Source organism: Martes martes (assembly GCF_963455335.1).
Source record: "Martes martes genome assembly, chromosome: 6".
In the NCBI taxonomy this organism is placed as follows: domain Eukaryota; kingdom Metazoa; phylum Chordata; class Mammalia; order Carnivora; family Mustelidae; genus Martes; species Martes martes.
In genome coordinates, this window is record NC_137893.1 from 42,558,082 (window position 1) to 42,838,178 (window position 280,097).

Sequence of the window (280,097 nt, forward strand, 5' to 3'; positions counted from 1 at the left end):
CAGGGAATTTGGACAGGAAAGTCTCATGGCTCTTCTAGATCTGATATCTTGCCTCTGCTAATTCCTGTTCTCTGCTTGGAAAGCCCCTTTGTGGTTTATACACATATGAAATATGAGGCCCTTCTGTGCCAGACTTTACTGAAGGCTCCGGAAGGCTTGACAAGATGGAGAGAGTGATAAAGTTTTACTTCACTGATATATAAACAACTTACAATATTTAACATCCCTGTTCTTTAGCTTTTTGACAACTTGGACTGTAGCCTCCTGCTACTTTCCTGGGCTTTTTTTTTTTTTTTTTTAATTTAAATATAGCATCTTCACTAACCTACCTTAAATCCACTCTACAACTCTACTCAAACAAAAAAAAATTCTATTTTATAATGCCAAACTATTCAGGTTTATCTATATTTCTAGTTTAGGGGCAGAGCACTCAGGTAAAATCCTAGGGCAGTAAATTCTTAATCCTCAGCTTTAAGTGCTTAGCTAGTTGCCTGGCATATCTAATAAACATGAACTACCTTCATTCTTATTGATATTTGATCTGGACTCTAGGGACATCTACACATCTGCTGTCTGGATGTTGGCTGAGTACAATTTTCTAAGGACCAGGACACTTTTATAAAGAAAGAGTGAAGTTTGGAGATTAAGAATACAGTTTGATACTGGAATGCCCACCCCTGTGATGTACTCAGGGCCCTGTCACACACAGGGTTCTCAGGGAGCAGACACTGAGATGGAGTTTGAGGTAGAAATGATTATTAGGGATCAACACAGAAGAAAGGGGAAGGAAGCAGGATTGGGCTGGAGCAACCAACTATTCTGGTTTGCCTGGGATGAAGGTTTCTTGGGACACAGAACTTTTGGTACAAAAACCAGGACAGTCCTGGGAAAAAAATGGAATGGTTGGTCAAACTAGCTAAGGCAGAAGTTGGAATACGATACAGGCTCATCAAAGCTTCTACCAACCCCTCAGGGAGCTCTATCGTGACTATTAGCAGTCAGAATTGTTCCATGTTGGCCAAGATTGCTGGGCCTTTATACCTTGTCTTTCTGTCCCCCAGTGCAGGCTGCACTGAGAAGGCCATGACCTTGGGCCAAATAGCTGAAGCAGATTCTGAGGGCACTGATAGGTGGAGACAGCTGGGCAAAAAGTCCTTTGGAGGCAGTGCCTCTCATGTCTACCACAGGGAACATTTTGTGCTTCAGTTTCCTTTATCTGCAAAATGGGCATGATAATGGTGAACACTTGGTAGCTTTGTTATGAAAATTGAATGAGTTATTATGTGCAAATTGATTAGAACAGTGTCTAGTATACAGTAAGTTCCTAAGCATTAGCTATTTAACCAGATCAAGTGTCTTCCTACTGTTTATTATTAGATCCTAAAATTCTTTTTTTTTTTGTGGGGGGTGGGGAGAGAAAGAGAGTGCACACACAAACATGGCAAGAGAAGGGGCAGAGGTAAAGGGAGAGGAAGAATCTTAAGGACACTCCATGTCCAGTGCAGAGCCTGGTGCAGGGCTGGATCTCATGACTCTGAGATCATGACCTGAGCTGAAGTCAAGAGTCGGACACTTAACAAACTGAGCCACTCAAGTGCCTCCAGATCCCAAAATTCTTGATCTTTGGGTCTCTTTTGTCAAACCACCATAATAGCTAGTGTTCATCATTACCTTAGTGCTGTTGTAATGCTCATGACCAGTCTACAGCTTTCTCCATTTAATCTGTTTGGATTTGGCCATATATTGGTTTCTTGATTACAGCCAAGAAACTGGGTCTGAGGGTCTTCCATTTCTCTTCTTACTCCCTGGTTTTGGGTTGAGTTAAGAAACCTCAACTTCTTATGCTAGCCTATTTCTATTATTGGATAATGGAGAGGATTAAACGAGGAGAAAAGTGACAGAAAAGTAAAGACAGCAGGAAGAATTTTTAAGTTAAAAGTGGCTTTCACAAAAAGAATTTAAGCATGAGAATCTGGAAGCTAGGGAAAAAGTATAAATGGCAGAGTGACTAAAGACCATTTTTAGCCTGGGTAACTTTTGTGATCATGAGGCTGATGAAATAAATGATCCTCATCCTGACTTCCCTTTCCTCCAAATTAAGCCATGTTGTGTAATTCCATTGGGCAGCCACTGGCTTTCTGGTTCCTCCATTCCGAAGAAGCTAAAGCTACTAAAAGTCATGTGGGTCACTTTATGAGTAAGAGCAGGAAACAACACTAGGTTAAAATCTGGAGTGTGACATTCTCAGTATGAAAATGCTTCCGTCCCCCAAGAGCTAGACACAAATTACTTTTTATAGTAGCCCTTAGCTTTTCATTTACCCAGGAAGGCGGTATGAGGTAGTAAGGTTCCACACCCTCTTTTACCTGGATGACATCCTTCTGTGTCATCTAAACAGATGCTCTTCTCAACAAGAAGGTGGATTACTTACTCCCTCATCTCATCACCTGAGCTAAAGCAAGCAAGCAAACAAATCAAGGAAAAGAGCAATCTTAGGGGCTATTAAAAAAACAAACAAACAAACCTACAAGACCTCTTTTGACTTGTTCTTCAACTGAATTCCAGGCATTATTTGTGTAGGTTCCCTTGCCTGAACTGTTGGCATGAAAGGTGCAATTTTATCCTCAAAGCAGGGTGTTCCTCAGGCACTGAGCCAAAGCAGTTGGTTCTTCACTTCCCTCTCTGCTACATTTCTTCAGGGCTTTCTGCACATCAGAAGCCTATTTATTATACGATGATTCAGGAGGAGATACAGGAAGTATTGTTCCTACTTGACATTAGCTACTCACCTCTTTCTGGCCCAAACTGGCTTACTTCACCAAGGAAGCCACAGAGTCTCCTTCATTTGAGTTCCTTTCCAATTGTGTAATTATCACAAAGTGAAGTAGAAAGAAATTCACAGACAGGAGAAAGGACTTCTCTGCCTCCTACTAGGGAAAGTGACTGGGACTTGTTCCTCTGGTGAGGAGCCTAGGCTGTCATGCACTGGGTTAGCCTGATGTCTGATACTCCTGCTTTTGAATTTCTCCTGGGCAGGTGACCCAGCTCAGGACATATACTTTTGCATCTCCCAAGTGGAAGTGTTCACCATCCCTGCAACCTTCCTCCCTTGCCTGGTCCTTCCCAAGAACCACGGAACACATTTCTTCTTCCAAAATTTTATGATTTGAGGCATCTGGCCTGGACTAAGGATGCCCACTCTGCATCTCTTTCCAGGAATCACACAGATGACCTTGATCTTGGGGCCCAGCCTACTGCACAAACCATTCCCAGGGAACTTAAGGTCACATCTCCCTTGTGTCATAAAGTGAGATTGAGCCAGATGTGCCTGCTTTTACATCTCCACAGAGGCTTGGGGACTCTAATCCAAATGGTAATGGGACAAGGGGAAAATGCACTGGAAATTTGCACTTAGAATCACAGTCAAGGATGATCTGTGTGCAGAAAGGCTACCAGAACCCAAAGAGAGGAAAAAGGGAAGGCTGCAGGTTCAATCTTCCCCTCTGCATCATGTGCCTTGGAGATCCTCTTACCAACTGGAGGGGGGCCTGGCTCATATTTCTGGGCTGGTATTTGAGCAAATGACTCACTCACCTTTCTGTCATCAAGAAAATGCAAGGAAGTTTTAATCTTGCCATGCATTTTGTACTTTATTCTTATACTTTTCTGATAAAAATGAGAAAAATGACAAAGAGAGTGCAACATCTGGGAAAATTCCCTCATGTGCCCCAATCTCAAATTTTATTTCATGGACACAGACCAAAATCATACCTCAGAACTACTTGACCTTTAGAATTAATACATTTTAAGGTTCAGGTTGACCACACATGTATCATGACACTTTGTATATTCTACAAAAAATAATTAGACATATTCAGTATCTTTTCCCCTCATTCTGTCTCTCTCTTTTTAACTCTACATTTTCAATATAACCACTGCTAAAATGATCTGAGAATCCATTTTGTATACATAAAAATATGCTTAGATACTTTAAAATAATATTTGTATATACCCCTGTGGATGATTTGAAAAACTGATTGTCAGTTCTTCAAAAACTGTAAGAGAGGGTAGATTCTGCACTACAGTGGCGGAATCAGGCACTGATGAGAAAACCCTTTTTCCCTGAAAGTCAGACTATCCCCAAACATGTCTGAAGTCCATTTCTCCTGTACATCTCCTGCTGTCCCTTCTCTTGTAGTTTGTCTTCTTTCCTACCGCATTCCTCAAAATATGTCTCCTTTGCCTGCTAGGATCCAACTAGATGTAGGAGGAGTGAACTGAGATCCTGAGATACTTTTTCCAAAGTCCAATGTCCCCAGAGGTCATCTTTAGCTTGAAATCAACTAGAGGACTTACGCCTTCCTTGGAATGTCTCCTCCCTTTAAATCCTTTTGGGCCACTTTGACAGCTTATGAACTCTGTCCCTCAAATGTGGCTGGCTGTCCTTCCTCTCACTCACCAGTCAGTCTTTCCTTTCTTTGACCTCTGATAAAGTTGGAAAAGGTTGGTGGAGTTCACTGTATAGGAGCCAACTGTGTTTCCCAAAGGAGTCATAACATAGATCAAAAAAGCAATGGAAATCTGGTATCTATAGAATTCCAGGACATTTTTTTATATAACATTTTCCAGAGGAGAGATTTTTGAATGCTCTTTGCAGGACTTGATCTATGGGCATAATATTGCTTTATGATCTTTTATGAACCATAAGCTGGAATTGTTCAAATAGCTTTGGGTGGACAAATGCCAAATAACAAGGCTGGGGTGGAAAGTAGTGGTAAGAAGGGACTTTTACTGCTCCATTTGCTCACAGAAAAACCCCACCCAATAATTTCTGCAAAGCAAGTCTATAATACATTGAATCCTCTGCTGATCTCTAAAATCGTGAGCCTCTGAGTTAGGGTGAGTAAAATCTCCTGATTGAAGTCATTAAAATAAACACTGATACAAGTGCCCAGGGAAAACTGGCAGGGGTACTGCTGAGAAATCCCCTAATTGTTCCATTTCCCTGAGACTCATCGCTTGTGCTGACATTCTGAATCTACTTGCCAAAGAGCTTGCCTGCATTCTGTTAACAGACAAATACCCTAGGGTGTAGGGGGAAGAAGACATCTGTAAGAAAGTATCCTGGCAAAGGCAGGCTCTGTCAGCATAAATTTCACAGGATAAATGGACTGTTTCGGGTCATATTTCTCTACTTGTTGAAAAATAGCATTATAGTGACAACTGTGCAATGCTGAAAAATAAAAATAATGCCTCAAAAGTCTGCCAGTTTTGCCCTGAACTATTACCACCTCGAGGACGACAGATAGAATAAGGCTTGAATGATGAACTGTAACGTTCCAACCAGTGATGTTTATTTGCAGATGTCTGTTTGCATGAGGTGATTTGCATGGGCGAGTAGGGAGGAGAGCCTGTGTGTTGGGGGAAAAAATAAGGAAATGGAAAAGATAAACAACACCTGATTTGATCCCTCAGCTCGGTCCCAGGTGCTCACATCTGAGCCTCAGAGAGAAGGGCTGTATGTAGCCTCTAAAGGAAGTATTTTTATAAGTATTTTATATAAGTATCTTTATAAAATTTTTATATTTTTATAAAGGAAGTGTATTTTTACACCCGTAAAACTAGTGGACATGGGGGGCTGTGGTGCTTTCGGTCCACTGATGACACAGAATGAAAACATCAGGGGCAGCACACATCTGACATGGTGGTGTCAGTCTTGCCATGCATGCTTGGTGCTGATGTAGGTATTGAGCCAACACCAGCTAATGGTTTCTTAGCCCACAGCCCAAAACCCAGGAGGCAGTAGAGAAGAACACGAAAGAACTACTTGTGACACATAGGCCACAACCCTGGGGACTCTTGAAGAGACTTTGGGTGAGGCCAGGAAAACTACACGAAGCAAGAAGAATTGAGAGCCAGTAAAATTTAAGATTTGCCATTCATTTGACCTGATTCCTCTCTAGTGGCTGATGAAGCATGATGAATAAGAAAAAGAGATCACTTCGAAGTCCTTCAGTCTAATATAAAATCAAGAAAATTGGTATATCAGTTGAAATTTTTAGTTGCAGATGACAGAATTCATCTCACTAATTTAAAACTAAAAAGAATATATCAAAGGATATTAAAGAGCACATAGACTTCTGGAGGGGTCAGAGAGTAAGGCTCTGAAGCCTCTTTGTAAGAAGTTATATTTCATTACACCACTGGGCGGTGCACCAGGGGTGGCTTCAAAGGCCTGGGGCAGCTTTGGCTACCATCCCCCACCCCTGCCGTGGGCAGTGCCAGTCACAGAGCTGCTGTCATTTCTACCTCTGATGCTTCCACAGCCCTCCCCGAAAACCTATTCTGTGTGACCCCTTCTTTCTCGTGGTTTTCTTTCCTGCATTGCAGTCTTGCAATGGCTACAGCTGACTGCAGAAACCAGGTCACATGCTTATACCCTGGTTGCAGAGAAGGCTGGGGTAGTGTGTTCTGAGAGGTTCTAGAGAAGGCAGGATTCATAATAAGTTTCCTTGAACTGGGAAAGCCTTTTGAGGAACAGTACATGGCCACAAACATAACAAATGTCTACTGGAGTAGGAATGAGACAGGCGACCAAACCCTTGGAAAGCAGTGAGAAGCTGGTATTTCTCTCTTTGTGCTTGTCTAGGACTTTTGACTGAACATGATTCGTTCAGGAAACAGCCATAGAAGAAATTTTCTGTAACAAAAGGAAGCCTTTCAGACAGTATTGGGTCCATAAGTTTCTTTTTTCCTTCCTAATTCAAGAAGAGATCAAATGTCCTTCCCTCTCATCTTAGCTTCAGAGGGTATTCCCAGAAGGTTATTAGCACATGGGAAGGAAGTCATGTCTCCACTTCGTCCCGGATTTGAGAAAGGGTAGAGAGGAAAAAACTAATGAAAACACCTAAATAAAGGTGTTGAAATCTGTGTGGTGCAAAACAAGAAGTTTCCACACAAGACTAAGTAATTGTAGAGAGACTGAGCATTCTCCAAATCAGTGGGTCACATCAGTTGGGAGCGCCATGGACAGACACAAAAGGAGATCAGCACAGGGCACAGGATCAGGCTAATGTAAGAGAAAGTTCGGGACCTGAACCATGTCAGCAGCTTTTCTCTAGCCAAAATCACTGAAGACAGAAATGCCTAATGGGTTTTATCTTACACATCAAGATCTATGGATTGGTTGTGGCTACCTCAAATACCTTGTTGAGAACTATTAAGAAAAATGTCCTTATGGGAACCTGTTTTCACATGGTCGATACTTACAACTTTGCATTCTGCTTTTTTAATTCACTGAGTCATAAATATCTCTTCATGTTGTTTAATATTGGTAGTTAATCCTTTTAAAATATCTGTATTCTATCAGCTGATGAACCCTAATTTACTCAACCATTTTCCATCATTTTATACTTATGTTAGTCCTAAGAACTTTAGAAAGGTAAGTAGAATTTCTCAAAAGGCTCTTTCTATTATTCAAACGAGATTAGCACAGGAATAGTACCTGAACTATTTTTCAAGGATATGACCTCACAGCTGGGTCGATGTTGGGCCTATGGAGATTCCATCTAAAGAAATCTAAAGAAATAGAGGCTTTGTAAGAAAACAGGCCCAACCTTGGAAACTTTAAATGTAAAGACTTTAGAAGTCCTGACATACATACCCCAGTAAGATCTCTATTTCTGGATAGAATTTCTCTAGCATATTTTGGGAAAAGATCCAAAGTGGGACTAGCTCCCATATGAAGTTCTGGAAACTACTCACCTGGAAAGTTGGGTCTCCAGGGTCTGGATAGTTGCTGAGGAAAATGCAGAAAACCACTCAACTTGTTGTGGGTTTTGAGATAAGACTTCAATTCCCATCTTCATAAAAAACAGACAGTCTTTCCACCCAAAAATACATTCACTGTAAATTGTGGCATGTTTTAGGAAGAATTTAGATGCAAATAACAGAATTCCACTTCGCTCAAATAAAAAGAAGGCAGAGTTTATTATTGGCTTACAATAAGCCGGTACAGGAGATAAAGCTGGACATTATGGGACCAAGAAGGGGATTATGCAGGTTTTTTTCCTCTCTCCCTGTCTCTTGTCTGCCTTTTGAGGTCCCTGTCTCTCAATTTGTCTCTGGGTACCTGCTCCCATCCTTCTGCTCCTCTGTTTGCAGACTTGCTTTTTCTGCCGACTCATGGATTCTCAGGTTCCCCTCGCATGTTAGTATGAGGCTTTGGCCTGCTGTGGCAGGTGGGGGGGTTAGGGGGGGCATGACCTTGCAACTTGGCTCAGCACAGCTAAATGACTCAGCTTCTTTGTCTCTATTCCAAATTCTTGGGAGAGTATCGGATAAGCCCAGCTCAGGTCAGATGTTTATCCTTGGGTCAGTCACCAAGACCGGTGGAGCACCGTCACGTGGTATTGGTGTTGCCCCTCCCAGGGTGATGAGTAGGGCAGAGTCTCCAAGGTGGAACGTGGTTAGGGAGAAGGGACTGTTTGGCATCTCTGAGACAGACTTGGATCTGAGAGAGGTATGCTAAGTTGTAATAAAAAGAGCATCAAATCTGGAGTTTAAAAAAAAACCAACTCTGCAACTTCTTAGTCATGAAAGTAGACAGGGCTCCTAATCTCTCAAGATGACCTTCTAGCTCTTGCTATCTATGATTATTATTTTCATCTTCAGAATCTCATAATGTAAGGAATAACCAACTCTAATATCAACGATTTGACAGGTTTTATATGAACAATCATTCAAAGAGCTGTCTTTGCAGTAAGTCCAGTGGAGTATTATCCCCAACATTACCATTACTGTAAACATTTTTGGAAGGCCATTAGATGCGTTAGCAATGTTGAAGTCCCTAGGTAGGCAACTCAGCAAATGTTTCTTGCTTAGAGTAGAATTCTAAGAGAAGGGGAGTGACAGATTTTGTTCTAAAAGGGTTTCCCTGGGGTGCCTGGGTGGCTCAGTTGGTTAAGCGCCTGCCTTCTGCTCAGGTCATTGTCTTGGGTTCCTGGGATCAAGCCCTGTGTCAGTCTCCCTCCTCCTCAAGGAGCCTGCTTCTCCCTCTCCCCGCCCGCTGCTTGTGCTCTCTCTTGCTATTTTTCTCTCTCAAATAACTAAATAAAATCTTTAAAGAAAAAATAATTTTTAAAAAACATAAAGAAATAAAAGAGTTTGCCTGTCAAGATGTTAGAGGCTTGAAAAGTAATATGGCAAAATTCACTTAATTCTAATGTTGTCAATGATCACTGTTCTAAAATGCGCTATTGGTCAATGGCCTACTCCAAGTGGAGACTAGACTATGTTAATGGAAACTACTCTCTATCTATGCCAAATTAATACAGCTATCTCACAACCTGTGAAATTGAAGCTTTCTTATAAAGCCTTTTTATAATTGAGGCTTTCTTATAAAGTTATTGTATATATATTTATTATGATAAAATAATATAATATAATATAATATAATATAATAATAATATAATATTATAATCCCAATGAGAATTTCAATTTCTCAACCTATTAAAAAAGCCCCAAATACCCACACACACCCATGACTGGCAGTAGGTAAAAGTGTCTCTGGAATTGACCCAGGCCCCCTCCACTTTTCCCAGTCAGCCTCTAGTTTTTCCTGTATCCAGCCCCTCACTTGACCGCACACCTCAGCTCTCATCATTCAATTGCCTCCTATCTTTGTAAGTAAATGTATAAATATGTTCTCTCCCTGATGCGCTCTGCGGTACTGACAGAAGCAGACTTTTCTCCTTTCCATGCTAGAAAGCTCTCGCCAATAATCCCAAACCCTGGGAAGGGGCAGCCTTTGTTGCCTACCTACGATGCCTGTTTGCCACTGGGAAAATGTAATTTTGTTATCTTTCTTTAATTTTAAAATATCAAATGTTTCTCTTTTATATATAAGCTCTGGACTCTCTTTTCCTCCCCAAAACGGAATATCTTATTTTTTTTATCTGATTGTAAAAGTAATCCATGCCTGTTTTTTTAAAAAGTTCAACATTATAGAAATGGATAAAGCAGGAAGGGAGAACATTCCGTACTTCTATTTATTACCAGAGATGGCCACAATTATTAGTTTTACATCTATCCTTACAGATGTATACACATGTGCAGACAGATCCATATAGACATGTATGCATACATACTCCAAATATAGTATGTAAAGTATATATCATATACTATACGTGTTTAACAAAAATGGGATCATATTATTTACTCGTTTCTGTCATTTGCATTTTTTTTTTTACTCAAGCTCTAAATAGCTTGCTGTGTACTTTTTTTAAAAAAGATTTTTATTTATTTATTTGGCAGACAGAGGTCACAAGTAGACAGAGAGGCAGGCAGAGAAAGAGGGAGAGAGAGAGGAGGAAGCAGGTTCCCTGCTGAGCAGAGAGCCTGATGCGGGGCTCCATCCCAGGACCCTGGGATCATGACCTGAGCCGAAGGCAGAGGCTTTAACCCACTGAGCCACCCAGGCACCCCTTGCTGTGTACTTCTTACCTATGAATCCACCACATTGTTTATAATGGCCTCTCAGTATTCCTTTTTACCATAATCTCTACCCTCCACTGAAGGGCATTTACAATGTTCTAAGTTTTTCTTAAACATTAAAATTACTGTAATAAACTTCCATATATATATGTATATACACACACACACACATATATATGTATATATATATATTCCTATTTTATATATGTATATATGTAAAATATATGTGTATATATATAAATATAAAATATATGTATATATAAAATATATGTACATATATATTCCTATTTTATATATATGTGTGTGTGTGTGTGTATATATATATATATATATAAAATGGGAATTTATCCTAAGGATGTGGCCCGCATCAGGCTCTCTGCTCAGCAGAGAACCTGCTTCCTCCTCTCTCTCCTCTCTCTCTGCCTACTTGTGATCTCTGTCTGTCAAGTAAATAAATCTTTAAAAAAAAAAAGGGAATTTATCCTAAGGAAATAATTGGAAATAATTAGCATAAGCAGAGGCAAATATATGTATATATACATATATATGCATGAATATATATATATATATATATATATATATATATACAGCTGCTGTTTCCAATCAGACCTTCCAGTTTCAGGATCTAGAGCTTTCTTGACTCCCACTACTATCTATCTATCTACTTATCTATCTATCTATACTTGTGCTTATGCGAATTATTTCCTTAGGATAACTTCCTGCAACTGAAATGACAGGGTTAAAGTTTAAGTACATTTAAAATATTACAACATAATTCCCAGTAGCACACCAGAAAAATCCTATCACCTTATACTCCTAACAAGCTTCCTACAGTTACCTTTATTTTTCATTGTTGCCAATCTGGTGGTCCAAAAAGACAAAAATGAGCACCTCACATTCTTGTGCTAATCTGCATTTCTCTGAATATTAGTGGAGCTAAGTTTCTTTTCAGGTGGTGTTTCTTAGCCATTTGGTTTTCTTCTCCTATTAATTGCTAGAACCTGTGTGCCTATTCCACCCCTGTTTCCTTCCTCTCTCACCCCATCTGTATGTACTTTTGGTTGAGAGTTGCATGTCCAGGTATATGTCAGGAGTTGTCCAATAAATTTCCTCTCCTAGGAATTTGGATTTGATAACAGGGCACCTTTAATCTGTTTGTTTTTTTAAAGATTTTGTTTATTCATTTGACAGAGAGAGACAGAGCACAAGAAAGGGGAGGGGCAGGCAGAAGGAGAGGGAGAAGCAGGCTTCCTGCTGAGCAGGGAGCCTGATGTGAGGCTCAATCCCAGGACCGTGGGACCATCACCTGAGCTGAAGGCAGACGCTCAACAGACTGAGCCACCCAGGGGCCCCTGGCATTGGGAGATGCCAATCTGGGCTAGGCCAGCAATCTGGGGTTACATGCATCATAAAGAAGAGAAGAACGTGGATCTGCAGAGAAAGAAGAAAGAAACAGGCATTCCCTTGGAAGCAGAGATGAGAGTCTTTGGCCTTGAGCACTTCCTCTTCCAGGCCTGTAGGAAAACTGTCTCCTTAAACTGGTTTGAATGGATTTCTGTTAAGATAAGCAGCATCACAAATTCTCCACTGTGGGAATATTGCAGGGGAAGAAATGATTTCAAGAAAATATTCTGATCTTAATTTTCCCCTTTCATATTTCCTAAGAAGCCCAAAGGAGCCCTAAGAAAACTGATTTCCAAGTTTGAAGGGAAGCTGAAGAGAAAGTGTACAATGGGCCAGATGTAGCTTCACTGTAGTGATCTTTTGATTTGTTTTTCCAGGATTCCCTGTCCAATTAGACGCCCGGACCCCTGCTGCCCCTCAGCTCCCTATGAGCCCTGTCTTGGTACTGCACACCTTACCATAGCAATAGCTCTTCTTACTGAGCACGTACTAGCTGCATGTTATATCTGCCTGTGTTATATTATTTAACTGATAAGTAGGTATATTTTTACTCCATTTTACAAAAGAGGAAACTATGGCTTAGGGAGTTTTAGTAAGTTGCTCGAAAACAACTCAGCTAGGAAGTGGTGATGCTGGATTCTAGTTTCTGCTGTCTGACCCTGCTATCCCTTCTGCTCCCTGGTTCATGTCTAGAGACCAGAACTAAGGCAGATTTGGACTCTAGGGCATAATTGTAGTCTCCAAGTTCATGGCTCCAGGCCCTAGCAGACTGCCACCTTCATATGCTTGTCTTTCTCAAAACACGAGGCACATATATTCCAACTGCTGGTGACCTTTTTGGCCACATACGAGAAGCTTTGCTATTCATTTCCTATGTGATGGGACCCTTTGCTGAACTAGTGAGCTCTGAGGACTGTGCAGGCTAAATCCTGAAGGTGGGCTGGGGTCACTAAATGTGCCTGCGCTCGCCTCTCTACCCCAGGCTAGCCCCTCTGACACAGGCTTGCCATCCCTCCCAAACCCCCATGGTCTACCTCCTCTCTAACAACAGCAGCCAACACTTACAATGACTTCGCCATTCATTGACTCCTTATATCAGCCCTTAGAGTTAAATACTAACACCCACATTTCACAGATGAGGAAATGGAGACACAGACAGGTTAAGTTACATGTTCAGCATCACACAGCCTGTGAACATCTGCCAGGATTCCACCCCAGATGTTAGAAACTCCTTTGCATATTCTGCATGTGGTGAAAGCCAGGGCTCTCTCCTCAGAAAAAATGCACAGACTCATAATAAAGACTCATAACTAGACTCTGTCTAGTTTTGTGGCTTCAGTTTGAGGAGACCTGTCAAGTGCTTTTTATTACAGGGCTCAGAAATTTCAGATGTCCTCCAGGGCAAGGCAGGGAATGTTGATGAGCGAAGATACTGAAGGGGAGAAAGGACAGTGGGCCCTGGATAGTCCATGGACTCCTAAGGCATTCGAATGAAAACAACTGGACGAAGAACACTTAGTGTGGGCTGAACTCAATGACAGTGCGATCAGTTCACAAATTCTGCTAGAATGGAACACATTCCCTTGTTTTCTTATTACGCATCAGTTATGCTGGGCGCTCCCAATATTCGAGAAAAAACTGTATTGATCTGCTGTTCCAGCTCAGAGTGGATTTGCAGCTGATTCGAGTCAGACCTTCCAATTTCAGGGTTTAGAGCTATTAAGTCTTGACACTCACTGTCCCTCCAGGGGTCCAAGGTCCCAGCCCCCTCTCTTGGGTTTCCAATGGGCCAGGGATGTTTCAAGAGTACGGTTGTCCAGGTTGGATGAATCAGATGGTGTTACTGCTACAAATGGTCATGGGGCTGGAGAAGGGAAGCCAGCTCCCAGAAACACCAGATTTAGGCCTTGGCAGTTCCCAGCTCCCACAAGGGAAGATGCTTCCCTGTGGCTGAGTAGTGTTTAGACTTTCTGCCCCTTTGGCCCAGTCCTCCCTTTCCTCCTTTTTTTTTTTTTTTTAATATTTTTAAAGTAGTCTCTAGGCCCAACTTAGGGTTCAGACTTGCAGCACCCCCACCCCCCACCCCCCAAGATCAAGAGCCAAGAGCCTCCTGCCAGGTGCCCCACTTTTCTGTTCTTCTTATCTCTTTTCTGTCTTTGTTCTTTACCACACCCACCCTCAAGAGGTGAGAAATATTTTCCTAGTCCTGGGAAAGCTGCCTTTTCTCAATACTGCTAGTGTTTTTCTTTCTCAGTGGCACTTGCTATTCTTTGATATTACTGCTTTAAAGCACCCAGCATAACTTTCTTAATGGGATTAGGCTTTTTGTAAAAACAAAAGCTAGACACTATTTCTGCTTTCCACTTGATAATTCCCCTCCCCTAAAGCAATGAATCGCAGTGATTACTGCATAAATAGAGGGGGAAGCTGTGGGGTGGGGAGAAGGGGGTATAAGGAAAGGAAGGTCAGAATATTGAGAGAAAAGTTTCCATTAATATTATATTATCCCACCACATACTTTCTGTCTTAAGATCCCTTTATACTCCTGACAGACCCCCAAAATTGTGTGGGTTATATGTATTGATATTTAATGTATTAGAAATTAAGATGGATAAATATGTAAGATTTGTTTACTTAAAAATAACAATAAGCCCATTACATATTAACACAAATTACGTATTTTTATTTAAAATAACTAATTTCCAAAACAAGCAAAAACAAACAAAAAAGATTCAATGAGAAGAATGGCATTGTTTACATCTTAGTAAATCTTTTTAACGTCTGGCTTAATAGAAGGCAGCTGGGTCCTCCTCATATCTATGTCTGCATTCAGCTTTCACATCACATGGGCTCTGTACACTAGTGAGCAAACAAGAGTGAAAGAGAGAAACAGCTTAGTATTATCATGAAAACACCTAGGGGAGGACTGCCCTTGGAGAACTGCCCTCTGAGATCTGGAAGTACATAGAGTGCTGGAGTGCCAGTTCAGGGGGGGGCTATGCATGGTTTAGATTAAACCGGGTCCCTGGGGGAGACAGGGTGTGTAATGGCCAAGGTGTGAATTGGGAGGCAGGCCCTTCTAGCACTGGATCCCAGCTCCTGAGCTTCCTACAGAGTGGCCTTAGGAAGGTTACTGAACTTTTCTAAAAATTAAATCGCTAACCTATAAATAGAAAACAAAAGTGCTTACCTTCCCAGGTTGTTAAAAGATAATGAAGTATTTTCTAAACTTCATTGGTCCCAGTTTTTGTCAACTCATGGTAAGACCTATATTATTATCTTTAAATTTTTTTGCCATAGCCCACTTTTCAAACATACATTTGTTTTTAAATTGTATATCCTTATTATAAATATAAAACAAAGCACCGTAAATCAAAGGTGCGATTAAAAAATAAAAAAGACCTTGTTACCAGAAACTGCATTAAACCCAAGGCCTGTTCTCCTTTTGTAACAAAAGGAAGTAAGTCTGTGTCATTCACGACGTGCACCGAAGAGACTCTAGCAGTGTGATTAAGCACAGAGACTTAAAGAAGAAACGGCTTTCTCATTCTGTGACACAATTTGACTTAGTTAAGTCCCCTCCTCTGCTACCAGAAATCATTTCCTGTAACACCCCACACTTAGACACTGAGCTCAATGCCTGGCCCATGGGAAGGACTCTGCATTGTAGCTTTTGGTATCTTTTCTAATTCTTCTTTCTCTTCCCCCATGCAGGTTAAATGACCCACATAAGCCCATAGTTATTTGATGGAGAACTATGATGACAATGCCTGACTTACGTTCCCCAGATAAGAGCATGAACTCTGGAACTGAGTTCTGCCACTTTGGAGCTGTGTGACCTTGAGCAAAGGATTCAACCTCTCTGTGACTCAGTTTTCTCATCAGTAATAAGTGATAAGATAGCACCTAATTCATAATTCACAAAGGTAAGAATACATGAGTTAATACAGGAAAAGCACATAGAACGTGCCTGGTGGGTAGTCAACACCATACACATGTTGGCTAAATAGTGTTCTTTCTTTTTCACCAGCTGAGTCTGACAGTAGCGGTCATTCACAGGCTACTATAGAGAAGCTTTTCTCAAACTGAGGTGAAAGACCAGGTTTTTCTCTCACAATACCTGTGGACCAATATTTTGTAAAGAGAACAACTGTATTGCTAGAAAAAAGAATAAAAAAGTAAGTATCAAACATAAGCCCACATTTTTTATTAGGTTCAGTAGACATACTTCGATAAAAACAATCAGAGAGAAAAACAGGGAAAAAAATGTGTATTGTGTACATTGTTCACTGAAAGCCTGAGTACAGGCGATTAAGTTGTATTTTAGTACTTTTAGTTGTCTCTCCACGTTTGTGACAAAACAAAGTTATTAAAAAAAGCGATTCTACATATTAAATTCTGATTTGCATCCTTGAAACAAACACTTTATTAGTAAAGTATTCCATGTTATAAGTGAGCTTGCTTTTTGCTTGTTAATTTATGTAATTTTGGTTGGATAGATGATAGCGCTACAAAGAGGGGATTGTGTATACCTAAACATTTTCATGGTTATTTTAATAACCTTCATACAGGTGAGTGCCTGAGAGAGAGAAGGAATTTAAAGCAGCTTCTGTAAGCTCCACATATTCATTTTTCACTTTTATCAAAAATGGAGCAGGTGGTGTTGTATAGTCAACATTCATTCTCAATCCGTCATCAGTCATCAGCTCCAACTTTGATCCTTTGAAGTTCAATTGTCTTTGATAAACAAAGGAACAAGATGAACTCTGGATTTTATACGTTTTGGAGATAGAGTTGACAAATTAACCTTAAAATATTGCATGTGATTCTACTGGGGACAGTTAGCACGAATCTTGTGTCACATGTGACTTACCTGTTTAGTTCAACAACCGGGCTGTACCCTGTGTCTTGGTTTATTCAGGCTGCTGTCACAAAATACCATATATTGGGTAGCTTAAAAACAACGAATATTTATTTCTCATGGTTTCCAGAAGCTGGGAAGTCCAAGAGGGCTCACTTGTTTTTCACAGAGAGCACTTTCTCTCTGTGTCCCCTCACGGTGCAAGAGGCAAGGGTCTCTTTTATAAGAGCGCTAACAACCATCCACGAGGGCTCCCCCTCGTGAACTAATCACCTGCGAAAGGCCCCACCTCCCACATTGAGGCTATACAAAATTCATTAATATGAATGGAGGGCGGACACAAACATTCAATCTGTAGCACTTGGGCAATGAGAGTGGTCCTCTGGTGATGCCCTTGCCTGTTGTGATGATGTCAAATTGCCAGAAAAGTTTCTAAAGCCTCATTGTTGATTTCTACACTTAGCGGGTTGTGGCTTGGAGCAAACCCACAGACCACAGTTTGAGTAGCCCAGTGCTGGAATGACGAGTTGCATAATTTTAGGAGAAATACTGTGGGGTAATAGATAATGCTTCAGGTGGTTTTTTTTTTTGTTTTGTTTTGTTTTTGTTTTTAATCAAGACCATTTCCACTTTTGAAGAAGATAGCTGTCTCCTGTTCATACACCTCTCATCTCAGGTGCTGCAGAAATTCTTGAGAACACCACCCAGGCAGTGAGCGTAATGTTACAAAGTGCGCAGAGAGAAACCCGGAGCAGAATTAATCCTTTCCTCTCAAACTGCAAGCTGCAGCCTTCTGTTCATACTCACAGACTTGGGTAGTCATTGTTCACACACACCTGTGAGCTCCCTGAAGGCTGGGACCAGGTCGTTCTCACCTGTAACTGGAGCTCTTACCACCGAGAGAGGTATATAGCAAACACTCAATAAAACGTTCGTCAAGTGAGTGGATCCTAGAGGCTTAGCTGTCTTACATCTCTGTTGGAGTTCTGTAGGGGAATAGTTACTAGGGAAGGAAGGAAGAGTTCAGCACCAGGGGAGATGTGTACATTCCTTTTTCTTCTTTCTGCTTTCCACACACAACTCTTGGTTGTGTTGTCGCCATTGAAAACCATTCTGAACACCACTCCTTCACAGAGCAGACACAGGAATCCACATTAATCCAGGTGGGCGTTTTTAGATTGCCTAGCCCTCTTTCTTTTCCTCCACTTTCCATCTCAGAGGCCATATCTTAGTTATCTTAGTAGCGCTGTGACCTCACAGAGGGCCTGGCACACACCTGAGGACCATGACATGCTATTATTAGCACCTCTGCCAGGGGGAAGCTAACGGGAGCAGAGCTTCTCAAATTAAATGTACACAGGAATCACCTGGGGGATCCTGTTAAAATGCAGATTTTGATTCAGGAGCTCCAGGTGTGTGTCCACGTGCTCCCAGGTGAAGCCAGTGCTGCTGGACTGTGGGCCACATTTTGAGCAGCAAGAAACCAAGGCAAATAAAAGGAACCTGAACCTCTACTTAGCTGCTTGTTAGCAAATAAAGTAAAAGATGTCATTAATATGACTTAGGAATGATTTTTAGCAATCTGTAGCTAGCTGTTTTGGACACACAATGAAAGACCTTTTTAGGAAAGGAAAATAAGTCATGTGGGCCACATGTGATTCCATAATACTCCTTGGGAACTCACAATTGCCTTAGAACAGAAATGTGATACTGCAATAATCTTTTAAAGCTTGGTACTCAGGTATCAGGTTCCACCAGGAAACAAAACACAGTAAGGTTGTCATAGGATACATTCTTTGACGTCTTCTGGAACATATGCTGACACTGTCCTTTAAAAAATTTTTTTTGATTGACCACTTACTTATTTCCATTATGATGCTTTGCAAAATTTAGATTAACCCATCTCTTTCTCTCCATGTTTCTTTGCTACCCAAGTCAACAGCACGGAATACAAGAACACAGCTTTGGGATCTTACAAACTCAGGTAATAGTCCCAACCCTGCCCCATTTAAGACTGTGTGACCTCAGGCATGAGCCACAGGTTCAACAGTAAAATGACACTAACATTACTACCTTAGGTTTTTTTTTTTTTTTTTTTAAATTTTTTTTTTTTATTTTTAAGGATTTTTATTTATTTATTTGACAGAGAGAGATCACAGGTAGACAGAGAGGCAGGCAGAGAGAGGGAGGGAAGCAGGCTCCCTGCTGAGCAGAGAGCCCGATGCGGGACTCGATCCCAGGACCCTGAGATCATGACCTGAGCTGAAGGCAGCGGCTTAACCCACTGAGCCACCCAGGCGCCCACTACCTTAGGTTTTTGTTAGGATAAGCTGAGAAAGCACCTGGGCCATAGTGGGGTCACTGTAAATCATATTTCTATTCCTCCCAAATATTGCCTACTTAGGCTCTAACTCTCCCATATAAGTGGGATTAAAGTGAGGCATCCCAGCTACACTGATTTGGAACCTAGATCTTATCTGAGTTCCCTCTGCAGTGGTATATAGAAGGAAGAAGAAAGTTGGCTCAGAAACTGGACCCCAGCTGTTATGATTGGTCTCTGGGCAAGAAGGTTCTGGAAACTCTTCCACTACTTCAGGCTTGAAGAGACTTCAGAGTTTGCCTTAGCATGATAATGGTAGCCGTCACTTCCTAAGGGTTTACTGTGTGTTAGATACTATTTGGTGATGTATAGACTTTTAGTTTTCAGACCAGTGGTAATGAAGATAACTTATTTTTTTCCAGAAAATTGTATTTTATTTTTTAAACTACTGTGATAAATGGGATTTTTGTAAACGAATCTTTATTCAATCATATAAGGTAGAAAGTTAAGCTTCTTTGAGGGTGGGAACCTGTCCTGTTCATCTTGTTCCCACAGACAATTCCATGTCCCACTTCTTAGAGGTATATCCTGTCAAGAGTACAGACTCTGTCCTTTAAGATGGGGACAATTTCTTGGACTAATCAGATGACAAAGAATAACTGTGGGACACAAGGTCCAGATGTAATCTAGCAGTTTCTTGGACACCCAGTGAACGCCTAGCCTTAACACAGGCCCCAAGGGCTGCAAGTAACCAATAATTGCTCCCAGGTCGTTGCTTGTTATCAGTGGAGGGGGTTGGAAAAGCTGCTCCCCATGGGAGCAGTGGGGCCCGTTTCTTCATTTCCTTCACACCGCACACCTGACTCACCCTTATAACAATGGGGTTGCAGAGGAAGCCCCCAGTGTTGGGGAAATGTAGGTACTATCTCAGTCTCTTGAAAAACCTCATCAGGGAAGGTTCACGGCAGCATCATGGAAACCCACGACAACAGGCACAAGAGGGAACGGGAGTCGGACATGGACAGCGACACCAACTCTGAATCAGGCTTGGACTCAGGCAGGACGACAGAACAGACAACTGCTAGGGACAAAATTCAGGGGCGTGAGGTGCCCCACCATTGGGAAGACGGTGTGTTAAGCTTTTCACTGTTCATTTAATGATTTTTGTTTTGTTTTGTTTTTTAAGGATTTTATTTATTTATTTAAGAGAGTAAGCAGAGGGATGCGAAGGGAGAGGCAGAGTCCGCATTGATGTTGGAGGTTGATGCTGGGCTAGATCTCAGGACCCTGAAATCGTGACCTGAGCTGAAATCAAGAGTCGAAACTTTAACCAACTGAGCCACCCAGGTGCCCCTCATCCAATGTTTATTAAAGGTTTATTTTATGCCTGGCACTCTGTGATGAATAGAACATGCATGGCTTATAGTATTTAACATAAATTAACTTTCCAGACAACTGAAAGTTTTGATTTTCTTAATCTGAAATTCTATCAATGGAACATTTTCCAATATCCTATTAATTACACAGTTTCTGAAATGCATATTAAACATAGTTTGTGCTTTACTGATGACTTGGGGTCACCATCTTATTTAGGGTTGCCAGATAAAATACAGAATACCCAGTAAAATGTGGATTTCAAACAGAAACAGGTGGTATTTGGGATATACTCGTACAAGTCATTCCTTATTCATCTTAAATTCAAATTTAACTGGGCATCTTATATTTTTATGTTAAATCTGACATCCCTACCATAATTATATGATACTGTAGTAATACGGCGATGTCTCAGGTGCAGTTGGACTGATTGTCCTGATATTTCAGTGGGCTCAAAACAGTTGTGCGTTCCTAATCTTGTAGTTACTTCATACAGTCCCTTTCTTTGCTATACAATGATTGTATTGCTTGTTGTAGTCACTGTATAGCATCTTCAATTCCCTTTCCTCTCTTGTACTTGATTTGTCTAATTGGTCTGGGCTGGGAAATAAGATCCCAAAACATGATTGTGTTTCCTATAAAGTAAGAGTAAATGGTTTCTGAGTAAAGATACAGGTACTTGATGGTCCATACTTGAGAAAAGCATGCACATTTTAAAATAAGGACCTCATAAAAACTTATTTTGACTGCTCAGACTATGCTGTGGTTTCTTTGAAAGTCCCTCAGGATAAGTGAATCATGGCTTATTTCCTGGAGTGCATTGTTCTTTATAGAGCACTATACAATTAGAAATAAGCCTCCAATGGAGAAGAGGTTAAAGCTAGATATACGAGAATTTGCAGTTACATTTTAACCACAAGATTTTGGATGTTGATCCTGAAAATCTCTAGGAAGAGTGAAATAGATACTGATTTGGCTCGAGTATTTTACAGTTAATCATACCTTGGAGCTGGGGACTAGTCTAGGTGACCTCTTGAAATCGCTCACAGTTATATGGATTTGATTACTCTGGGACTATCTAATCAACTCAAAATAATGACCACATCCAAAATAGTGAAACCAAAGTAATATTAGCCATATCATATCTACAATGGAAAATATGTATTCTAATATGTATTCCTGATATGGTTCTTAGAAGAGGTTCCAGCCAGCCTGCGAAACCTTACGTGGAAGGAATTACAATGTCTATTCTCCCCTACTGCACTCATTTACACAATGATTAAACAATTTTTTTTTTTTTGCTGTAGGCAATGCTTGTTCTGAATATAGATTTGAAGTAACTCCTGAATTAGAACTGCTATTCCTAAAGCTGAGCCTCCGATTACTCAAACTCAGCATGCAAAGTCAGCAAACACCTCTCCACACCTTACATATTTGCATTTATCTTTATTTGACAACAGAAAAATTGTTTGAAAATGATTTATGGTATGAAAAAGATCTTCAAGCTCAGGATGATGATAGTTTATGTCATCCAGCTATGTCTACATTTACTGGCTTTAGTCAAAGAATGACTCATCAGAATCAGATCCTGGGGAATATTTTGGGAGATGCTAGAAAAGTCCAATACCAAGCAGAGACTAGCATCTTGGTAAAACAGTCTTTCTTCAGAGGCTTCTGAGATTGTGCAAGTCTACTTTCTAGACTGTCACAAAACCATTCTAATTATTTCAAGCCTTTGAAATTTGAAATTTGTTATATAGGCCTTTTAGTCACAACAAGAGCAATTTTGGTCTGTGTAGGTCACTGGAGCCATTAGCTGTACTGTATATTTAGATTCATGTGACCCGATTCAACTTATTAATGTGTTAAATATAGTTTTCTTTTCCTCTTGAGCAACAAAATACATATTTACTTCTCAACAAGTTAAGACTTAAGGGCTTTCAAGTATTGTTTTTATTTTTAATATTAGCCTAAGAAATGTTTTTAAAGTTTTTTCAACAGCTTTTTTTCTACCCTGAAGGGGTTGCTACATTTTAGTGGACATCTAAAGAGACAAGGATAATGTAGGCTACTGGGAGAATAGGGTGATTAAAAAAATGTTTAAGAAATATTCAATGGGTATCCATTGAAGTGTGCAAGTTACTTACTATACTCTTGGCAAGGGACTAATACAGTGGTTGGGAGAAGCAGATTCATGAACAGAGAATTATTGCGATGTGGTGAGAGTTAACGATGAAGATATGATGATAGGTATCTGTTGTTCTGTGAAGCTATAGAACTAATTCAGCCTTGAAGTGTTGGGGGAAGACTTACTAAAGGAGTTAATGTCTGGGTTGAGTCTTAAAGAATAAGGAGTCAGGCAAAAGTGTGGAGAAGAGAGCCTGAGCAAAGACACGGAAGTGAATAGGGAAGAGTTCCCCTTGTTTCTCTGAACAGGCTCCTTAGTCATTGGTAGTAGAGGAGGCTGCCCCAGCCCTGCCAGTGTTTAATGATAACAGAGAGTCCTTTGCAGATGTGCCGTGCAGTGGCGATTGCATGGGCAGCTATTAGGATTACAATGTCAAGTTTACCAGATATCCCCTAACACCTTTACATAAAACTCCTCATTTTTCTAGGCAGTGCAGGGTAACACAAATGATAACTGCCACCCCCCTGTATTATGGGTTTCTGAGGGTTGCCGTAACATAGTACCACAGACCAGACACTTTTTGAACCGCAGAAATGTATTGTCTCAATTCAGGAGGCCAGAACTCTGAGACCAAGGAATCTGCAGTATTGGTTCTTTCTGTGGACTGTGAAAAAGAATCTGTTTGATGCTTCTCTCCTAGCTTCTGGTGATTTGCTGGCAATCTTTGGCTTTCTTTGGTTCATAGACACATCTTCAGGTTCACATGGTGTTCTGCCTGTCTGTTTCTAAATTTACCCTTTTTATTAGGGTGCTAGTTATATATTAGGGGCCCACCCTATTCCAGTATGGCCTCATCTTAACTAGTTAGGTATGAAATGACCCTCTTTCCAAATATGGACACATTGGGAGATACCTGGGATTAGAACATATGAGTTTTGAAAAGACACAATTCAATTCCTAACAATCCCTTTTCAATGTAAGTTCTATAAATCAGGGAAAAATCCTAATTTCAGAAAATATCAGAAATACAAAGGCTTTGTTATTTGCTTTCCACAGATTAATCTTTCCCTACTCGTTTACATAAAATATGTATATTCTGAAATTTCGTATCATAGGTTTTATGTTTCATGGTGTTTAGAATTTAGCAAAAATTTAACTATTAGGTGTCAGAGATAAGCTGTTGTTTCATTAAATGCTTATCATTTTCAAAAAATATTTCCTGAACAATATATCTTAAAATAAAATTAGTGCAGGTTAGTTGTTGACACAATGTGATCAGGACTGCTAATCTTTAAGATGTTGAATAAGTCAATAAAACAGGAATATATCAAACTACTGTCAAAAATGATATGAGGAATAATAGACAAAATGGTACAAAATATCCTTTAGTTACTGAATAAGTGACAGGAATAAATAAGCACTGGAAGCCAGTATGTGATATCCATGATCATTTGAAATATGGCATTCATACAGATAACTAGTTTTGTATTGGCTTGATGATAGTTTCCATAGACAAAAGATTGGTGGTAGTTTTTTACATCATTAATACCGTATTTGATTCTTATTTTAGGTACAGCTTTTACAAAGAACTTTGCCTACAAAATAAGTCCATTACCTACGCTTGGACATTTCATTACGATTTTTTATTTAATTTTTACAGTTCACGAGGTATACTGTAATATTCAACAGATAATTCAATTTCTGCTATCAGTCGCTTTTTATCCAAAACGAAATAATTTGGTTCTGCACGTCTTTCAAATCTATTCATTTACAGGATAAAGCTGGTTTTGCAGAATTTAATAAATGAATGCAAGAAGCTATCTGGGAAGGGCAAAGCATCCAGTTCATTCAAGGATCCTGTAATCTTGATATTATTACTGTTTTCTCCCTTGCAGTCCTAAATAGGTTCCATAATCTTACATTCTAGCCCCTCATTATGACGTTTTGTTTTTGGCATTCTTATTATCAAAATTAATCTGTCCTGGATTGTTAGGCTGGCTAAGTTTTCTATTTCCCGTTTGTTAAATCACTGTGGGAATGGTATCAAGATAACTATGTCCTGAATTTTAAAGGTCTTTTAAGCCTGTTTTCTACATCAGTTGGCTTTCTTTTCGCCCACTCTCTCACAGCCTTTTCTTTTTTCTCTTTTGCTTAGTACCTTTTACACCTAAACTGTGTAGGGGATTTAAATTCCAACCCGGAACTCGGAATGACGCGCCTTGAATGACGGGAGTCGTAGTTTTCGCGACTCCTCCCTAATCGCTTTTCACGCCGATTCCCTTCCGCAGTGAAAAACTACAATTCCCAGAAGCACCCACGGGGGTGGCCACCTCTGTGCGCACGCGCCCTGAGGCCGCAGAATTTGAATCGGCAGCGTTGTTATTGACGCCATATTGGGGCCGGCGGCGGGTGGAATAGTCTTACAGTGGAGGGGGAAGCGGCTGGACGTGTCCGCTTGAGCTCCTACCGCCGCCGCCACCTCGCAATCTCTCCGCATCGACCGCCGCTCTCAAGCTTCTGAGCTTACTCGGGCGTATTAGTAGCCTTGTTCCAGCCTCATACTTCACGGGGCTGGTATCGACTTCCGAAGGGAACCGGTCTCAGCGCAGGAGCGCCTCAGGCGCGGCGCAAAGCTCGAACGGACGGCGGGGGCGGCCGGAGCCTCTCCCGGGGGAGCTGAGCTTGAGGAGGCGGAAGAGCCCCCCCACCCCTGACGCGGCTTTCGTGAGCGGCCGCCACCGCCCCTCCCGCTCTCGCCCGGGCCGGCCGGGCCACTGCCCCTGCCGCGGAGGCAGCGGCGGCGGCGGCTCTTATCTCCTCACCGGCGTCCCACCACCCGCCTTTCTGCTCTTGAGCCCGTCGGTTAGGCTCTCCTCGAGTCCCCGCTCTTCCCCACTTCCCTCACCCTCCCCTCCCGTCACCCCTCCCCGACCCCACCCGAGCCCGGCCCTCGGCTGCCCCGGCCATGGCGTGCGGAGCCACTCTGAAAAGGACTCTGGATTTCGACCCGCTGCTGAGCCCGGCGTCCCCGAAACGGAGGCGATGTGCGCCATTGTCGGCGCCCACCTCGGCTGCTGCCTCTCCGTCGTCGGCGGCCGCCGCCACCGCCGCCTCCTTCTCGGCTGCCGCCGCCTCGCCGCAGAAGTATCTCCGAATGGAGCCGTCCCCCTTTGGCGACGTCTCCTCCCGCCTCACCACAGGTGGGACTCGGCCCGCAGCCGCCGGCGTAGGGTAGAGAACGGGGGTCCCGGGACGCGGAACGCAGCCCCAGGGGTGGGGGTGCCAGACTGGCTCCCCTCCTTAGAAAGTAGAAGAGCGACCACATTTCTTTTAGTTAGGTCCTCCAGCCTCGGCGACACAATAGAAACGGCCTGATTGTCGGGGGGTGGGGGGGATTCGGGAGGTGGGGAGGGTAGGGGTTGTGTCTTGCCGGGTATTGTGGGGAAGAGGAAGATCCTTTTCTTTGGGCTGAATGACTGGAATTGAGTGTTTCCGTAGTCTGGAGAGCCCCAGCGGAAATGATCAGAGAGGGTGATATTATGCGTAAATTTAGGCGAGAGAAGGGTAACATTTCACCCGAATCTCGGTGTCTGTCTCCGTGAATCGATTGGTTGCAGCTATTAACTGTGGGACTGGGTGGTTTGAGGCGAGGCGGCAGCCCCTCCTCCAGTTCAGACATGGCTGATTTTAGTACAGAGGGGGTGGGGGGTGGGGATGGATGTCACTGGGGCGAGATCTAGGCCTGTCATTAATCACCCACAAGAACGCCACTTTGGCTGAGTCAAGACCTGTTTCCCTAGCAGGGTCAACAACAAAGAAAATGCTCTTCCCGAGTACTGTAATATGATCATCCTGTACATCTAGACCCTGAGAAACTTGAACTTTTATGAAAAGCGAATTGTATTGAAAATTGGGCCCGAGTAGTTGCTTTCAGTTGGAGGTGCTTTATTTCTCCTCAACAAAGTATGCTGCGGGAGAACAGCCTAGGCCTTGAGAATAATAAAGAAATCAACCCCTGATTTTAAGGGACTTACGACTGTGCTTTTCATCTTGAAACATTTCCTGAAAGTGACTGTGGGAAATGCCTTTTGGCTGCTTTGTACTGCATGTGTATGCCCAGGTTTTTTTTGTACTTTGAAAATCCTTGTGTGCCCCTGGCACAGTCCTAGGATAGGCTTTTGTGGACTGGTAGTGTAATATCTTTTCTTTGTGAGTATAGCATGCAAAGGTTTCATGTTTGAGCCTTTGGTAATAATATCATCTGCACACAAAGCCTTTTCATAGTTTGATTTAAGTGTTTTGTTATTGTTAACTTTTAAAAAAACTGTGGGCAATATATACCTGTACATTTGGTAACTTCCATTTGGAATTGTTTTGTTCAAGTCAGGTTTTTAAATATCCATCCTCAAATTTTTAGGGACACCTTCAAATGTCTAGACTACCATTTCTGCTAAAATGTTTGACCTAACTTAAGGATATACTATTTGAGAGTTGTAGCGAGTTTTCAGAGGAGTTCTCAGATCATTTTATTTAGTAACTATACCTAAACTGCCTTGTATGTAAAGGCAGTCATTGATTTGCTGTTAGGCTTTACATTAAAAAAAGAAACATTTAGTGTTAAGAATGTGCTGGTGATTAGCATTGTTTTTAGAGTTTGTCTTTTTAGTCAAATGGTATTGAAAATTGAAATGATACCTAGGAATCTGCACTTAACAACAAATAGGGCCACTTAAAAATAGCCTTGGCTAACTAGCCATAAATTTCAGCAGAGCTGGTGAATTACTAGAGTGTTAGGTTTGGGAGTTAAAGTATATCTCAATGCTGCAGTAGTCTTGAGCATATATGGTAAACCAGCCAGGAGCTGTAATACTTGTCTTCATTTTAAAGGGAACTTACTCAGAAAGAATTGTGATCTTTTACAATAATCTGTCATTTCATTGATGCATTTGTAGTATTGGTTAATGCAGTTGGCTCCACATTGTCTCAAATTTCAATTGAATGGACAAAAATTTAGTAAAATGACTGGAGTTACTGAAACTGTTTAAGCCTGATGTTTAAAATTCATGTTTTCCAAAATATTGTGGTCTTCTCTTCTTTAAGGTGTTTCTGACATCTACTCTGGAAGTTTGATCATATCCTGAACTCTTTTTTTCTTTTTTTTTTAAGATTTTACTTATTTATTTGAGAGAGAGCACATGTAGAGGGAGGGGAAGAAGCAGGCTCCCCTAAGAACAGGGAGCCTGATATGGGGCTTGATCCCAGGACCCAGCATCATGACCTGAGCCGAAGACAGACACTTAACTAACTGAGGCACCCAGGCGCCTCCATATCCTGAACTTTTAAAATCACACCCTAAATGATAATTTTGAGTCTGCTAAAAGATAATTTGTTTTTTTCAACTGACTTGACTATTAACAGAAAAAGTTGACTTGAAAAGCAGTTGAAATTGCTAAAGTTTTGAATTGCTAAAATTCAGGTTTTTTTTTTTTTTTTTTTTTACTGTAATTTTGAATCATGTTCTGCATGTAATTTAATTGGGCTTTGTTTTTAGATGGCCAGCTTGGGCAGGCTCTTGTGTGGTTTTTGTAGTAATGTTGTCATAATGGGAGCTGCAGTGTTGTGCAGGTATTGAAGACCTTTTCAGTTTTCATGTTCCCAGTCTTGGAAATAAGTTTTCCAAGCACTTAATTTTAAGATTTTTGTTTTAACAGTGGTGATTCTCAAATTTCACAAGAGTGAATGAATATCTGTGTATCTTCCGCAGAAATAAGTAGCGAGGGTTGGAAATGGAAAGTGACTAACAAAGTTGACATTGCTGGGGACTCTGCGGAAACTTTGTTTTCCTTTCATTTCTGTGAGTTCAAGTATCATTTAAACAGTTTAGAACTAGAATACTCCAGTGAATTTTTTTCAGAGCATGCATATAATTTATTGTTTTATCATCGTTCTTTTCTGGATACTTACATAGTGTGTTTTGACCTGTAACTGAAATCACGTTGCAGCTTTACTAGTTTCAGGAACTTGGACTGAAACCCTAGTTTATTTTAGTCATCCAGGAAAGTGATTCCAAAGTTTGACCTGATGACTGTTTAAATAATTTAAATCTATATTTTTCAAACTGTTGCAGCTTAATGCCAGGAAAAAGGAAAGGGCTGGCAAAAAAAAGTTTTACTGGAACACAGCCATGCTCATTCTTTTTTTTTTTAAAGAATGGTCCATTGCAGGCTACAACTGCAGAGCTCGTATTTGTGACAGACTGTATTTTCCCAAAGCTCAGGTATTTACTGTCTGATCCTTTACAGAAAAAGTGTGTCCACCGTTGCTCTAGGAGGTCAGCAGTAAGGTTTATAATGCCCAGGATATGAAAAAGGAAAAGTGAATGGGGGGAGGGCTGGTAGACTGGTTAGGAAAATGAATACTTCTACTAGTAGCTGCATCAGTACTCACCCTCATAATTTAGTTGAATACGGATTCAGAGTGTTCTGTATACTTCTCCATTGGTTTTTGAAACATCTCAGAATATTATCTTTTAGCCAAAAATTATCATAACATTCCCAAGAAAATTATTTTAATAAAACTGAAATATCCTTTAACAAGAGACTGTGTCAGTCAAATCAAACATGATTTTTCATAATTGTGTACTGAATGAGGGGTTTGGTGAAGAGGTCCTTCTGTTGGTGTCAACACTTTGGGAGTTTTTTAGGCATTTTTATACACATTGTTTAGGTTTGTTACCCATTGCTCTAGTCTGCCTTAGGAACTGAGTTGGATGAAGAGTTAAATTCCTTTGTAAGAACTCATTGTATTTGCTGGAATCTTGCCATTAAAAATGGAAATTGCAGCTTGTGAATGGGGAAGGGTTTACAGGAACTTAGATTGTTCAGTAGACATTGATGCATGCCCGCAAACGGAGACACCAGCTGGCTTAAATGAAGTATAAACGGTTCTAGGCAAACAAATGAGATGTCTGTTGGAGGAGGCAGCATTTCACTTCAGATGTCATTTATATTGAGCCAGAAGTGTTTTTAATATTTTGTGGTTATTTAGACAGCTGTTAAATTGCTTCTAGTTTCTCAGTGGATTTGGCAAATAGACTGTTTTTAATGGTCTTTGTACTTCAAATTTTAAACCTGATATTTTACTTAGGACTGTGTATGTAACTGCAGATATTTCATATTTCTGTGGATTATGCATTTAAGAATTGTGTGAGTTTTAAAAGCAGAGCACAGTTGTATTTATTACTGAGCTATTTTATTTTGAAAGTAGAAAAATAAAGCCTAACTTGAGCACAGAAACACATAAGGTAAACATGGCTAGGTCAGAGAGCTGTTAACCCTTCTTTAGTTATAGATGCTAATAGTTACCATGGTTGCCCCAGAAATAATTTGAGATGTAAAATATTTCTTTAGTTCTTGAATGGCTTTACAGGGAAAAAAAAATTGCACTGTGAAAGTACTCAGATCTTTTACTAAGTGTTTGATGGACCGAGGAGAACACAAATGATAGGAAATCACTTCTGTTTTAAAAGGTTGTGCACAAGAGATTCTGTGCAAGTGTCTAGTTTTGTGGTATTTTTTTCTGTTTGAAAACAAACTCTTGATTCTCCCTCCACTTAAATCAGAATGATAACATGGGTTAGGTTTGGACCGCTTGGATAGATGGCTCATGAAACTAGATAGAAGTGTCGGGGTTCCGGTCTTTTTAAATACCTATAACTAATTAACCAGCAAGTTATGGTCTCTGCAGTCTTTGCATTAACACTGTGCCAGTGTTGTTGACTCACAGATGTTGTCTATGCATATGTGAAACCACAGTGAATTTCTTGCCTTTGAAAAGACTACTTTGAAAAAGTGTGAAGGGTGGAATACTTGTTCAGACCTATATGATCCAGTCTGGCATCAGCAGATGGTAAAGAGATCTGTAACAAATGAATATAGTTCAAGGGGCGCCTGGGTGGCTCAGTGGGTTAAGCCTCTGCCTTCGGCTCAGATCATGATCCCAGGGTCCTGGGATCCAGCCCTGCATCAGGCTCTCTGCTCGGCAGGGAGCCTGCTTCCCTTCTCTCTCTGCCTGCCTCCTGCCTACTTGTGATCTCTCTCTCTGTCAAATAAATAAATAAAATCTTTTAAAAAAATGAATATAGTTCAAGAGATTCATATTTAATTTTATTGCTCAGCTTACCAATGTTTCTCAACTTCCTACACACACCTGGGAAATGTGATCTATCAATATCAGTCTTGTAGCAAAGACTCTTAAAAGGAATTGCCCCCCCCGCCCCGGATTCTGAGGGGTTACGGTGGGTCATATGGGACTTGTATAATTTGCATGTAACCCGAGAGGTATTCTTATCTGCCATACCTTCCCTCTTAGTTAATGTCTTACCACAAAGTTTTAAGATATTTGTCAAATTTATTTGTTGAATTAATCAAGCCTTGGCATTTCCCAAGTTTCTTAGAGATGCTGAAGTTTTATTTTTTATTTTTATTTTTTTTAAGATTTTATTTATTTATTTGACAGAGAGATCACAAGTAGGCAGAGAGGGGGAAACAGGCTCCCTGCTGAGCAAAGAGCCTGATGCGGGGCTCTATCCCAGGACCCTGAGATCATGACCTGAGCGGAAGGCTCAACCTATTGAGACACCTACGCGCCCCAAGATCCTGAAGTTTTAAAAAAAAAAAAATTCCTTTCTACCCCTTATTCTCTACCAGTTTTTCTTTTTTACATTGTTTTATGACAACATAGTCACAATATGTGACAACATGTAGATTGTGACCCAAACAATTGAGTAGTAATAAGAAATGAAACAGTTTTAAGACTAAACAATACTTTCTCTGGTATTTATTTTGGGCATTTTGATTAGAATTTTGCAGTATGCCAGATTGTGTAATCTTTTTTTGTGATGGTAGGCTTATTTTGGTTAGTAGTGGTTTTTTTGTTTTTTGTTTTTTTTTTAAGATTTAATTTATTTATCAGAGATCACAAGTAGGCAGAGAGGCAGGCTGGCAGGGGTGGGGGAGAAGCAGGCTCCCTGCTGAGCGGAGAGCCCTACGAGGCACTTGACCCCAGGATCCTGACGACATGACCCTAGTTGAGGGCAGAGGCTCAACCCACTGAGCCACCCAGGCACCCTGGTACTAGTTTTTAACCTTCCAGCACTAGAAAGACCGCTCATAATATGCTTGTAGTTTGTCTTGAGGGTTATAACTTACTTTCCTCCTCCCTTTAAAAAATCGTAAGTCGTTAGTTTTTGTTCAATGTCATAGGCAGATAATCCTGAAATGAACTAGTGCTTTGCAACATTTTGATTATAGTAAAATTGTAGTCTTTCCATTAATAAATCTTTTGGGTTTGACTTAATTTTTAGTTTCTAGGTCTATTCATGTACCTGGTTTTTCTCAACATTATTAAAAATCTAAATATTTACTTCAGAAGTCCCTTGTTCAAGCTTTTATTGAACCTCATTTGAGTTCCAGATAGTGGTTAACCAAAGAGTTTCTCAAGGGACTGATAGAGCCACCACTGTGGATACTTTATTAGCTAGCTAAACTTGAGTAAAAATACTGTAGTCTTTATGCTTTATCAGTATTATCTATCTTAATTCCTTGTGGACATTCATCTAAGCATTATATCCACCTTTGGCAGCACAAGTATTGAAATTGATTTACTAATCACTTAAAGTGATTGTTTTCTTTAAGCTGAGAGTTGAAGCTTATTCATTGGTTGTTTCTGAAATTGTCTTAGTATATGATGTATATTCTGACTTTGGTTTAGCATTCATTTTCATTTCCATTTATTTCCATTTATATTTTCATTTCATTTCATTTCATTTCCATTTATATTTTCATTTCCATTAATGTTAATTCTTAGAACACTGCCTCCAAAATTCAAACTAAACGTTGGAGGGGGGTATCTGGAAGAATTGATTTTGTTTCTTTAAAATATAAATAAATATATATGTATATATGTATTATATATATATAATACATATGTTGTTGAACTGATCTAGTAATTGAAACATAGGATGTAGAGTAGAGGGATGCCAGGGTGGTGCAGTTGGTTAAGTGTCCGACTCTTGGTTTTGGCTCAGGTTGTGATCTCAGGGTCCTGAGATTAAGCCCTGCCCACCCACCAGCAGGGAGTGGGCTTGAGATCTCTCTCCCTCTCCCTACCCTTACCACCCCCCTCCTTGCTAACATAAATAACTAAATCTTAAAAAGGAAAAGAAGAATGTAGGGTAGAATTTGAAAAATAGCAGAAAGCTAGTTTTTCTAACATAACTGTTCCTAAACTTTGCCTTTTGTTATAGAGAATTGCCTTGTTCCTTTTACTAAAATACAATTCTCTGAAAGAAGAACTTTCTAAGTGGTATAATTGGTTAAAAGTACAGGAAGTTTTAGGTTGACATGAGAGAACAGGGGAACCTGATGTTCACTGTAACAGCCATCCTTGGCCCAAGGTGAAATGGTACATTATCAGAGGCTGGCACTGTTGTAATCAGTCCTGTATGTGTGACAGTGCTGACCTACCAATTCAGAATAACTCCCCTTTTTAAAACATTAGTAAAACATTTCTGGTTAGATACAGATGCCTGTCCTAAGAGGAGGCAGTTTAGAGATGTTGAAGTATGCCTTACATAAATATTTGAAGGTAACATGAAGATTTTTAAATAATTATTCTCACCAATGATCACAGTTTTAGGGCTCTGGGTAGATGAGAATTATGCACTGCTTTGGTTACTATTGTCTTATTAGAGTTTGAAGTTTCAGGGTATGAAGTATCAATAATACTTAGTAGTAATCCCTCTGTTCTGACATTCTGATTTTTAAAAATCACTTTCCTCCTTGTGGATTTACTGTAATTTAGGTACTCGTGGAATATCAGCTAGGTACTGTAGTAATACAATACTGGGGAGGGCAGTAGATGTTGAGCTTAAGCCCTGACATCAGACTTGGCTCTGCCTTGTTCGAGTGACCTTTCAGAAGACACTGAAACAAAGTCACATTTTCTTTATCTATACAATAATGGCACATGATGATAGTAATACCTGCCTCCTAGGATGGTTGTGAGGATTAAGAGAGAGCATTTCCTGTCCCTGAGTGCTGAAGATAATCACAGTGGGGCACCCTCAAATGGGACATTTTATGCTGTCCAGCAATCCTGTCATTTCACTGAATAACCATGCCTTCAACTTCATGAATAAAATAGAAGCCATCTAATGGCAGCTTCTTCATTTTTCCCAGTACCAACACCACCAATATTTGTGCCGATCCTGTTTTCCTTTTAATATCACTAAGGACGTTTAAATGAGCACCTTACACAAAGAGAAAGCTTCCCCTTCTCCGAGGGAAACCTACCTTCTTGATTATTTTTCTCTTTCAACTGGACCTTTGCTTGTGGCTTTAAGTATTGTCAAGACTTCCATTATAAAATAATGAAACATCCTTGTTTTCCTCCAGCAGTCATCCAGATTCTTCTACTTGAAAAACAAATTCAGAAAGCTTTCAAATAGCTCTTGTCAAGTCACCAGTGATTTCCTTGCCTTATCATCAGTCCTCATCTTGTTTCACCTTTCTTACAGCATTTATACTGTTCTCCCACTCACTTCTTTTTAAATAAATTTTTTTCCTTCTGTGACACTACTTCACTTCTGATTGCTCTTTTCATCTGCCCATTAAACTTAGGAGTAGCTTAGGTTCTAGTTTCAGCTGCACTCCTCTCTAGCTTAATAGCTCCATAAGCAATCACATGCATGCTACTGACTTTATTTTTCACTTACAGATGAAGTTCTAGTTTATATATTTAGTTCAGATCACTACTCTCAGTTCCGGTCATGGTGCATTGGACCTTTTATTGTTTTATCTTTCCAGAAGCCATTGCTTCCCCCCAGAAGTCAGGGTTTTTGTGGAATGTGTTGACTTTTAAATATTCACAGCTAATTTACACACTATATGGGATAAACAAAGGATGTCTGTGGACTTCCAGTCACTGGCTTCTGGTATGAAAGGTAGTCTTAATTGCTTTTTTTAAAGCAGATGTAATAGAAAAGTAAATGGATTTGTTCACTGTCAATCACATAACATGAATTTCATATTTTAAGGAAGATGTTTTAGAAAAAATGAATCAATATATATTTCATGTAATGAGTAAGTTTATTTTGATCTACAATCAAGTTTAAATTGATTTATAGAGTATTTTCTTGTTAGAGAGGGGCGTGTCTAATTTTGAACTACAAAAGCCATGCGGGTTACAATGGCAAATATTTTTGTACTTGAAATAGTCTGCTGTTACTGCTTTCTTTCTTCCTTCCATTTCCCAGAATGTCCGGTAATGAATAAACCAACCACTTCACTTTTTGATTGCCATAGCGGGGGAGTTATTATTTGAAGGAGGGGCTAGAATCATGAATGCCCATAGTTCCCAGGCAAGTAATGAAAATGGGTGAAGTAAACTGCATGGGAGTTCATGAATTCCAACATTGCTACTGATCTGCAGCATCACCTGGAAATACAGTAGAAGTGCAGAATTTCAGGCTCCATCCCTCATCGTCTACAGTTCAACAGAGTCCCTGGGTGATGTAGTATGCTTTAAAGGTTTAGAAGCATTTGAGAATTTTTGCCTGAAAGATAGCAGCCATTGTTCAGCTGAATTTTGTACATAGTCCAGTTTTCCTCTCTTAACAGTAGCCAGAAATCTTTTTTTTTTTTTTAAAGATTTTATTTATTTATTTGACAGACAGAGATCACAAGTAGGCAGAGAGGCAGGCAGAGAGGGAGGAGGAAGCAGGCTCCCTCCTGAGCAGAGAGCCCGATTTGGGGGCTCGATCCCAGGACCCTGGGATCATGATCTGAGCCGAAGGCAGAGGCTTTAACCCATTGAGCCACCCAGGTGCCCCCAGAAATCTGACTTTTAACTAAAATCATGAACTTTTTAAATGTTGGCATAAATTCATACTTCTTTTTAAAAAGAAGCTTATTCAGGCCAGACTTATCTTTGGGCTCAATTTACCCTGTGTATCATCAGTTTGCAATCTCTGGTTTCCAGGTGAACTATAAATATAGCTTACGTGTGTGTGTGTGTGTGTGTGTCTTTTAATAAGTAGTTGTAGGAGATGGGTTTGTTCTTCAGCCTGATTGTGGTTCCCTAGAGTCCTCAAGGAATCAGCTATCTGTCTTTCTGGACCTTATCTTGTTTTCAGGGCCATGATTAACTGTAATAGAAGCTGGACTTTTGCCATAGCATTATATGTTTTCTGTAGTAGTATATTTTGGGTTTGGGATGGTTCAATTTCCCCTTTCTCTTCCCTGTTTACTGCTTTTTTGGTTTTCCTAGATTGTAAGCTATTTGAGAAGATACTTAAAGATAGTAAAGAGCTAAACAATAAAAGCAACAAAGTTAATATATCCCTTTAAAATCTGGTGTAATAGAAAATGGAGGTAGGAAACGATAATTATTGGATATCAGGGAGGAACCTCCTGCTGAATGAGCGTTGTTGGACTCCATGCATTAGTGACTTCCATTGTGCAGTTAATTTGTAAAATTTATACTTAGACCTGCAGGGTTTTAACAGATTGAGTCATCTATTTCAAGTAAGTAATCATTGGCTATTATAGTACCAGTGAAATAATAGAATTTGACCTGTAGTGATTATGATTTTTCTTCCTCTTGTGGGAGATAAATGCCTCTTTACAGTAAAATAGTATATATTGTAAACTTAGAATCTAAGTCAGTTGCTTCTGAAGCATTGTATATAATACCCTAATGTTTGTATAATTGTGTGCAGGTATATTATGCTTATTAGGATCCATGTTAATCCAAACAGAAATTAAAACTCTAGATATAATTTGACAGTCTTGTGTTAAAATTTGGTTCCAGGTCCCTTTGATGTAGTAGTAATTTTAAAGTGAATTAAAAATGCCATCAACTCATTCTTTTTAGTTAGGTAGCTCTTGGCTGAGTAAGAACATTGTCCTTAAGATTCCTTCAAGGAGAACATAACTGTTTTAGATTTCTGGTCAGATATCCTGGGAAAATAATTTATTTATAAAGATGGGCCTCCATAGCAGCTGTTAATTGTGTATGTTTTTAATTTCTAAAGTAGACATGGCAGTGTCTAGTATGTAGTTCAGAAATCTAGATTTGGTTTGTTACTTTATTTGGGGCAGTTCCTTATTTTTAGGTGTTAATGGCTCCTGCAGGTTTTCAGTACTTAATGTGTACAGGTTTTCCATTTCATTTGTGTCCCTGCCTAAAACTGATGATCTTTAAATGATTAATAAATTTTTAAAAAATATTTTATTTGTCAGAGAGAGAGGACACAAGCAGGGAGAGCAGCAGGCAGAGGGAGAAGCAAGCTCTCCCTGCTGTGAGCTCAGGAGCCCAGTGCAGATGCTGGACTCCATCCCAGGACTCTGGGATCATGACCTCAGCCAAAGGCAGATGCTTAACCAACTGAGCCACTCAGGTGTCCCTATTTTATTTTTATTTTTATTTTATTTTTTTAAGATTTTATTTACTTGAAAGAGAGAGAGAGAGAGAGAATGAGAAGGGGAGAAGCACACTCCCCGTGGAGCTGGGAGCCCTATGCGGGACTCAGTCCTGGGACTCCAGGATCATGACCTGAGCCGAAGGCAGTCGCCCAACCAACTGAGCCACCCAGGTGCCCCTCCTTATTTTATTTTTAATCCCACTGTTTGAGTTATCTTTCTAGATGAACTTTCACTTCATTTTTTTCAAAGATATTCCATAAGAAATGGCATGTAAGGTACAAAAATATCTTATATTCCTCAACTTAAAACTGTTAATGAGACCTATTATCTTTGATTTACTAATTATGTCAGTAGGAAAAAGGCAAGTCTATGCAGGTCTGGAGCAGAAGTTTAGTTTCACATGTCACAGATCTTATTTTTTTTAAAAGATCTTATTTATTTGACACAGAGAGAGATCACAAGTAGGCAGAGAGGGGGAAGCAGGCTCTCTGTTCAGCTGCTCAACAGAGAGCCCGATGTGGGGCTTGATCCCAGGACCCTGAGATCATGAACGAAGGCAGAGGCTTAACCCACTGAGCCACCCAGGTGCCCCCATGTCACAGATTTTTAGATATTTTATGGACTATATTCTAGAAAGGCATTTGCTTCTGATTCTGTAATTCCTCCCTTTGCTCTCAGTTTCATCTTGTTGCTGTTTCTCTTACCTGTGTCAATGGTTATTAATCCTATCAACTGCTTGCTTCTGTTTGTATTGACCTTATTGTGTCCAGGCTTGCCTAGTAATCAGTGGCAACCAAGAAGAATAAAACAGTTTGGGAGTAGGCTTAATGTTGCCACAAGGCCAGGCTTTTTCTTTTCACATTTACCTAGGGTACTTTGCTGTTTTTGTTACGTTTTTTAAACATTCCAAAGGAATAAGTGCTGGCTCATTGATAATCTCTCACCTGTTAAGGAGAATTTTATTGGCAATCTTAATGGCATTTGCTAGATATGGGAATGAAAATGCCTACAGAATTTGTCACAGAATTTGTGACATCATTACTTTCATGTAGACCTAGTACAGTGGAAGAAAGTCTTAGTATTTTATGGTAAAAGGAGGATACAGTTTTTAGGATTTTGGAAAGGGATATAACAGGCATTTGTGGTGTAGTTTGTTATGACGATAACTGTATTTTGCTCTGATTTGTTGCAAATTCAGTCTGTGCACATAAACCAAATAGGAAGGTTGCATTATTAAAACTGGAATGTGCAACTGATATATAAATGAAGCTTCATTTGACTTTCTCTTTAATGGAGCATAAATTGTGTTGGCACCACCGTGTCAGATACTACATGTACTTGGGATAAAAATGTCACTTTCCAGTTTGATTAGAGATGGCTAGATTTAAGTCGTTTAAGACTAAGTAGACATAAGAACTTTACTGATGAACAGCAGAAGACCTTTATCCAGCTGGCATAAGAAGCAACTTCAGTCAGCCAGGTATCTAGGTTGAGTTTAGAATGTAACTTGTGGAAAATTTCTTGAATTTTCTTGGAAAAAGAAAATTTTCCAAGGAAAAAGAAAAAAAGGAAAAAGAAAAAAATTTCTTGGAAATTTATCCAAGAGAAATGACATTTATCTACCTGTAGACTTGTACTTGAATATTCATGGTAGCCTTATTCATAATAGCCCCAAATTGGAAGCAATCCAGATGTCCATTAAAAGATTAGATAAAAAGATTGTGTTTGTCTGTGTGTGTATAAATACACAAATGGAGTACTAATTAATAAAGGAAGGACTTACTGATTCATGTAACATTATGATGAATCTCAAAAGCTGAGAACCAGATACCAAAATCTACACTTTTTATGATTCTGTTTATATGAAATTTTCAAAAAGGCAAAAAGTTTTTTTGAACAGTGAAAGATGTATTAATATTGCAGTGATAGTGAAGGTGAAGGTGTGAGTAGGGGCATGTGGGAATTTTTGGGCGGTGATAAAGTTCTTTATTATGATTATGATGGTTTCAAGACCTGTATGTATGCATTTGTGAGAAGCCGTCAAATTGTACATTTAAATTTGAATTCATTTTGTAAATTATACTTCAAAAATTCCTTAGCTTATTATTTAATCTCTTAAGTATTAGATGGTGTGGAGGTTTACAAAGCTAAATTTTAAAAAGTTTTACTACATCTTAATCCTAGGCTAGATCTTGTTTGAGACTATCAAATGAACAAATTGAGTTTGTCACAAGTGTTATTTTGTTACATCATAGTTGTGCTTTGATTTTTTGTGAAGCAAAAGGAAGACTAACATAATATAAAGCAGTTGTAAAGAATAAGTCACATAAGAAATGTTAAGGTCAAGTTACTCTGAGTCTAGTACATTTGAAGTCTTTGCTTGTGAATAAACTTTAGGATGCTTTATGTACATGGCCCTTTTTTTATCAGAATGGTGGTGGCTTTGATAAAAAGTAAGTGAAGCTTGCTATTAGAGACCAAAACATCATTACTTTTAAAACCTTTTAGAACATTGCTGCTAAAGAGTTCTGTTATTAAAAAAATAATGATACCTGTGTTTATCCTGATTGTTATAAGGAAGTTGCAGTAGTTTTGCTGGACCCCTTATGAATCTCAGGAAACCCATTTTTATCAAAGTGCTTAACTGTTCATTGCACAGCCATTTCATTTCACATTGGTAACTTCATTTTTAAATCATAGACTATTTCAAATAAATGGAAAAGGACTGAAAATGACCATTTTTAATATAAACAAGTGTTAAGAGTCTGAAAAATGTTACAGGTTAAGTATCCCTTACACAACTGTCCAGTGTGTTTCTTTGGTACTTAAGCCACAGATTCATGTATATGTAATAGGTTTGTTTATGCACAAAATTTACATAAATGGAATCATCTTCACTGGATGTATCTTTTTGCAACTTTTGTTTCCTTTTTTTTTTCTCGGTTAAAATAATGAAATTGGCAGAATCTAGAATTTTAAGGGACTGATTGATGTCCCCTCAGAGCCTTCTCTCTCAAAACCCATAGAAGTTCTTCTTACTAGGCAAACAATATAATGGGAGAAAAGAGATGAGAATTAAGTATATATCTAAGAAAACCACCAGTATTAAATTTTTTTTTAAAGGATTAGTTTCATCTTACATAAATTTTTAGCCTTCAGCCGAGTTTTCAGGTCATTTTTAAATTAACATATTATAGAATTGATTGCTAAAATTGGACTCCATTATATTTATAAATCATTTTATTGCCTGATCATTTTTGTTTAATTTTGCTTTGGGTTGGGATTAATAAATACAGGATGTGGTTTCACATGGATAATCTTGTCTCGGAGATATGGTGGTGGTGAGAAAGTCTGTTTCAAGGGAAGTACACTTGAATCTCAAGGAGGGATTTTCTAGAGAGCCTAAATGGTAACTATTTTGACTTAGAACTCTCTCTAAAATGAACCATATTTGCCTAAAGGATATGCTTGGTAGGATTTTACTGGTTTGGATGATCGTGGTCGAAGATAATGGCACTGTGGTTAATAGCGGTCCTTAGTGAGTACCTGTTATGTACCAATCCCTTTACATGGGTTTTTACCCCCAAGATTCAGAGCAAAACTTTTTGCTGTTAATACTGAATAGTCACTGGTTCTGCTGAGTTTAATATTAATGGCCATGACCAATTTGATGTGTGATAATTTTTTATTTCCCATCCACTCTCATTTTGCTGACCTACTTGCTGTCAGTTCTGACTGGTTTGTGCTTGTATATACATAATGCTCCCCACTTCTAATTATTTATGGTCTTTGAGAAGACTGTTTAACAGTTCTGTGTGATGAGTAAGGGGCCTTTGAATTTGGGATTTTTAAGAATCTGAGTGAACTAAAGTGAACTAGAAGTTCACAAGACTCCCTTATCTTTACATTTAATGAAAAGCTTAAATTTATCTTTCTCTAATCAGTGCTAAGAAAGAATGGTGTTATAGAATAGCTGAGTTCTGGGTGGTGTGTATGTGCTGTTTCTGAATGAGTCCCCCCATTAATGTTGAAACAAATTCTTCGAGAGTGTCAGTTTTCTGGATATTACTTGAAGAGAATATGTTCAGTGGATTAATTGTACTAAGTAATTGTTGGAAACCCATCCTTTTTAAAAAATTCATAGTTTTTTTCTTGCCCCAAATTTTTTTTCTAGAACAAATTCTGTACAACATAAAACAAGAGTATAAACGCATGCAGAAGAGAAGACATTTAGAAACTAGTTTCCAACAGACAGATCCATGTTGTACTTCTGAGGCACAACCACATGCATTTCTCCTCAGTGGACCAGCTTCACCAGGTAATAATAAACTTAATAAGTGAAAGGAAATGTTATTTCATATGGGAAAAGGTGATTAAAGTTGTTTTTAATCACTCAAGCTTCTGTTTCTCCCCATTGGTTTTTAAAAAATATTTATAAAATAATTCATGATCTCTTAGAACATGGCACAAATTAAATACTTGGTACCTGGATTCTTACTACTCAGAGATGTCCATCTGGATATAATATCCCCCTAGTGGACTTCCCCATAAGTGATATGACTTCTAGCCTTCATTAAGAAAAAAGTACTAACAATATACCATGTATTTCCCTGTTAAGTATTGATCTATCTTGCCATGGTTGAATACTATGCTATTTTATGGACTTCCCATAATTATTTAACCATTAATGAAGATAATCGGACTGAATTTCTGGTAGTAAAAGCATTTACAAAAATGTCCATGTACGTATACCCTCACACACTTGTATTAGGATAGATTCTCAAAGGTGAAAAGTGGCTCTTATCTTTAGTAAAATTCTCAGCAAAATAGGTTTCTTGTGACCAAAGTTGCCTACCCTCCTCCTCGTCCCTCCCAACAGGGATAAGAAAACCTGGCAGAATAGAAAAACATTCAGGGGGCTGCTGGCTGTCTCAGTAGGTAGAGCATTCACCTCTTGATCTCAGGATTGTGAGTTCAAGCTCCATGTTCGGGGTAGAGTTTATTTAAAAAAACACACATACACACACACACACACCATTCAGAAGCTATAAAATAGTCAAATAAAATTAGATTAGAAGACGTATAATTGTTCAAAACTAAATTCTGCAGTACTCACGGGTGAAACGTTAGGGGAGGTGAGAGTAGAGACTGGACAAATCAGCAGGAAACTGAGTTCATCATCATTCTTTTAGTCCGTTTACTTTGATCAATTAACTGGCAGCCTCAACTAACAAAGTTAGGGATTTGAAAGTAAAGATAGCCTTCATAGTTCTAGACTAAAGCTGGTGTACTTTATCTTGTGATAGACAGCTCTAACAAGCATAATTAGCCAGGCAGGTTTCAAAAAACAAGCGAAAAGAGGAAAATGGACAGATACACATAGTAGGACTATTGATAGCAAATCTGTGTATTTGAGTGTGTATAAAAATATTTGCAGCATTGTTAAATGGATATGTGATGTCATAATCCTGAGTTCTCAAAACATTAATTTCTCAGATGTTCTTTTCAATAAATGAAGAAAGATGTTTTTGGAAAATCAGAGTCCTTAAGTAGTACTTTAAGAGGAATGCATTCTGAAGAAATCTTTTATATCAAGTATCACTATCTGATTATGATGTGGCTGTTTGATTAACAGTCTTTAAGGACTCTGAACCATAAAATTTAATGTTGAATATTAGGAACATATTCTCAGTATTTATTTTTACCAGTATTTATTTACTCAGTATTTATTTTTTATCATTCATTAAAAAACAAAAACTTTCTTAAGTTTTATATCTTGTACTTTTCTCCAGTCACCTTCAGACTTTTTACCTTATAATTTGATCACATACATTTTGCTTTGTTTTTCTAGAGTTGTAAGCTGCTGATAGGACTAAACCTGTTTTAAGACTACTGATAGAAAATGCTTTTATGAACACTGGAAATATCCAAATGAAACGTCTTTGGTTAGAAGGTACTTTTTATGATGGCTCTAAATCATGTGCCTTTTCTGTTCATGTTTTACATAGGGACTTCATCTGCAGCATCCTCCCCATTAAAAAAAGAACAGCCCTTATTCACTCTACGGCAGGTTGGGATGATCTGTGAACGTTTGTTGAAAGAACGTGAAGAGAAAGTTCGAGAAGAGTATGAAGAAATATTGAACACAAAACTTGCAGGTATGAGATGAGCTTATTTTGGACTCTTCCAGAAGCTCACTGTAAGAAATGCATTATTTTCCATGGTCCTTAATGTCAATTCATTACCTTTTCTATCCACTGGTTACAGTATGTTTTCTAAGAACCAGTTGAATTTCAGTTCAAGAAAGGAAATGAACCTTCCTGTAGCTCCTGGCCCTTCTTAGTGACCTCAAGAAATACTATTAGTTAACCTTGCAGACTAGCAACAGTATTAATGTGAACTGGATTTTTCCTTTGATATTCTGTGCTAAAAACTTGACTTGGGCTATTTACCTCAGTTTTGTTTTGGATTTTTAGACATCTTTCATGGTAACTTTCCCATCAGCCTAGACACATTTATTGTATATGGTCAGTTAATTAGGATTTTTATTCCCAATTTTTTAAGCCAGACACTACTGGGTATTGATAAGTATAAGCTTTATTCTAAGTTGTTAAATGAAGGTGCTAATATAGGCAAGAGAATTTGTTTAGTTATGTAAAATCTTTTTCTGTGACATCTCATTAGGTTACCATGTGGATGTTTTTAGACATACTTTGTTAAGCTTTTGTTTTCCTGTTTCCTCTAATTGCAGGAAACTGCCATTCATAGATCACTTAAACTTTCAGAGTAGAAAGATACCTTTTTATTTCAAATCCTTTATTTTTAATAGGTTAAGAAACTATTTTTAATAGGTTAAGAGAGCCAATCTATACATGAGGTCATGTGATTTGGACTAAAATGCAGTTTTTCTGACCAAGTTCTGCTCTTTCTGGTAACACTACTATTATTATTTCTGAGGTTATGTGTCTGATTCAGAGGACCAACTTATTTGTTTCACTGTACATAACTAGATTTTTCAGTTTATCTGGCTTTAATATACTGGAGAATATATTCTGCAAATCATGTAATTGATATGTACCTTTATTTATAGAACAATATGATGCATTTGTGAAGTTTACGCATGATCAAATAATGCGACGATATGGAGAACAGCCTGCTAGTTGTAAGTATTCCATCTTTTTAAAAAAAATTTTTTTTTATTAACATATATTATTAGCCCCAGGGGTAGAGGTCTGTGAATTGCCAGGTTTACACACTTCACAGCACTCACCATAGCACGTATGTGTCCATAACCCAGTGTCCATAACCCAACCACCCTCTCCCTATCCCCCTCCCCCAGTATTTCGTCTTAGAACTGAATGCAAAACCATCTTTTAAAAGAGAAGACATTTATTATAATTGCCTACATACTCAGGAGAATTTAACGGAAAATCATGGAGAAAAAGGCTGGAGGAAATAGGCAGTAAAATTTTACTAAGGTTTATTTTTGGTTACTTAAATATCTAGGGTAGTGTTGGGATGAAGATCTGGTATGTCTTTGAATTTTGACCTGGACTTTGCACTAATTTTCCTTTTCCTCCCCCTTTAGATGTTTCATGAATCACGTTTTCTGCATTTGTGGGCTGCCTTGTTCCTTGTTGAGTTGTTGCAAGAGGTCCTAATTATGACATGCAGCAATGCCAATACCCCCCTGTGAATACAGGTTATTTCAAGCTTTCGTCAGTGGCAACCACTCTTAGGCAGCAACTGGTTTTGGAAATTTCCCTGATGTCAGTACCATCTGGATGTGGACCTTTGCTACCTGTATTAATGCCAGTGGCCTCATTTGCTGTATCATTACAATTTGGCTTCTTATATTAATATGTTTGAAAAGGATTAAAGCTGGTATTCAAGAACATGCCCTTCACTGGTTATGTAAATAAAACTGTAGAATGACACTTCAGATGAAGTTAGTGTGATTTTAATTGTGCACTACAACCAAGCTGTAACCAGTTATTAATAATTTAGAATGTAATCCCAGGACATTATTAAGCAAATAGCCTACAGTACTTCCTGTGAAATAGTGAAGGAGGGAGGGCATTTCTGTATTCCAGGACTTCTTGGGGTTTCAGAAAGGGTTTCTAGGATTTTTTTTTTCTTAAATTTTCTTATTTTGGGGTAGTTTTTATTTATTCTATCAGTCTTTTTAAACAAATGTTTATTGCTGCATTTTTTCCCCCCCAGTGTGTCATTGTTTTACTGCCCTTGTAGTACTGGAATATAGTTGGAAGAATAAAACATTTACTTCTAATCTGCTTTAATGTATAGATGGGTAGTATTTGAATAAAGCCAGTGTTTTAAATGTAAGCATTTTCCAGAAATCAATGAAGTTAATTTTCCAATAAGATTTAAAAATCTTTTCATACACCAAATAATCTAAGTTATGAGTGCTATTTTCAAAAACTGAGTTCTGATTCCAAATTGCTTATAACTGACTGCATGATAAAATGTTACATAATCAGTTTTAACAGCTATAGGATTTTTACCTCCAAGAGAGCAGTATAATCCAAGTCTGTTTTTTAAAGGATGATAGATGAAAGCATGATTCAGCACATTTAATTCCCTTTCCAAACTTAGCTTTGTTATAATGAAGTGAGCAAAAAATGCTTTAGTGATTTCTTTTGTTGAATTATTTTAGCATATTTCCACTAATTAAGCCAATCATAAATGTACTAGGACATATATATTTATAATTGACCTAATTAGTGGGGGGGAAAAAGGATTGTTTTGCCTTTTTAATTTTGGTAATTATACGTCACCAATTCTTTTGTTTAAACAAGGCCAGGGCTTGAGGGCTTTCACAAGTTGCTCAAATAATTCGTATGCCCATTAAATGCTCGAGAAACATTGGTACAGTGCAGGGTAGCCATAAATAAGGCGGATAATTGTGCCTAGTTTTAATGGACTAATTGAGATTCTCAGCCTCAGCACTACTGAGAATTTGGGCCGGATCACTGTGGTGGGAGTCCTGCTGTGCATTATAGGATTAGTTTAGCAGCATCTCTGGCCTCTACCACTAGATGCCAGTAGCACCCTCCAACCTGTGACAACCACAGATGTACTTCAGATACACTGCCAATGTTGAAGGCTGAGGAAGGAAACAGTCCCCGGTATTTATAGGGGAATGCACGCAATAAGTTGGAATATGGACGAGTGGGAGAAGAATGAATGTAAATACATTTTATCCCTTCTTAATCCCAGTAAGGGCAAAATAATCAACACTCAGTTTTCACATAGACTTAAATTTATGAAAGAGTTGGTTTTTAAACTTGGAGGGCAAGATATACTAAAAGGAAAATCAATACTGGCAATCTCAATGGAGCCACAACTAATAGTTTTAATTCTAAATTCAAGTTGGATCAAGAATAAAATTTTCTCCACAGCCAAATTTCTGCTTATTATCTTACCAAAAAGTCCTGGCTAATAGGCTACTTACTGATTATCAGTAACTGTGTGAGGGAATGCCAGAAAATAAAAGATAAAGGCAACCTTTTGGATTTAGTTGTAATTACATGGACCCAATAACTTGAATACTCTAGTCCAAGAACCAACCACAGTTGATCTCAATGAGAAAGATCCTACTAGCTACCTAGGGATTCTAAATTCCTAGAGATCCCTGAAATTGCTTCTTAACAGATAAATAGCTACAGAATTCCATGTGCTAACAGTCATTCTTTTAGTAGAAAGTAGTACTGGTATGGTGCTATACTTAGGTTGCTATGAAGTGTTCAGTAAATCCCTGATTAACAAGGGCATGTGACCAGGTATAATTCTTTGTATTTTTGAGCAAAAATAGGCATATGCAATCTGAGAAGACTAGATATTGGAGATTTAGAATATCAAAATTATCTTTGACCTAGGGCAAGAACTTCTATAAAGAAAACGGTAAACAAATGGGACAGTGTCAGCAATATAAACTGGAGAGCTATTAGGAGAGATTCCCAGGTTCCAATCTCTTAGACTGCTATAGAAGTGCGGAGAAGAGGACTGTTGGAATCTGTTTAGGTGATCCAAGTACCCAAGGCTGGAAACAATTCTTTGTCTCATTTGGGTTTTCTTTAATCCCTTACTTCAAATTTATATAGTAGCTGGTGTTAATAAGCAAATATTCTTCTAAAGCACCTAATAATAGCGTGTCCCTTGTCTATTCCTAGACATGACTTTGCAGTTCTCTGTTCCATTTGCCCTAGGTAAGAAGTGTTAGATTCAAGCCCCTGTATCTTTCAAAGACAGTGTTTTCTCTATACTCATCTATTTTCTACTAGATCATTACCCAAAGCATAGTAAACATGCTATTTTAAAAATCTCCTGAGGGGTGCCTGGGTGGCTCAGATACTTCAGTGTCTGCCTGCAGCTCAGGTCATGATCCCAGGCCCGGGTTGGGTGCCCTGCTCAGTGGGGAGCCTGCTTCTCCCTCTTCCTCTGCCATTCCTTCCACTTGTGCTTTCTGGCTCTGTCAAATAAGTAAAATCTTAAAAAATAAAAAAAAAAAATCTCTTGAGGGGTCTCTGGGTGGTACACGTTGGTTAATGTCTTGGTTTCAGTTCAGGTCATGATCTTGGGGTCTTGAGATTAAACCCTGAGTCAGGCTCTGAGCTCGGTGAGGAGTCTGCTAGAGTTTCTCTTCTCTGCTCCTCCCTGTGCTTGCTCACTCTAAAATAAGTCTTAAAAAAAAAAATCTTGATCCTGTGATCCCTCTACTAGTTACTACTCTATTTTTCTGCCCTATAACCTTTACAGCAAAAGTCAAGAATTTTCTTACCTTCCTCTGTTGCCTTTTTTCACCATCTTTTATTAGGGGAAAAAATTCATAGGACAATCCAGTGATCCACTTAAAGTGAAAAACTGTTTTGCCATATTTATTTCATATGTATATATTTTAAACTTTCAAAGTGCACATGATTCATCTAAGAATAAGGTGGTTTTCTTATATCGATACCATTATTCCACTTAAAATACCTAATTTAATAACCAGTCCATATTTAGATTTTTCCCATTTGTTCCCCAAATGTCATTTGCAGCTTTTTATTCTCCCTGAAGCAGGATTTGATCAAGACTGTGAGTTTCTTGAATGTTTGTGATGTCAGTAATTCAACTTACATCACTCTGAGCTCCCTATAATAACTAAAAGTTAGGTCTAATGTTTTTATTTAAACCTTTTTGTAAGAGTACATCCAGTGTTATGGTCTTCATTTACATCACACAACGTATACCTTTTCCAGGACTAGTGATAGTTTGGACATTTGTTAGGTCATCTGATACCTGTTCCCTATCAGACATTTCTCCACTATTCTATTAACCACAAATGTTTTACACATTGCTAAATCTACATTTGACCTTGAAACACTCTTCAGTTGGCTTGCAAGATACCACCACACTTGCCTGATTTTCCTCCAATATATTGGCTGCTCCTTCTTGGTCTATCTGGTTCTTCTATGTAACTGTTTTTCCTTTTCCCTGCTCTCATTTTTCCAAGCGTTAAAACGTATGTGTCCCAGAGTTTGGCCTTGGGCTCCTTGCCTCCTCTGTTCATACTCAGTTTGGTGATCATATCTAATCGTAGAGATATAAGATTATATTCACCTCTCTATGGAGACATTTCCACTTGGATATCTAACAGAGGTCTCAGAACTTGGGTCTAAAACCAAACTTATTTTTGCCTCTTAAACTGTCCATCCTGATCATCATCCCCAATCAGTTAATGGCATCTCTATTCTAGTTTCTCAGCCAAAAAACAGTCCATCTAATCTTGGTTCCATCTGAAGTCTCACCATCTTTATTATAAGATCATGTCCTATTCAGTGATTGCCTAATTGGTCCTTGTTTCATCTGTATCTCCTCATCACCTGGGATATCCCACCCAGTCTGTTCTCATAGCAGAGTGATTGTTTAAAGGTCTAAGTCTTTTACTGAGAGGGCTTCTTAAGTAAAAAAGACTTAGCGGGGGCACCTGGGTGGCTCAGTTGGTTAAGCCGCTGCCTTCGGCTCAGGTCATGATCCCAGGGTCCTGGGATCGAGTCCCACATGGGGGGGGGGGGTCCTTGCTCAGCAGGGAGTCTGCTTCTCTCTCTGCCTCTGCCTGCTTGTGTGCACGCTCTCTCTCTCTCTGACAAATAAATAAATAAAATCTAAGAAAAAAAGATTAAAAAAAAAAAGACTTAGTGGTCTACAGGGCCCTAAGTAACATGTACTCCACCCCACTTTATTTAATTCTAGTCTCACCTGCTCACCGTGCCTATCCCACACTGGCCACCTCTGCCAATCCTCCCATATAGCTTGATACTCCTGCCTAAAGACCTTTGTTACTGCTGTTCTATCACTTACAGTGCATTTCTCCTGTAATAAAACTTCATGGGTAAATCTTTTGTCAACTTTTGAGTTCTTCAAAAACTTACCTCGATGACACCTGCTGTGACCACTGTTTAAACTGTAGCATGATATCCTGTTTTTTTTCTTTTTTTTTTCTTCCCCCGTAGCATACTATATAATCATCCGTTCTGCTCTCTCTGCTAGAATGCAATGAGGGCAAAGATCTTTGTTCATGGAAGTGAACAGTGCCTGGAATAGTGCCTCAAGCATGGTATGTGCTCAGTAAATAGTTTCTGAATGAATTTCAAATTACTTCAGGGTTTTCAGACTAGTATTTCATTGAACAGAGATTTAGTGGATCAGAATATCCCATTTGTAAAGTATTTTGCAAGAGGTTTGGATGTTGAGTATTAAGAAACAGACACAGAATTGAGGTGAATCTTAAAACAGGGCTGGCTTTGAGGGGTTTGTGCTCCATAATGGTCACAACAAATGGGCTTCATGGCCTTTAATTTTGTAGCTTTTTTGGGTATTCGCTATAAAAACAGAACAGTTTCTATCCTGCTCTCTTACCTAATCTTTAGTAAGAAAAAGTGGTTCACTATATGATATGCATTTTGGGAGCATGAATTCAACTAAGTGCCAGCAGGGCTACTACTACTTGGCGTGCCTCAGAGATCAATCTGGTCTGTAGGAGGCCAGTTCCTCTGACTCTTAACTGTGTAAGCAATTTGCTATACAAGTCTTGCTGAAATTCATAGTTTTGGGTTTTTTTTTAAAGATTTTATTAGTTATTTGACAGACAGAGATCACAAGTAGGCAGAGAGGCAGGCGGAGAGAGAAGGGAAGCAGGCTCCGGCTGAGCAGAAAGCCTGATGCAGGGCTTGATCCCAGGACCCTGGGATCATGACCTGAGCCGGAGGCAGAGACTTTAACCCACTGAGCCACCCAGGCACCCCAAATTCATAGTTTCTAATCACAGTTTTCTCTGGTGCCTACAGGGTACCATTTGAAAGCTGGAAGAAATCACATTGTAGACATTGATGGTGTCTTCATATTAACAAGCACGAATATTGGAAAACCCATCGCCGAATGCCTCACTTAAATAGGCAACAGATGGAAGATGCTCTAAGTCACTTATACGTTCTTTTCCCCAGATTTTATCAACTGTTAATCAAAAATGAAACACGTGAGAGGACACTTGACTGGAGGGGAAGGACTATAGTATATTGAAAAAAAAAATACGGAGCGAGTTGCTGTGAAGATAAGTCATGGAGACTTCACAGAATAGAAATGGATTCTCTGTTATAATCACACCCATTTGGCAGAGGCCTTTAACACATGGATTCCAAAGTGTCAAAAGCCTCTATTTGTCCAGTTTCTTCCTATATGGTGGTGATGTTTGTGTTTGCATATCATAAACTCCTTTATTTCAAAGCTGACAGCTCTTTGTGTACATATGTACATGTATTTACTGCTCAGTAAGAAATCCTGGCATCTTTTAGATGAAGATGAGAAGATATTTAGCTCAGAGTAATGCTGTTTTGGTAACTGTCTTTCTCAGAGCTCTACAGGGCTAGATGCTTTCTGTTCTGGCATGCAGTTCTTTATTTCTGGTACCTTGGGATTTCCCTCTTTTTGAGCCTGGCCACATCTGACAATTTGTTTTTGGAGCAGGAAGAGGGGAAAGCAGCAATTAACCATTAATGTTGTCTCAGCCCATCATGTTGCCAGAGGACAAAGATGCTCTATACTATATATGTCCTTTACACTCTGGAATTGAGGTTTAAGCTATCAAATTTCTTCATAATAAATTTTAAAATAATTAATTATACATTAAATCTGTCCTCAAAGCACACACACAAAAAGGCCTACAATTACATAGTACTAATGTTTGCGACCCATAGTACTAATGTTTGTGACCCAAATTCTTAATGAATTTGGATGTTTTCCTTGTGGTCATATCTGCATGATAATTTTGGTAAGTTAGTGAATACTCAAAGATATATCCCAGCATTCTCATGGGAGTAGAATATTAAATAATGCACTTGGGGGTATCTTTGTTTCACTAACTTGATGAGTTCTTGTCATGAAGAGATCCATCCAGATGTCATTTCATTTGGGTTTTACTTTTTCCTCATTTGGATTTTTTAAGATTGAGATGTAATTTGTAAAGGTCTTAGAGGCTGTACAACTCCATGATGGGTTATCCTAAAGTAGAATATAATAATATATATATATATAATAAAGTAGAATATAATTTATGAATTATATTCATATATAAATTCATATATATTCATATATATATTCATATATATAATTATATAAAGTAGAATATAATTTATGCCTTTAAGCATAAAGCTGAAGAGCTTGGGATTTTTTAAGTTTTTAGGCTAAAAACAATAGAGCAGCAGAGGCAGTTTTAGAACCTATATAGTCACCTAGGAGAAATCAACCTGTAGGATATTTATCTTACTTACTACACAACTTACTAAAGTGAGGAATGCCAGTCCAAGAAGCTGGGGCAGCAAGAATGAGGGATAGTAAATCAAGTGTAACACCTGGATAAAGGAATTTATTACCATTATAAACTATGTATATGCTCAAGAACAATTTATAATTTAGTAATGACTACGAAAATTACAGTGATAATGTGGGAGAGGTTTTAGTTACAATGTAAGCATGTCATTTGCTGGGTTTTAAAGTACTCCAAAGGTGTCTTGATATATTCCTGTTTGGGGTTAACAGTCTACTTTCTGATCAGACATTACACAAGGATTACACGCTTCTTGCCAGCAGTCTTCTGGTGGTATGTAAATATGACTGGTCTCCTTTTCTCTCTTAATGTGGTATTTCTGGCTTCATTCACTGGCTTTCTAGCAGCCTCCCCATGTTAGCCTCGCCACATGGTCAGTCTTCTGTTTGGTAGGTTTTATAAATCCTAAAAGTTCTAGTTCAGAAACAGCTCTAATAAACCGAGCACTGGAGGCTATGGTTAAGGAAATTCACCACATTACGTTTTTTGACATAAAGAAGTTAAAATCTCAATGGTAAAACATGCTTTGTTAAACTGAAGTACAGTTCAAATACATATGCTAAATTAAACTAAAACCCTTACTAGAAAACATCAATGTAATTAGAATCCACTTTCATTAAGACATGAATGGTAAAGTACCTAATGCTTACCTAATTCTAATTTTTCATAACACTATGAAACCTGCTTCCCCTTTAACTTCTAAAAGTATATAATCACCTTAGAAAAATAAAGAGAATTTTAAAATGACAGGTTTTGGACATTTTTGCTGAATTCTGGAGTATGACCTTGATAGAAGTTTTAGACCAAATATTTTATATTTGGTCTTATTTTAGATTAAATTTGGAATGGGTATTTAGAAACAAGTTATTCTGGGATGATATGTATTAGTTTTAGTATTAACAAGTAATAAGACTGTTTGGAAAACGTCTTTATAAATCTATTGTTGGTCTAGAGAAACTATAAAACTTATACTCCATGTATACTCAGACATTACAGAACTGGTTTGTTAAAAGGATACTGGATAATTTCATTCCTTTCTTCTGAGGTTACAGAACTTGCATCCATTTTTTCAGCAGCTGTCACAACTGTTGCAAAAGCCTTTTCAGAGACGAGACAGAAGAAAACAAAAATCTCTACCATTGCCAGATATTTTTTATTGCACTTGATGACTCTGTAAGGAGCCAGGTCAAGCTGCTGGAGCTGATAGCTGGCATATTTTAAAAATATTCTACCAAATTTCAGATTCTCAAAACTTCTCATTCTTAGAAGGTGTCAATTACACATATTTTTTTAAAGGTGACATCTGTTAAGGCCTTCAACAGAGTTAACTTTGTAATACTCTTCTGAGGATGGAAAGAAATTATTTATCTTAATCTTCCCTTGCTTTGCCAAGTATTCATTGTACTTCCTGATTGCTAAATCTGTTGTACAGTTACTCTGATATTTTTTTTCTTTTTTGTGATAAAGGAAAAGCTAGTTAATAATACACCTTTATTTTGTGGAAAAACAGAACCAACCTAAACTGTTTAGCTTTTGCTTACTGTTAACTGTGGGGTTAGATCATGTACTTATTTTGACCTGGCATGCATGCAGAATTGGCTTGGTTGAGGAGTGTAGAATCAGAGTGCAGGGGACTTGGAGTGAGACTATTGAGCAGTTAGCTGCTTTTCTAGAAGAGATTTTACAGTGTGAGGTGATTTATGCTTCCCAAACAAAAGAAGAGGGCATTAAAAAAAGAAAAAAAAAATGAAAGATGAGTTCCAAAGTCCCAAAAGTATAAGAACCCTAGGAGAACTGTCACCGATGGTTAGACAAATAGCTTACTCTGTTCGCCATGACCTACCTCTGACCAGTCCACAAGGTTGATTAGCCTGCTACACTCGAGGTGCAGTTTATATGCTATGCAGATGTCTGGGGCAACATTTGGAATGCAGCCTTCTTCACTCTTCAGTGCTTCATTCTAAAAACAACAGTAAACTTAGATGACTACTTTTTAGAGATGATCAGGAACAGAAGCAGACATTAATGAATCCCCAAACTAATTTAGTAAGCCAGTAAATGAAGTCCTTTTGGTTTCCTTTATTTAGTGAGTTGTGTTTACTCCCCCAATAGTTACCTAGTTCTTATTTAGAATTAGGTCTTCGTTATAATCCCCTTAGCTCCTGATCACTAGAAGAATACCTGGGATCAGAAGAAAAGCCCATTTTTCATTTTAAGCAAATTATTAATTTTTTATTTTAATCATACACTATTAATTTCTGAGGCCCTAATGCATTTCTGGTTTCCGTAAAAAGTTTATGGATTTCCTGGGGATTTTCAGTAAAATGCCACTCCAACATTTGTGATTATAGCAATAATTACACCCTATTAATACCAACATCACTACCAAGGCTGTAAGTTAGCTCTCCGAGAAAAGACTAGGTTGTCAAATGCTGCAGATTCTAAATAATCCCTACGAAAACAATCAGTGTGTGTTTGCTTTTAAAGACTGATTTATTTGGTGGTGGGGCGGGGAGCAGTGGGCAGAGGGAGAGGGAGAAAACCCTCAAGGAGACCTTGCACTGGGTGTGAAGCCCAACTCACAACCCTCAGATCACGACCTGAGAGGAAATCAAGAGTTATCACTTCACCGACTGAGCCAGCCAGGGGTCCCAACAATCGGTGTTTTTTAAATTTATTCAGAATCCATGGTTATTAAGAAAGTGTCTCACACAGACATACACACAGAGATTGTAATATATCCTCCTAAAGACTCCTAAAATCGTACTAGATCTCTTCTGTGACCTACCATTAAAGAAAAGAATTTTAATTTGTGGTTTATATAATAAAAATATTTTGTTCTTTAAATATAAAATTATTCAAGCTCTCCACTACCACCATCATTGAAAACCACTGACTTATATTTTCCTATTCAGTATTAGCTTGTAATGCTTAGCATGCTAGCTTGAGTGCCTTTTTGGAATAGGAAACCAGTACACTGGAACATTCTTTGTAGATTTTATGAAGTCTAAATAATTTTTCCAAAAAACCTGAAACAGGGGCGCCTGGGTGGCTCAGTGGGTTAAAGCCTCTGCCTTCGGCTCAAGTCATGATCCCAGGGTCCTGGAATTGAGCCCCACATTGGGCTCTCTGCTCAGCAGGGGGCCTGCTTCCTCTTCACCCTCTTTGCCTACTTGTGACCTCTGTCTGTCAAATAAATAAAATCTTAAAAAACAAACCTGAAACAGGTTCGTTAGGACTGCAAATTTACAGTATTTTTGTGGTAAATAAGGCCTGCGGTGTGAACTAAACTTCCAGAGTGATGAATCTGCTTCTTACCTTGAGATAATAATAAGGGTTGTTGAGCGCAGTGTGGAGGGCAATTCTTGGCGCCGCGTTCAGATGCTCCCGCAGGGTGTGGGCGGCGCTGAAGTACACCACCTCATGCAGGGGCTGTGTCTCTGGTGGCAGAAGGTATTCTCTGAAACAGCCAAAGTGAGGTATCCGCTTTTAGATAAGCACACGTTTATGTTCAGTATAACATCTTTGTCAATCCTCTGTGGAAGACCGAGCAACGAACTTAAAAAGCAAAATCAACAACCAGAAACAAACAAATGAAACAAAAGTCAAAGAGCAAAGTTAGTACAGGTTCACTCAGAATTGTATCTCTTCCATGTAATTTTTAAAACTCACATTCACTTGAGTTTAAGAAACCGTATTTTAGTTCTCAGTTAAACCTTTAGGAACGAATGCACCTAAGTCACATTTCTGCTCAAAACCTTAAAGCCAGAATTTTTTTCTTTTTTTAAAGATTTTATTTATTTATTTGACAGAGATCACTAGTAGGCAGAGAGGCAGGGAGAGAGAGAGGAGGCAGGCTCCTCACTGAGCAAAGAACCTGATGCAGGACTCGATCCCAGGACCCTGGGATCATGACCTGAGCCGAAGGCAGAGGCTTTAACCCACTGAGCCACCCAGGCGCCCCAAAGCCAGAATTTCTTGAGTATTAATGAATACTTTCTTAAAGTAATTATTTAGAAAACTGAGATAGCCACATTCCTTACCACAGCAGACATTTAACTCTCGACAGTGTTTAAAAACATGCCTCAGACCTAGAATTAAGAATTTAGGAAATTCTTTTCGGATCACGGAAAATGTTTTAATCGATTTGTTTCACAGAAATGGTACCTGGAAGGTTTTTGTATGTTAGAATTAAATTTTACTTTAAGAAGGCAGAAAAGGCTATAAGTTTTAGCTTTAGAATACTGGAAAACAAGCAAATTGTTCATCATTAAAATTTCAGTTAGACAAACCACTGTAACTTGGGTTTTTTCTCCAATTTATGAGTCAGATGACAACCTAATTTTAATGAAATCTGAACTTAGGAAATAAAGCATTAAAAAGTTCACTTTCAGTGTCTAATGAGCCTATGAGCTTGCCTGTGCCATGACAGCGACATCACTCTTGGGTAGCCTGGAGGGAGCAAACTGGAAGGGAGAAACTTCAGCAAACACAACCCAAAGGTAAGAGTAATATGTCGCTAACTTGAGTAAAGTAGTTAACTCACATGCCTTCATAAAGATTTGGGGGTTAGTCCAGTACTGGGCTTTAAATATTTTGCCCACATGATGGATTTCTGTCAGCTCCTTTTCCCACCAGGTGCAGGCAGAACAAAGCAGCTGCCTCAGCCCAGCCACCAGGGAAATTACCGTCTTCCTATGGATCCTAGATTTTTCCCATCCTGGGAGAAAATCCCACTATACTTGTTCCACCTGTGTGGTCAGTGGCTTTGAGGAAGAGAGGAAGAGGAGAGGTATTAACCATGTACATCACTCCTCCCCATCTCAAGAGAACTCCTGGCCCCCTGCTCATTCCACTTGTAAATGCTGCTGCTCCATCCCTAGAGTTAAGCAGAATAAAGCCCATTGCAAAAAAGCATATGGGTTTGACTTAGCCCTAAGGATTCAGCATTCTCTACCTTAAGTACTGCTAACCTCTTACTCAAGATTACTTGTTAATTTAGCGGTAGCCTATGACATGGGTTTTGTAACATCAACTGCCTCCCTAGCCAGCTAGCTACCCATTTGTAATTTCTGACCGTAAACTCTTCTACACCAACCTCAGGCTGTTTCTTCCAATCATTATAATGACTGTCATTAAAAGACCCCATTGAAGTCCTGCTATGCAATAAGGACTGGAAATCAAACAAGGCAAGCAGAGTCAACTTCAGAAAAATTATCTCACATTTGTACTCTCTGCCCTCTTTAGCATCTTTAATGTTTAGAAATTTAGGTAATTCCTGAGGCAAAAGGACTTTCTGGATCTCATCGAAGAACCTCCATCAGAGGCAAAATAAAATATTTGCCTATGCTTTGTTCACACTGGCTGCTACATTAGTTGGCCACCACCAGTGACAAAACATCATACATGAGAATTTGTGTCCAACTGCAAATGTGGAAATGAGCAGAGATCTCCTGCAGCTTACCTGCTGTGAGAAGAAGTAAGCAACGAGCCCAGCACTAGAGCACTGCATGGTGCTCATTTTGGATTCAGATCAGAGTTCACAAACAAAAGAGAGATGGTTCTGAGGAAATGGGTAGAGGGACCACTTAGTATCAACAAGGGCTGCAAAGCTGAAGCTTGCATTTTGATGAAAACAGTAATGTAGAAAGTAGCACTTTTATTCTCTGTTCTCAGGAGTTTCATCAAGAGCTGTTCATGGTGAACTGGGAACCCCGGCTCTTGGAGTCTATTGCTTATATTTATCTTTAACGAACATCTTTTCCCCAGGACTCTAAGCTCTATTCAAACACATGTGATGTGGCCTCCTTGAAGAAAGTCAGGAGAGATGGAGAGGCACTTCTGTTGGACATCTCCAGACCAGGACTGCGTGACCTTCCCAAAGTCCTAGCTTCTCTCTGGGTTTTAGCTGCCACATGACTCCTTAGGTCTGTTTTAGCTCTAACATGCTACAATCCTAATCTCTTCCTGCCTGGGAGAGTCAATCTTGATAAAATAGTAAATCCTGGTATGGAAAACTCTATGATTTAACACCACAGCACAATCAGTCATGCTCACCTTTATTTCAGTAACTTCTCAGAAAGGTTAAAAAGTCACACACAGGAGAAAGATCATGGTCAAAGAGCAGAAGGAATGGTTGTCTGATTTCAGAGCCTTCAATTTGGGATTTGCGGGAATTCAGAAAGGAACCTGACATTATAGGCCAGATGTCAGGCCTATAAATTATGCTAAAATACACTATAATTTTTTTCAGCAATCGCAATGGTCACAAGTTGGTAAAAGAAAGGAGCCAGATACTTGGGCAAGAAACTACCAGAACAGGAAAGCCCAGCAGGGCAAGGTTAACTGTATGAGTTCTAAAAGGTCAATTCTGGCCAGGACACAGTTCAGTATATTGCACTGCATCGCTCGTACATGACACATTTCTCATTTTAACCTTCCTTTTGTCACATTTGGTTGATCATCTGGACCTCCTCCATGGCATTAGTAATTTCTCTCCAATGATTAGGAACAATGACCCTGTTCCCACATTGTCCTAGAAATGGAACTTTTCACTTTTAAGAAGACAGGTAATTTATCAGAAAACTACTCTGTCTTCAGTGACTGAGCTGTTCTTTTCAGTACTTGATTATATTCAGTGCCTAGCCTGCTGTTTGAACTGCTGTTAAAACACAGAAGCAGCAATGACAAGTAAGTTTTTTCCTATTTTTTAACTATTAAATCATTTTGTTTTTCACATTTCTCTTTTTCCTATAGCATGTCCCAACTGCTTGAAAGGCAGCTTTTAGGTGGGTAATTTCACACACCTACATAAAACTGCCTTTTGGGAAATCTGTGAATTAGAATGATCTGGGTTTCCCAAAAAGGAATCCTATTTTAAAATACAGGCAGAGCTAATGGACTTCTAAATTACTATGAGTACATTTCTCAACATGAAGGTAGTCCTCATAAGATGCACTGCTATTCCTTAGAATGCAAGTCCTTTACTCGGGATAAAAGAGGACATTATGGCTAGCCTGCTCTGTCTTCTGGACTTGGCCCAGATCCAGCATTCTCCCAGCAAAGACAGAACAAGGATAAAGCGCAATGCACTCTGTTACTAGAAAGGGGAAAAAACACTCACTTTCTGTTTTCACCCCCATCCTACCCCCCACTCCAGCCTAATGAACTAGATCAAATATGAATTGTGTTCTTGAACTGGCAGTAAGGGACTGAACTAGTCATTTGATCAGACATCTTAATAAGGATGACAGATGAATCAAAATTACAATTCTAAGCTGTGTAGAGGGACCTGAAAAGAATAAAGACTATTCTAATTTAGGAGAAAGTGCCCTGGTCTGGCTACGGACAGCTGTCACTCCAGTGTTGTTGGGAAAATAGCCCGACTTTTAGCTTTTAAGAGCAACAGACTCACCTCACCAGACTTTCAATGAAGTTGACAACTTTTTCTCTGAGTACTTCAAACCTGGTCTGCTTCTTACTTGTTCTTCTTAATTCCTTCATTTCCAATAAGGACTATGAATGAAAGAATATATTCTTTCTGGTGATTCTGCAACAGAAAATTCCTCACAGGGAGTGCTAGGTCCATAAACAGAATGTGTAGAGAATGAACCAGATCAAAATGGGTTTTGATTTTTAAGGTCTAGAAAGAATCCCTCCTAAGTGTCTTGCTTCAAATATGTATCAAGTAGATTTTCAGGGAAAGAGAAAAAGGATAGCTCACTTTATTGCTATCATGGTAGAGTGCCCCCAATCCACAACCCCATTACTTCAGTTAAGAGAAAGAGTTAACACTCAGAGGAAGACAATTATCATATGATCTCTCTGATATGAGGAATTTGAGAGGCAGGGCAGGGGGTTGTGGGGGGAAGAGGGAGAGAAAAATGAAACAAGATGGGACCAGGGAGGGAGACAAACCATAGGAGACTCTCAATCTCAGGAAACAAACTGAGGGTTGCTGGAGGGGAGGGGGATGGGAGGGATGGGGTGGCTGGGTGATGGACACTGGGGAGGGTATATGCTATGGTGAGTGCTGTAAAATGTATAAGACTGATGATTCACAGACCTGTACCCCTGGGGCAAATAATATATTATATGTTATTAAAAAATAAAAAGAAAGAAGAGACTTAAAAGAAAAAGAAACAAAAACAGCCTTAGCCTTTGTCCATCTAAATAGAATAAATTCAGTGTGTTCTGTCTTGCTTTCACTGAAAGCGTACTCTACATTTAACATAACTTGGTATTATGGTACAAAGAAGGATCTTTGCTTTGACAAAGAAGATCATAAACTTAGAAATATCTGAAAAAGATTATGTTGGACATACTGTGGCTCAGTTTCTACTCTCTACTGAATATGCATTTAAAAAAATCAAGAAAAGGATCTAAAATTAATGGATTAGGCTCTTTTGGGTTTCTCTGACCAAATAAAAAAAAATACCTCAGATAAATAATTAGATTCCTTTTGGCAAGAGTGTTTCCATTTTTTCCTTACTAGTAGTTGATTCTTTTTTTCTCTCTGAGGCTAAAGGAACAGTTCCCACCTATGTTGGCTAGTAAATTCCCCTTTAGTAAATTCCACTCTTCATAAATACAGAGTGAGGACGGCAATGGACCAGATAAACAGGATGTTCAATTTATAAGTGAGTTACAAAATCTGCTTTGTTGCTGGTTGTGGTTTAAAAATAAAAAACAAAAACATTTAGGCAGAGCTAATCTAGAGCACACACGGAAAAAAAGGAGTGCCAAGATGCAGTTGGAAGAAGTTACCTTCTGAAGATGATAGAGGTCTGTCTTCTGAAGTCCCTTTGGCTGTGACCCAGAAGTATCTTCTTCTTCTTTGGCTTCTAATTTTTGATAGAAAACCAATATATAGCAACTAGGGTAAATCTATTCAAGTCAAAGAGAACAAGTATTTCTACTACTCCAAGGGAAATAAAGTTTCATCTATTTTCTTCCAATGTGGCAAGGCATCAAGGTCACATCAAATTAATGATTTCCCCCAGAAGCTGAAGGTCAATACATATTATATAATTATGTCACAGAGATGGCTTCAGCAAACCAGCAACTGGATTTTAAAAACATGACCACAATGAAAGCAAAACAAAGGTACATACAAAACCCCACAAGCCAAGAGCAAAAAACTCCAATTCTTTGTGCTGTTATAAATGGCTTTTTAAGAAACAAATTTAAACTGTATTCCTTTGATTATGCCAAGACTGTAAACAACACAAACACACACCCTGACAAACCCAGCCTCAACCTTCCAATTCACTATTTTTGACACAAGGCTACTTGAGTATGAAAGAGGTAGTGTGTAAAAGACTTGAAATAATCTACTAAAACAAAGTGCACCATAGTTCTTTGGCAAAAGGAACAGAAAACCGTATCTGGTAAAAGGTGTCGTTGTGCTTCTAGAGGGCATGAGGCTCTAAAAAACCCTTTCCTTGTAAGGGCAGGTTTTAGGAACCTCACACTCACATGGCTTATTTGGACCAAATCTAAGACAACAGGATGTGACTGCAGAATCTGCATCATTCTCAGTCAATTTCGCCATGATGCGTAATTTCTGGTTCAAGAAAGATACAATATAAGATTAAAATATCTAATAAATTCTTTGTCCCATTTCATTAACACATAGCAGAGCCTTAAAAATAAATCTGATATGACATTCTGACCTACTTAACCCTCCAAATGTAATTTTAAATCCAGACTATAAAATGTAGCAAGTGTTAAGGAACCAGAAATAGCATATAGCCAAATATTTGTACTTGTCCAATGTGGGGAGTTTAATTTCACTTTATTATTAACAATGTGTCATTTTGAGAATAAAGAAATACAGATATTTCTTCAAGACACTGGTTTTGCTCCAACTTGTAAAATTCTTTACCTTTTGAATGGTAATGATCTTAATCTCCAACCTTCCCATTTCTAAAAGCTGCATTCCTTTATTATTTAGTATGCCACAGAATTTGTTTCACCAACTTGTTAATTTACTGTGCTATCTGAAGTTTTAATTTAGACAAATCTGAATCCAATTTTGTAAAAGACTGAAATTTACCTAATTTACTTATATTAAGTCTTTTACCTAATTTGTGTCCTTAAGGGTGTCCCCTCACTGTGCTAGTGGCCACGGTTAAGGGGCATTTAAATTATGAATGAGAGAAAAAAAGACAAAACAAAACAATGAGTTGGTTTAAGAGAGGTGGGCTCTAGCCTGGGCGCTAGCACTAGCTACCTGTGGGATCCAGAGCAAGTTACATCCTCTTCCTGGGCTTTAGTTTCTGTTTGTAACCAAACTCAATGATCTCTATGATACTAATTTCTAGTCCTTTAAAATTTTATGATTTGAAAAATGGCTTGGCTCATGCTGTAGTGCAAAAGAGCAGCGCCTACAAAGAACCTGAAGCAAACCTCTTACTACTGTACTTCCTCATTCTCGCTGCTCAGGTCACTCCAGGCAAGCGAACTGTCTCTTTGTCTTCCACTGACTAAGCACTCATCAGGTACCTAGCATTGCAGCTGTGGACAGATATGGAGGGAGTTCAGCAAAAGCAGTTTCCTTTAATCCAAAGGATTCTCAAGACAAAGGAACCCTTGCCAAACAGAGAAAGGATTGATACAGACATTCCAAGCGAAGTATTTTCACCATGCCATGTCTCATCTATGGGCTTACATACCAAGCTGCCTCTTTCCCTCACCTCCCAAATTACAATTTCCCTCTAGGGGGAAGTAAAGGGTGCACACTTGTTTTGTTTGTTTTACCAAAAGAATGCCATCCTTTAGTGCCAGAAAAGAGCAAGAGCCCATGAAAAGTGAATGGTCAGGATCAATCCATGGTGCCCTATGAGAACACAAAAGTCTGGCTGCATTAGAAAACAACCTGATTACCTATACACAATCAGGCTATGCCTGCACTCAGCAAACAGAAATGATGGCGTGGCAGTCAGGCAAAATCAAGGAAACTATAACACTCCAACACTGGGGGAATGCCAGGCTGCCTCAGTTCGTTTAGGACTGAAAGACTCCAGTTTTCATAAATCCGATTAAAGCCGACCTCATGCATATTTTGGTAATCAGCATACCAATGAGCCTCATTGCTGTGAAAGTGGTTCACAGCTATTAATTTTTCAGGCTTACAAATGATTTATGCAGTGTTTTTGAAATCTATAAAGAACTTGATGAAATGCTTAAGAAAAAAACATCTAAAAGGAGTCCTTAATTATGATGCCCTGCTACTCTCTCCAATCTTTTTGATTTTTTGTTTTTTTTTAAGGTAAGTCCTCTAAACTGTCCGTCTGGAGGAAGAATTTTTTTTTTCCCTGCCCATTTGATGCTTTTATTTTTTAAACCAAATCTGGAAGAGAACGATTTGTCTTATTTGTGCTGGTCAGGATATGACATTCTGAGGGTTGGTATGCTGACTGACTGTGAACTACTTTATCTCTTCATCTCTGAAACATCAGGAAGTGGGATTTTTCCACGTTATTTTATTTAAATGACTGTCATAACCAGTAGAATTGGCAAGATACTATATTCTCACCATCAAGACTCTGAAACTGGGCCAGAAACTCCTGTATTCTCTTTGCTGTGTTCTCAAGCTGCTTTTCAGAAGAGGACTTAAAAACCTGGAAACATTTCTGAAGTATGGTCATCAGTTCGTCCTTTGCCAACATCCTGGAACAGAATCAGTGACAGGAGATATACTGTAACTGGAAAATTAATATACTTAAAAAACACTGTCTGCATATTAAATGTTTCAATGGTGTAAATTCTTCACTAGTAGCTACCAAATTTGGGGGAAGAGATCTTCTTCAACATATGTGACATTTCAGAAGTATTTAGAAAAGTTCTCATGATGAAACCCAACTTAGAAAATGTACAGAGCTCCGTGCTCACAGCCTGAGGGCAGCACGTACATTACGTTTGTAATACGGAGCAAGCTACTAAACTCCTCTGACCCTTGGTTTCCTTGTCTATAAAATGGAAATAAGAATTCACGTATCTCACAGGTTAGACAGAGGCTTAAAAATTAAGTGAGAAGATGCATTTGAAGACTCTAGCACAGTGCTTACCACCTAGTAGGCATTTAAGGTTAGTGTCCCTTACCTTCAGCTCTAAGTATGAGACAGAATGTCTGCTGAGGATACAACACACAGGCTACATGAAAGTTTGTTTGAAAGGATTAAAAAAAAATCACAATAATTTCTCTAATTATTACCATTTTAGCTATATTTTACATCTTTTATGGGGTTTATGAACATCAGTCAGTAAATCCACTAAACTTTAAAAGAGGTAAGCAATTCTCTGTGTTTTATATAGCACAGGTGGAATGGTTGTATAACTCATTTAAGGCCACAGAGGAGATCTTTGTTAGAAATGGAGAGAACACAGTTCTTCTAAAATTAGGATCCCGTTCTCAGAATCATTACTTATAGGATATCTCCACTAAGATCATATTCAGTAACAGAATGAAATGGAATTAGGTCAATATTAGTAACCATTAAGTGCCATGACACAAGTATAAAAATTATTCTCAGCAAATGGACCTAAGTAATGAAGACTATGATGATTGTAAGTTCTTATATTAATCATGAAGGAACACTCAGACAAATCCAGAATGTGGGCCATTCTACAAGATAACCACCTTAGGTTTGACATTTTTCATAATAAAAAACCTGGGAAAAATACTAATATTACTAAGTTAGCTAAAAGATAGTAAGGGACGCCTGGGTGGCTTAGTGATTAAATGTCTGCCTTCAGCTCAGGTCACGATCCCAGGGTCCTAAGATCGAGCCCCGCGTTGGGCTCCCTGCTTGGCGGGAAGCCTGCTCTCCATCTTCCACTCCCCCTGCTTGTGTTCCCTCTCTTGCTGCCTTCCTCTGTCAAATAAATAAAATCTTTAAAAAAAAAAAAAAAAGAAGATGTAAAGCTAAGTAGACTAATAAGACTATTGAGAAATTAAGCTGGTTGCTTCAACTAAAATTTAAACCCAAACCTAAAAATAAAAAAAAATGTCAAACAGCCAATAAATATGGAAACTGGTAGGTAGGGGTGGACAAAAGTAAACTACTGCCCAGTTTTAAGAAAAAGTACAAAACCTTCTCTTCCTCCTTCCACAACAATAAAATATTTATCCAAAGTATTAGTCATCTTTACCTGGGAATGAAAGGCAACTAACAGGTCAAAGAAAATTAAGCCAACACATTTAATTCTTGATTACATTCGACATTATTTAAAATGTTTGGCTTTTTGTTGCCTAGATGGAATTAAATTGTTGAGAGTTAACTCAAAGTCAGATACACTTGAACAATCTGTTATACCTAACCTTTAGCCCTACTCAAATAGCCAAGATCAGCATTTTCCACGTCCAAGGAACCACTGGCACAGGCTTGCTGGGAGGGGCAGCAACCTGAGAACTAGCGGCCCAGGCTGCAGGCAGCCCCACCTGGCATCTGTTTGCAGCTTAGAAAACGGAGTATTGAGGTAGGCAAAGCCCAGCCTATTACTCCACTCTCAGAGCGCAAGAAAATAATGGCATTATGTCATATAATTTTGAAATCAAACTTTATAGTCATAACTTTTAATGTGGCATTTGCTTGGATGGGGTAGATCCTTCACTTCAGATGTAAACTTCTAGGAATTCAGAAAGTTATTACTCTTTTTATTATTAGCCAAAGACAATGGTCTCGTAGTTTCCAGAGTAGCAAAAGATCTTAAACTTATCCAAGTACTCTTTGGTTTAATATTAAACAAGACTTGAAGTAAGGCTAATTAGAGCTAATAATGTGATCAACACAATAAAATCATCAATTAAATTTTTTCAATCTAATTATACATATACAAAATCAGCATAAACCTGCCTATCATCACTATTATCTAACATCATTCTAGAGTCTAGTTGCTACAACAAATTAAGAAAAAAGAAGTGGTACAACCATTAGAAAGGAAGATGTCATTTATTATTTGCACACATGGGCGCCTGGGTGGCTCAGTGGGTTAAAGCCTCTGCCTTCGGCTCAGGTCATGATCTCAGGGTCCTGGGATCAAGGCCCGCATCGGGCTCTCTGCTCAGCGGGGAGCCTGCTTCCTCCTCTCTCTCTGCCTGCTTCTCTGCCTACTTGTGATCTCTGTCTGTCAAATAAATAAATAAAATCTATTATTTGCACACAATGTGACTGTAAGGTTAGGAAATCTAAAAGAACTAAGTATTAAAGACTGTGAAGGATGCATGGGTGTAGGACATGTATACACATACACCTGTGTCAGGGCCTCACATATAAATGTAATGCATTTGATACAGAACTATGTAATGGAAAAAGGGGCATGCTCAAAATGGCAACAAAAACTATATAAACACAGCAATGTACTTTACAACAACTACATAAGACATATAACAAAAAGAAAGCCCTGAATAAATGGACATTTTTAAGTTCTAACCCCCAATACTGTACAGAAACAAATTCATTCCAAATTAATCTATACCTTTAATACATTTTGAAACAAAATTCCACTGGGTATTTCTTTAAAACCCAACAAAATTATTCTAAAACATATCTGCAAAAATAATCATTCCTAAAAAGGGGGAACAATGTGTATATACTTCAGTGTGTGTAGTAGGGCTATGAATTTATCAAAAGGTGTAAGATACAGTGATTAAAATCAGACAGTACTTTGTAGGAATGGACAGGCAATAGTGAGAATAAGAGTCTATAAAGAGCTTGAGGAATATATGGGAATTTGATCCCATAGCATTTCTAATCATGGGATAGGATGTACTGGAAATAACTAGTTTGAGAAAAACAGATTACTACACCTTTTATTACATCTATTTCAGAGAGAATAAAAATGCACGTATGACATGGGGGTGGGGAAAGAAGCAGCCCATCAATTTTAAGATACTAGAAGAAAATGAAGATATTTAACCCTTGTAATATCTAGGATCAGCAAGAATGTGGGGAAACAAATACTGATATATTGCTGGCACAAGTGTACCTTGGAAAAATACTGTTATTTTAGACCCAGAAAGTCTGTCTGTATGTATGTATGTACTCTGTGGAAATAGTTATACAAACGTATCAAAGCATTCAGCCTTGGTGACTACTGTTAACAGTGAAGAATTAGAAAGAACCTAAATACAAACTGATCTGAACCAAGTCTGCCTTGGCATCCATGTACCGCACCTCAAGATACAGTCTACAAGATGGTAGACTATTAGATGCAAAACATGTAACTGCCACAACAAAAACCAACCAAATTCCACAAAAATCCAAAATTGTGTAACATCAAATACAGTATGACTTAATACCTGTTGGTGCCTGGAAAAAAATCTGAAAAGTACAAATTGCAAATGGTAAATGAGGGCCTTCAAAGTTATGAAACACAAATGGCAGTATCTGAAAAGCACTGTTATGTTTTCGTTTAGATTATTATTAGAATGACTCCAACCAGCACTTTGGAGAAACCAAACTTAACTGAACAAAACTAACTAAAAACTAAAAAATGAAAATTTTATCCCCGAAAGCTTGTTAATATATACTAGCACCCCAAATACAAAATTAAGGATTGAGTCTAGCCACTAGATCAGCATTTTTCAAACTGAGTTTTCAAAATGGGTTTTAACAATTAGTAAGTCATAAAACCCTTCCATCTTTCCTTCCCTCCTCCCTTCAGTGAACACTTACTAGATGCCTACTACACACCAGGCACTGTTCTGGGCATTTGGGATTCATCTCATGAAGACCCCTGTCTTCATGAAACTCATATTCTAGCAAAGGGTTGAGGGGGAGGTGTAGGGGTAGGGCACAGACAACAAACAGTATCTATCTACCTCATATTACTATATATATATATATGCTAAAAATTGGTATTACATAAAAGTATTGAGCAGAATTAAGGGGGGGAAGTTGGGAGAGGAGTAGATGGGTTTCAATTTTAAAATGATTACTAGGCCTCACTGAGAAGATGACATTTGACCAAACACGTGAAGGAGGTGAGAGAGTCAGCCATATAAATACCTGGCAGAGAAAACAATGCCTGCAAAGGTCCTACACTGAGTGTATGTCTGCATGTTCAAGAACACGGCAGCCAAGGTGCCTGAAGTGGAAAGAGAGACGACCAAGCAGTAGGAAATGAAATAAGAGAGGCAGTGAAGGGCTAGATCATGTAGGGTCATTACAGTACAGACTGTGGCTTTTACTCTGAGTAAAACGGGGAGTTAATGGAGACTTTTGAGCTAAGGAGTGACATGTATTTTAGGACTGAGCTAACAGCTGTTTTGAGAAAAACCTGTAGGGGAACATGTATGGAAGCCAGGGAAACCAATTCTGCAATTTTCCAGGTAAAAGAACAGTGACTTGGATAGTGGTGGTACCAGTGAGGGAAGGTGGCAAGAGGAGGTTTGATTCTTGATACATTTTGAAGGCAGAACCCAAGATTTTGGTTTTCAACAATGAGAAGGATAAAAAGACCACTGAAAGATTTTAAGTTTAAAGGGAAGATCAGGCGTTCAGTTTCGAACGTGTTACCCCTGAAATGTATTTTGGGTATGTAAGTGGAGACTTTAAATGGGTACATGGAGTAACAGACTTGCAGTCATAAGAAAAGTGGGCTTTCGAGTAAGCCCTAGCACACTGTAATGTTAAGGTATCAGGGAGAAGAGAAACTACTAGAGAAGACTGAGAAGGAGCATGCAGCCAGGTAGGAGAAAAACGGAGTCTGGGTCCTGAAAGTCATTAAGGGAAGGGGTGATGAACTGTGTTAATGCTGATAACAGGTTAACACAAATGAAGGCGTAGAACTGACCATTAGATTTAGGAACATCAAGGTCACCAGTGACCTTAATCAAAGTAGTCTATTAATAGAGTGCAAAACCCAAATCAGTTAAAAAGAGAATGAGGAGAGAGGAACTAGAGACAGTGTGACAATGCTTTTGAATTCTGGCAGATCCCATTTAGCATTTAGCTTTAAAAGAAATAGAATAAAATTGAAAAAAAGTGTCAGAATTAAAAAGTGTGAAAGCCACCCCACTAAAGACAAAGGAAAAAGCGCATTAGGATAGGTCACATTAATGCTGAAAAAGAGCTATTTAACTTTAAGCAACCTGATTAAGTGGTTTTTTTTTTTATCACCATCAGGTAAATGATTCAAAAAAGGCTTGTGATAATGTGTTAAAAGCTTTATGGGTTGTCATAAGAAAAAAAAAAAGAGTTTCCTTAACTAAGAAAGGGAATCATTTAGCAATCATTAAAAACAATCATCCTTGAGGGCAATGAGTGTTCTGCTTCATCATGCAGAAAGCCAATAATTCCTGGTTAAGTACTGATTATATAAATGTCTGATTGAGAACAGGCAATAAGGAGAAACTGGCCAATCCATGGCTAATGCAAAAATCCTCTAAATAATGAGTTCTCAGGCTTTAAACAGGCATTTTCATTAATCAGCTTCAAAAATTCAAACCTGCAAATGTATCGATGAAGACTAGAAGGAAACAAAAAAGCTAACCAAGAAACCATACTCACAGAGATTATCTTCTTCAAAGACGACACAACACAGCATCTGATACGGTAACAAGTGAAACAGAAACCAAAAATATGCATAATTCCTCCCAAGCCCTGACATTTCATGTTAGATGCTACTTTCTTTGAGAAACTGCTTGACCTCCTCATTGAAGGTTCACTGTCCAGCCTGTTAGCTCCTTAGCACCTGAGACCTCACTCACCATGGCACTTCTTACTCTGTATTCTAACTGCCTACTTGGCCACCTTAATCTCTCACTTGACCAAAATTCAGTGTAGGTAACAACCAGGGTCATCTTTGTAATTAGATTAGTGGTTCCACATGGCAAGCATTTAAAAAAACCTTTTTTGAATGGATGAACAAGATAATGGCCATACACGGATAGTTTCATGACCTTAGGCCTTAGGGAACAATAGTTTCTCTACTGACGAACTGGTTCAGGTAGGGCAGCACTTAGAAGTTATAGTGCCCTTTGTGGGAACTATGCTCTTTCATGTATGTCAAAATGAATAAATTAAATTATATCATATGGTTAGAAACAACTTTAGTAAACTAAAATACATACATACCTTATGATGCACTACTTTTTAAGTTTTATGTATCGTATCTTATTTGTTTCTTTTTAAAAGAAAAAAGTTGTCAAATTAAGTGTGATTAGCTATTTCTGAGTTTTTAAAGTAACATTTCTTAGCTACCTGTTCATTTTCTAGCAGAAAATAGTACAACACCCCAAATGTTTGATAAAGAAAAACTTAAAATAAATTTTCAGATCTTTTTTGTCTATTAAAAAAGCCACTGCTCGCTACTAACAGTGGAGGACCTTGTTTCATTTCAGAACCAATCTGAGATCACTTCCCTCAAGCCATCTAGCTTCTCCACCAATAAAGCCTTTTCTTTTCCTTTGATGGTTTCATTTTTTCCCTCAATTTTGCATACTCTATTCTTATTCCCCTTTATTTTCTCGAACAGTGTTTCTCAAAGTGTGGTCCTTTGGACTGATTACATGTCCAAATGTGATGGAGTGCTTGTTCAATGCAGATTCCTTCTGCTCCACAGCCAGGTTCTCAAGGGATTCAGAATCTCTGGGGAGAGGGCAAAGGAATACACGTTTTCTACACTTCCGCTGATTCTTATGCACACTAAGGCCTGAAAATCAGTACTGTAAAAACCACGACTATCAACATCTTTTGCTACAAAATGAGCTTCAACAATTCAGCTGTCTGATTTTACCCCAAGTGTACACATGACCGTGGAGGACCTCATGTGACGCAAATTCAGGACTGGCAATCCTTGCTCTAAAAAAGAAATTACATTTTAACTGTACAGTCTCATATAACTGCTGCGTGGACAAATCTTGTCCTCAAAAGTTAAACTATGCTATTGAGGAAGCATCCCAAAGACTGTGGAGCTGTGCTATGTTTCTTGACTAGAGCTTCAAATGTCATCTAAAGCTGATCTGCAAAATCAGGAAACAGTGCATTATTTAGATTCCAAATCTCTAGTCTCTTTGAACTAAAGTGATCAAATGTTAATATTATTACTTGGGTTTTTAACTCAATGAAAGCTGAGCTGACCTGCTAATATATTACTGTTTAACTCAAAAGCCTAACTCGGAAATCAGAGTAATTTTTTTCAGCCTAAAGTAAATTCCTTCAGCTATCAATCAACTCCAGTTTACAAATCTGTTTCTATAGCAAACTTGTAAGGTTACACTTGGGATAAGCAGATTAGACACTGTGGCTCCTTTCATTTAGAGGTCTAAACTCTGTGCCAAGATGCCTCGTTAGCTTAGGACAGGGGTTTTTGTCCACAGATGCTTGCTTGACTGGTTCACTTTAGTATCTGTGGTGTGTTCTGAACATGGACTACTGGCCACAAACCCACAGAAATTACCTTTTATATACCTTTCAAATAATTGGAATAGGGCTGAAAAATGGACTTGACTTTGAAGATTCAGATTTAAATTCCAGCTCTGTCAATTGCAGAAAAGGCACTCAATGTTTCTGTCTCTGGTTTCCTTATTCGGAAGAAAATGAGATAATCTTTGATGAGTAATTCTCAATTATGGGGCGAGGGGCAGAATAAATTCCCTAAGATGGGCACACTTGTCATCACCCTCAAGCCAAGAATCACTGCCACAGCAACGCATGGTAATTGATGTGCGATCGTAGTTCTTCAGGTCCAGGTATTCCATTGTGTTCCTGTAAGTCAGGGACGCTGTGACTTTTGTCAACCCTTAAAATCTTATTACTGAAGCAAGGATTTTCGAATTTTAAAAGTCTGAAAAATTCTTGATCAAGTGTTTGATTTCTAGATGGCTGTTAAGAAATTTTCTCCAACAGAAAGGCAAATTCTTCCTCTTAAGATCTTTCACAGCTAACCACAAAAAGCCCAGGGTACTCACGTAGCTCACTGCTGTGTTAGCATCATTTTTACCACTTCCTGTTCGCAAATGGTGTTTTAAGTGAAATATATCCTTACATAATGATACATGGTCAGGTGAAAAATTAACCAACTCATATCCTGTATGGGTATGTGGTCTTCATGCTCCAAGAGTTGACTGAAAGAAGAAAGTCTATGGGAGACTTGTGGAACCAATGCACTCATGTCAAATTATGACCTATTATAAAGACATACCTGCATGCTTCCCGCATGCACACCAATGTCTGTTGCACACATTTTAAAAGTAACTGTGACATAAAATTCTGTAAGTCTTTTCCTACTAATGAATATGTAACATTTCCCCCATTATAAATACCTTGTAAATACATTTTAAAACTGAGATAATTAGGGGAGCCTGGGTAGCTCAGTTGGTTAAGCATCTGCCTTCAGCTCAGGTCATGATCCCAGGGTCCTGGAATTGAGCCCTGTGTAGGGCTCCCTGCTCAGCCGGGAGTCTGCTTCTCCCTCTCCCTCTGCTCTTCCCCTCTGCTTCTGAGCTCTCTATCTCTCTCAAATAAATCTTAAAAAACTAAAAATAAAAAAAATTGAGGCTAACATATTAATGTGTACAATATAAATGATTTGATATTTGTATATACTGTGGAATGATCACCATAAGTCCAGTTAACATCCATCATCACACAGTTATACAAACTTTTAAGATCTATTCTCTTAGCAACTTTCAAGTATGCACTACAGTAGTATTAATTACAATCATACTATACATTACATCCCCAGGGCTTCTTTATTCTACAACTGGAAGTCTGTACCCTTTGACCACCTTCACACATTTTGCCCACCCTGCATCTCTGACAAGTACTAATCTGTTCTCAGTATGGAGTTCAATGTTATGGCAGGACTTCCTTCTTTTTAAGGCTGAATAACATTTGTGTGTATGTGTGTATGTTTCTTTATCCATTCATCAACTGATGGACACTGGTATCATCCATCAGTGCTGTTATCTTTTTGAATTAGCATTTTCATTTCTTTCAGATAAATAACCAGAAGTGAAACTGCTAGGTCAAATGTAGTTCTATTTTTAATTTTTTGAGGAATCTCCACACCGTTTTCTATAATGACTGCACCAATTTACATCTCCACCAATTGGGCACAGGTATTTCTCACAATTTGTGAGATGTGGGGTGTTACATCCTAACAGGTGTGAGGTGTTATTTCACTCACTGTGGTTTTGATTTGCATTTCTCTGGTGATTAGCGATGCTAAAGCATCTTTTCATGTACCTGCTGGCCATGTGTACATCTTCTTCAGAAAAATGTCTGTTCAGATTAGATCCTCTTCCCATTTTCTAACCCACTGTTTTTTTCTATTGAGCAGGAATTCTTTATGTATTTTGCATATTAATCCCTTCTCAGATGTATGATTTGCTAACATTTTCTCCCATTTGATAGGCTGTCTTTTCATTTTGTTGATGGTTTCTCCTTCACTCTGTAGAAGCTTTTCAGTTTGATGTAGTCCCATTTGTTTATTTTTACTTTTGGTGTCAAAGCCCAAATATCATTGCCAAAACCAATGTCAAGGACTCCACTTATGTTTTCTTCTAGCTTTGTGGTTTCAAGTCTATGTCCAAGGCTTTAACCCATTTTTGAATTGATTTTTATGAATAATGTAAGAAAGTAATCCAGTTTCCCTAATACCATTTGTTGAAGAGATTGTCCTTGCCCCATTATATATTCTTGTCTCCTCTGTCATAAATTGTCCATACATGTGTGGATTCATGTCTGGGCTCTCCATTCTATTCATCTATGTGTCTTCTTTTAAGTCAATGCTTTTGACTACTACAGCTTTGTAATATAGTTTGAAATCAAGAAGCATAATGCCTCCCCACCTGTGTTCTCAAGATTGCTTTGGCTATTCTTTTGTGGTTCCACACAAATATCAGGAATTAATACTTTTTAATGGTCACAAAATATTTCCTCAAGTTAATCTATGGTTAAACATGTCAGTTTCCAGATAAAAAGGATTTTTCAAGAGAAATACTGTCTTTAAGGGACTTAACAAAAAAATCAAGTTGGAAATATTATTAGACTATGTTTCTAGAAATAGCACCTTAGTTTTTCTTCCCAAGTGACATTCAGTGATCATTTTCATCTTATTTTCTCTCATGACTTGAACTGTTTGAAGATAGGTGATGAGAATGTCTGGTTTCCTATATTCAGATGATTCTGACTTAGAATGCCTAAACTGACAAGTGTCCCTGATTCCTTGTCCACAACCAATCTGCACAAAAGGGAAAAGAAATCCAGTCTGGGTAGATTCCCAGATTCTTGTAGCGCCCAGACTCTAACCTGTCCTTGCTGCACCTGCCATATTTTATCCTTAGTGAATTTTTTATTCCTATGTTTCTGACCTCAGCTTAGCCAGATGACTGAAACTTCACTTTCTTTTTTTTTTTTAATAATTTTTTTATTTTAATAAACATATAATGTATTTTTATCCCCAGGGGTACAGGTCTGTGAATCGCTAGGTTTACATATTTCACAGCACTCATCATAGCCCATACCCTCCCCAATGTCCATTTCTCCCCACCACCCTCTCCCGTCCCCCCTCCCCCCGAAACTTCACTTTCTATTTGTTGCTTCTGCAACAAATAGAAGATCTGTACTTTAGATCTTAGCAAAGAACAATGGAAGGTACAATAGCTGTGAAGTCAGATCTGGAATAGAATTCTGGTTCCATCAACAGCTAAAAGATCTCCGGCAAATCATCTAAGCCCTATGAGCGCTTCAGTATCCTGAGTTGTAAAGTTTGGATAATAGTATGTGTACAAAGGTGTGCTTACATTATTAGACAGGAAAATGTACTGGAAGTTCCCAACACAGTGCCTGAAACACTGCAAGCCTTCATAAACAGTCGTTATGACTGTCACCATTACTGCTCATGTTTTCTTACTCTAGTTTGGAACTGGCCTTGGCATTCTTGATCCTTGAATTGTATCCCAAGATTACCAATGCCAGAAAGTACAGAAAGAAAAGAACAAGCCCCTCTCTGACAAAGGAATCTATGAATTTCAGAATGCTCAACTGAGACAGGAAGACAATCAATAATCACAAAGATTAAAGAGGAAACTCATCAAGAATCAACTGGGTATTGAGACAGGCATGTTGACTTGAATAAAAAGCAAACGAAGTCTCAGTTGACATATAGAAACACATAGAAATCTCTTACTGGCATTTTAAAAAACGAAATAAAACACAGCTTCTCAGTGGCAATCTAGTTTCCATGGGGAGTTATTTTTCCAGATAGCATAAAATTAGCTTCCTATCTTACGCTGCACCTGCTAGATCACTAACATTTGTATTATTAAGTCTCTGGACTTAAAGTGCTTTCAATGTGACTTTTCCTCCTACTGTGCCCATCTGTTCTTTTCTTGTGGGCCCAGAGGAAGCCAAGACTTAATAAATATTCAGTTCTCAGACTTTTCTTTAAATATTTTCATATAAGCATTTATATTCACTGAGGAAATTATAAGTCTGTGTGCAAAAACTTAACTCACATTTGATTTCCCTTTTCTCATTATCCAAGTGGACATTAAGACTAAAAAGTCACCATATATTTAAGAAATAAAGCCAAGAAAAACAAATGACTATTAACTTTAAAAAGCAAATTTGTCAGGGTGGTAAGCGATCTCTGCTATCTGATAATACCACCAAAATAGCTTACTATTCATATAATATTAGGTAAATAACTTATGATATCCAGTGTTCATGCAGACAGGGCCATCTCAGATAGGGGTGGGGGGGTGAAGGCATTAAGGCCAATGCCTCATTATTGCTCCTCATATAGTTCGGCAATGACTGCCTTCACAGGATGCATTTTACCAGCAATGCTGCTCCTCCACCCATCCTGGTCAGGGCCATGGTAAGCTCTATTTTCCCTGACATGATATCAAGCCAGTAAGATTAAAATTATCCATACCTGGGGCTCCTGGGCAGTGCAGCTGGTTAATCATCCGGCCCTTGTTTTTGGCTCAAGTCATGATCTTAGGGTCAGAGATTGAGCCCCACATTGGGCTCCACGCTCAGCTTGGAGTCTGCTTAAGACTCTCGCTTCCTCTGTCCCTTCCTCACCACCCTCCACCCACTCTCTCCCCCTCTCTAAAATAAATAAATCAATCTTTTTTAAAAATAAAAAAAAATAAAAGTATCCATACCTAACCTAAGCTCTCCTTAGGTAGTGTCAGTAGTTAACTAAACACTCCTTTTACTTTAAAAATCGCAAGTTCAAAAACAAGGTACAACCAGCAAAGAAATGGATGGTTGTTACATTAAAAACATCATAAACCACAGACATAAATTCAACATATATACAGATATTAGACACAACATGGCTACTTATGAAACCCCTTGCAGGCAGAATTCTGGAGGAGGCTGTTACTTATTGGCAGGCTTACAGCAGACAAAAAGAAAACAGACCCAACTACCTCAGCAGCTGCAAGGCTGACACATACTCCTCTGAATCCCATATGTTCTTTTCTAAACAAGTGCAGTACAGCTCTCTGATCTGTAAGTAAAAAGTACACTTGTAAGGAACCAAAAGTGATGTACTAAATTGTACACTACTCATTTGGCAAAATCATCAATGATCAAGACAAAAAATAAATCTTATTAGAAACAACCATTTTCTTTAGATGACTACAGACTGGGCATACATCACATAGTCAGGCTTTTTAAGAATAGTATTTACATAAAAGCAAAATGAGACTATATTGGGATTGGCTGGTATCACTGATCACACTGTGATAAGTAAGTAATAAACTTGGTATGTGATTATTAAAGAGAATGCTTGATGGCAGAAATCATCTTTAAACAAATCATTTCTATGTATTTATATTTGTTATCTAAGTGTCTGAGTGAAGGATGCAAAGATTTAAGAATATAGAATTATTCTAATAACTCCACTCTACAGATGGTTCACAGGTTTCTGGTATGACACAAAGGCCAGTGGAGCATAATTTTGAAAGCACAGAAGTGCTGCCTCCCTTTCAGTTTTTGGTGTAATGAAGGCTAACCATTAAGCATTCTCAAACAGATTCTTTCCTCTATTTCAATAAGGTGAGGGATCAGCTCTCTTGGTATACGTGACAAGGAAGCATGAAAGAAAAAAAGTTAAAATGCTTTAGGACAAATACAGTGCAGAGAGGCAACACCACTGGGATTCATGTGACTGTTTCTAGTTGCAGCCATCAGAACAAAAAATATTGTTTCAATTACCAGTAATGTGTACAGCTGGAATGGATTTAGACTGTGCACTCAGTGCATGATTTGGATCCATTTCAAATTCTGATGCCTGAACTGAATACTGCTGAAATCAAAGCAAGAAACTACTAATACTCTGACTACAGAGATTCCAAAGAGGAAGTTTTGGTTACCTGTCGACCCAATGGATACTTGGGAAGAGAAGAGGTGAACTGATGAAGACATCTCAAAACCAGGAAGTAATTTGAATGGTAAACATGTAAGTTTTCGAGTAATGATTGTGTTTCCTCCTTAAAAAAAAAAAAAAAATCACAGAATACATTATGAATACATAAGTCAGTAATTAAAAGAATAAAATCTACCTCATGAATATGTATAATTTCTGGAAAACTGACAAGAGAAGACTCAGAAGTACAAATTAACCTCCTCAATTTTGAGAATCAGTAATGCACACAAAATCCAGGATAAAGGCTGGGCATCTCTGACTTAGTACCAAGTCTGGTGGTATCTTACATACACCAAAATTAATACCGTGGTTTCCTTCTGTCTACTGCACTGCCATTGTAACTAGGTTTCCAGAAATATAAGTGTCCAAAAATGCTCCTTGCTAATGCCTGCCTGTGCCAGTCAGCTGCTGTGTGCCACAGCAAGGCAGGCCCACCATCCTCTACCTTGTTGACATCAGAAAGGTGAGGAGGTCACCAGGGAGCGCAATACCAATGTAATTAACAGTTCTGAAGCTCCACTTATGGTCTATGCTTTTCTGAAAGTACTGGAAGAACTGTGTTTCAAACGGAAGAAAGGAAGACTACAGAAGAAACACCACAGGTGCTTCTGATAAATCCCTGCCTTTTGTTGAGAATTCCAATACTGGCTTTATTCAGTCCACCATTAAGAAAAACAGGAAAATGAGAAATCCTGAAGCCATTAAGCTTTATAATTTATACTTCAACAAGTATAATATGAGAGTGTCTTAAGAAACAGATAGAATAACTAATCTCACAAATCAGTTTCAAAAGGGTTTTTTGGGGGCTGTGTAGAATGGAGTATTATGTTTTCTAGAACCTTCTGAAATAGTTTAGAAATGACTTTAAAACATTACCTCCTAGCAACATCCACGTATTTTTCAGACCTCAAATAATTCCATAACTGCTTCATCCTGTAACATTTTCTTAAGAGGATTATGATCTGTGTGGCCTTCACATTTTTTTTCTTCTCTAAGAAGTCAGTGAAGGACTTTTACTGCTGGGCTAGGTTTTTCTACCCCAGTAATATCTTGCAGATACCCATTATTTTTAGCAGTCAAGCATGCACAAAGTAACACCTAGATATCAACAAATTCAAGCAAACCTAACCTATATAAAGCAACAAATCTGATATATTTTCCTAAACTTGAATGCACTTAGAAATCAATTCCTTCACCGGCAAGCTAGGTTATTACCTGGACGCACAGGGCAAATGAAAGAAAAGCTCTTAGTACCAAAATATTTTTCCTCCCAGTATTTGAGTTAGTTGGCAATTTCAAAAATCTAGGTTTCCTATTCTAACAAAGAGCACTTTAACCACCATTGCGAAAGTACATTTTAATTCTAATTTTACAACAAGCTATAACATAGAGGGCGCATAAAGCCACTAATTGTTTGCCTTAATGTATGCCTAAAAAGTGTTTAAACAAAAAAAGTATTCTGGAGAGAAATGAACCTATGAATAATAATCGCTCCTCATGCTTCTCGCACTACCTATTACTTTTGCTTTGTGGAGTGACTGCACGCACAGATGATGGGTGATGCAGTAAAACTGAATTCACTTGGATGAGGAGAGAAAAGAAACACCTGACACTGTGCGGGCAATGCTGCACCCAGGAACTATGCCTTGGGTAAGGGGAAGATGAGGACTATGCACAGGCTCTTCTCCCAGATGGTCTCAGTCCCTGCATGCTTCTGTGTGATATCCCCGTGCCCATGGAATTCTAGCGCTTCAAACATGTTCTGTTCTGTTCACAGAGCACAGCAAACTATTTCACCGGATGCTCAACTGAGGAAATGGAGTTCTCGTTCCAACACTGGAAATAAAACTGTCTATGCCAGACTTCATTAGAGACAATCTGTTATATCCTACTAAGGGATTTTCAGGAGTTATTCTGACCATCTCACACTTTCATCTTATGCTCTGACTTTGGGACCTACTCCCTATATAAGTAAAGATTTCACTGTTTGTATCTGTGTTCTTACCAGCTGTAGCAGGAAACATCACAAATGATTTACTTTCTTCATGTACCCTGTTCTCTGAATTCTTTGTCTTACTGAGATACGTATCTGCAAATGCCTCTCTAGCACCTATCCAAGGCAACAATTCTTGATGCACTTTATGAATACTTCATAGGTTGTGACGCTGAGAAAATTCTCCACTCAATACATTACTGCAGCATCACACTATGCATATGTAAAAACAAAGCCTGCTGAAATAGTAATCCTCCTTTCCATTCATTTTCTCCTCTAGCATTATTGTTATAAACTGGCCATAGTTGCCACTGTTTCATTTCATAATTATATTTAGGATGATTCTTCTCAGAGATACACTTTGCCTAGTAATATTATTTCCCAAAGAGATACGCTTTCTTGTATTTTTGAAACACAAGACCTTGTGGTCTTTCCTTATCTCTGACAAAGAGATGTGAACCAAAAGGTATTTCTTTTATATCAAATAATCCAATACTCCTTGCTCCTCCACAAACATCCAGGCACGCTCCAACCTCAGGTACTTTACAATTGCGGTCTGGAATTCCCTTCCTCCAGATTCCTGCATGGCAAGCCCTGCAACGTCCTTTAGCCTATAAATTCACCTTCTCAGTAAGGTGAATTTAAAATGTCAATGTTGTAGGGGCACCTGGGTGGCTCAGTCTGTTAAGCATCTGCCTTCAGCTCAGGTCATAATCCCAGGGTCCTGGGATCTAACTCCAAGTTGGGCTCCCTGCTCAGTAGGGAGCCTGCTTCTCCTTCTGCTATTCCCCCCACTTGTGTGCTCTCTCTCTGTCAAATAAATAAATAAATACATACATACTTTTAAAAAAAAGTCAACATTATCTTGCTGGATGTGGGCCACATTTACTAATTTTTCAACAAAAGACAAAAGTCTGAATTTGTAAGTAAAATGTCTCAATTTGTATAGTTCGCTTGGGTTTTTATTTTTTTTATTCTTGTTTTTATTTTTTTAAAGATTTTATTTATTTATTTGACAGAGATCACAAGTAGGCAGAGAGGCAGGCAGAGATAGAGAGAGAGGAGGAAGCAGGCTCCCCAATGAGCAGAGAGCCCGATGCGGGGCTTGATCCTAGGACTCTGGGATCATGACCTGAGCTGAAGGCAGAGGCTTTAACCCACTGAGCCACCCAGGTGCCCCTAGCTTGAGTTTTTAAAAAAACACTATGGTCTGGGGTGCACGGGTGGCTCAGTCGGCTAAGTGTCTACCTTCGGCTCTTGTCATCATCCCAAGGTCCTAGGATCAAGTTCCGCATTGGGCTCCTTGCTCAGTGGTGAGCCTGCTTCTCCCTCTGCCTGAGGCTCCCCCTGCTTGTGTGCGCTCCCTCTCCCTCTCTCTGGCAAATAAATAAATAAAATCTTTTTTTTTTTTTTTAAAGATTTTATTTATTTGACAGACACAGATCACAAGTAGGCAGAGAGGCAGGCAGAGAGAGAGAGAGGGAAGCAGGCTCCCCGCCGAGCAGGTAGCCTGATGCGGGGCTTGGTCCCGGGACTCCGGGATCATGACCTGAGCTGAAGGCAGAGGCCTTAACCCACTAAGCCACCCAGGCGCCCCAATAAATAAAATCTTTAAAAAAACACCACCACCACCACCACCACTATGGACCTACTAAAAAAAAACCACATTAATATTACACTGTGGTTGCCAGTCAATGTATTACTATACGTTTTATATGTATAATACATTACTCTACACCCTTTTAAATCAGCCATTTCCAATCACATCAATCCTGTCTGCTATTCAGTCAAAATCATTCACATATTATTGTTTACTAATACGACAAGGCCTCTGCTGTTACAAAGCTAGTTACTTCCTTTGGAGGGGAAACCAATGACTATGTAAACTTAAATATATACATGGTAAAGAAAATACCATCAGATAGAGTTACATTTGCCATGATGCTTAGTTTTTGCAATTCTCTTCTAATTTCCATAGTATTTATCACTTTTGTGTGCAGATTTTAGGTATAGGGTGAAGAGTAACCCCAAGAAGATTTAAAGTATGTAATAAAGGCTGTACATTTTTATAATGTTGCTCTTTCAATCAATTCACTCATAACTAAACACTGGCAAAACAGACACTGAATTTTAGGAAGAGGTATCAGCTGTCCAAAAACACAGTACTTTCTCAGTCATCCTCTTGCTAGAATTAAGCATTATTTTTCTCATTAGAGGAGTTTTGGCTGACAGTGTTTGGTCCTCAGTGTCTTCTCATATGACAGCTACCTAATGCAGTGCCAAACCACAGCTCTCTCCCAGCTCTAGCGTGGCGGGAGCGCTCATCCTCTCATCTGCCTGGCTCTCCCTGTTCAGTAGCACTTGATGAAGGGTTTGGATCTGAGCTGCCACTTCCCACCCCATTACTGGGCTAAGGTCTCGCTCATCTGATCACAAGGAGTAGTTCGTTTTGCAGTCATTTTCTTCCTTTCTTCTCTTTTCCTTTTATTATTTTTTCTAATAGATTTTCCCCTCCTCCTGCCCTTAGGTTTTTCTAAAGAAACCAGAACAAAGAGGTGGAAGCAAAGGTAAAAAGGCAGGTTTCCATCAAACTCATGACCTAATTCTGTGCCTTTTGATCATGAATCACCGTGAAAAGCATATTAAATGGTGAAAAGAAATTCTTGCTCTACCACTGACTTGTTCTGTGACCTCAGTTTACTTTCTCTCTCTTGGCTGCAGTTCTTCATTTGTAAAATGAGCATACTGAATCAGGTTATCTTTCTAATAGGAATATATTACAATTCTTAAGGGTCTGAGACTTACTTCCTACTCTCAACCAATTTAAAATCTAGCTCGGTACATAGGGAATAGAGATGTAAAACATTAACGAGTCAGAATAATAAAACTTCAACTGTCACCGGCAAGGGATTGAATCTAAATTTTCTACACAGCATGAAGTTGAACTCTTTAAGGGTTGAAACCAAGCCAAAAAGCTTTAGGGAAGATATGAATAAAAATATACAAACTGATTTTCTTATACAAAATACATGAAATTAGTCATTTATTAAATATACTGAGCATAATGTAACTTCTTGACAAGACAGGATCAACATGAATAGGAAATCATTATTGATAATATAGAGAGTGAGATTGGTGTAAACAGCCCATGATTAAAATGGACCTAATCCTAGCTATGGTGCTGGAACTTACTTTTTTTAAAAAAGTCTTTTGAAAATAGTGTGTGTGTATGTATGTATCTATGTAAATGACATTGGTATATATCCATATTCATATAAAATACACACCTGTGTCTATTTGGTGGGAAGAAAGGGGATATTTCCTGTTCTGGCTTGAACATGAGCAGCAGCGTGCAGTGCTGCATGACACCTGGCTGCCGGGCTCTAAAGGGCAAATCTGCCTCAGACCACATGGTTTTCTCTTGTAAATCAACTTTGCTGTTAACTTGCTACAGTATTTGAAAAGCCCATTGCTCATTTCTCAAACAATAATATAGAACCTCGGGCACCTTCTCATCAACTTGTACACTAATTCTTCTCAACAACTTACTCTTCAATGAAGTGTCACAGAAAATGTGTGGCTTTGATGTCAGGTCTGGGTATTAATGACAGATCTTCCATTTGCTAATTGTGACACTTGAGACAGGCAAGTTAATTTATCATTTTGTGACTCTCCTCAGTTACACAAAGGGATAAAAACATCTGTCATATGTGGTGGCTGTGACTCAAAATGAAACAATGCATAAAAACTATCTACTAATTGGGAAAAGCTGTTAATATTCTATTCCCCCAAAACATTTGTTCATGGAAAGAAAAAGAATTTCTCACTATTCAAAAAAATTTCCAGTATTTCAAGGCCCTATGTTTCTTACTACCAGATAATAATTATGCAAATGTGGTATGAGGCCACAATCTTCTTCAAAGCTCTCCTTAATTTTGGACTTGAAACAAAATTTCAGGCATAAGCGATAATAAAAGTCATATCTTTGTAATTATGAAGAATTTGAAAGTTCTGTTTAAGGTACTTTGACAGCTTAATTTCTCATGAACAATTGTTTCTTAAGTTAAAGGTTTAAGTTAAAAAAAAAACCCTTGATTACTAGAGCAACGCTATGAAGCAAAAACATGGTAAAATTACATCCAGGAACTGCTCCTGCTATTCCACCTAAAACCCATAATAACAATTTACCTATCTTCAATTAAACATATGCACTAAAATAACATTTTAATGAGGAATCTAAATAATTTAACTAGTCAGAAAAAAATTACTACTAATGTGTTTAATGAACAAGTAAATAAAATCACAGTGTTTTAGAGCCAAAAGAAACTTTTAAAGACTATCTGGTAAAACTTCTACCATAGGATTTGAAAGCTACTGAGTCATTAATGGGAGCTTGTGCAAGCCTATTTGGCTTAAATGCAGAAAAACTTGATAACTGTCAGAAGACACTTTTTGGCCACTGTACCCAGTTGCACTGTACAATCACTCACAAGACAGACTACTTAGAAATGAAAGAACACACCATCTTTAGTCTTTTGTCAGCTATACATGGCCTTCCAATGTTGTGCCTTTGTTGAACTTCCGAGTGAATCTTCTACAAAGGTTTTATGGTTTAGTCAGCTGAATTTTTAAATTTAAAAGTATACTCTCAAAAAACCCATGAAGTTTATGAAATACAAAGCTGGCATAAAGTTTAAAAGCTGTAACTATGGGGGCGCCTGGGTGGCTCAGTGCGTTAAGCGTCTGCCTTCGGCTCAGGTCATGATGCCCGGGTCCTGGGATCGAGCCCCGCCTCGGGCTCTCTGCTCAGCGGGGAGCCTGCTTCCCCCTCTCTCTCTGCCTGCTTCTCTGCCTACTTGTGATCTCTCTCTCTGTCAAATAAATAAATAAAGTCTTAAAAAAAAAAAGCTGTAACTATGAAACTGAGTGTCTATAATTCTAAAGGAGTTTAAGGTGTTTTTTTTTTTTAACATCTTGAGTCCAGTCAGAGGATAACTGAGATGAGTCATTTAAGTTAAGTGAGAATTTAGATTAGTTCTAGTTTAAGAAAACAAGGTAAGGGAAACAATAAACATTTCCTTCTAGGCAATCAGTCCAATTCAAGTGGTTATCAAAGAAGGTCTTCAGACCAGCAGCATCAGCATTACCTGGAACCTTGCTAGAAACACTAATTCTTGGGGCCCACCTTTGACCTACAAAAGCAGAAACTCTGGGAATGGAAATCAGTGTTTCAACAAGCCCTCACGTGATTCTGATACATGCTAAAGTTTGAGAGCCACTGGTTTAGTTCATCAGGGTGGAGAGCAAAGTAGAATCTCAGGGCAGAAAGAATCTAGATACAAATACACTCTGAGGTCTAGGTCTTCAGCATCTGAGCACAGAAAATTGGTACAAAGTGACAAATTTCACAGTAGGCATGTCGATATAACTACATAATCTATACAACTATGTAACACAAGAGGTAAAATATTACATATAATATGTATAACAATATGTAATATATAAAACTATGTATTCATCTTAATTTTTATCATAGTGAAAAGTGATAACAATATTTATGATTACCTTTATAAACATTTTATTGTTTATTTATTTTTAACTCACTCTCATTTGCTGAAGAGACTTTGATTATCACTAACCCTATGAGGAAATCACACTAGGAACTACTATCCCATTATTGAGGCTTAAATAGGAGGAGTGATTTTTTTAAGATACACCTGGCTAAGGAGTAGCTGGAATTGAAATCCAATATTCCTGAGGCCAAAATCAGGATCTTCCCCAATATCATGTCATATCATATTATCATGCAGAGTTTTTTCTGATTTCTTTTACTATGGAAAAATACATGTAAAACTTGATTATGTGGGCACCTGAGTGGCTCAGTTGGTTAAGCTTCTGCCTTCGGCTCATGTCATGATCCCAGGGCCCTAGGATCTAACCCCAAGTTGGGCTCCCTACTCAGTGGGGAGTCTGCTTCTCCCTCTTCCTTAGTCCCTCCCCGCAACACATGCTCTCTCCTTCTCTCTCTCTTAAATAAAATCTTTAAAAAAATCGATTCTGTGTTTTAAAATAAGCTATAAAGAGAGAGAAAGCATTATAAGAATAAAATATACAAAGATTACTTTCACTCTAAACTATAAAAATCAATAGATAGCTGATTAAATATTTTCATAGATCTCTTCTGTCCTTTGAATTTAGCAGGTAAGCTGCCCGTAACTTTCTTAGGATAAAGATACAAATCGTGTGCACCTTCATACTTCTCACTATGTAAATCTCAAGAAAATATATCTTTAACAAAGTATGCAATCTTAAAATGAATACAGCAAAGGTAATAATGAACAGTGCTGCTAAGTGCACTTGGAACAAGTACAGTATAAATAAGTGCTCAGAAAATACAAGAAAAGTTACTGAGAAGCAGAGATAAATGTCAAGATTTTTCTACAAAAGACCAACCTAGAGATTATCTCCCTTTATCATCTCAATGGTTAAAGGTACTCTTTAAAAATCTATTCCTGGCTTCTGAAAACATACTCTTACAGGAAATGCACTTAGTAAGTAGTGGACTCAGCAGAGAGCTAATCCATCTAATCTTAAAACTCAGTAAACATGCACGCATCCCTTTTCACTGGTTCTACCAAAACAGCCTGCACTAGGATTTGAAAACTTCTTATTCTGCTCTAAAAAGGCTATAGAGATTATTAAAGTGATTATTAAGCCCAGTCTAGAAGTGATTTTTTAATATGGGCCAGCGTGGATTCCGCATTAGAAATAATATTTCAAAAGCCAATGTCCAGTGTCATATTGTATGTCAATTGTACCTCAATTATAAAAAAGTCATTCTTAATTTAAAAAAAAAAGATTTTTATTTATTTATTTATTTGACAGAGGGAGACACAGCAAGAGAGGGAACACAAGCAGGGGGGGCGGCAGAGGGAGAGGGAGAAGGAGAAGCAGGCCTCCCACTGAGCAGGGAGCCCAACGTGGGGCTCAACCCCAGGACCCTGGGATCATGCATGAACCGAGCCGAATGCAGACGCCTAACGACTGAGCCACCCAGGCGCCCCAAGCCATTCTTGGTATTTTTTGAGAATTTACAAAAAAGGAGGTAAATTAGTATTCAGAGTTATACAGCACACATACTCTCTCGGAAGTAATATTCTTTCGTCCAAAATTTGAAGCTACACGTAGCACTAGGGCTACTTCAATCTCATCTCAATTTTATTATAATTTTCTACAACTTTTTTCCTCAAAAAAGGCATGAAGAGTATGAAAACAAATGTGACACTACTCATTTCTAGTTGTCCATCATTAAGGGACTTACTAAGTAAAATGAAGGTCCATTCATTCCATAGAGTACTATACCACTCTCAACACTGATATGGAATGATTTCCAAGATTAAGTGGAAAACAAAACAAGATGCAAAGCAGTGTATACAATATACTTATCTTCTGTTAAGATAGGGAACTCCCACAGTACGTAATGTTACTTGTGTATGTGAAGGATATTTCTGGAATGATGCATAAGAAACTAGTAACACTGACTATATCTAGCAAGGGGAAGTGGGTGGTTGAAGGATAAAGGTGTGAGGGACTGTTTTATCTTTGCCTTTTGAATTATGTACCATGCCCAAGTATCATTTATTCAAGAAAGGCAAAAAAACAAAACAAAACAAAACAAAACCTCCTTCTTTTGCTATTCCCTATGTTGAATTGCTAATTCTTAATTTTCTAAGTTCATCACTTCTTTCCTGGCAGTGTATAATCAATATATAATGGTACCTTTTCAAGTCAAATCAATAGCCACTTAGCAGTGGGTCCCTAAGGTACATCGCTTCTATATGCCTTTATTTATGAGAGCTTTTAAAAGAACACTAAAATGAGATTGCCTGCAGATTCCAAGACTGCTATGTGGAAACAAAGTTGAGATCTAAAAATATTTTCGAATTACACCTGTAGCTAATACCTTTTCCTCAATAAAAAAGGTCATCTTAGAACTAAAGTTTTCTGTCACCTTCAAGTCACATTCCTATGAAGACCCACTAACTCACTGTGAAAAGCATATTAGGATGGACAGATATGTTTTATAAATTCACTGAATAAACATTATGTATATTTTGTTTCTCATGAAAGAAGAAAGAAAGAAAAAAGAATAAAACTGAAATACATCCACAAAGTCCTACCTTCAAAGATCTCTCATCAGTCAATAGTGCAACTTGCTTTTCTGAAGCTTGCTTTTCCACGTACCTAAAATTTTCACCATCCCATATACAAAGAGAGAAAATTAAGCATTCTAAAGATCTGAATATCATATAGGAAAAAGGACTACTTAGGTGGTCACATTCTTCCATTTATTCTCAAAAATAAACTCAAGATAACAGTCATGGTTTAATGGTAATTTCTAACTCCTTAAATCATCTAGACTTCATAATCTAAGGATCGAATCATAAACAAAAGTCATAAACTCCAGAATCAGGAAATGTTATTTATAAAAGTAACTCTGGAGAACCTGCAAATCATGTCCCTTTGTAAAAATATTTTTCTTTATGCTAAAATTTCAAATCTAACAAAGAAATCTCACAAGTGGAAACAGGATTTTATTGTGCTCTAAATAAAAAGGTTATTTTTCTTTTCCCCGCTTCAAAAATAGCTAGATCTGAGATCCTTTATTTTACCCCAACCTCTATTATATATGTGTTAAATATGCACTTCTCTTTTTACCTCCTAAATGATGGAAGACGTCGGATGTTCTCACATTGATTATCTGATAAAAAATTTATTCTTCTCTTGGCTTCTGGGAGATTACAGCATAGAACACTGAGGGGCTGGGAGTAGAAATGTTCTAATAGAGAAAGCTGAAAGAAATGTGAAGATAAAAAAAATGTGAAGATTAACTATATTTGTTATATTTTGGCAGTAAATCTTTTGCCCTTTGTCTACTTGCTTTTAAGGTTTTGTTTTTCTTTTAGACAGTAAAAGTATGGCACTAATATATCTAATAATGTCATAATAACACTGCAAACACTGCATAAATCATTCTGTATCTTTAATATTTTAAGATTCTGATATTGTGGACAAGATCAGAAAACTGTAATCTCTGAAGTATAAACCAGAAGAAACTAATATAAATGGATAGATTAGCTCTCTACAAAAGCAACTTACTTACAATAACAGTAAATATTATGGGGATGGGACTGGGGTGTGGCCTCAGAGCCTAACAGATGCCCAAATACTCACAAGAAAACACTCATCTAAAAACAGTGAACAAATCTGGTCTGCTGAATAAATAAAAACATTACAATGGTAGAAGCTTTGCCTACTGATAAAAAAGAAAAATTAAAAATGAGGTATGGCTAAAGAAAATATATCTTTTTTAACTGAATTTTATTTCATGAGAAAAAAATGCTACAGTATCTGGTAATAAGTGTTATAGTAACTAGAATGCTGTGGTCTCTATAGTACAAGGGGGAATGATTTTCCAGATTCTACTGCAATTCCTAAGATATATCTCACAAGACTATCCAACCGTTAAAAATTCTAAGCACCCTTCTCATGAACAATTTGGTTTAGTTTTTATACCTTGATACCAGAGAAACAGTTCCCTAGATACGGCACACACACATTCTTGGACTGGAAAATAGAATTTCCCATTACAAATGAACAAATGAACAAATGAACAAATGAACATGCTGGCTTATATACCTGTATTAAGGTATTCGAGCTTGATCCTTCCTGGGTAAACTGATAATAAATTTCTGAGCCTACAGAGCTGAGGACCAGATACCCAAGGCTAGAGGAAATCCTCTAAAATAGTTCATTCTGGAGGAAGTATAAGGTTGTAAGGCAAAGAGCCAGCCTAACTAAGAAACAAACACCAAACAGAAAGTAATCATTCGTGCCAAGTGCTAAATTATTTATGCACATATTAGCAGAATCACATTTCTTATATTTTCCAATGATATTGTGATAATATTTATTCCAGTGTTAACATCACTTTTTAAACATGAGAAAAGTAAAAACCAAACTATGTTTTTACCAAAACCAAACATGGAGAAGGAATGGGAGGAAGTCACATGAGTTATAGTAGAGCTGTAAGTAAGAACCCAGTATCACTTCACTACTTTGTCCAAGTGTGTTCTCAACATCTAGGTCAACTAACAAGTTGGTTAACATATTCATCCAATGAAGGAAAACTTAAACATATAAAGAATGGTTATATGCCCTACTGTACCTCCTACAGAAATCAGGACTTAAACATATTTCCAACCGATGATTAAGAAAACTGCCCAAATGGGGTCTTAATGGCTCTACCACTTATTAGCTGTGACCACGGCCATGCTTCTTAATCGGTTTCTTCACATGCAAAACTGAGGGTATTAGTACCCATTAATGAAACAATGTAAATACTTAGTAATGTGCCCAGTATACAAAAGAGGTGCTCAGTAAATTATGAGGAACCTATAAAATCATCTAATCTGATCCCCTATTTTATAGATGAGAAAACTGAGACCCAGACAGATTACATAATTTGGTTATAATGTCCTCTTCTTCACTTGCTTTCTCAATGTGGAGACTACTTCCTAAAACTCTTCTCCTGATTTCAGTGTTACTCTGCTTTCTATTGGTTTTCCTTATTTAGTCTCCTTTTCTATTGCTCTCTCATTAGCTTGCTGTCAGGTTCTAATCTTGGTCCTTTCCTCACTCCTCTGGGTGATGCCTCATCCTCATTACCTGACTTCACCCACCACCTTTTAATGATAAATCCTAAATATATCTATTTTTTTTCCAGATCTTTCTTCTGAGTGCCAAATCTTTCTATCCAACATACCCGAAATTAACCATATACAAAAAGAAACACATCCTTTTCTAATTGGCTCTTCACTTTATATTAACATGTATACTAAATAAATGGTACCAACCTCCAATCCATTTGCCAAGCTAGAACCTGTGTGTCACCAATGCTCCTCTGCCACAACCTATCATCCACTTAATCACCAGGTTCTGTCAATTCTAGTTCAACCTCAAATCTGTTTCCTCCTCTCTCATTCCACTATCACTACCTTAGGTTAGCCCTTGTTTTATCTTGTCTAGAAAACTGTAATAGTCCTTAAACTAATCTCTCTCCCTGTACTGCTCAGCCTTTACCTAGAATGCATTTCCCATTTTAACCTGGTGAGCCCCTATTCTTTAGGCTATACTTCTGTTCTCCTATGGACTCTCTAAGCATGTTTCTTTCACAGCAATGACTACTGAGAACTGTAATTATGAGTTTCCTCTTCTGCCTCCTTCACTAAACAAACAAGCAATTTGAAGGCCGAGATTTCCTTGTCCTCTGTAAAAAAAGAAAAGAAAAGAAAAGCCTCTTTCTCCTTACCCACAAATATTAAGAATCACTGGAGTGCACAGGGAAGGAGGGGAAGGAGCATAGATCTTGGCTTACAGTAGGCTCGTAAATAAACACTTCTGAGTAAAGAAATGAATGAAATAAAATGTATGAGAGAGGCCAGTTAGAAATGTAGTATTTCTCAGTATCATTTAATTTCACACATTGGTAAGGTAAATGTTTCGTTGCTTTAAAATACTCTTTTTAAAAAGTCAAGTTGAGGGGCGCCAGGGTGGCTCAGTCAGTTGAGCATCTGACTCTTGATTTCAGCTCAGGTCATTATCTCAGGGTCCTGGGATCAAGCCCCAGGTTGTTGTGATTCCCACTCAGTGGGGAGTCTACTTGTCTCCCTCTCCCTCTACCCTTCCCCGTGCTCTCACAAGCACACACTCTCTCTCTTAGATAAACAGATCTTTAAAAAAAAAACTCAAGTTGAAAAAAAGATACATATTAGCCGTAAGAGAGCACTGCAGTTTTATACGGAGGAAAAATACGTATGAGAAATAATTTATAAATGCTAAGGCACTACACAAATGTGAGGTATTACTATATTGTACTTCTATACTGAATATTACTAACATACTGGTTTTAGGAATCTTGACAAAACTGGCATGTATTTATAATGACTATACTTTGCTAAAGTATTTTAGGTAGTTGCCAAGAGAACGAATTAACTTTTAAATAACTGGATAATGGGGTCCTTTTTTAGATTAGAACAGATGTTATGAAGAAGCTGAGTTCACGAATTTTCTTCTGGCAATTCAAGAAACCTCAGTCAAAATGTATTCCCAATACATAAGAATATAAATGAATAAACACAGATATATGTGCAAGGGACAGCAAACGATGGCCCCCATCTATTTTGTATGGCCCAAGAGCTACAAATGTTTTTCATACCTTTAACTGGTTATTTAAAAAGAAGAAAAAGAATATGCAACAGAGTTGTAGCATACAGCAAAAACATGTAATATCTGAATTTTTACAGAAAGTTTGCTGATCCCTTATATATAGCATTTCTTAGGTAGAAAGTATGTAAGCTTTCATCAGAATCTAAAAAAAAAAGTCCCTTTCTCCTTACCCCCAAATATTAAGAAACACCGGAGTGCAGGAGGGGAAGGAAGGTGTCTTTCCATTTTTGACATCCTAATTAGTGCAATTCTCTACATTTTGCTGCAAGGTAACAAAGGAATGATAGAACTTAGAATAATATAACTGGAATTTACTTATTTTAGAATTTGCCATTTAAAATGCCTTATCCTATTAAATAGTTCAAATATGCAAATTAATGCAAATTAGTTAGAATCAGCTTACGAACTTTCATACCCATTAGTGTCTTCTTACCTGGAGTCCTTTTATAAAGTTTTGAATTGAGAAATCATGATACAAAAAGATGTTGGTCAGAATCTGTAACACTTTTTCACTTAGTTTAAAGGGAAACTGAGTTGTAAGAAGTAGCTGAAAGAGACAAAAGGGGAGTAAGATACACTCCTTATTAGTCTTTACTCTTCATCAGTATCTAGTATACATAATGAGGCAAGGAATGATACTATGACATATAACTATGAAAGCTATAATAGTAGCTAAGCTTCTTTTTTTAGATCAAATTATCAACCAAAACTTTAAATTAATTTACACAACAGTCACAACCAAAAAAAGAAGCTATTCATACTATATCTCCAGAATCAAAGATATCCATCCATCATCTTCCACCCAATTGCTAATTTTAAAAAATACAATCTACTAACTATACAATCCCTTTTCTCCTACCAAAAGCCACTGAAGAAGCTATAGGTTTTGGCAATTCTTTTTTTTTTTTTTTAAAGATTTTATTTATTTATTTGACAGACAGAGATCACAAGTAGGCAGAGAGGCAGGCAGAGAGAGAGGAGGAAGCAGGCTCCCCGCTGAGCAAAGAGCCTGATGCGGGGCTCGATCCCAGGACCCTGGGATCATGACCTGAGCCGAAGGCAGAGGCTTAACCCACCGAGACACCCAGGTGCCCCAGTTTTGGCAATCTTATTATAAGACTTCTTTTTCATCTCTACTGATACACATTACCAAAGAGTAACACACTATGTACCGTTGAATGAAAAACCCCAAAATAACAGATGTCTATTAAAAAAATGTAAAATAGCTGAATTTGTATTATTCAGCTAATTTTCAATGGTTTATAGCAAAGAATTTACCTCTGAAAATGAAAAGTCATACTAGGCTTTTAAAACAGAAACAGTTATAGAAGGCCAAATGCATTTGGCCACAACTAATTTCATTTTTAAAAAAATTTATTTATTTGAGAGAGAGAAAGACAGAGAAAGCAAGTTACAGCATGGGGAGGAGGGGCAGAGAGAGAGAGAGAATCCTAAGTAGACGCCACGCGGAGCGCAGAGCCTGACGCGGGGCTAGATCCCATGACCCTGAAATCACCACCTGAACGGAAACCAAGAGTTGGATGCTTAACCAACTGCACCACCCAGTCACCCCAACCAAGCAATTTTAAATACTGTAGCTGGAAAAATTTTCCCCAAAGTATCAGTACATCAATGGATACCGCCTTCATGGGAAAAAGATGAAGAAGCAGTTAGTAAATAAATGGAAGCTTGTTAGGTGCCTGGGTGGTTCAGTTGGTTAAAGGTCTGCTTTGGCTCAGGTCATGATCTCTGGGCTCTCAGACAGAGTCCCGCATCAGGCTCCCTGCTTAGCAGGGAGTCTGCTTCTCCCCCTGCCTCTGCCCCTTGGCCCCTGCTTGTGAGCTTTCTTGCTCTCTTTCTCTCTCTCAAATAAATTAAAAAAAAAAAAAAAAACTTAAAAAAAAATGGAGGGTTGTCATTACCTTCACAAGCAGCACAAGGCATACCTTAAAAGAGCTGAGCCTAGCAAACAACTTGTGGAAGGTCATTACTAATTCAGGGGGAAACTCAGAATTAATACTAACTTAGGTAGAAAAATAGAGCTAAGGTCTAAGAAGTGAGTATTTATTTTCTGTCAAGAGTAGCAATGACAGGAAAGAGTCCATTAAAAATTACAAATTATTTTACACAAAATAGAAGAGTCAAAACATTGTTACTGTTATTGGGAAGTCATTAAATTCTATTAAAAATTATTAAAAACGTAGAATTTTCCATTGAGTAATGACTGGCTCACAGGTAGGTAGATATAGTAAGATATAATCATTCTTTTTATAAAGCTTGTATTTTGGGGTGTCAGCTCAGTCACAATCTCAGAGTCCTGGGTTCGAGCCCCACATCAGGCTCTCTGCTCAGTGGAGAGTTTGCTTCTCCCACTCCCACTCCCTCTGTGCTCGCTCTCTCTAGCTTTCTCTCAAATAAGTAAATAAACTAAAAAAGAAAACAACTGTATATTTTATCTGAAGAGGCAATACTGTACCCTATTAAAATCATTACATACAAAAAAAGTGAAGAAATATGTTCAATATCATATTCTGAGAGATGAAGAAATTTATCACTAACATTTATATTTACAATCTATTCTTGGCAGTCTTTTCATCCTATTTCACTGATACAGTTTTTCCTTTTTACCTTATCAAGTACCGTAGTCAGGTGCTCCTTGCAGGACAAAGACTGGAATAGTTCTATGCACAAAAGAGATGAAACTGCATGAGGAAGTAACCGATGGATGATAATAGGAGATGTGGCAATTCCAAAAATGAGTATTAGTGGAAATTCATGTAGATGTTGACTAGTTTTCAAAGGAAAATACAGAAGTGGGATTTCATTAGGAAGTATATTTCAATACATCAAATTTCAAATTAAGACCTTTATTTGAATGCATACAGTGTAAGACACTGCTGAGGAGTTATCACTCCAAATAATCAAATTTTCTAGGTCACACAGTTCCCTCTATTAAAGTAATATAGTTCTTTCCCACACATTCTAACTCTGAACCTGATCTATTAACAGATCCTCTCATTTTCTACATAAGTATACAGAGGTCCAGATGGATCACATGCCTCCCTCTAAGGTTATACAATCTCAAATGTTAGAAGATTTAGGTATCATTCAAATTAACCTCTCAAAGTTTGAGCCCTACCTACAGTCCTCCTAACAGACATCCAGCCTATGCTTTGAGAGTTCAGTGACATGTAAGACACAAACTTCCAAGGTAACTTATTCTATTTATCTACATTTCTATCAGACACCAAGTCACCCAACCATAAATAACAGCTAAGAGTTAGGAAACTTTCCTTACACATATGTAGGACGTATTTTTAAAGGATACCATTTAAAAATGTTACATCCTTTCCTTGAATTCTTAACTCAAACTTATTGGACATGATTTATTTTGAGCATTACCAGTATGAACACAAATGACTTCCACAGAGTAAAACAGAACCATCTTTGAGAGCTATTGTGGGTCTGAGCCCTTTGTATCATGGCCGATGACTTTGCCTGTTCTTTCCTATTGGCTACTGTTTTTCAGTATTGTAGCAATACGCAGTTCTACCTTCACAAAAGTACAGTGCCTGGATTCTGTTACTGTTGTACATTCTTCCTCACCTCCTCACATTCTTGACACAATTCTGTGGCAAAAGTAGCCACAAATTTAAGCTCCAAAAAAGAACAGCTCTTCTGTCACTTTCTTATTCTGTATTTTTTAAAAAGACTTTATTTATTTGACAGAGAGAGATCACAAGTAGGCAGAGAGGCAGGAAGAGAGAGAGGAGGAAGCAGGCTCCCCGCCTAGCAGAGAGCCCAATGCGGGGCTCGATCCCAGGACCTTGGGATCATGACCCGAGCCGAAGGCAGAGGCCCAACCCACTGAGCCACCCAGGTGCCCCTCTTATTCTGCATTTTTAAAGCATGTAAAGCAGTTTAGTTTTAGCATTAAGAGAAGTCTTAGGATTTAGAAATCTTAGTTTCAATAGGGAAAAAAAGACACCATTAAAATAGGAATTACAAGTATATTAGTAAATTGTAACACAATACAGCTTTAGGCAAATGTAGCTATAGCTATCAAGCAAGTTTATACATAGAAAAAGTCAGAATAAATTACATCCTTAAAAATGTACCATGGGAGGGGCACCTGGGTGGCTCAGTTGGTTAAAGCCTCTGCCTTCGGCTCAGGTCATGATCCCAGGGTGCTGGGATCGAGCCCCTGTCCAGCTCTCTGCTCAGCAGGGAACCTGCTTCCCCTCCTCTCTCCCTGCCTGCCTCTCTGCCTCCTTGTGATCTCTGTCTGTCAAATAAATAAATAAAATATTTTTTACAAAATGTACCATGGGAAATACAAGTCACTGGATTTTAAACAGGGTTAGTTACTTTAATTCTGAATCTCACAGGACTGCCTTGAAAGTCCAATGAGACCATGAAAGTAGTTTCTCACTATAAGTATTATATAAGATAATGTTATTTAGAAAACATACTTGCTCAGAAGAGCTATATGTAATTCAGAGCTTCTAAGGGTGCATAGGTATCAGAAAGTAAGACCTGACAAACATATCTCAATCTGGAGTAGTTTATCCACTTAATGCTAAAGTAAGAGACAGATGACCTTGGTGAGAAAAACTACATTTTATACTGCCTTACATGCCAATTAAAAATTGGTTAACTTTAGTCTTTGATCTCATTCTGGGGTAAAAATGCAAATGAAAATCTGATAGGAGGTCTTTGAACATTGAATTACAAGGAATTTGTAATCAGTCTGCTTTCTATCCAACTGGTATTAAGATTAAAATGCCATTCATTTTCTCTGGAAAAGGGTGCTCTTCAAGTTAAAAGTTATATGTGTCCTTAATAAAAAGAATTTTATGTAAAATCCAGGTGTTATATGATCTACCTGCTAATAATTATGAAGTCTTGGAGTACTTTTGTGGTGAAGCTTTCCATATCCTTTAAGATAAGCACAACAGGAGGAGACTGCCATTGGCTAGAAGAAGTCCTCTTTTTCCTCGGCATTTTTGGATCTGTCTTCTTTTAAGCCATTGTGAAAAGAATGAGTTAACAGTAAGCCTTACCACCCAAACGATGCTACAATGCCACACATTGATCTATCTTCCTTTATGTTTTACAGTAAAGCTGTTCCTTTTATTTCTCCCACATAATAAAGAGAAACTCATTTCAACAGTTACTAGCAGAATCTTTCTGTGTCTGACATGGGAATAATAACCAAGAAGAAAAAGTTTCAGTAAAATCTATAACTCATATGAAATATTTATTTCTGCTATCTGAGAAAACGACAGAAAAAAGCATTGGGAGAAGACTTTCCATAGATTATTTTTTCTGTTAATAGAATGTTTTATTTTGCTTTGCTTTAAGGTGAGAACAAGTATTTTTAAATAAAAAGCACAATAAACTACTCGCTGCTCTGCTACTGTTAAACTTCAAGTTGAAAAGCATCTTAATATCATCTGGTCCAATCCCGATCTTTTAAAGACATCTGACATAAACTGAATGTACATTTGATATCTACAAAATTTAAAATTGTGGATCAAATTAAGATATTATGATAAGCATTAGACCCAATTTCATCTGTATAGAAAGCAAAATGAAAACTTCACTTATGACTGACTTCAGCAAACACCTTTATCAGAAGTCGCCACAGTATTTTTTCCCATACTCTGGCTATAAAGCATCGTGAACTGAAGCTGTGGTTTTATGGTGCAGTTCTCTGTGAATCACGTAGGTGATCCATTTTCACCAGGGACTGTCATGGTAGAACGAACTTCTTTTTAGCTATCTGTTTGTTGAATATACTTTACTTATAGACCATTTATTCCTAAGAATTTTAAATGTGGAACAAATTAGGTTTTTTAAAAAATGACTTTCTCATTGGACTAAGTTGACAGTAGGCACTGGCAGTACGGTTCTACTGCACAAAAACAAATACTGAGGGACCTAAGAGATAATACATTAGAGTTATAGCCATTGTCACAGAGACAGAATCTAGAGCAGAAACAATTCCTGACATTGTTTTTGTCACTAGATGACATTCACCCGCAAATAAAATGGCTTTGTAAGATCTGAAACACTTACCAGGAATTAGACTGCACACTGATAATAGAATACTTTTAATTTCTAACAGCCTTATGAAAAATATTGTTTTTTCAATTTTTTACTATTAATATTTACTATTAATATTAATTTTACTATTAATTTCCAGCTACTATTAATAGCTAGAAAGCATAAGCATATTCTTATTAGAACAAAACAGTGCTATGTTTAATATAATTCTAAGCCTTTTCAATCATATGCCAATTTCCAGAGAGAAAATTGTCAGTTTTACACTTACCTGTGTGACATTCATATACCAGCTAGAAAGAGAATCCATTGAACAATGTGTCTTTTTCTGGGCAACCTGAATACTTCCCTCTTTGGAGTCCTCATCAACACAGCAGCCCATCAACTGTGAAGCCAGCTTTTGCAAAAAATGTTTTATATCTGCAGAATAGGTAAAAAAAATGTAAGAAAGCTTATCTCTCTTTAAAACAAATATGAAATAGCTGAAAGTTCTTGATCAGTATATACATTTGGGTATGATGTATTTTTCTATACTTAACATTAACATAACACTTAACATATTAACAGTTAATGTTCATTAGGATCTTCTCTTTAATATTTAAATTTCACTAATTCAGACTAACACTAAGCTGAAGTTTATGTTTATTGTCCACAATAAAAGTGTTACCTAAGCAAATGTGTAAACATGAAAATTATGAGAAACAATCTATATTTAAATCACACTAGACAGTGAAATGTTTTTTGTTTTAATTTAAAAAATTTTTTTATTTTTATTTATTTATTTTTAAAGATTTTATTTATTTATTTGACAGAGATCACAAGTAGGCAGAGAGAGAGGGGAAGCAGGCTCTCTGTTGAGCAGAGAGCCTGATGTGGGGTTTGATCCCAGGACTCTGGGATCATGACCTGAGCCGAAGGCAGAAGCTTAACCCACTGAGCCACCCAGGCACCCCAACAGTGAAAGGTTTTTAAGGCCCCTAAAAAAAAAAATCAGAAGTGTTATTTACATTAAGTTATTTTACTGATTATAAACCTTCCTTAGAGTCATTTTAAAAGATGTCCTAAGGGCTTTTATTGAATCAGTTGTAGTCAGTTTATAAATATGAAAGTAATACAAGCACATAAAACCTTTATGTCAGTTGAAATCTAAGCCCATTTTACTCTTTAGTGTCCACATCCTTTATGACTCAATGGCTTCATATACCTAAGACTGGCTCTGGTGATGGACTATTTTTTACCATGCTGGCCTTTCAGAGTAGAACAGCAGGATGATTTGAGGCTGTGAATATGAACGCCCACAGTCTATTCTCTGTTAGACTAAATAAGAGCTGCCAAATCCCCAATCCTTAATTCTCAGCTCCCTGTCCCAAACTTTCCAACTTATTCAACTTTTACTGGGTTAAGGAACACATCTCATAAAATGCCTAGACTATTGCTGACTGTGAAGCTAATCTGGCAGGATGGAGCTAGGATAAATGAAGTAAGAGGTAGCAAAGAGTCCTGCAACAGTCATGATTACTGCCATAGGCAATAAACCTCACCCTGCCAAAAATGTAGGGCCATGCTCTTCCCACAAATAAAAAGGGATAAAGAAAGCTAGAGAGAGAGAGAGAGAGAGAGAGCTACAGAAGAGAGTTTTAACAGTTTTAACAGCTCACCAAGATTATTTATTCTGTACCTGGACAATCTTTAGCTTGCAATGAGACTACATAAGGAGTGACATTATTCTGAAGGGCTTCTGTTAGACTTCTGAATGTTAAATCATGATCTGTTACATTCACACCTATGGGATAATAGATCATTATTACACCATCATTTGTATTATTAACAATTTAACAACCAACAAGGCTAACACATCCAGTGAATTACTAAAAGTACTTTTAAATACAATTAGTAAAAGAAACTAAAAAAATATATACTGCATAAATGAAGAGACCTCCACTGACAATAGATACCTGGAGGCATACATAATACTTATTTGTCAGAAAGGGTATATTGCACAACTTCTCTTTAAAAAAAAGTTACTGAGGATATGTAGTTAACCCCTGAAAACATCTCAGGATGTTACTCTGTCAAATTCATAAAGAACTCTTAAAATAATGATTCAAAACAGAAGTGATATGTATTCCAGGCTTACTGTGACCCTAACTTAACAAGCGAGGAAAATCTAATCAGTAACACTATTAATGATTGTTGTAGTAAATACCATACGTTAAGTATACAGTAAGCTAATTTCTAAGGGAAGAGCCTAAAAACGAATAAAACTTTAGGTACTTTAGTACCTACTTAGTATTTACTAAGCCGCTCATGTTCTCATTTCCACAAATCAGAGTTTAATGTTGCGCATGTAGTTATCTGAGTTAAGTGTAATTTCCCCACTACACTGGAAAAAAATTCTGACTGATACTTTCTTTGGCATCACAGTCTGTGATTTCTAGAAAATGCTTTGGCACTTAGGTGCCAACAGCAAACATCTTGAAACTGGTTGATAATTGGTACTATAAAACTTAAACTGGCTGGAAGAAAAACAAAAACAAAAGGTTCAGAATCCAGGCCACCAAGAAACAAAAAAATTTTTTCTAGGAGAGCCAATAAATGAAAATGCTGGCAGGTTATTTTTAAATGGACATATACCGGGGCGCCGGGGTGGCTCAGTGGGTTAAAGCCTCTGCCTTCAGCTCAGGTCATGATCCTAGCATCCTGGGATTGAGCCCCGCATAGATCTCTCTGCTCAGCAGGGAGCCTGCTTCCCTTCCTCTCTCTCTGCCTGCCTCTCTGCCTACTTGTGATCTCCGTCTGTCAAATAAATAAATAAATAAATCTTTAAAAATAAATAAATGGACATATACCTTTTTGGAAATAGAAAATGTACAACTGTGCTTAAGCATTCTTTGACTGTAGATTTTTTTTTACAGTATCAAAATGATATTCCTAGCAAGTATTATGGTCTATGATTACGATACTGCAACTCTGAAGGAATTTGGGAGGTTAGCAAAACCAGGTTTAGCTCGTCTTCCACTGACTGACTTTACAAGCTATTTAACATTCTGTTGCTTAAGACAATGGACTGGAAACAAAAAATCAACAATGTCGTTAACTGGGAAAATGTTCTCAGACAACTGACTTTGAAATACAACATTTCCACTAGCTTCTCTTCCCCTTTTGGCAGTAGGCAGAGAAGGGACTTAAACAGTGCTCTCAACAACCTATCAAGCCATTGCTCTTGACGATGTTTCCCCCACTCCACCTCCAATTATTATAACCCGGCATGGAGAAACAAAGCACCAAACAGTACAATCTGGTCATCACTGCACATCAGCTTCTCATCCATAAATGGAAAGGGTTTTGAAATTAAGTGAGGCTGCACTGAAAAGCTGTTCAAATTATAAAAATTATATAAAATTATTATAAAAATCATTCCCTGTGTGTTGTTACTCATACTCGTCCTGGGATCAGCAGTACAGGCATCACCATGACGGCGATTATAAATGTAGAGTTTCAGGCCCCACCTCAGACCTACTGACCAAAACCTGCATTTACTAAAATCCCTTGGAGGCTTTTGTAGGTACACTGAATTTTGACTAAGTAGTGCACTGCAAATCAGGAATGAGATCTAGGTAATGAACAGTATTTTACTTTTTTAAAGATTTTATTTACTTATTTGACAGACAGAGATCACAAGTAGGCAGAAAGGCAGGCAGAGAAAAAGAGAGGAAGCAGGCTCCCTGCTGAGCAGAGAGCCTAATGCGGAGCTTGATCTCAGGACTCTGAGATCATGACCTGAGCTGAAGGCAGAGGCTTAACCCACTGAGTCACCTAGGCACCCCGGTAATGAACAGTATTAAAGGCAGTATTAAACAATAAAATAAGTCCTTATCTCAGTGCCCAATAGTTCAACACACCTTGCATAAATAACAAATTGTAAGTGCAATGAAGAGTACATTTGAAATCCAAATAAATCCAACTTTCTTTCTAAAAGAAATAAGGAAATTTGCTAGTATTCCAAAGAAATTTTTTTCCATTATCCCTCAACCAGATGTTTGGTTAAAATGGGACATTAATGATGGATATTTAAGTGCCTAAGAAATTTACAAACTGCAGTTTGAAAGCAGTTTATACATAATTCATCTAAACCCTGTTCTAAACAATGTTAATAGAGTACTATAAAACAATCTAATATTAATAAACTAAGCACAGGGAAATAAAATTAAGGTCATAGATAATTCCACTGAAGAGACAACTAAAAAAAAATCTATTTACCCACCAGTGTTTATTACGGAATTCAAATTTCATATATTCTCATAAAATAACTAAAAAGAGTAACACAAATATACTTCCTCTTCATTTTTCTGACAAAAAAGTTGAGGAGGGTACTAGCTAAACCTGGATCAATTTCTCTTCATTTACTGATGTATGATCAACATAAATAACTTTTATTGTTTTGAAATTATATAAAGCTAACTATAATTAGTTTAATTCTATAAGAGACAAAACAGGTTTATCAAACCAGGTTATTCTCCATTATTCTCAACATCAAAACCACTAATTATAAAAACAAACACACAGCCATACATACCTAGAATAAGAGCAGCAGTTGGAATTTCTCTGAGTTTTATCTGACAGCCCCAGTCTCTTGAATTCTTCTGAAATCCAGAACAAGACTTTTGCAGAAATTCAATTAGACTATTGAACAGGTTTTTATTTAATTCCTCTTGCAGTTGCTATGAAGAAAACACAAAACTTCATGCATCTTTCTAACTTTGGGAAAGAAAACTGTCATGAATTCCAAGGATTACATGTAAAATGATTATTAGATGGAAGAAATTAAAAAAAAAAGTTTTTTCCTTAAATCTCCAGTCATTAGTACTTTGGACTTCCTCACTAAAAAAAAAAAAATCTCATTTAGTCATTCAACAAACATCTACTCACCACCTTACAAATGAAAGGTAGTCTTTATCCTAAAAGTGGGGAAAAAAACTGAGCAAGAACATTTACAATTAAAATACACTGGGTAGAGTGCTATGATAAAGAACAGCACCACTCAACTTAAGCTGAGGAGGTTACATATTTGAGTCAAAACATTAGAGAAGGGGATGGAGGAGATGATCATATGGAGAGGAAAGTTAGAAGGAATGGGGTATAGAAGAAGCAAGGAAGGAAGCACCAAGTACCTGGGGAACCACAGTCAGAGCTAAGCATCAAGAATGTGAGAAGTGGTAGGGAATGAGCCTGGACAAATAAGCAAGGGGCTAGGCCTATAAAGTTATACTTGATGTTAAAAAGTTAGGATTTTATCCTGTGGGGAGAACCACTGAAGGAATGTGAAGTAAAGACATGATTCCATCAGGGTTAAGATGGGTGAATCAGGCAGCACTGTGAAGGGGATGGGGCAGTGAGGTGGGAAAAGTCCTGCAGCCTGCCACAGGAAGGACTTTTCATCCCAAGTCAGTGGCCATGAGTTGGCCAATGGTGCCATAGGGACTTAGTGACAGACCTGTGGGGTTTGACATCAATGGCAGAGACATCAGTTAGGAGGATCATCATGATCCAGGTTAAGAAATGAAGGCCTAAACTGGAAAGCACAAACTCAAACACTTTCAAGGGTCACCTGGAATACATAAATGAGCAAAGTCCTAGGTGGAAAGCAATAAAGAGTAGGGGGAAGCCGTAATAAACAAAGTGCATAACCCTCCCACAGGCATTAAAAAAACAAAAAAAAATACAACACTGTATTGGTCAAACAAAACAAGTTCACTCAAGATGTTGGCCCTAGAGCTACGAATCTGCCATAGCAGAGAAATTATTTCAGAGCTCGAATATAAAGAACATAGAAACTGGACATGAGGATAAGGGAATGAAGTAGTTTAAAAATAGCTTGACTTCTTACTTATATAACTGAATGGATAACTTATTTTTTCCTTAAGATTTTATTTGTTTATTTATCAGAGAAAGAGAGAAAGCACAAGCAGAGGAACTAGCAGGCAGAGGGAGAAGCAGGCTCCCTGCTGAGCAAGGAGCCCAATGTGGGACTCCATCCCAGGACCCTGGATCACCTGAGTCAAAGGCAGACAATTAACTGACTAAGCCACTCAGGCATCCCTGAATGGATATTTTAAAGAGTGCCACCACTTAAAAGCTGTGAGGACTGGCAGCTATTATAAATATATGTTCCAGTACCTGAAGCTATGCTTAATATTTGGAACATGAGTGATTTTTTAGAACATACATATTATACTAAACTAGTATTACCAATGTTTCATCAGTAGTCTTAAAAATTGATGGAAAGGAAGATGGAAAGGAACAAATCTGAGATTTACATTATTTGAGAAATATGAAGTCATTAAGAAAAGTATTCACCTCAGTTTCAGATTTCATCTGTTGCCATATCAACTGATAAGTTTCAAATCGAAGCTTACCGTCCTCAGACTCATTTTTCCCTTTATTAAAATAGTCCCCTAAAAACACAGAAAGAAATAGGTCAGTTTCTTTTTTATATAATAAAAGTTAGAAAATCTCTGCACAAAGTCACACAGTAAGGGATGGGACTAAAATATGTAACAAAAATATATATATTTGGAGACAGGTAACATTCAGTATCCTTTATATTTAATTTTATTTATGTCTTGTATTTTTATTATAGTAATTGTATCTATAAGATTAAAATATCTTTAATTTTTAGGTTATATTTCTATCATGTACTTCTCTATCATGTACTTAAATTGCTAACAGTATTTAATGGATTTGGTTTGAGACAGAAACATTTAATATTAACATATTTTCATTATTTGCTTATTTGAAAGCCTTGTATACTTTGCTTCATATATTAGCTCTGAACTCTCCTTTATGAAATGATTCTTGTTCTTTTATTCAGTTGACACAGATCAGCCCAGATTTTTATTTAGTCTGTCTATATTATTTTATATGCTTTTTAATGTTTTCCTCCAAATGGTTAGCCATTCATCAAAACACAATTTATCAAAATACCAGTGGTTTTCAAATTTCTTAAACCATGATCCACATTAAGGAATACATTTTATATCATAATTCAATACACAGATGTTTAACAGAAACAAAAACAAAAGTCCCACAAAATAATACTTATCATGTGACAGCAAATGTTTTCTTTTCTATTCTTTTTGTTAAAACTATTATGACTAGGTTGATTTCATGACGCACACTTGGGCTTTAACCTTCAGTATGAAAACATTCACTTATTAAAGAATCCATCATGTCTCCCACTGATTTGAGGTGCCCTTTTATCTCAGTACTTAAAAATGCACTTGCAACTATTTTCTAACTTCTTTTTTTCTACTGAATCCAAGTCTAGTCCCACAGCTGTCCTGAACTATCTGAAATCATTAAATGATTGGCGCTTGCAGTACATTCACATACAGAATAATTCTAGGTCTCCCTCTTACCACCACACATAATCATTCTTCTTCAAAGTATTTTAAGCCATTCTTTCAAATAAATTTTGCCATTGCTAAAAAATAATTAAAATAGTATTTTGACTGGATAAAATAAAATGTGTAGGTTGATTTGGGAAGAAATGATATTTGTAATCTGTTAGAAAATCTACATCCAAAGCACTACAGGTTTCTTCTTTTAATCAAATATTTTACATTCCTTGTAGTTTTCTACATTCTCTCATATTTCTTATTGTTTACTGCTAGGTGTTTCATTGTAACAACTACAACTTTTAAAGAATTCAGTGAAAATACATATTTTGTTCCTGATTTCACTGAGAAGCCACTACCATTCTACCATCAAGTTTTAACGTTGGCTGGTAATTTGGAATACAGATTCCCTTTTATGTTAAGGAACTTTGCTTCTGTTCATCGTTGACTCAGAATTTTAGGCAAATAGTTTTTAAATTTATCAAAAGCCTCAGAATATACCAAAGTCATTGTATGGTAAAAAGATAAGAGAGGTGCCTGGGTGGCTCAGTGGGTTAAAGCCTCTGCCTTCAGCTCAGGTCGTGATCTCAGGGTCCTGGGATCGAGCCCTGCATCGGACTCTCTGCTAGGTGGGGAGCCTGCTTCCCTCTGCCTACTTGTGATCTCTGTCTGTCAAATAAATAAATAAACTTTAAAAAAAAAAAAAAAGATAGACAAGCTTGTAGTATAAAAATGCAAACAAAAAAGAGAAATATACCATTATTAAGAGACAAAGCAGAATAATAAGGCAGCCTTATATAGGACAAAAAAAGTCATTTTACTTTGATAATGAGTAAAATCATATAAAATGTTAAAATAGCAAATCAAGACATTCATTTTTTACTTGCTATAATGTGGCACCAAAATACTAACCAAAAAACTGTCAGAAACTGGGAAGTAACAGCAGCAGGACAATTCAACTTGTTACCATGACTTCTCTCAGCCATTTATAGATCAGGAAGGTAAAAAACCAATCAGCATTGAGAAGATCTACAGAATATAAGCTCTCAGTTGACAGGTTCCTTCCTGCTCCTACGCACAGTGCTTGACTTCAATGCAAAAATCTCCTACAGGGCCAGGGCCACCATCCGTCTCAGTCTCTCCAGACCTCTCTCTCTCTCCACGTCCTGCCCAGTCGTTTTCATGGATGTACAGTCATCCATAGAACACAGACAAGAGGTAGAGTTACCAGTCTTCTCTTAGTTATATATCCAAGTGTCTTCAAGTCAGGGGACAGATGGTGGGCAAAATGCAGGGCATCTTCCTACTTCTTCAGGCAATCTATTTTAAGAATTAAAGCCAGTGAAGGCAATTGCTAAAATCTGGATATGTTTTCCTTATTCCTACACCATCTGTTTTATAATCAGGGTCAATTCCTCTAAGATTCTCATATTGAAACAGTATCTATTGGTCTTAGGTCAGCCCAATTAAAACAAAACAAAACAAAACAAAACTAATGTACTTAAAAGCAAAGTTCAAATTATACAATTAAATACATTAGGTTACTAATACTAAAACTCTGAACAAATCTCAATAAATTATAGCTGAAATTCAACAGAAAAAGTTCTAAGGAAACACTCACCTCATATTATGAGACATAGTACCAAGTAATGGTTAGACCAGAGGTTCTGGAATCAGACAACTGGGTTCAAACCCCAGCTCTGCCACTTACTAGCACTATCACTGAGAAAGTTCTAAGTATCCTCATATTTTAATGGAGATACTTATAATACATTCCTCACAGTGTGCTGAGAGGATTAAACAAAGTAACACATACACAGGGCTTAGAACAACCTAGCACATAATAAAAACTCAATAAATGCTAGCAATTTCATTAGTTGTAATGATATTGCTGGTAATACTAGATGTCATTTCATGCTCTGTATCCTTCATAGATAATGGGAAAAGAAACTTAAATTTTCTCTGAAAACGAACTACTTCGAGTTTAGCAGTCTTTAAGATTAAAGAAATATATTCACAAGTCTATCACTTAAAAATACTTTAAATTGTAGCTATTATTTGTTCACTATTTCTAAGTCTATCACTGTCACTTTTTATTGGGGAGGAAGCAGGGAATACAGAAAATTTCATGTTTCTTTGAGACTAAGGCTAAGAAAGTGTAGAACTTAAGATAACGGTTTATTCTGTTAATGAGAAAATGGATTCTTATTATAAATCATATTTCCTACCCTCTGGTCCCCTCAATATGAACCATCATTTTATTATTCGCTCCTTGAGCGCAGGTTTCTTATCTAGCTGGTCCCAAACTGAAGGAGTAACACCCTAAGATCTGCATCATGTGATGATTTGCAAAAATCCTATTCAATAACTACAAGTTATTTCCTTAGTCATATAACAGCATAGTTCAGTTTTTCTTTTTTAATTCAAAGCTAGTGCATGCATATGCTTAATTCCACATCATAATTTTTCCATCAGAATTAATTTTTACAGTACTGAATATTAAGTGTAAAGAATAAGCCTGTGAGGAGCTTTTAGGTTTCCTTTTCTAATTTAAATTCAATTAATTAACATATAGTGTATTATTAGTTTCAGAGGTATAGTTCAGTGATTCATCAGTTGCACAGAACACCTAGTGCTCATTAATGCCCATCACCCAGTTACCCCAACCCTCCACCCTCCTCCCCTTCAGCAACCCTCAGTTTGCTTCCTATGCTTAAGAGTCTCTTACGGTTTGTCTCCCTCTCTTGTTTCAGCGTCTTATTTTTCCCAGGTTTGTTTCTTCTACTAACCAGAATCATGCTGTATGTACTGTTCTTTGATGTGCTTGTTGGAGACTCAGCCTAGCACACTCCTTTCAATCCATTATATATTCCACAGAATTAGTGTCTCTGTTCGGGTTGCTTCATTCTGCTGTTATAATTATGCCCACTTTTGTGCACAAACTTGAGCACAGGGGCTGGAATTTGGGAGAAGAGTGCCAGCTTGAGCCCTTGACAATCTGAAGTGAAGGCGTGGTGACTTGGCAGGCCGAGTCTGCTGACTCAGGGAGGAGGTCAGCGTACTGTGAATTTGGGTTCTACAGGCCAATGGCATCATGTGTGACAGGGACATTGCTTGTTTGCTTTTAACTTTTGTTTTTCTGGGAAATTTTATCCCTCCTTCTATTCTAAATGAAAGCCTTGCTAGATGGAGGAGTATTGTTGGCTGTAGATTTTTTTCCTTTTAGCACTTGGAATTTACCATGCCACTCCTGTCTGGCCTGCAAACTTTCTGCTGAAAAACCCAGCTATTATTTCTTCAGACAAATCTTCTGCCCCTTTTCTCACTCTTCTTGTGGGATCCCTATCATGTGACTGATGCTTGACAGTGTCGCTGAGTTTCCTGGATCTATTCTCATTCTGCGTATTTTTTTTTTTCCCTGTGAGCATCTTTTAAAAAATTACCAACACCTAGGTACCGCTCCCAGAGATTCTGATTCAATTGGTCTGAGATGGGGTCTGGGCATTAGTATCTTTAAAAAGTTCCCCAAGTTGAAATCTAAATATGGTCAACAGATTATACCAATGTTAAGTTTCCTGGCTGTGATACCATCACCAGTTACCAAAATATTACCACTGAAGATTACCAGGTAAAGCGTACAAGGAACTCTCTACACTTTCTTACAACCATATATGAAAATTCAATTATATCCAAAAAAACCCCAAACACAATTTTTTTTTATAAGTTCCCCAAGTGATTCTAATCTGCCCCTATAATTGAAAACCAGTACTATACACATTTTCTGGCAGTAATGTCATGATTTGTTTGAAAAAGTCAATTCTTTCTAACATGACCACCAAACAGGTATCTGGAAATGAATGAAGAAAGTGAAAAAAACCGGTATTTTTTTTTACGTTTTATTTCATTGAGAAATAATTTACAAGTGATAAAATATGACTGTTTTAACAGTTTAATGTGTCCTAACAAAAGTATACACTTACATAACTGCTCCCTTGATCTAGAAAACATTTCCATAAGTTGAAAAAAGTTTCTCTTGTCCTTTTGTAGTCAACTTCCCCTACCAACACCCCAGGAAATCACTGACATTTTTAAGACAGTCTCTCTCTGTTTTTCAAATTTCCTTCTGAGTTAACCTTATTATTTTATTTTATTTACATATGTTTTTAAGTAAGCTCTATGCCGAATGTGGAACATGGGGCTTGAACTCACAACCTGGAGATCGAGGGTCACACACTTTACCATCTGACCATCCAGGCACCCCTAAGACAATCAAACTCCTTTGAAAAACAGGGACATATCCTTTCAGAAAATTTACTTTCTAATTTGCCTTTTGAAGGTATATTTGGATTCCCTTTTAGACTGAAAGTCTGGGATGTACCTTATCCCTTTCACTACACCTTGGAGCATAACTGTTACATCAAGAAGGTAAGTAAGTCAAATTTAGACAAGAGAATTACTAATTTAACTAGGGTTAGGTAAATTTAAGACCTAGGGGAAGTAAATTAGCCAATTCGATATTAAGACATCTTACCTACTGGCACAGAGATCTTTCTCTTCTTGAAGTTTGGCTTAAACACAAAGCAGCCCTTAAAAAAATAAAAGAAAGGAAGAAAAAAGCATAAAGTCGAAGTATCCAAGGAACAGATAAATCCAATTAACCAAATATTTTATGGATAAGCAGATTTTTTAAAAAAGGCATTTCTTTAAAGTGCTGAGAAATTCTCTTCTATCTGAATTACAGCAGGAAAATTCCTTTTTAAAAAAGATTTATTTATTTGTTTTTTTATGGAGAGCGTATGAGTGCAGGAGCAGTGCGGAGGAGCAGAGGGAGAGCCAGAGAGAATCCCAAGCAGCTCCCTGCTGAGTGGAGCCCGGAAAGGGGGGCTCAATCCCAGGACCCTGAGATTATGACCTGAGCTGAAATCAAGAATTAGAGGCTTAACCCACTGAGTCACCCAGGTGCCCCTAGCAAGAAAATTCTAAATAAGGGGACTATCCATTTCTTTCTCCTCCTTCCCATGGGATGCTCATCTTTGATTTTACTCTTAGGGAGCTAATCTAAGAGAAAAAGAAAATATAAGCTGATGAAATTTAAACCCAGAAAGGTTCCATTTTTATAAAACTCAGAGAAGAAAGAACATAAGTACTATTAAAATGAATAACACTCTCTCATTTCAAAAGAAATATTTATTATTTAATTAAACTTCAAGTATCCATAACGTGGTCAGGAAATAGATAATTTGGCTATTGTTTCATCTTATATACCTTTCTTTATCTGATAAAAGTCTTATTCATCTGCGCTGGGAAACCTTCCTCAGTTCTCTAGTTAGAATTATTCCTTTCCCTAAGATCTCACAACACTTAAAGGCCTTTATTTTGCTTTGTTTTAAATCACTTTCACTGTGTATCACAGTTATTTAAGGGTCTGTCTCACCAAGTAGTTTGTGAGTGCCTTCACAGCACAGGCTGCATATAATTCATAATTATTTCCTCAGTGTCTAGGATAGGCATTAGCATATACATTAGGCAATCAGTATATGGAATGAATGCTTGCCAAGTAATTTTCCTGGTAATCTCCTAGCTACATTTAGCTTCATGTTATTATTTGGCTAGTGATACATAGCCCCCAAGCTACTGGTCCTACGTTTATTCTACCAATCCTAAAGCCATGCACCATGTATGGCTTCTTAAAGACTACCATTTTTATGGAAAATGAAAGAAAGAATGAAAAAAATATACCTAGAAAAAGTCATCTCAGGACAGTGCTATAAAGAAAGCTAGGCAAATATAAAGTGGCCATTTGGATTACAGGATCCAAAATAAGTTCTGTGCCTTATACTCTTATATTTGCAACAAGTGAACTATTGAAATACCCATTCACATTTAGAAAAATCTTGTAGTACCACAACAAGCTTGTCATTGACTCCTTTCTATATCCACCTGCAATTCAGTAAGGGAAAAGGAGCTAAGAAGGAGTGAGATATACAAGGGCCCAGAATAGATCCTAAGGTATGGCAGGTAGTAATATGGTTAACCACTTTGAACTGCTGATCAAATGATGGTATTTGAGATAGAAGCAGTCTAGGAGGAGAGCTAACAGGTAGAAAATATGACAAGGAAAAGGAAGTTTAGATAGGTTTAAAAAAAAAAAAAAAAGCTAGCAGTTCCATGAGCTCCTGAAATAGCCCTTAAAGAATCTTACTGATGCAAGTTCCCCTTCATAATCATCTCGATACAAGCATTTCTATTATAATGCCATAAATGCTTTCCTGAACAATATCTCACAATTCTTGCAAGATATACAAAAATACGAGCCTTATGCAATGAAAAGGATTAGACAGCAGACCACTCAAAACCTATGGAACTTTACAACCAGCACAAAACAGAAACAGTACCATTGCTAATAAAAAATACTAGTGTAAGAGAACTGCAACTACCTCCTAAAACTACCTAAAATTTTCCAATAATTAAGTTCTTCTTTATAGCTTTTTTTTTTTAAGATTTTATTTATTCATTTGAGAGAGAGAACATAAGGGGGGGGTGGGAGAGAGAGAAGCAGACCCTATCAGGGAGCCTGACATAGGGTTCAATTCTAGGACCTGGAGACCATGACTTGAGCCGAAGGCAGGTAGGTGGCTAACCATCTGGGCCACCCAGGCACCCCATCCAGCCAATCTCTTAACTCAGGCAAAAGTTCCAGTGCGCACAGCTTCTCCTGATGGTAATGGAAACTAACCACTCATTCAATAAGGTCTGTCCAGAGACAGCAAGACCCCGCCTATGACTGACTCCAAGACAAAGATCAAGACTGCCCTCCTTTGTCCTACACTTTTCTCACATAAACCTGGAAATATTTTCAGCACTTTGCAGACCATCTTTGAGACTCTAGGCTGCTGTCAGAATTCTCAGTGCTGGCCTCACTGAAACAAACTCCACTTTCTTTTTCTTTTTTTTCTTTTGGTGAGTAAAACAACAGAACTTTATTAAGTAAAGAACAGAAAAATCTCCCAAGAGCAAGAGGGGTACCAACAGGGTTGCCAACAAGGGCCTTTAGGGTTGGTCTTTCATAGAAAGCTAACCAGGGAACTTAAATCTTTTTAAAATCTCTATTGGTAACACCATCAATGGCTTATTTCTTTTTAGGGGTTGGTTATTATTTGTCGGTCACAGGTGATTATCATAAAGCACCCCCGCCCTGCCCCAGCACGCCTAGGGCGGGGTGGTCCTCCACGCCATTCCTTTCTAGTTTCACTACCACTCATTTCTCTGATTTAGGATTTTGTTGGTAGCGAGGGGCTGAAGGTGGTCTGTTTGGGACCCTGGAGTCAGGTGCTCTTTCACCCCCGTAACCAGGCTACACAAGCACAGTTAAACCTCTTCTGGCATTTGCACCTAGCATCATAGTCAATATTCTATAGACTTAAGCTCTATAGCTTTAAGTTCCCCTTTGATACTAGTCTCAGAAGGCACACCTTCCCATAATTCTAGTTTAATTTTAATCAAAATTAAAGATCAGATCCATGGCAGAGCCCTCGAATCTACTGTTTTAACGTAGGAAGAAATGAGTTTGCAGTTTTTTCATCTACGTTCTCAACTTTATCACAGCTTAACTTCAGCGGCTCCTTGCTGCACTCACAATATTACTAACGGTCTTACTTGGGTCTGTAGCAGTGCTATACAACGGAACTTTTGGTAATAAAGAAGAAATATCATGTCTCTGCACTAATATGGTAGTCACCACCACATGTGGTTATTGAGCACTTGAAATGTGGCTAGTAAAACTGAGAATATGAATTTCTTATTTAATCTTAATTAAAACTGAAATAGCCACATGTGGCTACTAGCTACTTATATTAGACAATTTATCTTCTTACCAACCACACTATCATGTCTTCCTGAAAGTCCTGACCATGTAAGGCAGCCCATATAAGGTCTATGTGGTCTCCTCCGACACACACACACACACACACACCCCTTTTTCATTCTCATTTTTCACAAGGTTTCCTCTCTGATTATACTGATATTTCAACTTCTTTGATAGGTCATCTTATTTCTATCCTCTGGGCCAAAGAACATGTCATTCCCTATGCTAGAACAGTCTCCCTACCCCCAATCCTTTGCCTAACTGCTACTTTTTTCAGGTCTCAGCTAAAATGTCCCTTTCTCCAAAAGGCCTTCCCAGACCCCAGGCATTCTGCTAACACTTAACCACAATCCGCTATCATCAGCCTATCTGTGTTTAATGTCTTTTTCGAGCGCAGTCTATTTTGTTTACCACTCTATCTCGCTCCTAACGGAGTGCCTGCCGCACATTTATAAGAAAGGAAAAGGAAGGGACGGGGGGCACATCCTCGGGGGATTCGACCTCCACAAACCAGAACTTAAAAGTCCTCCCGGCCAAAATAACTAAGGCTGGACGGTGTCTTCGCTCCCTGAGCAAAACTGACCTCAACTACACCTAGAGTAATGACGCTTCGGCTCAGCCCGCCACTCCCTCCCCTCGGGCCTGTTCACTGAGGCCTACGTAACCTCTGCTACACCCCTTTTCCAAAAGAGAAAGAGGCCAGGCCCGAGTCCAGTGGGTGTCCCTCCTCCCCACGTACCTTGGACACCGAAGAGGTGGCCATGGTCCCAGCGGCCCGCGGGATTTGCAGCTGCACTCGGGATTTCCCGCGCTCCCTCGCGGCAGCAGGGCAGAGGTTAGTGGCGGGCCACGCGGCTTCTTGATTGGTTGGCAGAATCCTCCGAGTGGGCTTCCGGCGCGCATAGGCGGGGCGTACAGAGGAGGGCGGGGCGAGGATTGGGCCAGGAATTTGGTGCGCGCTTCGTGGAGGGGGACATGGCTTGTGGCTTCCGCAGGTCCATCGCCTGTCAGGTACAGACCGGGAACTGGCAGAAGGAGCGCAACCCCCTCCCCGGGTCAGCCCTCAGTCAGCGAGAGGGGGATTCCACGAAAACCCTGTTTCGGTCGCCTTCTCCCTCCTCTCTGGAGCTGCTCGAGCTGTTGAGGCAGACCTGGTGGAGGGTCAGCCATGCAACCCAAATCTGTTTTTCAAGGTGAAAAGTAAATCCTGAAAAGCAGATGTTGCTTCCCTCAGTCCTTTCCACCCCAGAGATTTGTAAGCTTGACCCTAGTGGAAAGACACTGGACCATGGTTAGAATCCTTTTTAGAAATTAGTGTTCCTTAAAATTAGTGAAATCGCTAATGGATCTGAATTTTCATTCGAAAGGATCTAATTTAAAAACTGGTCATTTGTCTTGCAGTCATTTTGGTCGCCTGTCCTAGCATTATTTTTGGTAACTCCAAAGGCAACGTGAGAGGCTGTTTTTCTTGATTCAGAGTCCTCTTTGTGAACAAGCTCTGTAATAAAAGGAATAAAACACGTCAACATTAGATTTCAGCAAAAACAATTTTTGAAATTCATCGGCCCCTTTTGGAATTTTGCAAAGAAACTTTCTACTGACAAACCCATTTCCTTTTTTATTAATGGGCATATTAGTGGATGTATTCTGCCTGGTATATAATTTCCCTCAGCTCATTTTTATAGTATTTCTGGACTAACGTGGGAAAATTCCTCTGCGGTGTCTTTGTGCTTATAGTCGTATTGCCCCATCCAGTGCCTGCTTCTCAGATACCACCTAGGACCTTCTGATAGGACAAAGCTGAGTTTATGGTTTACTGGGGTAAGAAAGAATACTTCAGCAGAGTGTGGTAGTTTCTGGGACGGCAAGGTCAGATTTTTCTTGAGTATTGTTTAAGGCTGGTCTTTTGGTGGCCCAGGGTGAGAGGGCAGGGGAGTGGAGGAGATGGCTTGATTACATACTGATCTTCACAGAAGGCAAGGGAGTGCAAAAAATCTTAGGGTACAAACTGCTGGTGCTTTTTCTTGAAGAATTGGTTTTTCAGCAAGTTCTGTAATGAATAATCAAGCTATTTGTCTGGGCAGGAATTATAATAAGACCAAGAAACAGTAGAGTCATTCTAATGTAGACAGTAGGTTATATCCAGAGTAGGTAGTTTTGGACCTCAGTGTCCAGCTGTGTTTGGAGGGGGAGAGGTAAGACGGTTTCCTTTCTCACCCTATAGGTCAAAATAATGCCATGACCAGAAACCTTTTGTGTTTAGTTTTGCAAAGGCTGTATTCTTCCTTGTAAAGAAGGTAAGTTGGAGAAACAGGAACTGGTATGTAGTATTTGTGCTAGTTACTTTACCTTCACATTTAAGCCCCATGATGACCCTATGACATAGAAATATTAACCTTATACAGTTGAACAGACTGAGATCTAGAGATTAAAAACCTACCCAAGACTAGGTCATGGTCAGTAAATTGAAGAGATGGTTTATGAACAGGGGTCTAACTTCAAAATCAGCCCTTTCCTATATGCTGTGCTATCAGTTTATGAAGGCAAGAAGCACAATCTGATCATTAAACAGAATATAATAGATTTCTCTGGCAATATAAACTAAGCAAATACATATTTCTCCAAACATGGAGTCATTGAAGGATGACCTGAGATGAGGTTAAACAAAAATATGTTTCTTTCATAACATATCTTTATGAATAAGGATCGTTTGCTAGTTTAGGAGTGAATGAATGTATTACATGAAATGGCACATTCACTCAGCAAATTTTGACAATGAATCTACATTTTTCTAAGCACTATCATCAGTCCCAAGGTTTAAAGTGAGTAGAATATGGCTTCTGTCCTGGCATGGCTCTGGACTAACTTGTGGAAACACATGTATAAACAGTTAATTGCAATACAGTCTGTAACCAGTGTATTAGAGATGTGTGAAGTGCTAAGGGAATATGGAGAAGACAGCTTCCAAATGTCAGGGAATGCTTTGTGGAAAAGGTAATATGGGGCCTCAGTCCTGAAGGAAGGATGGATAGGAATGTGTACCAGGTTAGTAGGGTGAGAGCTTGGGGTGTGGTAGGGTATTCCAAGAACATCATATGTGTGGACAACAGACCCATGGGAGAGCGTGGTGTATGTTCATGGAACCACAGTATTTGGATAGGACTGAAATTTAGAGTATGCCTCTTGGGCCTCACTTCAGCAAGTCCTTTGGACTCGTATCTTCAAAATAATATCTTAAATCTTTCCATTCTTTTCCATCCCTGTTGCCCTTTCCTTTCCTCACCCCAAACCCAGCTACTATTATCACCTATGTCATTTGCTTACAACAGCATTCTGATGGGTCTGTTTCCATCCTTGCCCTCCTTTAAATACATTCTCCTTATAGCAAAAAAAGTGACTTCTCAAATGTAAAATCATGTCACTTATCTATTTAAAACTGCATTGCACAAACTATACCAGAACCTTAACATCTTTCTTTCCATCATCATTCATACCACCCTATTCTTCCTTTCTGCAAGATCCTAGCCCCACTGTAATTTTGCTTTTCTAACAAAGCAGGGTCTTTCCATTCCCATTGCATAGATGATTCCCTGTGCCTTAAAGGAAATGATTTTATATCATGACCCTTTGTGCTAGATGGAAGTTTCACAAAACGGTACTTACAATATATGTGCATTCTTTTCTATACTACATTTTTCAGAAAATCCTGGTTGGGACTCACTGAATTTATTCCCAGCTGACAACCTGTAGTTTGAAAGGTGTGTCCTCCAGTTGCTCTCTATCTCAGACCCTTGTTTGCTTCCATCATAGCATCTATAAGCGTTAATAATTATTTCATTTGCTAATTATTATTAGGGAATTAGTTATTTTGTTTTGTTTTCCTTGTTTTGGTGTGTTTTCTCTACAGGCTTCATGAAGACAGCATGTTTTATTCACTGTTTCTCTAGCACCAGCAGAGTGCCTGAAACAAAAGGCTGTTTATACATATTTAAAGAATAAGTCATCTGTTGTGATGTAATATAAAGTTTGCAGCTTCACCAAATGAGTTCATAATTTTAAAGCTGTGAGATAGGAAAAAAGTGGAAGGGATTAAAATCCATTTGTGTAACTGACTCACTCTTGGCAGGTTAATTCACCTGTCAGCTATAAAATGATGGTATTGATTCTAAGTTTACAGGATTGTTGCAAGGATTAATGATGATGATGAAGAAAACAATAATAACTATTGTTTGTAGAATATCTCACTTGTACCATGCAGTTTTGCTGAACTTCATGAACATGTCATCTAATGACATGTTAACAGAAAGTGCATAGAATCAAGAACTGTGAGGGGTTTGTGATTTTACCCTACTAATCTATCACAGTTCCGTGGGTGGTGGCAGAAAACACGAGTTCCCTGGGTGAAAGAAAAGGATTATTCATAGCAATAGTAGTAGACAGAGTGTCAGCATTTTCTTATATCGGTTTCCCAGGCCACTCTTCTAACCACAGGGTGATGTGAAGAAGGTCAGATAGATGGTATGTGCATAGGCCAGGTGCTCTGTCACATAGAAGAGGGAATCTTGAGGCTTTGAGGATGGGTAGTAAGCATGTTTCCCTTTGCTCTGGACTGGGACACTATTTCTGTCTCACAGATCTGTTTGCTATATGAGTATCCTTGAAAAGATTTTATGCCTGCTTACAAGACATGCAGAAACCTAGGAATCCCATAGAAATTTGTCTCCTGTCACTTAGGACAGCGGTGTGCACACAAAGTGTACAGTATTTGATATTATCATGTTTAATCTTTTCAGTCATCCTATTTGTAGCATTGTCTCCGTTTCTTAGAGGAGGACACTGACACTCAGGAAGATGAAAGAATAACTTATGGAGCAACAAAATTGTAGAGTTGAACTACTAATGAGTTGAACTACTAACGCAGCTTTTTGACTTAAAGCTCGAATTCTCTTTATTATGTAGAAAAACCTTTGTAAAATGTTCCCTGCTGTATTTGGCTCAGAAACATAATAATGGAATGTAGATTGTTTCCCTTTCTCAATTCCTTTTCATTTAGATTTTGATGTTAAGTTTAAAACGTCCAGCTGAAGTGTGGCTCATTCAGTTGAGCATTGGACTTGATTTCAGCTGAGGTCTTGATCTCAGGGTTTTGAGTTCAAGCCCTGTGTTGGGTTCCACACTAGTTGTGTGGAGCCTACTTAAAAAAATAAATAAATCCAGGGAGTTCATTTTATTTATTTATTTTTTTACTTTTAATTTTGAATGTCAAAATTACAGAAAAGTTGTGATAATAGTGCAAAGAACTCCATATACTTTCTTATCCAGAGCCACCAATTATTAACATTTTACCACATTTGCTTCATCATTCTATCTATATATATTTCCTGTATCACTTGAGAGTGGGTTTCATAAAGCATGCTCCTTAACCTGTCAGTACCTAATTGTTTACTTCTAAGAACAAGGCTTATCTTACCCAGCATGGTACAGTCATTAGATTCACATAATACCATATAATACTTTCATTTAGTGTATACTCCATTCCAGTTTTGCTGATTTTTTTCAGTATTTTTGTCCAGTATAGGATCACAAGCTGCGTTTAGTTGTATCTTAAGTGGCCATAAGCTCTTCTCCTCATTAGTTTGTATTTACATAATGTGCTAGAAGAGGTATACTGCTAACTGTCTTACTGAATAGAATACAGGATTCCTTGACTGCTGATGAGTTCTGTTAGATTTCAGGTGTGGCCTCAAGGAGCAATTAAATTTGATAACCAGTTGTCATCTAGTAAAAGCTGAAATATTTGTGTGGGGAAGATACTCATCCACATTCAGGTGAACAACAGGACTGACTGAATGGTCTAAATGTATACTTCGCTTCTAACCTGTTCTTACAGGCCCACCAGCATTCAGTTCTGCTTAAAACTATAAGTTCTTCAAGAGCTGTGCTAAATTTCTTTCATTATAGATACTTGGTAATAACTTGTCTTCCAAGTCTTTTGGAAAGTTCTCTTCTGAACTCTAAAGTTTCGGTTGTTACCTGGTTTGCTGCCAGTTTGAGTCTGAGTTAAACCAGACCTGTATCTGAAGAAAGTCTGTACAAGTGTGGGAGTGTTTGTGCATTGGCTCTTGGTGGCAGATTTGCACACCAGACCTGGTTATATCAGAATCAGAAGTAAGGAATAATCAGGGATAATAGACAGTTTAAGTAATTTAAGATCTGGAAGAGTGAATGGTAACATTTTAAGAATTTTAGGACTTGTGGCCTATAGACTGTTATATGGGTAAAAATGCAGAGCTGGGGGAGTCTGGGTGACTCGTTGATTAAACATCTGCCTTTGGATCAGGTCATGATCTCAGGGTCCTGGGATTGTACCACATGTTGCGGGGGGGATCCCTGCTCTGCGGGGAGTCTGCCTCTTCCTTTCCCTCTGTTTCTCCTCCGGCTCATATTCTCTCTCTCACAAATAAATAAGTAAAATCTTTTTTTAAAATGCAGAGCTAATTTTCATACGAAATGCCAGTTTTGCTACCTATATGTCTGATTGCTAAGGCATAAGGATCTCTTTTTCATTAGCAAAATTAGATTTATTTAAAGATTTTGTTTATTTATTTGACGGAGAGAGCAAGAGAGCACAAGCAGGGGGAACAGCAGAGGGAAAGGGAGCAGCAGACTCCCTGCTGAGCAGGGAGCCCGCTGTGGGACTTGATCCCAGCACCCTGGGGTATGACCTGAGCCGAAGGCACTTAATCCACTGGCGCCCGCAAAATCTGATTTTTTGTTAAATTACCAGAGATTTTGATCTTGAACCTAGCAAGTTTAACTCCTAATTGAATTTAGAACCTGTCTAGAACCAGGATGAGAGGATATTTTTTTGGCTTTGTGTTCAGTACTTGGATACTTGGGGTAGAAATTATGTGTGCCTAATGGAAAAGGAATGGTTGAGAACCTCCCACATCCTGGTTAATTAGTGTGCTTTCTCATTTGGGTACCCTGGAAGTCAGAGTCTATTAGGATCTCTGATGTTATGTTGCCAGATCTAAGATTTATAATTGTATCTGGTGCATTGTAAGCACTGAATACATATTAGTCATTATTATATTACACATTAGAGTCTCTGATATTAGGTTCCCAAACCAGATCTGGCTTATGTGGATTTTCATTTTTTATACTCTCTTAAATGTTCTCCTCTTTCAAACCTCCGATTTCCTCCTTATTCATTTGTGTTAGTTTGTTTGTCAAGGAATATTCTTAATATTTTGTGGATTTTATTTCTCTGTTAAAATTTTGAGTTTTATTGTTGTGGTCTTATCTTCATTGAGTAATTTTTAGCATATTTTATTCTGTCAAACTTTTTTCTTTTCTATATTATTTCATCTGTAAAACTTTTTTTTACTGTCTCAAGTAGATAGTTATCAATAGGCCCATGTTTTATTCGTGGTAGTCCTAGGTGAAGCCCAGTGCCAGGAGAAACAACTTTTTCTGAAGGGGAAAGAAGAAATCCTATAGTTAAGGAAACTTGTAGGCCACATTCTCATCAGAGAAAGCACTAAATCTGAGCTCAGAGACAGTTAAAGACAGTCTTACTATTTCCAAAATAATTCACGACCTGTGAGAATCTGAGTCAATTAAAAACCATGCTCTCTGACATTCGACCACTTGACAGTAGTTCTGAATTTTTTTTCTTTCTCTCTTTTTTTTTGGTGCCCCACCTATTTGAAAGATATTCCTATAATTAAAAACGCTCACTAGCTTGGGCCCTGAGTGGTAACTAAGCAGCTGTTCCCAAGCCTCGTTTATAGACTGGAATCACCTGAGAAGCATTAAAAAATACCATAGCCCAGGCCCATTGGTCTGGGTAACATAGGGGCCTTGAAGTTCAAAAAATCATCAGGTGGTTCTGATGCTCCTCTAGGCTTGATAACCAATAACCAAGGATGACCAGGAGACAGAAAGGTGTAGTGTCGCAGCACATATGGTTGCCACACTTTACTGCACACTGGAATTAACCAGAGAACTTTTTAATATCCCATTGCCCAGTCACACCAGAATATTTGCATGTAGAAGTCAGGTATCGGTATGCTCTAAAAATCCTTGGGTCATTCCAACACGCAGCAAAATGTGGGAACCACAAGTATAATGATTAAGAAAGTTGACTGTGGAAGACATAATGGGTTTAAATCCAGCCTTTCCTTTGATAGGTATGTAAGTTCTCTGTGCCTCCTCTGTAAAATCTGGAAAATTAGTTACCTTTTAGTCTTATCATTAGAATTCAATGAATTAATGTGTAGTGTTTAGAATTGTATATAGTAAAAAAAGAATTGTACATAGAGTGTAGGATTGTATTTGGTACACTGTATACATTCAATAAATGATAGTCATTGTTACATTATGTCCTCAGAATCCTGAAGTCAGGGTATTTTGAACCCCTTTTCCACCCTACTACAATCCCAGAGGCTTTATGAAGGGGACCTAATTATTATCCATTATCCAGGTGAACGTTTTAACCCCACCTGAAGTTAGGTAACCAGAAAGCTACATATCTGAATCATACAACTTAATTTCCAATAGGAATCTTTTTAATAGTACTTTTATAAAGTTGTGCTTTAGTAAAGAAAAAATATTTCTCATTTTTGCAAAAATAACTGTGGGGCCATTGTGAAGAATTAAACCAGAAAGGTAAAAGAATTAAAAAAAAGAAAAAAGAAAAAACCCTCCCCCATAAATAATCATTACTAACATTGGTTGACCTTTATTTTATATAATATTTATTTGCGGATATACAGGCACAATAAAAGGAATACTGGATGGATAGGCTTTTTTACGAAAATTCGGCATATTGTAATGAGTTTTTATTTTGAGGTGCTTTTTTTTTTTTTTTTTAAGTTTTCTGATAGAAAATGTCTAACTGCTGGGGTGCATGGGTGGCTCAGTTGGTAAGTGTCTGCCTTCCGTCCAAGTCATGATCTCAGGGTCCTGGCGTCAAGCCCTGCATTGGGCTTCCTGCTCAATAGGGGGTCTGCTTCTCTCTCTCCCTGTGCCCCTCCCTTCTGCTCGTGATCTCTCTCAGATAAATAAAATCTTTCAAAATAAAAGAAAAATGTCCGACTACGAAATGTATAATAGTAGTGATTCCCTATGTACCCATGACCAAAATGCTATTTTAAATTAAAAATACTGTTTTACTTGAGTTTAAAGAAAAATAAATTAAAATGTAATTCTAAGAGTTATTGCTATATTTCTGAAATGAGTCCTCTACTTTATGAAATGAGATTTTGAAAAACATTACAGTTTGTTTTGGTTTAAGATTTATTTGAGAGAGCGAAAGAAAGAGAGCAAGTGCGCAGATATGCCCGAGAGCAAGCACGCAAGCATGGGGAACAGCAGGAGGAGAGAAGCAGACTCCCCACTGAGCAGGGCGCCTGATGCAGGCCTCAATGCCAGGACTCTGGGATCATGATCTGAACTGAAGGCAGATGCTTAATCAACTGAGCCACCTAGGCGCCCTGAAAAACATTACAATTTGAAGTCTTTTTAAAATTTTTTGATTATTTCAAGGGCGCCTGGGCTTAGGTCATGATTTCGAGGTCCTGGTGATGTGGTTTTTGGAATAAAGGTGAGGTTCAGTGGGTGGAGATCTGGAGTCTACAACCAAGAAAGAATTCTTAAAACGTCTTTGGTGCAAAATGGTGGTTTTATTTAAGCATAAGGACAGGACCCGTGGGCAGAAAGAGCTGCGGTACCGGGGTTTTGAGGAGTGGCTGATTATACTCAGCAGCTAGGGAAGTAAGGAAAAAGAGAGGTTTACAAGACAACTTTCACATGCTGAAGAGGACCCACCTAGGAGATACCAGAGGTCTTGCCACCATCAAGTTGAGGTTGTTTTCCCCCTCTAGTAAGGTAGAACCTTAAGACAGGTGGGAGATTCCTGGCAGAATGTTACACTCGTGTCACCTGGGAGTGGGGGGTCGTGGTGGGGGGAAGTTGCAGGGTGTCTGCTTCTGCTTTGTCTTCAGCTAGCCCTCTGCTCCCTCATTATTGGGTTGGGCCTCATGTTGGGCTCCCTGCTCAGCGGGGAGTCTGCTTCACCCTCTCCCTCTGTACCACCGCCAAACGTGCACACATGCATTCTCACTCCCTCAAATAAAATCTTTAAAAGTTTTGATATTTCGAATTTAGATGGTATCAACACTTGCCATTAGACGTGAGGATGTTTTTGTAGTTGGTATAACTTTCCTCTGCATTTCTTAATTTGGGTACCTTTCTCAAAGTGTGTAACACTTATTGTCTGTTAACCATATCTGCACAACTTATTCCCTATGCATTTTATTTTTCTAAGATTTATTTATTTTAGAGACAGAGGGGGAGGGTGTGGAGAGGACAGAGGGAGGGGGAAAAAGAATCTCAAGCAGACACCCCACTGAGCGCAGAGCCCAAGACTCTAAGATCATGACCTGAGCTGAAACTCAAGGAGTCAGGACACTTAACCGACTGTGCCACTCAGGTGCCCCTCCTATGCATTTTATATTGAATTGGGTAAGATGCTTACCACCAGTCCTGTTCCTAAGGCTGAATTTCTTTATAAGCAGATTTTTCAGAAGAGCTCATAGTACTTTTCTTTTAACTTGGTTCTTTTTCTCTTTATTTTTTTTTTTTTAAGATTTTATTTAATTGAGAGAGAAAGATCACAAGTAGTCAGAGAAGCAGGCAGAGGGAGAAGCAGGCATCCTGCCAAGCAGAGAGAGCCAGTCTCAGGGCTTGATCCTACGACCCTGGGACCACAACCCAAACCGAAGGCAGACACTTAACTGACTGAGCCACCCATGCACTCATAACGTATTTATGTTTTGTTTTAAAGAAATTTTGACTTTTTAGATAAAATAACCCTAGAAGTAACAAAAGGTGGTTTAAATCATTAGAAAATTAGCATGTTATGGGGCACTGGGGTGGCTCAGTTGATTAGATTAAGTGTTGGCCTCTTGGCTCTATTCAGGATCTCATGGGTCCTAGGATCAGCCTCAGGTGCCCCCCCAGCTCAGCAGGGAGTCTGCTTGAGCTTCTCTCCTTCTGTCCCTCCCCCTACATGGGTCCCTGTACTCCCTCTCTAAAATAAGTCTTAAAAAAAAAATTCACATGTTTAGAAGTAATATCAGAAATCTTCATTTTAGAAATAAGGCAGTAACACCAGATTATCTAGTTCTGAATCTGAATTTTCCAAAGACACATACTGCAGATGCAAATGCATACAAACAATGTTATTTTAAAATTTATCAATTTTCATATGTTGGCAATTCAGATTAAAACAGGTGAGCAAGTGATGGGGCGCATGGGTGGCTCAGTGGGTTAAAGCCTCTGCCTTCGGCTCAGGTCATGATTCCAGGGTCCTGGGACAGAGCCCCACATCGGGCTCTCTGCTCAGTGGGGAGCCTGCTTCCTCCTCTCTCTCTGCCTGCCTCTCTGCCTGCTTGTGATCTCTGTCTGTCAAATAAATAAAATCTTTAAAATTAAAAAAAAAAACAACACAAAAAACAGGTGAGCGAGTGAAACTAAACATATCGCTTTACAACTTTTCCTGTGAAGGATCTAGTCCTATATAATATCATTGCTAAATTATTCACTTTAACCAGATCATGATCTTTGTGGTTAGGTAATATGGCTACAAAGTAAACTGCATTTGTTTCATCCCCGGAGTTTTCTTAGTTGGGTGCTTTATTTTTGAAATTTCATAACTTAAGCAGGATGTATCTGTGTTGAGTTTTCCAAATTGTATTTTCCTGACATAGTAGTTATTTCGATCTGTAGATTTTTTGGTAAAGATCTTATTTATTTATTTGAGAGAGAGAGCATGAGAGGGGTGGGTTATTGCAAGGAGCAGATTCGCCACTGAGCCGGGAGCCTGACTTGGAACTTGATCCTGACACTCTAGGATCATGACCTGAGTGAGCCAAAGGCAGTCATTTGACTGAGCCACCCAGGTACCCCAGATTTTCTTTTTTTAACAAAATATTTAATCATGGAGAAAAATATAGTTGTTATGTACCCATCACCCAGCTTAAAAAACTGTTACCATTAAAATCTTCTGGGTGCCCATCCCTGGCTGCAAACTCTTTCCTCCCATGTGAGGTTTTGTGTTCATTGTATCTGTGCATGTCACTACCTATGAATGTATCCCTAGATAGTATTCTTTTACAAGTTAATAAAATTTATGTGAGTGGTAGTCAAAGTGTAATCTCCTTCTACAGCTTGGGTTTTTTGTTTCTTAGGCTCAATTAAAAAAAATATATATCCATAATTGTGCATGGAGGTCTAGTTCTTTTATTTTACTGTTGGGTGTCATTGCAGCAGTATGCCACAATTTAAATTTGGTCCCTTATTTCAGGGAAATTTTCCGTTTTATTGACTGTTATGTCCTCCCATCACTTTGGTCACACTTCTGGTACCCACTGCTGCTTGTGTGACCACGTGTGCTTCCAATCACTTACTGCTAATAGCACTTCATCTAGTCTAAAAGCCTGCTGGTTCCAGCCTATACTCAGCTAAGATGCAGCAGTTTTTTCAAGAACAGCTCTCAGTCCATGGGGAATGGAAGCTCTTGCTTCCTGTTTTTGGCTAGACCATTTTATTAGACCTTGTGTGTGCTTGGAAAATTAAGCCCCAGTGCGTATAGCAGTAACCTTGTCAGCACAATCTTAACTTTTCCTCCTTCCTTCTCACGCTTCTCAGTCTGTCACTTGAACCCTCAGGAATCGCCTCCCAAATAAACTACCTGCGCAAAGTTCTTTTCTCAGGCCTTGCTTTTGGGGGAGCCGAGATCTCTATCTAAGAATACTTTTTCTTTTTCTTGGCTTTTGTTCCTTTGTCTCTCTTGTGACAAGAGAGACCGAGAAGCCCTGCACTATACAAGACTGCTCCATTCTTCTTGAGAACCTTCTGCATGTTTTCTTGGCTATCACTTTTTGAAGAGTGTGGCTTTGGGTTTTTTCTCTTTATCATTATGGTATATACTGCTGGAGAACCACTGTACCTATCTCCCTGTCTGCTTGCTTTCCTGCTCTTTTTCTGCTTTAGGGACACCAGTTATCGTAAGGTTGGATTATCTTGTACCCAGTTTTATTTCTTTTTCTCTGATTGCTTTCAATTTATGTTTTTTTAAAATCTGTATTCTCTGATTATCATAGGCCTCTGTGTCATTTATTTTCAGTTATGAATGTTTTATTTCTTAATTCTGTAATAAAAATGTTTGATCATCAATTTGTTTAATTTTTAGACTCCCTTTTATCTTTTTCTTTCAGTTCTTATTGTGTTCACAAATCTTGAAGCACTTTTGATGAATGCCTTTGTATTCATTTGGTTGTATTTTTCTAGACAAGAGTTCTTTGATCTTTTGTCCTTCCCTCTCTTCTCCTCTCCCCCACTTCCAGTTTGTCTGCTTGTTTTGCCTATTTTTCATCTTGCTCATGCTTGACCATCCTGCCCACACTTTCTGTTTGTTCCTGCATTGTGTGGGTGACTTCACTTTCCATGTGAGATTTGTTCTTGGCCCACGTTGCTTTTGTGATTACAAAAATATAAATTCTAAGGCTTTTCTACTCTTGTCTCTCTGGTAGGTTCTGGTGACATGTATATATTATTCCTGAACTCTGACCTGACATATTAAATTTTGCTTAGGTAGCTCTGATATTTTTTCACCTTCCTGTAAAAGTTCCTCCTCTGATTCTTACTGCCCATACAAAACCATATCGAGATCTCCATTTAATTGGGGAATGTGTTGTTGTTTCCATTGGAGAGAACTTTAGTGTGCTGCCCTAGAATCTTCACTTCTGAAAAGTACAGAATTCACTTCTCCGTTTTACTCCTTCTCTCCCACAGCTCTGTAGCCTCTCCCTCCAATCACAGATGAAAAAAATAATGGGATTCATTTTTTTCCTCTTCAGCTTGGAGTTTTGATGAGAATTGTTAATTCAAGTTAAGAGGCTTGCCAAACAAGGCTGCTCCATTCTTCTTCACAAGTTGCGGTTTGTCTCCTTGGCTGTCCCTTTTGAAGTTTGTAACTTTGGACTGTGCCTGTCCTGTTTGTTGCTGGAGAACCAACCAACCAATCTGCCTATGTATGACCTACTTTCCTTTCCTTTCTCCATTCTTTCTTCACCCTTTCCATTTTAATTTGATAATGGGTGGAAGTTGGGAGTTGGGAGATAATGTCAAGAAGCTTTCATTCCCCTACTTATCCCAGAGTCTTTTTAGCTTTTTTAAATTTGTTTTGTTTTTAATTATGGGAAAATACCTACAACATAAAATTTACCATTTTAACTATTTTTAAATGTGCAGTTCAGGGGCATTAAGTCCATTAACATTGCTGTGCAACCATCACCACCAACACTATCCAGACTCTTCATTTGTAAAACTGAAACTCTCTGCTCCTTGTAACCAGTGACTCTCCATTTCTCCTTTTCCATCAGTCTTTTTATTTTGGTTTTCTAATTTACATCATATAAATATGTTTCTGTGCCTTTGGGGAACTGCCATTGAAGATATTTTCTATTTTGATATCTAAATTTTCGTGAATATAACTTGGTCTTAGAATTTACTTTTAGGAAAAGTTTGTTGCCAGGCAGCACTCTATTATATAGTTAGATTCCTTTTTGTACCTTGGTTGCCAAAAAGCATAGTAACTATCTTGACCTTGGGTTTTCTGGTATGATTTTATACCTCCATTTTATTTTTATGTGTTGATTCCCCTCAGAGCCTTTTTTTGGAGCAACTGAGATATAATAAAAGAAATAAGCAATTCTTTTGAAGATTTTATTTATTTGAGAGAGAGCGAGAGAGAGCACAAGAGGTTGGGGTGGCTGAGGGGGAGAGAGAAGGAGACTCCCCTACCAGGCAGGGACCCCGGGATCATGACCCGAGCCGAAGACTGGCTGGCACTTAACCCGCTGAGCCACCCAAGCACCCCAGAAATAAGCAATTTTTAAGTAATTTTTAGTTCATATTGGAAACAGAATTTTTTGTGTGTTGCTCATTTGGATGTAAACATTTTATTACCGAAGTTTAAAACTTATTTGTCAGCTGAAAAGCTTTAAAATTGACCTATATAACTAAGTTTTGTATTGTTTTGTTTTCCAGCAGACTTTATATTTAAGATAGGCATAAAATCTTAGTGGTTATGCTAAGTTTGGGAGATGTTCTGTCTGTTAGGGTCCGTGATCAAAGGAGCGAGACTGATACAAAACAAAGGTCAAGCAAAGCTTTATTTCACGCCAAGCATCGAGAATCAAACCTACCGGTTAGGACCACCTCTTACAGAGAGAGCGACGACTCCCCGCCTCACAGACTAACTTTTATAGAGCAAAGGCCATGTGGTTGAGCCTGGCCACACACAAGTGGCCAGTGAGATTGCAACACAAAGAGAAAGCTGCACAGTCATGCTAGGTCACACACGGGTGGCCAATTGAATTACAGTTCACCCCATAGTAGCTGTTTGAACTAGCCTATCACCTTGGTCAGAATTGGCACCCAAAAGCAGGGCCCACATTCCTTGGTAGCTAGGGAGACAATATGCGAGCTCCACTGATTGGATGTCTCCACCTGGTCCAACTCATCCCTTGTATTTGGGCTCTGTTTTCTCCACCTGACCTGACCCGCCCTTGTATTTGGGCTCTGTTATCAGGAACTGTCAACCATATTTTACTGGTTTCCCAGACTTGCTTTTAAGTAAGTTCCCCTGAGTGGGGGGGGGGGGGGCAGGGGGCAGGGTCAGTTTATGTTTTACTGCATAAATTTGTTTATGCAATAAAACTTAAAGTGACTCTGCTTAAATCACTGCTTAACCGAGATGAAATCGCTCTGGCTAAGTAGGCCCTTACAATGTCCAAAATAAAACCTTAATTTTAAAGGAAGAAGATAATATTTATTACATGCTTATTGTGTGACACATTTTTCTTAATCCTTATAAGAACCCTAGTTTGTTTTTTTTTTAAGATTATTTATTTATTTATTGAGAGAGAATGAGAGAGAGAGAGCATCAGAGTGGGGAGGGTCAGAGGGAGAAGCGGACTCCCTGCTGATCGTGGAGCCGAATGAGGGACTCAATCCTGGGACTCCAGGATCATGATCTGAGCAGAAGGCAGTCACTTAACCAACTGAGTCAACCAGGTGTCTGAGAACCCTAGTTTAATAGATTATCCCCATTTTTCATATGTGAAAGCTTAAGCTCATTTATGTAAGATGGCTTTCCCTTGGACTCATAGCTAGTAAAAGTGGACCTGGAATTTGAATCATTTTTTTCTTTTTTCTAAAAGAAATTTTGATAGAACCTCTCTTATTGGTGTACCTATATTGGCAAGAACTCTTTGTGATATAAACATGAACTGTTACAGCCTTTATTCTATAAATGTGGTGGAAATGTTTATCCACTCCTAGGAAAATGGCCTAAGGAAATAACCTTTTTTGTAGAGGCTTTTGTAATGCAGTTCCCAATGACTAGAATTTAAAAATAAAGACTGTACTCTGAGACATGAATTCAAAAATCAGCATATACTAAGGGGCACTGGGTGGCTTAGTTGATAGGGCATCTGACTCTTCATTTCAGCTCAGGTCATGATCTTAGGGTCGTGAGATCCATCCCTGTGCGGCACCAAGTTGGAGCCTGCTTAAGATTCTCTCTCTCTCTCTCTCATAGTTTTGGGTTTTCCAGAATGTCAGGTAAATAAAATCATATACTATATAGCCTGTTGAGTTGGGGTTTTATCACTTACCATAGTGCATTTGAGGCTTATTTAAGTTAAGTATCTGAATATTCTTTTTGTTGAGTAGTATTGCGTTGAATCTGGTACAAATTATTAACAGTCTTGCTTTTTTTTTTTTAAATGTTCAGCTTTCCAGAGTGTTAGATCTTCCGCCAGAAAATTTGATCAAGTCAATATCTGCAGTTCCAATTTCCAGAAAAGAGTTAAGTATTTGTAACAACTTAAAATGTTGCTGACTTTGTCAGTATGCAAAAAAAAAAAAAAAAAAAAAAAAAATTGTTGTTCTTCAATTTACAGAATAGACCTTGAAATAAACCATAAAATATGTTGTAACCTGTTACTCCCATTCACTTAAATAGTGAAATAAAATCTGTATTTTACCTACTTTGACCTGGCACATTAAATTAGTACTCTTACAGTGTTTGATGTTTATGCTATTAATAACAATTATGGCAAAGTCTTTAAGGAAAATTAGAAACAAGGTCAAAATTTAATTCTGTGACAGCAAATAAAAGGACTAAGATTGCAGTTAAAATTTCAGGGTTTTGGGGGTTGCCTTGGTGGCTCAGTCAGTTGGGCATCTCCCTTCAGCTCCAGTCATGATCCCAGAGTCCCTGCTTAGCGGAGAGTCTGCTTCTCCTTCTCCCTCTGCCCTCCCCCTGCTTCTCTCTCTCTCACTCACTCTCTCAAAAAAAAAAAATTTTTTTTTCAGGGTTTTTGAAGGGATTTTAGAGATTATACACTATCTGATGCTTGAACACTATAGTGCTATATTTACCTGCTAGGGTTTTTTGTGGTTTTCAGGTTTTTTTGTTTGATTCCATTTGAGAACACCTGGTGATAGAAAACATCTAACCCTTAGTTCCTTTCTTGGATACAGGAAGACATCTCTTGTGAGATTGGTCCTTCTGACTGATGCTTCTTTACCATTTGGCTAAAAAAAATTACGTACTTGGATAAAATGCCCTCTCAGTCAGTTAATAATGACAAGAAATTAGCTACATAGTAGGCATTTAAGCCCAAAGCTTTGGAAAGATACAATTATCATTACCATTATGTCCGAATATTTTGTCTCCTTAACTTTGTCAGAATTTCAAGAGAGGGTAGGATGAAGATTATTGTTCTAGGAATAGACAAAGAGTAAGTAGAAGAGGAAGAGAAAGGCTACATTTGGCCTTGTTGAAAGAAAGCATCTTTAAAGTGTCCTGCTGCAGCTTACTTTACATTGAGTTCTAAGAACAAAGGCAACCACAGACCAAGGGGATCTTGTAATTACACATCTATTAATGTTATATTCAAAGCCAGTTACCTATTTCATAGAATCTGTAAATGGCATTTTGCATAATAATGAAATAATAATGAAAATCCCTGCTTTTTATTTTATGTTTCAGGGGCCTTTAATAAGCTGAACTCTTGGCCCATCTTTTTTTTTTTTTTTTAAAGATATTATTTATTTATTTGACAGAGAACTAGAGAGCATAGATAGAGCAGCAGGGAGAGGGAAAAGCAGGCTCTTCACTGAGCAGGGAGCCCGATGTTGGGCTCCATCCCAGGACCCTGGGATCATGACCTGAGCCCAAGACAGCTGCTTAACCGACTGAGCCACCCAGGTGCCACTTGGCCCGTCTTTTGAAAAAGATTTTCTTTACCTGCCTGGAGCTCCTTTGAGCAGTTCCACTTTAATGATACTGTATTTCACTATACCTTTGGTTTATAGAGAATAAATATTGGGAAGGATCTCAAGAAAAGTCTTTTTTTCTTCTCTTTCTCTCTCTCTCTCTCTATATATATATGTATATATTTTTTGAGAGTGAATACATGAGTAGGGTGGCAGGGGTGAGGGGGAGCACAGAGAGAAAAGGAGAAGAGAATCCCAAGCAGTTTCCATGTCTAGCACAGAGCTGACACTGGGCTCAGTCCCACAACCCTGATATCATGACCTGAACCAGAATCAAGAGCCAGACACCCAGCTGACTGAGCCACCCATGTGCCTCAAGGCTCAAGAAAATTCATAATGGTCTTTGTTGACCAGGTGGTTTAATGTGGTGTAAAACAGATATCACAAGATATTTTAGGCATATCCCTGAATTTCAAGAGTGATAAAAATGAAGTCATTTGTACCCCCTCTAAAATAGGTCCTTTTGTTTCAGTGACAATGGATTAAACAGTGGTTTAATCACTTATTGTGCCCATGGAGTCTCATTCTCTAGTTCCTTTTTTCTTTTTTTTAAAAGATTTATTTATTTATTTATTTGGCAGACACAGCAAGTGTTACCACAAGCAGGGGAGAGGGAGAGGGAAAAGCAGCCTCCCACCATGCAGGGAGATCGTCACCGGGCTTAATCCCAGGACCCCAGGATCATACCTGAGCCGAAGGCAGCCACTTAACGGCTGAGCCTCCCAGGCACCCCCTCTAGTTCCTTATTAAATGTCAGAAGATGTTCTAGCAGGGTAATTACCTAGATATTTGTACATCAGTCAAATTTTTTATTACACTTTGAACTACCTATATCACCGAGATATTATAAAGTTACAGTTAGGTATTAGAAGAGGAATAGAAGAGGAAGAACTTTAGAAGATAAAGTTCTAAATAAATACAAGTTGATATTTCTACTTTCTTTGCTTTATATTTTTAAAGCAAAACCCTTTCCTTCTGATAAAATTGTATTGAAGAATCCATAATGGTCAGTCGTTGTTGTTGTTACACTAGTAATGTTTTTAAGATAGTATAGCTTTTTCCTATTTCGTTTTCTGTCTTTAGAGAAGTAGCTGATTTTCAGCTCTCTGTGGATTCTCTATTGGAAAACAACAATGACCATTCAAGACCAGATATTCAAGTTCAAGCCACAAGACTGGCAGAGAAGGTACTTCAGCACTGTTATCTTTTTTAGACATTATAACAAATTTATTAAAGAAGAAAAAACTCTGCAGGCTATCTCAGGCATAACAATGAATTTAATAGTGGTTTTTTTTGTTCAAGACACCTTGGAAAATACAATTTAAATTCATTTTAGCCATGTGCTATAAGGTTAAGATGATTTTTCAAATTAGCTAGAAAGCATTCCTCTTGAGCTGACATTGTTCAATTTTTTGATTAACTACTTACAGGAGGACTGAAGTGTTAATTAAATTTACAGATTGAAGCTGGATGGACTTCTGAATTTAAGAGAACAAGCTTGATAAATTAGAGCAGTGGGTTGCAATATTTAAAATGAGTTTCTGAGAAGATGAGCATTAAAATATGAGAAAAAATGATTAGGTGTAAATAGAATCATGATTGCAGAGAAGAAGTGGCTAGATAATTTAATAAACTCATTCATTTCTAATTTCTCTGTTGGGTTTGGTATCTAAAAGGGGACTTGAAAGGATTGTAGAAAATGACCAAATCTAAATTATTAATGTAATACCATAAAAAACAGGGTTTTTAAAATACGGTTATTACATGTGTCACAGAGGCTTCTGGGCACATTGAAGGATTGGAACAATGAAAGTCATTATCACAGAAAAAGATATGTAAAGAATGAGTATAATCAAAGAGCTTTGGTAGCTGAGTAAATATTTATTTGATCAGAAAATCAACCTAGATTTTTATCAGGAAGTACACCAGGAGTAGAATTTTTCTGATTATGGTATTTAGTTCTTTCCCCCATATCCTGTGAATCTCAAATATAAAGACTAGTGATTCTTCAGTGAAAACAGGTATCTCTTCAAGTTTCATGGATATATCAGGTGCTTAGAAATCTAGTTGGTTAAAATTTTAAGGTATATTCAATGAAGACCAAGTATTTAAATGATTCCTATTTTTTGCATGGGTACAAGTGCTGGCGGCATAGGGCCTGACAGAATGAAATGTCCTGTGGCTCTTGTGCAAGGTGGGTGAGATAAAAAGAGTTCACTGCGTGTCAGGGCACATCAGGTTGGGGGGTGAAGTGATACTGGCTTCCTTCCATGTTAGGTGGAGAATTTGAAGTGAGAGAATGGGAAAGAAGAAGAGATTCTGAATATAGAGTAGTGTTCTAGGCTAGAAAAGGAGGAAACTTCTTAAGTGATAGAATTGAACAGATTGGCTAAGGCCCAGATCTGGATATAATGACAGAGATATGATGCACCTGCTGTGTTTGGACTCCAAAGTGATAGTATTAAAACTACAAATATCATTACACTTTTTTTATAACATATTTAATTTTACTTGATTTTTTTTTTTTTATCTTTTCAGCTAAAATGTGATACAGTGGTGAGTGAAATCAGCACTGGTCGAGGGACTGTAAATTTCAAAATTAACAGAGAACTGTTAACAAAGGTAAGAATGGATTATGTTCTAGCTATGTACCTTTACTCAGTCTGATTTAGCTATAGTGATTTTCCCCCAGTTCTTAAATGTCACATCCTCTTGCCTCAAAACCTTACACATTCTGATTCCCCTTCTGGAGTGCCAACCCAAGTTAACTCCTGCTTACCCTTTAGTTCTTGGTATTTCCTGGGCTGTACCTTTCTGTCCCCTTCGTTTATGTGCTCTACCATCAGTGGGTATCTCTCCTTTGCAGAATTTATCATAGTTACTATTACACATCTTTTTATTTGATTAATGCCTCTTGCCCTTTAAACTAATTTCCGTTAGGGCTGATAGCATCTGTTTTTCTCTCTGTTGGAACCCCAGTTCCTAGCACAGTGCCCGGCATGCAGTAGGTGTAAGGTAACTATTATTGAATGAATTAAATATTATTCTATATTGAATGCCCAAAAAGTACTGCTGGTTTTGGCTCTCTGGTAGCCTGTAATCTGTTGGTAGCATGAGATTTATACGGATGAAACTATAAGATAGCTTATTCTTTTAATAAAACAAGTATTAAAACAAAAGTTGGATTGATACAATAAGCATAAGAAAGATCAGAAAACTCAGGATGGCCTGGAAGAGTTGGGGAAATGACATAAAGGAACTGGGTCTCGTGTAAGACTGGAGGACAGGTAATCCTGGGTAGGCAGTGGTATGATATCTTTCGTTGAGAGTTTCATCTCAGTTGCAATTGAAAATTTATCATAAAGCATGCTTTAGGCTGTTATTTAGGTTTTGTTTTTTTGTTTTGTTTTGTTTTTTTTAAGAAATACTGGTTTTGAGTTGGTCAGGCTTAGTAATGCTGCAGTCTTGAATTGAGAATTACTATAAAACCAAAATTTCTAATATAATTTCTCACCAAGATTATACAGATTATAGGCATTTGCCCATCTGCCCTATCAGTCTTCCGAGGGAGAGTTAGTGTTAACATGCTTGCCTCTAGATCCTTGAATTTTTTTCTTTTATCTTTTTATCCTTCGTACTTCAAGGAGAGATAATTAACCAAAATCAGTCACAAGGACAAAGAGGAAATTTGTTTTGAGCTTGTTGAAAAGTGTCTGCAGTCTGTTAGGCTCTTGGTTGGTAACATTTCATGTCAATTTAGTAAACCATTGAGTCTAATTTACCATTTCTAAATTAGTACTCTTTCTTCCGATTATGATCCCAAGTATATTTTTTTAAGATTTTATTTATTGGGGCACCTGGGTGGCTCAGTCAGTTAAGCATCTGCTTTCGGCTCAGGTCGCGATCCCAGGGCCCAGGGATCAAGCCCCATGTTGGGCTCCCTACTCAGTGGAGAGCCTGCTTTTCCCTTTCCCTCTGCCCCTCCCCCTTCCTGTGCTCCCATGCACTTGAACACTCTCTCTCTCAAATAAATGGTAAATAGATAAATATTTATTTATTAGAGATAAATATTTATTTATTTGTTAGAGGGCATGAGTGGGAGGAGGACCCCAAGACTCTGAGATCATGACCTGAGCCAAAATCAGGCACTTAACCAACTGAGCCACCCACATGCCCCAACAGTCTCGATTTTTTTTTTTCAAAGATTTTATTTATTTATTTGATAGAGAGAGATCACAAGTAGGCAGAGAGGCAGACAGAGAGAGGGGGAAGCAGGCTCCCCACTGAGCAGAGAGCCCGACGCAGGGCTCGATTCCAGGACCCCAGTATCATGACCCGAGCTGAAGGCAGAGGCTTAACCCACTGAGCCACCCAGGCGTCCCAACAGTCTTGATTTTTATAGAAGCAGAAATGCAGCTCACCACAGTGCCCACCAAACTCCAGTCTAATTCATAGGCAGCAGTATTTTACCTCTTTTATTTTCCCTGGGATGGGAAAATGTACTATTAAATGAAGTTGCCTTTACAGCCAGCTTGACTGAAAGAGATGTGTTTTATATATCAAGCAAGGCATGTGTTTACTTCTTCTAAAATGTCAGTGACCACGAATTTTGATGCTTTATTATTACAGTGAACAAGCTATAAGATTTTCTCTGATTTAAGAATGCACACTAGCTTGCTTATTAAAAGTATTCCCAAATCCTCCTCAGTTGAGCACAGGGACCAGATCTAGGGCTTTGAGGTCCGGCTACTCTTTATCACCTGGAAATCCTCCCTCATTGTAGCCTTGAATTCCTGGATCTTAGTGTGATTTTTATTAAAGGAACAAGCAGATTGCTCACAGTAGCCCTGCTCAGTGTCACAGTAAAGGTACATCCTAAACTAATGAACAACCATAGTCAGAAAAAGCAATATTGAATGTGCCTGGCTAAAAGTTATAGTTTTTTAATGATAAGCCTTGTTTGCTCAAAACCTAAATTCTTCTACATCTGGCTCCATTATTTTCAGGTTTTAAAGAATGGTCATTTGCATGTATAATGAATTTTTCAGATCTCATCAAGAAAAAAATTCAACCCTTTGAGACTGTTATTAATACATATTTTTACATATTAAAGTCATCAAGATTGACATGTAGCCAGTGACCTGTGTCCGAAACTTACTTTTCAAGCAGGGAATTATGAATTTGTCATTGCTTACACATGTACAAACTTAGCCTTGCATAAAACCTATCTGTTCACGCATTGCAATTGAATTAACACTGGCAGCCCCAGGAAATGATTAAATGTTAGCTTAAGTTTGGATCACTAACTGCGGCAGTATAATGTCTTCATGTAAATCATCCTCAAACATAGGAGACTAGAATGTGAAATTAAAGACAGTAGGAACTGCCAAATCATTGGAACTAGATAATGAATTTTTCAAAACCATAAGGTGGTATGACCAATTCATACATCATGAAGAGCTGTCACTTTGGTATCAAGCTTCCCCCTGTCAGTAGCTTACAGATGACTTTCAAGAGTAATTTAAAATAATAATTCATTTAAGGGGAGAAAAAAAAAGAAAATATGAGTTTAACTAAAAAGGAAAAAGGCAAACAAAATCCTCTTTTTTTAGTTGTGCCTTAAAAGTACACAATGGATAACATCATTTTTATTTTACATGTATACCTTTATTTTTTCATTTGCCAAATTCAACTTTGCATGCTCTATTAAAACTTAAGGAAAAAAGAGAGAAAAAGAGATACTAATTTAAATGGCTCTGATTCTGCTCATTATTTTGCTAACTGAGCTTAAGCCAGAAGGCAATAGATGCATTCAAGTCACATGTAGTGCCAAGTGGCTGAGCACATGGAAGGAATGAATGATTAAACTCTTTTCAAGTATTTACCAAAGAACAAGTAGGTAGTAGTAGCTTCCGTAGAAGTTCTCATAAGAGCATCTTACATTTTAATGTACTTAATGATGAGTAGATGGACCTCTAGCTTATTCATCTATTGGAATATCAAGGAACTTTACTAGCTCACTGACATTCTATAGTTTAAAACTTTTGCCACTAATTTAATAAACTTTCTGCTTATTATTTGCCAGGGTCTATATTACTGAAATCTAAAGATAAAGTGGCATGTGTTCTGCCCCCAAGGAGCTTATGATCTAAAAGAAAAGCATAAAAAATATCAGTGTAATGTGTTGTGGATATGATAACGTGGTGAATGATACAGTGGAGGCATGTGTAAGCTGCAATCCAATGTAAAGAAAGGTACACATAAGTCTAACTTGAGGAGTGAAGAGGTAATCTTCAACTGGGCAAAAGTGTATGCCACTCTTAATATCGGGGTTGTGGATTCAAGCCCCATGTTGGGTGTAGACAGTCCTTTTTTTTTTTTTAATTAAGATTTTATTTATTATTTGATAGAGAAACAGTAGGAGAGGGAGAGGGAGAAACAGACTCCCCACTGAGCAGGGAGCCTGACGTGGGGTGCGATCCCAGGACCCCGGGATCATGACCTGAGCTGAAGGCAGACAGTCAACTGACTGAGCCACCCAGACACCCGGGTATAGACATTACTTAAAAACAAAAAAAAATTTTTTTGAATCTTTAAAAAAAAAAAAAAAAAGACGACTATATCTGGGAGATATAAATGCAGGCATTCCAGGCAGAGAAGGTCCAGAGTACAGAAGGTCAAGAACATGGCATTGTCTGGAAATCAGTGGTGATAGAGTATGGTTCATACATAGGATGGCAGGGGGAGGGTGTGAAATTATACAGTGTGAAGGGCCTTATATGCCCTGCGCTAGAATTTCAGCTTTTTCCTCTGTCATCATTTTCCATGGTGTGTTATGTGTACCACAGGTGGTATGTTTGATAATTTTTTAGTATTACACTAATAATAATAAAATTCACCTCATTTTAATATTATATATTTATTACCAAAAAAATAAGACCCTAACACTTCTGCCTTATGGTTTTTATGGATGTTATAATGTGCCATTTAACAAACCAGTTTTCTTAAAATTATGAAACAAAGGTGAAATGCATGTAAAGTAAAAAAACAGAAATCAATAAAATCTTTCAGATGTCTTGGAGTCATTGAAGGGTTTAAGTAGAACATAGATCTAATTAAATTTACATGTTATATAAGGAGATAGTTATGTATTATTGTTTTGTTGTGGTTTTTGTAGTGGTATAGCTGACGGATGATGAGGGTCTAAACCAGGACAGAGGGGATAACTATAACGATAGGCAGTGGCATGTGCAGGATTTGGTGATTAATAGGTGGTTGATTATGAAGGTTGAGGGAAAAGGGTAAATCTTAGGTACTCCCGGGTCTTTGACTTGGTTAGCTGGGTGAGGAGGTAAAGTTCATATAGATGGAGAATGCAGAAGGAAAAGGAGTATATTCCATTGCACATCTCAGGCATTTCAGATCTTGGAGTTGGACATACCAGTCTATGGCACAGGAAAGATTTTATTAGGTAAGTAGTAGTTGAAGTCTTAGGACTTTATACCTAGGGGGTGTATGAAGCAAGGAGCTAGAAGCAAGAAGGAAGCACAGGGTAGGGAGTGGGGCGGCAGGCAGTGGAAGAGGAGCCTGCAAAGGAAACTGAGAAGTAGAAGTCAGTAGAGCATAATACCCTTAAAACCAAGGAGAGTCGGTGGTTGCAAGGAGAAGAGTAGTCATCAGCTAAGCTGATGTTTGAAAAGTAGTCACCCTGGGGAGGGCGGGTTAGGGTGGATGATCAAAAGGGACTCTAGACTTTTGCCTTATTCGTTTAATTTTTTTTTTATTTTACAAAAAATGTACTCATAAAAGTAGTACTGCATTAAACAATTTAAGCATTCAGTTAGGTGTGGCTTTCTTTTTTTTTTTTTTAAGATTTTATTTGTTCATTTAAGAGAGAGAAAAAGCACAATGAGGGAGGAGGGGCAAAGGGAGAGGAGAGGGAAAAGCAGGCTCCCCGCCTAGCACGAGCCCGATGTGAGGCTCTATCCCAAAACCCTGAGATCATGAGCTGACCCGAAGGCAGACACTTAACTGAAAGAGCCACCTAGGGGCCCCAGATGTGGCATTTCTAATTCTGATTTTGAGAGCCCTTAGAGTGAATAGTAGAAAAGGAAGCTCTAGGTAGCAGAGGGATCAGATTGTCAATGGAAGGTTTAGAAGTGGGGCATGTAAGATAAACCTTCATTAAAGTTGCTTTTTTTGTTTGTGCTAGAGAAATATCAATGAACTAAGGGTCATTTGTTCAGGGAGAGCTTAACTTCTGTGACTGCCTTTTGTGGAGTCTACCATCCATTACATATAAAGGGATGGAAAGTAATATGGATGGGTAGAATGTTAACTTTAGAATAATCTGACTCTGAATTCCTCCTCACTAATATTTACCTCCCTACTTGCAGCCTTGTCAGCTGTTGTCTTGGAGTAAATAATTAACATTTAACGGGCCCCTGAAGTATGACAGGCACAGTTCTCTTTAATGTCTCTATATATTAATCCTTTCTCTCTGTGTCCTACTATATAGTGTGAGTGAAAGGAATATTACTTCTTCTGTCCTTGTACAACTACATACTGTTTCTGAACCTTAGTTTTTGCATCTATTAAATGGGAAATGTCCATTTTTAAGATTGTGAGGCTTAAAGATAACATAAAAGTATCTGGACTTTAACCTAGCACTTTGTATGCTTCTTAAACGTATTGCTTTGCTACCTCCTGCTGCTTTGTCTGCCTTTTCCATTAAGTGAGCATCTTAATAAACTCTTAAGATAGTAAAATTCTTCACATTGTAAACTACATATTTAGGACTCAGAATCCAGTTTGTGAAGCAAAACCAATGTAAGAGTAAATAGCCCATTATGGTAAATTCAAACCCCTAAACTAAAAAATAAATAGATTTATAAATAAACGCATCACACCATTAGCAAAAAACGAAGTATGAATTTTGTGAACCATATAATCCATGTACATTTCTAGAAATGAACCTGGAATATGTTTCGGTTGTTTCTGTTAGTTTTCCTTGTTTTTTGTTTATGTAGCCAGTAGGCATTTGAATTACAATTTTTTATTTGTTTTCTACCATTTCTTGTGATCCTTAGTAATACAGAAGTAGCAGTGGCATGCAGTAGTTAACACATTAGCTATGGCGTGAAAAAGGTTTTGCCATGTAGCCTAATAAGGTATGATGGTGAGAAAGTTATTTAACTTCTCTGTGCTTCTCTTTCCTCATTCGTAAAAAATAATACTTATCTCCTAGGGTTGTTGTGAGGAATAAATGAGTTAATACATAGGAAATGCTCAGAACAGTGCCCAGCATATAGTATGCATTCAATAAGTATTAGATGCTCCTTCTGGTTTTGGTGTTACTATTTGCTGTGGGACTTTCAACAGTTATTTAACCTTCCTGAACTTTAGTTTCTTTATCTGTATAATATCTATATCATTCATTCCTGTAAGAATGAATATATGTGATGTATGAAAAGAGCACAGAGCCCCCATAGATGTTAGTTCTGGTTATTACTCTTTTGACTAGCATTAGCAATGGAACGTGGTGGTGCTGACAATGCTGTGAAATTCTGAGTTCTGTAAATTAGAATGAGTAAATGAAGTAATTAAGAAAATTGCAATTTTTTTCCTGTTAGTAAATTCCATGCGTTTTACTTTTCAGACAGTACTACAACAGGTAATCAATGATGGCTCAAAATATGGATTAAAAAGCGAGCTTTTCTCTGGTCTTCCCCAGAAGAAGATCGTGGTTGAATTCAGGTGAGTGCCTACTCATCTTACGTGTTGGTTAATCAAGATAGCTGGGCAGGTAAGTGTTTTACCATTATCATCTGGGGCCTCAGGACATAACACATGGAAAAACAGAAAACCAGTGAGATTATATTATTTTCTTAATATTACAGTGAACTGATCACTGTACCATGAATAAAAATTTTAGACTCCAATAAAAAAAGTCTGGTGATTATGGGTTTTATTAATTAAGTAGTTAATAGTTAACTTTTTTTTTTAGAAGAAATAGTTATTCCATCTATGTAGCCTCTTAAAGCCAAGGTAATGGTTACTACCATATTAAGAATTTTAAAGTAATGTGATTACCAGAGAACAAAGCCTTGTAGTATTTGTAATGTATATTTTTTAAAATTACAGAAAACTAGCTTTAAGTTTTAATATGCCTCTAAATAATCCTCATTACTTCCTGTTGCACTGTCAGTATATCTATCTAATCTTTGAGCTGTTTTTAGGTAACCAAAACAGAAAGGGAGCACTTTCAGAGTATAGCTGATCAGTTGACAGTTCATGGAAAGGATCAGAGATACTGTATTGTAATTGTATTTGCCTTCCTAAAAGTGAATGAGTCTTGATGAATTGTTTTCCCACTTGGAAAGTTAGAACTTGCTGTACCCTTTTATTTTCTTAACTATATATTCCTGTGGAGAATTTTAAAAAAAAAAATGATGAGGGAATTTTTTCAGATTTCCTAATTCTTTATTATGACTTATTGTGGTAACAAACTTAGTTATGGTCAGCACCCAGATAACCAGAGGCAAGAGAAGGTTTTATATATTCCACACTTGTACTGTCTCTGCCACTCTCAAAAAAGACAGACTCTCTGAGATTCAGTAAACTTGTCTATGGTAAGGACTGATGGTGAGTAAACTCATGCTCCTATGGAGTAAACAGATATTATGGATAAATCTTCCACTACCATTACACCCCAATCATATTTTAAGTTGAGTTTAAACATTAGTTGTATCACAGAGAGGAGAGGGACTTAATGAGGTCATCTTCACACCAGAGAGGAATTGCATGAAGGCCATCCCTCAAAGAAAGTTGCCTGCTCTTTTCCCTCAAAGAAAGTTGTGTTAACAAGCTACTCTAACATTTAATACAGGAATTGGCAAATTTCAGCCCATGGGCAAAATCCAACCTGCCATATGTTTTTGTAAATAAAGTTTTATTGGAACTTAGGCTTGCACTTTCATTTACATGTTGACTGCAGTGGCTGCTTTCATACTACAGTGGCAGTTGAGTAGAATTGAATGAATAGTTGAGATAGAGATCAGGTGGCCCACAAGCCTAAAATATTTACTGTCTGATTCTTTAAGGAAAAGTGTATCAACTCATGACTAGTGTCTCGAGACAACCATTTTAATGTTCATGACCCTGTAGATCATGAAATCATGGATGGCTTAGCGCAGTGGTTCTTTGACTTGCATGTTGTCATGTGTAGTTCTGGTCATGTAGAGACTATACTGGGCTAGAAATCCAGGTGACTCATTTACTTGTCTGGCAGCTTACCTGAGGGCTGGCCAGGCATCTCTCTCTCTCCCCAGTATCTCTCAACTGGCTTATTATTTTTATTTCATAGTATTTTATTTTATTGTCATTTTTGAAAAAACAACTTTGTAGGAAACAGCACAGAGGATCATAGGGGAAGAGAGGGGAAAACTGAACAGGAAGTTATCAGAGAGAGAAAAACCGTAAGGGACTCTTAACTAGGGAACAAACTGAGGGTTGCTGGAGGGGAGGTAGATGGAGAGGATGGGGTAATTGGGTGATGGGCATTAAAGAGAGTATGTGAAGTAATGAGCACTGGGTGTTACACACAGCTGATAAATTGTTGAACACTACATCTGAGACTAATGATGTACTATATGTTGGCTGATTGAATTTAAATAAAAACATGTTACCATGAATAATTTAAATTAAAAAATAAAATCTACTTTATTCTGCTTACTTTGGTCCTCCTTTTCTAGTTTCTTAAAGGAGAACCTTAGGTTACTTACTGATGTGAAACCTTTCTTCTTTTCTAATACATTCCATGCTGTCGATTTCTCTGCTTTAGCTCACAGATTTGCTATTTAATTTGCTAGGGGTAAACTTGTCTGTTCTCATTCTGTCAGGGATCACAGTCCTTCACCATCCAGTTTATAAAACTAGTGTTTCATGTATTTTTCTGGTTTTATGGTTGTTTAAGGCAGAAGGGTAAATCCCATCCTTGTTATTCTGTCTTGGTAGGAAGTGGAAGATTCCTTATTTTTTAACCTATAGAAGGACATTTGCTTTCTTTCTCAATAATGATTAAATGAGCATTCTTGTAGTGTCATAATTTCACAATTGTGCACATATTAATATAGCATCAAGTATTTTAATTATAATATCCTTTATATAAGTCTTAGGAAACAGATCAAAATTAAGTTCTCATTTACCACTTTTATCCAGCTGTGTTCAAGTTAACTTATTATTTTCTAATATTGAGAAACCTGCGTGAAATTTTCAGACATACACAGAACACAACAGTATAATTAAGTCCCATATCCTTTTCACCCAGATTCAGGAGTTGTCAAGATATTGCCACATTTGCTTCATTATCCTTTTTCCATGTTGCTTTAGTTCCCTCATCTGTAACGTAAGAGATGAGGGCACCTTAGCTTGCAACTCTTATGAGTATTAAATGAGTTAATGTATGTAAAGTGCATGAAACTGTGCCTGTCAGGTAGTGAGTGCTCAAGAAACATTTGCTGTTGTCAAATTATCAATTACAACTTTTGATAGATAATACCCATGTAAACAAAATTTCTTTGGGGTCAGTAATTTTTTAGAAGATAAAGGGTTTGGGGCACCTGGGTGGCTCAGTGGGTTAAGCCTCTGCCTTCGGCTCAGGTCATGATCTCAGGGTCCTGGGATCGAGCCCCACATCAGGCTCTCTGCTCAGCAGGGAGCCTGCTTCCTACCCCCTCTCTCTCTGTGCCTGTCTCTCTGCCTACTTGTGACCTCTGTCTGTCAAATTAATGAATAAAATCTTAAAAAAAAAAAAGAAGATAAAGGGTTTACATCTGGTACACAAAGTTTAATTCCTAATAATCTGCATTGTTTTTGTGTCAGAACAGTATCTCTGAATTTCTTTATCCTTTTTATCAATCCTTAAATGTATCTGCTTCCTAAGTGTGCCATTCTCTGTGTATGGTACTACCTCATGAGTGACAGGATCAATTTCACTAAGGATGATTCTTTCTGAGTTCTAATTTATCATTGCTCTAAATTTCTAATTTTGCACTTATCTTTGCCCTAAATTACCTAAGGCCTTAATCCCCAGTTGTGTTAAACTGTGGAGGCATGACCTAGTTGATTTTAGAACTCTTGTTCTTAGAACAGAAATATAACTTTTGGAATTATTTGCAGTTCACCCAACGTTGCCAAAAAATTTCATGTTGGACATTTGCGTTCTACTATCATAGGTAAGTGTCATTAGTTTCATACTAAACATGACTTTGGGGCAGTATTTTATAATGCATTCTAATGGTTTAATGCGTAAATAACAATAAGACAAAAAACAAAGTTCAAATTTATATGAGCTTGATGCTAATTAAATATTACATAAAATGGGAAAAATTGGTTTAGAAGTAAAAAAAAAAATTGTTTCAAAACCAAAAGGTTAACTCAAACTGATTTTAACTGTTAGGTTTGTTAATAATTTTAACTTTTTAAAAATATGTATGCATATGAAGAAGATCTGAAAGATGCAAAATGAAAATAGTTATATGAGGATGATAATAATCCCCCTAGGTTTTTTGTTCATATACTTTGTTTTAAAAAAAGAAACGGTGTTATATATTAATTATATCTCAATTAAAAAAGAAGCTCAGTCTCAATCATTTGAGTACTAACTGGAGCATTCAAGAGTGGAAATTGAAATAAGACTGTTCTAAGAAAGATTGCTATTGTACTTCATAGTTGTAATGCTTCAGTTTAGATGTATATGCTAAGATTTTCATTTATTTAAAACATGATGTGATGCAGTAGCCCAATTTGAAACTGCAGTTAGAATTGGAAGAGACTTTCAAGTTTCTCATCCAGTGTATCTTCTGGTATGCAGATCTGTCTATTACATACTTGAGGGAGAGTCATTTAACCTGTCATTTGAATACTTTTAAGAGTTGAAGCAGCCCTTACTTTGTGGCATAGGTCATTAATGAACTGGAGTTATGTGTCATTGTTGGAAAGATCTTGTGGGGCATTTTAAGAGAGAAAATGACAGGACTTGATTTTTTAAAAAGATTTTATTTATTTATTTGACAGAGAGAGAGATCACAAGTAGGGAGAGAAGCAGGCAGAGGGGGAGGGGGAAGCAGGCCCCCTGCTGAGCAGAGAGACTGATGTGGGACTTGATCCCAGGACCCTGGGATCATGACTGAGTGAAGGCAGAGGCTTCACCCACTGAGCCACCCAGGTGCCCCAGGACTTGATTTTTAAAAGAATCTAAAAAACATACTATATATGAAAAGCTACCTACTCAGGACAAAAATAAATGATGGACAGAGCATAGTAAAGTTGTTTGAAAGTTGTTAAGGAAAATTTTGGACCAGGAAGAGATAATACTGAGAATTCATTTACCATGTCTGAAGTTTTCATGTATTAGTTCAGTTAATTTCACAACAGCCCTATTTGTTAAACACTGTTAACTGTGGTCTGTGGAAACTCATATACCAAAAGTAAATTTTCCAAAATCATTCCAAAAGCCTAGGTTTGTGTCATTTGGTTGGTTTGCAGGATAATAAGTTGCTAATTTAAAAATTAATTAAAAATAGGAATATAGTCTTGAGTAGCAGCTGAAGAAGGTTGCTGTTGGAACTACCTATGTAGACTGGGAAAGTCTAAAAGTAGGGAAGCTGGAAAAGTAGCTGTTGTAATTTAAGTCAGATATGCATATTGGTGAAGGATTATTTGCAGAAAACTAAATCCACTGTTGGAAAAGCAGGCAAGGATTTATTACAGGATATTGAATAGTTTGCAAAGTTGTTGGAAGTGCTGAAGAAGTTTTGGATTAAGTACACCTAAATGACTCCCAAAATCGTACCATAGAGCTTGGTCATGAAGGGAGCTTCTGCCTTTTCTGCAGTCCCTTCCAGTGGCAACCATGCTACCACAGTCACAGGAAGCTGCCATTAGACCTGTCAGGCCTCCTAGAATTCATATTAGCAAAAGAGGCAGCCCCATACCCTTTCAGTTCCCATGAAAGTCATATGATAGGACACTGTGCTCTGTATTAGTGATGCCACCAAAAAAAAAAAAAAAAAAAAAAAAAATCCTCCAGACTCCACAGCTATGCTTATCAGGAAAAAATAGAAGTAGCTCCCCTTTCACTTCATTTCTGCCTTCTAAGTCTCATGCACAGTGTATCTGAATGCCCAAACATAAATGACTCCTGAAACCCTAACTGCAGGAGCTTCTGAGAAATGGAATTTTTAGGTTTCCAGCCTCTGCAGCAGGGGAGAGCACACTAGGAGAGTGGAGTGGATGCTGAATGTCAAACAAGTGTCAGCAGTATAAGAAGATGAAGTTCTTGAACTCGCTGGTACTCTTAGAGAGCAGGCATGAAGAGATGGACTTCAGTGATTCAAAGAAGAAAGAGTGAGCTATCGAGAAAAGACACAGTATGGCTCAGGCTTTTTAAGGCTTAGCCAAATTATTTCTTGTTAATTACTGAGATTCTGTTCTTTTCTGTCCTTGAAATTGTAGTTATTCTAACTTGTATTCCCAACTCCCATGGATGTTGCTGAAAATACTGTTTTTGTGAAAATTGTGAGATTCTTTGGAATAACTAACTGCCCCCAAAGTAATTCTCTACTCCCTTTCCATAATGTAGATGAAAACACCATAATGAATATTTTAGTAAAAAAAATTGAGTTGGTAAATTTTGTCAAAAAAAATTTTCTGTGTTATGCTTTGATAATAGAGAAGCACCTGGTTCTTATGCCAAAATGGATAACAAGAATGAGAAACTGTATTTTGTTGATTACTAGGAAATTTTATAGCAAATCTCGAAGAAGCTTTAGGACATCATGTAACCAGAATAAATTACCTTGGAGATTGGGGCATGCAGTTTGGTAAGTAAGTCTGAGATTTGATCTTTCATTTCACTGTTAAGTTTAATTTCTTTTAATATTATGTTACTTGATCCTAACAGAATATAGACAGAATCCAGTGGATAAAGTAGCGCCTCCTACCTTTTTTTTTTCATGGCTTTTTTGCATAAAACTTGTTTTCTATTTGTTAGAGTAATTTTCACTACACAAATAAGTTTGAGGGAGGAAACTTCACACGTTCAGAGCAATACCTGAAAAATACAGGCTTTTGTGGTTTTATTAAAGAAAAGTAGCTTACATTTGTCAAATGCAGAAGTGAATGTACCAGGAAAGCAGTAAGTCTAGCTATATATACCCTTCTCAACTACAGCCCTGCCATTTTTAGAACAAGTCCAGCTTCCCTGGGCCATCATACATGGAGGGTTATCTGTTAGACCCTGAGCCAGTGGCATAGAGGAAAAAGAAAGTGGAATACTTTGGCTCCTTCTTAAATTGTACAGTGGCAGGGGGTCAGAAAGGAGTAAGACCCAAACAGCTGAATGCTGTAAATTATCTGTAATGTCGTGAGTTTACTCGAAGCCATTCCTTGCTCATAATACACCAGTAATCAAGGAAGGGCAAGATAAAATGAAGTTGCTAAGGTAGTAAAGTACCTGTAGTAGCATGTGAAATGCGAGCTTTTAAAAACCTTTGGCAACTACTGTGTGTGTTTTAAGATCCAGCGCTAGTGTCACACAGATAGACCCTTGCCTCCATCTCACATCACACGTTCCTAGTAGCCAGCTATACTCAGATATGCTTTTTGTATGTAGTCTGTTCTTAATTTGTGTGCTTCTCTCCCCTGCTAGCTGATATATTCCTTGAAGGCATGGACTGTGTCTTCATTATTTTTGTGTCCATAGTGCATGGCATATAAGAAGAACTAAGAGTGATGAATGAATCTGTCGTGGGAAGTATTTTATAGTACTAATCCAAAAGAAAGGCTAGATAATATTTTAAAGCTTCTATAAAGTGCGGCTTGCACTGCCAGTTCTAAAGTTCACTGATACTGTTATGTTCTATTGTATCTAGTGAAATGAAATCAAAGTTTCCAAAAGACAGATATATCATGATCTTCTCTTTCATTTCAGTTAATAAAAATCTCTTTAGACTCCAAAAAGGGTAGAACTTAAACCAGTTATCAGTGCCATTAGTATTCATTGTGGGGGAATCAGAAAACATGCCCTGCATTTTAAAGACCCACCTGCAGTTCACAACAGCTGGTAGTCAGAGGTTTAGGCTTGAGGTTCAACAGTCAGATTTAATAGAAGGTATCCACTTTACATTAGTTTAACCGATTTATGCATTTCACAGGCATTAGCAAATATGGTGATTATAGTATTCTTTAATTTTAGCTTCAGGATTTTATTATTGTAGTGTTTCTCTAAAGGACTGCTATGGTTAATGATCTGTCACCATTTCCATTATAACCATCATTGTTGAAGAGTTTTAATTTGGGCTGTTTCAGCTATCTCCTATTGAAAGTTGGCAGATAGTTTCTAAGCACAAAATTAGTTTTTGAAAATATATTAGGTTGAATGTTAAATGGAGATTGGCCTTTACTTTTCCTATTTCCATTTTTTAGACACTCTGGGCATCTTTCCACATTCTGCTCCCAAGACCCTGAATCATAATCACATTTGTTTCTGCTTAAAGTGAATAGGGCTGGTACATTTTTGTTTCATCCTTCTATTCTGTCTAAAGCTCCAAAATATTTTATATCTTCATGTTCAGTAGCATCCCGCTTTCTGCTGAGCCTCTATAGAAAAATATTCATCAGCAAGGCCCCCGACGATAGCTCCTTTAGATCTGAAGCTTAGTAACTGATAGAGTTGTAGAAACAGATTGGTTTTTAAAATAATTAAACGACCTTTTATTGCTCTTGACCCTAGGCTGCATATATCCTTTCAAACTGAAATTGTGGTCGTCTTTTAGCAAGAATATCTTAAGAATATAAGTGCTCATTGTCTGTTACCTCAATCATTATTTTTAAAAAAATTAAGGTTCAAATTAACACAAACCCTGAATGTTGAACTTATCATCAGAGACCAAAAAAAAAAAAAAAAAAATTTGACAAGAGACAAATACATGGCCAGATAAAAAGAATTTTGTTGATTGGCCACGTTGAATGGGAGAGGTAATCAGGTATGTTTTGAGTTTTATCTTTTGTGTCTTTTATTATTTTCCTTCTGTCATTGGTTTAAGAACTAATATTAGAACACCAAGCCAATTTCTACCTTTGTTTTATTTTAACACCTACAAGTTTAATAAGAAAGTTCTGAAATCACTTCCCATCAATTTGTTTTCAGAAATTTTAAACATCCAGTTTCTAGCATCATGATGCCCTTCCCTAGGAGAGCTGTTTTATTATGTCTGCTAGGTAAGTGTTAGGCACTGTTAGTACAAAGACAAGTTAGTCCTAGACCCTACCTTTTATGAGTTCATAATCTTTTGGTGTCTGTGAAGTTAATTGCAGTGATCTATTCAATATAGTGAATTTGTGGTTTGGTACATTGAATTTAACTTACATGAGTTTATGGGGTAGCTGAAGATGATAGCGTATGTTTGCAGCACTCTCAGGACATATAATTATGAGAGCTTGATCTTTTGATACAACTGTACCTGTTTCCCTGCCATGTCTGTTCTTTACTGTGCCATTTTATAATGTTTTCATTTATGGATTATTGTGGTAGGTCTTCTGGGAACTGGCTTCCAGCTGTTTGGCTATGAAGAAAAACTTCAGTCCAATCCTTTACAGCATCTCTTTGAAGTAAGTTGGCAAGAAAGAATAGTGGAAAATGTTTTAACTTATTTTTTTCAGAGTACTATGCAGATTAATTTTTAATCCCAGAGGTTTTAAAAAACCTTCCTTAAAACAGGAAACCGAAACAATTGAAAATGTTTTTAGTTTACAAGGGAGTTCTTTTCCTTTTCATATCCAAGTGTTTGTCTTTTATTTCTGTTTTAGTTGATTTGGGACAGTATTTCTCTAGATATCGAGTTGTCTTAGAATAAGCATGTAAGACAATAGCTTCAACACAAATTTCTTTAATTTTTTCATCAGTTGCTATGTAACTGTAGCTGCCTTCATGGCAATAACTATAATTCATTTAGAATTGAAAAACATGAGTATATACTTTTTCCTCTTGGTCTGCTGTGGTTGGGAAGGTACACATGTTTCTCTGAATTTTTGTGTGCTTTTTTTCATTTCTGTCTTTTGGCTCCTCCTGGCTTTTGCCCAGTGTGAACTCCTTCCTTTTCTGCCTCATTTAGTCCTTGGGTACTTTGATTCTCTGTCCTCAGTTTTTCTTGGAGTTCATTAGTAAAGGTCTTTCTGTCCAATTAGTCTCCAGGGATGTGTTTCCTTTTCATCGTCCTAGTTGTTATCTCTGCTGCTTCTGGGCCTCACAAGAAGAAACACCAGTACAACATTAGCTGTGTTGGTGCCGTACGGGGAATCGACTAAAGCTCTCATTCCTGTGTGTGAGGAAGAGCACTTAGCAAAATAATGCTTTGCTTCTCTAGCCAGTGCTACCGAGAATGCTTCATCATTTTCCTTTTTTTTTTTTTTAAAGATTTTATTTATTTATTTGACAGACATCACAAATAGGCAGAGAGGCAGGCAGAGACGGGTGGGGGTAAGCAGGCTCCTTGCCAAGCAGAGAGCCCGACACGGGGCTGGATCCCAGGACCCGGAGATCATGACCTGAGCCGAAAGCAGAGGCTTAAAACCCACTGAGCCACCCAGGCGCCCCCATCATTTTCCTTTTCGATAAGTGATTTTTCTCCTGTGGCTTTGTAGTTAAATTTAACAAAAATCACATTGTAATGCTTAAAGACCTTTAAGGGTTTATAATTTCCTCCTGAGTCCAGGCCTGCACTGCACTATAAATGTCTACGTTTTGATTTAGAAAAGTAATCAAAAAGATTTTTTTTCTTTTTTTCCATTGAGTTTTATTGATAAGCTAGAGTTTTAAAATTAATAATTCTTTATGGTTGTTCATAAGTAAAGCATGCCACCTTTGTGCCTGGAATTTTTATTGTATTATTTTTCAAAACTTGGAAATGGCAAGTATTTTTTTTACCACAAGCTTAATGAGCCTTTCTTCAGCTCTTGGCCAACAGAGACACTGATGCCACAGAAAATACAAATACTTGCTCAGAGATCTTATGTCATTAGGAGAACATTTTTAAGAATTTAGAGTACATTTGAGTACTCTAAAATTTGAGAGTTCCTATTTTCCTCTTTCTCCCACCCTACCTCAGAGGTTTTATTTAATCCTGAAAATAGTAAGTCATTGTTGCTCATAATATTTTAAATATTTTAGTAAAGTCTGTTTTCACTCCATAGAAACTTAAATGTATGTTTCTTTCTATTCAGTGTACTATAGATCTCCAGGGTTTTGAGACTCATAAAAAGCGGGAGATTGCACCTCTATATAGAGGTTGTTAATTGATGGATGCACATAAGGAAGGAACAAGGGCAGAGGCACTTCTGTGAATAACTGAAACCTCGAGGAAGAGTGGCATTGCTTTCATCAAGTCTTCTTTTGCCTAGAAGCTTCATAGGGAAGCAACATTTATAAACAAAAGAGAACAAGTCTAATACACCCACCTTGCTGTTTGTAATAAAAGAGAGAAATCCATTAGGTGCTAACTGGCTCTCTTTCTCCTTCCTTTGCAGGACAGAAAAAAAATGCAGAGCCTAAAGTGGCAGCCACCAGGTTATTTTATCTTTGTAGTAATTTTTGCAGACCCAGTTTTCATTTTAAAATTGTAATTGTCACTGCAGATTACTTTCAACAAAAACATGTAGCATAAATGAGGATTTTTTTTTTCTTTTTCTTTTTTGAGCTTTAGGCATATATTAATAAATTATTTTAGCCTGTTCCTAAAAGAAAACCTGTACCTTGGTTGGATCCCTGGTTTTTCCCTTGTGAAATTGTAGTTAGTTGTAAGCTTTTTGAGAGGAAGGACCATGTTTTCCTCATATTTTATTGCCAGCCCCATACATCATGCTTTGTGGTTAAATTTTGAGTGAATTTGATCTTACGGATCTTTTTGTCCCTTTATCTTCTATTTAAACTCTTCACAGTGTAGGGAAAGAGAGTACATACCTCCATATCATAAAAGCCATTTAAGAAAAACCCACAATGAATATCATTCTAGATGGGGAAAAACCGAGAGCTTTTCCCCTAAGTTCATGAACATGGCAGGGATGTCCACTCTCACTACGGCTGTTCAACATAGACTGGAAGTCCTAGCCTCAGTGGTCAGACATCAAAAGAAAGAAAAGTATCCAAATCAGCAAAGAAGTTAAACTCCCACTCTTTGCCAATGATGTGATATTTTATGTGGAAAACCCAAAAGATTCCACTTAAAAATTGCTAGAACTCATACAGGAATTCAGTAAAGTGGCAGGATATAAAATCAGTGTGCAGAAATCAGTGCATTTCTATACACCAACAACAAGACAGAAGAAAGAGAAATTAAGGAGTCAATCCCATTTATATTTGCACCCAAAACCATTAGATACCTAGGAATAAACCTAACCAAAGAGGCAAAGGATCTGTACTCAGAAAATCGTAGAACACTCATGAAAGAAATTGAGGAAGACACAAAGAAATGGAAAAACGTTCCATGTTCATGGATTGGAAGAACAAATATTGTATATCCCTATCAAAACACCATCAACTTTTTTCACAGAACTGGAACAAATAATCCCAAAATTTGTATGGAACCAGAAAATATCCCAAATAGCCAAAGGAATGTTAACAAAGAAAACCAAAGCTGGTGGCATCACAGTTCTGGACTTCAGCTGTAATCATTAAGTTGTATAAATAAAACCTATTGTGTAGCTCTAGGGAAGAACTAACTATTGTAGGATACAGTAGTTACCATTCCTCAGAACCTGACTTCGTTACGTAGTGTACTGATGAAGAACCCAAGGGCCAGACCCAGGATTCCAGCACAGGCAGTCTGGCTCCCAAGTACTCACTGCATTGCCCTGCCCTCCACTGGCATTATAGAATGCCTTTGCAGCCCTTCATTTCCATTGATTGTAATTACTTACATAACATTTTCCTTTTTCTCATCCTCAAATAGCTGTACCAGGAACACAATTGATAGTTTACTTGTCACAGTTTCAACCATCCAGAGTATCTGTTTTGAATTTGGCTGTGGCCATCCAGTGGCAATTTGTGGTTTGCCACCCTCTGAGTGGCACCATGATCAGTATCCCCCAGGTTCAGTTTCTCAGTTTTTGTATATAGAAATTAAAGAATAATTTTAGTATTTCCTTTCTATGATGAAAATATTTAACACCTATAATCATTTCTCTTCTGAATTCCATTTTTTTGCTTTGCTTCATTACAGTTTTTCTGTGTACTAAAGTCATTTTTTCCCCATGATGTCTGGCTGTATTGTGTGTGGATTTGGGACTTCTGTTGATAAACATGTAAAACCTTTTATTTAGATTTGTTGTCATGAAATGGAGAAAGTGGTTTTAAAATAGTTTATCCTCCCTGAATTAGCTAATAAGTTAAATAACTAATATATTTACTCTTTAGAATTCACAGTATTGGTCAAAAAACCATAAAAGCTTTGGAACTTGTATCAAAAAGCCTTTCCACTTTCAAAAAGTAATTTCTTTTGGTAAAAAGTTAACAAGTGTTAAATCCAAATCCTGAGTATTTGGATGTCATCATTTACTTTTTTACCTGTTCTAATGATAACTTTTCAAAGTAATTTCTCTAGGTTTTTCCTAGGTTTAAACTACTTAAATGGACCTCTGGGCACCAGGGTGACTGAGTTGGTTAAGCATCTGACTCTTGATTTTGGCTCAGATCGTAATCTCAGAGTTGTGAGATCTAACTCCACATCAGGCACCTGCTTAAAATTCTCCCTCTGTGGGCACCTGGGTGGCTCAGTGGGTTAAGCCTCTGCTTTTGGCTCAGGTCATGATCTCAGGGTTCTGAGATCGAGCCCGGCATCAGGCTCTCTGCTCAGCGGGGAGCCTGCTTCCCACTCTCTCTGCCTGCCTCTCTGCCTACTTATGATTTCTCTCCTGTCAAATAAATAAATAAAATCTTTGGGGGAAAAACAAAAGATTCTCCCTCTGCCTCTCTCTCTCAAAAAAAAAAAAAAAAAAGAAAGAAACATACTTGAATGGACCTTGGTAACATCTAACGCTGTTTTAAGAAGGTATAATCCAGTCTTTTTTTTTTTTTTTTTTTTTTTTTTTTTGCTACAGAAGTTTTTAGGACTTGACTCATTGCATGTTGCTTATTAATAATGGATTTTGATAACCATAGAAATGACTCTGAAATATGAGCAGCCTCTCATAGAGAAAATAGTATGCCAGTAAGTATGCATTAGCACTGTATCCTATCACTGGCATTCATAAAGGTAACCTGATATATTAACACAATAGTATAAATTTTCTCTTAAGTTCATAATGACCCCAGAAGTATTTATTATTTTACCCTTCCCCTTTTTAAAATGACTTGAGATAATTACAGTGATGGGCATTTAATTTAAAAAAATAGAAATTCAGAGGATAATGTATTAAAATATTACTAGGTAGCAGTATATTAGAGGTTTGACCCTGAGTTTCCCCATATCAGTAGCAAAAAAAAAAAAAAAAAAAAGAGTAGAAAATAGGGTAAGATCAAAACCCCAAATTTATGAGTGATAATAATTACTTGCTGTCAGCTTTTTAAATGTGGAATAGTATCTGTCCGTCAAGAGACCATATTTTTCCTAGCTTTAGATTCTCCAAAAAAAAAATGTTTCTCAAACTTAAGAAAATAATTCAAGACTAAATCAATTCTAGACATAGGGGATTATTTATGCAGTTAGAAACTTTTATAGACTTGAATTCAAGAGTTCTTTATTGGTCAGGTCACGTTACTTTTCTTCAGAGAAAGGGACTGTTATTGTTGGTGTGTATTTTACTCATTATAATGCATGAAAGAAATAGCTCCTAAATTATAAGTCTAATTAAATTTGAACCCAGCCACACTTTGACAGTGGTTTTAAGAGTCAGCTTAAGTCTTTGTTGAGTGTTTCTCATCTCCCAAATCATAGAGTTCCCCAGGCTCTAATGTGCATCTCAGGATGGGCATGGAGGCCTTTCCTTGTCTTCAGTTCACAGTGGTCTTGACTGATACACCCAGTATCCAAGGCTACGTAATGACCTGGAGGCACACAGCTCTGCTTATATGACCAGCTTCACCTGGGAGATCCTTGCTGTGGCCCAGTTCCATAGGCCTAGAGATCAGCCTCCCTGTGTGGGGATACTGCAAACCATTTCCCTCAGAGGGCCCCCTGCCACCCCAGCAACAGCTTTTTTTTTTTTTCCCCCTTCCCCTGGGGATGTTTCCCCATCCCCTCGTGAATATAGGCAATTCTCCTTTCCTCTTTCCTGGCAGCATTTCTGCTCTACCATTGCTCTTGACCATCTTCCCCAAAGCCGCTAGCCTTTATCCCTAAACCCTACCCTTCTAAGGGTTACTACAGTGTCCACTGTCCTCTGAGAGTGTTGTTAGAACAAGGGTGGGAATACTGAGCAAGGCCAGAGTACATGTTAATAGCTCAGTAATTATCACACCTCCTTGAAATGTGCAAAAACCTTTTTTTTTTCAGCATGAGGAATGTGTAATACTGTGTACTATTACCTAATAAACACAAGAAGTTAATCATTATCACCCTTGAATAAAGGGATAAGATGTCATGGATATTAATACAAACAAAGAATAAAAATAGGTCATTCCAAATATTGAAAGAAGATGAATAGGTAGTAAAATGCTAATTATATACTGGTAATGACATACTAAGGAGACATACTAATAACATACAAGGAGAAACTTGATAATCACTTCAAGTTATTTTTTTACATCTAGCAAGTTTTGATTTTATTGTTAGCTGATATATTGATCTTTTAAATTATAACTATTATTTGTTTGAATTTCTTTAATATTTAGTTTAACACAGTTCTATAAGAAATTTCTCATCAAGAAGCAGCATTAAACTAACAATGAGCTTGTTTTAATTATAATCATGAATTCATTTTTTTTTTCTAAAAAATGAGATAGAAATTAAATTCATTTTAAGGTAGAGGACAAAGACACAGTTAACAGTGTCTTTAGACCTGTTTAGAGTCTAATTAATGCTAACCATTCTTAGCAGTTATTCTCTGTTTTAAACAAAAATAATCAGGGTTAGGGTTAGAGCCTTGTACCAAAGAATATAACTGTGTTGATAATGGTATTCTGGAATCAAATTTAAGAGATTAAGAGGGTATTATATACTGTTTTATTTTTTGCACTTATATCTTTACATATGGACAGATTTTCTCAAGAGCTGACTGTAGTTATCTTAATCAGTTAAATTAGAAATAAAATGTCATGTGCTTTTTGGGAATACCAGCATCTAGAAATAGTGAAAAGGGTAATATTCCTTTAAAGTCTTAAACAGTTAATTCTGTAAAGGAAATAGAGCTCATTTTTGCATTCTGGTAACTAAAAAATTATTTCCATCCTCAAGAACATTTTGCCTAAGCCACATTCTTATTAGATCCAAATTTGAAATTTCCTTTTTATTCCTTTTGTGTCTAGACCTGGCCTCAAAAGGAAGCTATCTTCAAAATACATACATTTTTTTTAATGCATACATTCTAAGCCTAAAAAGCTGTGGTAACTAAATTTAAAACTGTAATTTCAGAAATATGTAGTATTAAATTTATCTTGTGAAGGAAAATGCATTTTCTTTCTAAAATGGTGATGAATGTTAATAATTACAGTTTTATATTGTGCATTTACAGGCAGATTGTTAAGTGCTAATTAAGGCTCTTCTATTGTTCTGCTTGATAGTGTCAGTTGATTTTCAGTAATGTTTGGTTTATAACTGCAAATTGCTGAAATGCCAAGATTCCTCAAGTATAAGTAAGGGTTTGGTTTTGTTTATTTTGTTTTAATGATTTCTATTTTAAGTTTTAAGAAAGGGAAGAGACTCTGGTAAAGTTTTTTTCTAAAAATACTCTTATCAGTAGTTCACATACATATTCGATTTTTAAATGTTGGCTATGAGTTTAGAGTCCTAGATTTAAAAGAAAAAAAGCCATTTCTGAAAATAAGGATATTTTATATATGTTTGCTTTTAAATGGTGTATGAACATGGGTGTGTGGTGGGTGGGTGGGTGTGTGAGAGAGATTTTGAACCACAAATCATAGAGACCTATGTATGCCTTTGTTCCTACAGGCTGAACTGTTGAACAGGTGTCACTAGGTAGATAGGTCATTCAAACGTGAAGAGGTTTGCAGTTTACTATCTTACAATGACTCTGTTTTTCCACACCTTGCCAAAATCATCTTCTGTTCTGACTTATTCTGGACTTATTTCATGGGAGCACATGGAAATTAATTTCCTATGATATGTGTGTCTGGTCTCCGAAGACCACCACCAAGTTTGGTAACTCACTAAGAGGACTCACAGGACTCCACGTATAGTTGTACTCACAGCTATGATTTATTACAGCAAAAGGTTGCAAAGCAACATCAGTAAAGGGAAAGGCACATGTGGTGAAATCTGTTGGAAACCAGGTCCAAGCATCCGAGAGTCTTTTCCTAGTGGAGTCACATAGGATACATGCAGGTCCTCCTGCAACAAACTGCAACAATATGCATGAAATGTTGTCTGCCAGGGAAGCTCATCGGATGCTCCGTGCCCCAAGTTTCTATTGGAGTTTGATCATGTAGGCACCCTCTGCTTAGCATGTTCTAAAATGCCAAACTCCCAGAAACAAAGCAAGTGTTTAGTATAAACTGTATTGTTTTCATAGTTTAAGCACAGTGACCCGCTCGGTGGGAACATTTCCCAAATCCAAGTTCCCAGATGCCAGCCAAGGGCTAACCTTGCAAACAGGACATTTTAAGGATAGCAGTCTCAGGTCTGCTATATTAACTCTTTCTGCACAAGGTGCTTTAAAGAGGAAAAAAAATGAGGTAGCTCTAACTTTTGGAGGGAATATTTATTCATCTCTGCCATTCCAGTAATTAACACAAGCCATCTAATGAAAAGTAAGGCATTTGACCTTGACACAAACGTTTAATATCCTGTTCTTTTGTTGGTAGTATCTGGTGGGTATAAACCACATTACAGTTGTCCCATTGTTCTCTCCAGCAATAAAATAATTTTATCTGCCATTGATATTTTGATGATATTACTGTAATAGTTTAGATGCCTCATGTTTCTTTGGTAATTTATTTGCCAATTTTTATTACTTTTGTGCTACTTTAATAGCTTTCTGGAAAAAAACATAAGGAGAGTAAATTTATCATTCATGTTTTATCCTGTAAGTAAAATTTTTTTTTTTTTTTTTGAGAGGGAGAGAGAGAGGGAAAGGGAGGGGGAGACACAATCTTAAGCAGGCTCCACACCTAGCGCAGAGCCCGGATTCAGGGCTCCATCTGACAACCCTGAGACCACCACCTGAGCCGAAGTCAAGAGTTGGACCCTTAACCAACTGAGGCACCCAGGCGCTTCCAGAAGTAAAATCTTGATAGTCTATATGCGTAACTTCAGTACTACTTGAGTGCAAAGTTGATGTTTCAATATCATTTATAAACTTGCATTTTGGAGACTGGAATACTTTTAACTAAATTGTGAACACAGAATCATAGAATTGGAAGAGCCCTTAATAAGCAGTCCAGCTCCATTCCTGTCATAGGGTGGGGGCAGAACTAAGCCAGCCAAGACAGATGATGCAAAAATACTCCAGAAGTAAGTGGTCCACACAGCTCTCGGGAGCCCAGGTGGGAGTGTAAGTAAGCCAACTGTCCAAAGGTCTGACTAGATCACCTATTTTATTAGTCTTGCAGATTTAGAGAACAGTTCTAAAAATCTTTCTTAAAACAACTGCTGGGTCGATCTTTGGCCTTGTCTTAGCCAGATTGAACCATTCTGCTTTCTTTAACCTTTTCTCAGAGAAGTTGCAGCAATAATAATTTGACTTTTTGTTAAAAAAAGAAGAAATGCTAACTTAATCTAACCCAGGCATTCTTAACCTAAGATTCTGTGAACTTGGAAGGGAAGAAAATTACTATGCATTTTATTTTCCCTAACTTCGATCAGGTATTAGCATTTTCTTCCATTACTTCATCACAATTAAAAATAATAATAATTAGATCACTATTTCAGTGTATTATTTCCTTTATAAGCATATATATTTTACTTTATGCATTTAGAAACATTTTGAGAAGGGGTCTGTAGGGTTCAGTAAAGGACCATGGCAAAAGAATAAAGAAAGGTTACAGTCTGATGAGGGCAGTTGGCTAACCTTTAAACGAAAATTCTCAGGACTGTTGTTTGTTTTTTTCCATTGAAGGTAACAGTGACTAATGTACTTCATTTAATGTACTGTTGTGCTTTTAGGTTTATGTACAAGTTAATAAAGAGGCAGCAGATGATAAAAATATAGCAAAATCCGCACATGAGTTCTTCCAGCGATTAGAACTGGGTGACACGCAAGCACTTGCGCTGTGGCAGAAATTTCGGGACCTCAGCGTAGAAGAATACATGCGGATTTACAAGGTGCCTCCTTGCTCTCCTGCTCTCCTGTGATGGGGTGCAGCTCTTGACGGTACTATCGAGTAGTGAAGTTGCTTTTTTTTTTTTTTTTGAAATAGGCTCCACAGCCAACATGGGGCTTGAACTCAGGACCCTAAGATCAAGAGCCACCTGCTCTATTGCCTGAGCCAGCGGGGGGCTGTATGAACTTACTTCTAAAGTTTGTGTTTTAAAACTAGATTTGTCATTCAGTGGCAAATTGGGATTCAAATACTGTTCTTTGGGCTGAAATTTAGAACCTCAAAAAAAAAAAAAAAAAATCCTGTGAACTTCACAGGCAAATACCAGGTGGCTTCTGGTATTTGTTTCAGTCTGGCTTCTCTTTTCTCTCTTCTGTTCATTCCCTCACTTTTTCTTAATCGTTTTTTCCCCCTTTCACTTCCTTAGGGCTGTATGTGATGCATTTAATAAACATTTTAGGGGGTGGGAAAAATAAACAGCAAATAAAGAAAATACAAGTCTTTCTGCCATGGACTTTACGGTCCAGCATGGAGACAGCAAATTAACCAAATTAAAAACAATGGGAGTTCAGCAACATACATACTCAGTCTGTTAGGTGGGAATGATGCTATGGAGAAAAATGAAGCAAGGAAGGGGAGACAGAGTATGCTGTCTGTGGGTGGAATGAAAAGAATTGCATTAAAGAAACCCATATGGCTGGAGTAAGGAAGCAGGGTAAAGAGCAGAAAGAGAGGAGCTTGAAGAGGTTGTGGTGTGGGGCATAGCGTGGGACATTCTCCAGGGCTGTCCATCTAGCTTCTTGCTGCGATGGAGATGTTCTGTGATGTGCTGTCCAGCATGCCACTAGCCTTGGGTGGCTGTCGGGTACTTGAAGCGTGAGTAGTGTTACTAAGAGACTAAATTTTCAGTTTTATTTAATTTAAATACCCACATGGGCCTCGCAGCTGCCGTATCAGATAGCCCAGTACTATTGTGAGGACTTGACTGATGTAGGAGGAGTTACTAGAAGGTTTGATGCAGGATCTAATTTCTTGATCTAATTTCTTATTTTCCCCATCTGTGTAACAGACTGTAGAGTAGCTCATTTTATCTGAGGGCAAGGTAATAGGACATTTAAGTAACTTTCTTTTGTTTCTGAACCCTTTTAGCGTCTAGGAGTACATTTTGATGAATACTCTGGAGAATCGTTTTATCGTGAAAAATCTCAAGAAGTCTTGAAGTTGCTGGACAGTAAAGGACTCCTACAGAAAACAGTGTATGGTTGGGTTACTATTCTTTAGTAAAGTTATTTTTTCTTTGAAAGAAATTGGTATTGGTATAGCCTTTCAGGACAACAGAATGTAGCATGCAGCCTTCCTGGCATTTTTTAATAGTGCTTTTTGCTGTTCAAAGTACTTTTCTACATATAGTCTGTTGCTGCCATGACAAAATCCTGGTAGGCTGGAAGAAAAGCTGTTACCTGCTCTTCACATGTGCAGAAACTGAAGCACAGAAAGTATAAGCGACTGGCCTACTGTCACACAAGCTGATCATGATATAACTGGAAAAAGGAACTTATTCAACCCTGCCTTTTAAAAAAAAAACATACTGTGTTCAGAACGGATTTAAGGCATCTTATCTAAATAGGTAGAACACAAACTTTTGAAAGAGTAAAATGAGGAAATCAGGAGGCAGGGGCAGAAAAACTAATAGGGAATCAGGAATGATAATGGCATGTCATATAACACATATTGGGATGCTGTTTCCTTACTGAAGGAAATTTCTCTTTTAACTTTGAGCTTCCTTTCAGTCAAACAAAAAGAAATAGTACTGGTCATAGGAGCCCAGGCATCTGTAATACAGAAGCAAACCAGTTGCTTTGAAGGGCCAGTTTTCATAGTACCAAAGAGTACTTTGTCTCATCATCTTTATGAGGAAGTAATGGACAGTGTGGTTCATAACACCCTCAGTAATGTCTGTTAAGGCAGATTCTTAGATTGCTATATACAGATTCTAATTTTTGATAAGACAGGGATGACAGTAACAAAATTCCATGGTTTAATATGCAAATATTTTTGGCATGTTAAAAATTAACCCAATATTTAACCCTGTAATTTGAATTAGAAGAATATGTTTCGTGGTTAAACTGCGGTTGAAATCTCATTTTTCAACTGGGGATGTTAAAGACTTACCTAAGTGCCCTATCCAGAGCTACAGAGTTTAGAAAGGTAGGATAAACAAAAATTAACTATATCGTACCTACCCAATCCTAAGAGATTCATGGTTAGATTCCTTCTTGTTTTTCTTCATTGTTGGTTATACTGCTTGTTGTTACTTAAGTTATAAAAAGTAGCTTCTGGTTTGCCAAAGATAATGTTATAGATACTGTACTTTTAAAGGTCTTAATTTATTGTTTCTTCAGAGTTACCTTTTCATATTTTTAGACGAGGAACAGCTATAGTGGATCTTTCTGGGAATGGTGACCCCTCCTCAATCTGTACTGTAATGCGGAGCGATGGGACTTCTCTCTACGCAACCAGGTTTGTATCTAACGTGGAGCTCAACATCAGAATGCATATGACTTCATGTTCTTTATTATAGCATCAGTGCTAAAACAATCATTTTATCCTCAAAGCTGTTATTAAATCCTAGTTTCTAAATCTCTTGCTATCATCACTTCAGAATATATTTATTAGATTTCTATTTATTGCCAGTTATAGTTCCTGGAAAGTTTTGATACCATCAGGAAAGTGACTGAAGAAACTATTTACAATTAGTTAAACATCATAGGATTTCCACAGTTGAATACATTGTTCTACAAACTGTAAACTGAGGTACCTCATAATTAACTATAAATATTTTCCAGTTGCACATTGGCAGGAAATGTATACTAGAAGGTGGTCATAGTGGCTTAGTGGTGTCCTCACTCTGTCAAGACCGTCTTAAATATTAGTCCTCATTCTGACAGTGGTAAAATAGGCCAAGAGAGAAGTAGGCCATGTTGCCTTTGTTTCTTCTTCTTTCTCCATGACTGATCACTGTGGAAAGGAACAGTCTCTGTTAATCAGTAAGATTGGGTTTATCGGGGTGCCTGGATGGCTCAGTGGGTTAAAGCCTCTGCCTTCGGTTCAAGTCATGATCCTGGGGTCCTGGGATCGAGCCCCGCATCGGGCTGTCTGCTCAGCGGGGAGCCTGCTTCCTCCTCTCTCTCTCTCTCTCTCTCTCTCTCTCTCTCTCTCTGCCTGCCTCTCTGCCTACTTGTCTGTCAAATAAATAAATAAAATCTTTAAAAAAAAAAAAAAGATTGGGTTTATCAAGCACACTTATATCTGGGACAAAGCCAATAGGAAGAAGATAGGACCATAAAAAAGGCACACAAGCCAGCACGGCCATACTCAGGCTTTGCTGGCAGAAGGCTGTGGTGTCTTCCAGGCTGGAGTTTTATATTGGATCATAAACCCACTTTCACAGCATAGTTAAAGAAATGGTATTTACTGCTCTTACTGTCATTGGTTCCAGACAGCTTTATACAACTCTCTGATTGCCTTAGAAAATTGATCCCTTACTTTCTGTTACTTTTTCACATTTCCCTTTATCAGTTCCATACAGGTGGAGTTAGGAAGTAAGAAGAACCCATGTTTGTAAGAAGTACATTTCTTTTTGTAGATTAAAAAATAATAGTAGAAAAATATTTTGTGCCAACCAGTTATTGCTGGACAGATTACCTAAAGAAATCCTTGAGCAGTGGCTTTAAGAAATGTTTCCACTCAGATGAGACACTCCATGTCATAATGACTATAGTTGTCCTGATTTAGTTATCTTTTTTGGGCTAGCCTTCATTAGGTCTAGATTTTTCTGTGTATTTATCTTAATACCTATACTGTCTTTTCTCTTTGGGAGAATAATTGTGTTTTTTGCCACTTGTTGAAATGTTTGATTTTTCACCTCTAACTTTAGTTTCTGTGCTTGTCAGTGGGTTCCTTATAGAATGCAGCTATATATGTGGATGTGAATTAAAGGAGTTTGTTAGAACAGACAGAAGTGCAGGAGAATATTGACAAGAGCTCGGGATGAGGCTAGAGATCTAGAGTTTTGTTCTAAGACCACAACTACCACTTACCCTCCCCGAGCCATGGGTTCCTACTTTGGAATAAGAAGCGTGAACTAAATGACCTGGCATTCCTTCCTGCTTTCAAATTCAGGTTCTACAGACTCAGCTTAAAGCTTTTTTGTGTATTCTCTTTTTTCATTTCATTGGATCAAAAAGGCTTCTCTTTGTTTTTTTCCTTGGCTCAAACCAAAAATCCAATAGGGGTATATATTTGTGATTTCATCTGGGAGATAATCTGTACTGGTATTTCACAACCTTTTTTTTCTTTTTTTCATTATAGCCCTGCTCTCAGGAGCCTTTTTAGCCAATTTTCCTGCTTTCCCACCTCATGAAATTTTATTACAGATACCCTATATATCTGTGGTATTGCATGCATGTATGTGCTTTATATGAAAAAAGAATAAGATTTGGGGGTGCCTGGGTGGCACAGTCAGTTAAGCATTTGACTCTTGGTTTTGGCTCAGGTTGTGATCTCAGGGTTGTGAGATTGAGCCCTGAACTGGCTCTGCAGTCAGTGCGGAGGCTGCTCAAGAGACACTCTCCCAGTCCTGCCCACCCACGTGCCGCTTGCACACATGCACTCTCTCTCTCTCAAAATAAATAAATAGATCTTAAAAAAAAAAGGTAAGATTTTGTTGTTCGTCAACAGCCAGTTTTTGTCTCAGTTGCTAATGCATTGCTCTATGTTATATCAGGATTACAAGGTGGGAACTAAAGACATTTTGATGATCCCCAACATTTCAAAAGATCTGAGAACTTTTTAAGTCTTCCCAATGTAATATTGTTAACCAGAAATAGTTTTCATTTTAAATTTCAGTATTCTCATAATCGACTTGAAATTATGGCTTGTTTTCTCATTATTTCATACTAGATGCAAACTGAGTCTTTCATACTTAATCAGAGAAAGAAGGGTTGAGTTTTTGTCAAAGGACTTTATGGTCTTTCACATTGCTTTAGAAGATATTGCTTATGACTGATTGGAGACCTTGAAAGTCCTTGATAGTATTAATAGAAGAGTAGCTAAAAGATAGTAGAGTAGCTGCCACATTATTTGTGTTCTGAATATGTTCTTTTTTTAAAAGATTTTTATTTATTAATTTGACAGAGAGAGACATAGCGAGAGAGGGAACACAGGCAGGGGGAGTGGAAGAGGCAGAAGCAGGCTTCCAGCAGAGCAGAGAGCCTGATGATCCCAGGACCCTGGCTAGAATCATGACCTGAGCCGAAGGCAGACACTTAAAGAGTGAACCACCCAGGTGCCCCTTGAATATGTTCTTTAAGAAAGTGTACTGCAGGGGACGCCTGGGTGCCTCAGTTGGTTGGACGACTGCCTTCGGCTCAGGTCATGATCCTGGAGTCCCGGGATCGAGCCCCGCATCGGGCTCCCAGCTCCACGGGGAGTCTGCTTCTCCCTCTGACCTTCTCCTTGCTCATGCTCTCTCTCATTGCCTCTCTCTCAAATAAATAAATAAAATCTTTGAAAAAAAATACTATAAGAAAAAAAAAAAAAAAGAAAGTGTACTGCAGGGGCGCCTGGGTGGCTCAGTGGGTTAAAGTCTCTGCCTTCGGCTCAGGTCATGATTCCAGGGTCCTGGGATCGAGCCCCGCGTCGGGCTCTCTGCTCCGTGGACAGCCTGCTTTCTCCTCTCTCTCTGCCTGCCTTTCTGCCTACTTGTGATCTCTGTCTGTCAAATAAATAAATAAAATCTTTAAAAAAAAAAAAAAGAAAGAAAAGAAAGTGTACTGCAGGGACGCCTGGGTGGCTCAGTTTGTTGAGCGGCTGCCTTCAGCTCAGGTCGTGATCCTAGGGTCCTGGGATCGAGTCCCACATCTGGCTCCTGGCTCAGCAGAGAGCTTGCTTCTCCCTCCCACTCTGCTTGCTGCTCTCCCTGCTTGTATTTTCCCTCTCTGTTAAATGAATAAATAAAACCTTAAAAAATTTTTTTTCTTAAAAAAAAAAAAGTAACTTTTGCTGCAGGGCGCCTAGGTGGCTCAGATGGTTAAGCGTCTGCCTTCGGCTCAGGTCATGATCCCAGGGTCCTGGGATCAATCCCTGCATCCGGCTCTCTGCTCCTTGGGGAGACTGCTTCTCCCTCTGCCTCTGCCTCTCTCTCTCTCTTTCTATCTCTCTCTGTCTCTCATGAATAAATAAATAGAATTTTTTTAAAAAAGTGTACTGCAGAAAAGTGACACTTAGGTAATTCTTTCCAGGAGAGGCTTAATTAACAAATCATTAAGTATTTACCTACAGGTACTTTGCCTAGAGCTATTTTAGTTAGTACTACCACTCCCAGAGCTTATATTTATTTATTTATTTTTTAATCTTTCACAGTACTTTTATTATTATTGCTTTTCCCCAAGCTATTTTTACTACTATTACTTTATATCAAAGTATGGTATTGGGATTATGTAATCATGGGTTATATACCTTAGGCATGGGATAGTAGGACTTCTTAATTAGAAAAGCCTCATTAATATTAAATAGGTAAAGCAAATTTTTACGCAGATCTGCTTAGTAACTCTTAATCTATGGCCATTTTTTTTCAGAGATCTTGCTGCTGCTATAGATCGAATGGACAAGTACAATTTTGATGCAATGATTTATGTGGTAAGTAATCACAATGAAAAACAAAAGATTATGATCTCTATATCATGAAAACTGCAAAGATGGAAATTATATACCATGTTGAAAAACTGTGGAAAATAATTTTGTCAAAATGTAAAAGGAATTCACTGTTAAGTTTATTTAAGGTGGAAACCACTATGTTAAAAACAAAAGTGAAAACATTCATATTGCTTCATGATTAAAAAAAAAATTACCCAAATCAGGAAAATGGTTATATGAAATGAATATGTACAAGTTTACATAAAGTACTTTTTAAAAAGTAACTTTATTTTATTTTTTAAAGATTTTATTTATTTATTTGACTGAGAGACACAGCGAGAGAGGGACATAAGCAGGGGGAGTGGGAGAGGGAGAAGCAGGCTTCCCCTGAGCAGGGAGCCTCAATCACAGCTCAATCCCAGGACCCCGGGATCATGACCTAAGCTGAAGGCAGACACTTAAGGACTGAGCCACCCAGGTGCCCCAACTTTTTATTTTAAATATTTAAGCCTCATGAGTTTTAGAATAGTACAGAGTTTCCATGGACCCTTCACCCAGCCTTCTCCGAAGATAGTATCTTCCAAAACCATAGTACTTTTTACCAGGAAACTGACATTGGTAAAGACCTTAGTTAAATTCCACAGTTTGGGTGCACCTAGGTGGCTCAGTCAGTTAAGCATCTGACTCTTGATTTTGGCTCAGGTCATGATCTCAGGATCCTGAGATTGAGCCCCACATCAGGTTCTGCTGCTTCTTTCCCACTCTTTTTCCCTTTGCCCCTCACCCCGCTTGCTCACACTCTCTCTCCCCATCTCTAAAATAAATAAGTAAAATCTTTTAAAAAAAGAAATTCCACCAATTTTTACATGTGTTTGTGTGTTGGCCTAATATGTTGGGGTGGGGGTTGTGAAATTGTGTCATGTGTAGATAACGTAACCATCATAACATTCGGAACAGACAACTGTTCCATCATGAAATAAACTCCCTCTTGGCAACCACTTAATAATTGCCCTTTACCCCCTACCGTAACCCCTAGCAACCATTGCTCTGTTCTCCATCACTACAGTGTTGACACTATGAAAATGTTACATAGGGCGCCTGGGTGGCTCAGTGGGTTAAAGCCTCTGCCTTCGGCTCAGGTTATGATCCCAGGGTCCTGGGATCGAGTCCCGCATCAGGCTCTCTGCTCAGCAGGGAGCCTGCTTCCTCCTCTCTCTCTGCCTGCCTCTCTGCCTACTTGTGATATCTGTCTGTCAAATAAATAAATAAAATCTTAAAAAAAAAAAAAAAAAGAAAGAAAATGTTACATAAATAGAATCACAGTAGGTAATCTTGAGATTGGCTCTTCTCACTCAGCATAGTGACTGCCTTGAGACCCACCCAGGCTGTTGTGTGCACCAGTAGTTTGTTCTTTTATTGCTGAGGGTTACTCTGGTCTCTTCCCTTTCCTTCCTCTCCAGGTGCCACCTCCCTTCCCCCTAAGAAGAAAAGTTGCCCTTAAGTAACTTACTAGAGCTGAGCTTCATCCTTCTTGGGGATAAAGGTCATGATAGCTGAAGGAGAAAGAATTTAAATAGAATACTCATGAGATTAAAGTTCATCTTCCCTCGTAATTCAGTGAAGTGCTACAGATCTTACTTTCTTCTCTTGTAGAGCACTCAGCTTAGACCTTCTGCTGCTGGCATCTTCTTTGTGTACTTACTTAAAATACATCAGTGGACAATGACTCTAGTGTGTCAAAACTCAAATATTTTTATTTATTCTCCACCTATTTTTGTAGGTTAACGTATCACTTAAATTTTTTTTTCCCCAAGACAGATAAAGGGCAAAAAAAGCATTTTCAGCAAGTGTTCCAGATGCTGCAGATCATGGGATATGACTGGGCAGAAAGGTAATGTCCGCATGGTTTGTAACTGTCTGCTCACGATCGTTAAGGATTTGTTAGGTCAGCCAAGTCCCAAAATATACCAAGTTGTTGAAGGTCATCATTCAGATTTCACTTCTTTATTTCGGGGTATTAGTGTAGAAGCAGATTTGTTTTTTACATTAATTTATGTCCTGGTTATATTCATTTCTAACTTATAAACATTTAATAAATATCTTTATTAGACATCTACTCTCAGTGGCTTGATTTCCAAAATTCTTAATCCCTCCATTTTATCCACCAAGACAACTAGTAATTTAATCACCTCTTAGTGATTATCTCTATAAAATGAAGCGGTGTGTTTAACATCTTTTGTGGCATATGATAAATCGCATCCTATTTATTAATTTTGAAAAGTCCTTGTATGAGAGTTGAAGTTTGGACTGCTCTCTGAAAGTGTATAATTATACACTTGGATCATCTGTTCTTTTCTCTTCCATTTCAGGTGCCAGCACGTGCCCTTTGGAGTGGTGCAGGGAATGAAGACTCGAAGAGGAAATGTTACTTTTCTGGAAGATGTTCTAAATGAGATTCGATCGAGGATGCTACAGAACATGGCTTCTATTAAGAGTGAATTCACTTTATTGTTGTGGTCATAACTTACACGCCCCTTGGATGTTTTGTGGGACTTTGGTGCCATGCAGTTTATTTTGACCATCATCCCTCTCTTCACTTTCCCTAACCTTGTCAAAAATAGCTTACACTAATTAGAGGTGCCAGAGGTTTTAGACTTGCCGCTTGGTGTCATTCAGTTCGATAATCTGAATTGATATGACCCTAGGCCTCTTTTCATGGGCAGCTTCAGCCTTGTCATTCCACTCTTGGGGTGGTTATGTGAAATTCCCATGTTATGTAATAGGAAACAGGTCACAAGTTCTCATGGCTTTGTTTAACCTTGGAAAAGTAAGAACCAGCTTGATCTAATGTCTCATAAGGGATATTTATGAGAAATGTGAATTTGTGTTTCTTACCTTTATCCAAGGTAAATTAGCCTAAATTAGGAAAGTAAATTGCCTACCGTGAAGCTGTTTGTTCTTACTGGCAGCATACATTTTTGGCAGATTTTATCAGAATCCCTGATTCTCTGCGGTTCTGTATAAGTTAAAGATAGTTGCCTCTGTCTGTTCCAGCTACCAGAGAACTGGAGAACCCACAGGAGACTGCAGAGAGGGTTGGACTCGCCGCACTCATTATTCAGGTCTGTTATGATTGCCTCCTGTCAGATCCTTTTGTTTGCTAGAGCAAACCCCAGCGCTAAAAATGTATTCTTGTCATTCTAGGACTTCAGAGGTTTACTCTTATCTGACTATCAGTTCAGCTGGGATCGTGTTTTCCAGAGTCGTGGGGACACAGGCGTCTTCCTGCAGTACACGCATGCCCGCCTCCACAGGTGAGGGGCATCTGCTGGGAAACGCTGAGCCTTCCCCGGGTGGGGTTGGGCTGGTGTGCTCCGAAGATCCAAGGTCCTGTTTGCTGGGCTTCTCCAATATCTCACATCCAAAACTAGTTAGAAGTATTGTGGACCACCTGTTAGGTTTGGTTTTTAAAATACTTATTGAGCATCTCTGTCAGAAGTGCTTTTACATATGTTGGCTTGTTTAGTACTCAGAATAACGCTGCCAGAGAATATGCTCCCATTTTCAGGGGGAGAAACAGAGTTAGGAAAAATTGAGGCATTGTGACAAACTTGCAGATGTGTCCTTGGATGACTTGTTTAATCCTTTGTTGTTTTTAAACTTTTGAAAACAGTTTGGAAGAGACTTTTGGATGTGGTTATCTAAATGATTTCAACTCTGCTTGTTTACAAGAGCCACAGTCTGTTTCCATTCTCCAGCATCTTCTCAGGTATGATTTTCTAGTCTTATTGAGTCTGCACCTGCTTAGTGAAATGACTGTTGACGGTTTGCTGACCACTGACGTGAACAAGCCGGTAGCTAGCTCCTGCCCCCCTGCCACCAGTACCTGCCCTTTGAGGGAAGACAAAGGAGGACACCATCAAGGTCAGTCCTTGGGACTTAAAAATATCACTGCTGAATCACTGTAGGTGCCTGACATCCTCTAGGTCATGGTATGAGAATGGAAACCTGAAAAAAGCATCAACTTTTAGTTTTGGGAAGGATCATCTCCTCCTCCCCCTCTTGGACAAGTGAAGGAAAATCTCTGCCTGCATGCAGCTTCCATGAAACTGTTGAGTTCCTCATCTGCCTCATGGTTTCCGTTCACAGTCTCAAATAAATACCTACTTGGTGCCCCGACACCGAGCAAGAGATCACACCTTTGAGCTCTTACAAGCATTGTTGGTGAAGCTAGACTCATCAGGAGATACTAATCTCCGGAAAGGATGTGAGTAGTTAGCAAGGCACTTTTCTCTGATCGCCACACAGTGGTCAGCGGCTCCCTCCTGGGATCAGAGGGGTCCGTTTTCTCACATTTGACTGATTTGTTAGAAAATAAGCCAACCTGGTTTTCTTGGCAATGAAGGTAGACTCTGTTTTGCTAGTTTCTGTTTTGCTAGTTTCTAGATTATGTTCCTAACGTGGCTGTAAACTTTATACATTCAATTTAATAGCCTGAGTCATTGATCTAGGCTAGGCCCAAGAGATATCAAAATAATTTAGAAAGTACTTGCCATCAAGGAATTGTAAGAAAGATGTGCCTTTACCTTCAAATGCACACAAGGTCTTTTTTCATATACCTTCTACTCTTCTTTTAGAGAGAGCAAGAGCACGTGTAGGGGCAGAGGGAGAGAGAGAGAAACTTAAACAGGCTCCATGCTGGGCATGGAACCTGATACAGGGCACAGTCTCACCACCCGAAGATCATGACCTGAGCCGAAACCGAGTCAGATGCTCAACCAACTGAGACACCCAGGCACCCCATACGTTCTACTCTTACTGATGTCCAGTCAACCTTATGTTGAAGATCTTAACATCTTAGCTTAGTAGTCTTAGTCTTCCCTTGCCCACTGTTCCTGTTGTGTTTCTTTTAGGTTCGACGAGGTGCTTTATAGATCATCTCAGGACCTTCAACCCAGGCACATTGTCAGTTATCTTCTAACTCTAAGGTACTTCATAACCTTGCTGTTTTCAGGTATTGAGGACACGGGAGACCTGATCTGACAAAGGACCTTTCTTTCTTCTAAAGTTTTCCTATAAACAAACCCCTTGGCCTAAAAAGTGAAATGCCTTAAGTTACAGGAATTCTTGCTTCATCTTTGCAAATCAGCAGTTAATATTCATTTATTCATTCAGTGATACAAGGTGCAGTCACTACAGTCTGGTGGAACCAACAGCTTTGTCACAGGTAGTTGCATAACAGCACATATGTGTTAGGATAGAGTGGACCTAAGAGACTATGTTTGGGCACTCAGTGCAGCCTTGATGGAGGAGAAGAGGCTTCTCAGAGAGGCGTCAGTATTAATCAGGAGAAGCAAGGTGGCAGAAAAGGAAGAAAAAGCCCAGATTTGCTCATGCTACATTAATGGAACTAGACGCATGGTCCTGGGAGGGGTGAGAAATGAGTGTATTAAAGCCTTTTTGCATGTATTAAGGCATTTTAGCTTATTTTCAGGGCACTGGAGTCCATAAAAAGACTTTGAATAGAGACACAGAAAAATCGGTGAGCTAGAAGGGTAGAGGATGAATTGGAAGACAAATCAGTTTAATAGGAATTTCATACTAGCTGTTTCAGAAGCTCTGACTGTAAGGTATTTTCTAGAGCAATGTTTGTATCTTTCCATAAATATATTTAAGGAAATACTTGCTTTTACTCAAGATTTACTGAAATCAGATTTATTGGTACTGTTTACTTGATTATCCTTTTTACCTGTCTTCCCCAGATTTAAATATTTTTTTTCCTTTAAACTCTATAGTCACAGAGAAATAAAGAAGCCAGAAAGTCTAATTAAATGTCTGTTAATGATTGAAATGAATGTTGGAAGCATCATTTCTCTGGCATATTATTCTATTTGCTGCTTCTACCTAAACAGAAAAGATACTTTAGAGAAGAGGGGCCAGTGTGTGTGCAGCTGCCCAATAACTAATCTTTACCCTTCCTCCTCACCGTACAGAGGGTGAATGTCCACGCCATGTTATAGCTTTCATCCTAAAAGATGCCTAAATGAGAAAAACTAATTTTTAGAAAGGAATCCCCTATCTTTATGAAGGAGTGAAATCATAATCTTAAGTACTTGAGGTATTACGACCAAAATCTAAAGTTGTAGTTTAATGTGTTTTACTTTTCCTGTTATAGAAAAGCAGGTGACTTCAAGTCTCAACTTTCAGTGTTGCACACATCCTTTACTGGCCCTGGGCTTTGATTTCCTTAAGTTGAGGGAGTAAGATACCAAGCTTATGTGTTATAACAGGAAATGACGACTGGTCTTCATTTTCATCTTCATCTTCTCTGGTCTGTCTTCCATTTCAGTCATCTTGCAGCTGTGGCACACAAGACACTGCTTATAAAAGACAGTCCTCCCGAAGTGGCTGGGGTATGTTAAGTGTTTTCTGTGTAATCTCTACATCCTCTTAATATTACTGAGTCAATTTTGTAAATGTTCCTAAAATAGCATCTTGTGGTTCGGCTACAGTAGTGTTCTTATGGACTCAAGTGGTAATTAGAATTGGACTGCAACAATCAGTTTATATACTTTCCAACACTGGACTATGAAACACATCTTCTAGGTCAAGTGTTCAAGTGAAGAGTTCCCCTTATCTGAAGTTATACTTTGAGTAAGATAATCATTCATTATCTTATTCTAAGTCACTCTCACTCCCCAGCTCTTGGGTACCAGTCACATTATAGGGGATGCTAGGAATTTGTCTTCCCTCACCAATAGCAAACCCTGAAGCACTCTGAGATACTGTTCCTACTTTAAATTAGAAGAAAGTTAAAATTACTTTTAAAAATGTTCTTTATTCGGGGCACCTGGGTAGCTCAGTGGGTTAAGCCGCTGCCTTTGGCTCGGGTCATGATCTCAGGGTCCTGGGATCGAGTCCCGCGTCGGGCTCTCTGCTCAGCAGGGAGCCTGCTTCCCTCTCTCCCTCTCTCTCTGCCTGCCTCTCTGTCTACTGTGATCTCTCTCTGTCAAATGCATAGATAAAATCTTTAAAAAAAAAAAAAGTGTTCTTTATTCACTTAACAGTAACACTGTTATTGAATTTAATCATTCTTTGTTTTATTTCTTAGGCCAGACTTCATCTTTTCAGAGCTGTGCGTTCTGTCCTAGCCAATGGAATGAAACTTCTTGGAATAATACCTGTATGTAGGATGTAATTTCTAATTAAAATAGCTTTCTAAATATGAAGTGAATTCTAGTTATCTATTCTTATATGCCTTGTTTAGAATTTAAACTGTTATTCTGTATCAGAATCTATATTTTAGTAAGCCTAAGTGATTTATCAACTTATTAACTCTTTTATCTAAAAAAAAAATCATTTGAGTTCCCTCCTGATCAGTAAGTACGAAACAGTTTTATAAAACTAACTCAAAACTTTTAAAATTCATTGCAGTCTGTTGGGGATAAAAGATTAGATTTTAAGCTCCAGCTTGAGGTTTTCACAGCATTATTCTTCCAGAAACTGTTCTTATAAGTGAGATTATCTCATGTTTGCATCAGATAAAATTGATAAAAGCAATTTCAGTTTTCTTATAATAATGGCTGACTCTGAATCAATTTAGGGAGACCAGAATTAAGCCTTTTTGCCAATACAGCTGACAGCCACTCCCAGAGAACAGATCTCATGCTTATCTTTCATTGATCTGTACAGGTAACTCTTACTGCATGAACTTGGGACTGGAATAGATTTGAATGACAAGGAATTACTTGTACACATATTGTACTAGGATCTTTTTATAAAAATTTGTCCCACCAGTTAAACCATAATTTGAAATGGAGTTTCTTAAGCCATTTCTTTCATGTACCTGCATATTGGTCAAGGATATTTTGTGTGATTTGTTGAGGTAACATAAGTCGATGTGGTCTATTCAGTCAGTACGGCCATCCTCATCTGCCAGTATTTCCATTCAGACTGCTATCATTTATCGCAAATGCTGCTACTAGAAGTCTTCTGAATATTAGTGACAATCTACTTTTACGAATAGAAAAGGAAGTTAGCATGAACCAACACTTCCGTAGTTGAATGAAGATAGTTTTATATTGGCAAGTGGTACACCTTCTTAGTCCTAGAAAAGACTCATCCATGCAGTCTCAATTTTAAATATGTTAGCTTCCAGATTACTAATTTTTACTCAAAGTATCATTATTTCCTTAGCACAAACCAGCCATGGAATAAAAATGTACAATTGGGACATGTTTTTCATGTCCTGTATCCTTCTCCACTTGTTTGGAGATCATATCCCAGATCTGTGGTAGCCACCTCATTTGAATTCACCTCTCTGAATCTTGAGTGAAATGACATAGGGACAGTGAAGATTAGGGCCTAGTGTTTCCAAAAGCAGCTCCCTGAAAAGATTGTACATTATCTCCTGCAGCCTAGAGCCCTGCTGCCCCGATTGCCGTCCTTATAGACTCCAGTTTTCACTGACAAAGGCCAGCCCAAAGTTGGTTTATATGCAACCAAAGAACCCTAAAATTCTAACACAGAAAAAATGAAAAATTTAACATTTTTGGTTGTTTTACATTTTTGCATTATCTTAATGGTTATAATCACAATACAAAAAGTGATACAGATTTCATATAAATAAAGTTTATTGCTGAATTTTCCCATTAACATTATAGAAAATTTTTTTAAAAACACTGAAATTTCACAAATTATTGACAGCCCAATAGTTTTAAACATACTGTATAAAAAAAAGTACAAAAGTGACATTAGAAATATTTTTTGAAGAAAAGTAGATCATCTAACCGCAAAGAAACATGAATCCAGACAATGAATGGCACAAATACAGCACTTACAGGAGTACTCATTCACCACCTAGATGTCATTGTCTGCATTACGAAATAGATTCAGTTTGAGAAGTTACACATTCAGTTTGCTTCTGAACTAGCCTATCTTGGTTTTGCCTGTCTTTTGTAAGAAAAGAGCTAGGTCATTACTGCTGCTGGGATGAAATACTGTACATGAATTGGAGAACAAGGAGGGAATGGTCCTTCTCCCCTGGTACCAGAACAAGAAAACAGTTCGTACAGAAATGGCTTTGGCACTTGAACCTATAACCTTGTCCCAAACCTTGTTATTTCAATATTGTATCCTCACGTGATTTTTTTTTTTAAACACCACACCTCTCCATACTTTTTATATACATTATATGTACAATAATAAAATTCTTTCATTCTAAAACAAAACAGCTTGACCCAAAACAGGCCCATTAAATCTTTGTAGCAATTCACTCAGATAGTTTTCCTCTTAATTCTTATGACACAGTTAACATATTGTTTTTTTGTTTAAGCTACCTTCTGGGATTGACTTAAGGCTCTAGTTTAATGCAAATATTCTTTAGTCTTGGTAGGAATCTCCTTTGAGGTTGAAATCACGTACCACCAACTCTCTCTTTTGAAGCTATTTCTCCTTGTTGGATGGATGTAGTGTCTTGTCTGGGTAATCCATAGAGATATATAGAAACACATACAAGAAGAGTGCCCAGGGCAAAGGTGAGTGCTGAAAAGAATGGGAAAAAAAAGAGGCTTAATATGTATTTGTGTCCTTAAAATTATATAACAATAATCAATTTTAAATTTTGAAATCTTTCAATTATAGTTCTATAGCATTAGATCATATGGGAAATAGATCTAATAGTTCTATTTTTATGACGGTACGGTTTAGAAAGATAATCAATTCTAGCTACCCATCCCTCAAGCCATCCTTCCTCCACCCTCACCCTTACCTACCCCCCAAAAAAGGTACAGTCAAGGGACTGACTACGTGCTTTTCAAGAACACAGGTATGCCTGTCCTGGACCACTGACAAAGACTGTACTAATTTCTCTATATGCTAATTTAAAGAAAAGCAATGGAATTTTAGAGTTAAAGGTGGTTGAGCAGAATTCCAGGTTAAATGACCAATGACTCAAACCAGTGAAGATCTCTGAATAAGAGATGAGGTGGTGATTTACTGAGTACAATTCCATTTTCTGTTAGCTTTTTTTAAAAATTCCTAATCCTAAAAAAAAAAAAAAAAAAAATTCCTAATCCTGAAAATCAGGACATAAGAAATTACAGATTGTCTAAAACTTGACAAGTAAGCATTTTATGTATAAAATGTTGGACACTGCTCACCAGGGAGCCTGCTTCTCCCTCTCCCTCTGCCTGCCACTCTGCCTGCTTGTGCTTGCTCTCTGTCCAGTTAAATAAAATCTTCCAAAAAAAAAAAAAAGGTTTTATTTATTTGACAGAAACACAGCCAGAGAGGGAACACAAGGGGAGTAGGGGAGGGAGGAGCAGGCTTCCTGCTGAGCAGGGAGCCTGATGTGGGCTTGATCCCCAGGATCCTGGGATCATGACCTGAGCCATAAGGCAAACGCTGAATGACTGAGCCATCTAGCACCCCAGAATAAATAAAATCTTAAAAAAAAAAAAAGGGAGACTGCTAAGATGTTCTAGTTAATTTCCTTGACCATCAATAAGGACACTGACTGAAAGCATAAGGATTTGTTGAGCTAAGGAAGGATCAGAACTACAATTAAAACTTCACCCAAGTCAGGTAAGAAATACATCTATGAAAGGACCTATGAATACTGATACTGGAATGGTAAGTGGTTGGCCTCCTACAGAATACTTACTATGTGCCACACACCATTCTAAGCACTTCACCTGAAACAATCCTAGCAGATGGGTGATACTGCCAGTCCCATTGTACAGATGAAGAAACTAAGCCACAGGTTAAGTAACTTCCTCAAGGCTGCACAACTAAAAAATGGTATAGGCAGGATGTAAACCATACTATAAGATGGTTTTTTAAGATTACAAGCTTGGCATTCCTCTATTTGCATTTATATCAAGAGTGAATTTTAAAATCAAACATAAATATAGGTCAGGTTTCTTTTAACATCAATATTTAACAGACTGAGTATAACTGATCAGTAAGGAAAATGATTATTATGGCACCATGGAATGTTAAATCAACATCACTGCCTAAACAATTCAGAAGCCAACTTAATGCTGGGTGCAGGCTACAGGAATATATACTAGAAGGACTAGCGCAGTGAGGGTGCCAGAATGCTAGCTACAGTAATGAAATTTGTATTAATTACATATTAAATGAAACAAAGATATTTTTAATTAAGATTTGGAATTTGCTTCAAACTAATTTATACCCAAGTCCAAAAGTTAGGAAGGTACAAACTCAGGGAAATGAAAGAATTTTCTGTTCTTTCTTCATCATGGAGAGCCTTGTTTGGGGAATGATTCCTCGCAGTAGTGCAGCTACAGTGAAGTCCTTGTACTCATTTCCCCGCATACCTAACCACACTGTATTCACCCAGAAGTAAGAAGTACTCAAGTTGTCTTGGATCTCAAACCTGGGAAATGGGTAGGTCCCGACTACAAAAGAACTCCTCCACAGCCCTCTCACTTTCAGTAGAACCAGCACCTGCCCCAGCATAAGCTCACGGACCGCTCAACTACCTCAGTACTGCTGACCCAAGTCCCATACAACTAGAAACTAAACAAAGAATTTCGGTAAACTCTATATGACCAACTGCCATATTTAAGAATAGATGAAGTGAATCAACAAGTGGGAAGCTCTTCTATGTTAAAAACTTCAAATACAAACGAAGACATACTTATCTGTAACCCAAACAGCATCACTGAAGCGATAGTAGAAAGGACAATGGCGGCTGCTGCAGAAAAGCCCTTCATGATGTTGTCTGTGTACTTGACCACAACAGAAGTGTAGAGGCCTCCAACACTTGCAAGAACTTGTATACACAAAGAAATAAAATCTTAACACTCAAATAATGAAACATTCTATGATGGTGAGGCAATTTTCACCCCTAGAGATGTTATACTAATTTACCTAGGAAAATACTATTTTCCTTCCAAGTAGCCATCTGAGAGAGTTTGTACTAAAATCGAGTAATAGTTCCTACAAAATAACATTGTTTTTCACATGCCCAGAGGGCTATGTGGTCTACTACTAAATTGTAAACATTTATTGCTAACACATTAGGTACTTTTGATTGTGAAAGCAAAATTGCTTTGGGATAGCTATGCCACAAAAGTCAGTCAATAAAACGAAAATTACATTTTCGAACCGGTGTTCACAGTATCAGAGGAATAATTTCAAAATGCTATAAAGGCTTAAAACACAACTTTTTCTGAAAAAAGGACTACCCAGAACTTTTAATTCCTGGATACTTACAAATGACAAACCAGACATAATATGTGTAACCATAGAAAAATCCTTTTTCGTTAATTTCAGCTCCATCTGACAAGTAGACGCCAACTAATGTCACAACAATCCCTGATAGATACATCTGAATGTTTCTCACCCAAAGGGAAGTATCTGAACTCTTTAATACTTTTTCAAAATATACTCCTGAAAAAAAAGATAGGCAAATATGAAAGATACTACTAAAAATTAATTAAAATGCCTCTCATTTAGAATAATAACAATAACACAGGTATGATAATATAAAGTATATGATTCAGGGAACAAACATATCAAATGCATATTTATTTTGTTGTGACACGGCATATAAAACATTAGCAATGTATATTTTTATAGAGCATATAAATTTAATAACTAAGGAAACTTTCCAACTCACATTTAACAGGAGACTCAAATTATTATTAAGAACAGTTTCTGCCTTTATTATAGCAGTAAGATAGATCACAGCAGCTCTCTGTTAATGCCAATAATAGACTTGCTCTGGTCAGCTGGAAAACTATACTATTAGAGTCTATTATCTTAATCATATCCCTGTAATATCTAACCAGTAATGAAAACTCCCAGCTCTGCAAAATAACCTATATAATCACCACTTGGGATTTTTTTCAGAGTAACACAACCAAAATAAAATTTAAATAAAACTTGCTGAGTGAAGCCATTTTCCTTTAAAATACGGTTCCACAAGCCAAGTTCATACACAATGTCAGAAGGACCATAAACTCCCTAAGTAATACATTTTGTGTCTCCATACACTTTCTTGGGGTTGAAGTCCATAGTGTTTTCCAGATACTCCAAAAGAGCAAATGACTCCTCACCACATATAACGCCAAATCACATACCACTGCTCTAAGTTTTATACTTAGGGGGTATATGATTTTCAAAGATTTTCATTAAAAATACCATGTTAATTACAGACTTAAAAACTGCCAAATAATAATCAACTAAAAATTCTAATGAAAAACAAGATTGTTTTTTGATAAATGTGTGTTAAACCCAGAAAATGGGAACAAACATATAATGGCTATTCCTATCCCCATGTTTTAATATTCTATCTGGGAAACCCACTTAACTATTATGTGCTCAGTTACTCCAAGCATAAATGGATATTAAACCACCCACCATTTCCTAAGTTGTGTATTGAAAGGTTGAACTAAATAGAATGTTGGACACAAACATTTATTTATTCAGAGTAGTGCCAAATGTCTAGTAGCGTATTATTTTTTGGGTAACTCAGTTTTTGTTTCTAATTTGCTGGTTCCAAGAATACAAATTTAGCATGACGCTATCATTAAGTATATTCTTGAACGTGGATTTTTTTCCCTTATCACACATAGAGCAATATTTCACTTCCATATCACGCCTACTTTCCTAGTCAAAAGTAAAAAGAATCCTAACTCTTGAAATAGCACAAATAAAGATTAATAATAAAAACACAGCTATAACTAATACACTCTTTATTAAAAAGACTTTCAGGGGCACCTGAATGGCTCAGTCAGTTGAGTGGCTGCCTTCGGCTCAGGTCATGATCTCAGGGTCCCGGGATCGAGCCCTCCATCGCATTGGGCTCCCTGCTCAGTGGAAAGCCTGCTTCTCCCTCTCCCACTTCCCGGCTTGTGTTCCCTCTCTCTGTGTCAACTAAATAAAATCTTCTTAAAAATTAAAAAAAAAAAAAAGAACTTTCAGGCTTTTCTCTGTTAGAACTATTTCTAAAACACATATTGCACTTGACATTCACACCCTGTCTCTTGGTTAAGTGGAGGATTTCTTGTCCCTACACATAAAAGACTCTAGACTCTCATGTTTATTTGATGTTAGTGACTCTGGTTCTCCTCCCTCCCTTTTTGGCTGTTACTTGTACGTGTTAATTTTTCTGAGGTGTTCTCCACCCTACCCCCCCTTTTCTCCCTACTCCATAATTCCTAACCTGTTAAAGCAGAGGAAGAACTTGAGGTTAACAGGGAAAATCAGATACTGAGCTGGTAACATATACCCTTTAAGGAATCTTGCCTGAAGAAAGTGCCACTTCCAGGAAATGGAAAGAGGTACTTAAGCTTTCTCACTGCTAACTTCCTCCATTTTCAGAGGTCTCTGTTCATTTACTTTTGGGTTCTTAGCTGGACCGAGGATGGTAAGCATGACGTATATTCTTAGGTAACTAAGTATGAATACAGACGGACAGAGGTCTGAACTGAAACACTGCCATTCCATATATTTCCTGAAAGTAAGTAACAACTGGCACAAAACTCCGTAAGTAGGAGAATAAGCCTATGGGAATAAAATTGTTACAATGAAATAAGATAAACTAGATCCCTATTTAGAGTTTAATGTTTTTTAAAAATTTTAACAGACTAAAACAATACATTTATGATTTACCTGCAAATCCTGAGCACAATACAGCAACAGCTACAGCACCAAACCCTAATAAGGGATTCTGTTCCACCTGCAATAACAATGTTTTGAAAGTTATTAGTGACTAACAAATAGAATTCATCCAAGAGAGTAAACAGATGACTACAAAAATCTGTGTTATGTTTCTCTGGAAAGGATATGCCACATCAGACACAGCTATCCTATAGAATAAAACAGAAACAAACAAAAGGCCATCCCAGAGATTAACCAAAGCACTTAAGATACAAAATGTGTCCCCCAAACTGTAGCCATGGTGAATACTTACCAGAACATGTGTGCCTGTTTCCTAACAGCAATAGGTAGCCTAGCACAGCATTTTGCATAGTCAGTCTGCCTCTTAATTTTAACTTCTGCCACCACCCTAACTCAGGGCCCTGATAGCATCAACCATGGAAATGATAACAGTTTACTTCATTTATTCCCTAACACATTACATCCATAACAGGATGACATAACGACTTTTAAGCTTTCCTACTTTACTGAATTTTTATCAAATGCTAACACCTTACTTGCTATGTACTAGATGTACTTCTTATATACTAAATGAATAAAAAGGAAGATGATAGGGGCGCCTGAGTGGCTCAGTGGTTTAAAGCCTCTGCCTTCGGCTCAGCTTATGATCCCAGGGTCCTGGGATTGAGCCCCACATCGGGCTGTCTGCTCAGCAGGGAACTTGCTTCCCCTTCTCTCTCTCTCTGCCTGCCTTTCTGCCTACTTGTGATCTCTGTCAAACAAATAAATAAAAAATCTTAAAAAAAAAAAAAAAAAGGAAGATGATAGGGACACCTGGGTGACCCAGTTGGTTAAGTGTCTGCCTTTGGCTTGGGTGGTGATCCCAGGGTCCTGGGCTGGAATTCCCCCATCAGCAGGGAGCCTGCTTCTCCTTCTGCCTGCAGCTCCCTCTACTTGTGTTCTCTCTCAAAAAAAAAAGAAAGAAAAAAATGAAGATACACAGTTCTGGTTCTTAAGTAGTTCATGGATAGGAGAAATTGACAAGTGAATATAATCATAATTCTGTGCTAAAAGATAGATGTGTATGTGCCCTAACTTATTTCAACTTTATTTCCTCTTTCTTCCCTAAACTAACCCTCGGGGAATTTCATCAGTCTTTCCTCAGAAATAAATACTATATCAATAGTAACACTGAAACTAAAGAGTTGAGATACATGACTATACTATGACAAGAACATACTTCATTCAGAACAAAAGAGAGTATCGCTTTATGTTAAATGAGAGAGAAAGCTTGGTAATAAGTGACTGCAGCTGTTACTGCTACTGTAGATTACGAGCAAAATGCTAAAAGAGATGACTTAACTTAAAAAGTTTAATGGGATGCCTGGGGGCTCAGTCAGTTAAATGTCCGACTCTTGATTTCGGCTTAGATCATGATCTCAGTGTGGTGAGATTGAACCCCATGTGGAGCCTGCTTAAGATTCTCTCTCTCCCTCTGCACCCCCCACGGCATGCACGCGCTCTCTCTAAAAAAAAGTTTAATGGCCACCACTGGAACACAATATGGCTTCCCTAAAACTGAGACATACCAAATTTCCTTATGAAGGGATTCCTGGTTAGTGTAAGTGATGAGGGGATTCCATAAAGACAGTGTTTTCTAAGAAATCTGACAGGTTTACATAGTATTTTTGTGAACAAGACAAATGTAGTGAGAATAGCAGTACAAGTCTATTTAGAGTTGAGTGAATTCTCATACAGCAAAGTGCTAACAGAATAAAATCAAGCTAGACAAACAACCAATACCAGCTTACCAGGTATATGAATGAGCTCCCTTAGAAATATCCACCAGGCACACTCGGGTCTTAGTTGACTGCACCTCTAGCCAGTATCTTGATTACAACCTTTAAGAGACCTCAAGCCAGAACAGCCTCAACTAATGCACCCTCAAATTCCTGGCAGGCCCTTTAAAAACTATGAGAGGGAAGGTTTATTAAGCAAGAGGGAAAAAAGGCCAGCTAAAGAGAGATCTAAAAGTATAGCCACAGAACTCTTGTCCTGTCCTAAATTTTCAGGGAAGACCTAAAGACACATTTCTCAAATCTGTAGAATACATAACATGCAAAAAACCTAATAATGGATAATAAAGTCTGGAAAGACCTCAAAGACCTGAACAATGAACCAAAACTAACAAGATATGCTTAATAAGTTAAAAATATCCTGCATTTTGATTTAGAAGCCCACTGCACATAACACATTAGCAATAAACTATATGTGTGTGAAACAACTTTGTGTATAGTCAGTTACAGAATGGCTATCCTCTCCGCAAAACCTACAGGCTAATTTAACAAGTCTCTAGTATTCAGAACAAAGGAGGGACTTCACAAGTTATACCTCACACTGTTCAGTCAACATCTAGAGACAGTGGGAAGTTTTAAGACCACTGAGGAACAAAAACAAATGAATGCACCTAGAAGAGAAATACAAGGTAAGTACTGAGGCAAGCCAAGGATCAAGAAATCTTTAGAAACTCTATTACAGAAAGAAACGGGCAACTGTGTGGCTCAGTCGGTTGAGTGTTGGACTCCCTGCTCAGTGAGGAGTCGTCTTCTCCCTCAGCCTCTCCTCATGCTCTCTCTCTCTCAAATAAATAAAATCTTAAGCAAAAAAACAAAGCTGTCTCAATGGGGAGGAAAAAAAGACTTGGACAGTGGTGGTATGACACTGTCCTCAAACATTCAAAGGATCATCATATGGAGCTAAAAGGGATTTGAGTTATTCTGAAAAGAATAAAAAACAATAAGGCAGTTACAAAAAACTACACTTTGCTTAAAATATGAAAGAACTTTCTAAAGTGGCCCAAAAGTAGGAAAGCTGCCCTATACTCTGCTTTAGCTTACTGAGTTTTTCACATGTGTTAGCTGTATGACATAGACCTAACATCTTTTCTAACAGTGTGAAGTGTTAAAGTTCATATTTAACTTCTGTTTGCCTTACTTCCCAATAAATTATTTCTCTGAGGGCCTAAAACTGAATTAAATGTGCAGTGAATATTTGGTCACTATCTTGAAATACCACCAAGAATATATGCATGTTTAAATATCATGTCAAAATAATAAATACTCATCTAAACCTCATTTTCCGGGGTGGGAGGGGGACCTCCACCTAGTTTTAGGCTTTAGACTTCCTACTTGCACAAGCTCTCTGTTCCTCCCCAGACTCCTTATATGTACAGGAGAACTGTGGTCTTTTATTTACTAAAAGGTAAAGAGTATTTGGCTGTAGAGGGAAACTCCAAAAAGGTCATTCACTGGAGTTCCACTTCCTAATTTTCTCTGGGAAAATAATCTATAAAGTATGTTACACTTTAAAAAGAGATCAGGTATGTAACTTAACATTTAACTCTTTTTTTTTTTTTTTAACATTTAACTCTTAAACTGAAAATTAGGAAGGCACTTTTGGCCCTATTTTAATTACTGATTATCAGTAAAAACTCTACTACCCCATAATCCCTACCACTGACAGTGGGAGTATGTACAAAAAGATTAAAAACAAACAAAAAAACAAAAACTGTGAGTTGAGGGAAGAGATGAAAATTAGATGGAGAAAACCTTGCTCAGCATTCTTTTACAAGATGTCTAATTTTAGTATATGTGCTGCCGAAGCGAGCACTCTTTTACAAGATGTCTAAAAGAGGCCTGTGAGTTCTGAACATACAAACTATGGAAACTGGCACAAGTCTAGTCACAGGTTAGCTGTTCGGTGTGTAACTTTGGACAAGTTACTTTACTTCTCTGGACTTCAATTTTGTCCCCATAAAACAAAGGGAGTTGGTTATATTAAGGTACCTTCCATCTCTAACATATTTTATGCACATTCCCCTCCAGAAGACTAAAGGGGGTGGAGAAGACCAATCAGTCATATTATCTTTCATTATCATAAGGGAGTAAAAACAAAAAAAGCCTATCTTTAGGGCAAAGGTTATTTTCAGTCAAAGAAATGTAATTGTGCTACATTCATCAATGTGACTGTCTAAAGCGTTACAAGACTTACTAAAGAAGTCTTCTAGTTTAGTTATGGGGAGCATTTTGTTTCTTACCACAACTTTTGTAGCCTGGGCTGGTTCCCACTGTACAAGTATGACTCCACCACACAGCATAAAAACTGAAATCCACTGTAATTTGCTGAGTGTCCGGTTTAACATTAAAACAGTACATAAAGCAGTGCAGGGAATCTTCAACTGATAGGTCACCTAGAAACAAAACAATGAATTGATGAACACGTAACAGTCTCTGACACAAATACTTGATAACAGAATTATGGAGAAAAAATATAAAGTGATAAAGCATTAATAAAAATCTTTTAACCGTAAAAACTTTTTAAGATTCTACACTTTTCATTGTCCTTTACCTCCACTTACCTGGTATACTGCTGCATCCAGATTGCTAAGAGCTAGGAAAGCCATATTGTTCTGAACAGCATACACTAATGATGGCACACTTAACTTCATCAGTTCCTTGGGGCTCCCCAAGACATTTTCTCTTAAAGATGCCTTGAATCTACCAGGACTACCAGTTTCTCTTTGAAAACAAAAGGGTGAGAAAGAAAATTAAAGAGCATCTACTTCTTTTTTAAGATTTTATTCTTAAATAATCTCTACACCCAATATAGGGCTCAAATTCACAATCCTGAGATCAAGAGTCATCTGCTCTACCAACTCAGCCAGCCAGGCACCCCAACAGTGTCCTTTTCATAAGATTCCTTCATACACAGAATAGCTGTATTATGTTAGGTCCATTGATGTAATTTAGCAAATTTATTTTGTTTTTATAATTTTCAACTAATGTTAGATTCAAAGAAACATGCCAAAAACTGCATAAAAGGAAAACAATTACAAGTTTGATTTGGGAATATGACAATTAGGTTTACCATCATCAACCTCTGGTCAAAGCTCCAGAAGTTTTTTTTTGTTGTTTTTTTTTAAAGATGTTATTTTATTTAACAGACAGAGATTACAAATAGAGAGGAAGGGAAGCAGGCTCCCCGCTGAGCAGAGAGCCCGATGTGGGGCTCCATCCCAGGACCCTGAGATCATGACCTGAGCTGAAGGCAGAGGCTTTAACCCACTGAGCCACCCAGGCGCCCCAAAGCTCCAGGAGTTTTTAAGCATATTAAATAAGACAGGAATCCAGAATTGCTGATATTACCTATAAAAATTTAAACCCTCTGACTTTAACTGCCCTTATATCAAGTTCACCCTTGTTATTTTAATTAGGTTGCATATCTATTTTTAAAGTTTTTTTTAAAATTATAATAGATCTAAATTACAAATAAGAAAAAGGGTTTTGTACTTAGGGAAGTCACTTGAAATAGGAACTAAGCAATTCAGGTCAATATTCTTTGTAAATTAGATCAGTGCTTATGAAACAGACAATAAATTGAAGCATATTCTCATAAAACTGAAGTAACTATAAATTTGCAGGAAATAATTTACTAGTAATACCAACAAAAGTAAACTATATTTAATATACAGAAAGTTTGCTACTTGATGCAGAGTGATTATACATGCTCTTAACTATTCTTATTTGTTCCTCAGGAGGAACAAGCTAATCTGGTTATTCCCCTCTTGAAAATTTCCTGGAAAGAAAAAAAAAGTTTTGTAATAAGCATCAGCAGCAAAAAAGGGTCTTTATCAAAAGGGTCCTAACTGCAGTTCACAACATCCTTAAGAGACAGGACCATGATATTTCTTTCTTTCTTTCTTTCTTTCTTTTTTAATATTTTTTATTTATTTATTTGTCAGAGAGAGAGAGAGAGCACAAGCGGGGGAATGTCAGGCAGAGGGAGGAGCAGGCTCTCTGCTGAGCAGAGCCCGATGCGGGACTTGATCCCAGGACTCTAGGATCATGACCTGAGCCAAAGGCAGATGCTTAGCTGACTGAGTCACCCAGGCGGCCCGACCATGATATTTCTGTGGGGAGAAAGACCTGTTTCAACTCAAAGCTAATAACAGTCACAGTGAACCTCTACTATGTTAACAGAATCAACAGTTATTAACTGAATTTTGTCATATTTAAATACTGCAAAAATAATTACACATATTCTGAAGGAGAGCAAAAAGTCCACAATGTCAAACTCATTACCTATGCCTATACACTATAGTACACCCCCCAAGAAAATGCTTAAGTATGACAGGAAATTTGGCCTAGGTCATGAAAACAAAAGACATCCTTCTTCGTTACAGGTCTTACTCTATTGCCAAATTCAACACACTCTGCACCACAGTGGTGCATCTATATGAAAAGGAATGCACACAACCTGGAGGGAGACTACAAACTCTTCCCAGAAGGAGAGAATCCCAAAAAGAGCACTACTGAGAAAAATAACAGTAACACATCTTCCAGAAACACTCGTAGTCATTTACTGTTCTACTATTAAACAAAAATAATCAATTCTAAATATACTACAGCCTTGAATATACTATAAAAAGGAACACATAAAAACCAAAGGTGATTTTTTCTTCCATTTTCCTGCTCTGATGTTTGCTTAGAAATCAAATCCTTTACTAAGTACCTTTTGTTAAAAGCAAATGTATTGCGATGCCTGGGTTGCTCAGTCAGTTAAACGACTGCATTCATCTCAGGGTCCTGGAATCAAGCCCCACATCAGGCTCCCTGCTCAGCGGGGAACCTGCTACTCCCTCTCCCTCTGCAACTCCCGTGCTTGTGCTCCCTCATTCTCTCTCAAATGAATAAATAAAATCTTAAAAAAACCCCACAAAACTAAATATATTAAATTCAATTCTATAAATGACATTGCTAGATAAGAAAAAGAGCATGTATAATCAAAAAGCACATACAAAATTTCTTTAGATATAGTCTCCCATTAAATTTCATATTTGAACAATTTGTTTTGATTTTTATCACTGTTATAGAATCTATGTGCAACCTTTTGTTACCCAAAGAAATTCTGCTGCTGCCTCTCCCACCACCGCCCCACCCTAAAATTTCCTAATAACCACTGAAACCAATTCTTTCTGACCTATGTTTGGTCAAAAAGTAGGCCTCATTCTTCCAGCTCCTGACGTGACTACTACGTGACTACTAAGAACTACTAGGAGGTATAATCAATTCCTTGGCTAGTTACCAAGGCACTGTGCAAAATGGAACACAGAAGTTACTCATGAGCCATAAGTTAAATCTTATTTATAAATTTCTTATCATCTGTAAAATTAAATATGATTAACTCACATAAAGGACTTTGAGGCCTAGATATAAAAACCAATAATGAGGCTATTTGAGGACAAAAACACCCATCATACAAGGTACATGACTTTTTTTTTCCTTCCTATAACCCTAAACCCATTACAACATGGGTACAAAGAAGCAGTCAAAAATGTAAAACCCAGTGTTACAGACTGTATTAGAAGAACAGTATTTCTGGTCTTCTGGAAGAGTGACCGACAAACAGTAGGAAAATTTGAAAGGAAACAAACGAAAGGAAGTCTGAAAGGTTAAGTAAATATTTGGATCTAACGTTACATGTAGTAATAAGTTATAAAAAAATATAAACCAAATTTTAGCAATAAAAAGAAAATGTAAATGCAGCAGGAAAAACAGAATAGGACTGGATAATCTATAATGTAATAAGTATTTGATGGCTATATTATTCTAGGTAATAATAAAAAATAATTAAAATAATAATTTCTCTGGAGTAAAATATTTTCTCCAGTCTTACGTAATGCATTTGCTTTATTACTATCCACACCCAAACAATAGTACATTTACACATTCTGCTAGGTTTACTTAGTCTTTATAGACTGGTGAATAGCAAACAAAAAGTTGACCTTGTTCTAAGACAATGTAAAAGCTTTGTACTTCCTTTTCCTCATCCCACAAGTGACAGATTTAAATAAAAATTACCAGTTTTAATAGCTATGATAGCATTTAGTAATGCATACAGCTAACGTAATTTTCCTGTGAACTGCTATAGTAAGTGGTTTGAAAAATCGAAATATTTTAAATGTTATACTGTTTTATGTTTCAATCAGATTATAACTTAGAAATTGGTAATTTATAACTCAAAGAATTTTTAAAATCAACTTAATCACATATAGAACTTTTACAACATCAAACTGCAAATCTGTCCCCAACCCCCCAAAACAGGATTTAGTAATTTCCTCTTCAATTTAAAAGTGATCTGATGTAATCATACAGATGCACAACAGTATATGTAGAAAGACGCAAACAACCTTGGGGCACCTGGGTGGCCCAGTCGTCAAGCAGCTGTCGTTGGGTCCTGGGATGAACCCCTAGCCTCGCATGGGGCTCCCTGCTCAGCAGGAAGCCTGCTTCTCCCTCTCCCACTCCCCTGCTCGTGTTCCCTCTCTTGCTCAAATAAATGTCTCTGTCAAACAAATAGAATCTTTAAAAAAAAATAAAATGAACTGCAAAAATCCAAATGCCAGGGGCGCCTGGGTGGCTCAGTGGGTTAAAGCCTCTGCCTTCGGCTCAGGTCATGATCCCAGGGTCCTGGGATCGAGCCCCGCATCAGGCTCTCTGCTCAGCGGGGAGCCTGCTTCCCCGCCCCCCTGCCTGCCTCTCTGCCTACTTGTGATCTCTGTCTGTCAAATAAATAAATAAAATCTTAAAAAAAAAAAAAAAATCCAAATGCCCATTAGCAGAGCTTAGTATATACAATACATCCATATACTAGAACACCATGCTGCTCTTAAGAAGAATGAGACATTTCTATGAACTGACATGGAACAATCTCTAAGATAAAATATTTAAGCAGGGGGAAAACAAAAAAGTAAAGTGGAGCACAGCGTATATCAGGTATATATGCAAAGGACATGTAATTAAAATTCGCCAATTAGACCATGTAAACTTTAAATTTTATTGAAGCAGCCATTCATTAATTCCTCCCTGCACTCCTTTTCTTTCAGTTCTAGCTCACTGCAATAAGTATAATTTCATATTCCAAAAATTACTGTAAATTATAAGTAAAATCAACAAGGATGGGAAAACCTAAAATTAATTATAAACAAAACCTGTCAGTTTTTTAAATGAATAACAAAATTATACAAAAAAGAGAAGTAACCCAAGTATTTTAAGAAAGTCTTTTTTATTATGTGCTCTAAAACTAAAGGCAAAAAGAACTACATACAAATACTGAACTTTAGTTTTTTTTACAGCTGTATGTTAGAAACTGAATCTATTTATGTACTTGAAGATTGGGCAAATAAATATCTTAAGGATAACGGAAGCTAGACTTGTCACCATTAAAGAAGTACACAAATATGAAAAGGGAAGTTTAAAATAAACTATGGTATTGGATCAGAATTATAGGTATCAAACAATCTATAAGTCATGTTATACACCCAGACATATGCATATACATACAAAAGTACAGAAATAGGTGTATATGGAAACACATACATGTATTTCCTGCCTCTACTGAAGGGGCCAAGAAGCAACGATACCCCAGAAGCAACGGGCATACCTAATGTCTAGATTATGTGATTTAGTAATTCTAAATATCTCTCTCCAAAAAAAGGAACAAGGCTTCTTTGAGAAATGTATGATTTCAGGGCTGGGGCAGGTGAAGTATAAGATAAGCCTTAAATATCTTCCTATGCTAAATAAACTGCTCAAAGATTGATGAAAATATGAAAAAAAAAAGAAAGAAAAAAGAAAACAGGAAGAAGCTTAAGAAGATCCCACTGCCCTGAGATAATTTTAGCATCAAAATAAATAATGATAATGTATTCTAGCCCATACAATGAATCCATGAATCTACGTTCTGTGTGTGTGAGAGACACAGAAAGAAAGGGAAAGCTTCTTAGAGTAGAAGGTCAACTAATAAAAGTACAAGGAGTGATGGAATTAAGAAATTACCATTTGGCAACATCAATGGGTAATAATCTAAGTGAAACTGATAGGAAAAGTGGTACTGACTTAGCTATGAAGTATCTCTCCACAAGACATTCATTAATTACAAAGAGAAAATTGACAACTTTATGTGGAGAAAGCTAGAAGGCACTTTAATCAAATCGAAATTAAATTACCAGTGATGGGCAAATAGATTGCATGCCTGATGATACACTGCACTGAGGACACATCATTTCTGTGATATTTCTGACCACAAAAACAAAAAATACAACTAAATTTAATCATAAAAAGCTTTCAATAAACATAAACTGAGGGACATACAGACTATGCTCTTCAACAATGTCAAAGACATGAAAAAAAGAAAGATGGAAGAACTGCCCCAAATTAAAGGAAGCTAGAGAGATCACAACTAAATGTAATTCTTTCACTACTAAAGGACATTAGGGCAATTGGCAAAATTACCCAAGGTCTGTCAATTAATTAACAGTATTGTATAAATACTGATGTCCCAATTTGGGTATCTTATGATTAGGTAACAGAATGTCATTGTTTTCAGGAAATATGCGCTAAAATTTAGGGACAAAGGGGCATCTTAATTAAAACTTCCTCTCAAATAGTTTGGGAAAAAATGCACAAATATATACAGAGAAAGAATATAAAATATGCATGGGCAAAATGTTGGCATTCAGAAATAAAAAATAAGAGAAAAAGCAAAAAATAAAATTGACAATTACTGAAATGTCTAACAATGCTACGACATTCTTATCTTTGTCCTAGCTAATCAAAAACTACTCAATTATTTCACTGTTCTGGAAGACCCATTATTTTGAAAATTAGAGATCAGGGAACATCTTCTAATCCTATCACTGCCAATCACTTTCTAGGTATCTTTGGCAAATAAATCTTTCCTCAGCCTAAGACTTCTCATCACAGAAGATGAAATCATACCTACAACTAAAAGAGAGGTACAAGACTGAAAATGAAAACTGGCTATATTTACCTGCATGTTTCCCTCTGAGGGGAGACAGGAAAGAATGTTTCCGTAACACCATCGCTCTGGCAGCCTGCCACTCAACAGCAACAACCCTGAATGTCTGAATGCAGCAAATTTAGTTGCTGCAATCTTAAAAGATGTTTGGCCTTTTACATAACACATTTTGACAGTGATTAACAGATTGTATTCTAGAGTGTAGTTTCTTGCTTTCTAAAGAAAAGAGGTTAGATATCGGCTCATTGTGTTTTCAACAACTCATTTTTCACAACAGTGCCAAAAAGAAGCACTATTCTTGGTTTTTCTAAGGCGTTTTAACTTACAACATTATATATTATAGCAGTAAGTATTTTCCACATCTAATGCCCAGTTTTCTTGGAGACCACACCAAGGTATGCATTTCTCTGCCTCCTGTTCTCTTACCACAATCTGAAAGATGTGTTTTTACTATTTTCCTGAAGAAATGTAAATTTAACCTATGGTTGTTGCTGCCCCGATACACATTGCACTCCTCACCAAAGCAAATGTTTCCTTTAAAAAGTTAAATATCCTAGATATATCACAGAGAAAGTTTCAAGTGAATTTCACTTATAATTTATTTTTTACTATATATAAATTGGGCAAAGAAAAGATTTGAGATTAAAATTAAGCTGTTGTCTTCCAGTGTTTCAGCAAGTCAGCCATACCCTCCAGATTATAAAAGTTTTTATCAAATAATACCCATGCTTCGGGGGATGCAACCTCAATACTACTACCCCAGGAAAGGGGAAAAGGAAGAGAAAGAACCAGAGAGAATGGGGTCTCTGCCATGTGACCTGGATTGCCAACATGACTTCTAACCCAATAGGATTCCCTCGGTATACAAACTCCCTACCACCTCACCATCCTGAGAAACTGCCCATTCATTTAAAACATGAGTCTGGAACCTTGCTGATCCATTTGGTCAGGTAAAATTTATTAGGCAGAGATTATATTAATTAGTCCCTTATCAGTCTCAAAGTTCTGAGAGAGAGATGAGTGACTAGACTTTAGATCTCCAAAGCTCACCAGGAACCATCTCTGGAGCAACTGCCTCTGCTTAAATTCTTAGGACCTAAATATTCTAATTTACCTAATTTGGGCACTTGGTTGGAGTTATGCTTACCTTAGTCTGCTTAACTTAACTCATAAAATTGTAGGACACTGCCTCAAACCAGACTCTTGTTATTTTTAAAATAAGCTGACTTCCGTTCGTCTAAACATACTGCACCCAATATTGTGTTCCTCTTTATGTAGGTTCTGTGGTTTCTGGTTATATGGTCCAAGAAACAGGAATCCTTAAGGTATACGGAGTTAAAGGGCATTGAAAATGAGAATACTTTTATGAGATTACTATCTTCTGACAATCTTGTCTAATCCCATGAGATTAAATACTTTATGTGATAAAGACATCCATATTTATTTCTCCAGCCCAGACCTCTCTTCTGTGTTCCAGACTCATCCATGCAACCTCCTATTCTCCATAGCCCACTTGGATGTCTCAGAGGCACTAAAAACTTTGTATTGTATCTACCCAAAATTAAATTATTGATATCCCCTTCCCTAAAATATGCTTTTCTTCCTGCCTCAGAAAAAAGTAACTCTATTTACCGAGTTTTTCATATGAAGAAACCTGGATAGGATTCTAATCTCTCCCTTCCTCACCTACTGTACTTGATCCTCATTATACCTGAGTTCTGTATGTGCGAATCTGCCTATTTGCTAAAGTGTATTTGCAACCCCAAAATCAATACTCTCACTGCTCTTACAATCACAGGCAAACATGTACAGAGAGGCCAAAAATGTGAATTGCCTAATACACACATTCCCAGCTGAGGTCAAAAAAGACAACGTTCTGCCTTCTTGTTTCAGCTTTTATACTGTAAGCAAATGTAGTCTATTTAGTGCCACGTTTTCCACATTTTGGGGCTTTCTGGTGGTAATTCTGCTGTTTAAAATGGCCCCCAAACATACTATCCAAATCCAAGACAGCTGTAATGTGCCTTAAGGAGAAAATACATGTTAGATAAGATTTCTTTAGGCTTGACTTACAGTGCTATTGGCTCTGAGTTCAAAGCTAATGGATTAACATACATTAAATAAGGTGTCTTTAAACAGGAACACACATAAAACAAGGTTATATACTGATTGGTTGATGAAAATGTTGTGACGTGAGGCTCCCAGGAACCTAACACTGTTTTCCCCTAGGAGCACTAGATCAATATTCACTACTTCAGTGTCTATGGTGACTTCATAGAACATAACTACTATGAAAAATACAGATCAACTGTGTATCCAAACCCATCACCAAGTCCTACAGATTCTCCTTCCAGAACATAACTCAGATACATTAGCTTCTCTTCATTCTGGGTTGTCATAGTAGGCCATTATGTCTAGCCTCTAATAAGCTTCCTTACTTCCAACTCTTGGCACTCTTCTAATCCATTCTCTCAAAGATCAATGTGACTCTTAAAGCAAAATGGATTGCCATGGTTAGTCCCTGAATTAAACCATTCTATTATTTCCAAATGCATCTAAATCCAAAATTCTTCACAGACCACGGACTTACTCTTGACACCTTGCAGACCTCACCTGCTTCATCTTAGCACCACTCCCTTCTCACAACACTGCAGACATACTGATGTGCTGCTGTTGTTACTTAAGAGTCAAGAAGTTTTCTGCCTTGGGGACTTGAAATACACTGTTTTCGCTGCCTTCTCTATTCTCTTTTCCTACGCAACTTCTACTCAATCTTCAGGTCTAGGTTTAAATGTAACTTTCTCAGAGAGAAAGCCTTCCAACCCAAATGGAAACCCTCTATTATTACAGTATCCTCTACTTATCCTTAACACCACAAATTTATTACTTATTTGCTTAATATCTGGTTTTTTACTAGACTATAAGCTCCATGGGGACAGAACGATGCCTTTGTAGTTTGCAACTGTACTTCTTACATCTGAAACAGTGTTGAGCACATTACTAGGGCTTGATAAATGACTGAATAAATGAATGCACCTGACTGTCCCATTACATCTTTTAATAACATATTGAAACGGACATAAGCATGACCATGTTTAAAATGTTTGGAGGAAGGGAAACAGATTATTTGGATATGGCAGGGATCTGTTTCTCTGTAAGTGAACCTTAATTATGAGCAAGACACTAAGAATTTCAAGAAATTTCCTGAGTCTCTGTCCCTATCTCTACATAGTATAAAATGATATGTACTTCTTTAACAATTAGCCATGACTAAACTTATTACTGAGCAAAGAGCATTAATGTAGAGACCATACTAAATAAACAAACAGCCAAAGATTGGCTATGAGGTAAAGCTCTGCATAGTTCAGATAAAACTGAAGTTCAGAAATAATATTTATGTCAACTCTATAAAATTATTATACTTTATCACAGGATAAAGACTGGAAAGAAGGGAAGAAGGCTGTACTCCCTTTAATAATTTTTTTTTTCCATTTAAATAGTAGTTCCAGGTTTTTTTTTCCTTTTCCTGTCCTCCAAAATTTTCAAATCAGAATTTGGTAACATGTCTACTTTTTACATTAACTTTGTTTTCACAATATGGGAGAAGTTTTACTTTATCACCAAGATCTAATTTTTTCTTACTTTTTCTTCTCTGAAGAGATTTTTAAGATATAAACTTTTAGTTACTTCTAATAAAATTCTTTCACATTCTCCCACAATGTCCTGAAATTGTTATCCTCTCTGAAGTGATAAAGTATTGCTTCTAATTTGAAAACAAAATCTAATCTCTTACCACAAATATCTTCTGATATTTTAAGTTTCTCCATCACAGAAAATAAAGCAGTAATATCCAACCTGTACTTTTGACAAACTATATAACATCCTATTTGCCTCTGAACCACTTTTTTAAGTTACCAGTTTTAATAAGTGTACAAAAAAATGACAGAATGAAGAGTATCCAGAAAATCTTTTACTTCTTTGCAAACTTCACATGATTAAATAAAAAGGACAAATATAAAGTTATTGGGTCTCTCATTTGCTGCAACTCTTAACTGCTCAATTCATTTTTAGCAACCCAGAGTCTGGCCATGTATTTTATTCATCTTTTCCATATTCCAACTGGAAACAGTTATTAACAACTTATTAATATAAGCCAGTTGTCCCTTCTAGATCTAGAACCAACTTTGAACATCTTCACTGGGTATCTTTCCCAGATAGCTGGGCTTTAGTTTCATTATCAAGGGTCTCATCACATACTGCTAAAGAAGCACCAGCAGTGTCCTTTCATTTTGTAAAGATCAATTTGTGACTTCCTACGTTGAAATTATTCTCCTTTCTCTTTCACTTTTTTACCATTCTAAGAAATGGGCATTCTTACTATTCTAAGTAAATTCTTTATTCCAAAAAATACAATATTTTCTTGTTGTGAATAGCAGGTATTTAGTTTCTCCCAATGTGTTTTGAATAAGCACATGAAAATTTACTAACATACCCTCCAAAAAAATTATATTCACTTTAAAATCCAATAATTTTGGGGTGCCTGGGTAGCTCAGTGGGTTAAGCCTCTGCCTTCAGCTCAGGTCATGATCCCAGGGTCCTGGGATCAAGCCCCACATTGGGCTCTCTGCTCAGCAGGGAGCCTGCTTCCCTTCCTCTCTCTCTGCCTGCTTGTGATCTCTGTCTGTCAAATAAATAAATAAAATCTTTAAAAAAATAAAAATAAAATAAAATCCAATAATTTCAAATGCATTTAGTTTCATGCTTTGTAAATTTTTTCCAGTGCTTTTTCCACTTAGAAACTCTGTATGCTCTAAATAATTCTTCTTGACTGCCAAATTCTTGATAGCCATATAATGTCAAATGCCAACTACTAAAACTATGCATGTCATAATTCTTTACTTTTCTTGGTTGACCCTGGTCTTGTGTACTATGCAGATACAGGTTCACAAAAGAGCCTCTCTTGTAAGCCTTTACATTAGGTGGGTGACAGCCGCAGCAACTAATTATTGATGAGGAGGATATTGATCAAGTACAGTATTTGGTTTTCCACACTGTTGTTATTTCAGCACCATTATTTGACTTGCCTGGTGAATTCTTAGAAATTTTTGTGATTTTTATGTAATTTCCAAAAAAGTTTCCACAAAGTAAACTACAACTGACCATACCCATAATATTGAATAACTGAAGAATAAGAAATACTACACACCAAGCTTTCCAAGGTTGGAAAAGCATCAAAGTAAAACAAAGCCAATACAGGTGGATTGACAGAACACAGCTCAATGGCTAAGTTACACCAAAGGCCTCACTTGTTTTGTTTTGTTTTGGGTTTTTTGCACATTGGTTTTTAAAAATTCCTGACAGTTACAAAACAACTGAATCATGATTTGACCCTACAGTTTAAAATGGCTGATGTCACGCCTAACAGTCCTATTTCATTCTTGAGTCACAATTTTTTCTCCCCAGGGAGTTTGGGGGATTAAAAAGAAGAGATGGGTTCCCTTATCCGTCTTCTTCCAATATCTGTATATTTGTCTTAAAAGAAGCCAAGCCTTAGGATTCTATTAAACTCTTAGGTTGTTATGTAGAAGTTGTTGTAGAGTTTTAAACAGAGATTTTTTGCCTCTGGAACGCTGCCTTTTAAAGGTACAATAAGACCTCCCATTTACCTGGCATTATCCAGAATGCAGAAAGCCTAATTTCCATAAAAAGGAATCATGTTAACAAATGTGAAAGGTCTGAGATTTCGCCCTACTTGCAACCTAACAAGTTAAGCTGCCACAGTATCTCAGCCCAAAGAATTAATTTTTTTAAAGATTTTATTTAGTTGAGAGTTTATTGAGAGTGCATGTGTGCCCTAGAGACACAGAGAGCACGCATGCACACCAGCAGAGGAGAGGGACAGTCTGAGAGGGAGAAGTAGACATCCCACTGTGAGACGGTGACCTGAGCAGAAGGCAGACACTAAACTGACTGAGCCACCCAGGTGCCCCGAAACTCAAAATATATTAAAGCTTGCCACCATGTGGCCTCAAGTCATTTTTCTGTTCCTTTCTCCCTCCCCAAACCACTTTTAGAGCATTTTTTCACATGATTTATGTCATCGTGTGTGTATTTACTGGCTTATTTTCTCTCTTCCTCTAAGCCTAAGCTCCAAGCAAGGAGAAACCATATCTCTTTCATTCAGACTCGTATATTCAACACCTTTTATAAAACCATAACACAGAAATCAATAAGTATTTGTTAAATGAAATTTAAAAGTGCTTATATGAAATTTGTTTCTGTCTAAAAGCTTACACACACGCTATTCCTCACTGGTACCCTGCTCTCACTAACTCACATCTTGAAACCTATATGAATTCTCACCTGCCATATGACCCCAAAGGGTCTGCATCTCATAAATCTTTCCCCAATGCTATTTCCTATGGAATTTTACTTAGTTCTCACAACCCTATATTATTTTCTGCAATTAAAAAATAAAGAAACTAAAGCTTAGAGAGGTTAAGAGATATGTGCAAACTCATAATCCCAGTGCATCTAGGTTTAAAATTAAGTCTGTGTCATTCCAAAGCCCCTATTCCTAAACCTCTCTTACACTGCATCCTTACCTAAAATGAGTCTCATACGATGTTACACATTCAAAGCCCAGTGCTGCCACATACTAATAAAAGTGAGCAATAATAATAATGAGTGAGTACTAATACTGAGGAACCTCAGATGTTGTACAGGTAAAACAGGGGTATAGTTACCTTAAAAATGTATACAGATTAAATCACATGATTTATATGAAAAGCACTTAGCACCATGCCTAGCACTTACAATGCAAAACATGCAAGAAACATTAACTATTATTATCATATATGCCTCTAAAACAGAAGGCAGTCATTCTTTTCTGTGAGGGTCAGATGGTAAATAGATTAGGCTTTGTGAGCCACACAGTCTCTGCTGCAACAAAAAGAGGCAGAAAACAGGGTTTGGCCTAAATGTCATAATTTGTCAGCCCCTGGTTTAGAGCAGAGTTCTGCAACCTCAGCACTACTAATACATGGGGCTGGATGATTCTCTGTTGCAGAGGGCTGTTCTGTGCATTGTAGAAAGTTCGGCAGCATCCTCAGCCTCCACCCAACAGATGCCAGTAGCATCACCCAAGTGGACACAACCAAAAAAGATCTCCTGTGGAGCAAAACTGCCCAAGTTGAGAAACACAGCTCTAGAACAATCAAATGTAGCTTGAATTTTCTAATAAAGGAATACCTTAACTAAGTGGAAAATTAACAATTTAACATACTAAAAAATATTTATACTCACTTAGCTAAAATGCCCACACTTAGCAGTAACTTTATAACTTCTGTGATACACACGGCTGTGGTTGAAAAGTAGAGTTCTCTGTCTGATGTCCTTGTGTATCTTAAAGCTATGGTATAAGCTGCGGCCACCAGGGTCATCACTGCCAAGCAGTATAACTTGAATAATAAACTGACATTTTCTGGAAAATATGTGCAACAAAGATAATATTTAGTAAACAGCATTATGTATATAGAAGTTAATCTAATGTTATACCTCAAAATGCTTCCCAATTTCAAGCACAAAATACTTTTTAAAACCCATGGCATTTAAAAATTTATTTTAAAACAATACTTTCCAAATACATGAACATAAACACGCATACACAAAACACAGCTGACTTTAAATATCAACCAGGTAAGCAAAGATTTTGTTCCTGAGAATGCCACAACTGTAAGATTATGTAGCATACTGACACTAGTTTCGGATATAATAAATTACATATATTTCTTTCATATAAAAGAGAAGATATATTTCAATATATCTTTATAATATAATGTTAGCATGATACATTTATAGTGGGCATATAAGACTTTTGGCTAAGGCACAACAAATATTTATTGACATTAAGCCTAAACCTGTAAATTACTGCAACTATTTCAGAAGAATTCTGTTATTTTGAAATTTTGTCCATCATTAATCTTGCTGTCCCCATCCTATGTTATTTATCAAAACAGTTCTATTTTTTCCTCTTATTTCCTGTGTTGCTACAAAAGACTCTTAAGGTTGGACTTACTTGAAATGGGAGAATGCCTACAATGCCCCTGGGCAGGGCTTTATAATAAACGTGGGTTCCCCAACCAGGAAAATAACTTGGCACCCATGTAGAAAAATATCCTTTAAGTATTTAACATTTATTCAGAGCTGAAGCCAAACGTTCTGTGCGAGAGGGTGGAGAAGGAATCCGGGTGTCGCCCAACCTGTCCTAGCTACAGCTCTGAGGTCCAGAAATTCAGGTCTGTTCCTAACTTACATACCCCACTGAGCAAAACAAAGTGCTTCGGGGTTAATCAGAAGCAATCTCATGAAAAGGCAATTAGTCATCAGATATGATTACTCTAATGTGCCATCCCTGGGGGAAAAGCGGTGGATCTCGCCCTCCACCCAAAATATCAATGTGTTCCTTCTAACCACATACAACATTCTTCAGGGAAGGTACTCCGTTAATGACTGCTTTCTCCATCTCGTTAAGGTTTCAGCGCTGTTTTAATGCCCCAGTGATGTTTTCTGTGGCTGTTACAGGGACCAGCCGCTGCTTGGGCTCCGCGCCCGGAGCATGCCCTTAAGCCTCTGAGCATCCGTAGGGCAGAAGGCGCAGAAGAGACCGCAGGCGCGACGACCCCGGCCGGGACGGAGCACAGTCCGCCTGTCGCGGGGTGATGCGCGGGTCCAGCCCCGGACCTGCGCTCCGGCCCCTCTCCCCGTCCGCCGCTGCCCGGGCCTGTCTGAATTTGGTTCCCACCCACTGCAAGCTCGTCGGGGCAGGAGCGGTCGCGGGCAGCCAAATGGCCCCGAGCGGAGTCCGGCTAGGGCAAGACAGCCGCAGCAGGAGGCGGACTGCCCCGCGCCGCCCTAGCAGGCGGCCGCTCCGGCTCACACCACAGAGCGGCTCCAAACAAACTCCTCCTGCCGGACGCCTCCGCCTGGCCCCGGAGCCCCGCGGGCGCGGACAGGTGGTGACGCTCGCGCGCCACCGCCCCCCGCGGGTTCCCCCGTCCCGGCGGCCCCCAACCTCACCTCTTGGGGCAGCCATGGTTCCCCAACAGCCCCGCGCGGAACTGACGCACGCCCCCTCCGCGCGCCGTCCTCGGGACACCCGAGACCGCCTCCTTGTGGTCATAGAGACGAAAATCATTCGGCCTAGAGCGCCTCGTCGGGCGACCGTCAGCCGACTTCCTGCCCAGCCTGGCACCAAGATTAGGCTCAGCAGTCCGAGCTACCCCCGAAAATGGGAAGACCCGGATGGAGGAGAGGCCTTTACGGACTACTCTGTGCTGACAAGTGCCTAAAATTCGAGTCGAAGGCGTCATTCTGTAAACTACATCTCCCGGCCGGCTAAGGAAGCCGAGTCAAGGGAGCAGAGCGTTGCCTTCTGGGAATTGTAGTCCTCACCAAGGAGATGTGGCAGCAAATAGAACTTGCGTTAAGAGTTAGTGATTTACGCCTGTCCAAGCTGTTTAGAAACCCTCAGAACCCGTAAAGTAATAGAAACTACTGTCGGCAACTTTTCTAACTTCCACCTTGCTCATTACCTTGTATTGTTACCTCTTACTTAAACTTGACATGATTTATGTTATTTTTCAGAAGTCTTGCGGCTGTGTCCTTATTGTCAGCATTGTCATTGATTATATTTACTTGGCCAGACATTCTAACTACATGATCTTCTCACAACAAAAGGGCTTCAAAAATGTCAGACGTGTCAACAGGCATTTACTTCAACCGCTATAATCTTCACTTTCACTGTAGATATTAATTAGCATAAGCGATGCTAGAAATAATTCATTGACAAAATGAAAGGCTTTCCAGATATCACGTGGATTGGTTAAAAATACTATAAAGGCACATCAGCCTTTATAGGAACAGGGATACAAGAATCTGAGAGACCCAGAAGCGTACACCTCCTGTAGCACCATCTTTCCCTAAAATCACTTTTTAGAGGTTTGAGTGGTTGTTGTACACAATTGCCTTATCATTAGATATGCATACACATAGATAAATCTAGTCTACTAAAATTATTGGAAAAATTTGCATACCTTATTAGCATCACATTACTATTAGAAGAAGCTTTGTAGAGTCGGACATTTGATTAATCTCATTTTGGAACACCGTTGGACCTTCCCTCTATGGAGTTGTATGTGTGCTCACTGGCCCTTCTTACCTCTTCTTGTGATTGGCACATTCACTATTGCATATGTTCTTACAGATACACTTAAAAAACTCACAGGTGTACTTGAAATGAATTTTAATGATAGAAAACATTCCAACATACATTCCTACATCTTTGTACAGTTTATCTCTTCCCATTTTGGAGTATCATTATTGAGGTGCCTGGGTGGCTCAGTGGGTTAAAGCCTCTGCCTTCGGGTCAGGTCATGATCCCAGGATCCTGGGATCAAGCCCCGCATTGGGCTCTCTGCTCAGCGGGGCGTCTGCTTCCTCCTCTTTCTCTGCCTGCCTCTCTGCCTACTTGTGATCTCTGTCAAATAAATAAATAAAATCTTTTAAAAATGGAGTATCATTATGGTCTCAACTTAATTAAATATAATTATTCTCCTTTTGATGCTCAAGTTATGCCAATATGGCCCTTGTAAGCCTACTTCTTTGTTTACATCTGCACAAGGTTTTTCAAGCATTCTTTATTTCTGGCAACAAGAGGTTCCAGCCAAACTTAATATTTCCCTGTCCTAGGTCATAGAATCAACTACACTTCAAGGAACTATGGTTCTTTCTGGTAGAGAATAGTATCTCTCTCTCTCACACATACACACACTGATTATAATTAGGGTGGTAGGCAAAAGGCTGTTGGGCTATTTTTTGTGACACTTCTGGTTCACATAACATATGCTACTGAATCCTACTTTTCTTAATAAATTTTAATTGCCCAAAAGACTTCCTACTCCATTGGCAAGAACCTTGACTAGATTTTGATGTCTCCTGTCCTAACCTGTTCAGCCCAAGACCACTAGGGACAAACCTATATTTAGAGAGAATCAGGAATCAGAATCTGTCGTAATCTTATAAATACATTAATATCTAAAGAGCATTATAATTTCAGTCCTCAATGTTGCCAAACTTTTTCTGGCAAATAAAAGCTGAGTGGACAGAGTTTTATTTTTCAATTTTAATAGAACGTAAAATGTGTTACAGAAAACAACTTCTAGTTCTCTGTAGTAGGTTGACAGTGAATACTCACAAGAATCCAGAAAACACTCACACAACTGATGAATGTGCCAGACCCACAAAATTAACTAATTTTCAGGGATGCAAAGATACTTGTCAATATTGGCCTCCGCTCATAACTTGGTGAGATCTCCCTTAAAAATTCACTCTGTAACTATGTCTCATCAACAGCTCTAGTTAAGTTCACCTTGACCCCAGAGGTGACTTTACCCTGTCCTCCACGGAGACCAGCTATATAAATCTGGGGCCTGGGCACTCGACTGCTGCCTTCTCTCTTAGACTGCGTGCCAGCATCCTTGGGTGGGTACACCTGTGAACAATTTTCTCTTCTCATGTGACTGAGATCAGTTTGTACTGAGTGAGTTGCTTTCTGACGCAAATTGGCCTAAAAAGAAAGAGAATATACAGGAATTAGACCATCTCTAAAGAACAAATAATATCAGCCTAATCTTTTTTCTCAATCCACAAAGAAATTAGCCCTCCAACACAGCATTTTTCTACAAAACATTAAAACATTAGAAAAACTAGAGCATTATAAAATCCTTTGCCAAGATGTAGAAAAATACATGAAAGGTTGAAAATGGGCCCAAAGAAAGAATATGCAGATTCAAACTTAACAGTGAGCTCAATTATTTATTAGTATAATCTTCTAATTCCTTCACTATTATACTTTGAGATTCATACCACTTGGATTTTCCTGCCATGCTTGGGTTATTGTTTTAAAAGACAAAAATTTAAGATTTCCTTTGCCTTTTTTAAATGGATCTCACCCAAAACTTTTTTTTTTTTTTTAAAGATTTTATTTATTTATTTGTCAGAGAGAGTGAGCACAGGCAGACAGAGAGGCAGGCAGAGGCAGAGGGAGAAGCAGGCTCCCCGCTGAGCAAGGAGCCCGATGTGGGACTCGATCCCAGGACGCTGGGATCATGACCCGAGCCGAAGGCAGCCGCTTAACCAACTGAGCCACCCAGGCGTCCCACACCCAAAACTTTTAATATAAAAAGTTCTAATGTCTTTAGGTTATATTTTACAGTATTCTACATCTTGCTTACTCTTTTCATGGATTACTAGTAAACATGAAGTTAAACAGATTACTCAGGCTGGGAAGCAAAGAGGAGTTTAGAAAGAGAAGACTAGGATTTGCTGAAGCAATGAGGAAGTCCAAGGGAAAAACTCAGAAGCATTAGAGCCTGTGAATTAAAAAGTAAAGACCTGGAATGAGAGGAAACATTTCAGACTTTGAGACACTGTGGGTAAGTGAGAACTGAAACCATTTTCCCCCCACACTGAGTTTTCTGTCTACATTAATATGACTTCACTATTCCATTGTCCTCATTAGCAGGATTTTACCATTCCAAGAGACCCCTGCCAAAGCAATAACTTGACTGTTCACTACAGAACATCTTGGAAGACACACCTTCAGTCCTAAGCATCAATACAGATATTATGCCCTAACATTCTTTGCACCCCTGCCCCATAAATCTTCACCCTCGATTCCCATCAATGCTGAGCTCCTTTTCAATGATCTTTACCCAATCCAATTCAAGCCTTCATCCCAACCCCTGATCTACCCTTGGCATTGAAAGACCTGCCTTCCACACCAATACTTCCCATTCTCAATAAATTCTGACCTTCCTCTGCCCCCTCAAGACACTTCCAAGGCTCTCCTGAGGTGGTGGTTCCTACTACAGCTTTAAGTAATACACTCAGTTTTGTCCTATCAGCAGGTTGTACCAGTAATATATGGGGAGCTGGCATTCAACATGATGCAATTCTACAGGGTAATTACTAGGTCTCCGGTGGGAAACACAGTGAAGTGGAGGCTGAGGAATGGGAAGAGAAGGCTTAATCAGTATGCAGTGCAGCCCCAATGAACACCCCAATCTCTTAGCATTTCTAGTCCAGACTTATGTTGGCACCTCTACCTCTCATATTCTATCCAGCCATCGCTCCCCCTTCCCCTTTGCCTATTAATACCTCAGACCAACTTCAAATGTCACTGAAGTCAATTTTTTTTAATTTAATTTTTTGTGTGTTCCAAAATTCATGGTTTAAGCACCACACCCAATACTCCATGCACTACATACTCCCCTTAATACCCACCACCAGGCTCACCCAATCCCCCACCCATCTCCCCTCCAAAACCCTTAGTTTGTTTCTCAAAGTCCACAGTCTCTCACGGTTTGTCTCCCCCTCTGACTTCCCCCATCTCACTTCTCCTCTCCATCTCCCAATGTCCTCCATGTTATTCCTTATGCTCCACAAGTAAGTGAAACCATATGATAATTGACTCTCTCTGCTTGACTTCTTTCACTCAGCATAATCTCTTCCAGTCCTATCCATGTTGATACCAAAGTTGGGTATTCATCCTTTCTGGTGGAGGCATAATACTCCATAGTATATATGGGCCATATTTTCTTTATCCATTCATCTGCTGAAGGATGTCTTGGTTCTTTCCACAGTTTGGTGACTGTGGCCATTGTTGCTATGAACATTGGGGTACATATGGCTCTTTTTTTCACTACATCTGTATCCTTGGGGTAAATACCTTGTAGTGCAATTGCAGGGTCATAGGGTAGCTCTATTTTAATTTTTTGAGAAATCTCCACACTGTTTTCCAAAGTGGCTGCACCAACTTGCATTCCCGCCAACAGTGTAAGAGGGTTCCCGTTTCTCCACATCTTTTCTAACACTTGTTGTTTCCTATCTTGTTGATTTTGGCCATTCTAACTGGTATCTCAATGTGGTTTTGATTTGAATTTCCCTGATGGCTAATAATGATGAACATTTTTTCATGTGTCTGTTAGCCATTTGTATGTTTTTTTTTTTTAAGATTTTTATTTATTTATTTGACAGACAGAGATCACAAGTAGGCAGAGAGGCAGGCAGAGAGAGAGGGAGGAAGCAGGCTTCCCGCTGAGCAGAGAGCCCAATGCGGGCCTCAATCCCAGTATCCTGGGATTATGACCTGAGCCAAAGGCAGAGGCCCCAACCCACTGAGCCACCCAGGTGCCCCTGTATGTCTTCTTTGGAGAAATGTCTGTTCATGTCTTTTGCCCATTTTCTGACATGATTATCTGTTTTGGGGGTGTTGAGTTTGAGGAGTTCTTTATAGATCTTGGATATTAACCCTTTGTCTGTAGTGTCATTTCCGAATATCTTCTCCCATTCTGTGGGTTGCCTCTTGGTTTTGTTGACTGTTACCCTTGCTGTGCAGAAACTTTTGATTTTGATGAAGACCCAAAAGTTCATTTTCACTTTTGTTTCCTTTACCTTTGGGGACATGCCTTGAAAGAAGTTGCTGTGGCTGATGCCGAAGAGGTTACTGCCTATGTTTTCCTCTAGGATTTTGATAGATTCCTGCCTCATGTTGAGGTCTTTTATCCATTTCAAGTTTATCTTTGTGTATGGTGTGAGAGAATGGTTTAGTTTCATTCTTCTATACATAGCTGTCCAATTTTTCCAGCACCGTTTGTTAAAGAGACTTTTTTCCAGTGGATTTTTTTTCCTGCTTTGTCGAAGATTATTTGACCATAGAGTTGAGGGTCCATATCTGGGCTCTCTACTCTGTTCCACTGGTCTATGTGTCCATTTTTGTGCCAGTACCATGCTGTCTTGGTGATCATAGCTTTGTAGTAAAGCTTGAAATCAGGCAACGTGATGCCCCCAGTTTTGTTTTTCTTTTTTCAACATTTCCTTAGCAATTCAGGGTCTCTTTTGGTTCCATACAAATTTTAGGATTATTTGTTCCAACTCACTATGGTAGGGGATCTTAACACCCCAGTCTCAGTAATAGACAGATGATCCAAGCAGAAAATCAATAAAGAAACAAGAGCATTCAGTGACACATTGGACTAGATGGACCTCATAGATATATACAGAACATCCCACCCTAAAACAATAGAATACGCATTCTTCTTGAGTGTACATGGAACTTTCTCCAGAACAGATCACATACTTGGTCACAAATCAGGGCTCAACCAATACCAAAAGGCTGAGATTATTCCCTGCATATTCTCAGACCACAATGCTTTGAAACTAGAACTCAACCACAAGAAAAAAGTATGGAAGGAATGCAAACACTTGGAAGCAAAAGATCATCCTGCTTAAGAATGTTTGGACCAACTGGGAAATCAAAGAAGAACTTAAACAATTCATGGAAACCAATGAGGATGAAGGCATATTGGTCCAAAATCTATGGGATACATCAAAAACAGTTCTAAGGGTGAAACACATAGCCATCCAAGCCTCCCTCAAAAAAAATTGAAAAATCCCGAATACACCAACTCTCTTTACGCTTTAAAGAACTGGAGAACCAACAACAAATTAAGCCAACCCCACATACAAGAAAGGAAATAATCAAGATTAGAGCAGAGATCATTGAGATAGAAACTACAGATACAGTAGAACACATCAACGAAACTAGAAGCTGGTTTTTTGAAAGAATCAATAGGATCGATAAACCACTGGCCAAACTAATCCAAAAGAAAAGAGAGAGGACCCAAATTCATAAAATGATGAATGAAAAGGGAGCAAACATGACTAACACCATGGAAATAGAAACAGTCATCAGAAATTATTATCAACAGTTATATGCCAGTAAGTTAAGCAACCTAGATGAAATGGATGCATTCCTAGAAACCTATAAACTTCCAAAACTGAATCAGGAAGAAACTGACAACCCAAATAGACCAATATCTAGTAACGAGATTGAAGCAGTGATCAAAAGCTTCCCAAAAAACAAGGGTGCCTGGGTGGCTCAGTCGTTAAGCATCTCCCTTTGGCTCAGGTCATGATCCCAGGGTCCTGGGATCAAGTCCCACATCCGGCTCCTGGCTCAGCAGAGAGCTTGCTTCTCCCTCCTACTCTACCTGCTGCTCCCCATTTGTACTCTCCCTCCCTGTTAAATGAATAAATAAAACCTTAAAAGAAAAAAACTCCCAAAAAACAAGACCCCAGGACATGATGGATTCCCTGGGGAATTCTACCAACCATTCAAACAAGAAATAATACCTATTCTCCTGAAGCTGTTTCAAAAAATAGAAACAGAAAGAAAACTTCCAGACTCTTTTTATGAAGCCAGCATCACCCTGATCCCCAAACCAGGCAAAGACCCCACCAAAAAGGAGAATTTCAGACCAATATCTCTGATGAATATGGATGCCAAGATTCTCAACAAGATCCTAGCTAACAGGATCCAACAGTACATTAAAAAGATTATCCACCATGACCAGGTGGGATTTATCCATGGGATGCAAGGGTGGTTCAAAATTCGCAAATCAAACAATTAATGTGATAGAACAAATCAATAAGAGAAGAGAGAAGAACCACATGGTCCTCTCAATTGACCCAGAAAAAGTATTTGACAAGATACAGCATCCATTCCTGATTAAAACCCTTCAAAGTATAGGGATAAAGGGAACATTCCTGAACTTCATAAAATCTATCTATGAAAAACCCACAGTGAATATCATCCTTAATGGGGAAAAGCTGGCGGCCTTCCCTTTGAGATCAGGAAAACAACAAGGATGCGCACTCTCGCCACTGTTGTTCAACATAGTACTAGAAGTCCTAGCAACAGTAGTCAGACAACAAAAAGAAATAAAAGGTACTCACCTTGACAAAGAAGAAGTCAAACTCTCTCTCTTCGCAGATGACGTGATATTTTATATGGAAAACCCCAAAGACTCCACCCCCAAACTACTAGAACTCATACAGCAATTCAGTAATGTGGCAGGATACAAAATCAATGTACAGAAATCAGTTGCTTTCTTATACACTAACAATGAAAATATAGAAAGGGAAATTAGAGAATCGATTCCATTTACGATAGCACCAAGAACCATAAGATACCTGGGAATAAACCTAACCAAAGAGGTAAAGGATCTGTACATGAGGAACTACAGAACACTCATGAAAGAAATTGAAAAAGACACAAAAAGATGGAAGACCATTCCATGCTCACGGATTGGAAAAATAAACATTGTTAAAATGTCTATACTGCCTAGAGCAATCTATACTTTCAATGCCATCCCAATCAAAATTCCACAGGTATTTTTCAAAGAGCTGGAAGTCAACTTTTATTTCACTTCTGTTATACTACTTACCAAGAGGTACTGAAATATTTTTAGTGTATCAATGTCACTTGCTAGAAGATTAGCTTCTGAAGAACAAAGTAGGGATATCTATGTTACCTTGTATATGTCTGATGGGCTCAAGTGAGTTTAGTAAATAACAGAAAAGAACATGGGGATGGAGCTTCATGAACTACAGAAGAGTAACTGATAGCAATATTAATGGAACAAAAATATCTAGAAGATATACCAGGAAGCTAATCCTTCCTCATCCCAGGAAATCACGGGACTGAAAAGCTGCCACCAGAAAGGGGGGCAAGAAAAATGTCAAGGTTGGTGAAAAGCCTATAAAACACTGCATATACAAACAGACAAAGGCTATACCTTGTAGGATGATAGAACACTCCCCCACAACCTCTGTAGCCAGAGCTATCAGCACAGAACAGGCAGGACTTGGCCAGCTTCCCTATTTTTTTGCTGCCTACACCTTTCAATTAAGGACTGACCAGAGAAAGCCAAGGATACCCAACAAACTAATCACATAAGAACCCCATTTTGTGTTAGCCCACCTCCAGTTTCCCCATGTCAACAACCTCTAATCAGAAAACTCTTTAAACCCTTCCCCTTTTTTCCACTATCAAGCTCTCTCTTTTCCTGCCTGCTTTGGAGCTTCTGCCAACTACAGGTGATAGTGCTTGACTCCCTTGCTATAGCAAACTTTGAATAAATAGTAGCCTCTGTTCCCATTTGGGTAAGTCTTTATTTCCACACCTGATTTCAATGGAAGAGATGGACAAAATATACTAAGAAAAGGCTACAGATGTAAAAGAGTTTCCTTCATACACTAAATACCTGTTGTTTAAAATGAGGAGGTACTGTAGAAAGAGTGAATGGGAGGAATTCCACGGAGTCAGCCATGGATGAGAGTTTCAAAGCCATGCTTTGAGGGCAGGCACCTCTTATGATTAAAGTGACTGAGAATCAGAAGGATAAGAGAGCTCAGTGCGTGTAGATGTTGACTGACAAGAGGGGACATTATCTGGGATATAATAGAGGTAATATTCTGCTCCTAAAAAAAAACAAAAACAAAAGACAAGGGTATACTTCCATGATTAGAGGAAACTGAGAGTGCTTTAAATACTAGACCCTCATAGATTAGCACAATAGATGGGTATAGAAAGAGAGTGAGCAACTACCATTGTTGTAGTTACTGGATGGTATAATTTGAGAATTGTTTCATCCTTCTCTATATGCTTAAAATTAGAAGACAATCTTACAAGGTAAAGCTGGCAAATTAATATGCAAATAACTCTGTATACAACTCATTAGTTTATATAAATAATTTAAATTACTAGCTCTATGAGTAATGATACATTAGAGTTCCCCAACCTCTAGCTCTCGGCCTTAGTGCCATCTTCTTGGAAAACCCTGCACCAAGCATGCCAAGTGGAGGAAGAAGCAATGTGGAGGCTGAAGTGAGAAAGATGAGGCAGAGGTCCAAGTAAACAGCTAGCTTGTACAACCATGGAAGCCACAGGAATAGACATAAGGAAAGCCAGAGGCCCGGGACGCTGGTACAAATTGTTACTGCATGCTGACCTTCTGGAACTTGATTCAGTGGATCTAGAATATCCATTGCCATTTGATCACAGCAACCACCTTCGAGAGACCCACCTAGCTCATACCAAAACTGTCCTTTTTGGTCCTATGCCCTGTGCCTGTGACTTGTAGGACTAATTCTGTTTTCGTGTGTGGCTGAATGTAACATATATACAATAAATCATCTCTTCCACTGTCTTAGAGAAAAAAAAATCCCCAACCTATAAATAATTTTAGAAAATATTGTTACAAACCAATTTTATAGCTTTTCTTCTTAATTCCCATTCATTCCACTCATATGATCTCACAATTGTTGGTGGCAATATGTGCGTATCCGTCTGTGTGCTACTTTCAGACATTGTAATTGGTTTTATATGTTTGTCAACATCCTTCATCTAAAGAAATGAAGTTTTGTAATTAGTACTTATTTAAAAAATAAGCATTATTTAGGGATAACTAAAAATATTTAGCTATGACAAAAAGATTAGAAAAACAAGAATTTTTAAACATGGAATATACTCATAAAGACAGCAGAGAAAATAAGCCTGTAGTAGTGAACTAAATGAGATCACTTTCCTGGGCATTATGGATTTCTTTGTACCTGACTTTTTGAAGTTAATATGGGAGGTATACTTTGGAAGGGGAAAACCAAATGTCATTCATTCCTAAGTCAAATGCCCCCCTCAAAATTGGTAGCATAAGCGAATAGTTTGTTGAAAACTGGCAGTTTAAAATAGTCATTAAATATTAAATATGAATCACATTTGTTTAAAGTATCCAAACATCTTTAGGATGTATCTTTTTTTAATGACAGTTGATGTTGGGATTTTTAAAGTTTATTTATAATCTCTACACGCAGTGTGGGGTTCGAACTCATGACCCCAAGAAGAGAATCCCCTGCTCTACTGATTAAGCCAGGCAGGAGCCCCTAGGATATATCTTGAACCCAAACTATGCATACTCAGCATATTATCCAAGGTGGTTTTGTTTTAGCTAGATATTTCAATTTTCTGCTGTGTCATTCACAACCTCACTATTAAAATATTAAATATTAACTCCAGGCTAAATAAGATATGATTATACTGTATATGAAATTGCTGGAGGGGGTGGTAGATGTCCAAAGAACTCAGATCACAGTAAAGTGAAGGGAGAGAAGCCTGGCTTTTTTTTTTTTAATTCTGGTATAACAGTGTTGTATATTAGTTTCAGCTGTAGAATACAGGGACTCAACAATTCTAAACATTACTCAGTGCTCCTCACGATAAGCTTACTCTTGATCCCCCTCACTATTTCACCCATCCCCCCACCCACCTCTGCTCCGACAACTACCAGATTGTTCTCTATATTTAACAGTCTGTCCTTTTTGGGGCGCCTGGGTGGCTCAGTGGGTTAAGCCTCTGCCTTCAGCTCAGGTCATGATCTCAGCGTCCTGGGATTGAGCCCCGCATCGGCTCTCTGCTAAGCAGGGAGCCTGCTTCCCCCTCTCTTTCTGCCTGCCTCTCTGCCTACTTGTGATCTCTGTCTGTCAAATAAATAAATAAAATCTTTATTAAAAAAAAGTCTGTCCTTTTTTCTCTTTTTCCATTATTTTTGTCTCTTAAACTCCATCCATGAATGAAATCATATGGTATTTATCTTTCTCTGACTGACTTATTTCACTTAGCCTAATATCCTCTTGATTCAACCATGTTGCAGCAAATGGCAAGATTTTATTCTTTTTTATGGCTCAGTAATATTCCTGTATATATATGTGCCACATCTCCTGTATCCATCCATTCAAGATTAACTTCTTACTCCAAGGGGCACCTGGGTGGCTCAGTTGGGTAAGCATCTGCCTTCAGTTTGAGTCATGATCTCAGAGGCCTAGGATCAAACCCTTCATTGGACTCCCTGCTCAGCAGGAAGTCTGCCTCTCCTTCCCCATTTGCCTCCCCCTCCCCTGCCCCTGCTCACGCTCTTTCTCTTACTCTCTCAATAAAGAAGAACTTAAAAAAAATTCTTACTCCAAATCGAGCAACAGATAATCATTGATTGCCCTACCATTTAACATAAGGTATCATTTTTCCCTTCAAAATGATGTTATGATATAATTAGAGAGATAAAAACATACTGCAAGATGATTAGCAATATTATACAATTCAAGTAAATGGCTAGTAAATAATTATAAGAACTACAGCTCTGAAATATGAAAGTCACTGAGGAAGAGCTGGGAATTAAATATATAGAAAGGGAAAAACAAGACCAATTAAATGGTCGGGGGAGGGTGGAATTGTTCTTTAATGGAAAACTATGCATTATCTACTTATAGCACACCTTTCTGATGATCTGATTCTAGCCTTTCACTGTCTTCGAGGAATCTTACAAGTCTGTAAGTTAAATATAAGTGGTAGCAAGGCCAAATAATTCTTGTCTATAGACACACAAATTCATAATTCCTTCAAGTTTTTTTTAATAGAACTTGGCAATGTAATTTTCAAATTTATAATGGAAAGTCAAGAATCAAGTATAGCCAAGATTCTTTAGAGAGGAAAGAGTGGGAGAACTTAGTCAACAGGTATCGAAACTTATAATAAAGCTCTAATAAGATATAGGTAGGAATTTTTTTTAACTGAAAAACTGAATAGAGAACCTAAAACTTACGTCTGTGCACATAAGACACTGTAGATGTAGGGAAAGGACAGAGTATTGAACAAATAATCTGGGACAATTCACTACTCAAATGGAAAAAAAATTAAAATTAGATCTTCATCTCCCCCTAAACATAAAAATCAAATCCAAGTCAATTAAAAACTAGGGTGTGAAAGGTAAATCCAGATTCATTGCAAGGCAATGTAGGAGAATCTTTTTATGATCTAAGATACTTGAGGATTTCTTAAACAAGACAGAAAAGTTAAAGACATGAGAGAAAAAAGATTAATAAAATACATAACTTTCATTTGTGAAAAGACACCACAAAAGAATAAAAAATATAAAACTGGAAAAGCCTAGGCCAGCGGAACACAGTCGTGAGCCTAGAAACAAAACCCTTTCCATAGGGGAATTGTTAATTCAATGGAGGTGTCATCACACTGAGTGGCATCGTACTGAAAAGCATATATTATTATTATCATTACCAGTCACTGTACAGTTTTAGAAGTAGGCAGAGTAAAAAATATAACTAAAACCATTATGTTTTATTAAGACATAATTAATGAAACTACTAATTACTTTAAAAAAAACACTAAGTATCGGGTACTTCTTATGGATGGGACAACCCAATATAATAAACATGAAAAATTATTGATCATTTCACTTGATTATTTTAATGCAATTCCAGTTAAAATCTCAGAAGATTTTGGGGGGGGACTCGGCAAATTTATTAAGAAAATTACATGGATATATAAAGATTTATGCCTGACTATCTAAGACAATTTTGAAAAAGTAAAAAGGAAAACAAAGAGCTTACCCTCTCAGGTAATAAGATATACTAGGAAGCAATAGTAAGGAAAGCAGCAAGGTACGGAGTGCGGAGTGCAGACAGACACACAGACCTGTTCTCTTACAGCTCTAAGTTATCACCTGTATTATCTGTGCTAAGCTCCTTTAATTTTAGATACGAAAATACTATAGTTTCAATTATTTATCTAAATGTAGTATTTCTCTTTCAGAGTTTTCCAGTCTAATTCATCAATTTGACTTCACTTGTTTTCCTTATTTTCTATGGACGTCATTAGTGTCCCTCTTCGGGGATGAATCTCTTTCTGACAGTGTTAGAGGCCCTCTTCGGAGCCTGTCTCTGCCTGGACTTAGGAGCCATTCTACAACAAAGTCTAACTTTAAATTAACTGTACTTTTAAAAGTCATAAATTCTTAAAATACCAGCTATGCTAACCTGAGAATATGGAATGAGGGTTTCGAACTGTTGATGAAGTTCCAGGAGCTGAATTAATTCTGCATTTTTTTTGGCCTTTTCTCTAATTAAACCAATATAGTTCTCAGGATTTTCTGCAAATAAGTATGCAGCATCTCTGGTATTGAAAGTGTAATACTTTTCTTTATATTTCAAAATCCCAATTGCTGGATTTCCTGAAAATTAAGAAAAGGAAATGAATTAGGCATAAAATATTAAGTGATTCTATGTTTGTAATACATCCATAAAACTGTCCCCATATACTGCATATTTAACATATGACTTACACTTTTCATTTTGCTAAAATGGTACAATTTGCAATTTTAAATGATACATTTTATTAAATGATATTTTATGTGAAATTCATTTAAATTAATCTTAAACTATGGTTTATATAAAAATTTGCTATCCAGTTATAAGGTGTTTGAAAATTTTTTATGAGAACCACTTAGTCATCTGATGGTTTTTTCAAATCTCCTTTAACTAAATTACTACAAGCATTGTTTTAAAAGTAATTCTATAAAAACTATAAAGACAGGACATCTTTTTCAAAATACAGGTTTCTTCTTCTTCTGTTTTTATTTAAGATTTTTTATTTTTAAGTAATCTCTACATCTAACAAGGGGCTTAAACTCACTACCCCAAGATCAGGAGTCCCATGCGCCACCAATCGAGCCAGCCAGGCGCCCCCAATACAAGTTTCTATGTTAAGAAGTATTTCCCACTGTGAACAGATACTACATAAAATAGGAATTATTAAATTATTTAAATTATTTTTAAATAAATAAAATAAATAATAAATAAATAAATAAAATAAATTATTTAAATTATTAAATATCCACATAATTGGTAAGAGATAGTAATACTGTCTTACTTATTTTTTCACGTGTTCAACAAAATGTATTGGCCCTATTCCTGGCACTAAGGATATAAAAGAAAACAAAGTTCCTGCTCTCAGTAAATCAACAAATACACCATAGGCCAGAGAGTCCTGCAGATAAAAAAAAAAATTAAGCATCAAGCCAGCTAAACACATAGTAAAAGGAAGAGTGTAAGGTTGATATTTTAGATCGGGTGATCTAGGAAGGCTGAATAAAATGAAGGAGCAAGGTAGGTAGCTGTATGGGGGATAGAGTTTTCCGAGTTGAGGGAATAGCAAGGCAGAGGCTCTGAGGTGAAAATGTGTCTGGAATGTTCGAGAAGAGCCAGAAGGCCAGTGGCGCTGGAGTCGTGAGCAAGGGAGATCGGCTGGCAATGGAATCAGGGATGTCATGTGCAAAGGACCCCAACTGGTAAGCCACCGTGTCACCTTGGGTTTTAAGCCACGCCGTCTGCAGTCCTGAACAGGAGGGGCGTCCTACAGAATTCCTCTGAGGTAGTGCAAATTGCTGCTGCCCAGAAAATAATGTAGTAAATATAAATAATGTAGTAAACAAAGCTAATCAGGACTGCTTACTCAGAGAGGATTCTGACACTCACAAGCCCTTCTACTTTCCTGTTTCTCTCTTTTTATGAGAATCCTAGTTAGTAAGCTGGAAGGGTCCAAATAGACCTAGACTAGAAACCAGGCTTTCCTGAATCTTAGTCCATAGATTTTCCAACCACATCATGCTGATGGTCGTGGCCCTACAGCCATGTTTCTCTGTGTTTGTGTCTCTCATGACTCCCTTCCCTTCTTATCTAGGAAGAGAACGGGAAAGGGGAAGGGAAGGGAGAAACCACCTATATTTGTCCTGTTGTACTTCTTCATGGCTCTTGACTGCTTCCTCCCCACTATCAGTGATCCTCATGGGGTCTCCAAATACTATTCTCTCAGCTCCCTATGGTAAACTTTCTATTATTGCCATTACGAAAAATCTAATAACATAAAAAATGAGCCAGTATGTGTGTTCTCTAGCCTATATATACACACAATTCCAAGAAATCTTTCTAATAAAAAAGCAATAAACAACTATGAAATATAACAAAAGAAATAACAAAGAACAGAGAAAAGGAAGAGGTTAATGATGTAAGGTAAATTAGAAATAATTTTGTCAGGGATGGCTGGGTGGCTCAGTAGGTTAAGCATCTGCCTTCTGCTCAGGTCATGATCCTAGGGTCCTCGGACTGAGCCCCGCATTGGGCTCGTGCTCAGCAGAGAGTCTGCTTCTCCCTCTGCTCCTCCCCCTGCTTGTGATTTCTTTCACTCTCTCTCAAATAAATAAATACATATATAAATACATAAATAAATAATTTTGTCAAACTCTTTTCACTCTAGCCCTAGCTGACTTTTTATTTCCAATTCATAGAGCACTTTTGGGGTATTAATTTCTGGCTTACTCTTTGTTTTGAGGAAGCTCTCATAATATATACATCACAGAGAGATTTTATTTGATAAAATACTTGCCATTTCCTTAGACAGATCTGACTTATGCAGAAATCCTGATTTATGTCAATGGACTGTAACCATAAAGTGACAGTGTATTATTTAATAAACATAACCAGCCAAATTAGTGTTGCTCTTTCAAGTAATTACTTTGGAAGATGATCTACTTTAGCAATGCCATGTGAATTTCTGGAATCCTTCATTGGACCTATGGGTCATCAGTCCTTTCATGATACTGTGGCATCCATATTTCATTATACACACATTCCATCACTTATCATTTGTAGCCCCATTTCTTGGTTATGTCAGTCTACCAGATCATTCTGAGTACTTCAAAGATGAAGATGGTCTGGATCATCTTTGCAGCTCCTTTCTTAGTTCATCATCACATCCCATAAAATTTTAAAAAGTAAGTTAAAAAAAAAAAAGGGACAACAATAGCACTTTATTCAAAGAAAAAATGCGGAAGTGAAAGTAACATTATTCCCAACAATATACCTGGAAGGAGAAGACCATCTGTTGTAGCAAATGTATAAGGACAAAATCCGCGACACTGAATTAACAACTTATCAAAATTTGCTGTTGTTTCTGGGAAAAGCCATTCTTGTTTTCTGAAATCTACCAGATGTACTCTATCTTCTAAAATGAAAGAGGACAAGAACAACTTTAATCAATGAGAAGAGTAAACAACCCAAGGAAATGAGCAGAAAAGACTAGCTGCTATGTGACTAAAATAGAGAGAGAGCAACTTCATTCAAGACAGCAGAGCTCTCATAATGTACGAGGCGGCCAAATACTTTGAACGTGGTGCTCATATAATACTAGGACTATTGCTTCTTGAAACAACAGAGAATGTTCTGAGCAGAAAGATTCAAGGAAATATCTCTCAGTAACTTACTTTTGATAACAAGGTATCAATTTTTATTCTTTACACTTTACAAAATTCTTCTCAATGGTGGTTAGCTTACTTATTTACATGTGATAAACAAATTGTCTAAATTTTTTTCTCCAAACAAAAACATGTACTTATAAAACTGATCTTCAAGGGTCTTAGTTTTTGCAATCCTACTACGCTTCTGGGTGGGGCTCTGTATCAAAACAGTGATACCACAGATGTCTTTGTGGCCACAACTAGAAGTAAATGCCAACGTTGGGGGAAGATAAACCTTCTTCTTTTTTCCTGATAGTGATGAGATGTGGCAAGTGTTAATTAAATTCTTTTAGAAGAATATTAGGTCTCTCAATTCACTGGGATCAGTAACGTGATAGTGTCCTTTTGAATATAAAGTTGCAGCATATGGGGGAAATGACATATTAACTCCAAGATTGTTTTGCCAATGTGGTTGAGTTTAATACCTACTGTTGAAGTGACTTGAACTTTTCAATTTCACGTTGTTTCTGTGTAGATATGTTATTTTAATAAAAGAAAAGGAGTAGAAAAAACTTGAACTGGAAGGATGCCTTTGAGTCTCTCTAATTCAGTTTTCAGGGTTTTTTTTTTATTCTAATAGTTTAAGAATGGAAATAAGCACGTCATTTTTATTTTCCACTTTTACAAAATTTGAATTTGAAAAGGAAATTTAGGGAGTAAATTATCTAGTTTCATTTTCTGGGAAAACCTTTCTAGGCAACAACTCCCAGACTCTACTTTGGCATTTCTCATGAACTTCAAGTTGCCTGTAACTAAGACAGAAGACACCAAAAAAGTAAAAAGCAGTTTGTTAATAAAGACAGCCTTTCCATAAGAATCAGTGCATCTCTTAAAGTGTCTAAAATAAGCTCAAATTTACAGGGATAAAATTCACTGATTTATAAGTTTCAGCCTGACTCTGAGGAAGATATATGGCAAATAGCACTCCAAAGAAATAGAGCTTTACTTGCAACAAATATGGCAAGGATTAATATCCTTTCCTACTATGAATCAATCAATAATAAAATCATTAAGACTAAAATAGAAACACATAGGCAAGGAACATCACTATCAATAAAACACTGACAATAACATTAAGAATGGTTATTATGGGATAGTAAACTACTCAATTCATATATTTTCTGTCTTCTGCTTTTCCTATGATGAACATTAGTATTCTTTTAATCAAGAAAGATGCTTAATACCTTATCAGGAAGATAGAGCATAATAATTTTATTTATTTATTTTTTTAAATAAACTGCACCCAACGTGAAGCTTGAACTCATGACCCTGAGATTCAGGGTCCCATGCTCATTGGACTGAGGCCACCAAGTGCCCAAACCATGAAAATCTTAAAACAAAAGAGTGACTTCATTCTAGAGATAATTTGAAGAGGAAGAGGAAGTCAAGGGTGATTTCTATTACCCAGGTGTTCTTTCACTCTAGACACATCAGTTTTCACAGTCAGCCCATCAAGAAGATTCTGCATGACTTTCTCAGGAAAGAGTAGCTCATGAGCACCCAGGAATGGTTCAAGGTGAGTTGTTAAATTACTGAGGACACTAATCAAAACAATTTCATCCTGGAAGCTAGTCCACAGGTTAGAAAGTGCGATGAAGATGGGCTGCGGGAGAGAAAGCAATGTTCAAAATGTAACTGTCTCATAAAATTATAAATCACTGTACTCACAACAAATTTGTGTTTATAAAGAAATTAATTCTTCCTGAAGACAAGCCAAAGTCTCCTGAGGTTAAACAATAAAATCTACATAGCAACTGGACTCCTAAGTTATGAGAGAAAAAAATCTTGTATTTTATTTCAAAGCATTTTATCTTGGAGTGATCATCATAAAGTTATTTTACCAAAAAAAGCCAAACATTTATGGATGCTTGACCTCAAAGGGTCAAGGGGAAATAGCTTCTTTAAAAAAAAAAAGGCTAAATATGACTCATTACTCTTAGATTTCTCTGGCTCAATCATGATTCAAAAGAACCTGGAAAATCTAGAGATACATCTTAGGGCATATCTTGTGAGCTGCAAGTCAAAGATCTTAGGTTGGTGAGATGAAGTTTTTCATTCATATTAAAGGTCACTGACTTACAGAACAAACATAAGGAAATTAATCAGGCCCTACTAATAACTGAAACAACTTAGCCTGTGTTTCTTGGCTTTTAAAACCCAATATTAGAACTGGCTACAGAAAATTATCAGAGCCTCAAAATGCTCATAAAATACTGCATCTCTATAAAATACTGTATCTTACACCTCCTTAGGGCTACGGGATTTGCCCATAAGATGGTACAGATAATCAGAAAGTCAGTATACGTATAGGCCTGGTAAACACAGTGATTATCCTCTGTCTCTTCATAAAGGTCACAAGTTACACCACCTCTTTGCTGAAGGCAATTTTTTAAAAAAGATTTTATTTATTTACTTGACAGAGATCACAAGTAGGCAGAAAGGCAGGCAGAGAGAGGGGGGGAAGCAGGCTCCCCGCTGAGCAGAGCCCCCCGACTCAGGGCTCGACCCCAGGACCCTGGAAACATGACCTGAGCCGAAGGCAGAGGCTTTAACCCACTGAGCCACCCAGGCGCCCCTGAAGGCAATTTGTAACCAGCCACTGTGAACATGTTTTCAATGCTGCATTACGGATCCATTCTGTTGCCAAAGCTTTTATTGATACTATGGCTACTTTAATACATATCTGCATCTCTTTTAGTAGCAACTGCCTGCAAGGGGGATTCTCTCATCTGACTTACACTAGTACTACAAAATAACCATAAAGAATGGGGTCAATATGTATAAAACAAATATTCTATTTTTAGTAATTAAGTCTAATTATAATTACTTCTGATTCACTTGTATAGGATTCAAAGGTATACTCACCCTTAAGCAAGGTCAAAGTTGATGGCAAATACTTACAAAGACTTGTGATGTTGGGACAGCTGTCTTTGATTTTACAATCATTTTTAATTGTTCCAGTTGGGCTCCTAACTGCTTTATCATCAGTTCTACTTCTTGAGCACAGGTAATTATATCCGACTGCAAAGACAACATAATTTACATTAATGTTTTTATAATTTCACTATAAAAATCATGTGTTTTAAGCCCTATATGTCCTGAACGTAAGCACAAAGAGAGCAGAAATTTTCTTCTCCCTCGTATCCCGAAAGCAAGAACAGTAGGTGCATATGGATGGTGCTCCAGAAACAGCTGTTGGATGGATGAATCTTTTGAAATACAATGGCTACAATTCTTCAAAAGGAATCCTTTTTCTCCATGTATTCTCTGATACGCAGTATAATTGCATTCCTGAGAAGCAGATCCTCTGACCCAGCTTTTGCTCAGCTGTTATTTTCCCATTCTCAATAACAAAATGAATAAAGTGTTCCTCTGAAGACTATTTTGAGACGAGGATTTTTAAAAATTACATCTAAGAGTACAGAAAATCTTAAAAATCACATCACTGAAAGAAAAATAATGTATTTCTGATGTGATAATAGTAATCTGAAATTAAGGCGTTAAATGCTGACTCTGAAATAATTCGTAACATTTATTCTTACTCTGTGCTAAGCATCATATTGAATACTTAGAAGTATTGAAAAAAAGGGTGAGTATAAATAGGAAAACCAAGATATTGAAGGGTGAATAAATTGCCCAAGGACACAGTTGAATAAGGGGTGGAATCATGGTTCTGTCCCAGACCGTCGGAAGCCAGAGGCCAGCTCTTACCCCTTATTTTGTACTGCCTTAGACATGACCAGAAATGGCAGTGGTATGGGCTTATCAGTACAGTGCAAAAGAGTGACAATTACTCGGAAAAAAAAAATGCATTTGAATATTCAGACACTTGTAGTCAAACCGCATGCTTTACTAGATTATTTTTAAATGACAAGTAATTACTTCATAAAAATATCAAATATTATTGTATTTCAACTAACAAAATTTTTTATTCACCAATGTAACATGCATCCTGTTTTAATTTTACCCAAACTTACTCTTTAAGCATCTCCCTTCCCCTTGCTTCAGGCTCCATGTAATTCTGTCTATCCCATCTAATAAATTTCTCATCTACCCCATTGAGTTTTTCCCCTTCTTTGTTAGTTTTGTTTTAGAAATCAAATATGAAAATGGTGCCCTTAAAGTCTCTTTAGATTTGTGCAACAGCAACAAGAAACAAATAAATCTGCATAAGCTCTTCAAAGTAAAATTACATTCAACACATAACTTCTTTAAGCCTATAACTGAAGGTAATTCCTCCCTGGAGCTATGTTTTCTTTCTTTCTTTTAAAAAAAAAAAAAAACAAAACAGAATTATTTGACAGACAGAGATCACAAGTAGGCAGAGAGGCAGGCAGAGAAAGAGGGGGAAGCAGGCTCCCTGCTGAGCAGAGAGCCCCATGCCGGGCTCCATCCCAGGACGCTGAGATCATGACCTGAGCTGAAGGCAGAGGCTTAACCCACTGAGCCAACCAGGTGCCCCTGAGCTATGTTTTCAGGTACTCAGAGAGGAAGCACAAGGAAGTTTTCTTTGTTTTTGTTTTTGTTTTTGTTTTTTACTTTTCCTGATAATGACCTAAAACAATCATTGTGTTTACATTTATCAAGAACTCATTCACTGGGAGAAGATATTTGCAAACAACATATCAGATAAAGGGTTAGTATCCAAAATCTATAAAGAACTTATCAAACTCAACACCCAAAGAACAAATAATCCAATCAAGAAATGGGCAGAGGACATGAACAGACATTTCTGCAAAGAAGACATCCAAATGGCCAACAGACACATGAAAAAGGGCTCCACATCACTCGGCATCAGGGAAATACAAATCAAAACCACAATGAGATACCACCTCACACCAGTCAGAATGGCTAAAATTAACAAGTCAGGGAATGACAGATGCTGGTGAGGATGTGGAGAAAGGGGAACCCTCCTACACTGTTGGTGGGAATGCAAGCTGGTGCAACCACTCTGGAAAACAGCATGGAGGTTCCTCAAAAAGTTGAAAATAGAGCTACCCTATGACCCAGAAATCACACTACTGGGTATTTACCCCAAAGATACAAATGAAGTGATCCAAAGGGACACCTGTATTCCAATATTTATAGCAGCAATGTCCACAATAACCAAACTATGGAAGGAACCTAGTTGTCCATCAACAGATGAATGGATAAAGAAGAAGTGGTATATATACACAATGGAATACTATGCAGCCATCAAAAGAAATGAAATCTTGGCAATTGCGACGATGTGGATGGAACTAGAGGGTATTATGCTTAGCAAAGTAAGTCAATCAGAGAAAGACAATTATCATATGATCTCCCTGATATGAGGAAGTTGAGAGGCAATGTGGGGGGCTTGGTGGGTAGGAATGGAATAAATGAAACAAGATGGGATCGGGAGGAGACAAACCATAAGAGACTCTTAATCTCACAAAACAAACTGAGGGTTGCCGGGGGAAGGCGGGTAAGGAGAGGGTGGTTGGGTTATGGACATTGGGGAAGGTATGTGCTATGGTGAGTTTTTTGTTGTGAAGTGTATAAACCTGGCGATTCACAGACCTGTACCCCTGGGGCTAAAAATACATTACATGTTAATAAAAAATTTAAAAATTAAAAAAAAAAGAACTCATTCACAACTAGGTGTTGAAATATATGGGTGTATATCATATATATATATATATATATATATATATATATGATATACACCCATATTATGGAATGTTATTCAGCCATAAAAAAGAAGGAAACACTGCCACTTGTCACAACATGGATAGACCTTGAGGGTATTATGCTAAGTGAAATAAGTCAGAGAAAGATAAATATTGAATGATCCTTCTTATATGTGGGATCTAAAAAACTAAAAATAAGAAAAAAATCCAATCTGATAAATATAGAAAACAGACTGGTAGTTCCCATAGGCATGAGGTGGGGGTAGGTGAAATGGGTGACAGGGGTGAAAATGTACAAACTTCTAGTTATAAGATAAATAGGTCCTGGGGATCTAACATAACAGGATGGTGACTACAGTTAATAATTCTGCATTGTATGTTTGAAAATTGCTAAAAGAGTAAATCTTAAGAGTTCTTATCACACACAAAAAATTTTGTAACTGTGTGGTGAAGAATGTTTTTGCATTCTTATATATGCATATATATGCATATACTGAATCAGTACGTTGTACAACTGAAACCAATATGTTATGTGTCAATGACACCTCAATAAAAAAGCCAGTTTCACTTAAGAATATCTTTGATGATTCAGTAAAAGTATTAATTTTATTAAATCTTGATCCTAAGTACAAGCTTTTTAATAATCAGTGTGATGAGATGAAAGTACATATAAAACACTTCTGCTGCATATTAAAATGCATAGTTCTCTTGAGGGACTGAATTTTGAGCCAAACCAGCATTTTTCCCCCAGCAGAACATCATTTTTACTTCAAAGAGCAAATGACCAACAAACTCTGACTTTTGAGCCTTAGAAATTTGGCAGATGTTTTCTTGAAAGAAAATGAAATGAGTCTGTCACTTCAGGGAAACAACGGCTTTTGTTGCCAAAGATAAAATTTGTATTTTGAAAAACTTACATCTGCCACCATGAAATTGACAACATCCTAACACATATTTCTAATGAGATAGTTTGTAAAAAATAATAATAACAATAATAAGAATGAAATTAGTCCTCTAGGAATGCTATCACTTTTTTAAAAAAACTTTCTCATAAAAAAAATTTTTTTATAATGTGGTAAAAAAAAAAAATGCTTGAGGAAAAAAAGCATGTCATGCCACCATGGTCCTTCCCCGTTCCCTTTTAATTGATAAATTTCTGATACTTTGTTCCACGGACAATTTCAAGTCTAAAACAAGTACCATTCCACCTGATTTTTTTTTTTTTTTACTTGCATTATCAGAAAAAAAAACAAGAAAGTCCGGGGTTGTCTATTCTGTGAATAGGCCCTGCAGACAAAGCTTAGGGAGAAGTCTACAAAAGTCTTGACTTACAGGTTTTAAGAAATGTTATGTGGCAAATACAGCATTTACTTGCACCATCACAATAAGCGTTTTTTTCTGTCTTTGCCTTGCACTTTAAAAGCCCACAGAGGATGGAATTCTGTTCTCTCAGCTAAGTCAACAAGACTGATCCCCCCTCCCTCTTCTCTTTCACAATATCTGAATTTGTTTACTGCAGCAAAGTCCTAATTGAAAGAAAATAAAATAACTAACTACCCTACACAGGCCATAATTAAATTTTTAAAAAATGTTTACATAAGCTGCATGTAGTATTGGCAAAAGAAAACTTTTAAATCAAAGTCAACCCTTCAAAAAGCTATATTAATATATTTGTTCAAATAATGTGACTTTAAAAAAAAGAATATTCACAGACATGAAAAATTCTCAGCTCAACATAAACTGACATATTTTATAACCTAGAGATGATACTGATTAATAACCTAGATAATACTGATTTATAACCTAGAGATAATACTGATTAAACCAACATCCATCCTGTAACTGTAACCTTAACTGTAAGGTGGATTGATGGGAGAAAATTGGGTATTTAAAAAAAACACAGAAGAAACACTGATTAAGCCAAAAAGAGTCAGACGATGAAGAGAACTCATTCTGACCCTGAATGATGTTAGCAAGAAATAGTCATGAAGAGTGGAGAGATCAGAAACGACTTTCTCAATAGTATAAGCAGCAAAGGGCTTAGAAATGAGACACTGTCTAGAAAAATAAGAGCTCTCCAGTTCGTACCCCTACAGAGATAAAATCAGAGCTGCTCTGCTAAAGCCCTCACGATGATGCTGGTGGCATTAACAACCATTATCAACATCAGCATGATCAACAATTTATTGAGCCCTTAACTACGTGCCAGAAACTGGTCTACCTTACTTAGATAGTGTCGACTATCAATAACCCCATTTTACAGATGTGGAAACCAAGACACAGAGAAGTTACGCGATTTCATCAAGGGCACAGATTTAGTAAGCGGCAAAGTCAGAAAGAGGACCCGTGCATTCTGGTTGCAGAGCCCACACTTGTCACTTATACCGTCTACTCACTGTCCCTCTAACTGAGAATGAGAACGCCAATGAGACTTCAGACTGGAAGTTAGCTGAATATGCCCCATGATTGAAAGCTCTGAGACAATATGATTTAACATCCTTATGTTATGAGTGACGGTCTCCAAAGATTCCTTTTTCTGATATCCCTTCCCAATACAGATGACAAAGTAAATGTGAGACTCGTACTCCTGTGGATCTGCATGCACTTCAAGATAAACTGATTGTAAAATCCTTGGGCACCTGGGTGGCTCAGTCGGTTAAGCATCTGCCCTTGGCTTAGGTCCTGATCCCAGGGTCCTGAGATTAAGCCCCGCATCAGGCTGCCCACTCAGCAGGGAGCCTACATCCCCGCTTGTTCTCTCTCACTATCTGTCTCTTTCTCTCTCTCAAATAAATGAATAAGATCTTTTTTTAAAAAACTGACTGTAAAATCCTCTTAGTATCTGACTAGTTATACAAGGCTGATGGCCACAACTCAGTGGTAGAGGATCACTTGTCCAAAAGAATGATTTGGTTTAGAACAGCTGATCTAGGGTCCTCATTTTTGAAGACAACTAGATAGTGGGACACCTGTGAAGACCACCTCCTAGTTTGTTGCCATAAAGTCATGTCACCTGGATTTTTATCTTTCTATTCTTTACGGTGAAGGGAAGGAGGCAGATCAAGTGCATCCAGAAGCAGTAACAAGTCATAAAGATACAAGTTGAAAACACATCCTGCTCTATCCTTCAAGACATTAGTATTCACTCATATAAAATCAGTCCACTGACCCTGAGTCTCACAGTTACTGGAAGGTAGACGTTGTGTAAAGGTAAACAGTGACCAGTGAGATGAATGTGTTAATTAACTTGATGGGAGAAGTTGCTTTCACAAGGTAGACACACATCAAATCATCACGATGTATACTTTGAATATCTTACAGTGTGTCAATTACACCTCAATAAACTAAAAACAAACAAACAAACAAACAAATGAAACACCAAAGAACAAAAACGTTGACTGATAGGAACAGAGCTTGCTGCCAAGAGGTAGTTAACAGACTGTGTCCCCTAGAACCCTAGGGTGGAATGGGGTTGTTCCTTGATGAAAAGGTCCTTCAATCCTTTCATCCAGATACCTGTTTTGTATTTTTGGGATTCTGTGCAAGTTTCCATCTGAAAGAAAGTGCTCCGCCACTTTTTTAAAAAGTTTAAAAATCATCACTTTATCAAATTCTCCAACTATTTGGGGATACTGTTTGGCTTGCTCCTTAGATCTAAAAATATCAGCAATAAAATTCTTTTCCACCAACTTTTACAACAACAAATAATTACATAAAAATTATTTGGGTGCCAACTATCAGCCCCAAAATACATTAGACACTTGCTCTGTGTGAAAACGATGCAGTATTACTTAGACACATACACACAACTGCTTAACCCCAGCATGCGAGCAGTCATTCCACTGGGCACCGAAGAAAATCACAACTAGAAATCAATTCCTACCAGCATTTTCCACTAAAATAATCCTACTTCCCCATTTCTATGTCTGTTCCTGGCCCTACAGATGCATTATAAACTGAGCAGTTATGAAGGCTACCTCCTTTAGCAATGACCTGATTCTGCTGTAAAATGGTTGCCATGTATGGAAAAGGCCAAATCCTGACATTCACTCACCAGAATGATCTGAAGGAAGATCTCATACTGCCGCACATTGTACAGTGCTTCTTTTAACATGGACGGCTGAAGCTCCATGCTCAGGAGTGGGTTGCTGGCCGCCTTCTCGAGGATGGCCGTGTAGCGGTATGCCTGGTCCTGGGCAGTCTGAAGTTGGCAGTCGATGTGCTGCGTGGTGGTTGGGATTGCTTCTCGCAGAATGGCCGGCACTGGTTTTAAAAGGAAATCAAGAGATGTGAAAGAATCTACAAAAAGAAGCCTAGAAAGTGATCATAACTTGAGCATTACATTGAGTTCGTTTTTTTTTTCTCCTCAACCAAATAAATAATAACAAGACATGTATTTCATGTGTTTCTTCCCACACCATGAAGGAAAGAATTGTGGGGGGCGACGGGGGGAGGAACACCTGTCTGAACAAAAGCTATTGTCAGAATGATAACCAAAAGTTAGCAGGATCAGCTTTTGCCACTAAAATACAGAAGAATATAAAGAACAGATAGGCTTTGGTATTATCCGCTACTGACCTTGGGTCTGTAGAAAAGATGTATTTTGTGATCAGGATACTGAAAAATAATAGAATAGTCTAGCAAGATAGGGAACATTGTAAAGAATGGGAACTTGACTTTCTAGAACTGTTTTAAAAATAGAAAAACTGACCCTATTATACTAGATAAGTGATCTAGTAACAGACGTTAACACCTTATCAGTGGGCCTACGTAAGGAAGTCCCTTCTCCTGAGCCCCTGATCAAATACTTCATGAGTGCTTTCAAACTCATAGATGATGAATGCATTAAGTATAGAACAGCACAGTAAATGCTCCTGCATTTGCAGATTTGCAAATATCTCCTCTTGAACATTTCCATTCCATTAGCTGCATCGACCACTCTTCTCTTCTCTGGGTGATTTTTATTTTTAAAGATTTTATTTATTTATTTAATCACAAGTAGGCAGAGGTAGACAGAGAGAGAGGAGGAAGCAGGCTTCCTCCCGAGCAGAGAGCCCGATGCAGGACTCACTCCCAGGACCCTGAGATCACGACCTGAGCCAAAGGCAGAGGCTTTAACCAACTGAGCCACCAAGGCGCCCCTGATTTTTATTTTTAGATCACTGAGTTTTACTCCCTTTTGGTTATTTGGCTTCGAATAAAGAACACAGAGCCCGGCGAACCGGAGGGGCTGGCCTTCAGCAGGCCCCTCATTCCTTCCACTGATGCATTCTCCCACACTACTTTCCTGGTGCTATAATTCTGCAAGCCTTGCCCCACAGAATTAAAAATTACTATCCATTATGAACAGTAACTGGACCTAAGGTAGAGTCAAAACAGCATACCTGAGGGGCACCTGGGCCACTCAGTCGGTTAAGCGTCCAACTCTTGACCTCAGCTCAGGTCATGATCTCGGGGTCATGTGCTTGAATCCCACGTTGGGCTCTATGCTGAGTGTGGAGCCTGTTTAGGATTCGCTCCCTCTCCCTCTCCCTCTGCCCCTCCCCCTGCTCAAATGCACTCTCTCTCCCTCTCTAAAAAAAAAAAAAAAATTGTTTTAATTTAATTTAGAGACCCTGCATACATTAAATCTAAGAATGCCAGTGAAATACTGTGCATTATTTTCCTCACTGTGCAAGTTAGATTTTAAACCTACATAACCAGCAGACGTAACCTAATGATATACCTACAGTCATCAATGCCTTCTCCTCCCTTTCCACAGTCTCGGTTAAATAAGCGAATCCCTGTAACAATCATGGTGAATTCTTTCAGCTGGCGTTCTTTGTCCTTCTTAGAAAGTGTTAGAAATGTCCCAAGCTCAGCCTGAGGAAAAATGCTCTGCAGGGCAGCTGAAACAAACCACAAAAAGCACAACAAAATGGTAGAATAAAGACACCAGAACTTGAATCACAGGTTGCTTTCAGCAGAAAGTTTAAAGAGGTGTCTTTATAGAGCTACTTACCTGATCCTTTAAATTGTTGATACAACAATTTAAAATGTTGATATGTTACAGAATACATAGCAATATTTATCACATATCAAAGCTGGGCTACGGAAAATAACGCCACTGCCTTGGGTCTCTTTTCAATAATTAAGCACCCATCAGTAATGTTTTGACGACGGGCATTAAAACAAGTTTTCTAATTAGGATTCTGAGGAGAAAAATCACTGTTTTAAAATAATTGTGGAGGAAAGCCATTAAAAGGCTAGAAATCTTGCCTATTCCTTACCTTAAATTAATAAAGTGGGCAAATACTTCCTGAGAATGCAACAGTGTCCCTTTCCATCATCTGTTTTAGGTGACAGACACGACTCCTTTCATCAATACGAAATCTCCCTTTCCAGGGGTCCCCATTCCCCAGCCGGCCTGGCACTCTTAAAGATATGTATGTATGTATGTATGTATGTATTTCACAGAGAGAATGAGAGATCACAAGTAGGCAGAGAGGCAGGTTGGGGGAGAGGGGGCACAGGGGGGACAGGCTCCCTGGTGAGCAGAGAGCCTGAGCAGGGAGCCTGACGTGGGGTTTGATCCCTGGACCCTGAGATCATGAGATCATGACCTGAGCTGAAGGCAGAGGTTTAATCCACTAAGCCATCCAGGTGCCCCTGGCCTGGTACTCTTAATCCCATTGTCAGTGTTTCTCTTATAAGGAGTGATGGGTCCCTGGATACGTGCAGCTCTAAGAAAACTAACAACACACATCTTCCACAGTTGCTGCTTGGGTTTTAGAGCTAATACATGGTGGAAAAGGAACCTAAGTTCTAACCTCTTACTTGTGCTGATTTTTTTTTTCCAGATAAAAAGGGAACCTCGGTCTTCAATACTTTGAATTTAACATCTTTTATAAGACACAATGTTCACACTTTACACGTGGAATGGAAATTATCTAGGTTTTTTTACCCGTTGCCTCTCTGACAATCTTGATATCGGTAGGAGATCCCAGCCCGGAGCGCAGTAACACATAGCTGACAATCTTTCGGTAGAGGCTTTCCAATTCTTCTCTGGCACATGCTCTGTTATCTGTAATTTCTCTCATGACGGAGCCTAACCTAGACTCCAAGACTCGGTGGTGTTCTTCAAGAAATTCCTCTAAATTTGGCAAAAGACAATGTTCCATATATTTGATTTACAAACCTCACATAAGAAAGTAGGACCAGAGAAGAAAATGTCTTGGGTATGGCAATTCTATGACACAAAGACAAGTATTTTCTTAAGGTGTACTAATCAAAATAAAAAACACCCAGTGGCCAGCAAGGAACACCAAGGCAACAATCTAGTAGGAAAGACTGGTTGAGGCCCTTTAAATGGCATACTTTGTCAAAGTACCCAAGACTTTCAACATACGAACCAAACAGTTATATCTAAAAAGGCTGAAACCTCCTAATGAAGCAGAAAGTTTAGAGAGCAATTTATAATATATGTATTACAAACACATACAATAAAAATATACATAGTATACAGATATTTACACATAACGTTCCATGTAAGCACAAGTGGTATGCTATATGCAAGCACACACAGTAGAAATACACATGTATGTAGTGTAAATCTTCCTGTTCAATTATGGGTATTTTTATTTTAGTTCTAGGTAAATTTCCTTTGAATAACATTATTGGTGATATGACGTGGCATCAAGAACTGTTTCCCTCTCCCCTCTGCCTGTGATACGACGAGGTCTGGCCGTAGGTGTGGCAGGAGCCACAATCTACCAGCAGTACAATTCTTGCAGCTAATTCAGTAAGACACCCCATTTTACTATTTCAAGGGCAATAATTCACGTATCAACCATGCACCATTCACACCTATACTCTTACAACAAAGGCAGCTGAGAACTTTATGCAAATTTTAAAAATCTAAATTACAATTTCATCAATTCCATGATTGCTTACCACCTTAACATCTCATTAGTATTAAGCAAAAAAGCAAGACATGGAATGTATGTATGGAGCATAACTGGAAGTTCAGTACATGGAGGGAAAAAAGGACAACCAAAATCACCAAATGGTTAGTAATGATTGCATTACAGTGGGGCCAAGGCTGTCTATAGGCCATAGAGGAATTTATTTTCCTTTTCCTCTTGTTGCCACAGTGTCTTTGATGTATGTATTAAACTATTTACCTAAGGAAATATGTTCTAATCTGAAACTTTCCATCATTCTTTTCATTCTGGTATAGTTATCTAATTTAGGTAAGCATTATAAAATAATAATATAAACCAAAACCAAAAAAAATCAACAAGTTAGAAAATTTTTACTTCAATCAGCTGGTTGTTTTAATTTCTAATTATTGTAATTATTAGTGATATAACATTTAAAACATAGTAGACTTGGAAACATAACTATCATAGGCATAGTAATTAGAATTTACTTTGAACACTCAAAAAAACCATTGATGTTTTCTCATTTAGCATTTCCACCTTTACTGTATTCTTCAAAGTTGGAAAAAAATTTCAAAAGACAGATTAAAAAATTAAATTGTTCATTGTTAACAAAGTAAAGCCTTTATTCCCTGAAACACAATAGGAATCTTTCAAAAAGGGTATCAAAATGGGTAGATAGATGTTACCTCGACTTGTATAATTCATATCAAAGTAGACTTGCATCTTAATGGTGTCCAGGGATGGATTTTTACTATCCAACAGCCGAGACACACAAAGCTAGAAGAGAATACCCATGAATGTTTCTAGTTATATTTTCTGAAATACCAGAAGTATTTTCTAAAGTTATTTTTCAAAAAAAAAATTAAGAGAAACATCAAAGCAATGGTTTCTGTTATTTATCCACCAATAATCCCTTTTATTATTATTTCTCTTTGAGGACTTCATGCTTCATAGTTTACCCAACAGACAACATTGACTGAGTAATAAGTTACTTCCCCGAGATCAGTCAGATCACCAGATGCAGGTGGCTAGCAGCCTAGCCAAAGGTAGGAAACTTGGTTAGTCTAGGCCACCTGAATGTGGTGGGTAAGTGCTCCAGGAAGCTTACCCTCCTGTCTAGAGCTCACCTAGAGCTCCTCACTACATTTGAGCCTTGAACAACACTTCTTTGCTGATTCAGAGGGTTACGTGCATTTTATGAAAAGCTGTTCTTCTGCTCACAAAACTTCTCTAGCTCAGCCTTCTATTTCGAACAGCCGTCCTCTGGTCTTGTTCTCTCCCACTTTTCCTCCCACGTAGCAGGCTCATTCCACTTCTCCGCTGTGTCCCTTCAGATTAGAACAACCTGAATTTTTCTTTTCTTTCCTCTCCTCCCCTCCCTTTCCCGTCTCACCCCTTAGGCTTTGTATCTACAGCTCAATGCACCTCCCTGAGCACCAACCCGGCGATTCCTGGAGCGGATGATGGAACGCAAGAGCGAGGCCTGGACACTGTGCCTTTATGGAGCCCGTGCACAAGGACTGTTCTAAACACAGACTTTACAAATAAAAAATTAGTTCGTCCACATTATTTTTTTTTAAAAGATTTTATTTATTTATTTGAGAGAGAGCGACAGAGCAGAAGCAGGGTGGAGGGGCGAGGGAGAAGCAGTCTCCCGGTTAAACCTCTGACTTCCAGCTCAGGTCATGATCTCAGGGTCCTAGGATCAAGTCCTGTGTTGGGCACTCGTCCCTCCGCTCTTCTCCTTGCTCATGCTCTCTCTCAAATAAATAATTGAAATCTTCGGGGAAAAAAAAAAGTGAAAATACCAATGTCGTCTAAAATTCCTGCCTTTTTTGGTTCTTAAAACTGGTTTTCAGATGCAAATCCTTGATTTCTTACTGAATTATTGGCTGTGGCTTCAGTGTTTCCTTTAGAATTGAAAAACACAAATGACATTGAATCAGTAATTATCTGAGTCTTAATTTAGTGCTATGTAATTTTATAGCATACGACGAGTCAGTTAATGTTCTCAATGTAACATTAGATTAATAACAAGATGTCTTAAAAAAAAAAAGATGTCTTGAAACTACGGGGGCAGACACTGCTCCCTGCCAGTATCCATACCCATCCTTCCTTAAGAACAGCCCCAATCTGGACTGGGGAAAAGATTTGTTCAGCTAAAAAAAGAAAAAGAAATCAATGTCCCAGGCCTGCTTGCAGTATCATTCTGATCCATAAACCTAAGGAGATGAGAAAACTTCTGAGAAAGCTATTACTTTCTGAATAGAAAGTGACAGACCCAACTGGCACGCACATTTTGCCCTATGTTCTTTCCCCTCATACCTATGGAGAGGTGGAGTAGCTGTCTCATAACCATGAGAAGAGAGTTGTATGCACAAAGGTGACCCAGGAAGCCAAGAAAAACCACTTATGCATCTCTAGGCTTTATGAGAAACAATAAATCTCACATTTGCCTGCACTACTGGTTCGTAGGGTTTTCTATCATGAGGCTGAAGGCAATAATGGCTCATACAAATATTGTATTTAGAATTGCAAATAAATAATTTAAAATTTGAGAATTGTTGTATAATCACCTTAACAAGTTTCTGTACATCACTTTTCACGAGGGGTCTATCCATGTTAAAGCCATTACTTGGGTCTAAGACAACAGCTTTCACCTAAGAATAGGAAAGAACCTATTAAATAATTTTATTTCACATAATTATGAAACTAGTTTGTTTCCATTTTTTAAACTGTCTCCTGATTACTCAGGGGTCGACTGTTCAGCTGATTTTCTTATTATCCAATTCATCAGCACCTTCATTAGAGGTTGAAGGAAGCAATAACCATCAAATTTGATTATGGTGTTCAAAAAATTATATGGAGAAATAAATTGAAAGCAGTGACTAGATTTTAAATTGGGAAACTATTTGAATATTTTATCATATTTTTATTATGTACTGTTAAACCAAAAGCAAGAATAGAGACACCAAGGCAGTGAGTAATTTTTACAGCAGTGAACAAAAATACATGTTACAACAACATTGTCGATACTTCTAAAACAAATCAAGATCTTCTAAATCAGTCTCTATAAATCTAGAATGACATGCTTCATAGAAAAAATATTTTTCACTAATTTGTCCAACCGTCTCAATATGTTTTCAACTGAATTACATTTGGGAAAGCTTCACAAAATTTTAAGAGGGAGATGGGCACCACTTAAACCTATTTTTTAATAAAGGAGTAGTTCAAAAGATATTCATTCTTACCACAAAAGCAGCCAGAGTTTCAGAAATGATCTCTCCATGGCCTGCACATTCTTGTCCTATTTCTCGAATGATATTCTTTATAACACTTTCTGCCTGAGTGGGAGGCATCCTGACTAAATAAAACAATGATTTTTGTTAAAGAATTGTATTTATATGTGATTTTTTCCTTGTTAGATTTCTCATTATATTTGTAAAGAGTCATACTATTATTAACTAATTAGTATTTATTAGCATTTAGAAAAATTAAAAAACCGTTCTATATTTATTAAAATGAAGGAGTTTGTTGATGACAGAAAGAGCAACCAGGACTTCACATCGGGACTGAAATATTTCCTATTTTGTGAAAATGACCCAAGTAGAGCCATTTTTAAAACAGAGCTGGGCATTGTCCTTTTTTCTAAATCTTTGAACTAACCTAAACTGCCAACATTCCAAGAAGTCAGCAAGAGCAAGATAATCCTGTTTGAAAAGCATGATAAATGGGAACTTTTTGACTAGCGAGTACTTTACCTGACCAATAACTGAAATACAAATCTAGCCCTGCTTGTCAGCACCAATGAGCTCTTTTTAAAAACAACTTACTTAAACTTTTTTCTTCCATAAAACCCCTGAGTCCACCTCCTTGAATTGGCACATACATTATTTGGGTTTCTACTTAAATCTGTACATTCCCAACTGCAGTCCTTTTATGGCAAATAACCACTTTGCCTCTTGAAGTGGTTTCTGGTTTTTAGGTTGACATTTTAAATGATAGTGGTCACCAAAAGCATATTTATATCATGAATTTTTTAAAAATGTAATGACTAAACCATATTGGGGAGGTAGATTTAATGGGACTCTTGGAATATGGGGCTCTTGGAAAAGAATTCTTGCTGAGATTATCAAAATTCTCATTCCTGCACAACCAAGTTGGAGTCTGGATTTCTAACTAAAAACATAAAAGAAAAATATAATAATAATTAAGCATATTATGTGAAATATGAAAAATTTGAAAGATGAACTGGTTATTATTAAATCCATTTACTACAAATCAGTAAAGGGTGGTACATCTTAATGATAGTTTCCCCATCTTTCTAAGCATCAGTAACTGAGCACAGGAAGTCCCTGCGCGTAGAGAATAACAAAGGCAATCCGGGTAGATAGAGCGAACTCTCAGCATTATTAGCGTTCAGATAAGGTAGCACCTGGCATTTTGTCTAGTAGAACCAGACTGCCTGGGATTCGTGGTGACCTGATCATTTTCTAGCTGAGACCCTGGGTATTTTGTTCCCCTCTCTGTGAGCCGGTCCCTCTGAAAATTTGAATATGACTACTTCCCTCTCCCCGGAGTTGTCCCAAGACCTAAGTGAGTTCTACATACCTGGTGGTTAAAATAGTGCGTGGCAAAAAGTAAGCGCTTAAAACGGCAGCTTGCCACAAGTACTCAGTGTTAGCCGCGCGGGTGCGCGTCCGTGTGTGCGCGTTCGCGAGCGCGGCCGGACACCGCGCAGGGGGTCGCTACTGACTCCCCTGGGGACCCTTCCCCACTCCACTTCTCCCCCTCGGTCCCCACTCCACTTCTCCCCCTCTCCGGATTTCTGGCCTTTGCGGTGCGAGCGGCGCCCAGCAGCGAGTTGGAGGTCCGATCTGCGGACCTGGGCGCCCCTGGGCGGAAACAACCTCTGTTTCCGCCCAGTGTGGGCGCCGAGAAAGGAATTCTGACCGACAGTTAAGTCTCAACCGAGGCTGCACGGGGTCTCCAGCCACGGGGGCTCTGCCTTCTCCCCACGCTCCCTCCTCTCGCGGTACACCTTGGGCTGAAGGGCGCAGAGCCCCGAGTGGGCTCACCTTAGCTTGGAGAGCTAGAGCCCAGTCTATCCGATTCTTTCCCTCTGCCCGGCTTTGCGCCGCCTTGGGGCAGGCGGCCGGTTTTCCGCGTGGGCCCAGTAACCATGGAGATAGGACGCTGGGGATGGAATGGGCGGGGACGAAATGGGCGGGGCCGGCATGGGCGGGGCCAACATGGGGAGGCGTGGCTGGGCCCAAACTCCAGAGGATGGGCAAGAATTTTTTAAAAAACAGAAACAAACAAAAAAATGGAAGGTCCCAAACCCCAGGTAGAGAAAGACAGGTTCACTATCGGTTAGTGGTTAAGGGTGTCAAACACAAGATTTCTTAATGATATTTACTTGTGAGAAAATTAATAAAGAGGAGCCTCACTAAAAGCAGACTTGGGAGGCTGGAAGGGGATCCTGGAAGGATCCTACCACTCCACATTAAATTATAGGAAGAATTGTCAATTACACACCCCAACAAAAGAATCCTCAAAAGGAAAGAATCATCAATTACAGGCCTGAACAGGGAAATACATATATAGTAGCCTGTAAGAAATTGCTACCCCTGCAACTCCGCCAATGAGAAACCTTCATCCTCCTGAACTCTCCCTTTTCTCCAATGGACTTTTATTGAAAACAACCCCTTCCAACTTTCCCTTTCTTCTCAACAAAGTAACGTTCCTTTCCTTTGTTGGATTTGCCTATGGTTTTGTGTAACTCTCTTGTTCCAAATTGCAGTTGTCTGTATTCCTTAAAAAAAAATTTTTTTTTTTTTGCTAGTAAACCAACTGGCAGCTTTATTTTTAAGGTTAACATTTGCTAGTGTGGGAACCTATATAGTCTTTAAAAGGGAGCCAGGGGCAGGCACGAGCCAGTTTGGAGAGGATGGGAAAATCGAGAGGTTGTATTGTTGAATGGAATTTATATAAAAGTATCCTGTTTTAAAAAACAAAAGCAAGGGGCACCTGGGTGGCTCAGTCGGCTAAGCGTCTGCCTTCGGCTGCGGTCCTGGGATGGATCTATATTGGACTCCCTGCCCCTCCCCCACGCTTCTCCCTCTTCCTGTGCCTGCTGCTCCGCCTGCCTGTGCTCTCCAGAGGGCGGCTCTCTCTCAAATAAATAAATAAAATATTTAAAAAAGTAAACTGTACTAAAAAAAAAAAAAAAAGCAAAAAGGATCACTATTTAATTTCATCTCCCGTTCCGAGAAGTCTGTAACAAGATGGTGTAAGATGCTGGAAGAGAAAACCGCACATTCAGGAAGTACACGATAAGGACCACACCCTGACTGGAGTTGAGATAAAGAAGTTTTATTCCTTAACAGTAAGGTTCATTAGGTCCACCTAGTGACCTGAAGTAACAAGGGATTAAACCTGCACCAGAAACCAGTATCAACAAAGTTCTATTTTTAAAACAGCTACTGCCAGTAAATTTTCTCAAACAGCAGAGGAATACAGTTGACCTTTGAACATCCTGGGGGTTAGATGCCCTGACTCCTGCCTGCCTGTCCCAACCCCCAACCCCTACCCCCGCATGGAAAAATGGTACATAACTTTGACTCCCCCAAAACTTAATTACTAATAGCCTACTGTTAACCAGAAGCTTACCAATAGCATAAACAAACAATTAACACATCTCACATGTTGTATATATTATATACTACATTCTTATAATAAAGTAAGCTAGAGCAAAAAGTATTAAGAAAATCATAAGGAAAATACCTTTACAGAGCTGTAGTATATTTATCAAAAGAATCCGAATATAAGTGGACCTGCACAGTTCAAACCCATGGTGTTCAAGTGTGAACTGTACAGAATACACCTTACTTAAGGATATCCTCAGGTTACTAGGAAATGAATAAACACAAAAATGCACAAGTTGTAGTATAAAAGAATCTTAAGTTATTTTTCTCCTTCTAGAAAATTTTCCTACAAGGTAGATGAAGCTTGTGCAAAAATAGATGTGTGGAGTAGCAAGATACATAATAGCAAAACATTAGAAATCTAAACACCTGATATTTAAGGAATGTTGATAAAGGGAAATATTAGGCAGATATTAAAAATAATGTGAACAAAAACCTTAAGAGTTTGTCTTATGACTTTAAGAGCCAAACGCAAAGGGTATATCCAGTATGACCTCAATTATATTCATATATATGCATATGTAATATACATATATATAAAGTGTATTAATCATTTACTAGTATAATTAATAGTATTTGGATCTGAGTAAGGGTAAGTTATTATTCATTTGATTTTATTTACTATTTGAGTATGGCTAAGTTATTGTTTTTATGTCTTTATACGTTTCTAGTATTTCTAGATTTTCTATAATGAGTACATACTATCTATAAAAAAAATGAAGAAAAAAATAATGGAGGGGAGGGGCTAACTATTTGTAGAGACTGCGCCCAATCTGGAAATTCTAAATACACAAGGTAAAACAACCAAAAAGAAAGTGAAACAGCAAAATTTTAAGCGGTGATATCCAGGCAATGAGATCATGGCTGTTAACCTTCTTTATAGTTTAAGATATCTGCCAAAATGTCTTTCATGAGCATATATTACTTATAAATTAGAATGTTAAATATTTTTAAGATGTTAAGAATAATGTCATCATGTTAAGTATAATTTTAGATGAATAGGCAAATCCTGGCACAAATATTTCCTGAATATGTCTGATGCTGCTAACTGCCCATTTAATATCAATTTTCTTTTCTTTCTTACTAAACCTGATTGTGCAGTTGCGTTGTGAATCACAGTGTTCTGTGCCGGAAAGAAAAGAAAAGAAAAGAACAAGGTATCTCATCCCCCTTTCAGCTAGGGGTGGTGGCATGTGATAGGAACCTGGCCAGTGAAATACAAGTGAGTCACTGGTAGGGTGTCAGAGAAAGCCCCATTCATTTTATGTCTGTCTCCTTCCCTTTTCTTTGTGCTTGAAATGAGAATGTACTGGCTAAAATTCCAGCCTTATGGTAAACAAGGAGATGAGGACCACACCATAAGGAGGGTGGAACAAAAATCCACAAAGGAACCTGGGTCTCTTCCCATATTATAGAGCATCCGTAGCAGTCTTCTTGACTAGCTACCTCTGGACTTCCCATTACATCAGGGAAAATAAACCTCTACCTCATTAAGCCATTGTTATTTAGGTTTTCTGCTACATTCAGCCAAATTTAAACCCTAACTGCTACCTACAACAGATATGCCTTTAGAAATATTATTTAGCCTTTTGTGCTACACTGAATCAGTGATTCTAATTCCTCACACTCCCTGGCATGCACACCCTTACTATGGACTTGTATTCTTCCTCCCCCTTTGACTTTGAGCTTAGCTATAGGACTTGCTTTGCCCCATGAGATATGTGGAAGTGACAACTGTGCCAAGTTCAAAGCCAAGGCCTTTAGAGACCCCACATTTCTTCTTTCCCTCTTGAACCTGTGTCACTGACATAAGAAGAACACACCTTGACTAACTCTTCCATCCCAGGAGAATAATGAGAGGATAATGGAGCAAAATTACCTGAACCAGTCTTTCAGTGGGATATCCAGCTATCCATTTGGGATTGACCTAAGATCAGCCCAACTCCAGACAACCTGTAGATGTGTGATAATAAATTAACATTGTCTTCAACCACTAAGATTTTTGGTAGTTTATTATACACTATTATAGTGATCGCAGTTCATCTGTAAACATCTCAGCAGTCCAAACTTCTCATTTATAAAATATAGATAATAATAGCATCTACCTCACAGAGTTGAGCATAAAATGAGGTAATACTTATAAAACATTAAGCATATGTCTGATATAAATAAAAGGATCATTAAATTTTTGATATTATTATTATTACCTTTATCACTGTTATTATTTTAAAAATCAAGTGTGAAAATATATTTTGTATTCCCACGACTTGCTGGACTTCTAGTCCTTATAGAACTAATTTTTCCTAGTTTTAACATAGCAGCAACTTAGAAAGAAACATGTGAGAACTAGAGTGCTTCCAGAGAATCTTGTTAGAAAAAAAAAAAAAAAGGTAGGAATTGGATATATTTACCTTGAGAAAAAGATAGCATGAGAACTGTTATCAGTTTTGTTTAGAAACAAAGGACTTTAAGTTTCAGAAGACCAGAGCACAAACCTACATTCTGGAGTGGATTTAACATAAATAAACAGAGCTGTCCAATTGTGATGGAAGTCATACTAGACAAAGTAAGCTCCATTTTATGAAATGTTTTTATCTCAAAGTTAAAGGATTACCTTCAAGAATGTTGTAGACTTTAAAATCCACAGCTAACATTATACTCAAAGGGGAAAAAAATGAGAGTTTTCCCCTAAGATCAGGAACAAGACAAGGATGTCCACTCTAATCACTTTTGTTCAAAATGGTTTATTTATTTATGTTAAGTTAAATCTACTACTGAATGTAGATCAATGGATAGATCATTCATACAGAAAATCAGTAAGGAAAGAATGGCTTTGGGCACCTGGGTGGCTCAGTTAGTTAAGCGACTGCCTTCAGCTCAGGTCATGATCTCAGGGTCCTGGAATTGAGTCTCAAATTAGGCTTCTCCCTTTGCCCCTCCCCCTGCTCATGCTTGCTCTTTCTCTCTCAAATAAATAAAATCTTAAGTAAATAAAAAAATAAGAAACAGTGGCTTCGAATGACACATTAGACCAGGTGGACTTAACAAATACACAGAGCATTTCATCCCAAAACAGAAGAATATATATTCTTTCCAAGTGCACATAGAGCATTCTCCAGAATAGATCACATGTTAAGATACAAAACAAGTTTCAATAAATTTAAGACTGTAATCCTATCATGCATCTTTTCCAACCACAATGGTATAAAACTAGAAATCAATTACAAGAAAAAAAACTAAAGAAAACACACACACACACAGAAGCTAAATAACATGCTACTAAACAACTGATGGGTCAACAAAGAAACCAAAGAGGAAACTAAAAAATACCTCAAGACAACTGATGATGTTTAAAAGCTCTGAGATGGGCACCTGGGTGGCTCAGTGGGTTAAAGCTTCTGCTTTCGCCTCTGGTCATGATCTTGGGGTCCTGGGATTGAGGCCTTCATCGAGCTCTCTGCATGGCACAGAGCCTGCTTCTCACCCTCTCTCTGCCTGCCTTTCTGCCTACTTGTGACCTCTGTCTCTCTGTCAAATAAATGAATAAATTTCTTAAAAAAAAAAAAAAGCTTTGAGACACAGTAAATATATCAAAGAGTAAAGTTTATAGTTATACAGGCTTTATGTCAAGAAACAAGGGAAAATCTCAAACAATCTAACCTTACAATTAAAGAAATTAGAAAAAGAAGAACAAAGCTCCAAATTCGTAGAAGAAAAGAAACAATAAGGTTCAGAGTGGAAATAAATGAAATAGAGACTGAAAAAAAAATAGAAAAGATCAATGAAACCTAGAGTTGTTTCTTTGGAAAGATAAACAATATCAATAACTCTTTAGCCACACTCATCAAGAAAAAAAAGGAGAATTCAAATAAATAAAATCGGAAATGAAAGAGAAATCACAACCAACACCACAGAAATATAAAAGATAATAAGAAACTAGTATGAAAAATTGTATGCCAACAAAGAGGACCACCTAGGAAAAAATGGATAAATTCTTTTTTCTTCAGATTTTATTTATTTATTTATTATTTTAAATTTACCTATGAGATAGAGAATGAGTGAGAGGGAGAGGGACAGAGAATCTGAGGCAGACTCCATGCTGAGGAAGAGCCAACATGGGGCATGATCCCATGAATACAAGATCATGACCTGAGCTGGAATCAAGAGTTGGACACTTAACTGACTGAACCAGCCGGGCACCACGCCCCAAAATGATAAATTCTTATAAATACATAATCTTTTAAGATTGAGTTAGGAAGAAATAAAAACTTTGAACAAACCAATTGCTAGTAATGAAATTGAACCAGTAATCAAGAAACACACAAAGGTTTAGGACCAGATAGTTTAACAGGTGAATTCAACCAAACATTTAAAGAAGAGTTAATACCTATCCTTCCCAAACTATTCCAAAAAATTGAAGAGGAAGGAAAAGTTCCAAATTTATGCTACAAGGCCAGCATTACCCAGATACCAAAGCCAGATAAAGACACTACCAAAAAGAAGAAGAAGAAGAAGAAGAAGAAGAAGAAGAAGAAGAAGAAGAAGAAGAAGAAAGAAAGAAAGAGAAAGAAGAAAGAAAATTACAGGCTAGTATCTCTGATAAACATAGATGCAAAAGATCTCAAGAAAATATCAGCAAATCAAATCCAGCCATACATTAAAAGGATGATTCAAGTGAAATTTATTCCAGAGATGCAAGGATGGTTTAATATCTGCAAAACAGTCAACTTGATACATTACATTATCAAAATAAAGGGTAAAAATCATATGATCGGGGGTTGGGTCCCAGCAGAGATATTGGTAGTTGCGGCAAGTCAAGGGATCCCGGCCAAGCTGGGCCTGCAAGAGATTGGTATCCACTTCGCCAGTGCTTTCTTGGCAGTCAGGGTGTCAGGGAGTTTACCGAGAAACACAATATGGAGCTGAAGAAGGAAAACCCAGACCTGCCCATCCTAATACGCAAGGTGCAGCGCAAGTTCTGGAGCCACAATGCATGTGGTCAAGAGAAGAATGTCTCTTTGAACAACTTCAGTGCTGCTCAGGTAATCAGAGCCCTGGAGAATGTGCTAAGTTGCAAAGCCTGAGGCCTCCACTAAGGATTAAGCACAATGGCCTCATAGCCTGGGCTTTGCTGTGCTGAGTACAATGTAGGAAAATACGTTCTTTTTTTTCCCTTACAAAGCTTGTGCTGAAAAATGTGATCCCAGGATATTCTTTTCCTCATTCTACCCTCTGCCCCTTATTGTACAACCACTGAAGCAGAAATAAAGTTTTATTTTGTTCATCCAAAAGAAATCATATGATCATCTCAATAGATAGAGAAAAAACATTTGACAAAATTCAGCATCCATTCATGATAAAACTCTTAAAAGTGGGTATTGAGGGAACATAATTCAACATAATAAAAACCACATATGACAAACCCACAGCTAATGTCATTCTCTATGGTGAAAAGCTGAAAGCTTTTTCTCTAACATTAGAAACAAGACAAGGATGCCCACTCTCACCACTAGCCATAGCAATCAGACAAGAATAAAATGCTTTCAAAAGAAGTAAAACTGTCACTTTTTGCAGATAACATGATACTTATATAGAAAACCCTAAAGACTCTACCTAAAAACTATTTGAATTAATAATCACATTTAGTAAATTTGCAATATACAAAATTAATATTCAGAAATATGTTACATTTCTCTACACTAATAACAGACTAGCAGAAAGACAAATTAAGAAAACAATTGCATTTACAATTGTATCGAAAAGAATAAAATACCTAGAAATAAATTTAACCTAGTAGGTGAAATACCTGTACTCTGAAAACCATTGGACATTGATGAAAGAAACCAGAGACAACACTAATAAATGGGAATATACATCATGCTTATAGACTGAAAGAATTGGTGTGATTAAAATATCTGTACTGCCCAAAACAATCTACAGAGTCAATGTAATCCCTATCAAAATACCAATATTATTTTTCAAGAACAAGAACAGAAAATCCTAAAATTTGGGTAGAACTACCAAAGATTCCAAAAAGCCAAAGCAGTTTTGAGAAAGAAGAACAAAACTGGAGGTATCACACTCCCAGACTTCAAATTAACAATGGGACTACAAATGGGACTACATCAAACTAGAAAGCTTTTGCACAGTGAAGGAAACTACCAATAAAACAAAAAGAGAAGCTATTGAATGGGAGAAGATATTTGCAAATGATATGTTTGAGAAAGGATTAATATCCAAAATATACAACAGAACGCCAAAAAGACAAACAATCTGATTAAGAAATGGACAGAGAACCTGAACAGACAGTTTTCCAAAGAGGACATAAAGACACATGAAAAGGTGCCCAACCTCACTAATCATCAGGGGAAGGCAAATCAAAATCACAAAGAGATATTATGTCATTCCTGTCAGAACAGCTAGTTTCAAAAAGACAAGAAAAAACATGCATACAAGGATTGGAAGAAAAGGGAACACTTGTGCATTGCTGGTGGGAATGTAAATTGATACACCTACTGTGGAAAATTGTATACAGGCTTCTTTGAAAATTAAAAACAGAAATACCATATGATCATGTAATGCTACTCGTGAGTATTTACTCAAAGAAAGTGAAAACACTAATTTAAAAAAATATATGCATGCCTATGTTTATTGCAGCCTTATTTACAAAAGCAAGATATGGAAGTAACACAAGAATCCATGGATGGATGAATGGATGAAGATGTGGTATATATATACAATGGACTATTACTCAGCTGTAAAAAAGAATGAAATCTTGCCGTTTGCAATCACATAGATCAACGTAGATGGTATTACACTAAGTGAAAAAAGTCCGACAGAGAAAGATAAATACTGTATGATTTCACTTCCATGTGGAATCTAAAAAACAATAATTGAACAAACAAAACAAAATAGAAATAGACTCATAGATACAGAGTAGAAACTGGTGGTTGTCATAGGGGAGATTGGTAGAGGGATGGGTGAAGTGGGTAAAGGGAACTAAGAGGTACAAATTTCCAGTTAGAAAATAAATAAGTCACAAGTATGCAGGTATGCAAAATATAGGCTAGGAAATATTGCCAATAATACATGATGACAAATGATGACAGATGATAACTGCATTTAGCTTAGTAAGCATTTCATGAGGTATATCAATGTCTAATCATTATGTCATACACATGAAACTAATACTGCATGTCAACTATACATCCAACAAACAAATAAAATTATTTTTAAAAATCTACATTTTTTGGGGCACCTCGGTAGCTCAGTGGATTAAGGCCTCTGCCTTCGGCTCAGGTCATGATCCCAAGGTCCTGGGATCGAGCACAGCATCGGGCTCTCTGCTCAGCAGGGAGCCTGCTTCCCTCTCTCTCTGCCTGCCTCTCTGCCTGTGATCTTTCTCTGTCAAATAAATAAATAAAATTTTTTTAAAAATCTACATTTCTTTATGATTATTAACTATCTCTAAAGGTAAAAAATGATGGGCAAAAACATTTATTCTTTGTTTCCCCTCTTTTTCTCCACCACATGAAGCAGCCAGTAGAGAAACAACAAACCTTAGGATCAGATTTTCACCTCCTTAAATCAAGGAGAAATTGAACTCTCAGCATGAATGGCCTAAATGCTCCCATAAAAAGGCACAGGGTTGCAGACTGGATAAAACGACAGGATCCGTCCATATGCTGTCTACAAGAAACACACTTTGAACCTAAAGATACATCCAGACTGAAAGTGAAGGGATGGAGAAGCATCTTACATGAAATGGGCCTCAAAAGAAGGCTGGGGTAACGATTCTCATATTAGATAAATTAGATTTTAAGCTAAAGGGTGTAGTCAGATTTAAAGAAGGACACTAAATCATCCTTAAAGGGTCTATCCACCAAGAAGATCTAACAATTGTAAATATTTGTGCCCCCAACATGGGAGCAGCCAACTACATAAACCAACTGTTAAACAAAATGAAGAGTCATATTGATATGAATACATTAGTTGTAGGAGATCTGAACATGCCACTCTCAGTAATAGATCATCCAAGTAGAAAATCAATAAAGAAACTAGAGCTTTGAATGACACATTGGACCAAAAGTACCTCATAGATATATATATATAACATTCCACCCTAAAATAACAGAATACTCATTCTTCTTGAGAACACATGGAATTTTCTCCAGAATAGATCACATACTGGGTCACAAATCATGACTCAACCTATACCAAAAGACTGAGATTATTCCCTGTATATTCTCAGACCACAATGCTTTGAAACTGGGATTCAATCACAAGAAAAAGTTTGGAAGGAATTCGAACGCTTGGAAGCTAAAGACCATCCTGCTCAAGAATGTTTGGATCAACCAGGAAATCAGAGAAGAACTTAACCAATTCATGGGAACCAATGAGAATGAAGCCACATTGGTACAAAACCTATGTGATACAGCAAAGGCAGTCCTAAGGAGGAAATACATAGCCATCCAAACCTCACTCAAAAAAATTGAAAAATCCAGAATACACCAACTGTCTTTATACCTTAAAGTACTAGAGAATCAACAACAAATTAAACCAACCCCCCACACAAGAAGGGAAATAATTAAGATTAGAGCAGAGATCAATGAGATAGAAACTAGAGATACGGTAGAACACATCAACAAAACTAGAAGTTGGTTCTTTGAGAGAATCAACAAGATTGATAAACCACTGGCCAAATTAATCCAAAAGAAAAGAGAGAGGACCCAAATTAATAAAATTATGAATGAAAAGGGAGAGATCACAACTAACACCAAGGAAATAGAAACAACCATCAGAAATGATTATCAACAGTTATATGCCAATAAGTTAAGCAACCTAGAAGTGGATGTATCCCTGAAAAGCTATAAACTTCCAAGACTGAAAGAGAAAGAAATTGACAACCTGAATAGACCAATATCTAGTAACGAGATTGAAGCAGTGATCAAAAACCTCCCAAAAAAACAAGACTCCAGGACCTGACAGATTCCCTGGGGAATTCTACCAACCATTTAAAGAATAAATAATACCTATTCTCCTGAAGCTATTTCAAAAAATAGAAACAGAAAGAAAACTTCCAGACTCTTTTTTATGAAGCCAGCTTTACCCTGATCCCCAAGCCAGGCAAAGATCCCACCGAAAAGGAGAATTTCAGACCAATATCTCTGATGAATATGGATGCCAAGATTCTCAACAAGATCCTAGCTAATAGGATCCAACAGTACATTAAAAAGATTATCCACCATGACCAGGTGGGATTTATCCATGGGATGCAAGTGTGGTTCAACATTCACAAATCAATCAATGTGATAGAACAAATCAATAAGAGAAGAGAGAAGAACCACAGGGTCCTCTCAATTGATGCAGAAAAAGCATTTGATGAGATACAGCATTCGTTCTTGATTAAAACTCTTCAAAGTACAAGGATAGAGGGAACATTCCTCAAACTCATAAAATCTATCTATGAAAACCCACAGTGAGTATCATCCTCAATGGCAAAAAAACTGACAGCCTTCCCAATGAGATCAGGAGCACAACAAGGATGCCCACTCTTGCCACTGTTGTTTAACATAGTACTAGAAGTCCTAGCAAAAGCAATCAGACAAAAAGAAATAAAATGTATTCAAATTGGCAAAGAAGTCAAACTCTCTCTCTTCTCGGATGATATGATACTTTATATGGAAAACCCAAAAGACTTCACCCCCAAGAACTCTTATAGCAATTCAGTAATGTAGCAGGATATAAAATCAATGTACAGAAATTAGTTGCTTTCTTATACACTAACAATGAAAATACAGAAAGGGAAATTAGAGAATCGATTCCATTTACTATAGCACCAAGAACCATAAGATACCTGGGAATAAACCTAACCAAAGAGGTAAAGGATCTGTACTTGAGGAACTACAGAACACTCATGAAAGAAATTGAAGAAGACACAAAAATATGGAAGACCATTCCATGCTCATGGATCAGAAGAATAAACATTGTTAAAATGTCTATACTGCTTAGAGCAATCTATAATTTCAATGCCATCCCAATCAAAATTCCACTGACATTTCTCAAAGTGCTAGAACAAACAATCCCAAAATTTGTATGGAACCAGAAATGACCCCATATCACTAAGGAAATGTTCAAAAAGAAAAACAAAGCTGGGGGCATCATATTCCCTGATTTCAAGCTTTATTACAAATCTGTGATCGCCAAGACAGCATGGTACTGGCACAAAAACAGACACATAGACCAGTGGAACAGAGTGAAGAGCCCAGATATGGACCCTCAACTCTATGGTTAAATAATCTTCGACAAAGCAGGAAAAAAAATCCACTGGAAAAAAGTCTCTTCAACAAATGGTGCTGGGAAAATTGGACAGCTATGTGCAGAAGAATGAAACTCAACCATTCTCTCACACCATACACAAAGATAAACTCAAAATGGATAAAAGACCTCAACATGAGGCAGGAATCTATCAAAATCCTAGAAGAGAACATAGGCAGTAACCTCTTCAACATTGGCCACAGCAACTTCTTTCAAGACATGTCTCCAAAAGCAAAGGAAACAAAAGTGAAAGTGAACTTTTGGGACTTCATCAAGATGAAAACTTTCTGTACAACAAAAGAAACAGTCAACAAAACTAAGAGGCAACCCATGGAATGGGAGAAGATATTCAGAAATGACACTACAGACAAAGGGCTGATATCCAATATCTATAAAGAACTCCTCAAACTCAACACCCAAAAAACAGATAATCATGTCAGAAAATGGGCAGAAGACATGAACAGACACTTCTCCAAAGAAGACATAAAAATGGCTAACAGACACATGAGAAAATGTTCATCATCACTAGCCATCAGGGAAATTCAAATAAAAACCACACTGAGATACTACCTTACACCAGTTAGAATGGCCAAAACCAACAGGATAGCAAACAACAAATGTTAGAGAGGATGTGGAGAATCTCTTACACTGTTGGTGGGAATGCAAGTTGGTGCAGCCACTTTGGAAAATAGTGTGGAGATTCCTCAAAAAATTAAAAATAGAGATACCCTATGACCTGCAATTGTACTACTGGGTGTTTACCCCAAAGATACAGATGTAGTGAAAAGAATGGCCATATGTACCCCAATGTTCATAGCAGCAATGGGCACAGTCGCCAAACTGTGGAAAGAGCCAAGATACCCTTCAACAGATGGATGGATAAAGAAGATGTGGTCCATATATACAATGGAGTACTATGCCTCCATCTGAAAGGCTGAATACCCAACTTTTGTATCAACATGAATGGGACTGGAGGAGATTATGCTCAGTGAAATAAGTCAAGCAGAGAGGGTCAAGTATCTTATGGTTTCACTTACTTGTGAAGCATGAGGAATAACATGGAGGACATTAGGAGAAGGAAAGGAAAAGTGAACTGAGGGAAATGGTGGGGGGAGATGAAACATGAGAGACTGTGGACTCAGAAACAAACTGAGGGTTTTGGAAGGGAGGGGGATAAGTGGTTAGGTGAGCCTGATGGTAGGTATTAAGGAGGGCACGTATTGCATGGAGCACTGGGTGTGGTGCATAAACAATGAATCTTGGAACACTGAAAAAAAATTAAATTAAGATGTAAAAAAAAACAGGGAGAATTTGAAACTTTTGCTGCAGACACCCAAACATGAGGTTCTGTGCTTTCATGTATTACAAAAGAATCAATATTATAAAAACATAAAATGAATAAAAATTAAATCAGTGAATTCTATTATAATCAAATTAAAGCCTCTATAAAATAAGTGGAGGCCGCCAATGGTTCTTTCTTACGGTAGACCGTAAGTTCTCATTTTTGTGAGAAGGGAATCTTTTGGACCCCCTTCCAGGATTGCTGAAATTATAAAAGAGCTACATTCCACTTTAAGCAGCTGTCTCCTTATGACCAAATAAAGGGCTAAGAGCCATCAGATTATTTCACCTCATTAGTCTCTCTGATGGGGAGGGCTGGCCTGCCAGTTCCTCTGGGCACACTGCAAGTAGTCATGTATCACCTGGATTTCTCACTCCACACCAAGCTCATTAGCTCTGATACCAATCTGCTTTCCAAACCAGCCCCTCTCTCTGCATTCTTTATTGGGATGAATTGCCTTTGACTTAATAGCAGGCCCAGTGATTTAAGCAGCCCAAACCTGCTTTGGGTAACCCTGCTTCTCCCTCCCCCTAGTGCTTCACACTCAGATCTGTCCTAAGCCTATCCATTCTACCTTTTTTTTTTTTTTTTTAGCACACCTCATATTCATTCTACTACTATGTTCTAACTGAGGCCTGTTACTAGAATCTCTTAAAGGTTTCCTCTGCTTCCAGCCTGCTTCACTCCCAGAGGCAAAGCTGATCATATAAATCCCTACGTAAAATCCCTACATATATCCCCTTGAAGACTTCCCATTACTTACAGAAGAAAATTCAACTCCCCTTGCATGGGATGCAAGTTCCTCCTTGATCTTGCCTCTTTATCACTAGACCTGCACTTTTCAGTATGGTAGCCACCAACCACATGAGTCTATTTACATTTGTTTTAAAGATTTTATTTATATATTTGAGAAACAGTGAGAGAGAGAATGAGCTGGGGGAGAGGCAGATGGAGAAGGAAAGGCAGACTCCCCTACTGAGCATGGAGACTAAGTCGGGACTTGATCCCAAGACCCATGGATCATGACCTGAACCGAAGGCAAACACTTAACCAACTGAGCCACCACGGTGCCCCAGAAAGGTAGACCTTTTGAAAAGAACAGTATTAGGTTTACAGAAAAATTTAGCATAGAGTTTATGCTAAAAAAATTTAGCATAAATTTTTTACAGAAAAATTTAGCATAGAGCATAAGTTTATCCCCTTACCCTTCTCCCCAGTTTCTCCTACATCTTGCATTAGTGTGGTACATTTGTTACAACTGATGAGTCCATATTGATACAATATTATTAATTAAAGTCCATAGTTTATATTAGGGTTCATTGTGTTGTATACCCTGTTTTTCACAAATATATAATGAGAGGTATCCACCATTACAGTATCATATAGCAGTATCATTACTGCTCTTAAACTCCCAAGTGTTCCACCTATACATTCTTCTCCTCCTCCTCCCCCAGTTCCTTCCTCCTCCCCCCAACCCTTAGCAACCACTGACCTTTTTCTGTCTCCCTAGTATAGGGAGACAGAAGTCAACTATCAAAATGAGGTGACTACCTCATTTTGCATTCTCTCCAGCAACAGTGAGAGTTCTGTGTGCTCCAAACCCTTATCTGCATTTGATATTGTCAGTATTTGGGATCTTTGCCATTCTAATAGGTGTGTAGTAGTATCTTATTGCTTTAATTTTGCAACTCCCTAATGATATGTGATGTTAAACATCTTTTCAAATGCTGCTTGTTATCTGTATATCTGTTTTGGTGAGGAGTCTGTTCATATTTTTTGCCCATTTAAAAAATCAAGTTGTTTGTTTTCTTGCTGTTGGGTTTCAAGAGTTCTTTGGATATTTTGAGAAATAGTCCTTTATCAGAAATCTGTTTTGCCAAGATTCTTCCAGTCTCTGGTTTGTCTTTTCATTCTCTTAACCAGCTCATTTGCAGAACAGAGTTTTAATTTTAATGAAGTCCAACTTAACCAATATTTTTCTTTCATGGTTGTGCTTTTGGTGCTTTATTTAAAAAGTTATTGCCAAACACAGATCACCTGGATGGTCAGTCAGTAGAGCGTGCGACTCTCAATCTCGGGTTCATGAGTTTAAGCCCCACATTGGGAGTGGCGTCTACTCAAAAGACAAAGTTAAATTAAAAAATAAAAAGTTATCGCCAAACCAAGGACACTTAGGTTTTTTCCAGTGTTATCTTCCAGTTTTGTACAGTTAGATCTATGGTCCATTTTGAGTTCATTTTTGTGACAGGTTTAAGGTTTGTGTTTATTCATTTGTTTTTCTGTTCCTGTTGTCTGGTTATCCCAGAATATTTTTTGAAAATATTATCCTGGGTGCCTGGGTGGCTCAGTGGATTAAGCCTCTGCCTTTGGCTTGGGTCATGATCTCGGGGTCCTGGGACCGAGTCCTGCATTGGGCTCTCTGCTTGGCGGGGAGCCTGCTTCTCCCTCTCCCTCTGCCTGCCTCTCTACCTACTTGTGATCTCTCTCTATCAAATAAATAAATAAAATCTAAAAAAAAAAAAAAAAGAAAATATTATCCTTTCTCCTTCAAATTGCCTTGGCTCCTTTGGTCAAAGATCAGTTTCCTGTAACTGTGTAGTCTCTCTATTCTATTCCACTGCTCTGCTTGTTTATTCTGTGACTAGTACCACACTGTCTTGTCTGCAGCAGCCCTGTAGCAAGTCCGAAAGTCAGGGACTGTCAGTTGTTCCATTTACTTCTCATGTCTTTTCATGTCTTGCTATGCGAATTTGGACTTCTGGTTCGATGTTGAATATTAGTAATGGTAATACTAAGCTCCATTATTTTCAGAGAAATTCTTTATTACGACATTAATCATAGTACTTCCTGAAAATAAATACCTTTTTTGGGGATAGGGGAAGGGCTTAAGAAAGTTCCCTGCTATCCCTTAATGGGGATTTGCATTTTTTTGGGAAAGTAATAAAACTACTTAATTTTGTAGAAAATATTTGCAATGCATTGTTACTAACAAAATTGTGTTCTTAAAAACACTTTAATTTTTTTAACACTTTAAAATTTAAATTCAATTAATCAACACATAATGTATCATTGGTCTAGTACAGGTCTGTGATTCATCAGTCTTGTATAATACCCAGTGCTCTTTACATCACATGCCCTCCTTAATGTCCATCACCTAATTAACCCATCCCTCCACCCCGCCCCACCCCTTCAGTAACCCTCAGTTTGTTTCCCATGATTAAGAGTCTCTTATGATTTGTCTCCCTCTCTGGTGTTGTCTTGTTTTATTTTTTCTCTCCTTCCCTATGATCCTGTTTTGTTTCTTAAATTCCACATTTTAACAAATATTCCAAGTTATTCTAGTTCAAGTGGTCCAGAGACACACACTTTTTTTTTTTTTAAAAGATTTTATTTATTTATTTGACAGACAGATCACAAGTAGGCAGAGAGGCAGGCAGAGAGAGAAGGGAGAAAGCAGGCTCCCTGCTGAGCAGAGAGCCCGATGCGGGGCTCGATCCCAGGATGCTGGGATCATGACCTGAGCCGAAGGCAGAGGCTTTAACCCACTGAGCCACCCAGGCGCCCCCAGAGACACACACTTTGAAAAAAAAATTAATATTAAAGAAATACCATGTCTGGCAAGGAATTGCCCATCTTTTCAGCACCATATACAAATTCCGTCTTTGACTCTGATGGGTCATGATACACTTGTATATTAGACACTTTAAAAAATAGATTAGCTATGTTGATGACTGAATAAGAAAGATGACTTAAAATAACGAAAATGTTGTCATAATTTATTGATGCTTATAATTTTTTTTTTTACCAGTATTGGACTTGCTGAAGACTTCTAGTACAATTAACTGCATATAACTGCATATAAACACAATCAAGATAATGGCCCTCCCGTCCCAGGGTAATCTTTTCTCGTCGTTCCTCCCTTATGCTCCCGTTTTAGGCAACCCACTCATCTACTTTTTGTCTCAATAGATTAGTTTGCATTTTCTAGATTTTTATATGAAGGGAATCAGACAACATGTATTTTTTGCTTGTCTCGCTTCTTTAGGATCGCATAACTGTTTTGTGATTCATCCATGTTGTGTGTATCAATGGTTCATCCCCATTTATTACTGATTAGTATTTCATTGTATGGGTAGACCATGATTTTCTTATCACCAGTAAATCCAAGTTTTTAACGTGGTAAAAATAAGTCCTTCCATATAAAACTTGAAATCATTTTCCTACTTTTCATGAAAGTATTTGTCCGATTTTTGTTGGTGTCTACAGATCAATTAGAATCTATAGGTTAATTTTTAACATCTTTGTAATAGTGGGTCTTTCAATCCATGAACCTGGTGTATTTTTCTATTTACTTAGTTCTTTAATTTCTCTCGATGATATTTTGTCGTATCCTGTGTATACGTGTGGTATATCTTTTGTTAATTTGAGGACCACTGGAAAAGTACTTGTGCTCAAGCCCCCCTCCCAGAGATTCTGAATCAGTTGGGCTGGTGTAGGGTCTGGGCATTGATATTTCTCCAAGATGCCTGGGTATTAAAGTGTGCAGCCACAGTTCAGAAGCACTGCTTTGGAAACCTCTTTCAAGGCTGACATTAATCTATCATCAGTATTCTTGATGTGTTGTCACTCACCCAGTTAAAAACTGTTTACATATATTATCATCCAGCCTTGGCCCTTTATCTCTAGAACCTATCAATGTTATCTTATCTGGAAAGAGTCTTTGCAGGTGTAATTAAGTTAAGGATCTTAAGATGAGGAGATTACCCTGGATTATCCAGGTGGGTCCTAAACACCATTCAAAGCATCCTTGTCTGAGAGAGAGGCAAAGGAAGATAACAGACTGAAGACACTGTGCAAAGAGAGAGAGGTAGCTGCAAGCCAATGGATGCCAGTGACCTCCAGAAGCTGGAACAGGCAAGGAACAGATTTTCCCCTAAAGCTTCCAGAGGGAATGTGGCCTGATAAGTTTTTTAGCTGTGAGAGAATCAATTTCTGTTGTTTTAAGTCATTTCATTCATGTTAAGTTGTTACTCTATCCCTAAGGAAATCAATACATGGCCTTTTCAGATAACATCTGCTCTTCTAAACCTACACACGTTGAGTATTCCCGAAAAGAAACATATAAATTGATTGAATAAATTGATTGAGGCTTTGGACATGAACAGCTGTGTGATCTTGGAAAAGTTACTTAAACTCCACGAGTCTTACTTTTCTAATCTGGGCAATAATGCCTACCCACTGTATGTTTCTTGCTATGATTAAATTATTTAACGTACAGAAAGCCCTCGGGAGGGCACCTGGGTGGCTCAGTGGGTTAAGCCTCTGCCTTCGGCTCAGGTCATGATCTCAGGGTCCTGGGATCAAGCCCCACATTAGGCTCTCTGCTCAGTAGGGAGCCTGCTTCCTCCTCTCTCTCTCTCTGCCCCACCTCTCTGCCTACTTGTGATCTCTTTCTATCAAATATATAAATAAAATCTTTAAAAAAAAAAAAAGCCCTCGGGAGAGATCCTGGAACAAGGCTATAGAAATTAAAAAGTGTCAACAGTGGGGTGCCTGGGTAGCTCAGTTGGTTAAGCATCTCACTCTTGTTTTTGACTCAGATCATGATCTGAGGGTGGTGGGGTAGAGCCCCACTTTGGGCTCTGTGCTCAGTGGGGAGTCTGCTTGAGGATTCTCTCTCTCCGTCCCTCCCCCCACTCATATGCGCATGCTCACTTGTGCACTCTCTCAAATAAATAAATAAATCTTTAAAAATAAGAGGAAGTGCTAAACAGTTATTGTAGGGAAAAACTCATAAAGAAAAAGAATGTGATACAGCAGGTAGAGTGGTGGGTGTTTTTTGTTTGTTTTGTTTTTGTTTTTCGAGGAGAAGTATCTCTTTTTCTAAGACAGAGTTTTAATCAGAGGCACATAGGGAGCTTCTAAGGCTGTGTGAACCTGATACCATCTTCAAAGTGTTGTGCCCATGGGCATTTTTTTTCTGGAGAGAGGGGTCATGGTTATATCAGATCCTCAAAGAGTTTTATGATTCCATAAAGGCTAAGGACTGAAAAGGCTGAAAGGGTGAGAACAGAGCGTGCTGTGGTGAGGACACACCTGCTTCCCGACACTCCAGCCTCACTTTCTCCATTTTCTCATTGAAACAAACTTCACAATTATCATGTTGGGCAGGGAGGCCAAGCAGCACAGCACGGTAGTGGAACCAAGGACTGGCTTGGGGACAATAGCACTAGATTCATTTTACTTCCCCCCAAAATGCATCTAAGTAGACAGAGCAGTGTGCTATGTGGATACAGCTTCAAGACAAGCCCTCAGCTCCTTCCAGTGTGTTGCTGCCCCAGCCTAGCTTACATAGAACATTCTGGGTGCAGCCATTGGAATAAATAAGATAGTCAACAGTGCATGTGCGGGAAGGGAGACTTAAGACTGGCCTACCGAGGCAAAGGTGGAATTGAAAGACCAGGTAACCTTTCTTGTTTCTGCGTTTTAGAAAACCATAAAAGGAGGAGTTGGAAGCAGAGGAGTCCTAGGTAATCTCCCAACACTATAATCCTGTTATTTTAAATCTGCAACGACCCAGATGTGCTCTGTTTGCATACCTTCTCCAGCAGTACTCTGAGCAGAGGACACTAGCAAAGGTCAGATTGATGCAGAGAAATGGTATGGGAAAATGTGCCAAGCTGGCCAGGTTGGAGCGGAGTTTACCAAGCATGGATTTCAGGAGGTCCACTGGGCAGAAAAAGAGACTAGTCCTATTACTTCTGCTATGGAGTGAGATGCAGCTAAAGTCTGTGGAGTCTAAGTATCAAGAAAGGGTGAAATGAAAACTTCCTGGTGTCTGACCAGTGCTGTCACTAAAACCATACTCCCATGTTGGAATGGTCGGAAGCCCCAATTTGTGCTGTCTACAGCGTGTATAAGTGAGGCACTGTTAAGGCTGAACAGCAACCTCTATGAGGGAATTAAGGGAATATGTCCTGCCAAGTGTGTGACTCTCATTCCCAGAAAGAACAATAACCAGGGTGTGATCCTCAGAGGTGAGCATAGTTCCTAAGAAGGAGGCTCCTCTGCTGCATTAATATCATCTTTCACACAAAAAATCAATGCAAAGGATTATTTCCCAACTCAGCCACCATGATATATGATATGTGGCAGCCACAAGAAGGACTGAAATGATTCCTACCACAGTGCTTCTTTCCTTACCTGAATGTAAGGGAGCCATCTGCTGTCAGAATAGAATCCTCCAGATAAAAATTCTTCCATTTCCTCCTCCGGCTACGTAACTGGGTAAGCTAGCTCCCTGCTAGCTTGAATTCTGTAGAATTCAAGAAACTGACATGAGATCACTGTCAGGGAGAAGTCACTCACAGTCCCCTGTCTCTTTTGCAAAGTCCGAAAATATTCAGTAAGTGCTTAAATCCTTTTATGACACATTGCAATTCTCAAAGGAGTTCTGTCATGCTGAAATTAATAAGGTAGTCTGTAAGAACAAATGTCCCTGCCAATTTCCTTCTTAGTGTTTTTGGTAATACTATTCCTTCCTGAACTTATCTTTGTCTGTCCCCACCCTACCCGACCCACAACCTCAGCTCCTGTCTTACTTCTTTCGTGAAGGCTCTGTTATTGTTCCAGCACATGGTGGCCTCTCCTGGGACCTCTGCTCTGTCTCCAGGTCCCTACTCCTGTCCACACTTCATCATCCACACACTGCCTCACGATAACATACGCTAACAGCCAGCATTTACCATATGTCTGCACTGTTTTTTTATTAACTTAGTTCTCATAATAACCCTATGAGGTGGTTACTATTATAATCTCCATTTTGCAAAAGAGGAAATTGAGGTCTAGCAAGGCTAAAAAAAATTTTGCCCAACATCATCAAGCCTATTACACAGTGTGGCCACCATTAAACCCACATCAGCTTTTCGGATGTGTTTGTAAGCACCCAGAGGACAAGAGCCATGTAAAATGGTTTGGGAATTCTCACAGTGCCTAACCTAGCACTGGGATCTTACGGGCAGACGTCCAGAGTTTTACTATAGTATACTAATTTTACAGGAAGTCAGAAGATCCAGGAAAGAAGATCATTTTGTTCCATTAGTCAGGCTGATCAAAAAACTAGTCTGGCAAGATACTATAGTAACAAGAGAAACTTGTACCGAGGATGAGCTATAAGCCCGGTGCTGTGGCAGGTATGTTTATATACTAACCTATTTCATCTCTGTATACATCATTTCAGAGTGGTAGAGTTATATATATTTGATTATTGAGGAAGCTGAAGCACAGAGAGGTCAAGTAACTTGCTTGAGGTCCCTAACGCCAGCCCATTGCCTAGTCCCCACGCTATCATCTCGCACTTACTATGGAAGAATGCTCATCTGCAAAGGAGTTTAGAAATACTGAAGACTATCCAATGAGGAAGATGGACTTCCCCATAGAATCCCAACTCCCCGTATGCAGGACCGGTGCAGGAGGGAGGCTCTCCGCATAGACACTGCAGAGTCCCGAGGGGATCACTGGTTACTGCTGCCAGCCTGAGCTGGCCTCAGGGGGGCACTGCTCTCCTTTCAACACCTTGGTTCTACACATTTCGTTTTAAAACTCACAGCGATCTAAACCAAGGCTGGAACATTTTGGTTAGAATTTACTAAGGCCCAGAGTAATAAAACAAAGAAAGAAAGAGCAGAGCAAAGACCATAATGGGCTTACAAGATGTGTCCAGCTTTCCAAGGCTTAAACAAAACGGGTTCTTGACCTGCCTCCTGGCTGAGGCTCTGTTCTTGTATTTACCCCACAGAAGCACTCACCTGGCACCTCTCCTCTAAGTCAGGCCCTTAGAGGGCTGGGTCCAGGACAAGTCAGACTTTTCCGTGGGGTGACACAGAACTCAGATTCCTGTTTTCTCCACAGATGATGGACACTTGCATTGAGCGCTCTCTTGGGGAGATGATTTCTGTCTAGCCACTCCCTCCAGGAATGAGACCTAGGTTTTATTTTTTTATTTTTTTTTTTAAAGATTTTATTTACTTACTTAACAGACCGAGACCACAAGTAGGCAGAGAGACAGGCAGAGAGAGGAGGAAGCAGGCTCCCTGCTGAGCAGAGAGCCTGATGCGGGGCTCGATTCCAGAACTCTGGGATCATGACCTGAGCCGAAGGCAGAGGCTTTAAGCCACTGAGCCACCCAGGCACCCCTATTTTTTGATTTTTAATTAAAAAAAATTTCTAAAGATTTTATTTATTTATTTGACAGAGAAAGAGACAGCGAGAGAGGGAACACAAACAGGGGGAGTGGGAGAGGGAGAAGCAGGCTCTCCGCTGAGCAGGGAGCCCCACATGGGGCTCAATCCTAGGACCCTGAGACCATCACCTGAGCCAAAGGCAGACACTTAACAACTGAGCCACCCAGGCTCCCTTTTAATTTTTTAATTTTTATCTATTTATTTTTGAGACCTGTTCTTAAACCTCAACAGGACATCCTAAATCTAATGTCTGTATAAGATATTTATAAGTACAGTTGTAGGGGGCCACAAACCAACTCTTTCCTTCAGGGTATCAAACAGTGAAGAGAACTCTCACAACAGAATGCTTGAGAGATTAAAGAAAACAACAGTATGAATGCCCTCCAGCCAGAAACACATCTGACAAAACAGCACTTGCCTGCGCACATGAGTTTTCGCATGTGCATGGATTAGGGGGTGGTGGCGGACATTGTTTCTAGATACTGTAATTTGAGGTGCTAATGACTGGGAGATGGCCCAGAAGACTACATGTGGAGATAAAATCGAGGATGGGACTTTCACAATCACTTCTACTGAGGCTGCCTCCAAATCTGTCCTTCTTGCTAGGAGCCTGATGACCTTAAGAACCCCAGACCCATAACTGTAGTTTAAAAAGCTATCCATAATTTTATTAAATGCCTGTTTAATGCTTTTATTTTTAAAAACCAACTCTTTCTGAATTAAGCAACATTGCTTTCTTTACCTAGAAGGTTCCCCCCCCCCCCCGGACTTGCCATTGGGATCGATTTGGTCTTAGCTTCTAAGATATGGACTCTTGTGTGTTCCAGCAGGTCCTCCTAACATAGCACCTGTCACAAGTATAAGACACTGCAGAATTCGCGGTTATTGATGAGAACAGATGAAACAGTTTCTTCCACTCAAAAAATACTTCTTTCTGGCTATTTACAAATAATGTTATCCATTATGGCTAATTTATAGATGCACCTGTTTTCTAAGAAGATCTTCTGTGGACATAGATACCTGTGATATTTTTACATGAAGTAAAGATCTGCAAGTTTGGCCAGCCAGCCAAATTCATCCCCCTGTCTGTTTTTGAATGACTTGCAAGCTAAGAATAATTTTATATTCTTAAGTAGTTGGGAAAAAACCACAAAGAACAATAATATTTTGTGACATATGAAAGTCAGTTCTCCGTGTCCCTAATAAAGTGGGAATGGAACGCAGCTGCGCTCATTGTCCATGTGGTCTTGGCTGACTTCGCTCTGCAGCGGCCAACCTGAGTTGTCACAGCAGAGATGGTGTGTCCTGAAAAGCCAAAAATATTTTGTATCTGATCCTTTACAGAAGAAGTTCAGTAACTCTGACATTGTGTAACGGACTACTGTCTTTGGTGCATAAGCTCTATCTTCATTCTTTTTCAAATCATTGTAGCGATTTTACAGATAAGGAAATAAGAGACCCAAAGAGGTTATAGTTTGAGCCCTAGAGAGCCTGAACTAAAACCCTTGGCCAAATCACTGAAGCTCTCCAAACCTTAGTCACATCACTTACTAAAAATTGTGCTGACCTCACACAGTCGTGGTGACGGGGAGAGGAAATGACACGTGCCAGGGGTCTAACGCTGTGGCTGGTGGAAGGGTTGACTAAACATAGCTATTTTTATTAGCTAATAATATGATTAATATTATTAAAATTCAGATCTTCTAATTTAACCCAGTACCCTTTCCACTGTAATACACTGGACACCCCCCAAAGAAAAAACAGAAGTAGGTTCTATGATCATTGATTGTTTTATCTAGACTTCAGATAGTTTCCACTCACTCTCTAGACATCTGACCCACTCATATCCTCAAGTTTCTACCAGTGTGACATCATAATGGCCACAGATGGTCTTTGGGGAGATGGATACCACTTACCCAGGAAGGCCTTACGACCATTTCTCCTCTTCCGATCTGCCTAGGGCGAATAAGGATGCTCCTGTGCGTAACTGGAAGCTCACGGGAGGTAACAGACATGAAGGTGCTTTGAAAACTGAAATGTCTTCGCAGTAAAATCGTACATCTACAAAGCCTTTTGCAAGAGGAGACGATTCCTCAGCCTGCATTCCGTTCATAAGCTATTGAGAGTCTGGTCATCAGGTGAACTATGACCTTAATTGGGCCCCGAGGTTTCTCTTTACTCCTTGACTTGGGGAGGAGCAAGAAGTACTTAGCTCAGAAGCTTGGAGGGAGTGCCAGTGATGGAAGAAGAGAAGTTGTCAGCAGAGGAAAGTGAACAAGTGAGAGATCTTCTGAAGTCCCTACCCGCTGTGCACCTAACCACTACCCACCCCGTCTCTCTCTCAATGGACCCTGTCTACCTCCTTCCCTCTGCCTTCCTTTCTCCCCCATTTCCTTTCTCCTTCTGTCTTCCCTGCTCCCTTCTATCTCTATCCCTGTGTGCCATTCTGTCTCTCCTCTTCTCTTACTTTGTCCTCAAGAATGTCATTAGTTTTTATACAATAAAATACTTCTATTCCATGTCCTTAATGTTATATTATTATTCTGCTCATGTAAATTGTTGTTTCATGTTACTTGAGATGAAGGAGATAAATAGGACTTTATTCCACTTGCCAAGATGAGCACTGGGTGATATACAGAATCACTATATGGCACATCTGAAACTAATAGAACACCGTATGGTAACTACTGGAATTTTAAAAATAAGCACGTAAAACAGGACTTTATTGTTTACAAAGTTTTTTTCACATGCATTACTTTGCTAATCCTTGGTTCGTCTCAGAACCCCACTAAAAAACAATTTCCAAATTTAAAAAACACATAATGATAGCAAAAAGCTTTCATCTATTTTTTTTTTTCTAAATAGGGAAGTGTCTCTTGACTGAGCAAAAGAGCTTCCTGCATCATGAATTTGGAGCATCACTTGGTTGATTTAGCTCTTTGTTTTCTGATTTTACTATGAATATCTTTCTCTGATCCATTTTGAAGATATTCATGATTATGATACTATCAAGTAAACTCCTAATTCTGTAGCATGGTATTGGAGGGCCTCCATGATTACCCGTGACCACTCCTCTCTGTGTACCACATGGTTTACATTTTCCTGACTGTGCCTTCCCTCATCAATTCCTCTCTGCTTAGATTACCCTACCTTCTTCTCACCAAATCTGCCAATGGAGACTGAACTAGTCCTTCAAGGCCCTGATCACAACTAGCCTTTACATCTCTCTCAACTCCTAGAGCCCTTTATTCATGCCTTCCCTGAAGCACTCCCTCGATCTGGCACTGCGGTGTTATTATTATTGTTTATCAACACATCATCTCCCGCTACTTTCTGATAGATCTCTGTAATCCCTGCAAATTTAGCACAATGACTGGATACAATTGGTTTTCCACAAAGGCTTAGTGAATGACCAAACCTACCACCTCCAGCCTAAATTCTGGACACAAGATAGGAAAAAAATTCAATTTTTAAGGTTTTCATTACATTGTAAGTAATGAAATCACTTTCCTCATTTAGTACCAGAGTCCCTCATTTAGTACCAGACTTCACCTCAGCATTTTTGACATGAAGTTCGATATGCCACTGCTAGGTGTTTTTCTATCTAAAATCAGAGTTCTGGGAAAAACGCAAACCATCTGCCATAAACAGTTATTCAAGCATGGCAATCACAGAAGGACGAGGCAAACATGACTATGAATCTGATGCTGACCTTTAGGATGGATTTAGGTTTTGCAAAAACTGTTACAGGACCTCGAGCCTAGCTTTACTTTTAGATTCCAGTAATCCAGAAAACACTCCGAAATATTTATTTCTCTGCAATGGGTCATAAAATATGACATTAGCATCCTGGAAAAAAATTACATTTGAATCCATTTATAATTGAAGGAGAATATATTTGATGATATTTTTTGGAAGCATCCCCTCTACAGAGAAAGTAGGAATAGGTTATATAATCATTTATTTTAAAATGTTAATGGTGTTTTATTAAGACTCAAGACATCTGATCCACTAATGTCCTCAAGTTTCTGCCAAGGTGACATCATAATGACCACAGACGGTCCTTTGGGAGATAGATATCACTTAGGAAGAAAATACAGTATATTTTCATCTCAGATTTCTTAGCAACATAAGGTATTAATTTTGTTAAAATCAAAAGCCATTTCCTCTAAAAGCTACTTTTTTTTCCCTTTTCAAGTTCAGCAATTCCCCCCAACACCCAGACTTTTTCATGTTTCCTTTTAAAGGTTTATATAACCTATCCTCATGACTTTCTATAAACAGACACTCCTTTTTTTCTGTTATAAGGTTTATTATGTTTATGTAGTTTTTTTTTTTTTATTTTAAGTAAACTTTACACCTAGTGTGGGGCTCAAACTCACAACCCTGAGATCAAGAGCCACATGCTCTACCAACTGAACCAGCCAGGCACTCCAAGGCTTTTTATGTTTATTTATTTATTTATTTATTTTGGCTTTTTATGTTTAAATAGAAACAAATGAAATACTAAATTAAATTTAGATAAAACTGGAGCCAGGAAAGCAAGCTAGGTGGCTTGGCCCTGGGATTATGGAGGTAAATACGTGTGATGTGTCCATGAGGAGACACAGAGGAGAATGGTATCACTTTTCCCGTCTTCTCAATCCGCAATCCGTGTCTCCCCCTGCAGAAAAGTCCAGGGCCCCTGACAGCTTGCCTAGAGACTGTTGCAGCGCGAATGCAAGCATTCCTAAAATGGACCCTAGTGCTATCCTTTGAGATGAAATGGGGCTAAGTATTCAATAATATTCTCAAGCTGAGTTCCTGGTCCCCCCAAAGGGATAAACCGTAGGTTAAATCTTTAGAAATATGGCTTGTGGGTAAAAGCTGGTTGGTTTTTTATTGATTAAAAACCATGCCAGAAGTCTTCCTTCTCGTCTTCATGGGTAGACTCTCAGTAACACCCCTAAGCCCTCCCCAGCTCTCTCTCAACTCTTCCCCTGCTCCTGGCACAAGTAAATAGCTAAGTGCACATTTACGTTTAATCATAGAGCAGCATTTTGGGTGAAAACCATATATTTGAAGCAATTTAGAAACTCATCTTAGGCAGTTTGCCAGAGAGTTAAAAGATTAAACTCTTCCTTCTAGGTGCTCCATATCGTCACTCACTGTTTTTATCAAGAGTGTTGAATTAGGTTTGCAAGGCTGGCCATTTCCTCTGAGGCACTCTGCCTATAACCCCTGTAGTTATACCCCAGGTAATGGGGCCTGAGAGAGAACACAGGTTTACGGGTTTTTAATTCTTAATGCAGAAGTTCCTAAACTTATTCAGTTCCTGACGAGGTTAATGTCTCAATAATTTTTTCATGGCATCCCTAGGCCAAAAGAAGTGGTTAACTATTCTGGACCTAGGCCATAACAAGCACCTAATAGACCTAAACAACTCAATAGTAGTAGCTTGTGTGAGGCTGACAAATGTCATTGTGTTTCCCTTGAAATTCAAAAATACCCTGCTTCACCCCTGTGAGTTTGCTACCATGCCCTAGGGTGACTTGGCACACAGTTGGGGAATGCGGTCTTAATGTTTTAGGGCATTTAACAAATAATCCAATTCCAATTCGTATACCGTTTCCTCATGAAAAAAAAAAAAACTGCTATAATTTTACGTCTCTCTGGTAATAAAATGGTGATGGGTCAATATGGATAGATCTCAAAAACATAATGGGAGAGGAGAAAGGCATAATGTGAGGTGCAAATGTGTCGAAAGAATGTATACAAAATAAGAGCATCTGTTGAAAGCTTCTCTCTTAAGTATGAATACGGAAGTGTAGTAAAATGAAGACCGGAAGGGCATCACTCAGGAGAGTGGTTATCTCTGAGGAGGGAAGAAGATGGGACTGCAAAGAGAGTAAAGAAGACCCACATTTTATCTGTGCTATTTTATATGTGTCATTAGAATAAATAATGCAAACATGACCTTGTTATGGACTGAATGTGCTCCCCCAAATTCATACCCTGAGAGTCTAATCCCCAGTGTGGTGGTGTTATCTGGGGGTGGGGAGTTCCACATAGTAGGGTCATGAGGATGGAGCCCTCATGGATGCAGCTGGTGCCCTTATCAAAGAGACACAGACTTTGCTTTCTCCCTCTGTTCCCTGCCATAGGAGGACACAATGAGCAAGACAGCCATCCACAAGCCAGGAAGCAGGCTCTCACTCAACACTGGATCTGCTGGGGCCTTGATTCTGGACTTCGCAGCCTCCGGGACTGTGAGAAATAAATGTTTGTTGTTCAAGCCACCCAATCTATGGCGATTTGTTATAGCACCTTGAGCTGATGAAGACAATGACCAAAAGTTGACACTTGTTAATTCTGGGGAGTGGACTACCTATAGGTATTACTTATGATTCTCTGTACTTTCCTATATTAAAACAACACACAAAACAATCACAGAAAGCAGAAAGTACTGAGCAAGAAATGTAAGAATAGATCAGGCACTATTTTTTTCCTATGCATGATCAACTCTTATCTTCAGCTGTTTCATTTAGTTTTGGATCATAAAATAATTCTGAATCTTTTCTGAGGGTCAAAATAGCCAAATGATACCTACTTACTCTATTGTATTCAGAAACCACAGCAGCTGTGCCTTATAAAATTAGCTGCTTATTAATCCTAATAAGGTGTAACTTTTTCTACTAATTAGTTCCAGGAGACAGATTTACATTCAAATTTAATACATTATTGTATTAAAGAAGAGACCAAGGGTGCCTGCGTGGCTCAATAGGTCAAGCATCTGATTCTTGGTTTTGGCTCAGGTTATGATCTTAGGGCTGTGAGATTGAGCCCTGTGACAGGCTCCCCACTTAGACAGGTCAGGGGGTGGCGCATGTCGGCTTGAGGAGTCTCTACTTCTGCCCTCCCCTACAACAATGCGTGTTGTCTCTCTCAAATAAATAAATAAATTTTTTAAAAGATTTTATTTATTTATTTGAGAGAGAGAGAGAGACAGTGAGAGCAGGAACACAAGCAGGGGGAGTGGGAGAGGGAGAAGCAAGCTTCCCACAGAGCAGGGAGTCCAATGTGGGGCTTGATCCCAGGACCCTGGGATTATGACCTGAACCAAAGGCAGATGCTTAACTATCTGAGCCACCCAGGTGCCCCAATAAATAAATCTTTTAAAAAATAAATCAGGTGACAACATAGCATAATATAAATAAATAAATAAAGGAAGGAAGTCAGTCAGAGAAAGAAAAATACCATGAATTCACTCACATGTGGAATTTAAGGGGAAAAAATACCCAAATGAACATAGGGGGAGGGGGAAAAAGAGGTAAAGAGACATAAGAGACTGTTAGCTATAGAGAAAAAGCTGAGGGTTGCTGGAGGGGAGGTGGGTAGGGGAGGGGCTAGATGGGTGAAGGGGATTAAGGAGGGCACTTGTGCCAAGCACTGGGTGTTATATGTAATGATGAATCGCTAAATTCTACTCCTGAATCCAACATTACACTATATGTTAACTAGCTAGAATTTAATTAAAAACTTGAAACAAACAAATATCTATAGATAGATAGGTAGATAGATAAATAATTCAGGGATTCCTGGGTGGCTCAGTCAGTTAAGTGTCTGCCTTCAGCTCAGGTCATGATCCCAGAGTCCTGGGATCCAGCCCCACATCAGGCTCCCTGCTCAGTGGGAAGCCTGCTTCTCCCCCTTCCACCATGCTTGCTTGCCCCCACCCCTTCTCTTGGTCTCAAATAAATAAATAAATAAATCTTTAAAAAATAAATAAAAGGACATAGAGGCCATATCTTGATAATTTTTTTAAATTTCAGTATCTTATAATATGGTAAATGTTCAATAAATCTCTTTGGAATCTGTGAAACTAGTTTGTCCTTTTCTCAACATTAAAAAAAATTAGCAATGAGAGGGAAACTTCTAAACACAGAAATGTAGCAGTTTGATAATGTGGCCTGTAGTTTTTATTATTTTTTAAATGTGATAAATTCAGATGGTTCAAAATTAAAGCTTTAAACTGATACGCAATGAAAACGAATGCTCCATTCAACGCTTGATCCCCAGCCACTCAGTTCTCTCCTAATAGGCAACCCAAATGACCAGTTTTTGTGCATATGTCTGGAAAAGAGATATTTTATACATGTACAAGCAAATAGATATATATCCTTTTTTTCTCTGTTTATACAAATAGTAACATACTCATATTCATGGCCCAAAATACCATCTACAGATGACATTGATTAGGTGGTCATTTGAATGTCTAATAAATATTTCAAATTCAGCACATGCAAACTGAATTCCTGATCTTTCCTCCAAGCAGGCTCTGTCAGCCATTTCCCATTCAGTCCATGGCACCCCCAGCCTTGGGGTCGCTCAGCCATCCTCGACTCCTCTTGCTCACATACCACATCCAGTCCGTCAGGAAAGCCTGTGGGCTACTAGGAAAACATTGCCACAGTCTGATCACTGCCTACCACCTCCTCTGCTATCACCCTGGTGATGGGCACCAGCATCTCTCATGAGATGAGGGACCCCGCCTGAGCTCTCTCTGCCTCCACTGCTGCCTCCCACAGGCTATTCTCCATAGACCACCAGACAAAGGCTTTTAAACCTGAAGTCATACAATGTCACTTAGTGCCTCAGATCCCGACAGGGCTCCTTGTTCCTCAGAATGAAAGTCAACCTCCTTACACAACCTCCTGCACTGATCTGTCTCCCACTGTCTTCTTCACCTTCTTCCTACTACTCTTTCCAGATCCCTCTCTGCTCAGCCTGGTCAGCATGCTTCCACACCAGCAGACATATTCCCACCCTAGGGTTTTAACTCTAGCTCCCACTCCTGGAATTCTTCTCTCAGACACTCTTAGGGCAGATGCCTCACCTCCTTTGAGCCTTTGTTCAAATCTTGCCTAATAAGATTTGACCATGACCATGGCATTTTTAACCGTGCACATTATCTTCTTCTCCACCCCCAGCCCCCTGGATCTCCCATACCCTTCTCTACTCTTTCTTTCATGCCCAGAACTCCCCATTCCTGATATACTACTATATAATGTTCACGTTTGTGGTTTACCGAATGTCTCCTTTAACAGAATGTAAGTTCCACTACAGTTAAAATCTTTGTCTATTTTGTCTATTTGTCATATCCCATGTGTCTAGTGTGATGCCTGACACATAGCAGATGCTCAAATGTATTTGATGAATACATGAATGTATAAATAGATTATACTATGCATATCATTTACACCTTGACTTTTTTACTAAATGACATATTCATTCATTCAACAAACACATTTTGAAATCCTGGAAATTTTTAATCAGCACGTACATTCTTTCCTTCATTTTTTTTTTTTACAGAAGCTTATTATTTCATTGGAATTATGTCATTAGAAAAAGGGCCATAATTTACAAAATTCATATAACTGGTTCTATTTAGATTGATTCTAGTCTTTTATTTTTTCAGAAGAATACTGTAAAGACAATCTGGTTTGTGTGTTGTTTTACATGCGTAAGAGTATCTGCAGGGTAAACTGCTAGAAGTGAAACTGCTGGGTCAAAGGGTGTATGCTTTTTAATTTTAGAAGGTACTAGAACTTGTACCAAATTACGTTCCCTCCAGCAATGTATGAGAAAGTTTGTTTGCTCACACCATCATCAAAGCAGCTTATAATCTTCTTATCTTTGCCAGTGTGATAAGCAGACAATTCTCAATGTAGCTTTCATTTGCATGCCTCCTATCTTGAGTGACTGGAACACTTTTCCATAGGTGTAAACGTTGTTTGATTCTTTTCTATTTCTATGGGGTTGTTGATCTATTTCTTATAGCTTCCTAGGAGTCCTTTGTATAGCAGAGCATTAACCTTTTGTCCATGAGAAGAAGTGCAAATATTTTTCTCTGGTTTGTTTGTCTTTGGGCCTTCTTATGATTTTTGGCCTAGAAGATTTAAAGAAAATGTTTTCATGAGGTTGAATGCACCATGTTTACGCATGCTTTTTTCTTCTGGGTTTTGCCTCAGACAATCTGAGTTATTGAAACATTCTTAAATGGCTTCTTCTAATACTTTCACAGTTTCATTTTTACTTTTGAACCTTTGATCCACTTGAAATATCTCTTGATGTGCTGAGACAGGAATAGATAACTTCGCTATCAGTACCCACTTACCCCCAAGCCATTAATTGAATAGGCCTTTTTTTTTTTTTACCTCAAAGTGTCATCTTTGCACTAAGCTAAGTTAATAAGTGACATTAAGGAGATTCAAAATAAAATATTCTGTCATTTGGGACAACATCCCTAAATTTTCCCTATACACACATCTTATTCTTTAAAAAAAAAAAAAAGAAGATTTGCTTATTTATGAGAGAGAGAGAGAGAGAGAGAGCACCTGCGGGGAGAAGCAGACGGAGAGGGACAAGCAGACTGTGTGCTGAGCACAGAGCCCAACACAGGGCTCCATTCCACAACCCTGGGATAATGACCTGAGCCGAAATCAAGAGTCGGACACTCAACTGACTGAGCCACCCAGGCACCCCATACTGTATTCTTAAATTCTATTCTGTGCCATTGAGCCTTGTGTCTCTTCACGCCTCAGGACTACTGTTTCATTTTCTCATGGTTTATAGTGAAAAGGCTGATACCCATCATCATAAGTACTCTCAGAATTTCCCTAAATACTCTTGCTGCTTATTTTTCCACCTGAAATTTAGAAACAACTTGTCTACTGCCTCTCAGAACAATGCCAGGACCGAGCCCAAGATCAGCAACAAAAGCAACAGCAACAACCGTGTGGTATCTCTCTGGGTTTCTATTACATTCATGCTCTCTGGCTCCGATCTTCCCTATTGCCGTTAGACTATTGAAATCCCTGGAAAACCGTCTTTTCCTGTTCTGTCTCTGAGCTAATTCTTACTGGAGTTTTGGTTACAGACGCAGCATAGTTTCATCTCCATAACCGCCTTAGGCTGTTGTTCTGGGCTCAAGCCAGCAATCCTGACATCCTTCTATTCATTTTTTCCTTATCAGTTCATGCTATAGCATAATTTAAAGTGTTTTGCTCAAAATCATAATTATAAGGGACTTATCATAATACACCTTTTATTAACTTCTTTTAGACAGAAGTCTTATAATCCTGAAACAATCTTGCAGTCATTCCAATTCAAACTGCATGTTATGACTCTGTCCTTTCAATTTTAAAGTATATTTTCCACTTGAGTTCTTAAAGGTTCAGAGACACGACTGGTTTCTATGCAACCACTCGGGGGAAGGACATACTCACTCTTACTGCTTTCTAGTCCTTAGTGAAGTGCTTAACATCTGTAGTCAATAAACATACTCAACAGGATGAAAAAGAAAAAAAGAATTGGGTAAAAGAATTTTTAAATGGCTGTCAGCAGGCTTTTCATAAGATTAAGTTTCTAAAAGCTAAAATAAAAAAGTTCTACCATCATAGACTAAATGCACTTTAAAATCTGCAAGCAGTAGATAGACTATAATTCACACACACAAACACATAGAAGGACTGAGGAAATAAAATATAATGAAATCAGTACATCCTACAACTTAGAATAAATGGTTTTGAGATCTGCATGAGAAATGCAGAACCATATGTGTCTTGTGGACTCATTTTTATAGGGATGAAAAATAACCAACATTTGGAGTACTTCCTTTCCTCAGGAACCATGCTAAACATTCTATTGAATCCTCTCCAAGACCCTATGGTCCAGGTTCAATTATTATCTGTACTTTGTAGGGGGAAACTCTGAGCTTTAATAAGCAATTTGTCTAAAGCCTGCCAGTTACCAGCTGGTAGATTGAGATTTACTCCTAGGAAACCGGACACCAGATCTCTATCCTGTTACGCGAGGCACAAACAAGATGTTAGAACGGAAGCATTTGCAGAGTTCTTCCTAAATTGGGTAATTATAAGTGATTTTTAAAAATCAGCTTTATAGAAGTTTAATATATATAATAAGATTCACTAGTTGTGTGCATAATTAGATATATGCTAAAAAATGTATTCAGTAATGTTATCATCACCAAAATGATAATATTGAGCATTTCCATTACCCTCCAAAACTCCCCCCTCTGCTTTTAGAATTGACAATTTTATCCCATACTCCCTGGCTCCTGGCAACCCCGCTGGTGTCCTTTCTGTCATGAGAGTTTTGCTTCTTCTAAAATTTCAAATAAATTAAATCATATAGTAGTTGTCTTTTGAGGGTGAATTTTTTTTTTTTTTTTTTTTTTTTTTTTTTGAGAGAGAGAGAGAGCGAGAGCACGGTGGGGAGTGAAGGAGAGGGAGAGAGAGAGTCAAGCAGGCTCCATGCCCAGCAATGGAGCCTGACGCAAGGCTCGATCTCACAACCCTGAGTTCATGACCTGAGTTGGTATCAAGATTTGGACGCTTAACTGACTGTTCAGGCACCCCTTGAGGATGAATTTTTAAATGTATCATAATGCATTTAAGACTCATGTTGTTGTTGTATGTATCAGTAAGTTATTACTTTTTATTGTGTAGTGATATTCTATTGCAGGGGTATGCCACAATTTGTTTATTCACCAGTTGATGGACATCTGGGTTATTTTTGATTTGAGGTAATTATGAAGAAGGCTGCTGTGAACACTTGAATACAAATACTTGTTTCAAGGATATTTTCATTTCTCTTGAGTAAGTACTACAAATATGACTTCTAGATCATATGGTATGTAGTCATCTGATAAGGTTCTATTTATCTTTATAGAAAACTTCCAAATAATTTTTCAAAGTGTGTGAACCATTTTGTATTTCTCCAAGCAATGGGTAAATGTTCTAGGGACTCATATCCTTGTCTACCCTTGGTATTGTCCATATTTAAATTTTAGGCGTGTGTGTGTGTTTGTATGTGCGTGTGTGTGTAGTGTAGTGGTATTTCATTGTGTTTATTGCAGGCTTATTATTTATCATGTATCATGCTATCCACGGGGAATAAAAGGGTTAGTAATACAGAGTTGATTCCTGCACTTACAGAGTTTAAAGACCAGAGGAGAAGACAAATAAGCAATTATGACAGAAAATGCTACACAGTATTGTATTCCCATGCCTCCTAACACAAACGTCTGCCAGTTTCTGCCCATCAACTTTTTTTTTCCATAATCAAAAAATTTAGATACAAAGTTGCTTGGAGAAATAGAAAAAACAAAAGACTTTATTTAGTAGAGGTGATTTTAAATTCCATATCGAATACATTCTTATACATATTAGCTGCTCTGTCAGTATTTACATCCTGAAAATTGGTTTGAAAACACACACTCTTTTAGAACTCTGGAGACTGGTAACCTGATGTTCCTTAGAGCAAAGAACCAAAAATATAACCATAGCCTTATTCCTGATTTGTGCTTCTGGTATCCTACAGAATTAGTTCTTTGTAGGCTGATACTACTTGTGAAGTCTTTGAAAAGACCAGAGAAGTGTGGTCAATTTTCCAAACACTTTCTGAGGATACACAAGGAGCTCTATAGCTTTTCTGTCTGGAAGACGAGGAAGACACGCTCTCAGTTCAGTCCATCCCAGCAGTCAGTACAGTGCTACCTGAGCCGAGGTGACTGCAAAGCACAATGTGAACCAAAACAATGGCAGTTCTCCCATGAAGAGAGAGAATTGGGGACGATTTCACAAAAGTGGCATCAAGGTCCTGAGTGATGAATTAGTAGGTCCAGAGGTAGGATGGAAGAAGTATCCAGGCAGAATTAGTCGGGTATATGGCTACTTGACCTTTATTAAGACGTAGTCTTCCCAGAATAGCAGACCAGTACCCCTTAGATGTCATAGGAAAATTATCCGAACTAATAAAATAATGATAAAAATCTGATAGCTAGAAATTACTCCGTTCAAGCAAAGATACCAGAGAAAAGCCCTCCCAGAAAAATATGGACTAGGTATAGCCCCCTATATTCAGGTTACCAAGGCTGATTTAATCAGTTCTCAACAACTAAGCAGGACTAGTTAGTCCATTGTTTAGTAGGAAAGAGCGAAAAGATAGCAATCAGTGTGAACAATAGTGTAATTAAGAGACGTCAACTTGGCAAGGGTACTCAATTTGAAGTTTACAAAGCTCTCCTTCCAATGTGGAGGACTTACAAAAGGAAGGAAGGTAAGTTTTTGTCTTGAATGAAAGGACCCTCATTAGGAAAGAAAGGGAGAGTAGCCTAATTTGGTAAGGAAACATAAGCTTTAAGCCAATTCTCCTAAAATTTCAACAGAAGCCAAAACAATGCATATTCCATTCCATTAAACTAACATCCACACTTATGAACTGGGACTCACCTGAAAATCCACTGAAATGTCACTCTAAGTACCATTACTTCTTTGTGAAATGGCTTTTCTTTCACTCTTTAGCCTGGGAGGTCCTCAGGCTTGGAAGACTAAGTTTCTCGTTTTACAAGTAGATGCTGTGTGAGCATAAGCACTCTAAGAGACAAATTTTCCCTAGCTGTAAAATGCAGCTAGTAATATCTACTTCGTAGGATTCTTGTCAAGTAAAGTACGTCGAGTTCTTAATATAAGTTGGCCCCTAATGAAACATACAAACAAACAAAAATGTAGTAATCACCCAGTCTTTCTGGCCAGGGTACTGCAGGCCTATGAACCACAAAAAGATACCCGTTAGCAGTTCGGCTTACCTCAGAAAGCCTGTTCCCTGGAATACGACCTCCATAGAACCATCTTGTAACGTATCTGTGCATCTCAAGATGTCCTGAAGCATTTATTTTCTTCTTAAAATAGGGGTGGGGTCCCTCAAGGTAATTAGAGAAAGAAAGCACATGAGAAGATAGTTTAACTGGGAATAAAATTTGCACTATGAACAAAATAAAACACAAAATTCAAATCCTAAGCAGTTTGGAAAAATAATGTTAATGGAACATTCAAAAGAGAACAAACTTGAGTTGCCTATTGGTCCTTTCATGCAAAGGCTGAATCGTGAAACCACCTAAGACTTCCAGATTTTTCTTTCTTTTTCCTATGTGGTCTCTGGTTGTTCCCATTTCAAAATGGCAGCTGTGGCTTTCCAAGGAAATGTTCAGGAGGGCAGTTCCCTTGGTGGTTGGTTACTAGGATTCCACAACTTTAAAACATGCATATAAAGACTCGAAAAGGGAATGTAGCTGCGAGAGGCCTCCGCTAGCTGTTAGAGGCAGGCAGGTCCATGGATGCACGCTGCTCGACCTCTTAGTCCCAAAGTCGGTTTCTGGCTGTTTTCTTTTTTTTTTTTTTAATTATTATTATTTTTAAAATATTTTATTTATTTATTTGACAGAGAAAGAGAGAGACCACAAGTAGGCAGAGAGGTAGGCAGAGAGAGAGGAGGGGGAAGCAGGCTCCCCACCGAGCAGAAAGCCCATGTGGAACTCAATCCCAGGACCCTGGGATCATGACCTGAGCAGAAGGCAGAGGCTTTAACCCACTGAGCCACCCAGGTGCCCCTGGCTGTCTTTTTAAAAGAACCCCTCAACAGATGCTCTATTTAATAACTTAGAAAAAGCAAACCACTTGTCATTTAACACAGTCTCTTGATTGCAAATGATGGTGAGATGACCAGCACCGCCAAACTTACCATATGCTGCAACCAACTTCTCAAAGTGCACCACTCCTTCCCCCCACCCCCCCTTGGTGGTTCTGTAACCGAGAAGTTGATGTTGTGTTGGGAACTATCCAGGCCCATCTGGAAGACCCAGGTGACCAGCAGCTCAAGGTCCAAGTGCAGCTGGCAGATGTGGAGTAGCAAGAAGGTGGAAAGCAGCCAAGGGGGCCAGGGACACATGATGATGGGGCCCCAGAAGAGAGCAGAAGGAGAGAGCAAGAGCCAGAGAGCAGCAGGCTGAGAATTTCACTGTGGTTTTAATTCGCATTTCCCCAATACTAATTTTACATAGCTTTTCATGTATTTAGTTGTCATTTGCATATCTTCTTTGGCAAATTTTGGCAGGGGAAGATTGTTTATCTTCCTATTGAACTGTGAATGTTCTTTATATTTTCTGCACTTATGACTTTAATCAGATATATATTTTCCAAATATTTTTCTTCATCTTGTGGCTTGCTTTTTTAGTTCAAAATATTTTCTAATTTAATTTATGCTTTGTTCTCTGATACATGGGTTCTTTAGACATTGTTTAATTTCCAAATATTTAGGGACTTTTCAGATATCTTTCAGTTTCTTCTAATTTAATTTAAAGAATGTATTTCAGATACTTTCAATCCCTTTAAGTTTGTTGGGACTTGTTTTTGGCCCATTTTATGGTCCTTATTTATGAATATTCTATATATATCTGAAATGTTAATTAGCTCAACTTGCCTTGTGTTCATGTTTTCTCCATCCTTGCTCATTTTCTGTCTTCTTTTTTTATCAATTACCAAGAGAGGATTATTGAAGCTTCCAACTATAATTGAGGATTCATTTATTTTTTTCTTCTAGTCTATCAGTTTTTGTGTTGTATAATTTGAAGCTGTGATATTGAATAAATACACATTTAAGGTTGTTATGATCTCTTGATCAATCAATATCTATCATTTTGAAATGTCCCTTTCTTGCCCTGGTAAGACTGCTTGTTCTTAAATCAACTTTGCTGGTTATTAATATAGTCATTCTACTTTTCTTTTGACTAGTGTTTTCATAGTATTGTCATTTTCCATCCTTTTACTTTTAACATGTGTGTCTTTATACCTAACTTGGATTTTTTAGGGGTAGTATATGGTTGAGTCTTACTTTTTATTTTTTAAGATTTTATGTATTTATTTATTTATTTGAGAGAGAGAGAGAGATTGAGCATGACCAAACAGGAGGAGGGAGAGGGATAAGCAGACTCCACGTGGAGCACAGAGTCTGACTCAGGGCAATCCCAGCACTTCAAGATCATAACGTGAGCCCAAACCAAGGGCCGGATGCTCAACCCACTGAGCCACCCAGGCTTGCTTTTTTATCCAATCAAACAATCTCTACGTTTTAATTATAGTGTTTGGACCATTTCCACCGAATATAAGTAAATCTGCCATATTGATATTTGTTTTCTATTAATCTCACCTCTTATTTCTTTTTCTCTCATTTTTTGCCTTCTTTGGATTAATTGAATATATTTTGTGAATATTAATTGAATACATTATTGGCTTAGTTGCCTACACTTATCTGCCTGTCATTTTAGTGGTTGCTCTAGGCTTTACATTGCACGTCTTTAACTTACCATGGTCTACCTTCAAATATTAAACCACTTCACAAAGCTGCGTGAGAGCCTTACTACGGTATGCCTCCATCTTCCTCACCCCATTTGGTGTAGTTGTCGTCATACATATAACTTCTACATACGTTATAAACCCCACATCACACTATTTTTTTCTTTAGTCAATTATAAAGAGATTAAAATGAGGATAAATACTTTACCTTTACTCACAGATTTATCACTCCTAGTGTTCCTTGTTCCTTCACATAAATCTTTTTATCTGTTATCACTTTCTACTGCCCAAAGAACTTCCTTTAATCTTAATTCTATTGCAGATGTGCTAACAATAGATTTTCTCAGCTTTTGTTTGTCTGAAAAAGTCGTCATTTTGCCTTCATTCTGCAGAACTTTTCACTGGGCGTAACTGGTTTTGCTCTTCTCTCAGCATTTTAAAGATGTTGTTACATTGTTTTCTGGCTTGTTTCTTTTCTGCTGAGAAGATTGAAGTCCCCTGTCATTCTTTGTTCCCCCACAGGTAAAATGTCTTTTTTCTCTGGTTGCATTTTAGCTTTTTTTCTTTATCACTTTCAACAGTTTGATTTATATGCTTCAGTGTGGATTTCTTTATATGTGTGTGTGTGTGTGTGTGTGTGTGTGTGTGTGTGTATTGGCTTGGAGTTTATTAAACTTAATAGATCTGTGTCTTCATATTTTCCTCAAATTTGGAAAATGTTCAGCTATCATTTCCTCAAATATTTTTTCTGCACCTCCCACCTTTTTCCCCCTGCAACTCATGTTTTTAATTTATGTTGTTCCACAGGTCTTTGAGGCTCCGTTAATGTTTTCAGTTTGTTTTTTTGTTTTTGTTTGTGCTTCAATTTGTATCATTTCTATTGCTATAACTCCAAGTTTATCTTTTCCTTTTATTCCCACCCAGGATATTTTTCATTTCAGATGTTGTATTTTTCATCTCTACATAATTTGTTTGAGATACACACAGAGGGAGGGGGAGAGAGAGAGAGAGAGACTGAGGCACTTGTACCACATACCACTGTTCGAGAGAGGCCTTAGGTGGTACACAAACATGTCAGCTTAACTCAGTGGATGCTGACCTGCATGCACCACAGCGGTCTCAGAAGACCACGCTGCCACGGCAGGCACTTAATCCCCATATCCGTTTCTCCAGGGTACACCACTACCTCCTCCCCATTGCAACAGACCCTGTTGCTCCTCCTTGGTGCAACCCTGCCCTTTGCACTCACTTCTGTACCCTTCTTCACCCTCTTCCTTAGCCTTCCTGGTATCTCCCTCCTCCCCAGGGCTCTGCTCTCGCACTCCACTCCCAGGCCATCTTTCTTCAACCCCGGGTAGTGTCTCAGTTCCCAGCCTGCTGCTTCTGCCAGCCTTCTATTTCCTCAACGTACATCACCACCTTCTTTTCACCCTTCTCCCAGCACCGAAAACTCATTCCTCAAGTGCTCACAGCCTCAGTCAGACTTCAGTCCCTTACCCCAGTTCTTCCAAATCAACCTCAAAACCTCCTGGCCACCTAACCTCCAAATTCCATTCATACTTCTGTATCTAGCCTAACCTTTCTTCCTCAGGCTGGAATTCACTCTGTTGAGGTTCTGTACCCATCCTTACCAGATTCCTGCCCACTCTTGTTCCTAGCCCTTGGGGTCATCATTACCTGCTCTGTCTGGCTTTAACACTTCAGCTCTGTTCTGCCAGTCTCTGTGAGGCCATGATGCTTCCTATCTTCTTTCTTCCCAAAGCACGATGTTTACTTAAGTAAAAAGTTATTTAAATCAAATATCAGGTAAATAAGACAAAAAAGAGTTCATAAATATGGGAAAATTATGATGATGGTATATAATGATTGTCTTTGTTAGTTGATACAAGGAGCTTACAAAACCATATGAATACAAAGTAGTATCTTTTATTTTCACTTAAGGACTTCAATAATAACCTCCTTTATTTCTTTCACCTCTTCACTTGGAAAGGAAGATACTAAATTGTTTTTACTAATTATTCAGAAATTAAAGGATGAAATGCAAAACAAAATGAGTGATAATTCTGACATTTCCTTAACAATATATTGTGCATATTATTATATTGCAAAGTGAAGGTGAGTCATGAAGATCAGAAACACACTTCAAGTAAACTGAATTACTAAATCCTAACTATGCTGAGAAGTCTTCTCAGGGTATCGGTGTCCTGATGGAGGCAAATAAAGGCCTAGAGATGAGACACAGCGGGTGACTTGGACATACCCCTTGGAGACTGGCTTGCCTAAATTCCTCAGCAATAAAACAGTGGGGTTTAGTCTCACAATTCATCCACTGAGTTTTCATTTTAAAATATTTTTATTTATTTGAAAGAGAGAAAAAGAGAATGTATGAGTAGGGGGAAGGGAAAGGGAGAGAGTAGAGGGAGAGGAAAAGGCAGACTCCCTGCTGCGGGGCTCCAGTCCAGGACCCCAAGATCATGGTCTGAGCTGAAGACATGCTTAACCAACTGAGCCACCCAGATGCCCCACAATTCACCCATTATATTTGGGATGTTACCTGGCTAAAGTCCACTGAGTATATCTGTGAGACCAGAAAGCATGAAGCCAGACTGAGCCTCTGGGGCTGCCTGGAACTGAGTGACCACAGTTGCAGGACTTTCTTTTGTGTCTTCCGGAGGCCTTCCCCAGAGGCTGCGATTCTCCTTGGATTTCAGAGATCCCACAGATCATATTTCATCAGATAGGAATCTGGTGGCCTGAACCAACAGAGGAAACAACCATCTACTCTTGGCCACCTGACAGCTTTGAGAAGACAAAACTATGGGAGAACTAGGAAAATTTATCCTTCGGATTGCAGAAGTCACTTTACTAGCAACAAAATTTGCACCAAGCCATTCCTTCACTAATGTGGACAGGACTTAGCATTAAGCAAGAACATCAGTTAGGTAGAAGGCGACTTGGGGTAAATATTAACACCTGCCAGTATGGCACAACATGAATTAGGAAATGGGGCTATGAGCACATTATTGTTGCTTCTCCAGCCCTTGACAACATTGTAACACATGTACTCACCGTCTTTCTATTCATGTGGCTGACCTCTCCAAGATTAAAGACTACCACCTAAGTCATGGACCAAGAACCCAAGCATCTAACTTAGTACCTGGCATCTAGTAGGTTGCTTCCTGATGCATGCTGAATAAACGAAGTAATAATTAATATCTCATTGTCTCTATATGTATCCCATAAGTTTCTAGAGATTATAGTCTCTACATTGTAGAGATTCTAGAAATATGACATTTTTAATTGAGATCCATAACTCTGTAATTCTATTATATAATTAAGTGATATTCCTTCAAATGCACAAGTGATAAAATAGCCCTGCTTGGGAACCTGAAGTTGGGAGTGAGGGGACAAGAAATACTGGTGCAGTATAAAGTGACAGGTCAAGGATACTGCTTGGCTCTGGAGTTTGTTATGGGACCTCAGCAGAGAGACCTCTATGGTCTTTAGTCCAGTGGTGGGAAACAGACACCCAAATAGGTAAGAAGGAAATA

The 280,097-nt window shown here is 38.2% G+C and overlaps 5 protein-coding genes across 12 annotated transcripts; 2 read left to right on the top strand and 3 right to left on the bottom strand.

Moving 5' to 3' along the window:
* Positions 1-24,976: 24,976 nt before the first annotated feature.
* AKIRIN2 (akirin 2) lies at positions 24,977-45,704 on the top strand. Its single transcript, XM_080805777.1, has 5 exons — positions 24,977-25,781; positions 41,242-41,385; positions 43,076-43,225; positions 44,158-44,229; positions 44,656-45,704. The coding sequence occupies exons 1-5, from the start codon at positions 25,547-25,549 to the stop codon at positions 44,664-44,666; spliced, it is 612 nt and encodes a 203-aa protein (XP_080661903.1). The 5' UTR covers positions 24,977-25,546; the 3' UTR covers positions 44,667-45,704.
* A 6,260-nt stretch (positions 45,705-51,964) lies between these two features.
* On the bottom strand, positions 51,965-113,767 carry ORC3 (origin recognition complex subunit 3). Its single transcript, XM_080805767.1, has 20 exons — positions 113,697-113,767; positions 109,625-109,679; positions 104,054-104,151; positions 102,273-102,417; positions 99,375-99,479; positions 97,968-98,116; positions 96,516-96,649; positions 94,259-94,418; positions 92,064-92,177; positions 88,061-88,194; positions 87,523-87,586; positions 77,297-77,413; positions 76,349-76,428; positions 63,491-63,624; positions 60,718-60,794; positions 59,366-59,466; positions 55,270-55,411; positions 53,795-53,911; positions 52,970-53,049; positions 51,965-52,397 (listed from the first exon to the last, which is right to left on the bottom strand). The coding sequence occupies exons 1-20, from the start codon at positions 113,718-113,720 to the stop codon at positions 52,292-52,294; spliced, it is 2,136 nt and encodes a 711-aa protein (XP_080661893.1). The 5' UTR covers positions 113,721-113,767; the 3' UTR covers positions 51,965-52,291.
* Positions 113,768-113,873: 106 nt separating this feature from the next.
* On the top strand, positions 113,874-173,794 carry RARS2 (arginyl-tRNA synthetase 2, mitochondrial). Of its 8 annotated transcripts, none has more exons than XM_080805772.1 (21): positions 113,874-113,968; positions 115,182-115,254; positions 129,828-129,901; positions 132,461-132,563; positions 133,916-133,999; positions 141,036-141,133; positions 144,557-144,612; positions 147,178-147,261; positions 149,973-150,049; positions 159,712-159,870; positions 161,016-161,122; positions 162,291-162,386; positions 166,505-166,565; positions 168,377-168,453; positions 168,932-169,056; positions 169,617-169,684; positions 169,767-169,876; positions 170,236-170,331; positions 171,476-171,550; positions 172,912-172,975; positions 173,674-173,794. In XM_080805772.1, exons 8-21 carry the CDS (start codon positions 147,252-147,254, stop codon positions 173,758-173,760), a joined length of 1,212 nt encoding a protein of 403 aa, XP_080661898.1. In that variant the 5' UTR covers positions 113,874-113,968; positions 115,182-115,254; positions 129,828-129,901; positions 132,461-132,563; positions 133,916-133,999; positions 141,036-141,133; positions 144,557-144,612; positions 147,178-147,251; the 3' UTR covers positions 173,761-173,794. The 8 variants fall into 8 exon arrangements, with proteins under 8 accessions (XP_080661898.1, XP_080661894.1, XP_080661899.1 ...); XM_080805768.1 differs by lacking the exon at positions 115,182-115,254 and adding an exon at positions 149,589-149,659 and having other exon boundaries at positions 113,876-113,968; positions 147,178-147,265; positions 173,674-173,793; XM_080805773.1 differs by lacking the exon at positions 115,182-115,254 and adding an exon at positions 126,886-127,059 and having other exon boundaries at positions 113,878-113,968; positions 173,674-173,793.
* Positions 173,795-175,124: 1,330 nt separating this feature from the next.
* Positions 175,125-201,227, bottom strand: SLC35A1 (solute carrier family 35 member A1). The gene is made up of 8 exons (XM_080805695.1): positions 201,153-201,227; positions 199,380-199,557; positions 185,614-185,773; positions 185,293-185,445; positions 181,209-181,275; positions 178,806-178,982; positions 178,228-178,362; positions 175,125-176,105 (listed from the first exon to the last, which is right to left on the bottom strand). Exons 1-8 carry the CDS (start codon positions 201,166-201,168, stop codon positions 175,978-175,980), a joined length of 1,014 nt encoding a protein of 337 aa, XP_080661821.1. The 5' UTR covers positions 201,169-201,227; the 3' UTR covers positions 175,125-175,977.
* Positions 201,228-203,230: 2,003 nt separating this feature from the next.
* Positions 203,231-235,105, bottom strand: CFAP206 (cilia and flagella associated protein 206; the record flags this gene model as incomplete). Its single annotated transcript, XM_080806081.1, has 12 exons — positions 203,231-203,700; positions 211,243-211,383; positions 214,860-215,053; positions 217,741-217,881; positions 219,578-219,776; positions 221,075-221,194; positions 227,879-228,087; positions 229,554-229,712; positions 230,768-230,956; positions 232,433-232,523; positions 234,323-234,406; positions 234,998-235,105. 12 exons carry the CDS (start codon positions 235,103-235,105, stop codon positions 203,470-203,472), a joined length of 1,866 nt encoding a protein of 621 aa, XP_080662207.1. The 3' UTR covers positions 203,231-203,469.
* Between the last annotated feature and the right edge of the window lie 44,992 nt (positions 235,106-280,097).

What these genes read in the sequence shown, in the direction of transcription:
- RARS2 (XM_080805768.1), top strand. Translation starts at nt 113,933, where the DNA reads ATGGCTTGTGGCTTCCGCAGGTCCATCGCCTGTCAG. An exon ending in GGACTCCTACAGAAAACAGT is followed by an intron (nt 161,123 to 162,290) that starts GTATGGTTGGGT and finishes TCATATTTTTAG; the next exon opens with ACGAGGAACAGCTATAGTGG. An exon ending in ACTTCTCTCTACGCAACCAG is followed by an intron (nt 162,387 to 166,504) that starts GTTTGTATCTAA and finishes ATTTTTTTTCAG; the next exon opens with AGATCTTGCTGCTGCTATAG.
- AKIRIN2 (XM_080805777.1), top strand. Translation starts at nt 25,547, where the DNA reads ATGGCGTGCGGAGCCACTCTGAAAAGGACTCTGGATTTCGACCCGCTG. An exon ending in CAGTGGACCAGCTTCACCAG is followed by an intron (nt 41,386 to 43,075) that starts GTAATAATAAAC and finishes TGTTTTACATAG; the next exon opens with GGACTTCATCTGCAGCATCC. An exon ending in ATTGAACACAAAACTTGCAG is followed by an intron (nt 43,226 to 44,157) that starts GTATGAGATGAG and finishes CTTTATTTATAG; the next exon opens with AACAATATGATGCATTTGTG.
- ORC3 (XM_080805767.1), bottom strand. Translation starts at nt 113,720, where the DNA reads ATGGCCACCTCTTCGGTGTCCAAG. An exon ending in ACCTCTATCATCTTCAGAAG is followed by an intron (nt 59,467 to 60,717) that starts GTAACTTCTTCC and finishes TTTCATTCATAG; the next exon opens with TCCTTATTGGAAATGAAGGA. An exon ending in GAAAGGAATGAAATTATCCA is followed by an intron (nt 52,398 to 52,969) that starts GTATCCTTTTAA and finishes CATAGCCTCCAG; the next exon opens with TGCTCGGTTTATTAGAGCTG.
- SLC35A1 (XM_080805695.1), bottom strand. An exon ending in AGTGTGGGCATTTTAGCTAA is followed by an intron (nt 185,774 to 199,379) that starts GTGAGTATAAAT and finishes TTGTTTTCAAAG; the next exon opens with AGAAACTGGTAGTCCTGGTA. An exon ending in CCCAGGCTACAAAAGTTGTG is followed by an intron (nt 181,276 to 185,292) that starts GTAAGAAACAAA and finishes TTGTTATTGCAG; the next exon opens with GTGGAACAGAATCCCTTATT.